At 48.0% G+C, this 229,407-nt stretch overlaps 6 protein-coding genes, 1 long non-coding RNA gene and 1 pseudogene across 29 annotated transcripts; 4 read left to right on the top strand and 4 right to left on the bottom strand.

Moving 5' to 3' along the window:
- Window positions 1-2,904: 2,904 nt before the first annotated feature.
- KIAA1143 (KIAA1143 ortholog) lies at window positions 2,905-9,820 on the bottom strand. Of its 2 annotated transcripts, none has more exons than XM_060630798.3 (3): window positions 9,636-9,819; window positions 4,625-4,769; window positions 2,905-3,942 (listed from the first exon to the last, which is right to left on the bottom strand). In XM_060630798.3, exons 1-3 carry the CDS (start codon window positions 9,741-9,743, stop codon window positions 3,728-3,730), a joined length of 468 nt encoding a protein of 155 aa, XP_060486781.1. In that variant the 5' UTR covers window positions 9,744-9,819; the 3' UTR covers window positions 2,905-3,727. The 2 variants fall into 2 exon arrangements, with proteins under 2 accessions (XP_060486781.1, XP_078299309.1); XM_078443183.2 differs by having other exon boundaries at window positions 3,813-3,986; window positions 9,636-9,820.
- An 85-nt stretch (window positions 9,821-9,905) lies between these two features.
- On the top strand, window positions 9,906-87,421 carry KIF15 (kinesin family member 15). 6 transcript variants are annotated; one of them, XM_060630775.3, is made up of 35 exons: window positions 9,906-10,023; window positions 18,492-18,534; window positions 19,276-19,459; window positions 21,724-21,800; window positions 26,771-26,808; window positions 28,806-28,903; window positions 30,227-30,406; window positions 37,730-37,939; window positions 40,682-40,807; window positions 40,968-41,090; window positions 44,675-44,798; window positions 48,365-48,441; window positions 48,674-48,883; window positions 49,744-49,921; window positions 52,045-52,186; window positions 53,067-53,208; window positions 60,101-60,298; window positions 61,118-61,225; window positions 61,652-61,757; window positions 62,689-62,854; window positions 66,383-66,533; window positions 66,742-66,827; window positions 67,821-67,890; window positions 68,281-68,367; window positions 69,182-69,286; window positions 70,229-70,351; window positions 74,854-75,000; window positions 75,789-75,890; window positions 76,160-76,324; window positions 78,064-78,173; window positions 81,146-81,218; window positions 81,687-81,724; window positions 85,988-86,153; window positions 86,375-86,506; window positions 86,839-87,421. In XM_060630775.3, the coding sequence occupies exons 1-35, from the start codon at window positions 10,005-10,007 to the stop codon at window positions 86,899-86,901; spliced, it is 4,167 nt and encodes a 1,388-aa protein (XP_060486758.2). In that variant the 5' UTR covers window positions 9,906-10,004; the 3' UTR covers window positions 86,902-87,421. The 6 variants fall into 6 exon arrangements, 4 of the variants coding, with proteins under 4 accessions (XP_060486758.2, XP_060486759.2, XP_060486761.2 ...); XM_081792601.1 differs by lacking the exons at window positions 9,906-10,023; window positions 18,492-18,534; window positions 19,276-19,459 and adding an exon at window positions 22,479-22,617 and having other exon boundaries at window positions 21,721-21,800; XR_009609600.3 differs by lacking the exons at window positions 81,687-81,724; window positions 85,988-86,153; window positions 86,375-86,506; window positions 86,839-87,421 and adding an exon at window positions 80,600-80,764 and having other exon boundaries at window positions 9,918-10,023.
- LOC144614128 (glyceraldehyde-3-phosphate dehydrogenase pseudogene) lies at window positions 58,117-59,061 on the bottom strand (annotated as a pseudogene).
- Window positions 87,422-90,119: 2,698 nt separating the features above from the next.
- On the top strand, window positions 90,120-104,852 carry TMEM42 (transmembrane protein 42). 6 transcript variants are annotated; one of them, XR_009609605.3, is made up of 5 exons: window positions 90,120-90,393; window positions 92,225-92,371; window positions 98,118-98,308; window positions 102,102-102,210; window positions 103,889-104,852. XR_009609605.3 is itself a non-coding variant. In XM_060630796.3 (3 exons), exons 1-3 carry the CDS (start codon window positions 90,133-90,135, stop codon window positions 93,272-93,274), a joined length of 549 nt encoding a protein of 182 aa, XP_060486779.1. In that variant the 5' UTR covers window positions 90,124-90,132; the 3' UTR covers window positions 93,275-93,777. The 6 variants fall into 6 exon arrangements, 1 of the variants encoding a protein (XP_060486779.1); XR_009609602.3 differs by having other exon boundaries at window positions 102,102-104,852; XR_009609604.3 differs by having other exon boundaries at window positions 102,178-104,852.
- A 1,709-nt stretch (window positions 104,853-106,561) lies between these two features.
- Window positions 106,562-166,295, bottom strand: ZDHHC3 (zDHHC palmitoyltransferase 3). 12 transcript variants are annotated; one of them, XM_060630780.3, is made up of 9 exons: window positions 166,181-166,295; window positions 147,421-147,754; window positions 146,895-146,992; window positions 131,825-131,949; window positions 125,283-125,379; window positions 124,535-124,616; window positions 124,331-124,423; window positions 120,504-120,634; window positions 106,562-109,292 (listed from the first exon to the last, which is right to left on the bottom strand). In XM_060630780.3, the coding sequence occupies exons 2-9, from the start codon at window positions 147,728-147,730 to the stop codon at window positions 109,035-109,037; spliced, it is 1,194 nt and encodes a 397-aa protein (XP_060486763.2). In that variant the 5' UTR covers window positions 147,731-147,754; window positions 166,181-166,295; the 3' UTR covers window positions 106,562-109,034. The 12 variants fall into 12 exon arrangements, with proteins under 12 accessions (XP_060486763.2, XP_060486769.2, XP_060486766.2 ...); XM_078443177.2 differs by lacking the exon at window positions 106,562-109,292 and adding an exon at window positions 116,281-117,983; XM_078443174.2 differs by lacking the exons at window positions 106,562-109,292; window positions 166,181-166,295 and adding exons at window positions 117,997-119,865; window positions 159,552-159,859.
- Window positions 166,296-166,448: 153 nt separating this feature from the next.
- EXOSC7 (exosome component 7) lies at window positions 166,449-203,141 on the top strand. The gene is made up of 8 exons (XM_060630797.3): window positions 166,449-166,579; window positions 178,388-178,489; window positions 178,779-178,873; window positions 187,348-187,513; window positions 192,735-192,805; window positions 198,088-198,211; window positions 199,297-199,452; window positions 202,897-203,141. Exons 1-8 carry the CDS (start codon window positions 166,523-166,525, stop codon window positions 202,999-203,001), a joined length of 876 nt encoding a protein of 291 aa, XP_060486780.2. The 5' UTR covers window positions 166,449-166,522; the 3' UTR covers window positions 203,002-203,141.
- Window positions 200,806-203,889, bottom strand: LOC132678460 (uncharacterized). Its single transcript, XR_009609609.3, has 2 exons — window positions 203,505-203,889; window positions 200,806-203,299 (listed from the first exon to the last, which is right to left on the bottom strand). It is a non-coding gene; the product is annotated as an uncharacterized LOC132678460 (long non-coding RNA).
- An 11,296-nt stretch (window positions 203,890-215,185) lies between these two features.
- Window positions 215,186-222,660, top strand: CLEC3B (C-type lectin domain family 3 member B). The gene is made up of 3 exons (XM_060627868.3): window positions 215,186-215,402; window positions 219,019-219,117; window positions 222,169-222,660. The coding sequence occupies exons 1-3, from the start codon at window positions 215,294-215,296 to the stop codon at window positions 222,567-222,569; spliced, it is 609 nt and encodes a 202-aa protein (XP_060483851.2). The 5' UTR covers window positions 215,186-215,293; the 3' UTR covers window positions 222,570-222,660.
- Window positions 222,661-229,407: the final 6,747 nt, after the last annotated feature.

Raw genomic sequence — 229,407 nt, forward strand, 5'->3', positions numbered from 1 at the left:
TCGTTGAACATGAGAGAACTCACACTGGAGAGAAACTTTATAAGTGTAGTGAGTGTGAAAAAACTTTCCGCAAGCAAGCACACCTTAGTGAACATTACAGAATCCATACTGGAGAAAAACCTTATGAGTGTGTTGGATGTGGGAAATCCTTCAGGCACAGCTCAGCACTTGTTCGACACCAGAGGCTTCATGCTGGAGAATAAAACTTGGGATATAACCCACGTGGAAAGATTTGTATGCAAATGCCACGCCCCCCCAATTCTTAGATATTGAAGACTAAGTCTTCAGCTGGGATGAGTGTTCTATATGTTGAGCAAGAGGCAGTGTGTCCTGAAAGTTAAGAAAATAGATCAGAATTAGATAGTCTTGAGTTTGATGCCTTCTCTGCCACATAATGGGTGTACGACCTGATTCTGAGCCTGCTTTCCCCATCCTCCTCAAAAGAATAATGACGATATTTACTAGGGTTATCTTTAAAACTTTTTTTTTTTTAACGTTTATTTATTTTTGAGGCAGAGAGAGACAGAGCGTGAATGGGGGGAGGGTCAGAGAGAGAGGGAGACACAGAATCAGAAGCAGGCTCCAGGTTCTGAGCTGTCAGCACAGAGCCCGACGCGGGGCTCGAACCCACGGACCGTGAGATCATGCCCTGAGCCGAAGTCGGCCGCTTAACCGACTAAGCCACCCAGGCGCCCCTACTAGGGTTATCTTGAGAATAAAATGAGTTGTATGTAATAAATAACTGCCATTAATTGGTTTTGAGTTATAGATGTTCCAAAAATATTTAAATCTGGCTACTGAAAACAAGCAATGTTCAGCATTACTGTTTTTGGTTCTTGATGTACTTTCAATGTTTATTTTTGCGAGAGAGAGAGCGCATGTGCAAGTGGGGGAAGGGCAGAGGGACACACAGAATCCAAAGCAGGCTCCAGGCTCTGAGCTGTCAGCACACTTGGGGCTTGAACTCAAACTGAGAACATGACCTGAGCTGAAGTCAGATGCTGAACCGACCGAGCCACCCAGGCACCCCTCGGTATATTTTTTAAGAGCATTCTTGATTTCGTTTTTTTTTTTTTGTAAATTAATATCTATACTCAACATGGAGTTCAAACTCATAACCCCAAGACCAAGAGTCCCGTGCTTTTCTGACTGAGCCAGTCGGGTGCCCCTTAACATTCCTGAAATTGGGCTATGATTTCATGCTTAATCTACAGAAGGTTATTTAAACTATGTCTAGATTTAAATAGGAGAGTACAATATAAGACTAGTTTACCCTTGGGAAAATTCAGATTTAGAGAAAAAAGAAATTATGGGTATTTGAGTGGACATTGTGCAGTGGATTTCTGGGTCCCCTGAAGCGCCTTCTTTAGATTTTGTTACCCTCACTATTGGACCTTATGTCACTGTAAGCTCTAGACTTCTCTTTTCCATGAAAAGGAAAGCCTTGCTGACTCTAACTGAATAAAAACTCAGGTTGTGGGACTTTCGTTTGGTTGGGGAGTGGTGAGGAGAAGTTCTGTGAAAATAAAGAGGGGTGGAAATAGCATGTTGATTAGTATGTGGCTGTGCTTGCTTGGAATTTGTGAAACTGAATAAAGAAAACCTCATTTAAAATGGAAGTTGGGAGGCCAGAAGGGGGAGCTCACACATACCACACCTCACACCTCGCACCTTTGCAGAACCAAAAGAAAGAGCCACACCTGGCATTCCTAACAGGGAAGAAGCCTACTCTACTAATCCCCGCCCAGGGAACAGCCCAGCCCAGGAGACGGTCACAGCTCAGCCAATGAAAAGCCATTACACTTGAAACACCCAGTGTAGCTAAAGGAATTTTGTTTATAACAGCTCCTCCCAATTCCCCCTTTCCTCTGTAAAAGAGCCGTCCTCTCCTTTGTTCTCCTGACTTGCCTATGGTTTGATAGTAGCTTGCATGTCCCGAATTGCAACCGTCTACCATTTTCAAGTAAATCCATTTTGCTCATAAAATAACTGACTTTTATTTTTAAAGGTAACGAATTCTCGGAGCACAACAGGAAAGGAGGCCTCTTAAGGGAACAGGAAGGGCAGGAGGCGTGGAGTTCTCGGGTGTCAGCAGGAGGTACCACTGAGCGACAACTTTCGGTTTATTCTTCTCATGTGTTAACGAGTCCAGAGGCTGGCAGTCCGTGGCTGCTGTAGCAGCTCCTCCAGGCATGCTGCCAAGACCCAAGTGCCTTCAGTCTTTCCACTGTACCACCCAGAGCAAAGGTCTGCCTTCCTTAGGCCAGAAAATGGCTCTGCTCTTGCTACGTTCCATGTATGTGCTCCTGACAGTATGTAGCGAGGAGGAAGGTTCATGCTTGCCAAATCTGCTTTTTTGTATCAAACACCTGGAGGCTTTATTAAGTAGACTTCACTTGTATCTCTCTCTCTTTTTTTAATGTTTATTTTTGAGAGAGAGAGAGAGAGAGACAGAATGCCAGCGAGGGAGGGGCAGAGAGTGAGGGAGACAGAATTCGAAGCAGGCTCTAGGCTCTGAGCTGTCAGCACAGAGTCCACTGTGGGATCCGAACTCATGAACTGCAAATTCATGACCTGAGCCGAAGTCAAACGCTTAACTGACTGAGCCACTCAGGTGCTCCATCTCTCTCTTCTTTTAATGTTTATTTTTTATCTTTTTTAACACTTTTTTTTTTTACCTTTATTTATTTTTGAGAGACAGAGACAGAGCACAAGTGGGGGAGGGGCAGAGAGAGAAGGAGACACAGAATCCGAGGCAGGCTCCAGGCTCCGAGCTGTCAGCACAGAGCCTGATGCGGGCCTCGAACTCACAAACTGTGAGATCGTGACCTGTGCCGAAGTCAGAAGCTTAACCGACTGAGCCCCCCAGGCACCCCTTTAATGTTTATTTTTGAGAGAGAGCGAGAGAGAGAGAGAGAGAGAGAGAGCGAGAGAGAGCATGAGCTGGGGAGGAGCAGAGAGAGACGGGGACAGAGGATCCAAAGCAGGCTCTGTGCTGACAGCCAAGAGCCTGAGGCGGGGCTCAAACTCATGAGCCGTGAGATCATGACCTGAGCCAAAGTTGGACGCTTAACTGAATGAGCCACCCAAGTGCCTCTCCCTGCTTTTATACTGTTATCAACTGTAGTTACCATGTTATATATTAGATCCTCACTTGTATCAAGATCACTTGTATTAGGTCCTCAATTGTACAAGACCCACTTCTATCTCTAAAATTGCCGGGGCTGTTATACGGCTACCTTTGGCAGGAGCTGGGGAAGTATTCTTAACTAGCCACATTATCATCTTCCTCATCCGAAGTGGGCTTCTGCTCATGAAGATACTGAAGATTTTGTCATTTAATGACAAAATCATTAGATGACAAAATTCTCAATAGCAATTATGTTAAGTTTTTGAATTTTACTGATCAGGAAAAACATAATGACATGTAACATGCAGGACAGATTAATATGCACAACATAATCCCAGTTTTGTTTAAAAAATATAATTTACATACACACATACATGCCCCACACATGGAAGTTCCAAAATGTTAATAGTTGGTAATATCTACAGAGTTTGCATCATGTCAAAGGGGTATTGATAAACAAAGTTTTTATCATACATTTTTTCCGAATTTTCTAAATTTTCTGTAATGAACTTGTATTATCTTTAAATAGGAAAAAGATGCCATTTTAAAAAATACCCCATATACTCTAAAGGAAGACCAAGTCCAAAATATTTACACTTATTCAGTTTCATCTTCATTGTCAAAAGAAAGGAGGGAACTGTTCTTGATTTGCTTTTGTGAGTTCTTTTTAACGGAGTCCTGCTTATTTATTTGACCTTCATTTGCCTTTTTCTTTTTTGAGCTTGCTGTTAGACCTGAATATTTTTCATCTGAGGAACGCTTGACTGGTTTTCGATACATGATCCTTCCATCAGCAATAGCTGGCTCTTCATCTGCAGCAAAGACAAAGTTAAAGAACTTTCTTCTCTCATTTTGCCTTTATTGGAGAGTCAAATGGCAAGAAAAATCTCAGATGGTATTTAAAGATGTCCTGAGTCCATTCGATCTGGTCTTCTCCACTGCTTCTAGCTACATACCCACAAGATGGGCAGTCACTTAATAAAAACTCACTTCCTGTGAAGTATTCCATAACATTGCCAGTCCCCAATTAGTTATAATCTGGCTGTATTTTGAAGTGTTTTGAAAAGTGATTGTTTTGAACTCTAGCATTTTTCCTTAAAGCAATGTAATTAATATTTAGGAATAATGAAAAACATACCATGTAGCATACCGCAGTTCAGGCACTGATTAAATAAATACACCTCTGTTGACTAATTTGTAAACCTAACCACTTTTTTTTTTAAACAGGATGTTTTTATTTAAATTTGCACTTTATCCTTGTAACAACCCAGTAAAGTAGGTACCAATCATTATTGTCTCCATTTTACTGATGAGGGAACTGAGGCTGAGACGTGAAATAACTTGTTCATGATCACACATCTGGTGAGTGTTACAGCTGAAGTTTGAACCTAGGACCGTCTCCTTCAAACATACCATACTATTACATAAGATAGTTTCGTATGTCAGGCTCCTTAAATTGTTAGAAAAAAAAAATCAGATTACTTCCAGACATACCTGCTTTGGCAGCCTTTATTTCTGCTTTAATTTTCATGACTTCTTCAGCTGACAGGTCTCCCTTTTTTAAAATCACCACTTGGGGCTGTTCATCTTCTTTGTCACTGTGATCACCATCTTCATCTGGGAGCTGAAGCTGGATTCTCTAGGGGAAAACACAAACACCACATGCAGACGTCCGACCTTGAACCAAATACAACCATGAGACACCGTGATTGCTAAGGGAGAAGGGTAACTTTATTGACAAAATGTGTTTGGCAGTGAATTTCCAAGTAACTCTTAAGAGCCTAACCCTGCCACACTAGGGAAGAGACCCACCTGCCGGTTACCCTGAAGTGCCTGCCCACAGGGATTAATTTCCATCTCAGCAGGACCCCAGCTCACGGTTCCCAGTGTCAGGGGCCCTCTGCTTCAAGTACTGCCCACCCAGCCGACTTGGGGCAGTGCTGAACCACATCAATTCTGTCTGCTCTTCACCAACTGTTTTCACTTCCATCTCTTCTCAAAGTTAGACAAAAAATAACGCCGAAGTACAGAAGGCAGCAAGTAAAAGGTGTTCTTCCACCTCTGATTATCTCTCCTCCATCCTACAGCCATTTCCTAAGTGTATAAAAATATGGAAGTATGGAAAACATTCTGTATGCAAAAAGAAGACTGTACATATTATGGGACTTGATTTCTTTTCTTTCTGAAATTCCCCAAACATAAAAGTACAGAGAATACCAACAGAAAACATGTACTCACTATACACATTACAAGCGGTAACCTTGGGTCAGTTGATTCATTTTCAAAAAATGTCAGCTACCATAAAAGCCCCACTCCTCCAACTTCTTTTTTTTAAGCTTATTTGAGAGAGAGAGAGGGAGAGAAGGAGAGAGAGCTCACGCACGCGCGCATGTGGGGTAGGGGGCAGAGAGGGAGAGAGAGAATCCCAAGCCGGCTCTGTACCGTCAGTGCAGAGCCTGACTCGGGGCTTGAACTCCTGAACTGTGAGATCATAACCTGAACTGAAACCAAGAGTCGGATGCTTAACCAACTGAGCCGCTCAGGCACCCTGCACCCCAACTTTTTTACTCAAAAATAATCTTTGTATAGCACCTTGGAATTATCTGTTAATATGAAATTCTGTATTTTAAAAACCACTGCCTAGTATTTAATTATACATATGGTCATCTCGTGGTTTATTTGACCAGTACCCTGTACGTAAAAATTTTGGTTGTTTCTAGTTTTTTCCACTATGCACACATTTTTATTTACTTTTTCTACTATGCACTTATTTTTGTTCAATTTTGTGAACTCATGTGTAAGATAAATTCCTGGAAGTGGAGTTGCTGGGTTGAAAGGTATGTGCATACACCGCACATTATTCAAATAACTTGTTACTGCACCTCTCACAGAGCCTTCCTTGTCTCCCAGACAAGGCAACAAAGCCCTACGGCACCTGGCCTAGAAACAGAGCTTTCTCCTACACCACACTCATGGCCTCTGGACTCCAGCCGGGTTGGAGGACTGCAGACACATGACCATATTAGCTCCTTTGCCTCCCCTATCTCTGCACCAGTTCCTAGTGCCTAGAAAGCCCCACTGCCCCTGATGTATACCTGCTCAAGCTGCCTTCTAGACTCAGATTCTTTAGAAGTACTTTCCTGATCTCACCTTGTCTTCCTTCTCACACTGTGCATAGCTCATAGGGTACATGTACCATACTGAGTTGCCAATATTTTTCTATCTGGTTCTGCTAGGTGAGTTCCTTTGACGTTCTAGAGGCTCAGAGCCTGGCAAACAGCAGGGGCTCAAGAAGTATTTGTTGATCTATTCATGAATGACTAATAGGATGAAAAATGATGAACCTGAAAGCCCTGGCCGGCAAGTTACAGGCAAATTCGCTCATTTTGTCTACATCCCAAATCTGCTCGATCACTTCACAAGTGCATTCTCTTTAATAACATCCATGTTAGTTCACTGATTATTCATTAGTTTTGCATTATTTTTTTCTGAAAGTTTCCAATAAATGATCACAAACTAGTAGGTAATTAGTACTAAAATTTTTAAATGTTTATTTATTTTTGAGAGAGAGAGAGAGAGAGACGGAGCACGAGCAGGGGAGGGACAGAGAGAGAGGGAGACATAGAATCCGAAGCAGACTCCACGCTCTGAGCACAGAGCCCGATGTGGGGCTCAAAACTCATGAACTGTGAGATCATGACCCGAGCCCAAGTCAGATGCTTAACCAACTGAGCCACCCAGGAGCCCCAGTAAGTATTTTTAACCAAGGAAATGGGACAGTGAAATAAAATAAATCCTGGGGTGCCTGGCTGCTTCAATAGGTGGAGTATGCGACTCTTAATCTTGAGGTTGTGAGTTCAAGTCCCACAATGGGTGCAGAGGTTACTTAGAAATAAAATCTTTAAAAAAATTCCCGGTGTTTATTAGACTGAGAATCATTAATTCTGACTTCTCTTTTTGTTTATACGACTGGCTGGAAAATAAGAGAAATGGTTAAAGAAACAGTGGTTGTTCAAAGCCACTCCTGAATTGACTCTCAAGAAGGTGAATAAGGTAATTTAACTTGACTATATAATGATTTCCCATGAAACTCTTCTTTTTGTTAACTAGATTACTAGATTGACTAGATTACTAGATTGACTAGATGACTAGATTGATGATTATATTGCCAACCTGATTAAGAGTGCAGTTGGTTTCTCAAACACAGAAACATAGGGGTATTTTTCTGTGGAAAAGTCTCTTGCATAAGTTTAAGTCACTGATATGAGTTGGAAAGTACCACCCCCACCCCAGGTTCTCCTAAAACAGCATTCCCAGCTAGAATCTTCAGGGTGTTAACTACACACACATGATCATCACAAGGACTTCAAACAAACTATAAAATTAGGTTTCATAGTCTCCTCATTGATGAATCCATATCTGTTTTCTCAAATCTCATCCTTTGTGTCATCATCACCGTTTTTGGTCCTGGGGATCCGTCACTCCCTGATCAAATTCTCTCTAACCAAAAATGGCTCCTTGTTGCCAAGTGAATAGTCCATATGGCTTTCTCTCCAACCGGTTCCTCAATCACACAGTCCATGCTTTACCATCTTTTTTTTTTTTTTTAAAGATTTTACTTTTAAGTCATCTCTACACCCAACATGGGGCTCGAACCTACAACCCTGAGATCAAGAGTCGCATGCTCCACTGACTGAGTCAGCCAGATGCCCCGCTCACTCACCATCTTTACACCTTTATCCACCCTTCCTTCCATCTCTACCTGCTGACCTACCCATGCTCAAGATTCAATCTAAGTTATCCCTTCCTCTTGAAGCCTTGCCTGATGATAAGCACAGTCAACAGAACTGGTCACCTACTATTTGGTCCAGGCACTGTGCCAGGTGCTAGGAAAATACAGAAAGATTAAGATACTAACTCAGAGAGTTTGATTTAGTGGTGACAATCACAGGAAAGCAAGTAGTTGCAATGCAAAAAGATGAATATCACAGATATGGACAAAGTGAACAGAGGAAAAGTATTTGTAGGAGCTTTGAAGAGATTCACAGAGGTGGTGACCTGTGAAGGCAGAGACGAAGCAGCGAAGAAGGTTTTTTTTTTTTTTAATTAATTAATTTATTTTTATTTTTTATTATTTTTTTAATGTTTATTTATTTATTTATTTATTTAATATATGAAATTTACTGTCAAATTGGTTTCCATACAACACCCAGTGCTCATCCCAAAAGGTGCCCTCCTCAATACCCATCACCCACCCTACCCTCCCTCCCACCCCCCATCAACCCTCAGTTTATTCTCAGTTTTTAACAGTCTCTTATGCTTTGGCTCTCTCCCACTCTAACCTCTTTTTTTTTTTTTTTTTTTGCGAAGAAGGTTTTAAAAGAATATGGTATTTTGGAGATACATCTCTGTGTTCTTTCATTTTCTTTCACAATGCCTGGACTTAGCATATTCTCATTGGATTGAGGAATTTCACACAAGTCAATCTTGTTTCCTTTACTAAACTCTTAAGTGACTTGAGGGGCGGGTATTAGTGAAAGTGCTAGACACAGAATGCTAAGTAAATTCTTTATTTCTCCACACATCCCCTAAGCATAATAGTCTCTTCCTACTGAAAGAGATAGGGCAGGTTTTGGCGTGAACCAGTTAGGGCTGAAGCCTGGGAGGGCTCAGAAGTTGACTCCCACTGATCTCTATCCTTAAACTATAGAGGGACTGCTCTTTCCTAAAGCTCCTCTTCTACTTAGATCCAAAATATTCTTAAATTTTTTTTTTTCAACGTTTTTTATTTATTTTTGGGACCAAGAGAGACAGAGCATGAATGGGGGAGGGGCAGAGAGAGAGGGAGACACAGAATCGGAAACAGGCTCCAGGCTCCGAGCCATCAGCCCAGAGCCTGACGCGGGGCTCGAACTCACGGACCGCGAGATCGTGACCTGGCTGAAGTCGGACGCTTAACCGACTGCGCCACCCAGGCGCCCCAGATCCAAAATATTCTTAAACATACTTTTAGTGGGGAGAAGGAGGAGGGAGGTGTGGTTGTTAAACAATAAAGCATAACAATAGATCCAGGGCATTCTTCCAAAGATCCAGACTCCAGGTCTAGGACATCAGGTCATTTGATCGAGCGGCCTTCAGTAACTTTATCTGGAAAACGAGACTACGCTACCACCCATCCTGCTAACTACAGGTTTTGGGATAAGCAAGTAAGAGAGAGAAAAGTGATCTTTCTTAACCATCTACCAAGGACGAGGCGCTTTACCTGGGTCCAGTCATTTTCAAGAATACAACAGCACTACGAAAAACGACAAATATCTTCCTGGGTATAAGAGGCTGTAGTAGTTTGAAGAGGACCAGCCTGGGGACTGAAGCCCACCCAGATTAGGGGCTGGGCGCAGGTGAGGGGAGGGACCCGTCACTGCCAGGCAGGCCTTCAAGTCCAGGCAGAAGCCGGAAGTAGCGGGAGGGCAGCGTTTCTCCGGTAACGCAACTGCCCTGGGCTCACCTTGGTCTCCACGGTGGGCCCTTCTTTGTAGCCGACCCTCTCTTTGAAGCGGGCCAGGAACGCCGGCTCGGCTGGCCGCACATACGAAACCTGGTTCCGCTTGCTCATGGCTGTCCCGGGAAAAGACAGGTTCCCTGGGCCCGCTTGAGAGTGTACGTTGGTTATGGCGCCTGCTCGTGACGTCACGCAGTCCCCGCCCCCTGACCGGAGGCCGGGCAACATGGCAGCCCCCTTGCTGGCGTCAACGTCCGACCGGAGCGCCAAATTCAAATTTGCGGCCATCTTGAGCGTTCGGAATCCCGGCGCGCTGCGCGGCTGGAGGTGGGGGTATCCGCTGCATTGGTCTTGGGATCGAGGCGTGAGGGCGCCATGGCGCCCGGCTGCAAAAGTAAGTAAGGAGCTCCGGCTTCGTGACCCTGTCTCCGCCCCCAAATGCAACTGTGCAGGACGGCAAGCCCCAGCCGCCCTCAGGGTTCCCGGCTGGGCGTGAAGGGCAGAAGCGGACCTAGCGTCGCGGGGCGTTTGGGACCTCTCTCGGACCCGCAGTCAAAACGCGGCTCGAACAGCTGTCTTCCCTTGTCTCTGTGTATTGGGCCCACGCCACAAGCCAGGCACAGTTCTAGGCGCTTGGGCTGAGCAGGGAACCGGAGAGCCCTCCAGGAGCTTGATGTCCAGCGACCTGCTGGTTCTTCCTTCCCGTTCTCGGTTCTGTCGTTTCGTCGCTGCCCTATTCCCGTGTCCCGACCGGGGCTGTCTCTAAGTATCCTTGCCTGAGGTCGGCCCTGGCTCTCACCACCTTCTACGTGTTTCCACGTTACTGACTGTCCTGAATGGGAGAACTTTTCATGCTCCAAGCACGTCTTTGCCTTCTGGAGGGCCTGCTGTACAATTTCAGATAAGCACAGGATGTCCTTCTATTATCACAAATTCCTCTTTTCTTCTCAAGGGGACCCGTTCCGTTTCTTCCTTTTAACTTTGGAGAGGAGCACTGCCGATTTTGATAAACCCTCCAGTTTTCACTAATCGTCCTTTGGCGTTCTCGTGTACGTGCCCCATGTCTTACATTGCCTAATCCTTTAAGGATTAGATTTTGAGCTAATTCGATGAATCTTGGTGAGTGGTATGAATGGTAATGAGGAGAGGCCGATGTTAGAAGATTGAAGAAACTGAATTTGTGGTCGTTGACGAGACTTCCAACAACATTAACGCTTGCAGCTGTCAGTTGTAATGGTTTCTGATGGATTTGTTGTTTTCGTTAACTTTTTAGGTCATCACAGTGTGCTCTCTTTTTCCATCTGAAATGTTTCTCTTGTCATTTTCAGTATGCAGGGAATATTAGCGCGCACATTGGTTCATTTGTGGAGTGAAATGTTGAGTGTGCGTTCTGCACAACCATGGTATTCTGTAAATCTGGACTCAAACGAGAGAGTTGATAACCTGTGATAAAATTAGAGCATCTGTTTACATAATGGAAAGTGACATCTGTGTGTCACTGTCTATGAAAGGACTCTGACCTATCTGTAAGTGATGGGAACAAGGGTATTCACAGCTCTCTTGTGTGAAAATGGTGATTTCCATGGGAAACGCTTATGTTCCTTGAAGTCTCTTAACAACCTCAAGGTTGAGGACATCCCAAGTGCTGCTTGCATTCCCAGCAGTCCAGAGATCTGGAGCAGGACTTGGGGAACTCAGGCAGTGCTCCCCACCACTGTTACTTTTGCCAAAGCTACACAGGGACTATTTCTTTGCTGCCAACTCTTGGAGAAGCTGCGAAGGAAGGGCAGGTGGGGAACTGGGCAATCTGGTGTATTTCCCACTTCACAGATCTTCATCTGCTTGAGGGGATATAGCTGCCAAGGGTAGTTTCCAGAACAGTTGTTCTGTGTGAATATTTACTTTGAGCTTCTGTGCTATGAAATTAAGAATAGGGGCGCCTGGGTGGCTCAGTCGGTTAAGCGTCCGACTTCAGCTCAGGTCACGATCTCGCGGTCCGTGAGTTCGAGCCCCGCATCGGGCTTTGGGCTGATGGCTCAGAGCCTGGAGCCTGCTTCCGATTCTGTGTCTCCCTCTCTCTCTGCCCCTCCCCCATTCGTGCTCTGTCTCTCTGTCTCAAAAATAAATAAACATTAAAAAAAAAAAAAAAAAGAAATTAAGAATAGAAATAAGCAGAATAGGAAGACTAGAAATTAAGGTGTTTTTTTTTTTTTCTAACTGATGTCCTAGTATTTATTTATTCAAAGTTTATTGAGTGTTCACAGTATGTCAGGCACTGCTCTAGATAATGCTTTACAGTTCATTTGGAAGAGAAAGAGAGTAAACTAATATATATTTTGATGACTGTAAGTCCCTTGAGGGAAAACAGGCCCCAGAAGGGGAGTTAGAGTGATAGATAATTGGGTGGGTGTGTATGGAGATAAGCTGGTGTTTCCCATAATTCAAGGTCATGGAATACTTGACCCATACTTGACTAAATACTTGAGTAAGTCCCCAAAGTCAATACTTGAGAGCACAATACTTGAGTAAATCCCCCCCAAAATGTTACAGGCAGAAGGTACAACACGTGTAAAGGTCCCAAAGGGTGGCATGTTCTAGAAATAACAAGAAATCTAGTTTGGTTGTACTGGAGCAAGGAGTGTAATAGGAAACGAGTTGTGGAGGTGGTGATGGGGGAGGCAGGGGCCCTAGATCATGTCCGGTCCTGTAGGCTGTTTTAAGAACTTTGCATACTCCGACTGAGATGGACAACCACTGCAGAGTTTTGTATTTTTGTTTTTACTTTTTTTTAACGTTGTATGTATTTTTGAGGGAGAGAGAGAGAGAGAGTGGAGGAGGGGCAGAGAGAGAGGGAGACACAGAATCTGAAGCAACTTCCAGGCTCTGAGCTGTCAACACAGAGCCCGACACGGGGCTCAAGCCCACGAAATGTGAGATCATGACCTGAGCCCGTTGGATGCTCAACTGATGGAGCCACCCAGGCGCCCCTAAAAAATAACTTTTAGAGGCGCCTGGGTGGCTCTGTCAGTTAGGTGTTTGACTTCGGCTTAGGTCATGATCTCATGGTTTGTGGGTTCGAGCCCCCCGTCAGGCTCTGTGCCGACAGCTCAGAACCTGGAGTGTGCTTCGTATTCTGTGTTTCCCTTTCTCTCTCCTCTTCTCCAACTCATCCTCTGTCTCTCTCTCAAAATAAATAAACATTAAAAAAAAAAAAGAAAAGACATCCACAAGAATAGCAGCTTTAAAAAAAAAAAGAAAAAATAATAAAAAATAACTTTTAATTTTGCTACAATTTATGGAAAAATTGTGAGAGTAGTACAAAGAAATCTTGCATAATATTCTTTACCCGTAGTGACCACTTTCCATTTTGCCGCATCTGCTTTATCATTCTTTCTCCCTCCTCTCTTACCCTCCCAATTGTGTGTGTGTGTGTATGTATACATATTTTTTATGAGCCATTTGAGAGTAAAATGGGGACATGATATACCTTTACCAGTGAGTAAATATGTATACTTTATCAGTGAGTGATTTCTAAAAACAGGTATATTCTGTTGACTAATCACATTGCAGTTATCAAGAAAGTTTACATTGATATAGCACTCTTGTCTAATCCACAGTCCGTATCTTACTTTTATCCATTGTCCAATAATCTACTTTCATAGTTTTTCTCTAGAACCAGATCCTTCATTGCATTTAGTACTGATGTCTGACTTTTTTTTTTTTTTTAACAGTTTGAGATGTAAGTCAGATACAATACAATCCACACCTATAAAGTGTAAAACGGTTTTTAGTATATTCACAGATAATGTGGAACTATCAGCATCGTCCATTAGGACATTTTGGTCACCTCAAAGAAATCTCATACCTTCAGTCCTCACCCTTCCCACCTCCTTATCCCCCCACCCCCAGCCCTAAGTAACATCTACTCTTTTCTTGATTATTCAGAGTGGCGTACTGAAATCTCCAGCTGCTATTGTTGAATTCTCTATTTCTCCCTACTCTTCTGTCAGTTTTCACTTTGTGTATTTTGGTGATCTGATATTAGGTGAATATATGTTTGTGTTATCCTGAGGGGTTGACCTTTGTATCATTATAAAATGTCCCTCTTTAAAATTTTTTTTTTAATGTTTTATTTTTGAGAGAGAGACAGAGTGCGAGCAGGGAGGGGCAGAGAGAGAGGGAGACAGAATCTGAAGCAGGCTGCAGACTCTGAGATGTCAGCACAGAGCCCCACGCGGGGCTGGAACTCCTGAACCGCGAGATCATGGCCTGAGCTGAAAAGTCAGATGCTTAACCAACTGAGCCACCCTGCTGCCCCCATAAAATGTCCCTCTTTATCTCATTTATCTTTTTCTCAACATTTGTTGTTGTTTTGTCCAATTTTGGTTTAGGTGAGATACCGTTTTTAATTCTTTTACTTTCAGTGTATTTTTATCTTTGAATCTAAAGTGTGTTTGCTGTAGATAGTATATAGTTGGAGCACGTTTTCATTAGTCTGACAGTCTCTGCCTTTTAATTGGGTTATTTAATCCATTGGCATGTTGTTATTGATACAGTTGGATTTACATCTGCCATTTTACTTCTTGTTTTCTACGTATCTCACATCTTTTATGTTCCTCTGTTCTTCCTTTACTGCTTTTTGTTAAAAAGCTTTTTAAAAGTTTAAATGCATATCCTAACATTCTAATTAATTTAAGGTAGGCTTCATGCCCAGTGTGGAGCCCAATGCAGGCCTTGAACTCACCACCCTGAGATCAAGTACTGAGTGAGGATCAAGAGTTGGATGTTTGACTGAGCCCCCCAGGTGCCCCTAACATGCACGTTTTATCAGAATTAGCTTTGGGTTTATACTAGCTTAATTCCAATGATATAAACCTTACTCCTATGTAGTTCTATTCCCTCTCACCCCCTTTTTTTTTTGATATTGACGTGGATATGTCAGGTAGGCAGTTAGATGTGAGAATCTGGTGCTCAAGAGAGTGGTCCAGGGAGAAGGTTTAAATTTGGGACTCGTCAACATACACTTAGCATTTAGAACTGTGACCCAAGAACCGTGAGATCATGACATGAACTGAAACCAGGAGTGGGACACTTAACCAACTGAGCCACCCAGGCGCCCCACCTTTACCATCTCTTGAAACATGGGTCTGCTAGCAGCAAATTCTCTCTGAGATGCCTTCTGGCCTCCATCGGTTATGTTGAGACGTCAGCTGGTCATGTAACTGGGTTCGCTTGTAAGTAACAAGTTGTTTTTCTCTTGCTGCTTTCAAGATTTTCTCCTTCTCTTTGGCCTTCACCATTTTTACGATAATGTGTCTGTTTGTGGGTCACTGCGTTTATCCTGTTTGGAATTCATTGAACCTCCTGGAGGTATATGTTGTTTTTTCAATGAGTTTGAGAAGTCTTTGGCTTTAAAATACTTTGAAAATTTTTCCCTGCTATTTAGCTTTTCTCTCCTTCTGGTACTCCCCATTACACCTATGTTGGTGTGCTGAATGGTGTCCCACATTTTTCTGAGGCTTGCTTCACTTTCCTTCATCTGTTTGTTCTTTGGCTTGTATAATCTCTGTTGATCTGTCTTTGAGTTTGCTTATTTTTTCTTCTACCAGTTCCAATATACTGTTGAGCCCTTCTAGTGAGTTTTTATTTCAGTTATTGTACTTTTTGGACTTCAGAGTTTCAGTTTTTCAGAATAATTTCTATTGCTATTCTCTATTTGATGGGACATTGTCATCATTCCTTTAACCCTTTAATTATGATTTTCTTCAGTAACGTGAACATGTTTATAATGGTGACTTTGAGGTCTCCCAACATCTAGATGCTGTCATAGGCAATTTCTCTTGCCAGCTTCTTTTTCTTTTTTGTTTTTCATAGTTTATGGGTCATCCTTTCCTGTTTCTTTGAATGCCTTGTCATTTTTTTTTTGTTGTTGTTGTTGTTGTTGTTGGATACTTAACATCTTAGATAATAAATTTATAGCAACTTTGGATACTGGCCTTTCTACCCTCTGGGGGTGGTTATTTGCCTGTTTGTTTAATAACTGGCTGGATTGCTTTAGTGACATTTGTTTCCCTCCCAACGTTAAGCCTTTGATGTTGCTCCTCAGAGAAGTCCAGTTTTGGGTACGCCCACAGTCACCCTGATGACTTTTGGTGGTTTTGGTGGGGATCTCTCCCTCTTTCCCTGACCACACGTAGCTCTTAAACTTCAGGAATACCAGCTGATTGCCCTGTTGTTTTCCAACAATGCCTGGAATATTGCCTTATAAATCAGTCCAATTAGATTCTTGCCCTTTTGAAGGAAAAGTTTCTGAGGTCTGTGTTTGATATTTGTTCTCATCCCGGGAAAGCCACTTCCAGCTGTCTTAGGTCCCAGTTCTCACCTGCAATTTTTTTTTTTTAAATTTTTTTTTAACGTTTATTTATTTTTGAGACAGAGAGAGACAGAGCATGAATGGGGGAGGGGCAGAGAGAGAGGGAGACACAGAATGGGAAGCAGGCTCCAGGCTCTGAGCCATCAGCCCAGAGCCCGACGCGGGGCTCGAACTCACGGACCGCGAGATCGTGACCTGAGCTGAAGTCGGACGCTTAACCGACTGAGCCACCCAGGCGCCCCTCACCTGCAAATTAACAGGCCTGCAAGTTTTGTTTGAATATTGAATCTCCTCCTAATTGCTTCTCCCCACAACCTTCACTGTTCTTGAGTGTGCCATTGGGCTTGAACTTCTCCTTGCTTTGTTGGAAATGAAGTCAGCTCCTTTGGAACTATCTCTTTGTGGTCTGTCTCTCCCCTTAGGCAAAATCTCTCATCCTAGGCTCTGGAGCTGGGGGTGAGAACAACAACAGTGTTCTTTCAGAGTGACACCTCTGGTCTAGTTGCTGAGTGTTTGTTGGGAGTGGGAGGGTGTGTGTGTGTGTGTGTGTGTGTGTGTGCGCGCACGTGAGTGCCCACCGCAGCAGCCTGGGGTCCTCTTGACTTGCCTCTCCTAGTGGAGAAACACTGTCTCACCAGCCAGAATAAGGGTCGTCAGGGCCCCAGTGTTCTCAGCACACTATGTCCAAGGTAGAGCCTCGTTCCACAAGTGGAGGCTGGGTGGAAGAAGGGAACCCCCACCTCTCAGTCATACTTACCTGGGATTTAGACTTAGGCAGCTGGCTGGAGGCTGGATGAGAAATTGGTAACCTGCTCCTGGGAAGAAAGCCCTCCAAGTAGGAACTGAGTGGGGGGAGGAGGATCCCTGTGTTCTCAGCTGCAAAGTCTGGAGTGGCGACTCCCAACTCGTTGAGCTGGGAGGGAGGGAGCCATCTTGGTTCAATAGACACTCACTTCTCTTGTGAAATTTCCAGTGATCTTGACTAGATGTTTTTTCATTTGCTGTTTGCCTTTATGGCTGTTTCTAGAGGCTTTAAGTGGCTTTTATTTTTTTATTTTACCAGTTTCACTGGACAGTGGGTCAGTATAGTTCCTCTTGCAGTCATGCTGGAAGTTGATCTCTGGCTTCTTTTTTGGCAGAATAATTCTGCCTGCTAGATTGAAAATAGGTGGTAATTGGGGGAACGAGAGAGTGAGAGAAAGAAAAACAGAGACACTGTTGTAATAGCTCAAATAGGTGATGTTGCTGTCATGGTGGTCATAGCAGTGGATTTAACCAGAAGTTGTAGGATTCTTGATGGATTTTGAAGGTAGAGCCAAAGATTGGCTAACAGGTTGGATATGAAGCGTGAGAAAGAAAGGGGTGAGGGATAACTCCAAGGTTTTCGGCCTGAGCAACTGAAAGATGGAGTTGTCATTAATCAAGGTGGAGAAGCATGTTTGGGGTAGGGGTGGGGTGATCAGAAATTCAGTTTTGGACATTTTAAATTTGAGACGTTGCCAACTGGGCCTCCAGCTGGAGATGTCAGGTTGGCAGTTGGATGCAAGAGTCTGTTGCTCAAAAGAGTGGTCCAGGGAGAAGGTTTACATTTGGGACTCATCAACACATACTTAGCATTTAGAACGATGAGCCTGGATGTCCTCACCAATGGAGTGGATGTGGAAAGAAGAGAAGGAAGATCGAGACCTAAGCCCTAGAATGCCTCACTGTCAAAAGGTCAGGGAGCCAAGGAGACTGAGGAGTGTTAGCAATAGAAGAGTAGGGTAGATAAGAATTGGATTTTTAGGGGCACCTGGGTGGCTCAGTTGGTTAAGCAGCCAGTTCTTTTTTTTTTTTTTTTTTTTAATTTTTAATGTTTATTTTTGAGAGAGAAAGAAAGAGAGACAGTGTGAGTGGGGGAGGGGAAGAGAGAGAGGGAGACACAGAATCTGAAGCAGCTCCAGTCTCTGAGCTTGTCAGCGCAGAGCCCGATAAGGGGCTCAAACGCACAGACCGAGAGATCATGACCTGAGCCGAAGTCGGACGCTTAACCGACTGAGCTACCCACGTGCCCTTTAAGTGGCCAATTCTTGATTTCAGCTCAGGTCATGATTTCGGGGTTCGTAAGTTCGAGCCCTGTGCTGACAGCACAGAGCCTGCTTGGGATTCTCTCTCCCTCTTTCTTTGCACCTCCCCCACTCATGTGCACCCCCCCCCCCCCAAATAAATGTTTTTTTAAAAGGATGGGATTTTACATTGCAATTTTTTAAAGTCTATTTATTTATTTTGGGAGAGAGAACGTGAGTGGGGGCAGGGAATGTGAACAGAGAGAGAGAATTCCAAACAGGGTCCATGCTCAGTGCCAAGCCCCACGCAGGGCTCGATCCTATGACCCTGGGATCATGACCTGAGCCAAAATCGAGAGTCCATCACCCAAACAACTGAGCCACCCAGGTGCCCCTATATTGCAATTTTAAATGCCTGTAATAACTTCTTGTCTGTTTTTCTAGCTGAGTTACGCAATGTGACAAACTGTCAGTCTAACCAACCAAGGTAAGAAAAAAATATTGTCACTGAGACCAAAAGAATTAGGGATGTAATATATTTTTTTTAAGTTTATTTTTTTATTTTTGAGAGACGGTGGGGGGGAGCATGTGAGAAGGGGAGGGGAGAAAGAGAGAGAGAGGGGCAGAGGGAGAGAGAGAATCCCAAGCAGGCTCTGTGCTGTCAGTGAGGAGCCTGATGTGGGGCTCCATCCCACGAACTGTGAGATCATAACCTGAGCCGAAATCAACAATCAGGCACTCGGGTACCCCACCCATGCGGATGTAGTATTCTTAGAACGTTTAACAAAGTAAGGGATACTTGTTTCAGCATAAAGCTCAGTTCTTAGCTACCTGGAAATCTGGAAACATCACACTTCTTCCCCAACTCTCCCCCCATCCTCTTACCTTCCAGGCTAAAAGATGGAATCAGTAACATAATTCTCCCTTGGGGTGACTATTTTATTATGGCTGTTAAGAGGGAAATCAGAGACAAGCAATGCTTAGAGCTCCGTGGAATCAACTTCCTTTGAGTTGATTTCACGTAAAAGCTTGTGATGATGAGTATCGTGAAGCAAATCAGTAAAGGGTGTGAGTCACGTGCGACACTTCTAGAAGAGGTGAATGTAAGTGAGTAGGTTGGGGGCTTTGTTGGGGAATCTCAGTATGGAAACATTACAGGCAGTATGGGACTCAGATCCTTTTTTAGTTTTCTCCAGTAAACTTAGGCTGGTACATTTCTTGTCTTTAGTAATGAAGGTGATGCCATCAAAGTTTTTGTGCGAATTCGTCCACCTGCAGAAGGTTCTGGATCAGCTGATGGAGAGCAAAACTTATGTTTGTCTGTGCTCTCCTCTACCACTCTCCGGCTGCACTCCAACCCTGAGCCCAAGACCTTCACATTTGATCATGTTGCAGACATCCACACCACTCAGGTAATGATAATTTTGGAAACTTCACTTTCCTTTTGGATAAGATTCTATGATTTGCGAGGATTTCATTTCTGGTCTCTTTAGTTTGATAGATCTCAGATAAGGAAGCTCAAACATTAAATATTTTAGATGTCATCGATTTTAAAATATTTTGAATTTAATTTTATTAGGTTTTTTTTTCCTTCATCAAACTTTGTACCAGAATGATCAGCCTGCTTTACTTTTCTCTCACCATCCAGTGATGGGGGTTAGTGGAGGTGTATTTTTCAGAGCCAGTTGGGTGATTGATAATAAGTTTGGTTCAGCTTCCTAGTTTAGGGAGAGTATCTTAGTTGTGGCCGCTGTAACAGAAATCTCAAAAACAGGGGGGCTTAAACAGCAAACATTTATTTCTCACTGTTCTGGGGATGGGAATTCTAAGATCCAGGCCAGGAGATCTAGTGTCTGGTAAGGACCTGCTTGCTGGCTTTTAGACACCTGCCTTTTCACTGTGGAGAGAGAGAAAGCAGTTCTCTCGTGTCTCTTCTTAGAAGGGTACTACTCGCCTCACTAGTGCTCCACCCTCATGGTCTGATTACCTCCCCAAAGCCCCAAGTCCAAATACCATGGCGCTGGGGATTAGGGTTTCAACACAGGAACTTTGGGGAAGACACGTTCAGTCCATAGCAGAGAGTAACAACAGGTTTAAGATTACTGTGATGTCAGTAACTGGTTTTCTAATTCAGGACAGTTTAGTTAAGATCTAGTCAGCACCATCCATTAGAACTTTCTGTAATGAGGGAAATGTTCTATATCTGCACTGTCCGTTACAGTAGCCCCTAGCCATATGTGGCTATTTAAGTTTGAATGTATTAAGATTGAATAAAATTTAAAATTTAGGGGGCGACCGGTGGCTCAGTGGCTTAGGCATCTAGCTCTTGATTTGGGTTCAGGTCATGATCTCACAGTTGGTGAGTTCGAGCCCTTCATGGGGCTCCGTGCTGACAGTGCAGAACCTGCTTGGGATTCTCTCTCTCCTTCTCTCTCTCTCTCAAAATAAGTAAATAAACTTAAAAAAATAAAAAACTTTTAAAAATTTATTTTCTCAGATATGCTAGTGCATGTGGCTGTTGAGCACTTGAAATGTGGCTAGTGCGTCTAAGGACTTGACTTTTAAGTTTAATTTTAATTAATTTGAATTTAAATAGCCACATATGGCTAATGACTAGTGTATTAGACATCACAGATCTTGATTATTCCTTTATACACATGGATGTTTTTAGTGAGACATTTGGATCCTTTGATTTTTTTTCATCTAGAACATGGCTGGTCAATGGAAATATATAGTTATCCACCTATATAATTTTAAATTTTCTAGTAGTCATGTTGAAAAAAAGTAAAAAAACAGGCAGACTCACCCTTCCTTCCTTCCTTCCTCCCTCCCTCCCTCTGTCCTTTCCTCCCTCCTTCCTTCCTTCCTTTTGGAGGGACTGGGGGAGAGAGAGAATCTTAAGCAGGCTCTGTGCCCAGCATGGAGCCTGATGCAGGGCTCGATCTCACAACTGTGGGATCATGACCTGAGCTGAAATTAGGAGTTGGATGCTTAACTGGCTGAGCCGCCCAGGTGCTCCAGACTTAATTTTAATCCTATATTTTATTTAACCCAGTATATCCAAAATATCTTTTCAACATGTTATCAATATAAAGCAAATTATTAATGAGGTATTTTCCATTCTTTTTATTCATGCTCAGTCTTCTAAACCTGGTGTATATTTTATACTTATAATAAATCTCAAGTTGGAGTAGCCATGTTTCAGGTGCTCAATAGTTACATGTGGCTCATGGCTACTGTATTAGTGCAGGTTTAAGAATTCTTGCACTGTTGATAAGATTGCATCTACTTATGTGTGTAAAAATGAAAGCAAAAAATCAGGTATTGATTATTTAGTACAAACTTGTGGGAAAAGCACTGAAGAACACATAGGGCCATGTATCTGATGCTAATACCCATATAATATTTGTACGTAATGTGCCGACAAAATTCTGTATGGATTCTAGATGTTAGTTTTAAATCTAGCGTTGTATAGGGGGTTAGTAGACATAATTATGTTTAACGTTTTATCATCTTAGATGTTTTAGCTTTTTTTCAATACTGGATACAATTTTTATTTTATCACAAGTGTTGTAAAGTCTAAGCACACTGTTTTTATTGTTATATTTTAGAATGTAATTTAGGAATGTGGTTCATTTTTATGAAATGTTAACATATTTGGTGCTTACATTTGTAGGAGTCCGTGTTCTCGACTGTGGCCAAGGGCATTGTGGAGTCTTGCATGAGCGGGTATAACGGCACCATCTTTGCATAGTAAGTTGCCGACTCTGTCCTTACACAAGGGTGCAGTCGTGAGTGCTTCTGTTCATCTCTTATGGCCACACCGTGAATTACCACAAACTTAGTGGCTTGAAACAACACAAATGTATTGTCTTTCAGTCCTGTAAGTCCGAAGTCTGACATGAGTCTTGCTGTCTCACTAAAATAAATAAGTGTCCAGGGCTGTGTTCCTTTCTGGAGGCTCTAGGGAGAATTCCATTCATTTCCTTGCCTCTTCCAGCTTTTAGAGGCCACTCATATTACTTGGCTCCAGGCCCCTTTATTTTCAAAGCCAGCAACATGCAACCTTCCAACTCTGCTTCCTTAGTCACATGTCCCTCTGACTACAGCTGGGACAGGTTCTCTAATTCATGTGATTAGATTGGACTCACCTGGATAATGAGGGTGGGGGGAATTAAACGCTACCTTATGGAGAAAAGAGTATTTATATTATTTGAAATTCTTTTCTGAGGAAGATTTGTCTCTTCTCCCCCATTTTTTAAATTATACTTTGGGTTATAATCCAATACCTTATTTTTATCATGTTGCTCATATTGTCCTAGATTGGCCATTGGGAGCTGTTTGAGGCTGGTTTCTGTGTCCTTTTGCTTGAGCACTTCCTTTATGACAACACAAGCTGTTCCTGGCTCATCTGTGTTTTCCCTGTCCTAGGGCTAGAATCAGCCATTTCGACAAGGAGCCCTGGTTCCTTTTATTGGAGAATGGTATTCAGAAACCAGGATGTGGGCACTAGGTGTGTTTGTTGCTACTGGAGTGTCATTGCTTCTAGGCCTTCTCAGTAGACAGCTAGGTAATATATGTATACATACTTAGTCGTGTATGTGGACATACCTGTAATTGTATCTGTATCTATCCGTTTGCATATATATACATTAAGTTAAACATGAGTTCATGCTTATGTCTCTGACTCTAATCCAGGAGGTTAGAATCCATATGGGTTCATTCTAACCTTCCTTCTTTGTTTATCTGTAACTTCCCTTGCTGGCATTGAGAAACCTGGCTGCCACTTTCTATCATCCCTTTACTGATTCGTTCAGCCCCAGTATACATGTAAAGTACTTTCAGAATTGTTATCCTGTATCCCTGTGAGAAACAAATTTACACAGTACAATGTTTATGTACAGTTCATTTTCTTTTTAAAAAAAAAAAAATTTTTTTTTAAGTTTATTTATTTTGAGAGACAGATCAGAGGAGGGGCAGAGAGAGAGGGAGAGAGAGAATCCCAGGCAGGCTCCGTGCTGTCAGTGCGGAGCCTGACGTGGGGCTCGAACTCACGAACTACGAGATCATGATCTGAGCCAAAACCACGAGTCGGATGCTTGACCGACTGAGCCACTCAGGCACCCCTCTTTTTTTTTTTTTTTTTTTTTAAAGCCTTAATAATTTCCAGTCAAAACCTCCTTTTCTAAAGTTACCTAGGTCAGCTCCTTTGCTGCCCACTGCCTTTGGTGTAATGTCACACACTTGTGATGTAGTTATGTGCATTCCATTCTGGGACCGCTGACATCCTAGTTGATGTGTTTTGCTTGTTTTTTAGTTTGCATGCTTTAAAGTTCACCCTTTGTGATAATACAGCTGTATCGTGTTTTGATAAATGTAGAGAGCCATCTATTTACTACCCCGGCACTGAAAATGACTGTTTCTGGGATGTCTGGGTGGCTCAGTCGGTTAAGCGTCCGACTTCAGCTCATGTCATGATCTCGTGGTGATCTCACAGTTCATGGGTTCAAGCCTCGCGTCAGGCTCTGTACTGACAGCTCAGAGCCTGCAGCCTCCTTCAGATTCTGTGTCTCCCTCTCTCTCTGCCCCTCCCCTTTACAACCACATCTCTCTGTCTGTCTGTCTCTCTCTCAAAAATAAACATTAAAAAAATTAAAAAAAATTTTTTTTAAACATTTATTCATTTTTGAGAGACAGAGAGTAACAAAGCATGAGTGGGGAAGGGACAGAGAGAGAGAGGGAGAGAGAGGGAGAGAGAGGGAGATACAGAATCTGAAGCAGGCTCCAGGCTCTGAGCTGTCATCACAGAGCTTGATGTGGGGATTGAACCCATGGACTGCAAGATCATGACCTGAGCTGAAGTCGGATGCCCAACTGACTGAGCCACCCAGGTGCCCCCTCCCCCCATTTTTTTTTTGAAAAGGACCGTTTCTTCACCTTAAAAGTTTCCCGTTTGTCCCCCTTGTAGTCAGCCACTCCCCCTTCCCTCAACCCCTGACATCCAGGGTACACGAATACATTTTCTGTTCCTATAGTTCTGCCTTTTCCAGAGTGTCATATGAATGGAACCACACAATATGTAGCCTTTTGGATCTGGCTTCCTTCTTTTATTAAAAATGCCTATAGGATTTGCCTGTGTTGTTGCAGGCATAAATAACTTTTTTTTCTTTCTCAGTAGTTTTTTTCACTGTATGGATTTATCATCATTTGTTTATCCATTTCCCCGTGACGGGATATCTTAGATGCTTCCAGTTTTTAGTGATTATGAATATATTGCTACAAACGTTTGAATGTTGGTTTTTGTGTGAACATAAGTTTTCAAATCATTTGAGTAAATACCTAGGCATGCAATTGCTGGGTCATATGGCAAGTCTATGATCAACCTTATGAGAAACTTGCCAAATTGTTTTCTATATGTATATTTAAAGTGAGTCATGATCCTCAACTTTCTAAATTTTGGCAGCCTTAAAATATTGCTATAGATTTAATGTGGAATGTGAGATGGAGTCCAGAAGGCATTGTCACCTTGGCATTTGTACAAAGTGAATTTTAGTATCATTTCAGATTTACAGGATATATAGATTAATGGGCATATATTTGTAGTGTATTATTATTATTTTTTTTAGCAGTAGACTTTCAAAGTGTATTTAGAACTAGAGCTTTTTAATAGAATGTAGTGAATTATTTGATACATTTGAGGGGCGGCTGGATGGCTCGGTTGAGCGTCCAACTTCAGCTCAGGTCATGGTCTCGCGGTTTGTGGGTTCGAGCCCCCATGTCGGGCTCTGTGCTGACAGCTGAGAGCCTGGAGACTGCTTCGGATTCTGCGTCTCCCTTTCTGTCTGCCCGTGCCCCTGCCCCACCTACACTCTTTCTCAAAAATAAATAAACGTTAAAAAATTTTTTAAAATATATTTGGGCAGCTAATGCTTTTTGTGCATGTGCCCTTGGTTTATAATTGTCTCAAAACACAAGAAAATAAAAAACACATTAAGAAGTATGAACTTTAGGCTCATATGCACATATATACCAACTTGAAAGTTTGCCTTTGCTTTTCATGCTTACTTTTCAGCTGTGTTCAGGAGAGCTGAGTGTTTTCTCTTGAGCAGTAAGGCAGAGGCCTATTTTCTCATTTGTCTTAAGAGAAGAAAGATTTTTTTTTCCCCACAGAGTATTTTGAGTGGTAAAGTTAAACAATGAATTGGAAATAGAGCCACAATTGCCAGAGACTGTGTTATCTTTAGAACTGGTATCTTTAAATACCTTACAGTTATACTAATTATGTTTAATTTGTGGCATATTCATTAATAATTTAACCAAAATTTCTTTTGGTAGAAGAAGGTAGAAATGAGAAACACTTGGAGAGAAATGAGTGAAAGTTGGATGCTTAACTGACTGAGCCACCCAGATCCCCCTGTTTTTTCTTTTTTTTAATCTTTTGGGGCCATTTAACCAAAAAGTCAATTCAGATTTTTTCTTTAATATTTGGGCTGTGAATCCAAACTAAAGACATTTGACATCCTGATCGACATCTATCTTTCACATAAACGTTTTTAGTTTTAGTTTTTGTTACTCTTGTTTCTTGGGGTAACGGAGGAGACATGATGCTATGCGCAAAAATCAGGCCTGTACCGTAAGGGTTTTTGAAATTGCTTTGTTTTTAAATGAAGACATTTAAGTATCTTTAAAGGCATAATTTAGGAAAGGAATTGCTAAATTGTTAGAACAGAAAAAGTTGAAAACAAAATTCCAGTTGGTTCTGGTTAAATAAATGATACATTCATGGAATACAATGTAGGTATTAAAAATAATGAAGTAGATCTCTATTTACTACATAGAAAAATATCTGAGATAAAATTAAAGGACAGAACAGATCACAGAGCAGTATTTCAGTTTTGTAAATAAAAAGTAAATGAGGGGCACCTACGTGGCTCAGTCTGTTAAGTGTCTGACTCTTGACTTTGGCTCAGCTCATGATCCCAGGGTCATGGGTTTGAGCCCTGTGTCGGGCACCTTGCTGAGCATGCAGCCTGCTTAAGATTCTCTTTCTCTCTCCCTCTGCCCCTGTCCCCAGTTCCTGCGTTCTAGCTCCCTTAAAAAAAATTTTTTTTTTAAACAAAAACTCTGATGGCTATGTTTGTATAATCCTGAAGAATTACCAGAAAATTAACAGTCTAGCTCTTGGTGGTAGAATAGGAGAGAAAAAAAATGAATCATTCACTTTTTACCTAATATATTTTTTTTAAAAAGTAAGCTCAGCACCTAATGTGGGGCTTAAACTTAACTACCCTGACATCAAGAGTTGCATGCTCTACTGACTGAGCCAGCCAAGTGTCTCTACCTAATATAATTTTAAAAAAGAAGGAAAATAAGATCTTTGTGGGGAAAATTTTTTTTATGTTTATTTATTTATTTTGAAAGAGAGAGAGAGAGAGAGAGAGAGAGAGAGAGCATGCGTGCACACGCATGGGAGAAGGGCAGAGAGGGAGAATCCCAAGCAGTCTTCACAATGTCAGGGCAGAGCCCCATGCGGAGCTGTATCCTGCAAACCATGAGATCATGACCTGAGCCGAAATCAAGAGTCAGACGCTCAATCAACTGAGCCACCCAGTCACCCAATGTTTGTGGAGAAAATTTATCTGTTAGTAGACCTTATTAAAGTAGGAGGGTAGTCTTTTAAGTTTTGTGTGTAAAAATAACATATAAAACATTTGTTTTTACAGTGGACAGACTGGCTCAGGGAAAACATTTACAATGATGGGTAAGTGAATTAAAATTTATTATTTGCTGGCTTAATCTACTCTGCAATGACAGCACCTAGGCACCAAGTACATTTTGGGGGAAGTCATACTTTCTATATACTATGTTGACCTCATAAAATTACAGATATTTCCCAGGCTTATGTCAAATTGGGAGCTCCATGATAACAAAGTCCATGTTTGCAGCTGTGTTCCGTCTGTGCTTAGCACAGAGTAGGTGCTTAATAAACAGTTTTTGAATTGGGTTTAATGACTTTTTATATACTTACAAATCTGTAAAATTACCACCCAGACCAAGATTCCTAATCAGTCACTACTTTACCCCCTTCCCCTGAAGTATCTATAACTCTGACTTCTATCATCACTAGTTTTGCTTGTTTTTAAACATCTACAGATGAGAGTACTGTATGCACTCTTTTGTGTCTGGCTTCTCCCTCTCAGCATTAAGTTTCTAAGAGTCACTCATGTTGTTGCATGTAGTGCTAGTTTGTTCCATTGCTGTATCCCGTTCCTGTATAATGTGTTATTGTATGAATATGCCACATTTTCCATTTTACTGTTGATAGACATTTGGATTGTCTCCGGTTTTAGACCATATGAATACTGCTGCTATGCCACTTTATCTTGTATGTGTCTTTTCAAGTACATTTCTGTTGGGTACATCTCTAGGAGTGGAATTGCTGGATCATAGTTACGTGTTTATCAGCTTTCGTATTTATATGGCCCTGATAGATATGGAAATTCTAGGGCCTCCACGTCCTTGTCTATACTTGGTGTTGTCAGTTTTTAAAGTTTTAGCCTTTCTGGAGTATGTGTAGTATTATCTCATTGTGTTTTTGTTTGCAATTCCCTGATGTCTGTTGACAACTGAGCATCTTTCATATGTTTATTGGACATTTGAATATCCTTTCTGTAAAATGCCCCTTCAAGCTTTTTTCCCATTTAAAAAATTGGCTTATCTCTTTCCTACTCATTTGTGGGGATTTTTGTAAAATAGGTTAGCCCTCTGTGTACAACATAACAGATTTTTCTTTAGTTTTTTCATTTGTCTTTTGATTTAAGGTTTTTCCCTTTGCCAAAGTTTTTAATTTTTTTTTTTTTTTGGTGCTTGAATTTCGGTGGTTGTTGTTTTTTAATGGTTTCTGAATTGTGAGTTATAGTAAGAAAGAGAATTACGGAGTGAAATGAGAAGGAACCACAGACTCTCTGGGAGAAGAATCTTCCAGGCTGTAGGCTTTGAGTTGGGAACTTGCTCAAGAGTGTTCAAACATCAAGAAGACCCATGGGCTAGAGGGGAGTTTTCCAGACCAAGGGGTTGTAGGGAGGGACGTTGGAGTTATACTCTGAGGCCAGCTCGTGTGGGACCTGGCTGGGATTTTGTATTTTGTGAGTGTGATGTGAAGTCATTGGAGGTTTTTTGTTTTGTTTTGTTTTGTTTTGTTTTGTTTTTTAAAGAACTACATGATATGATACATAATTAAAAGGGTTACTCAGGCAGCTGAATGGGATAGTCTGGGAGGGGGTGAGTAGAAACAGGATGAGGAGCTAAGGTATAGATGAGGCAGGAGATGATGAAGGTAACCATAAAGAATATGTTGAATATCTTTGTATATTATTTAACAGGAAAATGTTATGAAATTATCTGCATACTCATATTCTTTGTCCTCTTTGTTTACTTTACGCAGTTCTGAGATCGATCTATCTATCTATCTATCTATCTATCTATTTATTTATTTTAGGTACAGTTTACAAGGGCCATTTATAATATTCCAGGTGTAGCCAGCATTAGTGGCTATTGAGGGCCCTTCCTTCAGTCCCGTTGATGGCAAGGTCTGTTTTTTTCTCTCAGACTAAAACTTGTTCAGGGGCACAAATAAGAAACTGATTGTACAATGGCATCTTATTTCTGAATAAATTTCCTTTCAATATTGCCATTTTGAAGGACTCTTGTTATAAAAATAATAAATATATATATATGTTTTTATACATTTTTCTTCAGGACCATCTGAATCTGATCATTTTTCTCATAACCTGAGAGGAGTAATCCCACGAAGTTTTGAATATTTGTTTTCCTTGATTGATCGTGAAAAAGAGAAGGTAAAACTTGCTATGAAAATAAAGTGGTTCTATGAAATACCTAGTTTTGAGCAGTTAGCTGCTAGTAATTAGCTCATAACACATGGAGGGTCGGTCCTAAGTGGTACGCTGCAATGTGGATAGCCTGGTGTGGCATGAAAAAAAAAAAAAAAACAACCTCTCAGTTCTTAAGAAAAAATGAAGGATTCTGAGTTATTAATTTTCTAAACATTTTTAGTTTCTAAAATTTTTATCATCCATAAACTCAGATTAAAAGATAAAAGAATGTGTGCTTCTTAGGCTCTCAGATTTTGCAAGAGAGAAAGTATAAAGAGAATTTTAACTAAGGAAAACAGATTCATTAAGCCCCATCACCTACTGCTCATAGGCTCACACTTGACTGCAGGTGTCCCTAGTTCCTCAGGATGTCCAGGAGTGCTGGAACCATCCTTGCCTCCTGTGCAGCACCTTCTACCACCTGAGGATAATTTGATGGTTTCGTATGCAGTGTGACCCCATCACCCTGGTGATGGGGGCTTCTCTGTTCCATTGACTCCCAAGTTGGGCCTTTCTCATGATTGTGCTTCTTTAGCTTGGTAGATTCCAGGCTTAAGAGCCATTAGTGTTGCATGTTCCAGTCTGTGTGTACCCAGGAGACTGACACATAACACTGACTTATTATTACTACCCTGTGCAGAAACTATTCCTAACAATTGCAGTTAGACACGCACCTTGGGTGCCAGTGACGTAGGTTTAGCGCCATGTGTTTCTGTGGTTAAAAATCCTATAGAGAGGCTTTTGAGACAAATTATTTTCAGTCTTTAAAGAACATAACACTTGCTTCAGGTAACACTTGATGAGCAAGTCCAGTGTGTGACAGATAAAAATGGAATTGTTCTTCTCATCGCAAGGAAAAAAATATGTAACTGTGTGTATGGTGATGGATGTTAACCAGACTTACTGTGGTGATTATTTCTCAATATATATAAATATTGAATCATTATGTTATACACCTGAAACTAATATGATGGTGTTTGTCAGTTCCACCTCAGTTTAAGAAGGTGGAATTGCCCATCTGAACTGCCTGAGTCCCATCTCTTTGTCTTGCTTGTGAGTCACCTCTGGAGACCTAGGCCTCCTGGGATCACAGTTTGATGCTGCCTTAAGATGTAATGATGTGTCAAAACTAGTTATCTGGACTTTTACTTGGCTTTTAGGGATCTTGTATCGTGTAAAGGACAACATGGTAGGAAATGCACACCTTGTGAAGCAAGTGAAAGGGTAGCACTCATGAGAGGGATGACTCATGCCAAGAACGTATCTCAGCGAGGCTTCTCTTTCCAGGCTGGAGCTGGAAAGAGTTTCCTTTGCAAGTGTTCCTTTATTGAGATCTACAACGAGCAGATCTATGACCTACTGGACTCTGCATCAGCCGGACTGTACTTAAGGGAGCATATCAAGAAGGGAGTCTTCGTTGTTGGTGCAGTGGAACAGGTGGTGACCTCAGCGGCTGAAGCCTATCAGGTACGCTCCCTTCAGCAGCTTGATCCTTAGGCAATGTAACGTGTTGTGAAAGCACCTTGATCTCAAAAAAAAGCAAGAATTGAGCTACTAAAAATAATTTTGTAAAGGCATGACACAGAAGGTTCATGAGGAGAAAAAAGAATATGACTGTTTTATATAGCTCTCCCCCGTAGCTAAAATAGAATTTTGAGCCTCTTGGTTTTGCATTATTTAGGTGCCGTTCATTCCGGTCAGGCGCCCTGTAGGCCACCGGGGGACGTTGTTAACGTCTGTATCTCTTTAGTGATTCTTCCTGGAAGCTGTGCTTTTGAGGAGCTTCTAGGATTGCTACTTTTTAAACCAGCTGGCTGTTCTCTTCCCTTTATTTTCTACCCTTGTTTACTTGTTAGGTGTCAAAAGCCAACCTCTTTTGAGCACTCGCCTCAGGACAAACAAACCTCTTGATGGGAATTTGCAAAATACTCGCATTTTTATGGGGTCTGACATGGCCAGTTGATTTTAAACAAATTTTTATTGTGTAATATTTGATACATACAAAATACTGGCACATGCATATAAGTTACTAAGCTTAATGTCAAAATGAACTTGGAGGACCTTAGACCATCAAGACCCAGATATCACCAACACTATCCTGTCAACCTATATGCCTCTCCTGCCTCATGTACCTGGCTCCTCCCTAAACATGAACACTATGCTGAATGTCATGATCGTTTCCTTGTACTTTTAAATCATAAATGTATTTCTGAAAAGGTTGGTTTTGCCTACTTTGGACTTTTAATAAATTGTGCATATTTAGCCTTCTGTAGCTTTTTAAAATCAATGATGTCTGTGAAATTTATCCACGTTGCATTTCACTTATTTTCACTGCTGTATATAATCCATTGTATGAATATCTGTGTGTGTATAAAAATCATAGTTCGGGGCACCTGAATGGCTCAGTTGGTTAAGTGTCTGGCTTCAGTTCAGGTCATGATCTTGTGGTTCTTGGGTTTGAGCCCCACGTTGGGCTCTGTGCTGACAGCTGGGAGCCTGGAGCCTGCTTCGGGTTCTGTGTCTCCTTCTCTCTCTGCCCCTTGCCTGCTCACACTGTCTTTCTCTGTCTCTCAAAAATGAATAAACGTTAAACAAAATTAAAAAAGTTATAGTTCAATAATCTTCCATCACCTGGGTGGCTCAGTCGATTGGGCGCCCGACTTCGGCTCAGGTCATGATCTCGCGGTCCGTGAGCTCGAGCCCCGCGTCGGGCTCTGTGCTGACAGCTCAGAGTCTGGAGCCTGTTTCAGATTCTGTGTCTCCCTCTCTTTGACCCTCCCCTGTTCATGCTCTGTCTCTCCCTGTCTCAAAAATAAATAAAACGTTAAAAAAGAAAAATTAAAAAAAAAAAATCTTCCATCTTCAGCAAGCCTCCTGATTTAAACTTTTTTTTTTTTAAGATTCTGTTGGTTTATTCATTACTTTTTGAGAGAGGGAGAGCATGTACAGCGGGAAAGAGGCAGAGGGAGGGGCAGATAGAGAATCTTAAGCAGGCTCTACACCCAGTGCAGAGCCTGACACGGGGCTCAATCTCACGACCCTGAGATCATGAGCCAAAATCAAGAGTCGGACATTTAACCGACTGAAGCCACCCAGGTGCCCCATGATTCAAACATTTTACACTGTGACTCTCATAGTAAGAAATAGGTTTTACATGTGACCCAGTGTGTGTGTGTGTGTTTGTGTGTGTACATATATATATACCCCCCAAAATTTTGATTGTAATTACATTGCAGTTATAGACCAGTTTGGAGGGATTGGCATCTTTACAATATTGAGTCCATACATGAACATGATATATCTCTTCATTTATTTAGGTCTTTAATGTCTTGCAATATAATACTTTTCACCTAAAAAATAATTATGTAAGCTAATTATTAACTTTTTTCCAATATACTTTATATTTTTTGTTGCTCTTATAGAAGGTAATCTGTTTTTTAAATTGCATTTTATAAGGCAGCTGGGTGGCTCAGTCAGTTAAGCATTCGACTCTTGATCTCAGTTCAGATCTTGATCTCAGGATCGTGAGTTCAAGCCTTGCATTGGACTCCATGCTGGGAGTAAAGCCTACTTTTAAAAAAAAATTGCATTTTGCTTCATGTGTATAGAAATGCAGTTAATTTTTATAGAACGCTTTTATAATCCACCTTGCTGCCTTACAGAAATGAAGAGTGTGTGTTAAATTTGTTAGGTGCTTTTCCTGCTTCTATTGAGATGATCTTGTTAACATTTGCTACCATTTAACATGTTAACATGATAGAATATTGGATTACATTTGTTAGTATTTTGTGTAGGATTTTCCCTCAGTGTTAAAGATTGAGATCAACCTGTGATTTTCCATTTTCCTAACTTTTTTTCGTTTGTTTTATTATCACCTTTGTCTTTTTTTGGAAGTTTGTATGATTGGAAAGACTTGTTCATAAAAATCATTTGTTTCCCCAAATCATCTGGGCCTTATGTTCTGAGAGAAGATTTTTAGCTACCAATGAAAATTCTGTAATAGAGCTTTGCAGTTTTACCTCTTCTTGGGTCAGAAGTTCAGGGATGCTTTTTATTCCTAGAAAATTTCAGTCTCCTCTCAGTTTTTAAATATATTGACAAAAAGTTTTTTCCAGTATTCTCATCTTTAAAATCTTTGCTGTAACTACAATTTTGTTTTCTTTTTTTAAAAGTTTTTTTAAATGTTTATTTATTTATTTTGAGAGAGAGAAAGAGAGAGAGCACAAGCAGGGGAGGGGCAGAGAGGGAAAGAGAGAATCCCAAGCAGTCTCCACGCTCCCAGCCCAGAGCCTGATGCGGGGCTCGAACTCACAAACCATGAGATCATGACCTGAGCGGAAACCAAGAGTTGGATGCATAACTGATTGAGCCACCCAGGTGCCCCCTATTTTGTTTTCTTTTTGCATAGTTGATTTTGCTTATATGGCTTGCATTTTTTTCTTTCTCATCCTGCTTTTGTTCCAACTTCTTAAGCTGGATGCTTAGCTTATCTGGCCTTTCTTTTGTGACGTAAGTATTTAATGCTCTAAGTTTACTTCTTATTGTTTAAATTTCACACAAGTTTTAATATCTTTTTTTTCTGAGAGAGAAAGCGCATGCGCATGCGATCTGGGGAGACGGATAGGGATGGGGGCAGAAAGAGAGAGAGAGAGAGAGAGAGAGAGAGAGAGAGAGAGAGAGAATCCCAAGCAGGCCCATGCCCAGCACGGAGCCAACATGGGGCTTGTTCTCACGAACTGTGAGATCACGACTTGAGCTGAAATCAAGAGTTGGATGCTTAACCGACTGAGCCACCCAGGTGCCCGTCAGATCACATTTCTCAGTGATTCATGGGTCAAAATGAAATTATAATGGAAAAATTCTTAGATCCACAGGACAATTAAGATATTAAAATTTGGTACACCTGGGTGGCTCAGTTAAGCATCCCATTCTTTTTTTTTTTTTAACATTTTCATAACATTTAATAGAAACTGTATACAATAATTTTTTTATTGTATCTTACATAAGATAGCCACTACAGAAATTTACATAGGTTAGAAGCAAGATGGGTGGTTAAGGAGGGCCTAGTCCTGTGGGGTATGCTCAGAGGTTATAGGTCAGAGTTCATTGGGGGAGAGAGGGAGGTTCAGATTACCCAGTCAGGTGAGAGGTGAAGAAAGGCTAAAACACAGGCCATTAGATAGAGATAATCAAACACTGGGTTTCATCAATATCCCAAGGGTACACATCTCCTACCCAAACACCTATGTGGATTTGTTCCAAGGCTTGGGAATTCCCATTACAAAGATGTCTCTCCCCTCAGACACGGTCCCAAATACTCTCTCAATCCCAGCAGCTCTGACAGGAATCACCTCTCTCTCTTCCTTAAGCATCCGATTCTTGATTTTGGCTCATGTCATGATCTCACAGTTCATGGGATCAAGCCCCACGTTGGGCTCTGTGCTGACAGGGTGAGCCTGCTTGGAATGTGCTTTCTCTCCCTCTCTGTCAAAATAAATAAACTTAAAAGAAATGTGATTTGAAATTCCAAATTTATGATAATTTAAAATTTATTTCTCATGTTAATTCTTAATTGCAATGTGATCAGAGAAGGTGGTCTTCTGTGATGCTTGGTCTTTGAGATTTATTGAGAAACGACTTATGAATTAATACAGTGGACAATTTTATAAATGTATTCATGAGAAGAATATCCTTGAATACAAGGATTTATACTGTATTTTTACTCAGATTTTTTTCTGTATAATCTGTCAGTACTTGAAGGAGATGTATTAATCTCCAGCTAAGGTGTTGGTTGTAATGATTTCATCTTGATTGTTTTTATCTCATATATATATATACATAAAGAGACTGTTTTATTAGATGCATATGTAAGCAGTAGAGTTAGTATAACTTCCTTTTATTTAAATCTATATTTTTTTGACCCTGTATCCCTATATTTTCATATTAACACTTTTTGCTTTAAAAATCTCTTTGGTCTGATATTCAGGTACCTCTCATTGTTTTGACTAGAATTTCCTTGGTATAGGGGCACCGGGGTGGCTCAGTTGGTTAAGTGGCCAACCTCAGCTCGGGTCATGATCTCACGGATCGTGGGTTTGAGCCCGTGTCGGGCTCTGTGCTGACAGCTCAGAGTCTGGAGCCTGCTTCAGATTCTGTGTCTCCCTCTCTCTATCTCTCCCCTGCTTATGCTCCGTCTCTGTCTCTCAAAAGTGGAAAAACAATTAAAAAAAAAAAAAAAGAATTTGCCTGGTATATGTTTTGCCATCAGTCTCTGTGTGTTAATGTTTTAGGTGTTTCTTGTAAACCACATAACTGTATTTTCCTTTAAAAAAAAAATCATTCTTATTTTTCTTGATTATTTTAAGTTTATCCGTTTATATATTTTTATTTTTCAAATGTTTTTATTTATTTTTGAGAGAGAGAAAGAGCAAGCAAGCGCGCGGGAGGGGCAGACAGGGAGGGAGACACAGAATCTGAAGCAGGCTCTGAGCTCTGAGCGGTCAGCACAGAGCCTGACATGGGGCTCGAACTCACTAACCATGAGATCATTGACCTGAGCCGAAGTCGGATGCTTAACCGACTGAGCCAGCCAGGTGGCCCCGTTTATCCATTTACTTTTGAGAACATGCCCACAAGCGGGGGAGAGGCAAAGAGAGAGACAGACAGAGAGAGAGAGAGAGAGAGAGAGAGAGGAAATCCCAAGCAGGCTCTGCACTGTTAGCATCTAGCCCGATGTGGGGCTCGAACCCATGAACCACGAGATCCTGACCTGAGCCAAAACCAAGAATCAGATGCTTAACCAACTGAGCTACCCAGGTGCCCCCAAGACTGCAGTTTTGAAGAGCATTTTAGGTTCACAGCAAAAGTAAGGGGAAGGTAGAGTGATTTCCCATATACCCTTCTGTCCCCACAAATGCATAGTAACCTCCCCTATTATAAACATTCCTCACCAGAGTGGTACATTTTTTACATTTGATAGACCTATATTGACATGATCATCATCACCCAAAGCCTATGATTTACATTAGAGTTCACCCTTAGTATTGTACATTCTATGAGTTGCCTTTTTATTTTTGATCCATTATGTAGCACTCTTTGTTGAAAACAATTTTTTTTCCCGTTGAATTGCCTTTGCACCTTTGATGAAAATCAGTGATTTATATGTGTATGGATTTATACCTGTATTGTTTAATTGATTTAGGTATCTCTTCTTGCCAGTATAAAACTTTCTTGATTCTGGTGGCTTCTTATTGCTGAATAGTTAAGTCTTGAAATCAAGTAGAGTAAATCTTCCAGCTTTTTTTTTTTTTAAACAATTATTTTGGTTATTCTTGGTCCTTTGCAATTTCATACCTATAGAATTGACTTGTCAGTTTGTGTACAAAACGCTGCTAGGATTTTGAGTGGGTTTGTGTTGGATCTGTTGATTACATTTGGGAGAAGTAACCTCTTAACACTATTAAGTCTTCCAGTCCATGAACATTCACCAAGTAGTTTTTGGTTTCGTTTTTGATTTTTGTTTGTATTTGGTTTTTATATAAGGATTTATTTACTAAAAAAAATTTTTTTAAATTTAATCTTCACACCCAATGTGTGGCTTGAACTCATGACCCGAAGATCAAAACTTGCACGCTATTCTGACTAAACCAGCCAGTTGCCCGTTATATGAGGATTTAAAGAAACACAGTTGTGTTTGCTTTTTCTCCGTATGTTGCACAAATGATAGTATATTGTGCTGCCTTTGTACCTTGCTTGTTTAAGACAATAGTATTTTAGAATTTGTCCCATGTTTGAGGGTCTGTGTCTTTCTTTCCAGCTGTATGAAGAATGTATTATGGCTTACCTAATATTTAATATACAGTACTTAGTGTTATGAAAAATAAGCATAAAGTACTATCCAAAAAATGTAAAAGAAACCAATAGCTTCAATTTTATGCTTTGCCTGGTTAATAGGATTCTAATAGCTCCATTTATTGAGTGTATGTGCCAAGCACTGTGCTAACTTCTTTTGTGTCTGTTATTTCGTTTAAATTTTTTAATCTACATTTTGATGTAAGACGCTAATTCGCCCATTTTATCCTATACATATTATTTCCATGCTACTCAAAAACATAGCTCTCAGACTGTTAGCGTTGCCTGGGTTGCTTGTTACAAATGCAGAATGTCAGGCCTTGCCTTCACACCTACTGATCAGAATGTGAATTTTATCAAGATCCCAAGGTGATTAGTGAGCACATTCATTTCCGTTGGTGATGTTCTGCCTTGTCGGGTAGGTGCCCATGTTCCCATTTTACAAATACAGGACTGAGCCTTGAAGAGGTTCAGCTGGCCCAGACCTTACACCTAGTAAATAGTGGAACCGGGGCTTGACTTCATGTTCATCTGATTCCAAAGCCTGCAGTTTGGACTTTCATGCCTCCTCTTTGCCTTTAGGGATCAGGGAGGTCTTTATAGACCAAAAGAGCTGACAAAACGTTGGTCTTGAAGGTAATTTTGAGATTTATTTTGTCTAACTTTCTCATTATCTAGGCAAAAGGATTGAGAGAGATTTTATGATTTGCATTAATACAAATCGAGAACAGCAAAACTAGTTCTGGATCCTCAGCCTGCTGATTTCCTATTTGTTCTCTTTCCATAACATGGAGAGAGAACCAGAAAGGGGAGAGTAACTTGAGTGCGTTCCTCGATGGACCAATATTTCTTCTCGTTGTCCTTTACAAAATTTCATACTGAGGATAGTGGCTGTTGTGTCACTTGGAAGTTGTGACAGTATATTTCCCTGTTGCCTAGGTGCTGTCTGGAGGGTGGAGAAACAGACGTGTGGCATCAACATCAATGAATAGAGAATCTTCTCGGTCTCATGCAGTGTTTACAATTACAATTGAGTCAATGGAGAAAAGCAATGAGACTGTGAATATACGGACCTCTCTACTCAATCTGGTGGACTTAGCAGGATCTGAAAGGCAAAAAGACACCCATGCAGAAGGCGTGAGGTTGAAGGTAAGAATGGAATTCTGGTCTTCAACTCAACTTGTGTGTGAATTAATTACTAAAAGTCAATACCAAGGTAAGTGTGTGAAGGTTACAAAGGAATGAGATGTTGCTCTCATTCTAAAGGTGCAGAAATTTTTGTTGTGGTGTAGGGACATTAAACATACGCAGGATAAGACAAGTCTGTAGCCAGAGCATCTGAATTCATACCAGAAGGGATGCTAGTACAAATATCAGCTGGGGTCAGAGGAAGAAGGGACTGGACCGCTTGAGGGAAGTATGGAAAAGAAGTAGTTCTTGAGTGGATTCTCCAAGGGGGCAGGATTTGGACTGGGCGAGAGGAACAGGGAATACATGCCCAGCTGGGGCACATCTCAAGGGTGATTGTGGATGCAGAGTGAGTATGGCATTCGGCACTTCAGCATGGATCAGGGAACGGGTTGGTTTTGAGGTGCAAGCAGACCCAGGCCACTGAGGGCCAGGAGTGCCAGGCCAGGTTTGTGCTCAACTCTCCAAACGTTGGGAAACACTGAAAAGTTTTGAGCGATTTCAAAAGCCTGTTTATTTATTTATTTTTATTATTATTTTAAAAAAAAAAATTTTTTTTAACATTTATTTATTTTTGAGACAGAGAGAGACAGAGCATGAACGGGGGAGGGTCAGAGAGAGAGAGAGGGAGACACAGAATCTGAAACAGGCTCCAGGCTCTGAGCCGTCAGCACAGAGCCCGACGCGGGGCTTGAACTCACGGACCGCGAGATCATGACCTGAGCTGAAGTCGGACGCTTAACCGACCGAGCCACCCAGGCGCCCCTCAAAAGCCTGTTTAATAAAAGGTGCGCCATCTGGCTCACCACTGCCAGGTTCACACAGGGAGAGCCTAGAGAGAAAGGAGGGCAGCTGTGCTGGTTAATATTTCAGGGGGAGGGCAAGGACCTCGTCCTAGGCTAAGGGATTGGCAGTGGGACCTCAGGTTTTCTGAATATGTATTGCTGATGTGTATACATGTATTGTGATCTGCATTGTCAGTAAAACGTGTGGATACTATAGTTGAGGGTGTATGATGGCCAGTTGGAAATGGTGGAAGACAGTCTACTTTTTTTTTTTTAATTTTTATTTATTTTGAGAGAGAGCATGGATGCAAGAAAAAGAGAGAATCCTAAGCACGCTCCATGCTGTCAGTGTAGAGCCCTGTGTGGGGCTCGAACTCACGAACTACGAGATCATGACCTGAACCAAAATCAAGAGTTGGACACTTAACCAACTGAGCCACGAAGGTGCCCCAACAGTCTATCTTTTGCGTTAAAAGTAAAGATAGGAGTCTCCTGAACTGTCAGGCAGTTTCAGGAGATCTTAGGCTCATATTTCCATTGAGACATGAAGCAAAGAGAAAGCATATGTTTATAATAGGACACATGCTGGGCATGTTTCAAGTGTTTTGTGTATATTAACTCATTTAGCCTTTGCGGCATCTTTGGGAAGTAGTCCCTTCTATTATCTGTTATCCCTTCTATTTTAGAGAAACGGAAGAGAAATTGTCCAGGGGCACACAGCTAGTAGTGGATCTGCAGAAGGAGTCCAGCTCCACAGACAGTGCTGTCAGCACCTTTCTGATTTACTGACTGCTGAAACAGACAGTGTGGCGTGTGAACTCAGCACATCTTGCTTGATAATTTGTACTCTTCCTCTCGTTTTTCTATACTCCCACCACTGCGGACCCAGTTATTGAAGTATACTAAATACAGTGAGAATCTAGTGTAACATATTTTTTTTTCTCCCCAAACGACTTTTTAAAGAGGTTTAATACCTTACAGACTTAGACTGAATATTCTCTTGGTATAAGTTCATCAGTGACTTTGTGGGACATGGGGTGGGCTATTACCACACCATTTTAATGTAGCAAACATTTTAAAATTCTATATTGGAAAATTTTTTTTAATGTTTATTTTTGAGAGAGAGAGCACGCACACGCACCCACATACGCACGTACGCACGCACGCACGCGCGTGCGTGAGTCAGGGAGGGGCAGAGAGAGGGAGACACAGAATCCAAAGCAGGCTCCAGGCTCTGAGCTGTCAGCACACCGCCCCGAAGCGGGGCTCGAACTCACGAACTGCCAGATCATGACCTGAGCCGAAGCCAGACGCATAACCAACTGAGCCACCTAGGCACCCCTAAAATTTTATATTTTTGAAGTTAATTTATTTTGCAAGAGAGAGCATGCGCAAGCAAGGGAGGAAAAGAGAGAGAGAGGGAGATAGAGACTCCCAAGCAGGCTCTGTGCTTTCAGGACAGAGCCCAATGAAGGATTTGATCTCGTGAACCATGAGACCATGACCTGAATCAAAATCAAGAATTGGATGCTTAACCAACTGAGCCACCCAGGTGCCCCAGTAGCAAACATTTTAACACAAAATAATTGAAAAATATGCCTATTAATACACTACTCCAACTTTTTGTTCTGTTCCTTCCAGATTTTCATCCCTACCTATAGGTCAAATTAAAACATTACAATCACGAGGTGACATATTTTTTTTTCCTTCACATAATTTCTGTATTTGTCTTTGAACACTAAAATTGCAATGTGTGTCAAATAGGAAAAAGGGGATAGTTGAGAACATCTTTTTGCTGTAAAATCAGTTATCCTTAATATCATTGTCAACGACTTGACTTTCCATTCAAAATGCACTGCTAGCCATATTTTAATTCAAAATGCCAGTGTACCTAACTTTTTGTTCTTTTTCCTTTTAGGAGGCAGGTAACATAAACCGATCGTTGAGTTGCCTGGGCCAAGTGATCACTGCGCTTGTCGATGTGGGTAATGGAAAACAAAGGCATGTTTGCTACAGAGACTCCAAACTTACCTTTTTACTTCGGGTAAAGTAGATCATTGGCCTCCTGGACCCCTTTTCTGGTTACTCTCACTATGGTTGATAGGTAATCTCTCAGCCTTAGTGGTAAGAATATCCATTTTCTTTGCTTAAAAAAATCTGTGGTTTCTCTCCTGAAAATGTGTACCATTCATATCATTAAACAGGATTCCCTTGGAGGCAATGCCAGAACAGCCATAATTGCAAATGTTCATCCTGGATCCAGGTGTTTTGGGGAAACTCTGTCAACGCTTAATTTTGCTCAGAGAGCCAAGCTGATTAAAAATAAGGTAGGGGCACTTTGGAAAACAGTGTGGAGGTTCCTCAAAAAATTAAAAATAGACCTACCCTATGACCCAGCAGTAGCACTGCTAGGAATTTACCCAAGGGATACAGGAGTACTGATGCATAGGGGCACTTGTACCCCAATGTTTGTAGCAGCACTTTCAACAATAGCCAAATGATGGAAAGAGCCTAAATGTCCATCAACTGATGAATGGATAAAGAAATTGTGGTTTATATACACAATGGAGTACTACGTGGCAATGAGAAAGAATGAAATATGGCCCTTTGTAGTAACATGGATGGAACTGGAGAGTGTTATGCTAAGTGAAATAAGCCATACAGAGAAAGACAGATACCATATGTTTTCACTCTTACGTGGATCCTGAGAAACTTAACAGAAACCCATGGGGGAGGGGAAGGGAAAAAAAAAAAAAAAAAAAAGGAGGTTATAGTGGGAGAGAGCCAAATCATAAGAGACTCTTAAAAACTGAGAACAAACTGAGGGTTGATGGGGGGTGGGAGGGAGGGGAGGGTGGGTGATGGGTATTGAGGAGGGCACCTTTTGGGATGAGCACTGGGTCTTGTATGGAAACCAATTTGACAATAAATTTCATATATTAAAAAAACAACAACAACAACAACAAAAAAACTGAGAACAAACTGAGGGTTGATATGGGGGGTGGGAGGGAGGGGAGGGTGGGTGATGGGTATTGAGGGCATCTTTTGGGATGAGCATTGGGTGTTGTATGGAAACCAATTTGACAATAAACTTCATATATTGGAAAAAATAATAATAAGGTAGCGGCACCTGGGTGGCTCAGTTGGTTGGGTGTCCAATTCTTGATTTCAGCTCAGGTCATGATCTCACTGTTTGTGAGGTTCAGATTCTTGGGATTCTCTCTCTCTCTCTCTCCCCCCTCACTCTCTCTCTCTCTGTTTCTGTTCCTCCCCTGCTCACTCTCTCTCTAAGTAAATAACCATTAGGAAAATAGGGTAAAATACTGAGTACAATAAATTGGAAAAATACTTAACCTTGTAGCATCTCACTTTTGTGATTGCCCTAATATTAACACTAGTTTCTATTTATTTCTCTGTGAAAGCTTATCTCTAAGCAAGACTTCTTTTTTTGTTTTAAATTTGTATTAAATTCTAGTTAGTGTAACTAAAATGCATATATTTTATAATATAAAATATACATTATATAGTATATATAGAGAGAGAGTGTAATATTGGTTTCAGGAGTACAATTTAGTGATTCATCACTTACATACAACACCCAGTGCTCATCACAATAAGTACCCTCCTTAATACCCATCACCCATCTAGCCAACCCCCCACCCACTTCCCTCTATCAACCCTCCGTTTGTTCTGTATAGTTAAGAGTCTCTTTGGTTTGCTTCCCCCCCCTCTTTTTTTCCTTCCCCTATGTTCATCTGTTTTGGTTTCTTAAATTCCACATATGAGTGAAATCGTATTGTATTTGTCTTTCTCTGACTTCTTTTACTTAGCATAATATGCTCTCGCTCCATCCACATTGCTGCAAATGGCAAGATTTCATTCTTTTTGATGGCTGAGTAATATTGCATTGTATATATACACCGCATCTTCTTTTTCCATTCATCAGTCAATGGACATTTGGGCTCTTTCCATAATTTGGCTATTGATTCTAAGCAAGATTTCTATTTCATCTTCCCTAGCCTTCCGTATTGCTCATGTAGTTTGAGATCTAGATTAGGTCTTATGGTTAGTATTAATTTACTTGTGTTTTCCTAAACAAAGGCAAAGTTTTTCCTTTGCAGTTGGGTTGGAGACTAAATTTATTTACCTAAACCGATGCAATCAGAGGTGTGTGTATGCGTGTGTGGTTTTGCTATGAAAATAGTTTGATGATATTGGCAAGCTTTGTCCTTTAAGTTGTCTATACCTGCAAGGATTCCCCATTTTTCTTATATGTAAGAAGCTTCCTTGATATTTGTGTACACCAGTGGTCAGAAAAGTTTTTCTGTAAAGGTAAATATGTTAGACTTCTTTGGCTGGATAGTCCGTATCCCAGCTACTTAGCTCTGCGTTGTTAGTGAGAAAGCAGCCACAGGCAGTATGTAAACATAAGGGCATGGCTGTGATCCAGTGCAGCTTTACTTATAAAAACAGACAGCAGACTGTGTTTGGCCCATGAGCAAGTAGTGCTTTGCCACCCTCTGGTGCAGACTGTTAAAACACCAAGGATTCCCCACTCCTTTTGGAAACGTTAGAGATCCCTTTGGTTCTAGACAAAAGAATCATAGTATCATGAATTGGCAGATTAATTTCCTCTTTCTTTTAAAGGAGAAGTTGGTCATTTCTACCCCGCCAAGTAGACTCTCTGATCATCTTACCATGTAAGAGTGAAAAGGTCCATGTTACCTCTTCTCCTGGCTAAACCAGAAGACTATACATCTAGTTACTCATTCATTTTATTGGATTATGACCCTGTGTGGGGTATTTGTAATATGAGGAGGAAAAATCATTAGAGCTTCCTGACCCTATCTCTTTGAACTTAATAGAAGTTTTAGAGAGGGGAGAACTGCAGGGATAATTAGGATTATGATGTCACTGATGTGACAGTGATGTCAGAATATACAGGAGTGCCTTATAATGAGGCTGGCCGTTAGCATCAGAAACAACTAGAAATGACTTCTGAATGCATCAAACGATAAAACCAGGAGACTTATGCTAGTCATTATCAATGGTAAGTCCCCTTCTGCAGCCTACCGGTGGAAAGTGGCTACGATATCTGGGACTTGTTTAAGGATGTGCTATTTAGATCTTTCCCAGTGGGCAAACCTGGCTTGAGACAAGAACACGGGGAGCTTGGGACTGTCAGGTTTTTTTCCCTCGCTAGGATATTGGGTGCTTCACAACTGGGTCCCTTTGATCTGGTTGGTAGCCAACTGTTGGCTCTTACTATCACCCTGTGGGTTTTTTGGGCCTTTTGAACCTCTTAGAAGTTGTCTCAAAGAAGTAATTTCTTTAAGATAATTTCTCAAGAGACATTTCTTTAAAATAACATTTAGTGTGGTAGTAAAACAGAAATGGAGCTGTCCGACCAACTCCTCCCTCCAGGAGGGCTATTAGGAAATATAGGGTGGGTTCCTTTGGAGACAGTGGTTTCTGCCAGGCTGATGGAGCTCAAGCCACCTCTGCAGTTCATCACATCCTTACTGTGCGCCAGGACAGAGGGGAGGGGATAGTCTTTCCCGAGGGGAAGAGGAGTTTGCTACTTTCCATGGGGGTGGGATTGTCCCAGGAAGCAGGCAGTGTTAGGTAAACATACCCAGATCCTGGGGTGACCAGCCCAACAGGGTAGTATACCTAAGGGGGAGCATATGAGAGGGGTGGTGAGGGGGAGAGCCCCAGCCCGAAGGTACAAGGCACGGGGAGAGGAAGCCTCCTCCCCACTCCAGCACCCTGTGATCCTAGGGGCCTTGTGACTGTCGAAGCACAGTTTTGTTTGGTGTTTGTCACTCCAGATCCTACAAACAAACATGAACACAAGACTGGATGACGCAAAAGTATTCCTTTAACACTTTTTAAAAAAATTCTTGGACAGGCAGTAGTAAATGAAGACACCCAAGGAAATGTGAGCCAGCTCCAAGCTGAAGTGAAGAGGCTCAAAGAACAGCTGGCCCAGCTTACTTCAGGGCAGTTACTACCAGAGAGCTTTCTGACCAAAGGTAAGATGAACACAGTGTCCTTTATCCCGGGGAAGACCGTGTGCGGATATTAGTGGGAGAACCCTGTGACGACAGGCACAATACAATAAAGCTACCCAAACTTTTGAACAAGTCTATTTGACTTACATAGGAACACGAGACCGGCATGTCTCGGAGATACTGCAGGTTTGGTCCCAGACCATTGGGATAAATTAGCAAATACTGCAACAATGCTTGTCAAATACATTTTTTGGTTTCCCAGTGGTGGGAAAAGTTCTGTTTACGCTACACTGTAGTCTATTAAGTATGCAGTAGTGTTCCGTCTAAAAACACAATGTACATACTTGATTAAAAAATGCTTTATTGCTAAAAAATGCTAACCATCATCTGAGCTTTCAGCGAATTGTGATGGTGGAGAGCCTTTTTTTTTTTTGTGCCGGTGGAGGGTCTTGCCTCCATGTTGACAGCTGTTGACTGATCAGGATGGTGGTCGCTGAAGGTCGGGGTGGCTGTGGCATTTACTTAAAAAGAAGACAGTAGTGAAGTTTGTTGTATCTATTGGCTCTTCCATTCACGAATGATTTCTCTGTAGCGTGCCATGCCGTTTGATGGCATGTTCTACCCACAGTAGAACTCCTTTCAAAATCAGAGTCAGTCCTCTCAAACCCTGCTGCTCTTTTTATCAACGAAGTTTATGTGATACTCCAGATCCTTTGTTGTCATTTCAACGATCTCCACAGCATCTTCACCAGGAGTAGGTTCCTGCTGAAGAAACTACGTTCTTTGCTCGTCCATTAGAAGCAACTCCTCTTTGGGGGGACGGGGTGGCTCAGTCGGTTAAGCGTCTGACTCTTCGTTTCAGCTCTGGTCACAATCTAGCGGCTTCACGGGTCCGAGCCCCACATCCGGGCTCTGCGCTGGCAGTGCAGGGCCTGCTTTGGATTCTCTCTCCCTCCCTCTTTCTCTGCCCATACCCCACTCACGCTGTCTCTAACTAAATAAACTTAAAAAAAAAAAAAAAAGAAGCAACTCCTCTTCCATTCACATTTTATCATGACCTTGCAGCACTGTGGTCCCATCTTCAGGCTCCACTTATGGTTCTGGTTCTCTTGCTGTTCCCACCACACCTGCAGTTACTGCCTCCAGTGAAGTCTTGAACCCTCAAAGACATCCATGAGGGCTGGAATCCACTTCTTCCAAACTTCTGATCATGTTGGTATTTTTACCTCTTGCCATCAGTCAGGATTGTTCTTGACGGCATCTAGGATGGAGAATCCTTTCCATTCCAGAAGATTTTCAGTTGACTTTGCCCAGATACATTAGAGGAATCAGTATCAGTAACAGCTATATCCTTAGAAATGTATTTCTTAAATAGTAAGACTTAAAAGTCAGAATGACTCCTTGATCTATGGACTGCAGAATGGATGTTGCGTTAGCATGAAAACAGCATTTCATCTCATTATACATCTTCCATCAGAGCTCTTGGGTGACTAGGTGCATCGACAGTGAGCAGTAATATTTTGAAATGAATCTTTTTCTCCCTTCCCTTCCCTTCCTTCCCTCCCCTTCCCTCCCCTTCCCTCCATGCTTAGCACAGAGCCCAACATAGGGCTCCATCCCAGGACTCTGGGATCATGACCTGAGCCGAAATCAAGAGTTAGACGCTCAACTGACTTAGCCATCCTGAAAGGAATCTTTTTCTGAGCACTATGGCTCAACAGTGGCCTTAAAATATTCAGTAGGCCATGTCAAACAGATGTGCTGTCATCCAGGCTTTGCTGTTTTGTTTACAGAGCACAGGCCCAGTAGATTTAGCATAATTCTTTTTGTTGTTGAGTAGAAGTAAAGTTGATTTTTTTTTAGCCTAATTCTTTTTTCTTTTTAAGTTTATTTATTTATCTTAGAGAGAGAGAGAGAGTGTAAGACAGGGGCAGAGAGAGAGAATCCCAAGCAGGCTTGCACTGTTAGCATAGAGCTTGATGCAGGGCTCGAACCCATGAACTGAGAGATCACACCTGAGCCACAGTTGGACACTTAACTGAGGCACCCAGGTGCCCCTATTTATCCTAATTCTTAAGGGCCCTAGGATTTTTCAGGAGGATAAATGAGCACTGGCTTCAGCTTGTAGTCACCAGCTGCATGGCCCCTAACAAGAGAGTCAGCCTGTCTCTTGAAGCTTTAAACCAGGCATTGACTTCTCCTCTCTAGCTGTGAAAGTCCTAGATGGCATCTTCTTCAATGTGGTTTCATCCACATTGAAAACCTGTTATTGGTATAACCACCTTCGTTATCTTCTGGACCACTTGCTGCAGCTTCTACAACACTTGCTGCTTCTACTTTTATGTTAGGGAGATGGCTTCTTTCCTTAAACCTCATGACCCAACCTCTGCTACCTTCAAACTTTTCTTCTGTAGCTTCCTATCCTCTCTCGGCCTTGACGGAATGGAAGAGAGTTAGGGCCTTGCTCTGGACTAGGCTTTGGCTCAAGGGAATGTTATGGCTGGTTTGATCTTCTATCTAGACCATTAAAAGTTTCTGCACATCAGCAATAACGCGGTTTTGCTTTCTTATTCATATATTCACTGGAGGAGCACTTTTCATTTCCTTCAAGAACTTTTCCTTCGCATTCACAACTTGGCTAACTGGTACAAGAGGCCTAGCTGCCAGCCCGTCTTGGTTTCCGGCACACCTTCCTAAATAAGTGTAATCATTTCTAGCTTTTGATTTAAAGTGACACATGTGACTTTTTTTTTTTTTTTTTTTTTTTTTTTTTTTTTACTTGAACACTTAGAAGCTATTGTAGGGTTACTAAATGGGCCTGATTTCCATATTGTTGTGTCTCTGCGAACAGGGAGGCCTGAGGAGATGGGAAGAGACAGAAGGAGCCAGATAGTCAAGCAGTCAGAAAACACATTTATTGATTGAGTTCGCCATCTTATATGGGCATGGTTTGTGGTGCCCAGAATAATGACAGCAGTTACCTCAAAGATCACTGATCACAGATCACCATAACAAATATAGTAATAATAATGAAAATTTTTGGAATATTGCAAGAATTAACAGAATGTGAACAGAGACACGATGTGAGCAACTGCTGGCAGAAAAATGGTGCCAGCAGGCTTGTGCAGGCTCGTGCAGACCTTCAGTGTGTAAAACACGCAGCATCAACAAAGCACAGTAAAACAAAGAATGCCTGTACTTTGTAACCAGATACAGATACCATGTGTACGGAGTTCTGTGGGATGTGGTGGGGAAGGGGGAGTAGAAATAATTTTGAACAATTCTTCCCTTACAAGTGCTAAAAAGAGATATTAATAAATTTCATTTAGATCTACTTTCAAGATTCTGTCATATGTAATGTGTATTATGATTACTAAACAGGATAAGAGAAACTTATTTTTCTTCAAAGAGTCGCTAATTAGATTGGGTTAATATGAAATCTGTGATCTGGTGATGACAGTCTGATTCGTTTAGATTCACTGAGAGCAGTCAGTCAGAGGCTATTTTAGCTCAATTCTTGGTCCTAAAAGTTGAGAGATAAACATTTCTTTCCTGTTTCCTTTTCTTTCTTACTGGATCAATTACAGAGAAAGATGAGACTAATTACATGAAGTATTTCCAAGAGGCGATGTTGTTCTTTAAGAAATCCGAACAGGAAAAGAAGGTAGGAAACCGAGTCGGTATAAAGCGGATTCCAGATTTTTTAGACTTTCACTACGTGGTACCTTTCTGAGTGAAATAAAAAGTGGCACAATTAAATAAAACAAAGGAAAGCTATGGAAAATCTAATTTTGCCTTTGAGATTAAGTGTCAAGTTAGCGTTTGTTGCTTGGTTTGTGGAAATTTAGGGAGGCTGATTTACTTTTCATGTTTAACCAAATTATGAATTTCTTAAGTCTCTGGTAGAAAAAGTTACCCAATTAGAAGACCTCACCCTCAAAAAAGAAAAATTTATTCAGTCTAATAAAATGATTGTGAAATTCCGAGAGGATCAAATAATGCGCCTGGAGAAGCTCCACAAGGAATCCCGGGGAAGTTTTCTGCCTGCAGAGCAGGATCGCTTGTTGTCGGAATTAAGGGATGAGATCCAAACCCTGCGGGAACAAGTGAGTGCATGACATTTGTAGTATTTCTAAAAAGAAAGAAGGTTTGAGGCAAATATAAGTCTGTCGCCAAATTCGCTTAAGTTAATACAGTGGAAAGTGTTTTGAATGAATTCAGCTGAGGTGTGGTTGCACCTCCCCTGCCTCCATTTTCCAAGATGGCCGGCCGAAGGGGGCGGGGAGGAGCTTCGAAAAGTTGCTGTTAGGGCTTCCTCCCAGGCAAGGCGGGCAGCTGTGCTCGTCTCAATGGGCAGATTATCCTTACAGTGGGTTCCTTCCGACTTCTTGTTGCCGGTTTTCCTTTCCCTGGAGAGGATGGGTGGTTACTACAGGCACAACATTAAAAAAATGAAGAAAATCTGTTTCTGGCTTTTGCATCTTTCCGAGGCTTTTTTTAACGCATACTCAAACTAACGTGGATATTTTTACTCTTGTTCCTTTTTAACACAAAAGGCAACTTACCTTACACGCTTTACTGCTGCTCTTTTCCTGTAGTGTGTCTTGGAGGGCATTGAATTCTGGTCAAGAGAGAGTTTTCCTTATTCTTTACACTGTGTTCATGCCACCAGTCCCCACTGCATGAAGAGTTGGCCACAGTGTGCACCCTTTGTACTTCTCTCCTTATGAGCCCGTGCCTGCAGGAAAATCTCAAAGCACGACCCAGGCGTGGAAAAATGGCTCTGGAGGCGATGCACATATTTAGTGTGATCACACACGCCGGTTGCTGTCCACAGTCCTTGCCACGGGCCACCACCCCCAGTGCACGCAGCATTCCTAACGTTTCCTGATGGCTTTGCGGCAAGACTGGCCATTAAGGAGAAATGTCTGTCCATACGTAAGTCTGTCATTCTTCTGTGTCACAGATAGAGCACCACCCCAGGGTTGCAAAGTATGCTATGGAAAACCATTCCCTCAGGGAGGAGAACAGAAGATTGAGATTGTTAGAGCCTGTGAAAAGAGCCCAAGAAATGGATGCCCAGACCATTGCAGTACTAGAAAAAGCTTTCTCCGAACTATCTGGCACAGAGAAAAAGGACAAGGGTAAGAAATGATGGTTGTCTGCATGCCTTGTAGGGGCTGGGAGGCTGTTTGAAAGGGCATTTATATTACCTCACAGGCGGGGTCTTCATTTTAGCCTCTAGACCTGGTGTGCATATACATACTTACGCTTTTATGTATCAAAAGGCATTTCCTAAAGCTTTTTTTCACAAATCACATGTAGTGAGTTATGTAGGCTAACTGACATGTCAATGAAACATATTTCTGTTGCGTTGATAAAGACAGTTTTTATTTCTGTTTTGTTGATAAAAGATTCAGATATTACTTACAATTTTTATTAAATGAAACTTACCTGTTAGAAGTATTTGAAATTAAAAGTGCTTAACTAATCAACACGGATGAATGTTGAGTAGAGACGTTTACCTGTCCAGCTAAGGTCTGTGCATCGCGAGAGGCAGTGGAAAGTCAGGGTCCTGATCCCAGCACGGTGCTTGCAGCCTGAAGACATGGGTGCCAGTTATGTTGACCAGCATACACTGTTAGTCCCAGGTGGTTCCCGTCTATTTGTATTCTGTGAAAAGTGGCTCAGTTAGTGGGATTTGGCAACAAAGTCTGTGTTTGCCCCACTTTTTTTTTTTTTTTTTTTTTAAGTTTTATTTATTTGGAGAGAGAGGGCCCGCAAACGGGAGGGGCAGAGAGAGGGGGAGATAGAGAATCCCGAGCAGTCTCTGTGTTGCTGGCGCACAGCTCGATGCATATCTCAAACTTACAGACTGTGAGATCATGACCTGAGTTGAAATCAGGAGTCAGTCGCTTAACCAACTGAGCCACCCAGGTACCCCAGTGCATTTGCCCCATTCTTAGAGTGAATATTTTTGTGGGCTTTTCTCATATTCGGTGGCAGCCTTTGTGTCATTCCAGGTTGCAATTAAGAAAACCCTAATGTTATCAGCACTCATGACGAAGCCTGTTCATTTATTAAAAAAAAAAAAAAAAATTTTTTTTTTAACGTTTATTTATTTTTGAGACAGGGAGAGACAGAGAATGAGCTGGGAAGGGGCAGAGAGAGAGAGGGAGACACAGAATCCAAAGCAGACTCCAGGCTCTGAGCTGTCAGCACAGAGCCCGACATGGGGCTCAAACTCACAGATGGTGAGATCATGACCTGAGCCGAAGTCGGACGCTCAACCGACTGAGCCATCCAGGCGCATCCCCCCCCAAATTTTTTTTTAATGTTTATTTTTTATTTTTGAGAGAGACAGAATGTGAGTGGGGGAGGGGCCAAGAGAGAGGGAGAGACAGAATCTGAAGCAGGCTGCAGGCTCTCAGCTGTCAGCACTGAGCCACCCAGGCACCCCTGTGCCCTTTTTAAATTTTCATTTTGCAAGCCTTCTTCCATTCTGTTATGACTCAATAAAAGAATAAAATTCACAGTGTTTGGTTTGTAGAGAGACTGATTTTAGACGTGAAGTTAAGGTCACGATTTTTGCTCTTTATTTCAGCTATTTTTCCCTACAATACTCTCTAGTTTTTTCGCCATTTTGACCTCAAATAATTCCTTGACTTACATACCTTTGAAAGATACTAAGGGTCATTTCTGGATCCCACCATCTTCCAAACAAGAATCATTCTCTAAATAACTTTTACATAAGTTTTCCCTCGGTGGAGCTCATTGGAACTCTCTTCAACATAATTAGTCTTCTAAACAATTCCTGAAAATATTTTCCACTTGTTAGATGGTACCAAGCTCTTTCAACTTGCTGCCTTTGCTATTTGGTTCCTTTTCTGAATAATTTATTGACTGGTGATATTAGCCTTTGGCATGAATTTCTGCAGTATTCGCCCGTTGATGGTTCACCATCCAGCCGTGTGTGTGTTGTACTTCATGGCTTGCTCTTTCCCCTGATGGAAAACGTGTTGCCTTAAATACACCCCTACATCCTGTGGCTTCTCAACCTCTCAAAAATCAGTACTCTCTGACACCCTGTGTGGTGTCTTTGTCTCTTGCTGAGCTATATACAGGCTCTTGTTTTTTAGGGTCCACCTTCCAACCCATCTCTCATTTTTCCTTCTTTGCTTCAAAATTAATACCTGGCCGAGAACTTAAAAAAAATGTACTCTGTTATTCTTGTCTTTCAAAGACCGAGTTGTTTCCTTATTACCAGGTCAACCGGGATTTTCTCCTAAAGCACCAAAGGAGCCATGTTCTTTAGTGAACACTGAGAAGTTGAAAACACAACTCCTGCAAATTCAGGCAGAGCTGAATAATTCAAAGCAAGAATATGAAGAATTCAAAGAACTAACGAGGTAAGGTGTAAATACCCATTCGTGCTTACCTATTTCAGTATCTTTTAGTGTTGAGTTGTTTTCGTGTTTAATATTGATAATTTGAGCATTTTACTTTAAATATGAATTCGCATTTAGCAACTAACCTGTGGCGTGAAGAAAAAGCTCTTTTAATATATTTAATGAACTAAATGATACGGATGTTTTCACTGATACACCTGTATCTGGTTACCAAATTTAAATCAGTGTTTTTATGAATGAAGTCAGGATTTTTAGAAATTATAGGTTTGTTAATATTCTTTATGCTCTTTGTGTAAAGGAAAACGAAGATGAACCACATTCATATTATAACTAAGATTAATCCTGTCCTAAAAAAAAGAAGCGTTTGTTTTAAAAATAATGTATCATGTGTGCTATCGTCATGGACTACTTGGGCTTTTGAATTGGAACTCTACCATTTACTAGTTAAATACTTTACACTGTAGTTAATTCTCATATGCTGTATTTTCCCCAACTGGAAAATGAAGGTAATAATCTAAGAATATCTCTGAGTTAGAAAACTATCAAGTTATGTGAGAGTATAAAGTGTAAAGTGTTTGGGCGCCTGGGTGGCTCAGTCGATTGAGCGTCCGACTTCGGCTCAGGTCATGGTCTCACGAACGTGAGTTCGGGCCCCGTGTTGGGCTCTGTGCTGGCAGCTCGGAGCCTGGAGCCTGCTTCAGATTCTGTGTCTCCCTCTCTGTTCCTCCCCCACTTGCACTCTTTCTTTCCGTCTGTCTGTCTGTCTGTCTGTCTCTCTCAAAAATAAAGATAAAAAAAAAATTTTTTTAAGTGTAAAGTGTTTTACAAATGTATGACATTACTTATTACCTAAAATACTTGACTTTTAAATATCTCTTAGGAAAAAGCAGCTAGAATTGGAGTCAGAGCTTCAGTCTTTGCAAAAAGCAAACCTTAATCTTGAAAACCTTTTGGAAGCAACAAAAGCCTGCAAGCGACAAGAAGTTTCTCAGCTGAATAAAATTCATGCCGAAACGCTTAAGGTGGGCGATCTGAAGCACTTCTTCGATCCTAAGTCAGTTTGATCTCATTTTGTTAACAGTGGAGAGAATCTGCACTGATGGTTGCCAGATACAATAGAATCTCTTGCAGACGGTTAACTCCAGGGTGACTCTGGTCCTAGTGCTCTGATGTCTGGCTCCAGGGGTGGGGTGGGGTGGGGTGGGGTGGGGAAGCATGTGGCATTTGAAATCAGACCTGGGTTCAAGTTTTCATCTGTCACTAAACTTAGGCAGGATTTCCTAACTTCTTTAAAAAAATATTTCTTTTAATGTTTATTTGTATTTTGAGAGACAGAGAGAGACAGAGCACAAGTTGGCGGAGGGCAGGGAGAGAGGGAGACACAGAATCCGAAGCAGGCTCTGAGCTATCAGCACAGAGATGTCTCGAACTCATGAGACATGAGATCATGAACTGAGCCGACGTCAGATGCTCAACCAACTGAGCCACCCAGGCGCCCCAGGGTTTCCTAATGTCCAAGCCTCATATTTATGATCTCCAAATTAAGGGTGAGACTAATTTGACTGTAGGTTTTTTAGAACATCACATGGGATAGTAGAGTGCCTGGCGCCTGGTGGATCTCGGCAGCTGTTGCTATAACGTACTGTGTACCCACAGCTGTTGTAGAAGAATAGACATTTTAAAGACAAAGACCCCTAAAGGATCCAGGTAACACTAATGATAATAGGAGGGCTTCTTTCCCTAAACAACCATAGCCTTCATAAAAGAAAAAAAAAAAATGAACATCTAAGAATGCGGAGAGGAGGAGAAGCAAAAGATTAAAGAGGTGATGATGCTGATGCCAGTGATTGAGCTTTTGGACCAAATTCTCTGAAGGCTAAAAAAATGTTTCTTATACATCTTAAAAATAGATGTTTATCCCTACTGGTTATTTTACAAGGGATATTTTTGGTGTCACTTAATAGACTTCTTTTAAAAGAAATTTTATTCATTCATTTGAATAGGCAATTCACATGGCTGGAATTGTTAAAGGTACAAAGAATATATGGTGACAATCTCTCCCTGCTGTCCTTCCTGCCAACCATCCAAGGCCCTTTTTGGAAGTAGTCACTGTTACTGAGTCTTGGTTTTGGTTTCCATCCTTTAATTTTTAATTTTTTTCTTTTTTTCAATTTTAATTGAATTCTAGTTGACATACAATATTATTGTTGTAGCTTCAGATGTACAACATAGTGATGTGACCATTCTATACATTGTGCAGTGCTTACCCAGTAAGTATAGTCCCCATCTGTCACCATACAGAGTTATTACAATATGATTGACTGTAATCCCTGTGCTGTACATTACATCCCTTTGGCTTATTTATTTTATAACTGGGAGTTTGTAACTCTTTTTTTTTTTTTTAATTTTTTTTTTTTCAACGTTTTTTTATTTATTTTTTTTGGGACAGAGAGAGACAGAGCATGAACGGGGGAGGGGCAGAGAGAGAGGGAGACACAGAATCTGAAACAGGCTCCAAGCTCCGAGCTGTCAGCCCAGAGCCTGACGCGGGGCTCGAACTCACGGACCGCGAGATCGTGACCTGGCTGAAGTCGGACGCTTAACCGACTGCGCCACCCAGGCGCCCCAGGAGTTTGTAACTCTTAATCCCCTTAGGCCATCTCACCAACCCCTTCTCCTCTGGCAACCACCATGAGTCTATTTCTGGTTTGTTTTGTTTTGTATTTAATTAATTAATTAATTTTTAATAGGGGCCCCTGGGTGGCCCAGTCAGTTAAGCATCTGTCTTCGGCTCAGGTCATGATCTCATGTCTCATGAGTTCAAAACATCTCTGTGCTGACAGTTCAGAGCCTGGAGTCTGCTTTGGATTCTGTGTCTCCCTCTCTCTCTATCCCTCCCCAACTTGCGCTGTGTGTTTGTGTCTCTCAAAAATAAATAAACATTAAAAAAAGATTTATAAAAAAATTTTTTTAATGTTTATTTTTGAGTAATCTCCACACCCACTGTGGGACTTGAACCCACAACCCCGAGATCAAGAGTCTCACAGTCTACTGACTGAGCCACGCAGGCACCCCTTGTTTTGTTGTCTTGGATTCCATATTTAAGTGAAATCATGTAGTATTTGTCTTTTCCTGACTTATTTCACTTAGCATGATACCCTCTATGTCCATCCATGTTGTCACCAATGGCAAGATCTCAATCTTTTATGGCTGAGTAACATTCGTGTGTGTGTGTGTGTGTGTGTGTGTGTGAGAGAGAGAGAGAGAGAGAGAGAGAGAGAGACATCTTTATCCATTTATCTATTGATGGACACTTGGGTTGCTTGTATGTCTTGGCTATTGGAAATAATGCTGCAGAAAAACATAGGGGTGAATATATTTTTTTCAAATTAGTGTTTCCATTTTCTTTAGGTAAATACCCAGCAATAGAATTTTGCTGGACCTATTGTAGTTCTATTTTAACTTTTTGAGAAACCTCCATACTGTTTTTCACAGTGGCTGCACGATTTACATTCCCACCAACAGTGCAGGAGGACTTCCTTTCTCTTGTCCTTTTAATACTAGCCATTCTGACAGGTGTGAGGTGTTGATTGCTCATGGTGGTTTTGATCTGTGTTTCCCTGATGATGAGTGATGTTGAGCATTTTTTCATGTGCATGCTGCCCATCTGGATGTTTTCTTTGGAAAAATGTCTATTTGGGTCCTCTGTCCTTTTTTAATTGGATTATTTGGGGTTTTTTGGTTTTGAGTTTTATGAGTTCTTTATATATTTTAGATCTTAAACCCTTATTGAATGTCATTTGCAAGTATCTTCTGCCATTCAGTAGGTTGCCCTTTTGTTTTGTTGGTGGTTTCCTTTGCTGTGCAAAAGCCTTTTACTTTGATGTCCCACTTGCTTATTCCTTTTTTCTTATTTTACACAAATGGTAACGTATTATACATATCATTCTACACCTGGTTTTTTTTGGATTTTCCTTAGAGTGTGTCCCATGACTAAAAAGAACTTTCTCTCTGTTTTGTTTTGTTTTGTTTTTGACAGCTGCACATAAATCTGTTCTATGGTTGTATCATGATTTATTTAACCTCGAAAATGCTATTTTAAAAAATAAAGGTAGAATGTTTTTCTTTGGTCTTTAAAAATGATGGCCTTTAAATTCTGTGTAGGAGATTATTTTAAAATATTTGCAGAGGGACGCCTGGGTGGCTCATTCGGTTAAGCATCTGACTCTTGGTTATGGCTCAGGTCATGATCTCACAGTTTGTGGGTTCAGTCCTCACATCGGGCTCTACACTGACAGTGTGGAGTCTGCTTGGGATTCTCTCTCTCTTTCTGCCCCTCCCCTACTTGCACACGCTCTCTCTTTCTCTCTCAAAATAAACTAAGAAAAAAAATTCCTCGGGTGCCTGGGTGGCTCAGTCAGTTAAGTGTCTGACTCTTGATTTCGGCTCAGGTTGATGGGATTAAGCCCTGAGTTGGGCTCTGCACTGACATTATGGAACCTACTTGGGATTCTCCATCCCTCTCTCTCTCTCTCCCCATTCCCCACTCTCTCTCTCTCTATCAAATAAATAAATAAACATTAAAAAAATACTTGTACAACATTGCCAAATGTTTTATAATCCTGTGTTTGTAGCCCTCTACCTTGGTAGAATTCTAGAGCTTGAAGCACCATGCATGGCAGGCTAGTCCTACTTCCTCCATTTATAGCTCCGCACATAAGACTAAAGCGATAACGTTTTGCCAAGAGTAGCCCAGCCCTTCAGAGCTTTCGTTGTTGTTCGTTTTCAACTATATGAGTACTTTATGAATACGTTCTTCTTGTTTAGAAGAAACATATACATACATCTGTAAGTTTCGGTTCAAGTTCTTTTTCAGCACTATTGCCAGTCGGGTTCTAATCCAGTCCTTTATCCCCCATCCCTGGGAGTCATTTGTTATCAGTTTAGGAATCTTTTTACTTGGCAATTTTCTATGGTAAATATGCATGGACTGGGAAAATACGCCAAGTTATTTCATACATTGTTTTTTTGTTGTGCTTTGTTTTTAAAATTCATTGGAATCATCCTACATATGTTATTCTTCAGTGGACCTTTGTTAACTCTGGGTTATGCTGGGGTCATTCCACATTAACTAGTACGTAGAGCTCTACCTCATTTTACATCTAGGCTGCCATGTTTTGGACAACCCATGGCTTGTTTAGGTGTTTGCCAGGGTAGGTGTTCTTTGGGGGTGGAGTCTGTGGACGGAGTGGTCGTCTTCTGATGTCTCAGGAGTGGGGTCCTTCCCATTCAAGTGACCGCTGGGTGTCTGCACCATGTGCTCTCCCAGGAGGTCTGGGAGCCCTCACTGCCCAGCGCCAGCCCCTGGAACTGGCATTGTTTGACTCTTTAATGTTTGACAGTCTGATGGGTGAGGGATGTTCTCTTGTGAAGGTTTTAATTCTCATTTCTTTTACTTCTGTTAAAGTCTCATATCTATGATCGCTGTCCTTTTTCATGGAGGAAAAAGAAAAATAAGTCTGTTTTCCTACTAGTTGTTTTACCTTCTGATTTGTAGTTTTTAACGCGTTACTCTTTTGTGTGTCGTACGTACTATTGCCAGTGTATTCGCCGTCAGGTTGTTTGTCTTTTATCTTTGTATGTGATTCTGTTAAAAAGAACTTTTACAATTTTGATATAGCCAGGTTTATTCATCTTTCGTATTTGTGACTTATGTATTTTTTTTCTGGGTACAGTATACTTGATTGATGGTATGTGAGAAGGTAGGGCTCCCCAAGCCCCTCTCCTTTTTCAGGGGGTCTGGGATGGAAACTGTGTAGAGGTCAGGAGATTCTCAGTGTGTTGGGGATGAGTTGGGGAAAGGACTCCTCAGAAGCTGAGGGCCTCTGTCTTCCCCTTGCTCTCCTCAGGGCTGGTGGTCCAGGAGATGTTTACTCCTTGAGTGCCATGTGGACCATGAGGTCTACCACCCGGTTGCTGTAGCAAAGTTCATTGTCATACCAGGAAATGAGCTTAACAGAATGGTCATTGAGGCAATGCCAGCCCCAGCATCAAAGATGGAAGAGTGATTGTCACTGTTAAAGTGGAGGACAAACCTGGTCCTTCCTGTAGCCCAGGATGCCCTTGAGGGGGCCCTCCAATGTCTGCTTCACCACCTTCTTGACGTCATCGTATTTGGCAGCTTTCTCCAGGCAGCGGGTCAGATCCATGGATCTGACACATTAGGAGTGGAAACATGGAGAGCCATGCCAGTGAGCTTCCTGTTCAGCTCAGGGATGGCCTTGCTTGCAGCCTTGGCAGCACCAGTAGAAGCAGGGCTGATGTTCTGGGTGGCAGTGATGGCATGGACTGTGGTCATGAGTCCCTCCATGATGCCAAAGTTTTCATGGATGACCTTGGCCAGAGGGGCCAAGCTGTTGGCGGTACAGGAGGCGTTGCTGACAATCTTGAGGGAGTTCTCATAATTCTCAGGGTTCACGCCCATCACAAACATGGGGGCATCAGCAGAAGGGGCAGAGGTGATGACCCTTTTGGCCCCACTCTTCACATGAGCCCCAGCCGTCTCTATGGTGATGAAGACCCCAGCAGACTCCACAATATATTCAGCACCGGCATCGTCCCATTTGATGTTGGTGGGATCTGGCTTCTGGAAGATGGAGATGGGCTCTCCATTGATGACAGGTTTGCAGTTCTCAGCCTTGACTGTACTATGGAGTTTGCCTTGGTTGGAATCGTACTAGAACTTGTAGACCATGTAATTAAGGTCAATGAAGGGATCATTAATGGCAACAATATCCACTTAGCCAGGAGTTAAAAGCATTGCTGATGACCAAGTGCCTAATTTGGCTGAATCCGGTTACCCTGACCTTCACCATGGTATCTCGGGGACATGGCTGGCTACAGCAGAAGATGAGGCTGTCTGTCCAACGGGGAGGAGCAGAGAGCCTCTTTTATGTATTTTTAAAGGCCCAGACAGTCTCAAGATCATCAGTATAATTTTATTTTTACACTGAGATGTTTAATGCATCTGCTATTTTATTTTTGAATGGTGTGACTTAGGGATTTAACTTTTTTTTTTAATGTTCATTTTTGAAAGAGAGAGAGAGAGACAGAGACAGAGAGACAGAGACTGAGCCGGGGAGGGGCCAAGAGAGGGAAACACAGAATCCGAAGCACAGAGCCCAACGCAGGGCCCAAACCCACGAACCTTGAGATCATGACCTGAGCCGAAGTCGGATGCCCAACAGACTGAGCCACCCAGGCGCACCAGGGATTTAACTTTTAATAGTCCTTGTTTTTCTCACTAATTTGAACTTTCAACATAAGTCACTCTTTTTCTGTGTATTTGATGTAGGCCAGGGAAATCTTTCCAATTTGTTCTCCTTTCACTCGTCTCTTCTTGTACAATTACTGTTTGTATGAAGTTTGGAATTGGCTGATCTAGTTTCAGTTTTAAAAATCTTGGGGTGCCTGGGTGGCTCAGTCGGTTAAGCGTCCGACTTCAGCTCAGGTCACGATCTCACGGTCTGTGAGTTCGAGCCCCGTGTCGGGCTCTGGGCTGATGATGGCCCAAAGCCTGGAGCCTGCTTCTGATTCTCTGTCTCCCTCTCTCTCTGACCCTCCCTCGTTCATGCTCTGTCTCTCTCTGTCTCAAAAATAAATAAACGTTAAAAAAAATATATATATATATTTAAAAAAAAAAAAGAAAAAAATCTTAAGAGAATTTTCCTTGAGACCGCATTGAATTGATAAATTTGTTTCTACTTGGGCATTTCTCTGCTGCCTCTCAAGGATACTCTTCTTTTGATGATTAGAATTTCAATTTTATCCTTTCTGTTCACATGGTTATTACTCAGTGCTATGGCTGTGTTGTTCACGAGTGCTAATGTTGTCCATAATCACTTTTTGCCGCAGATTATAACTACACCAACCAAGGCTTATCAACTTTGGTCCCGACCAGTACCAAAACTAAGCCCCGAAGCAGGGAGCTCTGGCCCTGTGCATGCTCAGAATCCCAGCACATTAGATGATAATATCTTGAATGAGCCAGTTCCACCTGAGATGAACGAACAGGCTTTTGAGGCCATTTCTGAAGAGCTTAGAATGGTGCAGGTAATGGTTAGTTTTAGAAAAAGCAAGTAACTAGACATTCATTGAGAAACTCCCTGTATCATGTTAACTCTAATATGTAGTGTTCAAATCTGTGTGGTATTAAAATTGTATCTTGTTAAACATGGGTGTGTGAAAGCAGAAATCAGCCTGCTTTTGCTTGTTCTTTTTGTTTGCTCTGCGGTATTTAGCAAGTCCCACTCTCTAGTCTCCTCAGGTTTTGGCTCTCTCCTATATGAAGAGACCAGTCTTGTCCCCAGCTTCAAGTTCCAGAACTGGTTTATATAGCACAGTACTGTATCTGCAAAGAAAATTTAAATAATTGAAAGAATCTTCTTATAGATCAAATTGCAGACAGTTTTTGATGTATTTGAAAGAACATGTGAAGTGTGTTTATCTCAGAATTCTGGTGATTTATTTTTTCAGAAAGTTTTTCTGCTGTTTGACAATACTTAGAGTGAGCCAGACTACCCTCAAATTCCAAAAGTTCGCCCTTTCCAAGGCATGGAGGCCATTCTTGTAAAGTCACTCCATGCAGCCTTGGGAAAGCTTCTTAGAAGTCTCAAGATGCTCTATGATTGATTCCATTGAATCATTTTTCCCCTTTGTGTTTCAAATTATCCGCTTTGATGGACCACAAGTGTAATTCTGAAACATAAGTCATTAGTGTAGTCTTTGGAAATTGTTTTCTGGCTCCAAACTGGCCTTTGATATCTTTGTCTATGTGAGGTTTTGAATTTTATTCTATTTTATTTTATTTAGTGGAATGTTTGCGATTTCCACTGAAAAGAATTTTTGACAACTCAAGTTTTTGTGTTGCAGGAACAAATGAGTGCCCTTCAAGTCAAGCTGGATGAGGAAGAGCATAAAAACCTGAAGCTTCAGCAGCACATTGACAAACTGGAACATCATTCTATACAAACGCGGGAGGTGAGACCCAAGAGCAGGGCCTCAGAAGATGTATGAAACAGATCCTCAAAGGAAGAGTGTTACAAGAAGAACAGGACTTTGCAAAGCCTTTGTCAAGGCTCATTTGGGTTGTATTCTTTATTGTGTTACTTCACACACTGCTCTGATAATGACACATACCGCCTAGGCTGAATTCTAGCTCACTTAGTGGACAGTGCAGATAGGGCCCTTGCTCTCGGCTTGGAACAAGGCAGGGTAGATGGCCCAGGTGCTTGCAGTGGCCCTGCCTCTTTGTTGGTCTTCCTCACTGTAGTTCGTGGGAACGGCCGACTTTCTTCTGTCAGACACCTGAAGCTAGATTTTAAAAACAGAAACAAGGTAATGATTTGGAGAGTATCTTAGCATGCCGGTATTCCCTTTTCTAATCAATTTATCTTTTTCTCAAAGCTTTTCTCGTCAGAAAGAACTGATTGGACCAGACAACAGCAAGAGCATCTCTCACAACTGAATGTCCTTGAAAAGCAGCTTCGGGACGCTCAAACTAAGAATGAGTGTAAGTTCGAACGGCTGGGAGCTTTGTAATCTGAATACCGTGACTCAGTATCTTTTGACCTCTATGAGTAAATCTTGCCCCTATGTTGTTGGTTGTTTTGTTTTGTTTTTAATTAGATGACCAGACTTGGGTCTGCAAGGCAGTGGTAAGTAATAGTCTCATATCAGAAAGGGTGCTTTGCTTCAGGACTGGTCATAAACAAGTGATCGAACTGGTTGCTGAACCTTTTAATACTGCTTTGAAGATGAAGTGTCTTGAAATCATAAGACGAATAATATTTTGACAGTGAGAAAATAAAGAATAACTATGTATTTGTATGTGTCCATAGAGGTGGGAGTATCATTTGATTCCCAATTTTTTGCAGCTTATTTCTCCTTTCATCAAAGTGTTTGCAGCAGTTTGTAATAAAGCTAAAAGGCGGCCATTATGTTTTCTTTGATCTAAAGAGTTACTTGATGTCACCTCCAATTGGAGTTTTCTTAGAAGACCAGCAGTGTTTAACCCATTTTGGAATGTTCTGGTGTATCACCAAAGGGTTTTCAATAAGTAAGATTAGGTCACTTAAAATATGTTAAATCTGTTGATTTTTTTTCTCCCTTATATTAAAAGTTGCCATACACATGCCTCAGGAGAAAGTGGAACCGTCAAGTGACCTGCAGATCAGGGACAGATGTTAACCCTTTACTTTTTTTGTAGAAATATACCAAAAATCATAAACGAGGAGGAATAAAATAGAAATCTCTGTGCCCCTAGGTACCTACCACTTGGTTGGTCAACATCTTAAGATTGGTCTCTCCAACTTGTTTTTGCTGTTTGTGTGGAAATATCCATCCAACCTCTTTGTCTACTTTGTTAAAAAAAGTGTGTGTGTGTGTGTGTGTGTGTGTGTGTGAAGAAACCTGTTGAGGATGTATTTTGTTTTGTTTTTTAGTTTTGAAAAGTGAGGTGCATGACCTGCGAGTAGTTCTTCACTCTGCAGACAAGGAGCTGTCTTCCATGAGGCTGGAGTATAGTTCGTTCAGAGAGAGTCGGGAGAAAGAGCTGAGTAGCCTCTCTGATCGACACGCGCACACGCAGCTCCAGCTGGAGAGCGTCAGGTAGAGTTGTTCTGTTATGCTGTCCCGTCGCCTGGTTGGGGCCTGCAGTCCAGGACTGCTCGCCATGCAAGTGCTATAAACCCAACTCGAACTAGTTAAACAAAAAGGTAAATTACTGGCTCACAATAACGGGGAGGCCTAGAGGGGATTTTGGTTTCAGGGGCAAACTAGACCGAGTCTCAAAAGATACTGTCAGTGCACATTTCTCTCTGTCTCTGTCTCTCTGTCTCTGTCTCTCTCAGTTCCTGCTCTGCTTCCCTCGTTACGTTGCCCTTACTCAGTCCTACTATTGAGAGCCTTCCTCTCTGTGACGGGGAACAGATCGCCTCAGACCGCTGCATATTCTCTTAGCGTAATGACCCCTGTGATGAAATCCTCTGTCCCAGAAGGCATGTATCAATCCCAGGGAAAATCTGAATTGGTTTTGCCGGAGTCCTCTGCTTACCTGCGGACCAGTCACTTCCCAGGGGTTCGAGGGGATATAGGCCCAACATAGGTGATGCACCTTTTCCAGAGGGAGAGGTATGCTCTTATTAGAAGAAGGGACAGTACAAGGTAGAACAGATCAGTAGTTGTCACTGTTGTCCACAGTAACTTGTCAGAGGCTGGCAGGAGTCAGTGCTGGTAATCTTGAAATAAAGGAATGACAGATGTAAGGGGTTTGTTTTTACTACTCTTTTCCTTGCCAATTTCAACCTTTTATAAAATCATTTTGTGTTTTGGTTGCCGTCGTATGGGTCCGTGGCAATAATTTAATAATGGACATTTGGCACGTGATACTGTGAGCATGATACATGTTGCAAAGGTTTAAATCTGCAGTTTCTACGTGTTTTCCGCACGAGGAATTAAAATAGAGGAAGAAAATTTGAGATCTGCAGACCGGATTCATCCATAAACATGTTTTTGCTGGATCTTCCCAGTGTGGTTTTTAAAAAGTTTAGCATAGGGGCGCCTCGGTGGTTCAGTTGGTTGGGCATCTGACTTGGGCTTGGGTCATGATCTCATGGTTTGTGAATTCAGGCCCCGCCTTGGGCTCTGCTGACAGCTCGGAGCCTGGAGCCTGCTTCGGATTCTGTGTTTCCCTCTCTCTCTGCCTGCCTCTGTCTGTCTGTCTGTCTGTCTGTCTCTCTCTCAAAAATAAACATTTAAGAAAAAAGTTTCGCATTGCATTCTTTTTTTTTTTTTTTTTTTTTTTTTTAAATTTTTTTTTTCAACGTTTTTTATTTATTTTTGGGACAGAGAGAGACAGAGCATGAACGGGGGAGGGGCAGAGAGAGAGGGAGACACAGAATCGGAAACAGGCTCCAGGCTCCGAGCCATCAGCCCAGAGCCTGACGCGGGGCTCGAACTCACGGACCGCGAGATCGTGACCTGGCTGAAGTCGGACGCTTAACCGACTGCGCCACCCAGGCGCCCCTCGCATTGCATTCTTAAGATTGAGAGCTTTCTTGTAAAAATCCATCTTTCAGCATCCCCTGAAATCCCATCCCTGCCCCCTGAATGACTCCTTTCCCGTGAGTTGGGCGGGCGCTGTCAGCCTCCACTGCCCCTGTTTCCCCAGCACCAAGTTGCCATTTGTCATCCCTGGTGCACTGTTGTTTTTTTCTTACCAGGCATTTGTGGGGTTTTTGTTGTTGTTGTTTTTAATCTTTATTTATTTTTGAGAGAGAGAGAGAGAGAGCGAGAGAGCGAGCATGAGCAGGGGAGGAACAGAGAGAGAAGGAGACACAGAATCCGACGCAGGCTGCAGGTTCTGAGCCATCAGCACAGAGCCCGATGCGGGGCTTGAACCCATGAACCGTGAGATCATGACTTGAGTCAAAGTCGGACGCTTAACCGACTGAGCCACCCAGGTGCCCCACCAAGCATTTGTTTTTTTTTTTTTTTTTATTTATTTTTGGGACAGAGAGAGACAGAGCATGAACGGGGGAGGGGCAGAGAGAGAGAGGGAGACACAGAATCGGAAACAGGCTCCAGGCTCCGAGCCATCAGCCCAGAGCCTGACGCGGGGCTCGAACTTACGGACCGCGAGATCGTGACCTGGCTGAAGTCGGACGCTTAACCGACTGCGCCACCCAGGCGCCCCTTTTTTTTTTTTTTTTTTTTTTTACAGGCATTTGTTTTTAACATCTGCATCACTGACCCTAATCTTGGCTGTGTCATAAATTAACTTTGTGTGAGTTTTTTGGAAAGGTCACTCCACTTATCTCGTTGGATTTTAATTTCCTCATGTTTATAAGTCATTTGAACCAGATCTAAAATATTAAGAATCCACTATATTTGACTATGTACTTAAATTCTGTCTTAAAAATAGCGAGTACTTCTTTGCTTTTTAAATTTGATATAATTTTTCTCAGTGTCTCAGGTTTAACTCTCTTGCTCAAACCGAGTGTATCACTCTTTGGGCTGCTTATACTCTATGGCTCCACAGGTGGTGAGAAGGCCCCTGCGTGAAATAGCCCAATACCGCTATGTGTTCCTTGAATCATTTGGCTGCTTTCTATACTCAGTTTGTATCATAAATACACACATCTCTCCTCTGGTCTATTGTCTGTATGCCTCTCTTTAGCAATTGATTTATACCACTTTGGTTTTTTTTTGGGGTTTTTTTTTTTTGTAAGTTTATTTGTTTTGAGAGAGAGCACACATGAGCAGGGGAAGGGCAGAGAGGGAGAGCGAATCCCAAGCAGGCTCCACGCTCTCAGCACAGAGCCCAATGCAGGGTTCAAACCCACAAACCGACCATGACCTGAGCCGAAATCAAGAGTCGGACGCTTAACCGACTGAGCCACCCAGACACCCCCGTCCCACCTTGTAATGTGCCACTTCTGCTCTGCTTTCAGCAAGTAAAGCAGATGAATCCCTGCCTAATCTGGTGACAAGCTGGGACATCTCTTTTGGATGGTGCAGAGTCAGGTTCATTGTTCACTAGTTCTTGGCCGAGCCCTCGATGTTTGGGCCTGTCACAGCAGGTGCAGAGCAGAACGAGAGGATGAGAACCTCAGAAGCGGGAAACAATAATCACGTGAATTAAGAAATGGTTCTTTCTGAGGGAGTTACTCTCTTGCTCAAACCAAAGCCACGTTTGCCATCTTAAAATCTTCCTAGAATTGAGAGGATATGTGATGAATGAATAGAGGTGAGGTGTCAACAGAATTAAGTGAACGGCCATTTCCTAGCTTACGTAAGGAAGGGTTAGGTCTGGAACTCCCTAAAATGAATCCACGACTCAAAATGGCCCACGAGTTAAACATGTCTGGTTGAGACCATGGGAGGCAGAATGAGGAGGTATATGGCTCAAGCTAACATGCCCACCCTGTCTCCTCCGGCCCCGTCACACCGCTCTGTGGTCCATTGTGTGTCACGTGTTTGTGCATCGTGGGCATCCCACACACGGTCACGTCAGTCAAGGCTTCTGTAAGTTGGGCACGGTCTGTAGACAGGAGCAGTGGAACTGCCGGTGATTGAACTCGCAGAACTACATTTGATGTTTATATTGACCATTGTAAAAATGTTTTCCTGATAAAGATTAGAAAAGGAAAAGCTTCTTGAGAGCAAAGCCTGCCTACAGGATTCCTATGACAACTTACAAGAAGTAATGAAGTTTGAAATTGACCAACTTTCAAAAAACCTCCAAAACTGCAAAAATGAAAATGAAACTCTGAAATCAGATCTGAATGTAAGTTAAGAAAGGTATTGGTTATTGATGAATTTGTCCTGAATGTGTGATTGTTCCCTGGAGCACAGGGCAAGGCCTGTTTATTGACCTCTTCCTAACTTCTGTACTGGCCCCTCGTGCCTGCCAACATAGAAGGTACTTGATGTGTTTGTTGACTGTGCATTGCTAGTAACAATTTCTTAAAATCTAATATAACATTGTCTTTTAGAATTTGGTGGAGCTTTTTGAGGCAGAAAAAGAACGCAATAACAAATTATTATTACAATTTGAAGAAGATAAAGAAAACAGTTCTAAGTGAGTGCTATTTATCTTTTCCATTAGTTGACTAGAGTATCATTTACTATCACATTCTTTATCTTGAGTTGTTTGGGTTTTTTTTTATTGCTGATGCCCTGTAAGGTTATTTTTTTAAAACATTCCAAAATGAATATCCGATTCTTTTGTATAAGAGGCTGTGTAGAGAAACTTAATTTTTCAAAAGCATTCAGGAAGTAGCTATGCTACTTTTGAAATGAATAGCAGTTGATGGTGATCAGAACTCTGGTCCTTCTATAAATAAATCTCGGTATTTTTATAACTGGAAGGTGGGGACTGATTTTTATTTCTGTCTCTACTATTCTTTTTCTAGCTGCTCTGTTTTTCTCTTGGTCCTTTAATATGGAATGCCATTGTCCTTCTTGCCTATCTCTCCAAGTTCTTTTCCTTGGTGATCTCTGTCAGTCTCTTGGCCTCAGCCAGCAGGATGATCATTACTGTAGCAAGAGGAAGTATTTGTTTATTCAGCGGATACCTGTAGAGTTTTTAGTATGACTCGGCTTCTCTTCTAGGCCTGGGGATACGGAGGTAACTACATCTAGTGGGCATACATCTTAGCTGGGAAACAGTTAACCATTTAGTTGTTCAAACACTAGGTGATATCCAACAAGCCAGGCACTATTCTGGTAAGTGCCAGAACACTTATTTAGAGGTAAGGCAGTGAACAAAATATCCCCATCCCCGTGAGTTTCACATTCTAGCACAGAGAGATAGGTAATAAACACATGCTTATGTCAGCAAGTCCTGAGTGCGCCAAAGAAAGAGAAACTCGTAGCACAAAGATAGGTTCTCTTTGGTTTGTTGAAGAAATGGGTTCAGATCTTGACTCCTGCTGGAACGCAATGCCTGATGCCAAGCGTGTGCCAAACAAAGTTCCGTTGCCGTTCACGGAATCTCTTCTGTACAAATGCACTCACTTCCTGTTTCCATTGGATGAAGTCATGAGTAAAAAAGATCATTCTTTTCTTTCAGAGAAATATTAGAAGTTCTTGAGGTTGTGCACCAGGAGAAACAGAAAGAGATAGCCAAATGCGAGCAGCAGGTGAGTGATCTGTGCTCTTAATTCTAGCCTTTGAGGTCTGTAACTCCCGGTCCGGTGTCTGGAGAGGTGCATTATGAACAAGGTTTCAGCTCTCAGGTGTCGAAAATAGGTAGTAAAAATAGATGGGCTTTTTGGTTGGTTGTATTATTTTTGAACTCTTGTTTTTCTAACTCCTTGGAAGGCTATAATCATACTTTGTTGGTGGCCCCCTGGTGGAGACCCACAGAATCAATGCCTTTTAACCCAGCTTCTCCTTTTCAAGTGTTCCCTGATGAGCACCATACAATATGAAAAGGAGATTTCAACTTCTTTTTTTTTCCCCCCTATATGTGTATGTGGTTGGCTTTGGAATTTAATTCTTTTTCTAAAAATAGTTATTTTTCCCCATAGATGGCAAAAGTACAGAAACTGGAAGAGAGTTTATATGCTACCGAAAAAGTAATTCGTTCTCTGGAAAAGTCTAGAGATGCTGACAAGGTTGGTAGAGGTTGAAGCTGAATCCTCTTTATTTTCTTCATAAGTGAGGCTTTAATGTTCCCGTCCCCTGCCCGCAGGGTGACTGGTAGCTGGCATTCCTGTAGACACTTAGGCCTTGTTTGTCTTCCAAGGTTGGCAGAGAAGGGGATCTTCTATTATTATTATTATTATTATTATTATTATTATTATTAATTCTCCATGTAACTTCAAGAGGAAACTGTTCTACTACTTCTGATGGCACTGTTTCTATTTTTATTATTATTTTATATACTTTTTTATTTTGGGGTGGGGGTAGAGGGAGAGGGAGAGAGAGAATCTTAAGCATGCTTGATCCCAGTAACCATGAGATCATGACATGAGCTGCAATCAAGAGACGGATGCTTAACCGACTGAGCCACCCAGGTGGCCCGCTGGTGGCACTGTTTCTAAAACCCATCCTGCCTCTCTTTACTAGGCTGCTGTTAGTGTGAGCCTTTCTGGTTGACTCTGAGTCCCATGATACAAACTGTCAGATTTCTGGTGTGTTGTCTTTAATTAGGATAGTAAATGAAATATGCATGTGCAAGTATAAAATTAGGTATAAATTTCTTATATGCCTACCTATAATTCATTCAGAAAAACCAAAGCAAATGATTAAGTAAAATAGAGTAAGGCCATTAATATACAAACTGATAATAATATAATGTGATGTATTTTGCTAAAACAAAATGGACTTCTCCTGTTTTCTTTCGGAGAGGTAAACTGTTGTTTACCGCAGTAATGGTCTCCTCCTTAATGTCATTGGGTGTGAAGACATTGTTTCTCTCCTCATCAGGAAGTTGTAGCTGACCTCATGAGCCAGATCCAGGAGCTGAGAACATCGGTGTGTGAAAAAACAGAAACCATAGACACCCTGAAGCAAGAACTGAAGGACATCAGTGTAAGTTCTGTAACCGACAAGATACATTTGAGCACTTCCCAGATTCTTCAAGAGTTTGACAAATGCTACACCAGAACAAAAGGATTGCTGTGGTCAAATCGGTTTGGAAATCCTAGTCAAAGCCTCAACAGGTTTCTGGATTCGCAGAACTTACAGAGCTTTTAATATGCTGACCCCTGCGAGGCGGTGCCCGCTGCCGCCCTGCTCTGATCGTCCCGCCCTGGCCTGAGTTCAGTGCTCTGTGTGCACCGATTGGGAATTGCTGATCAGAAGCAGGCCGGTTGTAATCTGTGATAGTTAAGGGTATGTGGTGTTCCTTCGTTGCTTTGAGGAAAAACAATGACACATTTTGGTTAAGTTCAGAGACATTCCTTGTATAGCGAGTGAGTTTTTCCATTATTGGACTTTCTGGTTTCCTCAAGTAAGTATTTTCTACGAGTAACTACTTTCCCCCTCACGCGTGCACATATCTAAGTTGAATGTTGGTGCTTCCTCCTCACCTCGGGTCAAGGTGAAGTTTTTTTGCCCACGTTGGTCATTCCTCTGCTACAAAGGGAGGTTGCTGTTCTCACGTTTGTTGCTGAAGGCAGTTTCTTGATAAAGGTGTGATAATAATTTATTAATATGGGGCGCCCAGCTGGCTCAGTCGATGAAGAGTGCGACTCTTGGTCTCTGGGTCGGGAGTTTGAGCCCCACTGTTAGGGGCAGAGATGACCAAAAAACAGTAAGAAAACCTGAGTGGTTTTTCACCGCTCCCTGTGGGACTTTTTGACTTCTCTTTACCATTCATGCACTTACCCTTCCATTCGTTTGTCCAATAAATAGTTATTGAACTATTTGTGTTAGTCTCATCATCACCTCGGAGCTCAGACTCCTTCTTGTTATTTTAGTGAAAAAATAAGCACAGGAAAGCAGACAGCTCTTACAACTTTCTTTCTGCAGTGCAAACACAACTCTGCTTTGGCTGACAAGGAAGAGAGCAAAGTGTTGATTAAGAAACAGGAAGTGGAGATTCTGGACCTGAAAGAAGCCCTTAGACTGAGAATACTCTCTGAGGACATAGAGGTACATGTTAACACATCCTGACTCTTTTTTGCCTTTTTCCTTGTCAATGTTTGTATGTGTATGTGTGTGTGGAGGTTATTAATGAAGAAATAGAGGGCTTTTTAAAGGGACAAGTCCTAATTAGAGCCATTTTCCCATAGGGTAGTTAGGCCAGTAATAGATAACACTAAAATTGTTATACTTTATCCAGTTGACATGCATTCATTTGTGCTAACACCTGGTAAGTTCCTGTAACTGACCCTCTTCCCAAAGGGGAGCAGAGTGGCCACTGCGTTTACTTGGTGGAGTGGTAGCAGCAGGGAGCAAAGAAAGATCAGGTTAACAGGTTAACCAGCTGAGGTAGGTTTTAGCTAAAGTGGGTTTTAATTTTTCGTTGTTGGTGTAAATGTGTCTATTTTTAAATGAAGCAGTACTGGGACGCCTGGGCGGCTCAGTCAGTAGAGCGGCCAACTCTCCATCTTGGCTCAGGTCATGATCCCAGGGTGGTGAGATTGAGCCCCGAGTCAGGCTCTGCGAGTCAGGCTCTGCGTTGGGCATGGAGCCTGCTTAAGATTCTCTCTCCCTCTTTCTCTGCCCCTCCCCTCCACGTGCGCAAGCTCGCGCTCTCTCTCTCTCTCTCTCTCTCTCTCTCTCGCTCTCTCAATAAGTAAGTAAATAAACAAGCAAGCAGTACTGTCACATGGCTCAAAATTCAAATTACATAAAGCAGTAGATATTCTGTCATGTATCCTTCCAGAGATTTTTTTTTTTTTTTTAATAAATGTTTATTTTTGAGATGGCGAGTGTGAATGGGGGAGGGAGAGGTAGGGGGACAGGGGATCTGAAGCAGGCTCTGCGCTCACAGCAGAGAACCCGATGTGGGGCTCGAACCCGTGAATCATGAGATCATGACCTGAGCCGAAGTTGGCCGCTTAACCAACTGAGCCACCCAGATGCCCTACTTCCAGAGACATTTTAGGCAAATCCCATATACATTTAATTTTCTTTTTCTCACACAAATGGTAACCCACCATATATACTACTCCGTGGTTGCTTTAGAAGTAAAGCTTTCTTGCTAAACTATGCTATCCATGAAAGAAACGACAAATATTTATTGAACCCACCTACCATTTGTTCTTGCCTGGAAGAATGACTGAAAAACACTGTTACTTACGTCAAAATCTGCTATCTACTTTAAGAGTTAAATGTATCTTGATCTAACAAAGGATCTGGGAGCACAGGAAAGGGAGGAGGGGAGTGACTGTGCCAAAATCGCAGAGCACTTCCCAAAGGAGATAGTATTTGTACAAGGCTTCGCTAGGGAGGGGGCTGTGGGTGTTGGTGGGGCCTGTCCGGCTGTGGGGGGGAGAGCTGAGGTGGAGACGGATGGAGTCTGTGTCACGGAGCGTCTCCAAGAGTGTCGGCTGCATAGACTTCAAGCCCAGGCCAAAGGCGAAAAGGCCAGAGCCCAGAAGTGGTGGTGGGAATATTGGCAAGCTAGAACTGAGCAGTGCTTTAGAAGTTCAGCAGGCAGTTGCGGGGTCCGCAGGACGTGTGCCGTGGCAACAGCAAGCAGAGTGGGTGCCGAGGGCTCTAGCCACAGTGACCGAAGACGGTTCTTTGTATGTCTGAGATGGAGAAATAGCGGCCTGGGGAAAGTCGGTGAAACACACGGTGTATGCGCTAGTTTTGAGCTTTAGAACCTGTGGGGATAGATCTCCAAGGCAGATTTACCCAGGAGTCTGTATTTCTAACCTCCTGTATGCCAGAAAGGACTTGAAGCTAACACACCTGCAGTGCAAGGAGATGAAAATAGACAAGGACAGTCCAGGCCGCAGCAGCACAAGACAAGAGTAAAAAGCTGTTAGGGCACAGGCTGCGGAGCTGGCTGCTTTGGAGTCTGAGTCCTGGCTGTGTGACGCTTTGAAAGTTACACTTGTCTCTGCCTCATTCGTCACGTCTCTGGAGCAGAGATAACACTGCCGCCTAGTGCCTAAGAGGAGGTGAAATGAGGTGACACATGGAAAGGGCTTGGGAACTGACTGGCAGCTTGTGAGTTGCTCAGTCCGTGGGAGCTGGCAGTATTTTTAGGAGGTGAGTTGGAAAGTTTGTACACAGTGTCAACTGTACTTCAATTAAAAAAAAAAAAAAAAAAGAAATTTAGGGGTGCCTGGGTGGCTCAGTCAGTTAAGCATCTGACTCTTGATCTTGGCTCAGGTCATGATCTCACAGTTTGTGAGATTGAGCCCCACGTTGGGCTCCACGCTAACAGTGCAGAGCCTGCCTCAGATTCTCTCTCTCCTTCTCTCTCTCTGTCCATCCCCCCACTCCTCTCAAAATAAATAAATAAACATTAAAAAAAAGAAAGTGGAAAGTAGCACACAAAAGTCACACCCTAAGGTCTTGTACAAGTATAAAATGGGGACTAAATCTTCAGCTCCACACTGCCTGTTGCCCAAGTGTGGAGGGAAGCCTGGCTGTTTGAGTGGGAGTGGCTAATGATGGGAGCTCAGTACAATTCACCTCCAGGCTCTTCCTTACTCCCTTTGTCTCCTGTGTCTTTCTTGTTCTTCTCTTAAAAAACGTGTGACAGTGCATATTGAAGTATCTTAGATTCGAGGGGGATCATCCCACAGTCACTTCACGTTCCTCCTTTTACTAATCACCTGGCTTCCTCAGCTAACGTATTTACAACTGATGACAGAGGGGTCCTTGCCTTAATCCATAGAAGAGCTTTTAGGTCAGAATACTCAAGAAAGGACAGACACACCCTGGTGGTGAATGGATACAGGAAGGTGCATGAGCAGCTCCCCCAGGAAGAAGATAGTGGCTAGAAACCTTGCTAAAAGAAGTGCGAAATTAAGCACAAAGCTACCTTTTGATCTTACAGCTAGTAAATATTAAGATATGCAGAGAAGGGTGATTACTGACACTTGTGATGAAGTTTAAGTTCAGCCTTTGGGGAGGTGGTCTAGTAATACACAGCCTTAATTTTTTTGCATATGCTTCGAGTTTGCACTTTTTAGAAATTAGCCTAAAGAAATAATCTAGTAGGGAGGTGCCTGGGTGGCTCAGTTGGTTAAGCATCTGGCTTCTGCTCAGGTCACGATCTCACGGTTCATGAGTTCGAGCCCCATGCCAGGCTCTGTGCTGACAGCTCGGAGCCTGGAACCTGCTTCGGATTCTGTGTCTCCCTCTCTCTCTGCTCCTCCCGCGCTCACACTCTCTCTCTCTCAAATATACATAAATGTTAAAAAATAATTTTTAAAAAAGAAAGAATCTAGGTATGAGAATATAATGCATATGATAGTGAAAAATTCAAATCAGCCAAAGTATTCAGTGATGGGCTAAATTGTGGTGCATACTTAAGATGAACTCAAGCCCGCCCAATGAAAAATGATGTGATAAAAGAATGAATATGTGGAAAAGTGTTTGTGATACATCAAGTATGTGTGTGTGTGTGCATGTATGCCTGACGTATTACCAACATTTTCCACATACTTTTATATCCTATCATTTATATATGTACGTACATTTTTTTAGGTGATACACATATTAATATATATCACATATACCTGTTATATGCAGTATTATACATGTTAACATATTTATAGTGATATAAATATGTATACGTACATATATACATGCACATTTGGAAAGTTAGAGTAAGCAGATTCTGCTCTAACTTGATAGGGATTACATGCTGTGTACACAGGAATTATGTATGCAACCCACAGGACTTCTAATTCTCTCTGCCACTTTCCATCAAGCTACTCCTCTGAGACTCTGATGGCCTATGACAATGTATCACTACCTGGTGACTGCCCAGCCCCTCCCCAGCTGGCTGAGGGGTACCCATCTTTATAGCTATTTACCTTCTAATGTGTAAAGGACTAGAGTCAATTGGTCAGACAGCAGGTAAGCTAGGGACCTGTTTCTGGAGTCCTCATATGGAAAGAGTGATCGATCAGCTTTGAGATCCTGGGGGTCAGAGGAAATGTTCAGTATTAAGCAAAAGGGGTGGAATGCACTGGAACCCCAATTGGGATACCTGTAGGAATTTCCTGTAATGTTTCTCTTTAGACCTGTTCTTAAATGGGGTGACTGGGTGGCTCAGTCAGGTAAGCGTCCGACTTTGGCTCAGGTCATGATCTCACTGCTCATGGGTTCGAGCCCCACGTCGGGCTCTGTGCTGACAGCTCAGAGCCTGGAGCCTGCTTCGGATTCTGTGTCTCCCTTTCTCTCTGTCCTTCTCCCTCTTGTACTGTCTCTCTTTGTCTCTCAAAAAATGAGTAAATGTTAAAAATAAATAAATAAATAAATAAATAAATAAATAAATAAATAAATAATATTAACTGCTTGTTTGCTTTGGACTGGATTAGCACATAAGCAAAAAAAAAGTTAAAAGTTCTTATTTAAGACTTTTTAACCTTTTGCAATTTGCCCATACTAGTGATTTGCAAATCCTTAGTGGAGTATACAATTATGAAAGCAATCTTTCTTTGCGGGGATCATCCCGACAGAGGGATATGCTCTGCGAGGACCTGGCTCATGCCACCGAGCAACTGAACAAGCTCACCGAGGCCTCGAAGAAGCACTCAGAGCTGCTGCAGTCTGCCCAGGAGGAGATGGCCAAGAAGGAGGCCCTGATCCAAGAACTTCAGCACGAGGTGAGGTCCAGTGCCGCGGCTCATTCTCTCTGTATACAGCAAGGTGGGCCAACAAGGCACTTAGGTGGTCAGGCTGCGCCGTGGGCTCTGAACAACTTGGTTGCTCACGTGTGTTCCGACTTGCTCGGCTGCCTCTCTGCCCACCCTCGGCCCCCTGACACGTGCCAGCAAGTTCTAACCTCTGGGGCAAGGTTATGGCTGACTTGTATCCTCCTTTTGGCTGCTGTTTTACATTTTATTTTCCTCAAACGACCCTTTGATTACCAGTGAAGCTTTAAAAAGTTGTTTTTAGGAGCACCCAGGTGGCTCTGTCAGTTAAGCATCCGACTCTTGATCTTGGTTCAGGTCGTGATCTCACGAGTGTTAGATTGAGCTCCGCATCGGATTCCGTGCTGAGTGTGGAGCCTGCTTCAGATTCTCCCTCTCCCTCTCTCTCTGCCCTTCCTCCGCTCATGCTGTCTTTTCCTCTCAAAATAAGTAAACATTAAAAATGTTTTTTAAAAAAAGTGTAAATAAGTCTGTGGGAGAGAGGGAGAGGGGAGGGTTGTAGCAGCAACCAGCGTTTACGGATGTGAACGGCAGCCGCAGGGTCGACAGCTACGGACTGTGAGCATTGCTGTGGTTTGGCTTGGTTTTTAACACCTTACTGCTTTTCAAGCAGTATTTAATGAAAGCCTGAGAAAATCATGTGAAAAGTCTGTATCCTCACACCTTGGGAAATTTGTCTGTTCTAACCGGACCATGTGCCCAGCTCTAACTTGCCACCTTCATCTGTTCGATTTTCTCAGCTAAACCAGAAGAAAGAGGAAGTAGAACAGAAAAAGAATGAATATAACTTCAAAATGAGACAGCTCGAACACGTAATGGATTCTGCGGCCGAGCATCCCCAGGTACCTGTGCTCTGGGGACATGGAACGGTTTCGTGAGGGATTGCAAGTGTGGACATTAGTAAGACTGTAGCTTTGTGTTTTTATAGAAAGAGATTTTCACCAGTACCTTTTTTGCTCTTTACTTGATAAAAAGGTACTGGTGTTTTATTTGTTTCGCTTGCACAGGAATTAGAATGACAGGCTGAATAGCTAAGTGTTTTTATTTGAAATGAAATCTTTATAAAACATCACTTAATCAGGTGTTTGGATGGAATTTAATTTTATTTTAGAGCCCTAGAACACCACCTCACTTTCAAACACACTTGGCAAAACTCCTAGAAACCCAAGAACAAGAGATAGAAGACGGAAGAGCGTCTAAGGTTTCTTTGCAACACCTTGTCACAAAGCTAAACGAAGACCGAGAAGTCAAAAACGCTGAAATCCTCAGAATGAAGGTAACTGGATCCTCCTTTTCAAAAAAAGTCTTTTCAAATAAACAGTATCCAGAATCAACAAAAGAAACAGTATCTTTCAGGGTTACTGAGGGTACAAAATTCAACAGGCACAGAACTAAATAAAGGGCAGGCAGAAAAGCCTTCCTCTCCCCGCCGACTGCAGACTACCTGGCTGACGGTCCCTGGAGGCTCTCACGGTAGCCACGTTTCCATATAACCAAGTCTGCAGCCGTCATCTCCCTGTTTCTACGATGCTGTCAAACACAGGCTGTGCCAGCTACTCTGATCACGGTGCCGCCTGACTTACATCCTTGCCGGTTTCATAGCTAAATACGCTGTCTTGCTACGGTTGTAAATTTGTATTTTTCTCATTAAGAATAAGATGGAGGGGCACCTGGGTGGCTCAGTTGGTTGAGCGTCCGACTTCAGCGCAGGTCGTGATCTCACAGTCCGTGAGTTCAAGCCCCGCGTCGGGCTCTGTGCTCACAGCTGGGAGCCTGGAGCCTGCTTTGGACTCTGCATCTCTCTCTCTCTCTGACCCTCCCCTGTTCATGCTCTGTCTCTCTCTGTCTCAAAAATAAATAAACATTAAAAAAAAAAACTTAAAAAGAAAAAAGAGTAAGATGGAGCACGTTTTGTTTCTCTGACCTCTATCCTTCGCCCGTCTTGCTATCATTGGACTTTCCCTTAACAATTTGTAGGCATTCTCTGTATATTCTAGAGATTCGCTTTTGTCTCAGGTAGTTAATAATCTTCTCTTGTTTGCCATTCCTTTAAACTTCTGTTTTACTTTTTTCTACTCAGGGACTTGGGGTTATGGTGATTCTGCACAGGGAGAGTGTGTTTCGAGGAGTATCGAGGAGAGGGAGGTGTGTGGTGTGGAGGTGTGGACGGGTGTGGGTGGAGTAGATAGGATGCTTCACAGAAGATCGCATTTAGGCTGTGAGGCCTTGGCTCTGGAGCGAGGTTTTGTTCAGGAACAGAATTAGCTTCCTGTAACCAAGTGATGTGAAGTATACAAAGATAGTCTCTCAAGCTTTGTTCCTCGTGGAGGGGATCACTCCTTGCCTTTTTAATTAGGGCAGCTCTCAATCTGCTGAGGAATGTGGCTGTTACCCAGATTGGCATGATTTTAGTACTCAGAGGAAATTGGGTCAGCTTAAAAGAAATCAGACAATGGACAAGAAGTAAATGGAAAAGGACACCCCTTGCAGACAAGCATTTATTTCTTCTGGATGGTTATGCCCATGATTTTCAAATTAGAGCTCACTTGAGGATTTTGAGCGATGGCTGTGGCACATCAGTTGCACACTGTGTACAGCATTGTTCCATCCATTATGCTGTGCTCACCGCAAGTGTAGTTACCACCTGTCACTATACAACGTTTTTACAGTATTACTGACTCTATTCCCTCTATCAGTTTTGTTTTTAATTAGAATTTATTAAATAGAATCAAATAGAACGTTTATCAAAGTATGGACTTTTGGCCGTCATTTTTCATAAAGGCATTTTAATGAATTGTGTGCTATTGATAAGAGACTATGTTTAACACCCTGTGGGTGTGAAAATCCCCAAAAGCTTGTCGTGGTCTACTTGTTATCCAGCGACACCCAGTGCAGTGTTCCGTGCATAGGAAGGGGCTAAAAAGATGAATATGTGTCTCATTTGTGGGCTTGGGGAGCAAAATAACACCTACTACAATGTGTCTTCTAAAAAGACATGATTTGCTGTCTTCTTAGGAGCAGTTGTGTGAAATGGAAAACCTCCGCCTGGAAGCTGAGCAGCTAAGAGAAAGGAACTGGCTGCTGCAAAGTCAGCTGGATGATCTTGAAAGGGAAAAACACAAGAGGTGAGAAAGAGCCACCAGAACTCTGTGGGCTAAATCTTGGCCTGCCCGTGTACAGTTGGGTAAAAGCGGTTGAAATTGGTTTCACGGCATGCACAGCGTTCACCCCCAGTCCAGGGGGTGCTCTGTCAGTTGCTTTGGAGTCAGGTCTGATGAGGGGGTCCCTTTTTTGAGTGGGAGAATAGGCCTTCATGGTATCACCTACTCTGTTAACCTTCGCATTGTTGTAGAGCTATTGAAATGAATTTGAAACCTGTGAAAAATTTGAACCAAACTGTCTACTTCTATTTTAAGAAAAGGGGGTTGGGGTGCGGAAGCAACAGAGAAGGTTCAAGAGGGCCAGCAGAAAAAGGGAGGATTTCCTACCAGTTTCTTTTTTTTTTTTTTTTTTCCTCAACTTTTTATTTATTTATTTATTTTTTTTTGGGACAGAGAGAGACAGAGCATGAACCGGGGAGGGGCAGAGAGAGAGGGAGACACAGAATCGGAAACAGGCTCCAGGCTCCGAGCCATCAGCCCAGAGCCTGACGCGGGGCTCGAACTCACGGACCGCGAGATCGTGACCTGGCTGAAGTCGGACGCTTAACCGACTGCGCCACCCAGGCGCCCCTCCTACCAGTTTCTTTGGCTTCGTGACTCATGGTCCAGGGAATGCTCCTGCGCAGGAAGGAGCTTTACTGAGGAGCATTCCCTTGGGTTTGGGTATCTCTGTGCAGGTGGTTTGCCTTTAGCCAAGGCGCTTTCTAGTTGTATTTGCTAGTGACAGGGCAGTATGTCCCAGGCAGCTAGGCTTTGTCCTATCGCTGACACTTGAAAGTCCTGTGACTTTGGGCACAGTTTTTGACTTCTAGTGACTTAGTTTCCTTAGCCATAAAATGAGGAAAATGATAGCTCTCTCACAAGGTGTTTTAAACACCAAAAATAACATGTATAAAGTGCTGGTTACAGTGGTTGGCAGAAGGGAGTCAGTCAATAAATGACAGATATTAGGTATACAAGGCGGAATTATGATCCTGCCTTTCTGTGAACTTTTCTGAGTGAGGGCTTAGAGATGAGGGTGACCAGGAAAATCGTATAGCAAGTGGAAGTGAAGCAGAGAGAGGTCTCCATTTGGGATGAAGGCCCTTACTGAATTCAGCTTCCCAGATTAGGGGTGCCTGCTGTTCCTGCTGCTGCCAGCAGGTCTCGGGCAGACACTCTCCCCTCCTGCAGTTCCCCTTCCCTGCCCGGAAGTGGGCCTGAGATGCTCTGTCCGAAACCTAACGAAGACAACAGATACTGGAAGACGGTAGTGGTGGCTGTGCTGACAGTCCTTTCCTAAATGCTTCAGGTTTCAGTGAGCATCGGACATGCTCATTTTAGTAGCGCCCCTCCCGGGGATTTCACTTCCCTTTCCAGGTGATTCCAATGCAGGTAGTCCGCAGCCTGGCCACATGCTCCCCACCAACCCCTCCCCCCGCCCCCAATAAAGAAGAACATTGTACTTGGTACATTGTCTTTTATCAAGAGCTAGTTTGAGCATGGAAGATAGAATGTTCCTAGCCCATTTATAAAATCACAGGTAAAAAAGACTTTATTTCGGGGCGCCTGGGTGGCTCAGTCAGTTAAGTGTCCAACTTCGGCTCAGGTCACGATCTCGCAGTTTGTGAGTTCGAGCCCCACGTCGGGCTCTGTGCTAACAGCTCAGAGCCTGGAGCCTGCTTCAGATTCCGTGTCTCCTCCTATTTCTGCCCCTCACATGCTCATGCTCTGTCTCTCTCTCTCAAATAAATACATGTTAAAAAAAAATAAAAAAAAAACAAACTTTATCTCATAGCCACATGTCCCTTATGAGGAGCCATACATAACCTCCTTCCTGAAAGATTAGAATGGGAGAAAACTGACTCTGGGGTCGGATCCAGCCCACAGCGCGTTTGGTAAAGACAGTTTTATTGGATCATAGTCACGCTGTTTCATTTCAATACTGCTGTGGCTCCTTTTGCATTTACAGCAGCCACGTGGAATAGTTGTGTCAGAGACCTCACAGCTCCCAAAGCCTAGAACATTTTGTCTGGCCCTGGACGGGAAAAAGTTTACCCACTTTTAGAGTAGAGCATAGAAAACACTTCCCTAATGATTCCGGGCGTTTTCCTCACTGAGGTCTCATTACCATTTCTGTCTAGGCTGCCAGATTCATTAAATGAAAGAAACTACTGGAGCTTCTGCTTTCTTTCAAGAAACGATCTTTTCCTCATCAGTGAGAAATATTTCTAGAGGAGCCTGTGGCATTCAGGCAGCTTCTCCTTGGGGGATGTCCCCCTGGTCTAGGAGCTGCCCACAGACACTCAATTTAGGATCCTGCCCTGGTCAAGCTTACAGGGAATGAACTCACATTAATCAAATTCACATGATACTGATACATCGTCCAGAATGTAATTTTCTTTATATAGAGGAGCATTCCTTTTCCGTCAAGAGATTTATGTCTGGTGCTCAGGGAATCCCCTTCCTGGTGTCAGCATACATGGGATGCCAGAGTGTCATCAGAAAATTGCCAGCTGACCATGAAATCCAAGCAAGTGGAGTGTTGGGGCTCCAATGTGCCAGGCTGGCCCAAGGTACCCTCCCCATACCCAGAGATGCCCCCTCCCAGCTGATCACCAGACTTCTGGACCACCCATCTCTCAGCCCCTTTTGCTCACATTTGAGCTTCATAAGATACCATTCTTGGCTAAATTTCTATTTGACTTTCAGCCAAGCCTTGATTAGATTCCCTAGCTCTGTGCACCTCATTTTTTATGAGGGGCATCCTGAATTCATGGGAGGTGCCTTATTTCATCCCCATATATCAGTCACATTTGTGAACTGTGCTAACTTGGCCCAATCACCAGAGTTAGCTTTTCGTTGCAGAAAAGCTATTGCTGCATACAATAGATATGAAATTGCTACTCAAATATGCTTAACAGTGTGTCCCCTTCCTCCCTTTCTCATCTATGCAGCCAACAGAATAATCCAGGTCATCAACAACTGAAGAATGAACAAGAAGAAATGATCAAAGAAAGACTTGCTAAGGTACAATTTTTTTTTTTTTTTTACATAATAGTTTTTCTTGTCCAAGAAATGCTTTTATACTTAGCATTTGTGGTTATATGTTTTTTAGAAACCCTTTTTACTTTTGAAACTTGTTTTTTCTGTATTCCCACTGTTAAGATTGATACTTACCATCAGTTTTTAGACCTCACTGATAATCGAGAGCGAATTTGTCTTCATGTGTTTCCACGGTTAGTCTGCTGCTCGGTTGTCTGCACACGGTTTTGCATTTAGAATAGAAGGAAGTTTGGGGCATCTTTGTGAGGCCTCCCAGGGCACAGTTCATGAAGTCTTAGAGACATGTACTCCCTTTATGGGTGCACAGTTGGGATATTAGAAAAAGATGTTGGTTTAATTTCATTATCGTGAGGGAGATGAACTGCTTACTTTCAGTCTTTTTCTTAGCAACAGTAAAAACTTAAGCCATCTTTTTTTTTTATCTTATTACAGAATAAATTACTTGAAGAGATGCTGAAAATGAAAGCAGAGTAAGTGCACTCTTTCATAATTGAAGTTCTTGTTGGTCTTCTCTTTCTTCTCTCAGGGAGGAAATACTTCCTGTATCCACAAGGTAGGTGACTGCTTGCCTTCTGTAGTATGTGGACACGACACAGCAGGTGTTTTCCTAAACACCACTTGCTCATGGGGCTCCTCACGTGAAGCCATTCCAAACAAATTCTTAAAGAAGTAAATGTCGGGGCGCCTGGGTGGCTCAGTCGGTTGGACGTCCGACTTCAGCTCAGGTCACGATCTCGCGGTCCGTGAGTTCGAGCCCCGCGTCGGGCTCTGGGCTGATGGCTCAGAGCCTGGAGCCTGCTTCCGATTCTGTGTCTCCCTCTCTGACCCTCCCCCGTTCATGCTCTCTCTGTCTCAAAAATAAATAAACATTAAAAAAAAATTTTTTTTTTTTAAATAAATAAATGTCCGACTTCAGGTCATGATCTCGTGGTTCGTGGGTTTGAGCCCCACGTTGGGCTCTGTGCTGACAGCTCAGAGCCTGGAGCCTGCTTTGGATTCTGTGTCTCCCTCTCTCTCTGCCCCTCCCCTACTCTCTCTCGCTTGCTTGCTCTCGAAAATGAATAAACATTAAAAAAAATTTTTTTTTAAATTAAAAAATAAAACCTTGAGGTCCCCTGAGACCCACAGATCATACTCCTGATTTCTTCTTGTCTAGACTTTGGGTCTCTTTACATATGTTCTGTAAACAGGATTTTTAGTTTATTCATACAGTTTTCATATTTATGTAATCTTATAAACCGCCTCATTCTTTTTTTTTTTCTTATTTATTTATTTTGTGGGGGGAGAGTGCAAGTGAGGGAGGGGCAGAGAGAGGGGGACAGAGGATCCAAAGCGGACTCTGCGCTGACAGGCTGACAGCAGTGAGCCTGATGTGGGGCTTGAACTCACAAACTACAAGATCATGACCTGAGCTGAGTCGGACGCTCAACCGACTGAGCCACCCAGGGGCCCCATAAATTGCTTCATTTTTTTGATGAACAAGATATACTGTATTTTCTGTCAAGTTCAAAATAAGTATACTGGTTGGTGTTAAATAAAATGGTAAAACATTAGAAAGGTAGTGTACCCTGAATAGATATTCATGTGGAACAGAGGTCCTCAAACATCTTCACTGGTTATATATACCTCTTAAGAGATTTTTGGAACACCATATACCCTCTTGCACATTTTTGAGTTGATTTCATTGAAATCATTGAAATTTTTCATTGAAAGGATGGAAGTTCCCTCATACTGAAAATAGTGCCATTTAGGAATAAAGATCTTGGCATCAGGATGGCCAAGTGGTCTAAGGCACCAGCCTCAAGCTCCTGCTTCTCCTGGTCAGCGCTTCTGGTCTCCACACGGAGGTGTGGGCTCGAATCCCACTTCTGACATGTCTCCATTTTTGTTCCAGCCATTGTCCTATCAAAAGTCTCACCTTGAACTGGCCGTAGAATTAAAGCTCTGGTGGTGTTCTTTTAAAAGTATCCAACTGACTTGCTACTTTCTATCCATTTAGCAACACGGGAATAAATCCCCGCCCCCCCAACTTAAAATTGTACATTGTTCCTTTTCCTTTCAGACTGAGTTTCCGTTCCATACCTACACAGAATTATATCCTAATTTAACATATTGTTTAGAAAATTTTTTGTACCCTTGGCAACAAAAATATTTATATAAGTGGGAAATAATTTGTAAGTGTTTTTTATTCATATGGCTCTAGTGTTTTTTCCGGATTGAGTATTCATTACAATTATTACTCACAGTGTCCTAAATTTATTATAAGTTTTTATAAATAATTAGTATACCTGGTAAAATTTCACTGGAAATGCATATCCCAGTGCATTTCATTTTAGTGCTCTTGCTTCAATTAGCTCATTTTTCTGTTATACTTAATTCTGGAATGAGACCATATTCAGTATCAATTCTATTCCTACTTTCTGTTTTTACAACTACATGTGCTGATAAATCTTATTCACATAGTAAGTAAATGACAACAGAAGACATTTTGTTAGAATCCTGTCATACAATTAATTATTTGAGCTCCAAGTTAGTACATCAAAGATTACATAATCTGTCATCAAAAATTCTTTTTAGTGATCAGCTGACAAAAACTACCTATCTTGTGAAAGATTTGTTACCCAGTCATCTGTTTTATAGCATCAAAGAGTGTAGATGTGGAACAGAGCTCATTTCATACTTGGATCATACATATGGTTCAGGGACTGGCTCCCAGACTGTTGTAGAGCTAGGATAGAAATACTGATCACTTACAGGATCTATGAGAATCCAGCTGTATAGTGTGTAGAATTGTGGCTATTTTAGAAATAATGTCCATTCTAGACCTTCTAGCAAAAAGAATAAAAGCTGTGTAAGTTGGCACATGATTTATTTCATAATCTAGTGACCAACCAAGAGTCTCGAGTGATACATTGTCTCTAGAAGATACTGTGTGCGAGAGAAGCATGCACTAGAAAATGGCACACCCAGTTTTATCGGTCCCAACCCACAGCAGTGATTTTTACCATAATGTTATTATCTATTTGTGTATGTGAGGCTCCTTTAAAAAGCTATAAGGAAACCAATTCCCAGCTAACAGTGGTGTAGGCACGAGATGTTTAATTTCATACCACAAGCAGTCTGGAGGTGCATTGACTCAATAATGCCATCAGGGACCCATACCCTTACCATTCTTTTGCTTTTGGCACCCTTGCTTGTGGCCTCTTTGCCACGAGATGGCTGCCATAGCCCCAGATGTCATAAACAAGAGGATCCCGGCTTATGGTGAGGTGGGTTCAAAAGGGCTTTCTTTTGTTGGGGAAAAGCTCCTAGTAGCTCCCAAGAATCAGCCTGTGCTTCGTGGACAGAATTAACACTTCCAGCAAGCTGAGGAAACCAGTACCTGGCAGTGGGGTGGAGAGATCCATGCTTAGTTTAGACCAGTTACTTTTTTTTACCAACCCTTGGGAACTGGGTGTGCTTCTCCTTTTTTTTTTTCCCTTTTTCCCCACATAAAGTGAGTTCTTTTTTTTTTTTTTTAATGTTTATTTATTTTTGAGACAGAGAGAGACAGAGCGTGAATGGGGGAGGGTCAGAGAGGGAGACACAGAATCTGAAACAGGCTCCAGGCTCCGAGCTGTCAGCACAGAGCCCGACGTGCTCAAACTCACGGACCGTGAGATCATGACCTGAGCCGAAGTCGGCCGCTTAACCGACTGAGCCACCCAGGCGCCCTAAAGTGAGTTCTTATAAGCAAGGAAGTAAGGGAATGGCCCTTGGGTAAGCAGCAGGGTCTGCCATGCCTCAGAACCTTTTCATCAAACTGGAGCAAAATACACAAGACAAATGGAGAACAGCTCCAAGTGAACTGGGGGAAGGTCCGTGCCCTCCGCCCCCTGCTATTCTTCTGAGGTTTCATGGAGTGTAGTCTGAAAACACTGCTCCTGAAATTAGTTGGCCTTAAGTGGTATATTAAATCCTGAGTAGTATGTCATTAAATACTCCTTCTATTCCAGATGCATAAAAATACAATAAGAAGTCTTTGTTTCTTTTGGGAAGCCTCTAGGATTCGCACAATTTTATTAAAACAGTGAAATTCTATAGAACTCCATGATAACTTTGTTCCTCATGTTCCTTTTCAAAAGTGTATAAATTCTAAATAGCACATCCTTGAAGAAATGACTAAGGTCCCATGGTCTGAGAACCAGTTTTTGGAATCAGAAATAATTAAGATAGGGGCGCCTAGGTGGCTCAGTCAGTTAAGCGTCCGACTTCAGCTCGGTCATGATCTCCACTTTGTGAGTTCGAGCCCTGTGTTGGGCTCTGTGCTGACAGCTCAGATTCTGTGTCTCCCTGTCTCTCTGCCCCTTCGCTGCTCGTGCTCTGTCTCTCAAAAATGCATAAACATTAAAAAAAATGATTAATATATGGAGCCTTGAATAAACGATGCAGACCGTCATAATACTTAAATTACATTTGCTCCAGATGGGCTGAATCCAAAAGTTTACCTTTTAAATTTTCATTATTTAAGAAATAGTTTGAGGAGTTTTCCAAAATGAAAGTCTTTGGTAAAGTAACAACAACAAAGCCTATCTGCAGCCCTCGCTATCTCCCTAGGCTGTCAGTAGGGGAGGGCTGAATAATTTGTGACACTTTCAAATCAAAATTCTGGACTTGGGTGAAAAATGTCTAATTTGAATACTGTTGTAATTATGTTCCTTTGGAATACCACAAAGTGATATTTGTTGCTACAGCCTAGAGGAAGTCCAGAGTGCCCTTCAGAACAAAGAAATGGACTGCCTTAGAATGGCTGAGGAAGTTGACCGGACCAGAACTTTGGAATCCAAAGCATTCCAAGAAAAGGAACAACTGAGATCAAAGCTGGAAGAGTTGTATGAAGAAAAGGAGAGAATATTCCAGGTGCATTTGTGTGTTGGTTTTTTGCATATAGTTAGGACACGTGTAGGATCACGCGTCCTGTGGTTCAGAGCTACTCTAGCACACGTGGAGATGTCTGGTCAGAAAGCCGGGAACCCGGGCCCTCTAACGCCCTGTGCTCTTGGAAGGCATGAAATAATGTTGTTGTAAGAGAAAAATTAAGAGCGGTTCATTTTCCCCTCCCTGGATTGATCTGCCTGCAGGAGATGGAAATGTTAAGGAAGCAGGTGGAGAGTCTTGCTGAGGAAAATGGAAAGTTGGTAGGTCACCAGAACCTCCATCAGAAGATTCAGTACGTGGTGCGGCTGAAGAAGGAGAATGTCAGGCTCGCCGAGGTAAGCTCTGGAAATTATTCTAAAGAAACTCAGTCAGGTTTTAGAATGAGTGTGTAATTAAAGTTTAATCATTGAATCACTTAACTGTTTTTTGGGGGGGAACTTAGAATTAAAAAAAAGGAAAAATCATTCATTGTCATTTCCAAGCATCATTCAATCCGTTATCATACTCTTACACATCAGCTTCTTGTTTAACATTTAGTAGTTTACGAATTGAAAACTGTCATCTTAATTTGACATATAAACTTAATGAATGCAAAGAATATCTTCCTGTAAGCCTTAGAGCCTGAATTTTTTTCTTCTTTTCCTTTTTTAAAAAATGTGTTCCCTAGGAGACTGAAAAGTTGCGTGCTGAAAATGTATTTTTAAAAGAAAAGAAAAGAAATGAATCGTAAGAATCTCGGTCAACTACGTAGGCATCACCTCTTGGGAGGCTTTCTTTCTTCTTGCAAAAGTAAGACCTACACTTGTGCATTTAACAGAGCCGAATTAAGGAGCATGATTCCTGTGCGTGGGGCAGCAGGGCTGACATTCAAGTTCTGCATCCACACACACCCTGTGGCAGTGGGCTTAGAAGTTACCACACCACTTCAGAGCTTTAAATCGACTGTAAATACTGGGAAAACCTTTTGCCTTTTTAAAATAAAAACCTGTAGCTAAGGTTTGCGGTGGGTGTTGGCCAGGTCATTTCTTCCTTAGGTGCTATGATACTCTCCTCGGAGGCCTGTAGCAGAAGCTCTAACAATATGTGGTGGTTTCAGGACTTGCCATGAGGTTCATGTTCGCGTAGCATGTATGAAAGGCAAACTTGTTTAATATAGGTTATTTTGTATTCCTACTTTATTCTCATGAGCATTTTTTTTATGACTGTAAATATGGCCAGTTTTCAAAATGTAATAAAATCCCTTAAACACAGTTTCGTAAAGTGATTTACATTGTTCACTTAGGAAAGCTGAATTAGAGGCTTGTTCGTTCAACTTGTACTTAATGAGCGTCCGTCTTCCGCCTGGCACTGGTTGTCAGTGAACACAGCAAATAAAGCCTGCTGTCCCCCAGGAACTTCTGTGTGTTAGCACTTCATTCCTTTTTGTTGTGAATATCTCATTGAAAGGATAGGCCACATTGTATTTACTCACCATTTGATGAACATCTGAGCCGTTGGCAGTTTGGGGCTACCCTGAATAATGTGGCTATAAATATTTGTATAGAAGTCTGGGTGGTGACTTATGTTTCCTATTTGTTGAGTAGACACCTAGGAGTGGAATTGCCGCTAAGTTTGTGTTTAGCTTTTTAAGACGCCAGTTTACTTTTCCAGATGTGCTATTTGGTTGCACCATCTATGTTCCCACCAGCAGGGCGTTCAGTTTCTCCATGTCTTCAGCCCTTGTTCTGGTCAGGTTTCTTACCGTAGCCATCCCGGTGGGGTGCAGTGGCTCATCATGTAAACGTTCTCCTAATGACTAATGATACTGAGCATTTGTTACATAGAACACGATACTCAGCAATAAAAAAGAGGCAAACTGACAAATGCCACAACATAAAGAACCTCAAAAAGTGAAGACAAACCCAAAAGATCGTATACTATATGATTCCATTTATGGGAAAGGTCCAGAAAAGGCAACATTATAGAGATAGAAGGCAAACCCACAGTTGCTGTTGGCTGGGGATGGGAGCGGGTGACCGTATGGGCAGGAGGAAACTTTTTGATAGGGGGGAAATGATTTGGTTTGTTGTGATGATTGCATAGCTCTGTAAGTTTACTAAAAATTAAACTATATTCAAAATGGTTTCATTTTATGGTTTGTAGATGATACCTCAATAAAGCCAAGGAAAAACAATTAAAAAAATAAATGTGTAGGGGCGCCTGGGTGGTTAAGCGTCCGACTTCAGCTCAGGTCATGATCTCACAGTCCGTGGGTTCGAGCCCCGTGTCGGGCTCTGTGCTGACAACTCAGAGCCTGGAGCCTGCTTTGGATTCTGTGTCTGTCTCTCTCTTTGCCCCTCCCCTGCTCATGCTCTGTCTCTCTCTGTCTCAAAAATAAATAAAAACGTTAAAAAAAAATTAGTGCCTAGTTGAATTCTCAAGGAGTAATAGTAAATCCTTGAGAGCCAGAAACAGAAAAGGAATTAAAATTCATGCAGGGGGCACTTGGCGGGCTCGGCTGATGGAGGATGCAACTCTTGGCCTTGGGGCTGTGAGTTCAAGCCCCACGCTGGGTGAAGAGATTACTTAAAAATAAAATCTGAATAATAAAATTCTGCGTAAGGTAGAGAGTAGAAACTGAGAACGCCCTGAAGGTGGAGAAGGGTTGGAATATTGAAGCTGGTACTAAAGAGGCTTGGGTCTCAACTCACTCACCTATAGGAATGTCTGGGGGCTGCTAGAACAAATTACCACAAAAAGGGGGGGGGGGGGCTGAAAACAAATCGATTCATAATTTCTGGAGGCTAGAAGTCCCAAAATCAAGGTGTGGCAAGGCCATTCTCTCTGAGGGAGCATCTGTTCCATGCCTTTCTCTTAGCTTGTGGTATTGACAGCAACCCCTGACATTCCTTGGCTGGTAGATGCATCACTCCAATCTGCCTCCCTTATCACATGGTGTTCTCCCTGTGACTCTGTCTCTTATAAGGACACCAGTGAAATTAGGGCTCATGCTAATGACCTCTTAATTTGTTTACATCTGCAATGGATTCCATTTCCAGGAAAGGTCACATTCACAGGTGTGGAGGATTAAGACTTAAACGTATCTTTTTGGGGTGGGGAGGTGGACACAATTCAGCCTATAAATAGCAGTTATCAGGTTTATCTTTGCCTTAATTTGAGCCACAAAACAAACCCCCCTGTGAGAGAGGGGGGCAAGGAAGAACTTCATGAAAAACTTTCTGAATGGAAAAAAAATACTACTGAACAGTTTAGTGTGAAATCATACTAAATAAAAAAGGCTCATACAGATTACATAAACTATTTTTAACATGTGCTATATATAAAACTATGCGTAGAAAGTACTCTAATAATATTTAAACATTTAAGTGCATAGGAAATTAGAAGTAATGTTAATCCTGGTTATCTGACTGGAGTGAATATGGATGATTTACTCTATATTCAAAATCCATCTGCGCCTTTTGATTTGTCAGAAAACCCTAACCCGAGCTCGCCTTCTTCCTGAGTCGTGGAGATCTCTAGCGCCCTCTGCTGAGGAGTCTTTCCACTTTGCGCCTCAATCTGGAAGGTGCAGGTCAATCTCCTGGGGCTCCTGTTGAAATGCAGATTCTGATTCAATGGCAGTTGGGCAGGGCCTGGATTGGGCATTTTTAACAAATTCCCAGGGAAAGCCGAAGCTGGGCAACACTCTGGCAAGGACTGAAACTTCCGGGTCATGGATAGTTAATTCTATAACAGCAACCACACAGTACCGCCGGCGCTTCAGACGCCAGGCGCGGACAGCTCCCGGGTTAACCTAAACTCAACGCCGGAGGCTGGCTGCCCTCCACCCCACCCAGGCTCCCTAGTCTCCGCCCCGCCCCGTCCCCGACCCCGCCCCTGCCCTGCCCCTCTGAGGCCCTCCCCGCGTCCTAGTTGGCTGCCCTGCTCACGTGAGCGTCGCGTCACGTGAGGCCACCGCCCAATGGCGGCGCGCGCTCGGTCCTGCCGGTGGCTGGTGCCCCAGGAGCCGGGAGAGGTGGCAGCGGGCACCATGGTCGAGAGGCCACAGTCCCCAGGCGGCGCCGTGTGCCCAGCCTCCTACCCCGACGCCCCCGCGGAGTTCCCCCCGCACCTCCAGGCCGGCGCGATGCGGCGCCGCTTCTGGGGCGTGTTCAACTGCCTGTGCGCCGGCGCGTTCGGGGCGCTGGCCGCCGCCTCCGCCAAGCTGGCCTTCGGCAGCGAGGTCGAGCCCGGGGCGCCGCTGCGGCAGGCGGGCGGGTGGGTCCGGGCGGATGGGGGGCGCTGGGGGGGCGGGGTCTGTTCGCCAGGTCAGCTGCCGAGCGCTGCAGTCAGCTGGGGCGGGGGAGCATCCTTCTATTCTAAATCCCCTCAAATCCTCGTCCCGTGTAGGCGGTAAGAGACCTGAGCCTCTTCCCTACCAGGGACCTAAACTCTGCCCTCCGACTGGGTTAGTTCGCTTTCCTGCATCCACTCTCTACCTCTCATTTTAAGCCCCTTATGCCTGGACGTTTCTCTCCTCGTAACTCAAGGTGAGAAGCCTGTTGCCCGTCTTTACTCCGTAATTAACGGGTGTTTTGACCAGTATATACCCTGCTGCCCGGAAAATTGGGAGTTTGGGACACCTAGACATGAGGGGACAGAGAAACATTTTGGACATTCCCATCCCTGATGCCGAGAACTCCTAAACTGCCTCCCCACGCCTGCTGAAGTGTATCTCTGCCCCTCCCATCCCAAGTCACAGGCTCTCCTCTGCTGCTGGAGGGATTTCATCGCATCTGCAACCCAGGGTTAGGTCCTTACCTGGAGAGCCTACAGACTGATTCTTGGGGGGGTGGGGGGGGGGATCAGGGGGCCGGTAAGCCTGTTTAGGGCCAATCCAGTGGGAACCACTATGCTTGAAGTTAGTGTTCTGTTGGGTGTAATTCTTGAAGTGATCCAAAGCTGGACGAGTGACTCTGAACCATGAGGTTTTCTAGTCTTTTTAGTTGTGCACCAGGCCTTAGTGACTATATGAGCAGACTGCCACTGGCACAAAGAGTGCTTTTGTGAAAATTATACAAAGACACCCTTTTCCTTAAGACACTCTTTTTTCAGCAGCTGGAAAACTGTTTTAGAAATAAGAGCCTGATATTTGGATGGCCACCCCAGAGGAAGCAGCTCTGTTTGCAGGAAGGTTTCTAACTCAAAATCAAGCAAGGGTGTCTTACATATTCTTTGTGTAGGAGGCTTAATTTAAGATCCTCTCCTCCAGGCTCTCTCCTTAAAAAAAAAAAGGGGGGGGGGGGGAAGGAAAAGAAAAAAAGGCCGCGGATTCTCCCAGTGATGTCTGGGATCAGTAGTCAAGTCGGTGGTGGCTTCCCTTCCCACAGCAGGGCTGTGTCCTGATTAAGAGCATGGAGTCACACTGCCTGAGTTTGAATCCTGGTGACTACCACCAGCCTTTGGCTCTTTAGGCAGGGTATGTAATGCCTTAGGTTCTTTATCTGTAAAGTAAAGGTAAGGAATAAATGAGAATGCACTTGAAACGCTTGGCACAGGGCCTGGCACAGAGTGAAAAAAAAGCTCGAGGATGCCCAGCGGGACTGGCCTGAGTGTCCTGTAGCCTGCATGGGATGGGGTGGGGTGGCGGGGCATGGGCTAATTCATGCTTTACCTGATCCCAGGAAGTGAGGACTCTGCCCCTGGTTTACTCATACGACATACTGACCGATAACTGCTTGGCTGTCTCGCACTCATCTTTTAGCATCAACAAGTGACTGGTGTTCCAGAGAAAGTACTGGTTATGGCTTAGCAGTTCACTCTTCCCAAGGACACACGGCCGGCAAGATGGCTGAAGAAGTCTCCTCGGGGTTTATTTCAGCTATAAAACGGGTGTGCTGAGCACAGCGTTAAGTGAAGTCTTGTGCAGGAAAGCTCAGGAACGGCCCACCCAGGCTCTGGTGGGAATCTCAGTAGGGGCCCAGCTGCTGCCCATCAGGGCCCTGGGTGTGCTGGGAGGAAGGCTGCGGGTCTGCCTTGGCGGAGCGCAGCTGCAGTGACACTCTCTCCCGCAGGTGAACATGGTCTTCTGCATCTTAGGCATTATCGTGATGGCCACCACCAATTCTCTCATGTGGACGTTCTTTAGCCGGGGCCTCAGTTTCTCCATGTCTTCGGCCATTGCATCTGTCACGGTGACTTTTTCAAACATCCTCAGCTCGGTGAGTAGCCTGCGGGTACAGTCAGTACCCCTGTCCCAAACCTGGGTTCTGGGAGGGTCCTGGGTGAGTTGGGGAACCCACCCTCCCAGATAGGAGGAAAGACAAGAGCTGAAGCAGAGATTGGGCTGTGGCTTGAGCCCTGGTGGCTGCTCCTCTGATCTCGAACTTGGTAGAATCCTCAAGTGTTAGCTGGGAGTGAAGGCCAAGTGTAAAAAAAAAAAAAAAAAAAAAAAAAAAAAGCCCACCTGCCTGCTGCCCCTTCAGGCTGCAGCCCTCATGCTGATGTCTCTGTAACCTCTGTGCAAGCTGTCTCCTAGGGGTCTGTAAACTTGAGCGTGAGACGTGGAGGGTGGACGCTCTTTCCTCCGACAGCCTGATGTCAACCAGGTGGGGCTGAGCCCAGTCAGTCCTGCCGTCGAGGGAGGGAGGACGTGGCAGGCCTGTTTGGATCAGCAAACACCAGGCACCGGCTGTGTGCTGGGCCTTCGCTGCTGGCCTCTGCGAATCTTTCTTGCGCACTTTGCTCGGGGCCAATGCTGCAAGGAAGGTACACTCCCCCCACCTCTCCGGGCGAGCCAGAAATGGATAGTGCCTTGCGGAAGGTGACAGCTGGGTTTCAGGCTCCAGACCTCCAGCTCCAGACCTTTCCTCCCGCCCCAGGAGGGAAGTCAGGCACGGGGGGAGTGAGGTTGTGCCTGCCCGCCGTGGTCAAGTCCTGCGGGCACGTGTCTACTTGGCCTCACAGCGGTCTCTGTCCCACAGGCCTTCCTGGGCTTTATGTTGTATGGAGAGTGCCAGGAGGTCTTGTGGTGGGGAGGTGTGTTCCTCATCCTGTGCGGACTCAGCCTGATCCACAGGAAGCTGCCACCAAGCGGGAAGGCCCCTCCACACAAGCAACAGTGACATCGGTTGAGTGGACGGACCGGCTGGAGAGACAACGTGGCGGCCCGAGGAACGGGCTGGCGTGCGGGGACCACTTCCCAGGGTGATCTGGGCGTGCAGCCATCTGAGCGTCAGCCAGAGGAAGGCGCCCCCAAGGGAAGCAGGCCTCTGCCCTGGCAGCCTGGAGTGTGGCCAGCCGGAGCTTCTGGATCAGGAAGGACATCCACAGTTGTGTTCTGCCCGGAGCCCTGATGACACCCGCACAGTGCTTTTGATTCTCACGCTCCTGGGCCCACCCAGCGCCCCTTGGCAGATGCTGGAGACCCCGGGGTTGGTCTGCTTGGTGTATGGACTTGAGACCACGCTGTAATCGTTGTCCTGTCGCGTCGCATTGGAATCCGTTGCTGGTGGAGCTTTCTGACGGCTTCACGCCGATGTATCAGGACACCTGTGTGGCCCTTCTGCAGTACGGCAAAGGAAGGAAAACTGGATTAATAAACACTTGTTTTTGTCAGTCAAAAGGAGCAGGTGTGAAATCTTTATTCTTTCCTGCCTTTCCCCCGCCCCTCCTTTCCTAATTTTTTGGAGTGTGAGGGAGCAGCCTAGGTGAGCTGCAGTTCTTGGAATGGAGTTAAGAGCTGCCCCCGCCTCCCGCCCATCCCGGGCCTGGGGCCCATGCGCTCTACTGTCTGTGAGCTGGAGCACACGGTTCCTTCCTGATGTCACCCAGGCTGGTGCCCTTCACGTTCAGGAGGGTCTGTCCATTTTCTTGGTACACAAGGAGGAAAACTTGACCTTCCTCTGGGGACCTAGTGTTATTTTACTTGTTAGGAAAGGAAACTGGCCCAGCTGCTGCTCCCACACCCCCATTTTCCCTTTAGGCCCCGTCTGTCCTTTGGTTTTCTTTCCCAGATCCCCGTGACTTGTTTGTTTCTTACACAGTGTGTAATTCCTAGTTCAGCGCGGCCTGTGTGCTGCCTCACCTTCTCTTGTGCATAGCTTCACGTGCGATGCTCACCTGCTCGAGTTCTCTGGGGGGCTCCCCTGGTGTCCCAGCGCCCCCTTCAGCTCTCCTGAGGCTGACCACCTCCACGTCTTCTTCAGACATTCCCTGGAGTGGAGGGGGACTTGGTGGTGGGCGGGGGCGGGGGCGGGGAACGAGGCTGTCCCCTCCTTCCCGCCCGCATAGCACCCTCACTGCCCTCCTCTATTGCTCATTGCACAGGTGACAGATGTGCTTCCTAACATTGTTTTGTGGCTCCTACTGAGTGGGATCTGGCATTAGCCCAGCTCTCCAGTTCTCTCTCGGTGCCTCCTTAGTCCCCCTGCACCTACCGTGTTTGAGTTGCCCCAAATATTCGCATCTCAACAGTTCTCGAGTCCACTGTGTCCAGACCTGCTTCCATGCTTGGTGTTTTGCAGGAAGAGGAAAGCCCATCCTAAAATTCGTATCAACCCTCAAGGGACCCCCAGGTAGCCCAAACAGTCTTGAGAAAGGACAGCAGGGTTGGAGGACTTACACATCCCTGATTGCACAACTTACAGCAACGCTGCATAATGAAAACGGTATAGTAACTGGCATACGGACAGGAACCAAGGGTACAGAATAAAGAACCCAGAAATAAGCCATTTGAGAAGACTTGACATTGAAATGTCAAGACCATTCAATGGGAAAAGGCAGCCTTTTCCACAACCGGTGCCGGGAAAACTGGATCTCTGCGTGCAAAAGAGTGAACGTGTGGACCCTTCCTTGTCACCAGGCGAAGGACTTGAACAGGCATCTCTCCAAAGGAGATCTACAAATGGCCAAGAGGCCCGTGGAAGACGCTCAGCATCATGAGCCACTAGGGAACCGCAAATCTAAACCACAGTGAGATGCCACCTCGTGCCCATTAGGACGGCTACCACAAAACCAAAAATGAAACGAGCAAAACCGAAAATGACAAGCATCGGTGACAGTGGAGAAATTGGAGCCCTTGTGCGTTGCTGGCGGGAATGCGATCTGGTAACAGCCACCATATTGGCCGTTCCCCAAAAAGCTGAACAATTGTGTGAGTCCAGCAATTCCAGGTCTAGGGAGATACCCCAAAGCACTGAAAGCAGAGACTCAAACAGCTGCTTGTATACCAATGTTCATAGCAACACTAACAGTCATCAGAAGGTGGAAACAATTCAAATGTCCCAGCAGCAGAAGGATGGACAAACGAAATACGGTGTATACATACAACAGGTCATTCAGCCTTAAAAACGAACAAAGATCGGGGCGCCTGGGTGGCTCCGTCGGTTAAGCGTCCGACTTCTGCTCAGGTCACGATCTCGCGGTTCGTGGGTTCAAGCCCTACCTCGGGCTCTGTGCTGACAGCTCAGAGCCTGGAGCCTGCTTCCGATTCTGTGTCTCCCCCCCCCCCTCTGCCCCTCCCCTGCTCATGCTCTGTCTCTCTCAAAAATAAATAAAAACATTAAAAAGAAAAAAAAAAGGAATGAAGATGTAACACAGGGGCTACAGCGAAGATGAACTTGGAAACATTTTGCTAAGTTAAATAAGCCAGACGCAAAATGACAAATATTGTATGATCCCACTTATGTGAGGCATCCAGAACAGGCAAATTCATAGAGGCAGGAAGTACACTGGGGGCTGCTCAAGGACTGGGAGGAGGGAGGGTGGGGAGTTAGTGTTTAATGGGGACAGAGCTTCTGTTCAAAAAAGTTATGGAGACGGATGGTAGTGATTGTTGCACAACATTGTGGATGTACTTAATGCCACTGAATTGTAACTTAAAACTGGCAAATGTTACGTTGATGTGTATCTGTCCGCAATTGAAAAAACAGGGCAAAACAGAGAAAAGAGGGAATGGTAGGAGGAGGAATTAGAGACAGCTAGTGGTGAAGGCTCTTTCAACAAGTTTTTCCACAAAGGGGCAGTAGATGGCAGGGAAGATGGGGACAAGAGAAGGAGGGTTGTTTGGTTTTATTTTTGGTTGTGAGAGGAGAAATAGCATATTTAGGTAGGCTAATGGCAGTGATCTATCAGTGAGAAGACTGAAGGTGCAGGGAGGGAGCTGTTTAAAAAAAATTTTTTTAGTATTTATTTATTGTGGAGAGAGACAGAGACAGAGCTTGAGTCGGGGAGGGGCAGAGCGAGAGGGAGACACAGAATCCGAAGCAGGCTCCGGGCTCCAAGCTGTCAGCACAGAGCTCGATGTGGGGCTCGAACCCACAGACGGTGAGCTCATGACCTGAGCCAAAGTCAGATGCCCATCCGACTGAGCCACCCAGGCGCCCCAGGAAGGGGAGCTGTTTAAAGAACAGTGAGCCTAGGGGCACCTGGGTGGCTCATTTGGTTAAGCATCCAGCTCTTGATTTTAGCTGGGGTCATGATCTCATGGTTCGTGAGTTTGAGCTGCACATTGGGCTCTGCACTAACCATGGAGCCTGCTTGGGATTCTCCCTGTCTCTCTCTCTCTCTGCCCCTCCCCCACTCACACTGTCTCTCCCTCCCTCTTTCTCTCTCTCTCTCTCTCTCAAAATAAATAAAATAAACCTAAAATTTAAAAAAAAAAAAAAAGAGCACTGAGCCCAAGCTGGAGCTGGTGAGCTGGAGTCCGATGCACAAGTGAGGGTTGGCTTAGCAAGGAATGCGGACATCTCACTGCAGAGGTCAGGAACGGCTGTCCGTGGGCAGAGAGCCAGGTAGGTGGCTGGACGTGGTTGGAAGGGGCTCGTAGAAGTTCTTTTCTCAAAGTTCCCCAAACTTTAAGTCATTAAGAAAAAGACAGGACACCTCAAGAGAAAACTGGGCAAGGCATATGAATTGATAATTCATAGAAGACGAAGATTGAACAGCTCATAAACAGACACAACGCGTCAATCTCACTGGTAATAGGGAAACGCAAAATAAGACCACAGTGAGGAGAAAAGAGAAAGGCATGCCAGAGGCTGACAATACTTGCAAAACATCTATCCTGTAAAGGACTGGTCTCCAGCATTGGGGTGGGGGTGGGAGGGGGTTTGTGCTGTGTGAGGCTCCCTTTCCGTAGGGCTTGGTCCAGTAACCTCACCACCCACCTTGCAGTGGTCTGGTGTGCAATGCCTCTGTGGGCTCACAGGAGCAGCACTGCATTTGTTTTTCCAACGCCTCTCGAAGGTCACATCATTCCAGGGACCTGGGTAATGGTGGTAGGCATGGTTAGATGTTCCTAAAAGAGATCGTGCCGTTCACGACATTGAGACACCTGGTTACTATTTAGAGAAAAATAAAGCAGGGTTCCTACCTCATGCCTTATTCCGCCATAAATTCCAGAAGGGTCAAAGATGAAACTGTAAAGGAGAGGAAAATGAAGGCGTGTGTGAAAAGTAATCTTGGCGCGAAGATGTTTCCAAGGAAACAGGAAACCCAGAAACAAAGGGAAAGATAAACCGACTCCATAAAAGTTAAAAAAAAAAAAAATGGGTGTGTAGCAAAAGTCAGAGTCAGAAGGTAATGAATATTCTAAAGTCTAAAAAGAGCTCCTGTGGATCTATAGGAACGTGACCCACACTCCAAAAGATACGGGCACAGTATTAGGTAGCCGAGAGTATTCTATGAAAAGATACTCAGTCTTACTTGTGATGGGGGGGGGGGGGGGCGGGCGGTGGTAATGGAATAAAATTGAAACAACATTGAGATTGCTTATCTATCTATCTATCTATCTATCTATCTATCTATCCATCCATCCATCTATCTATCAGACTGGCCACAATGAAAAGTTTGGGAGTGGCCAGGGTTTGGTTGGTTGGTTGGTTTTTAAAGGCATCTTCCCATCTTTTTATGGGAGCCACTGGCACAGTCTCTGGAAGGCTCTTTCAGCATGTACTGAAATTCCAGGTGTATGTATCCTGTGACCCAGCAGTTGACTTTGGAAGATTTATGTCACAGATGTTGTCACCCGCAAGTGCAAAGACGTGTGCCAGGAAGTGACGTATGAGGTCTGGAACAACTTCAAGGCTCACCCAGAGGCAGTAGTGGCCGCTGAAGAGAATGACATCTACTTGGATGGTTAAGAAATCAACTCCAAGGTATGTTTTAGCGGGGGAAGGAAAAGAGAGCTCGTACAGGATGGGATGTTGAGAAAGCTCCCGCTTATGGCAGTCAATGTCTATGGCAGAGGAAACTGGAAAGATACTTTATACTGGTGGCCTCTGGAGAGAGGGCCTGAGGGTCTGGGGTGGGAGAGACTTAGTTTTTACAGTGGGTATTGATCACTTTCCATCCTGTCTGGAATCTCTTTGATTCCTAAATAAAAGGATTCAAGGGGCGCCTGGGTGGCTCAGTCAGTTAAGTGACCGACTTCGGCTCAGGTCATGATCTCAGGGCTTGTGAGTTCAAGCCCTTGCGTTGGGCTCGCCTCTCTCAGCACAGAGCCTGCTTCAGATCCTCTGTCCCCCTTTCTCTCTGCCCCTCCCCTGCTTGCGCTCTCTCAAAAATAATAAAACATTAAAAAAAAATCATTCTAAAACACCCCAGGATCTCCGATAGCTGGCAGAGTTGGCAGTGGCCCCTGCCTCTTCCCAGTGGGACAAACAGGTGAAGCTGCTTGCCCCAGGTCGCCCACGGCAAGTGAGCCCTTCCATCTGAGGCAGAGCCCGGCAAGGGCTAAGCAGGCAGCAGCAAAGCAGATGGGGACACGTGACACGACACGTGTGGCAGAGGCCCCGACAAAGTGTTTCACAAGAGGGAGGCCCGGTTCCCTCAGGGGGATCAGGGAGGGCACGGAGAGCAGGGGGCACAGGAGAGTCATCCACATTGAGCAGAAAATTAAACCTGGGAATTCGGGGCAGAGGAGGCCTTGAGGCCTCCCCGGAAGGGGAGGCAGCTGGAGAGGCAGCTGGGGGGGGGGGGAAAGGCTGCAGATCTTGGGGCCCCAGGAACCAGAAGGCAGGTGAGGAGCCTTGGGGGTGGGCATTGGGCCGGTGCCTCACTGATGCTGCCTTGTACCGTTCACCAATTGTTCGGCAGGTTTTAGGTTTTCTCCCCCAGCTGGCATCTGAACCACACAATAGTGTTGTTCCGGTCGCGACAGTGCTATTCCTGGTCAACCCGTCAAAACTGTCAAGAAATACACATTTGCCGATGTCTATTCTGAGTGCAGGTTAAGTAGGCTCCGTGCCCAGCACAGAGCCCAACTCGGGGCTTGAACTCAGGACTCAGGACCAAGACCTGAGCTGAGATCAAGAGCTGGATGCTTAACCGACTGAGCCACCCAGGTGCCCCTTGAAGGCAGGTTTTCAGGTCTGACCTGAGCTTAGAACCCAGCCTCTCCCAGTGGCCCCGCCTCTCCCAGCCTCAGCTTCCCCAGCTGCCAATGGTGTTTACACAGAAGGTCCCCCCCTGCTTCTGGCTGGGCTTCAGTTTGGGTGAGCAAATTATTCCAGTTCCCCCCGGACATTCCTGGTTTTAGGACTAAGCGTGCTGTGTCCCAGGAAACCCTCAGTCCTGGGCAGACAGGAGGGCTGGTCACCAAAGTCCACTCGGTTCACGAAACTCCGTTTGCCCAGAGCAGCGGTACTCAGGCAGCTTGGTTTCATGTCTCCTTTACACACTTACAAATTATTGAAGACCCCAGTCAGCTTGTGGTTATGATGTTTCTACCTGCAAATTTTTACCATTTCAGAAATGTAAATTGAGAAGGTAAATTATTTTTAATGTTTATTTACTTTTGAGAGAGATGGAGACAGAATGCGAGGGAGGAAGGGGCAGAGAGAGAGGGAGACACAGAATCCGAAGCAGGCTCCAGGCTCCGGGCTGTCAGCACAGAGCCCGACGCGGGGCTCGAACTCACAAGCTGTGAGATCATGACCTGAGCCGAAGTTGGATGCTCAACCGACTGAGCCACCCAGGTGCTCCGTAAACTGAGAAGTTTAAAAAAATATTTATTTTCTTCTGAGAGAAGAATAATAAATTCTCCGCCCATTATATAAATAACGTATTTTTATGACAAACAGCTATATTTTTTTGGAAGCCTAAAATGTAGAGAAGAGAGTAGCATTGTTTTACACTTCTGTAAATCTTGTTAATATCTGGCTTAGTAGAATTCAGCTGGATTTTCCCAATTGCTTTTGCATTCAGTTGTGTTTTTTAAAATGTTTATTTTTGAGAGAGAGGGAGACAGAGAGTGGGTGAGGGGCAGAGAGAGAGGGAGACAGAGAATCCCAAGCAGGCTCCGCACCATCAGCACAGAGCACAACTCAGGGCTCGAACTCACGAACTGTGGGGTCACGCACGCCCTGAGCTGAAACCAAGAGTCGGATGTTTAACCGACTGAGCCACCCGGGCGCCCCCTGCATTCAGTCCTTGAGATGCATTTTTTTTTTCTGGTTGAAATCTATGAAGAAAATCTGACCTCACTCAGATACGGAGATGAAAAAGGCAGGAATATTTCCACAGCCTTTTCACATAACGGGTGTTCTTCTTTGATACTGTCCCCATGTGCAGTGGCAGTTTCTTAAAGCCGATGGCAGTGTGGACTCTGAGCCACATCACTGTACCCTTGAGGGGATGACCAGAAAGAGGCAGCTCTTGGGATTATTGTGCAAAGACTCGCAGGCCTCTAGACTCCGGGGAGCCCCGGCCACACTGAGAACGCTCTCCTGGGGCCCGCGGGGACTCTAGCCACGTGGTTGTGCTTGCATGTGGGTGGCTGGCCGACGAGTGTCCATCGCTGGGTGAGTCTGAAGTGCTCCCTCTGCCAGGCGGCTGTGAGCGTGTGCTCTGTAAACGGTGGGGGCTCTCGTTCCCCACGGCCGGCCGGCTCATCCCAGTTAGAGGCTGCTGACCCGCCCTGACCGCCGGGTCTTTCTGTGTCCACGGAAAGAAGTGCCTGTTCCTTCCCCCCCGCGCTGGCACATTCTGGCGACCGGAGGCTCGGTCGTCTCATTTTGGGGGGTTGTTAGGAGGTTCGGCCGCATATAACAAGTTCCCGCTACAGTGCTTGACACGGCCGGGGCCCGTTGGTGGCCTGTTCCTGGGTGGCGCTCACCAGCGTTGGGGTTTGGGAAGCAGCAGGCTGAGCCCACTCTGCTTGCTTCAGAGATGAGGAAACCAGCCCAGAGAGATGGGGCCAGTGGCCCAAGGCTGCCCAGCAAGGCGGTGGTTGAGTCCATTCTACTGACTCCCGGCGCAGTGCTCCCTCGGGACGTCTGCCAAGCCCAGCCCTGCAGGCTGTGAGCCAAGCAGGAGCAACCAGAACGCCCAGGTGTCGCAAGAGTCACGTCCAAGTTTAGGTGACAGAAGATGAGGTCACGAGGTTGGGAATCTCTGAACCCCAGCTGACCTCCGAGGTCCTCTTCTGGGGGCCCGACAACTTTCCCCTGTCAGGTGCCCCGTTACCGCTACTGCTCCTTCACCGTGAGAAATGTGTGACTGCGAGCGGGCCTGCTGGGTTGGCTGTGGAGCCACGGCCACCAGCTGGGGCTTCTGGTCGCGACTGTCTAACTAGGGCTCCCACTGCGGGCGGGGGAAACTGGATGCAGCAGTTAGGGCGTCAGTTTCCCGCTGCTCCGCAACAAATTACCCGCGAGGGCAGTGCTTTCAAACCACAACCCTGTGGCTTCTCACCAGGACTCCATCAAGGCCCCTCTGCCTGCAGGCCTCTCAGGGTGGGGGGAGGGGACCCCGGCCCAGGCTGCCTGCACGCCACTGCGGCAGGCCTCGGTCTCTCACCCCGTGGGCCTCTCCCCAGGACAGGCCCCCACCAGGCGTCGGCCCATCAGAGCCGAGAGCGAGGGTGGCCGCACCCAGGGCGGAAGCCGAAGGCTCCTTGTAACCTAACCTCAGAGGTGACATTCACCACTTTTCCTGCATTTTGTTTAGAAGCGAGGCACCGGGGCGTTCCACAGGCAGGAGGCTGCCCAGCACACCTGGAAGAGGGATTTGCTTTGTTTTGCAGGAACTAGAATCGTCCATTGGGATTTCTGAAAGTGTGAGTATCACTGGGGCTCAGCCTCACCTTCCACCTCCCTCTCCCTGAATTGCTCTGTCATCAGCATGGGGCCTGGAGGCACAGGGCAGGGACAGGTGGGGTGGGCCACTAGGCGGGACAGGAGGGCACCTGCAGCCAGAGAAGAGAGGTGCCTGGGTCCTCAGTTAAGATGGTGTGTGTGTCCCTCTTCAGCCGGACCCTCTGTCCGTCTCTCTCCCGTGTATTTGTGTCCCTTCTGACCACTCCCAGGCGTGGGGTGGCGCTCGTTCCCTCTGAATCAGGAGAGGTGGACCGTGTCGTCCAGCCGCGCTGCCTGACAGGACCCTGGAGGCCCAGGCCGCACTGTCTTTTGAGGCTCCTTATAAATTAAAACCAAACGACCTCCAAAACAGGCTTCAGGAACTGTGGCATATTGTAAAAGCCCGAATTTAACAAACTGGTATCTTTATATATATACATAATTTTTTTTTAAGTTTATTTCTTTATTTTGAGAGACAGACGCAGCGTGAGGGAAGGGCAGAGAGAGAGAATCCCAAGCAGGCTCCGAGCTGGCAGTGCATAGCCCGACTCAGGGCTCGAGCCCACGAAGCTGTGAGATCATGACCTGAGCTGAAACCAAGAGTCGGACACTAAACTGACTGAGCCACCCAGACGCCCCATAAACTGGTGTCTTTAATATTCAGGAGACAGAGGGAAGCGTGACTGTGGTTTTCACCAGGCCTGATGGAGTTTGCAAAGAACTTTCATGCTCTGGACAGAAGGGGGAGGAGTGTGGTCGAACCCAGGCCACGGGTTCAGAGATTTGTGACAAGTGTCATTTTAGTCCTGTACTTGCCTGTACAGCCTTTTTTAGAGATTACGTCAAAAGTCTACATTAGGGCCCTCTGCTCATTTATTTTTGCATTTATATAGCACTTACTATGTGTCGCGTACTGTTGTAAGTGCTTTTCAAAGAGGAACTCAGGGCACCTGGGTGGCTTTCTCGGTTGAGCATCCGACTTCGGCTCAGGTCATGATCTCACACTTCGTGGGTTTGAGCCCCACATTGGGCTCTGTGCTGACATCTCAGAGCCTGGAGCCTGCTTCCGATTCTGCGTTTCCCTCTCTCTCTCTGCCCCTCCCCCACTCATGCTCTGCCTCTCTCACTCTCAAAAATAAACATAAAAGAATAATAATAAAAGAGGGACTCAAGTGGCTTTGCCCTTTCTCTGGTTTCCATAAAGTGGAAGAATGTCCAGCCGGGACGCAATCAGGGTTTGGGAGAGATGCGGGCCACTCCCAGTTAATTTCCAAAATAGAAGATGCCCAAATAGGTATAAACATTTTAACGATCACCATTTCGCGGAGGAGGAAACTGAGGCACAGAACGTGAGCATCTGTCCCAGGTCACACGGTGAGTGTGTGCACAGGCCCTCCTGGGCGCCCTGCCCGTCCGGACAAGCCACGCCCTCCATGTGTTCTTCGATGCTCTGGGGAGCCACACTGGGCGGGGGTGCCAGGCTGGGCTGGCAACCCCTTGTGCCACTGGGGTGGACGCTGATGCCCACCCCTCACGCGTGCGTCAGATGGACGTGCTCGCCAGGAATTGGTCCGGGAGCTACCAGAGGCGCCTGGCTGGTACCTGTGGGCGGGCGGTGCCCTAGGCTTTACCCAGTGTTCTCCGGGACCTTGAGCACAGGTCGGCAGGACACCAGGAGGGAGAGAAGGGGAGAGGCCCCAGGAGTGGGGCTCCCAGCACCCCCAGTCGCTGCTCACCCCGCCTGGCATTTCTGTGCTGAGAGCGTGGGGTCCCCACCCCAGCATGCACTGAATCCACCTATGATCCAGCCCACGACGTGAGAAGAACCTCAGAGTGGACACCCACCGGAGCGAGAGGAGAGAAACTGCAGACCCTGTCGGGTAGGGGCCCGCCCCCTCCCTCCCTTTCCTCCCTCTCCCAGGAATCTTCCAGCACAAACCCAGTCTCCAGACCCTCCCCACCCCCAAGACTCGTGGAGGCCCCAACGGCTCCCAGAGACTGACCCAAGTTGTACACAGGTGTCCACTGCTCCTGAAATGCAGTATTTTCCACAAGCAGATCAGCTGGAGGTGTGCGTACAGGCAGCGTCCTGGACCGGTGCCCTTGCCCCCAGCGGTGGAGGCTGGGAATCTGCACTGAATGAAGGGACGTGCTCCCCTTTGCAGGAAGGCCTCACGGGGGAACGGCCACGGGTGGGGGCCCCAGGCCGGCTTGTGAATTTGCCGGATCTGCTGCTTCGGTTCCATCTTCTACGCTCCAGCCCCTCTCGGCCCAGCAAGTACCGTTTACTCCAGCACCCCTGGGTCCTCCCCATCCACTGCTCCCCGGGACTAACGCTGCCTTTAGGACCCTGGGGGCCTCCACCTCAGGGCGCAGAAAGATCAGGTCAGTCAAGGGGATTCCAACTTTGAGTAGCCTGGGAGAAGAGCATTTTAAACAAGGTGCCCCTTGGGGGCCCCTGGGTGGCTCAGTCGGTTAAGCGGCTGACTCTTGATTTTGGCTCAGGTCTTGATCTCAAGGTTCTCGAGTTTGAGCCCCGCATCGGGCTCTGTGCTGACAGCTCAGAGCCCTCTTGGGATCTTCTGTCCCCTTCTGCTCTTCCCCAACTCGTTCTCTCTCTCTCTCTCAACAAAATAAACATTAAAAAACAAACAAACAAGGTGCCCTTTCCTGACCTTGGGGTAAAGCAGATACCCCCCAAGGGGCACCCCACTTGAAGCCTCCCACCTTGCCCACCCGTGCCCCAGTGGGTCTGGAAGCATGGCCAGCAGGCCGTTCAGGAGCCCACCCTGAGGCGCCCAGGTCTGCAGACGGGCTCTTGCAGGGCGTGGGCCGGCCCAGCTTGGGAGCCTTGGGCAGGCGCAGGGGAGGGAGACCCCCGTGGCCAGCAGGTCCCCCTTCCCTTGAGCGGGGGTCTGTTCTGGGGTGGGGGGCAGGTTCGTCTTCCCAGGAGGAGGTACCTCCTCGTGTGGACTGAAAGCCCTTCTTCATTCACCGAAGGTGCTCCTTGGTGTTGTGCCCTCCAGAGACTTGCTCAGATGATCAATATGCTTTTAATTAAAACTCAGACTGCTTCAAGATGACTGTGTGGTCCCCTGGGTCATTTTCTTCTTTCTGCCAACAAGTTTCTTAAAGTATCTTGTGCTGGGCATCACGTGGGCCCTTGGGGAGCCATCTGATCCTCTGAATTTCCCGGGCCAAGGGCCTCTTGAGAGGTTGGGCTTTCTTTTTTTCTCTTTTTTAATACTTATTTGAGAGAGAGAGCAAGCAGGGGAGGGGCAGAGAGAGAAAGAATCCCAAGCAGGCTCAGCACAGAGCATGACGCTGGCTCGAACCCACGAACTGTGAGATCATGACCTGAGCTGAGTCGGACGCTCAATCTACTGAGCCCCTCGGTCTCCCTGGTCGGGCTTCTTTATTGAGCCTTATTCAGGACGCCCCGCCCCTCTCTCAGAGGCTGTAACCCTAGCAGACACATTCTGGCTGAGTCATGTGTTGAATGAGTGTCTTTTAGTGTGTAATCTGCATGACATTCAGGGGCAGTGGCCTGGCTTCTAAAGTCAAAACCCCTCAACCTTGGGCACTCTTGCCCCAAATGCCCACCTCCGTGGCATACAGTAGTTGTTCGATAAATGCATGAAAGGTAACTTTTCCTGGGCGCCTGGGTGGCTCAGTTGGTTGAGCGTCCAACTTTGGCTCAGGTCATGATCTCATGGTTCGAGCCCCACATCAGGCTTTTTGCTGCCAGTACGGGACTCACTTTGGATCCTCTCTCTCTCTCTCTCTGCTCCTCCCCTGGTCTCTCTCTCAAAAATGAATAAACAATGGGGCGCCTGGGTGGCTCAGTCGGTTGAGCGTCCGACTTCAGCTCAGGTCACGATCTCACGGTCCGTGAGTTCGAGCCCCGCGTCGGGCTCTGGGCTGATGGCTCAGAGCCTGGAGCCTGCTTCTGATTCTGTGTCTCCCTCTCTCTCTCTACCCCTCCCCTATTCATGCTCTGTCTCTCTCTGTCTCAAAAATAAACGTTAAAAAAAAATTAAAAAAAAAATGAATAAACATTAAAAAAATAATAAAAATAATAAAAAAAAAAAAGAAAGAAAGGTAAGTTTTCCTTCTGCTGGAAATGCCACCCAGGAGATGACCCAGAGAGATCTTAGTAACTCTCCATGCATCACTTGGTGCCTGTGTGTGACATTCACTTGTGTCCCACACTGGGAATGAAGAAAAGGGACCTCCTTAGAGGTGCCCTCGAGCTGCCCTAAGAGGGAGGACACTGCCCAGAGATCTTGACCGGGATCTTCTGCCGAAGACAGGAGACTCCAGCCACCAAGGTCGAGCAAAGAGCTTTTTATTCCAGAGCACGAGGTGGAAGCTTGCACCCAGCCTCCCTCCCCGTGGTCCTCGTCATGTGTGGACAAGTTACGATCCTGTTAGTTTGAGGCAAGCACAGCGTTATGCTGTCGACAGCCGCCGCGGAGGGCAGGCCGCCTGTCAGTGGTGTGGGGGGAGCTCAGGGTCGGACGCGTCTGCGCCCCCAGAACGGGCTCTGCCGTGGCCGAGGGCCAGCACGAGAGGAGCTCGCGCGTTGGGGAGGCCAGTCTGACCGCAGGTGACACGTCTCCCACAGCCAGAGACAGAACTGGCTTTGGGGTTGCCGGGTGCCTCTGCTTTCAGGCCAGTGGCCCCGAGCAGGCGCTTCAACACCCCTCTGAGCACGGGCCTGCCAGCAGCGACCGGGGAACCCTCTTCCCTTATTCTAACTGCCCTCCAGGGGTGATGCCGCAGTGTGCAGTCTTTGGTATGCAGTCTGCCTGCCTTCCGGGCTAGGACAGCAAATGGCAGGCCTCTTGTGATCTTAGAACGGCTCTCCCAAAGTGGCAAGTGGCCGTGGCCTGCCCAGAGTGCGAGGTAACGGCCTTCGGAGCTGACCAGGGCTCCTGATGTTGTCATTAATAAATATTAAAGCTGATGTGGACCAAGAGGATAGGGCTACAGCCTGGGTGTGGAAGGTCCGGGCCTTTCCGGTTGCTCTGTCACTGCGAGAGCCCTGCCATCACCCCCCTCACGGGACGTCTTCCAAGGGCTCTGAGCTGAGATTAAGACAGGTGGCTATGTGAACACCAGCCCCTCTGAGCAGTTAGCCTTGGGGCCTGGTGGGTCATTAACTGCAGACAGGGGGTCTCTCTGTGACAAGAGTCACTGCCCTTCACAGTTGAGAACTAGGCCTGAGAACTAGGCCGCTGCCTGGCCCTCCTCTTTCCTACGGTTCCCACAAGCTTCTTTCCTAAGCGACCTGGGCTGTGCCTCCAAACTCTGACCTTCTTCCCCACTTAACTGGGGCTATAGGCCCTCTGGGGGCGGTGGAGGGGCTCCTGCTCTTCTGCCTGGAGCCCCGGACAGAGACCTGGCACGGGCAGGCTGTGCCTCGGTGCCCGAGCCCTCCTCCCATGCTGGTGCCCGCTGACCCTGGGACGACGGGCCAGAGAGAACCAAGGTTTACTTAGGGGAGTTGGGGTGGTGAATCCATTCTTAACACCAGACTGAGACCCGAACCCTTCGGTAGGACTTTGTGTGGAAGACGCCTCTTCGGCACCTGTTGGAATGGGGTCTCAGAGCCCCAGGACCCCTGCCAAGGCCTTCAGTGATGGCCACGGACACTTCAGGCTTCACACGGAGTGGCCGGGGTCCAGGCTCATCCTGGCAAAGTGCGGTGTGTGTGTGTGCGCGTGTGCTCGTGAGTCTGTCTGTGCGTCTGTCTGGTCTTCCCGGTCCATCCATCTGCAAGCCCTGGCCACCACCCACCCTTCAGAGAGACAAGTTGGACCCTATCTTAGGAGACCTGGCCTAAAACACAGGGGCCAGATTTCTGGTCAGTTCTGCACAACTGGGTTGTTAGACTCCCTCCAGAGGGAAAGTTAATTAAGCTCTCAGGGGGCGGTCAGAGAGTCCCCAGCAGCTCTGAATAGGTCCTCTCCCCCGTCCCTGTCTGTGAATGGACAGACCTGTAGCCACAAGGCAGGATGGCTCCAAGCCGCCCGGCTCCGTGACAATTCTAGCATCTTTGGGATGGAAAGGGAGCTGAGTTTTGGTGCCACTGTCCCGACACAGTTACAGTCAGAACCCGTGTTTCCAACCCCGGGCACATGTCGCACGTACGTGTGTGCGCGCAGCCCAGTATGGGGCATGGGGCCCTGCTCAGACCCAGCCTGGCCCGTGCCAGCTGCTGTGGCAGCCCTGCCCTTCTTCTGTGTAGACAGGCTCAGGGAAGCCTTTCTGGGAGCAGCTGGGCCTCTGCAAACTTTTGAGGCTGGTCTCTCCTGGTGTCAGTGTCTACCCCAGGCCCCGAGGCCAGCCCTGCCCTGTCCCGTCACAACATCATGGCCTTTGTTCTCAAAAGTCAGGAGCCAGGGCGCCAACCTTCCCAAGAAGAGACAGACATCCCAGGAAAATCCAAAGGCAAGTTCCTCCCTGCCCCTGGGCTGCCCAGTTTAGAGCGTCCTTTGCTGGCCGGGCCGTGCCGGTCACAAAGGACCCTCTGGAAGAACAGACAATCCCGCTCTGGGCAGACTCTTCTTAGATGGACCCCGAGAGTCTCTCGTCCCCCCGTCACCTCCAGCCAGCCCCCCCCCCCCCGGCCTGGGGAGATAGGAGGGGGCACAGGGGCTGGCGATGACAGCGAGGGGTCCGCAGGGAGCGGTGGGGTGCAGGGGTGCAGGGTGGCGCATCACGACACGCCGTGGCCATGACACCCGCAGCCGGGGTCGCCAGCGGCTTCTCAGTGTCCGGCCCTCCCTCCACGGCAGCTTCACTCATCTATCACCTCCACAGAGTCCTCATCCTTCCTCTCCTCCGACTGCTCCTCTGTTGTCTCCGTGTTGTCCATGTTGGACAGCGAGGCCACCTGCCGCACCCAGTCCCTGTCACTGAGAGGCTCTGGGTCGCACGGTCGGGAGAAGGGGTTGAACCAGTTCGGGGAGAAGTCCCCACCAAAGGTCTCCTTTACCGACTTCCAGCTGGCCCTGCGCTCCCTGGGCTGGTGCTTTCGTTTGAGGCGCTCGATGCCCTGGAGGGACAACGGGACAAAGAGGGTCAGCGTAGTGCGGCCTTGCGCCCTCAAGCTCACCCCCAGCCCCGGCACGGCAGAGCACGGAGGCCCAGGGCGTGGGCGAGGGGGCCGGAGGGACACGGACTGCCGGGGCCAGGTCAGGGCTGTGGGGCCCTAGGGACGGAGGGGGTGCGGGCAGAGAGCAGTGGAGAGCGGCACAGCAAGCAGGGCCTTCCTGGGGAGCTGGCCCGTGTCCCCCACCCCGCCCCGGGCCTCTGTCCTTTCCTCCCACAGGTGCTGGGGGCCCGCCCAGCCTCCTTAAGTCAGTCCAGGCCGCCCAGGGGCCCAGGGCCAAGGAGTGACGTCGCATCTGCCCTGAGAGCCCTAGAGAGACGACCCCTCCCTGGGGATTCTGGGCCGCGCCCCCACCCCCCCAGCAGGTGCAGCCGACTTAGCACGAAGAAGGGATGCAGGCGGAAAGGGCAGAGCACAGGTACACACGACGCTGGGGCCGAGGAAGCGGGGGTGTGCATAGCTAGTGCCAACATGCGGCGGGCAGCCGGGGGCGCGTGGGGCCGCCGTGGGGAGGCCCGGGCCGGCGTCGGGCCCCACTCATGCGCAGACACGCCCTGCCGCTGCTCCCAAGCTGCCCACTCACCTGCCTCTGGGCGTCGGCGGCGACTCAGCTGCCAGGCCACAGAAAGAGGGTGTCGGGTAAGGGGGAAAGCCCACAGGAGTTAAAGGCACAGCCAGGCCAGCTCTTCAGGCCACAGCACCCTCCACAAAGGCCTTTAGCCCCACCATTAGCACTGGGGCCTCTGCCTTCTCCGTCCCTTCCGGAAACCCAGGGAATGTGCTGCGGGTTTGCCGGGCACGGGCCCTGCTCATTCACACGCCTCATTCCACCTCGGAATGATCCCTGAGTACCTCATTCTAGGTTTCCTCCTGCTCTCCACACAAGAGCCTCACATAACCGGAATGATCCCTTCTATTATGTGGAAAGAGAAACTGAGGCACGCCTAGACTGAGCTCCGCCCCATCCTGCGGGCCAGTTCTCCTCCAGCACTCTTTCTTCCCACCCCATCTCACAGATTTCAGTGTCTTGGCTTTTGAAAAAGACTGTAGTTTAAAGAATCTGCTCGTAAGCTGCTAATTACAAAGGGCGGACCAGTAACTTTACAGTGAGGGAATGTTTTGCGGGTGTCACCTTACCCAAATCGAAGTTAACATCACTGAGATGTGTCAACGTCATAGGCCTCAGGACGAGACATACCCGGGACCTCGCCCCGGTGGCCCTGCCCGAAATGCATAAGCTTGACCTAATTGCAAGAAAACATCAGACAAATGCAAACTGAAGGCTATTCTACCAAATACGTGACCTCCAACCTTCAAAAGGGTCGAAGTCTGATGGAAATGCTTTGGAACCAGATAGAGTGGTGACTGTGTACAGAAGTAGGTCTGTGCTAAATGCCACTGAATTGCACACACGAAATTGGTTGATTTTACGTTATGTGAATTTCACCTCAATTGACAAAAAGGGGTCACAGGGCGCCTGGGTGGCTCAGTCGGCCAAGGGTCTGACTCTTGATTTCGGCTTATGGTTCATGAGATGGAGTTTTGTGCTGACCGCAGGAGTCTGCTTGGGATTCTTTCCTCTCTCTCTCTCTCTCTCTGTGCCGCCCCTCCAAATAAATAAACATTTTTTTAAAAGGGTTCGGGGCGCCTGGGTGGTTCAGTTGTCTGACTTTGGCTCAGGTCATGTCATGATCTCATGGTCCGTGAGTCTGAGCCCTGCATTGAGCTCTCTGCTGTCAGCACGGAGCCCGCTTTGGAGCCTCTGTCCCCCTCTCATGCATGCATGCTCGCTCGCTCTCAAAAATAAACATTAAAAATATTTTCTTAATAAAAATAAAATAAAAATTAAAAACGGGGGTCAAGTTCACGAAAGACAAAGCCTGAGGAATGTCACGGATTGGACTAGAGCATGACAAGGGATGAACTGTGGCCTCCTGGGACAGACAAGGGTCTCAGTGGGGCACCTGGGGAAATCTGAATAAAGCATATAGATCAGTTAATGATATCAATGCGTTTCCAGGTTCCTGCATTTGTATCATGCTTATATGAAATGTTTACATTTGGAAAAACTGACGGAAGGGGTTCTGGGGAGCTCTTCGGGCTATGTTTTCCACTTTTCTTGTAAGTCTGAAATTCTTTCACAAGAAGAAGTTTAAAAAATCTGAGACGCACAGACGTGAGCAACGGTCTCGAGTACTGAGTTACAGCGTGAAAAGCTGCAAACAGCCAACACGTCCAACAGCGATGGCTAAGTCAGCCGTGGAAAATGGGGCTAATACAGCTTCACGTCGCACTGGAAAATCCTGTCCCCGTGGTTAACAAGGGAACAAAGAAGTTAGTTGCACAGGACATCATGGGACCTTTGGGGACGGGATGTGAGATGGTTTGTGTTTCTTTCTGTGGACTCTCCACACGTTCCAAGGTTTCACCGACGAGCAGGTGTTGCTTTTACAATCAGAGCAGAGCAGCTATTTCAGGACACGGACCCTGCTGACAACCTTTGAGGGGGCCTCCCTTCGGTCACGAGCACCTGATGTGGTGCAGCTCACGGACTGGCCCCTCTCCAGGCCTCCTTATTCAGCACAAGCAGCAATGGCCAACCGAGGGTGACCTGCTTTGGGTCACCAAATGATCGCGCCACTTTGCGATCCTTTGCGGCCGGTCAAGAGAGGCATTTTAAGCATGACGTCAGGGAAGCTGAGGCATCATCATGAGGCAGGCCAGGCTACAGAGGGGACACCCGGAAATGACAGATGTACCGTATCCACACTGGGCTCACTCCAAGCCGCGACTGTGGATCCTTACAACCGCCCTGAGGGGACGTGGGCGTTGGTAGTGACACTTGGCAGATGGAAAACCAGAGGTTTCTGAGAGGCCCTTACGGCGGCCGAAGCTTGTCCTGGTGGTCAGAGCCGTGGCGAGAACCAGCGTCTTCCTTCTGCCCAACGCGTTTTCAATCCTACTACAAATTCTCACTCTCCCCGTGCTGACTGCAAAGGCAGAGCAAAGCCACAGAGGAAAATGAAGCAAGAGAGCCCAGCGGGATTACTATGTTCCGTTCCAGCCGTGTGTTCCCAGGCCAACACTCCGGACTCCGCACAATCTCTTCTCCAAGCTCGTAAAACAAATTCCACCCAGCGCCCGGCCTGTCCACCAGATAAAGTTCCCGACATCCAGGTGTGTCAGCCCTGAGTCTGGACAGAAGCAAATATTCCAAACAAATCTGATGCCTACAGTGAGGCCCGAGGGTCTGGCTCAGGAGGGGCCAATGGGGTTTCTTTTTCCCGGTAGGACTCGATTTTGAGTTTTGTGTGGGTTTCGGGGCGTCCCAAAGGCAGAGTTCTTAAGCTGGAGGTCTGCAGCGGCGACAGTAATACCCACTTCAGGCTCAAGCGGACAAGAATGGTCGATTCCTGGTTCTGGGGCAACGGCTAACGCCAGCATGTCTAGGAGGGAGCGTGTGACTGGGGGCTTTTGGGCCCCCTCGGCCGGGAAGACACGTGAACTGTCATCTGCAAGCAAACCCACCCAGGTCCCACATTGAATGTACCAGGACTAAGGCTCCCAAGGAAGGCAGAGACTCAACTGAGGAAGTAAAGACTCAACTGAGGCCCACAGAGCAAAAGCTCATTGTCCCCCTGCTCCCCACATCATCGGATGGAGAAAGTCGGAGCCGCTGCTGCCCATGCCTCGCGCCCTCCTCGTTAGACGGTCCGATCGCTCTCGCCGCATCTGTGGTTCACATCTTTCGACCGCGACCCGCAACACGTGATGCTTTTCTGTGCGGCCCGGCGCCGCCCCCCGCAAAGTTTCACGAAACCACACGTATTCTACAACTGTAATGCATTTTTATATTTATTTTTTTAAAAACTGCCGTGGCGAACCCCAATGAACCCATCTCACAGATCACCAACAGTTGTGAGCGCGCTTTGAAACAGCAGAGGTCTAACGGAGCCAACATCTACGAAAGCCATCGTCACGCTGACATTCACGACCCTCATGTAATCCTCACCGCAACCTTGCGATTTGGACAAGCTCCCCGGTTTTACAGAAGAGATGGAGGCGTAAGTGCCCAAAGTCACACAGGAAGGACGTGGTTACCAGACTACGCTACAGCAGCAGAAATCTGGGGCATCCTCACATCCCTGGGAGAACATGTGCCTTCCCCCGGCGGCCACTCGGATTTGCTAGAGTACGCACGATGGGCAGGTCACCAATGACTTTCTTGGTCACCAATGAGGTCTGGGGCTGGGGAGAGTACACTGGCCAGCGGCCTGTTTCCGTGTCACCGTGAAGTCCTTCTATCCTATGGACCCCTTGGAGCAGAACCCAGTCGGACAGATGAAATGTGCGGAAAGGCCGCTGGACAGACTACTAGCCTGGCTCCCCTTCCAAGAGAGACTTTTCCCGTCTGCTCAGCATTCATTGGTTGGGGAGGCTGTGGGTCGTGAGGGGAGAGGGGCTTCCGGTCAGCACGCCCCACCCAGCACCACATGGGACCGTATCGTCGGCAGGCACCAGGGGCCGACCACCTCGGGGGTGACCCCCGCGCGCCCCAAGTGGACTCTCAGTCTTGGGCGTGTGTCCCAGTCGCGTGGAGGGCTTGTGAAATCCAGATCGCTGGGCCCGGCCCCGAGAGTTTCCGACTGGGTAGGATCTGGGCTGGGGCCTCAGCATGGGCATTTCTAACAAGTTCTTAGGTGATGCGGATGCTGCTGGTCTGGGGACCAGACCAGCACTGCCTCGGGGCACCGCCAGCAGGAAGATTCTTGAGAAGGATTCTGGCAAAATCTTCGTCTCTTCACATTTCTTTGGTATTTAAGGGCGCCCTCTATATTGAGACCCCCTGGCTCCACTGGCTGGCTCACCCATCTGGCCGATGCACCACAAGCCGTGAGATGGGAGAAGCTAAAAGCCTGTTAGCCTGGCTGGGAGAGCCCAAGGTGGGCTCCTGAAGTCCGGGGTTTCTGTGGGATGCTCAGGTCACATGGGTGGTTAATAAACATTTCTTAACTTCCCTCATCGGAAAGATCCCTGCAACAGGAAGGGGGGTCGTAACTTTCTCAGTGGCCGAGCCAGAATGAGCAAGAACGGGTGATTCCGGGTGCCCGACTTTTGGTTCTTCCAAGATAAAGTGTTCCAGAGATGAGACGGTGTGACTAGCAGGGGATGTGACACACGCACGGCTGCCCAAGCTCGCTTCGTGGGCACAAGGTCACCCAGCCCGGGCACGTAGGCAGAGATCTGCCCGGACGCAGGCCTTTTGCACGGTCAGTCCGGTTGCTATGGGCACAAACCTGAGGTCACAGGTGGGAGGGAGTCACCCAATCCAGCCGGCCACCTCACCTTCCTTGGTTTTTCCCGGCCACTCTCCAGGGCCCCCACTCCGAAAGACCACGGCTGCTACAGACCCATTTCGCAAGTGCGTGCCATCCAGCGCCGTCAGAGCCAAAAGCTGGGCCGCTTTTGTGGGGAGACACGTCCTGTGTCCTCAGCCGTCTGGGAATGCCGAGAGCTCGGCGGGGATCGCTTCTTCCAGTGCGGACGCCAGGCTGCGGACCAGTCACTCTACTCCCAACGACAGCCGCGTTCGTTCCCTAGTTAATAACTCCCGGAAAACTGTCTTCCATCTCCATGAACGTGAACTAGGAAATCCACCGGGAGTCTTGGGATATTCCTATCTGCTGAGAGCAGCATATCTCTCTGGCTGAAGAGCCTGGGAATGTTCCTTCTTTCAGCCCAAGGGCTCGTCAAAGCCCAGAGGTAGAATCATACGGGAAAAGGCTGTCAAAAGCAGCCTTTTTCTCTGGGGAGGATATGCATACTAGGCTCAGGTTTAAAGGATGAATTTCTATTCTTAGGACTCAAAAAAAAAAAAAAAATCAATACATTTTCAGCACTATCTGCTGCATTCCTTAGAAATTCCATGGGGAAAAGAACCAACCTGGGTCACTTAAAAAAAAAAAAAGCCTTGAAGATGGAGTGTTAGGAGGGCAACCAAATACTTAAAAAATATACCCCCAGCAGGGAGGACCAGAAAGGCAGCAATGCCTCCCACGGGATGGATCCCTGAGGGGAGCGAGCAGGTCAGAGACACTTCTTCACACACCTCAGGGAACTGTTAGGAAGGAAGGAAGGAAGGGAAAAAAGCCTGTAGGAAACAAATGCTATAAATGAGATTTAAACAGAGCATTAAAAAAAAAAAAACCACTTCAGGGGCGCCTGGGTGGTTCAGTCAGTTAAGCATCCTACTTCGGCTCAGGTCACGATCTCCCAGCCCGTGGGTTCGAGCTCCACGTCAGGCTCTGTGCTGACAGCTCAGAGTCTGGAGCCTGCTCCGGATTCCGTGTCTGTCGCACTCTGCCCCTCCCCTACTCATGCTCCTCTCTCTCTCTCAAATAAATATTAAAAAAAAAAAAATTTTTTTTAAAACTGCTTAAAATAAAAACCCAACCCGCTTCAGATCTCAGCCCTGACTTCTAGCAAACATCAAGTGCATAGGAGAGTCAAGGCAGAGTTGACTGGCTTGGGGAAGGGTCACGGCTCACGTGGGACGGGGGATGAGGAACTCCCCGAAGCACTGGCACTGTCCGTGGAGGTTTTCGGCGACTTCCCCTGGCCCGACTCTGCTTTCTGCTGGGTGGGCAGCGGCCGACGCGCCTCTTCCCCACGCGTGGGACTAAGCAAAGTCTGCAGACTTGAAGACTTCTGTAGCCCAGGAGCATATGAGGGATTCAGGCTGCCGAAAGCCAGAGCCAAGGCCCAGGGGCAGGCTTGGTCAAGAGCGGGGTGCCTAGCGTCCTTTAAAAACAACACGGCCGAAACCTCGCTCAAGAGCAGCAGAGATAAAGATCCTTTAAGAGCAATGGAATGAAGGCCCCGCCAGGGCTCTCCCGGAAGGGAACAAGATGAGAGAGCACGGCTCAAGGAGAACAGGTTTTGGAAAAATTTTATTGCATTTTTGTTTCCATGTGGAAGCACGGACAGAATCGAAGAGAGGCAGCACGCTCCACTTACTGTTCATGGAAAATCACATAGGCTAGAGGAATTTCCTCCCTATCCTGATTGGGCTTAATAACCCTTACCCCAGCCCCTCCCCAAGCACAAGCTAAAAAAGGAGCTTCGTGGTGATCACGTAAAAAAAACAAAAACACAAAAAAACCAAAAACCAAATCCACGTGTACGGATTCACAGATGGTCAGCGCTCAGATGTCTGTGATTTCTGCATTTGCGGCGGGCCCTCCCCGTCCCCGTCTCATCTCCCCGCTATCTTCAGGCCTTCCTCTTTTAAATGGGGTTTCACACAGGAAGTGCCTCCAGGTGGAAACGCTCCTCAGTCCCCGGTGCCAGCCGATTGATGATTCCGGGGAGCAGGGGTGGCCGTCTGCCAGCTTTCCAAAGTCTGGGGGCTGTAATGTCGCCCCCGCATCGTGGGCAGCCCCAGGCCAAGCCAACAGCCTCCCAGGTTAAAATACAGAGAAGACGTGGGTACATGTACATTTATGTGTCTAAAATATCAGAAAGGGAGCCCACTTTAGTGATTTACAAAATGGGTTCGGGGGAGGGGGGTGGTTGACGACGGGGCTGGGCGCTTGGGGACTGTGCTGTGTCACTCTGTCACTCAGCATTATTGCCGCTTAACTGACATCTTGCTAGGACAGGGGAGAGGGCAGGTGCTAAGAGTAATCAGACAAAGGAAACCTGAAATCGCGTGATTTTTTTTCTCCTTTTGACTGTGTAAGGCATTTTGAACTGGAAAAACTTCTCTCCTTCACATTCGTCCAAATAATCAGCGGGAATATAATTGGTGATTCAGAATACAAATGAAACCCCTTTGATCCCACCACCCTCCCCCCAAAAGTCACTCTAAGCACCCCAATCCCATGGCGTGCGAGGAGGCAAACCGTGTCCACGTGGGGGATGAGGCCGCCGTGTCAAGGGCCCGTCTTAGGGCTCCAGCCCTGATCCTGCCCCTCTTTTGGTGTCTTCGGTGAGGTTTTAAGTCCCATCGGGCTGCCTGCCACCGCCTCCTGGGCAGTGGGAGGTCATGGCCTTCCTGCCTCTCCTACGCATCCCCAACTGGGCGTCCGGGCCGGTCCATCCGCGTACCGGCGTTAAGTCTCACTCAGTTAGTAGAGGTGGGCTTGGCCCGGAGACAGCACCCTCCACGTTAGTCATGCCAGACAGACAGCAGAGAGGAAACCAGAGGCCAGAGAAGTGATTTTAAAAAAGGGGGGGAGAAAAAGAGCAGCTTCGGTCACCAAAAAATAGAAAGGATGATCTTTTAAAAATAAAACATGGGGACATTTTTTTTTTCTCTGCAATGCTCAGCCATTTTACTTGAGATGTAAAAAAAAAAAAAAAAAGTTTTAGAATAGTTGTTTTGCTTTTTCGATTTAAACATTCATGAGGACGGATGGGACGGTAGTGCTGTGATGTGGTTTGTGTCTGAGGGGCAATGCTGGTCAGGGTCCTTCAGACCACATACTGGTATGGGTCTGCCTTCCCTTGGTCTGGCGTGGCAAAGGGGCTGGCCCAGCCTAGAGAGAAGGGGTGGCCAAAAACGGCTTTCATGTTCATCCATTTTGTTTTTTTAGCCCATCTTCTCTCTTCCTTTTTCAATTGTTCTATTCCCTGAAAACAAGAACAATCATACTTTCAGTCAAGCACTTTATTGCTGTGGTTTTTGGGGAGGGACGTCCATTAGCCTGAGGTGAATGGAGTAAATGCTTCCTTTGAAAGCCATAAAGCTATCTGCATGCTACGCTTTTCTTCTCTTTCTCTCATAAAAAGTGTTAAAGGGAACAACAACAAAAAAATCACGCTTTTTGTGGGGGGTGGGGCATGGGCACCTAGTTTACAAGCCCTTCCAGGCAGGGAGGGGAAAACGAGCAAACTCACGCCCAGGCCCACAGGCCACTACGCCAGCATTTCTGGTCATGCCCTTCCGGTGTGTTTTGCTCAGGGAAGGCGCACATCTACGTGGCCCAGGTTCTGCAGGGGCGCTTCCGGCCTGGTGCCGGGCCCGGCGGTGTGTGGGAACACGGAGAAGGCTTTGGTGCCACAAGCCTCAGAGCTGGCAGGGGCTCGCGATCGTGAGAGCCGTTGCTGGCCTTTCATTTGGGCTAGGTTCAAGTTTGATGCTACTATGACCACTTTGCAGACAAAAAAAAAAAGAAAGGAAGAAACAAACAAATCAATGACCACTCTGGCGCTGTGAGTCTTGCCAGTCTGGGAGGTCAAGAAGCACCCTGCTTAGCGGCGCTGGCAAGGCAGACCTGAGAAGGTCCATCGGGAGTAAGAGACCGTGGCGGGGGAGGGGAGAAGCCACCACAGAGGAGGAAGGAAAGGGATTAGTAAAGGTTAGAGGGGCTGCCTGGACAGACAGCCAGCCCCAGGCACGGCAAACGGCTTCCTAGTGCTCCCTTGGGAAGAAGTGGGGCCAGGGGCCATCTGGTGGTTGTCCAGAGCCTGGGCTACCCCCCCCCCCCAACAAAGTCTCACGGGGAGAGTAGGCTGGGGAGGAAGAGTTCCCTCCCTTCTCCCCCCTTCCGATGGAGCTGGTGAGCAGGCAGGGCCCGAGGGCGGAACTGGAGAGAAGCAGCCTGGCAGGAGCCTGGCCGAGTGGTCTGGCTGGAGCAGCTGGCTGCCGTGGTCTCTGGTGAGGAGGAGGAGTAGGGAAGAGCCTGAGGGGCCAGCCTAAGTGAAGCCTCTACTCCTGGCCGGGGACTGGGCGGATGCAGGTGGAGGGGAAGGCATCCCTTCCCAAGCGGGGCCCTTCCTTCTTTTCTCTTTTCCTTCCCAACACAATCCCCTTCAGGAAAGGCCCTGAAGGGGGAGAACAACTAGGGCCCGGGCTGTGTGAACTTTCCTTCGGGCTCCCCCACACCACGGCCTGTGGGGCCTGGCAGCATCCAACAGGGGGCGGGCCGGTCACCTCTGGGGTCCCTGCAGGTCTTATGCAGAGAAGTTGGCTGCATTTACTGCTTGGACACACAGCTGGAACTATACCATGGGCTACTATTTTGAAAGAAACTCTTACAATGACGCTATCTCGTATAAAGGATAAAAAAGTTGCCGAGAGCCCCCCAAGCCCCCACATTCTACACCGCCGGGGATCCCCACGATCTAAACGATGTTGCCTTGGCTGCCGGGAGGGTAAACGCCTGATTTTCCACACCCGCAGGGAGGGGCCTAGGCAGCAGGGGCAGGGAGTGTGTCTTCCTGTGAGCCACCACCTGAGGCTGACTAGTCAGCGGGCCCAGAGCTGCCCCGGAGGGCCCGTAGATGACCAAGGCTTGCCCCCTGAGGGGGGACCTTGGGAAGGCAGGAATAGTGGCGGGAGGGACCTACGACCTGGGGCCCCTCGTCTGGAACCCAAAGCCAAAAAAGGAAGAAATGCCCACATCACAGCAATGGATTGACAACCTTGAGGCTTTGGACACTTAGGACAGTCAGGAGGCGGTGTCGTCCGTGGCGCCGGGTGAGTGGGCCTCAGTCCTGCCCAGCTAGCTGCCTGAAAGTTCCTAGAGGTGGGGCTGTGGGTAGGGCGGAGGTAGGGGTGGGGTGTGGGGAGAAGGCAAAGGACGAGCTGGGCCAGAGCTGGGCCAGGCAGAGGTACCTAGAGGCCAGGTGAGAGCCCCTGCCCACCGCTTGGCGGGGTCTGAGGCAGGCTGATTCCTGACTCTGCCCTCTGGACCTGCTCGTGAAGTCACCTCCTGTGGGAAACTGACCCTGCCCGTGCCAGCTAAGGCACCCTTCCTTTGTCCATCATCCTCTCTGCAGGCCTAGGGCCCTCGGGTGGGAAGGATGTCCCCGGGCCCAGCAGAGTGCCTGACACAGCGCAGTGTGTAAGACAGAACCATCAAGGGAGGACGGAAGGTCTTTTGGCAAAGAGCACCCTTCCCAAGGCTGCTGGGTCCCATTCCTGGTGCAACCTGCCGTGCCGGCCCCAAGGAGGGACCTGTGTGTGTGTGTGTGTGTGTGTGTGTGTGCGCACACGTGCACACCCTGCACACCTGGGCCCTGGCCATTGGGCTCCCGGGTCTGGCCTGCAAGCCGACCACACCCACCGTGCCCACCCCCCCCCCCCCCCCCGCCCCCTCCCATGCTCCGAGCCCAGGGCTGGAGCTGGTGGGCAGGCCGCCCGCTTACCGTTTCGTCTGTGCAGATGGAGTGCACCTGGGTCCCAAACATCACTGATGTGAAAATGAGGAAGAGAAGGCCCTCGAAGCACAGCAGGATGAGGAGGATCACCGTGGTGGGTGGCGAGAAGGAGCTGCACTCTGGAAGAAAAGGTGCACGTGGGACTTGGGGCTGCTGTCCCCGCCCCCCGTCCGCTCGCACTGCTCGGCCCGGCGGGACTCGGCTCCTCCTGGCCTGGCGGGGCCCATCCGGCCCCTCCTAACCCCTGTTCCTCGCTCACTCTCTTTCCAGGCCAGTGTGTCTGTATCCTGGTGCCAAGCACGTGGAAGGACCCAGAAGGGCCCCCGGGGCTGAGGCATGAAGGCAGGGAGGCCCTCCTCTCCTCAGCACAACGTGGGCTGTACAGGTGGAGCGGCCTCAGTCTGGTTCTGGTCTGGCTGTGAATTTTCTGGACGTTCCGGTCCCTCTGTCTGCTTCTGGGTGACCGGAAGGGGCACATCTGGAGGATCACTCAAGTGGTTCTGGGACTCGAGGTTTTACGAGGGGGCGGCCTGGCTGCCGGGCTTGGCCCCGGGCCGGGTGTGAAACAAGCCCCGTGGGAAACGTCCTTCTCGGGAGCGTCCGCATCACTGAGACAGTCACTCCAACCGGAGGGCTGCCTGGCGCGTTCACTCTCCCAACCTCTCTCCGAGCCCAGGCTGACCGTCCAGGCCTCCGCTCCCTCCTCAGTACAGCAGCGAGGTTTCACCGCTCTGTCTTCAACAGCAGAATCCTCTGTCTGAACCAAGTCTAACTCAGAAGCCGCCCCCGCGCCCCCCGCAAATGGAGACAAAAGCAGAGGTGTTATGGGAGACGGTGAGGTCTCCCTCAGCGGAGGCACCTGGGGGAGACACTGGGCGGCGGGGTCCCAGCTGACAGTGCTCACTACCGTGGGACTCCTGCCCCCGCTGATAGCCGCCTGGGCCTGTCGCCCTGGGTCGTGGTGCACGTTTCTTGTTGCCCCGGTGCTCAGGCCTGTTTCCCTGGCTGGAGGGGTCCTGGCAGGGTCGGGCTTCCCTGGGCTTTGGGAACTCAGGGAATCTGGGGATTCGGTGCCCCTCTGAGCCACCCTGCCGCCTCCCTCACAGGAAGGTGCGGAGGGGCAAGGGAGGTCAAACCTGGGAATGGGCACCGAATGGGTGGTGGGGGTGAGGACCATCTCCTCCAAATGCCTTGATCTCCTCACGTTTCTCTCGGGACGTAACAATGCCCCCAGACGTTTCCCTTATTGCCTCTGTGCTAGGCCGGGTGGTGGGCAGGCCAACGGTTCTGCGGTCAGGCGGACGCAGCAGGGTGAGGATCCTGGAAGAAACTCCCGACCACGAGCTGCTACTAAGATGCCGCCACGGACGCTCCGTTCCGGCTCCTGCGCCTTTCCCGTCCCGCACACCGTGCGGTCATGTTTCTTCCCGCCCTTGCCTCCTGCCTGCCTTTCCCGGCACAACTCCGGCTCCAGGAGGGAGGGACACTGGCTCCCTGCGGTACAACCAGCCTCGGAGCAGCGCCTGGTAACGAAAGAATGTGGGCACAAGGCCGGGGCTCTCTGAGCTCTGGTTCGGCGGTCCGCTCAGGAATGCACGGGAGAGCATCTGCACAGCTCGGCACCGGCCCAGGGTGAGCACGTGGCGGGTGCTCCCCGGACAGAGGTCCTTGCTCCTTCCTTAGCCACCTGGGCTGCCCTGGGGCTGGAGCTGGCGGCAGAGCCCAGGGCCACGGCATGTCTTCCACCCATGGCCTCCTGAGTGGGCCCCGGGGACTACGAATGGAGTGGGGGAGGCAGAAGCCAGACCCAGGGCGCGCGGAACTACCGCTGTACCCTTCTCTCAACATCAACTCAAATGCCCTCCTTCTGGGGACACTCCCTTCTTGCACAAGCTGGATGCAAGGCCGCTCATCCACGGCTGAGCAGTGATGGTGGTGACCGTCATGCACGGCGATCTCAGGCTTCCGCTTTGGGGACGGTCCTCCTAGCCTTAGCTGCCACAGGAACTGGTGCCCCAAGCCTCTTTGGTCACAGACCTTGACTGCAGACGATCAAGCACATGCAGGGAGGACCCGGGGCGCTGGAGTCATCCAGGCGGGGCTGGAAGAGCCCGCTCCGGGCTGGCGCTTCAGTCACGGCCCTCTTCTTAGCTGTGTGAGCTTGGGGACTTGCTTGACCCCTGTGAGCCCCAGCTTTCATCATCTGCTAAGTGGGAGCATCTCTCCCGCCCCGCGGGCTTGTGGTGACGCTGAAATAAGGCACTGCTCACGCTGGCTCTTGGCAGGCATTAATGGAATGGCCCCTACCAGCTGCGAGCTGAAGACAGAGACGTTCTGCCTCATTGATGGCGAGTGTCACTCTCATCACTGCCTGTGTCTGTTAGCCCGACGGCAGGGGGTAGGGGGAGCGATGGGGTTGATAGAACGTCCTTGTCAGACTCCACCGTCAAGTCGCCAAGGCCACATCTGGAGTTGGACTGGATCCCCAGGGCCTGGCAGGATACATGTACGTTCAGAATGCTCACCGAGGAACACGCTGGTGCCCTGCCCAGCTATGCAGGATGCTATGGATGCCCCTACTCTTCTTCCCACTATCCACTAGCTTGACCCACCCCTCTCCGGCTGGCACCAGAAATGCAGTAGTCACGAAAACTGGGGGACACGGGGACATGGACTGAATTGTGTCACCTGCAAAACTCGTATTTGGAAGCCCCACCCCCCAGGTGATATTATTTGGAGATGGGGACTTGGGGAGGTATTGAGGGTTAGACGAGGTTGTGACGGTAGGAGCCCCTCACGGTGGGGTTAGTGCCCGTATAAGAGGCACCAGAAAGCTTGCTCTCCTCTCTCTGCCGTGTGAGGTCACAGAAGGTGGCCGTCGGCAAGCCAGGTAGACAGCCCGCACCAGGAACTGAATCGGCCGGCACCTTGATCCTGGACTTCCCAGCCTCCAGATGGCGAGAGATAAATGCTGAGGTCACCCAGTCCATGCTACTTGGTCACGGCAGCACACAGACGGAGACTCGTGGGGTCTCTTCCCCTAGGCGGGGCCGGGCCGGACAGGGCAGGGGGCAGGGCCACAGAGGGCGGAAGGCGGCGGATGCCAAACCACGGGCAGAGGCAGGGAAAGTCTCTTCGCAGCCGGCTGGGAGCTAAAGATCCCCCCGCTTCCCACGGGCTCCCCGGTTCTGCGGAACAAGACCAGCAAGATAGCCGAGAAGACAGTACGTGCGGGAAGAGCAAAACTTCTGGAAGACGGGAGAATGAAAACGGGGACCCGTCTGATGTTTCTGCTCTCACGGACCGTGTGTGTGCGAGATCTCGCCCAGCACGTGGCCTCTCTTTAATTCCTCCAGCCCCTATTTAAAATTCTTTTTCTTATCTCTTATTTTTTTATTCTCCTTTAAAAATCACAAAACGGCATTGACTTCCTTCAGCATCTACTTTTTCCTCAGGATTTATGCGGTCGTCTGGTTGGAGCTCCTTCTTTGGTGTTTGCGCCGTGAGACGGGTAATTCTAAAGCGGGAAGCTTTGCTCTACGATCTTTACGTAGATTGGGAATTATGCAGTTAAAAGACAACCACTAACAAAACAAAACAAAACAACCCCAAAGTTCAAGACGGATTTCCAGGAGATCGGAAGGAAATGAATTTTGATTAAAGTGCCTCTTCTTAAAGACACAGAAGCAAAGGTCCTCTCCCTGGCAGGGCTCCCACGCCCTGGGACGTGCTTCTGGGGTGGGGGGTGGGGGGGGGGGTCTGCATTTCCCCCAGGCGCGCTCGGGCTACGCGGTCTGTCCGCCTCACTACTTTACCTGTGGAGCTTTTAAGGGGCTGCTTTATTTCATGAAGAGAGGTTCGGGCCTCTGCTGTCCCTTCCCTGGGCAGTCTGTAGGCTTGCTGCTGATCTGATAAAATGGGGTTGGCCCCTGGCACCATGAGACAAACCAAGAGCCCGCCCCGCCTCGGTCACACACTGCCCCCCGGGGGCAGGGAGGGAGGCCCTGGCATATACTCACTTGTCCAGTCTTCTTCAAAGCAATGCAGAAAGTGGAATCCCACCATGATGAGGGCGTGCAAGGAAATGAGAGCTATGTACATCTGAAACAGGAAAGCAGGGCAAACGCCATTGTTGTGAGAACCTTCTGACCGCGCAGGCTCCCGGGACAGGGGCCCTCAGAACCTCCCATTCCGGAACACTCAGTCAGGCTGAGGGTTGACCAGGAGAGAGCCAGGGAGGCATCTGCTGATTGCCCTACCGGTCTGGCACCCCAGGCCTGGGACCGAGGCGAGCAGCTATTCACCAGGAGTGCACGGACGAGCACCTGTGACCAGGCGTGACCAGGGCCCTGGGTGGGCGGGGGAGCTCTGGGCCCGTGGCTTCCCTTCACTCGGAAAGTCAAGGTGCTGACTGCCAGTAGGTGCTCTAGTCCTCACACTATCCTCTATCCACCTGCAGCTGAGGGAGGGCTTGTTGTCATCACCAGAACTGCCTTGTTTAGCTACTCAGACTGGACACTTGGGACGGGAACAAGGCCCTTGCTTAGAGCCAACCCGCTTGAGCCCGTGTTCTAGACGCTCAGGCGAAGGGCCTACGAGCAGGCCGTGGCTGAGCTAGGAGTGCTTTGGCAGAAAGGCGCAGGTCTACATGGCCACGCGGTATTTGGAACAGCAGCAAAAACCATCGTTGCGTGCCGGGAATTGTCGGAGGCCCAAAGCGCTCCATCGCTCGGCGGAGGGTGGGGCAGGATTTGGAAGCTGACTTACTGTAAACAGGACAAAGTACTTCTGGTTGTTCTCGCCGACGCAGTTATTGACCCAGGGACAGTGGTGGTCCATCTTCCGAATACACCGCTTACAAACACTGAAAGGACCCACAAGGCAGACCTTTAGTGGTGTCCTCACGGTGGCGGGGACCCGAGGGGAGCAGAGAACCCACCCCCCAGCTCTACTCCGCGGCTGGGGCCTCCTCGGGCTCTGCCCCGTGTCCCGCTTGCTGGGTGTGTTGCAAGGGGCCTGGAAGGTGGGGTCAGGACCCCCAGGGTCACGTCATTCCAAACAGGGGACAGTCATTTGTCAACAAGGCCCCTTCTCTTGTTTAACACAGACACAGGATGGAACTGAGGGGATCTGAGCCGGAAGCTGCTCTCTGGCGGTAACTGGGCTGGGAATCTGGTTTATTGAGAAGGACAGAGCAAAGAAACAGTTTTGAAAATGGACAGGCTGGGCTGGGTATAGAAAGAAGCCGCTCCTAACTCCCCGCCAAAGACCAAAACCCCAAGGGCCGGGCGCTAGCAGGGAGGGTGGCCCAACGAGGGCGCTGGAAGGGCACAGAGTGGGCTCAGGTGCAGGATGTCTCAGGGCGGCAGGAAGGGCCCCTTCAAGAACCTTTTAGCTCTAAGACAGCATCCACTTAGCTGAAAAAGCAGAATGTATTTGAGCTTAAGTGTCGATCAGAAATCCTGTTAATTTGGGGCGCCTGGGTGGCTCAATTGGTTAAAGCATCCAACTTCGGCTCAGCTCATGATCTCGTGGCTCCTGAGATCGAGCCCCACATTGGGCTCTGAGCTGACGGCATGGAACCTGCTTGGGATTCTCCCTCGTCCTCTCTCTCTGCCCCTTCTGCGCCCCCACTTGTGCTTGTGTGCACACTCTCTCTAATTTGCAAATTACTACCTTGTGATTGGGCTCATTTTGGGACTGAGAAATTGGTCCTTCCTCAATTTATTAGCATAGGCTCCTTGACATTTCCTCGAGAGTATTATTCCACACAGTTTGAAATGCTGTAAAGGTACACTCGGAAATAAGATGATTAGAGGTTTTTCTCTTTTGAAAGCCCCTCGGTTCACCCCAGCTTTTCTTTCCACTCGTTTCCACAACTAACTTTATCCCAGGTTCTTCATCAAGCGCACTGTGGGCTGTGGCAAGTGGAGCCCGGCAGAAGGGCTCTCATCAGGATCACACGGGGGGAGCTCACACTTGCTGAGCGCTGGCTGGCCGACAGTCAGGGCAGGGACAGCAGGGAAGGAGATCTTCTGGGTGTGGGCGTGAGCTGCTCCCCACACTCCAGGCCAGGAGGTGCAGGCCACTCTGAAGGACAGCCACGGCCAACTCGGGGCTGCGGGCTCATCCACACCCCAAGGAGGACGTGTGGCTTTTTCTAAGCACAGCGTGAGCTTTGGTGGCAAGGCAGACCTGGGGCTGCTGAGCTACTCTGGTCAGGCTGGCCAAGCTTGGGGGCCTCAGCTTCCCCATCCACGGGAAGTAAGTGTTGTAAGGAAAAGGTGACAACGGATTGTGGGGGCCTGGTCAGTCTCCACCCTTGTTCTTCTCCACAACCTTGAAGGTCCTCCCTAATACAGGGGAAATGGGCACATCTCAGAGATGCTGGCCCAGCTCCAGAATCTCCCTGGGAGCCTGGAGAGCAGGAGAAGAAGGAGGCACGAAAGGGACCTGGAGGGATATAAAGTCAGGGATATAAACCCATCTCTCTCTGTATGCATGTGTTTCCAATTACAAACATACATGTGAATATGTATAATGTATACTTCATTAGCTAACACTTGTTCCCAGTATACAAGTTTAATAATTTTTAAAATGTTTATTTTTGAGAGAGCACGTGTGTGCAAGTGGGGGAGGGGCAGAAAGAGAGGGGGACAGAAGATCCGAAGCAGGCTCTGCGCTGACAGCAGAGAGCCTGATGCAGGGTTCGGACTCACGAACTGTGAGATCATGACCTGAGCCGAAGTCGGACGCTGAACCGACTGAGCCACCCGGGCGCCTCCTCTAGTAGACAAGTTTCAAAGTACAGACAGGTAGACAGTGAAGAATGAGCTGCTCCCTGCATCCTGGGCCGCAGCCACCAGGCCCCACGTTCCCTTCATGGGGCCACCTTGCAAGTCCTTCCTCAGCCCTGGGGTCTTAGCTCCCTTCCAATCTGGGGCCCAAACTCCCGAGGGGAGAGGCGCCTGGCAGCTCAGTGCCACCGCCACTTTCTCCAAGGGGCTTCCGGTAGGTGCTCGGAGGGAGGCAGTGTTTGCTCAGCAGCACAGAGGGGTCAAGTGGCCTGACATCCTCCGAAAGCCGCCCAGGGTTTCAATGAGCTGTCACATCCGTCCTTTGCTCTCCTCCCAGCTTCTCAAGAGACCCCGCGTGCGCCCCAGGAAGTGAGTTTCACAACGGGTTACGCGTCCCTGGGAGGCCACAGCAGAACACTCCTCCTCCTCCAGGGAGCAGGACAAGTGAGCACAGCAGCTGGGCTACAGAAGGTGGCCCTGAGTGCCAGGCTCCAAGCTTCCTGCCCACGGAGACACGGAATGCCGAGGTGGTCCCTCTTCCCCGGCTGGCGCAGTTGTTCAGAGGCAGGCTCTGGGGCCGGGAGGTGGCGCATGTGGGTGGGGGTGGGGGGGGGGTCCATCCGTGAACATGGCCCTGATCAGGGGCCGTCTCACCCACGGCTCTCAAAACTAGCAGCCTGAACGGTTCTGCACTTGGGGCCTGGAGAACAAGGGCAAGGCCTACCCGGGGCCACCCAGCTGCTTCGCCTCAGGTGCCATCTGTCAGGAGGAAGAAAAAAATGCAGCCTCCCACAACCCTGGACACCTCACTGGGGTATCGGTCACCTCAGAGCCAGCCCTCTTCCCGTTCCCCGTGGCTGGGTGGGCAGGGGGCTCTGCGGGGTCCCCTCCCCAGACAAGGCAGGCAGGGGGCCCTTTACCCAGGCTTGCCGCCTGGCAGAACCTCTCCTCTCTGGGGCTCCTCGCTGCTCTTTCTGTACTGAGCGCACCAGCCCCCTCCTGGGACTCCTCTTGGGCACCATTTTGTGCCCCCTGTGCGAGACGCTGCGGGCGAGCGAGCTCCTGGGGCACAGGCACCAGGGCCTGGCAGCTGGTCCTCAACCTGCGCTAACAGTCACTGGAGAGACGAAACGTCTTCGATGGAGGTATTTTTTGACGTTCCTGCCTTCGGGGTTTCCTGAGCCCTTCCGTGTTTTTAAATCAACGTTCCAGAAGACGGCGATGCCTCTCCTTCCCTCTTCCTCCAGGTTCCCTGCCATTTTTCAGGCCCCGAAGCACTTCCGTCAAATGCCTGGTGGAGCCCAACAAGCTCACGGGCTCCCATGCCCTCAGGCTCCTTCTCGCCTGTGTTCTTTCTCTGGCGAGGTCCGAGGGCCCTTGGCGCTCAGCCCCAGAGGAGCTGGACGAGGCCCCTGCCTGGCCTGGGTGATGGCCCACCATGGAGACACAGCTGTGTCCGTGAGGGCCTGTGTCTCTCCCTGCAGAGGCGCTTACCAAGCAACGGTCGGCTGAGTGCGGGTCCTGATGCCACAGATGGGAAAGAGCTAGCCTGGGAAGTGGCCCCACCACATCAGAATGGGACGCCCAGCAGGACAGGAGGAAAGATGCAAAAAGGCATCTACCGCATCCCGGTCCCAGCTCCGCAACAATTTCGGGTAGGGCAGTCCAGCGTAGCGGACAGAACACTGCTCTCAGATCCCCGTGCTGGGCTCCAGGCAGAGAAACTCAGCTTCTCTGAACCACCCTCTGCAGGATTGGCCCTGACCCGATCTCCCAAGGTTAGCGATGATGTAGGTCAAATGCTTTTAAAACAATACTACTGCTGTGTAAGTTTTATCGGCAGTCATAATAACCACGAGAGAGAGACAGGGGCCCTGAGCAGTCCGTGACCGTCCGAGCCTCAGCATGTTATGTGTGTGTGGGGGCGAGGGGTGTGTGGAGGGGTGTGAGGCTTTGCCAGGGTCACAGGTCTCCGCCTCCTCGTGCAAGAGGAACCTATTGCATGAGTCCAACACCCTGGCTGTCCACGTTAGCGTGAACGGCTCCCTATGGGGTTTCCACATGCCTCCGTGGTCCTCAGCGCCGGGATGAAAGCAGCCTGGGGTTCCAGAGTGCCCCTCCGTGGAAAGAAGACCCACCCACCCACCACCGGGCTGGAAGGAGCATCTACACGTCCAGGGTCAGGAAGCGTCTACGGTACCCACCAGAGCTCAGGGAACGGGGCCAGTTTTAAATTCCACGGGCTCTGTTGGGGGGTCAGGAACCAAAGAGCTGGGTGAGCGCTCACGGATGTGGGCACGCACCTTCGCCTGAGCAGGGAGACTGACCGCAACTCTCGAGCCAGGCAGCGGGCCTCCCGGCCCAGGCAAAACCCGGCTGCGTCTGGCGGGCTGGAGACCGTGCGTATCCCAAACCGCGGGTCCCCAGACGGCCCGGGCCACCACGGGCCCTCACAGACGAGCAGCCGTCGCACACGCTTCCTGACGCAGGAGCAGGGGACACACAGACAGCCTCACCAGAGTTCATCTGAGTCAGCGGGTCTTGTTTTGCTCAAGCTGATTTGTTTACTAGCACTCAAGAATACCTCCCTCGGATCATCCTGGCGAGAGAGGCGAGGAGGAGGCGGCGGTGAGGAAAATGCCAGGCAGGGGAGGCAGCCGAGGGCCCAGGGAGGAAAGAGAAAGAACCACTGTGGTCACCGAACGTCCTTTTCTACAAAGGTCGCAGCTCCGTGTTTCTATAAACCCTGCGCACCCCCAGTGCCCGCACCCGCCTCCACCCACAAACGGCTTCTGCTTGGACAGCGAGCTGACTCCGTTATCCAGACTCAACCCCCACAAGCCGGGCGGCAGCAAGTCCCTTTACGGGGGACAGAGCCGGCCTCAGAGCGATGTGCTGCCTGGTCCACGGTCTGGGGACACGTGTGGCGGGGACACGGCTGGCCTTCCAACGCCAAGGCCGGAGCCGGTTCCACCACACCGGGCCGCCTGGAGTCACGGCCTGAGGAACCACACAAGCAAGCTGGGCCTTTTGGTTCAGGTGATGAAAACAGCTGGCTTCCCACGCCTCGGATGGCAGAAAAGGCTAGACGGGTGCCCCCGTCACAGATCTCAGAGGTAAAGTGACCACCCCACGCCGGGCTCTGCGCAAAGACACTTAGCTTCTCCAAACCGCCCAACACCCCACAGGAGACAGCAATGACCACAGGCCCTGTCCAAGCTCCTCGGCCCTCATGCTCAAGAGGTGCCAGCTTGCTGGGGAGGTCGCCACTTCTCTGACAGAGAAACGTCCATACGATTACATCAGGTCACATGATTCCCCCCCCCCCCCAAACTGGAATTCTAGTGGAAAGAGCCCCCCAACCGGAGCCGCAGACACTGGGAGCCAATCCGGTCTCTGGTACTCACCAGCTGTGTGACCTCGGTGCGACCCTCCCGCCCCAAACACACACCAGTCCGAAAAAGGGACCAAATGACACGTTTGCATTTCTGTAATTTATCATTTAAAGTTCCCTTGTAATGATAAAATGCAGTTTTCAGCTAGATGTCTTCTTGTTGAGAAGACTCAAAACAATGAAGAAATCTGAAAACCAAAGGGAAAAATCACCACAGAGGAGATGGGGAGATGGCTCTCGGGGCCGAATTCTACAATTGTCACAACCTCTAGAAGGTTGTTGTGTGGTGTTTGTTTGTTTTGTTTTGCTTTGTTTTTGTTTTTTCCCCAAGTAGGCTTCATGCTCAGCGCGGCATCCAACTTGGGGCTCGAACTCACGACCCCAAGATCAAGACCTGAGACCAAGAGCAGACACTCAACCAACCAAACCACCCAGGAGCCCCTAGAAGTTTCTCCTTTTTTTTTTTTTTTTTTTTCAAGTTAATTTATTTTTGAGAGAGAGCACAAGCTGGGGAAGGGCAGAGAGAGAGGGGGACAGAGGATCCAAAGCAGGCTCCACAATGTGGGGCCTGAACTCATGAACCGCGAGATCGTGACCTGAACCGAAGTCAGCCGCTCAACCGACTGAGCCACCCAGGCGCCCGAAGTTTTGTTTTAAAGAGAAGCCTTCATTCAAGGACAACCCCTTTGCTAAAATTTAAGCGAATGGGGCCCACCTATTAGACACTCACAGAACGATTTTCTAAAGCTTTGTCTCCTGTGCCCTTAATTAATAAAGCTGTGAGGTAGAAAGAGGAGAAACCCCCTCAATCGTATAGATCCGGAAACAGGCGGAGACAGTCAAGGGTGTTTGAGTGTCAGGGCAGGGCGCTTCATCACTGTGGGAGAGTCAAGTCTTAGGACAGGTGTCCTGAGCCCAAACCAAACGCCCTTTCCCATCTAGTGAGCTCACGGAGATGGGGAGGGAGAGTCACGTCCAGAAGTCTTGCTGCTGACGGCACCCGCTCCGGAAGCAGGTGGCGGGGTGGGGTGGGGGGTGCTACTCCAGAGCAGGTGAGAGGTGGGGGAGGGGAGGAAGCGAGCCCAGGTCGGGAGGAGGGGGTCGGGGCGCACGCGTACCTGCAGTGGTGGGCTCGGTCGGGCTTAATGCTGCAGCATTTGGGACACTTGTACACCACCTGCCCGGGCTTCAGCTGTAAACTCTCGATGAATTCTTTAGTGGCGTTTCCTTTGGGCACCGCGCCCTGTGAGAAAGAGGATAGGGGTCAGGGCTGGGCTAGGGATTCCATCGGTTTTGACGCCCCGTGGTGGAGGTGGTCACCTGGAAGCAGCAGCTAAACACACACACACACACACACACACACACACACACACACACACGGACAGGACAGTCTCATCCCAACAACACGTGGACTCTGTTCAGAATCACGCCAACACCGATGGATACTTATGGACAATGAGGTTTCCTGTGGAAAAGTAAATGATTTTCCCCAGTGGACAGGCTGTTCCTAACGATCTTTCTGCTTTCATCTCAGTGACGTGGTTTTCACTGAATCCATTCTTTCCTGTGTAAATACTACAGTTGGGATTTGACTCGCCCATTCCCGTCTGGTCTACGTTAAAATTTCCCAGTAACACCTTGGGCCTTTGCGAAGTTTTACTAACGGGCTTCACACCCCCACAGCTCGGTTTTTCCAGATCAAAGTCTGCAGCTCTGAATGTCACTGGCTCCTGCTTAAACTAGAATTGTTTTATTTTATTCTCTTACCAGTACAATTGTTAGGAAGCACCGGTGATCTACATTTGGTTCTTGTGAATCCAAAAGCAACTGTGAACCATGGCCCTCGGATCTCTGACTTGCTTTCTGACCCGACGTGCCCTCCCGCTTGCCATCCCACCCTTTCGTGCGCTCGTGAGTGCTCTGCCTTTTGTTCTAGCTGTGAACACCTCCGGTGGAGCCAACAGCAGACCCAAAGTGCCACCAGCGTCTACTGGGGCCCGTGTGCCTGTCCAAGCAGAAGGAAAGCGGGCGGTGTCCAGGCCGACGCAGGGTCTCGATGACCAGTCTTCGCCAGGGGCCTACTCGGTGCTCGGCCCGTGCTCCAGTGCTCACTGCTATGGATTCAGGTAGCAAACCAGGTCTCTGTCCCAGTAGGCCCTTGGTCTCTTGGAGGCTAACGATGCTAGAAGACAGCTGTGTTGAGAGAGCACAGAGGAATAGGTACCGACCAGCCAGGGAACCAGAGAGGTTTCAAGAGATGAGGTGTTTTGTTTTTTTTTAAGTTTATTTATTTTTGAGAGAGAGAGAGAGAGAGAGAGAGAGAGAGAGAGAAAGAGAACACGAGTGGGGGAGGGGCAGAGAGGCAGACACAGAATCCGAAGCAGGCTCCAGGCTCTGAGCTGTCAGCACAGAACCTGACGCAGGGCTCGGACCCACGAACTGCGAGATCATGACCTGAGCCGAAGCTGGATGCTTAACTGACTGTGCCACCCAGACGCCTCTCAAGAGGTGAGGCTTAAGGGTGGTCCTAAGACATGCCAGGTAGTCCTGAGGGAGGAGAGGGATTCTGGCCAGAGGAGGGGCATAAGTAAAGACAAAAAGGTGAGAGTGAGCCCAGCCCGTCTGGGGGCTGGTGAGAAAATCGGCATGGTGGAATCCAGGGTAGGCAGAGGAGAAGCTGGACAGATGGACAGGGGGCCAGCTTGAGAGAGAGTGCTCGGCACAGGGCACAACAAGGGACCGAATGTGTCTCCCAAATTCCTAACCCTCAGTGTGTGCTATTGGGAGGTGGGGCCTCGGGGAGGTGGTCGGGTCACTAGGGTGGAGCCCTTGCGCCTGGGCCTTAGCGCCCTTATAGTGACTGCTGAGAGCTCCCTCACCCCTTCTGCCATGTGAGGACACAGCGAGAAGATGGCCGTCTGCGAACCAGGAAGTGGGCCCTCCCCCAGAGGCTAAATCTGCCAGCACGGTGATCTTGGACTTCCCAGCCTATAGAGCTGCGAGAATTATAACTTTCTCTTGTTTATAAGCTAGCCCGTCTCTGGTAGCTTGTTGCAACAGCCCAAACAGACCGAGGCAGGTAGCCTGTGTTCTTGGCCGGGTGTTGGACGCAACACTGTGCCTGTAACAACCTCCGGATGCCTCGACTCTAATGCGGGGTTACCACACAAAACTGTCAGGGTGCCTGGACACCCGCATTTTTACAAAGCGCTCAGCAGGGCTGAGAATTACTCTGCTAGACCAGGAGCTCCATGATGGGTCTACCTCATTCAGCACCAGAGCCTCTAGCCTGGAAAAGGTCTATCAGTTTTAGCACGGGGTGAAAGGAGCAGTGAAAGCAAGCAGGACAAGAAAGAAGGGGGCTCAGGGTGCCAGCCTGGGGGGCTCCAGCAGCGTGGCCCAGCTCCCTATCAAGAACCGGGCCTGACACTGGGTCGAGTCATGGCTCTGGGATGGGACTGCTCCACACCCCCCACCTAAGGTCTAGGTGACAGGAGGCCGTGCTCATCAGTGGGCGCCCATGGGACACCACCATCAGGGAAGTTGACGCAACATCTGACCACAGAACTGGGGGCCATGCCCGAGTCCCAAAGGGGCCCGGGTGAGGGGCAGTGTGGTCGGCTAGGGTGGGTAGGTGGGTAGGTGGGGATTTCAGGGCTGACGGACTGTAACAGGCCAAGCGAGGGGTTCCCGGGTTAGAGGGGAGGAAGACGGGGTGTCAGCACCTTTCCCACGAAGGAGAAATTCTGGGATAGGAAGAGCCACTGAAGAAGCAGTACAGACCAAGGAGCTGGAGTTTTGTCTTTTGCTACAAAAATGACTCACGGGGACAAAGACCCTAGCTATGGAAACTGCAAAGACAAATCAAGTACCGACCCTCTCCTGAAAGTCTACACCACACTGAGCATTGTGGGAAAGTGCACGGAAGTGATGGGGGCCTGGGTCCCAAACAGCTGCTGGGGCGGATGCCCAGATGCCCAGACACAGCAAGGAGGCCGAGCACCCGGCCAAAGCCACGGCCACTGGTGCATCAGGAGCTAGGGGAGGCGGGAAGGCCAGGAGGATCCTGGTGGACGTAGCAGGACAGGGGCACCTGGGGACGGAGGCAGTCCAAGCAGTGACCAGAGGTGGCCTGTCCAGAGGATGACGGATAGAGCAGAAGCACCGGAGCCAGAGGGCACGCGCAGGGGTGTCTCCCAGGCAGCGGAGGAAAAAACTCAGGACCACAGTTCAATTATGGGAAGACTTGCAAGTTGTCTCAAAGAGGGCCTCGGGTGCCTCTCTGGGGTCTCCAGCCAGCATGCACCCTCTCCTCCCGCCCCTCACCCCACTCCTCATATGGCTCTTTGCTGGCGCCCCGCCCCCCCAACTTTCCCCTGCTGACCATTCCGTCACCAGCTCTTTCTCTGCTCTCCTGTCTCGTTAAGGACCCGCTTACACTCGAGATGGGCAGCATGTGGCCGACATGTCACTAGGAACGGTGCTGTGCTTCCCCACTGGTCTGCCTGAGGCCAATGGGGCAACAGACAAGTACGAGCCCAGAAAAGCCAAAGGCATGCTCATCCACATGAATGCTCTTCTCATTGGTGGAGGCTCAGGACTTTGGGACAGAGATGAGGTCCTGAGAAGAAACTTCTAGAAATGTGGATCCTGATACACAGGCACTATGGGCACCAAGATGCTGAAAACTACATGTGATTCAGAGTAACAGTCACCTCCACGGTGGTGGGGAGGCTGGGAGAGGAAAAGTGGGGGTGGGGTGGGGAAACAAAGAGGTTAAACCGCCTTTGTAATGTTTTATGTATGAGGCTGGGGGCGTGGAGATATCATATTATCATATCATTGTATTATCCTTCATGCCCTTTCAACTGTGTCATATGTTTCATTACAATTTTTTTTAAAAAAGTAGGAAAAAACCCCACCTAGTCTGCAAAACACCGTCAGATGCCAGAAAAGCCTATGATAGAAATTTTAAAAGCAGGGGCACTGGGTGGCTCAGTCGGTTGGGCGTCTGACTTTGGCTCAGGTCATGATCTCACGGTTCGTGAGTTTGAGGCCCATGTCAGGCCCTATGCTGACAGCTCAGAGCCTGGAGCCTACTTCAGATTCTCTGTCTCCCCCTCTCCCTGCCCCTTCCCCACTGGGCTCTGTCTCTCTCTCTCAAAAATGAATAAAAACATTAAAAAAAAAAAAAAAGAAACTTTAAAAGCAAACAAACTTTGATAGGTGAGGACTCTGTGATATGTATAATGCCATACAGGACATCCTTCTAGACATTAAATATGCTATAAAAGTATACAGCTATCAGCATGGAGAACATCTATGACAGATGGCTAAAGGCACACATAGACTTCCAAAGAGTATATGGCATATAACGCATCCTGGAACAGATCTGATACCCAGTTGACACTTGAATAATGCAGGGCTGAGGGGTCCGTGCAGCCAAAAATCCACATATAGCTTTTGACTCACCTGAAACTTAACTGCTAATAGCCTCCTGTTGACCAGAATACCAAAAACGTGAGTAGTCAACTCACACATATATTGTACATTATTTGTATCCTACACTATATTCTTACAATAAAGCTAGAGGAAAGAAAATGTTAAGAAAATCATAAGGAAGAGAAAACACATTGCCAGTACTGGACTGTTCTTATCAAAAAAATTCGTGTATAAGTGGACCCGTGCAGTTCATACCACATTGTTCAAGGGTCAGCTGTATATATATATATAAAGACAAAGACATGTGCCAAATTATTAATGGATATCTCACATAGTCAGATCACAGGTTATTTGCATTTTCGTGACTATATTTCTTAAATGTTCTAATATGAACATGTGGCTTCTGCAATTAGAAAGAAACTCATTAAGAATACAGGCAAGGGGCGCCTGGGTGGCTCAGTCGGGTAAGTGTCCAACTTCGGCTCAGGTACGATCTCATGGTTAGCGAGTTTGAGCCCCAAGTCGGGTTCTCTGATCTCAGCACAGAGCCTGCTTCGGATCATCTGTCTCCCTCTCTCTCTGCCCCTCCCTTGCTGTCTTTCTCTCTCTTTCTCTCAAAAATAAACACTAAAAATTTTTTTAAAAAAAATACAAGCATAAAAATGTACCTCAGGAAGGAACTACCCAAAGTAGAAATATGCCCAACTTAACTGAATTTTATATTCAAAACGCTGTGACCATCTCATCTTGAGATATCTGAGGCCCTGCCCTGAGGCACTAGGGTCTGGAAGTCTTTACAAGGGCAAAGCTGGACCCCGACCACCCAGATGACTGGACTTTGAAAGAGGATCCAGAAGGAGGGTGCCTGGGTAGCTTCAGTCAGTTAAAGCGTCCGACTCTTGGTTTTGGCTCAGGTCACGATCTTGCGGCTTTGTGGGTTCAAACCCCTGCATCAGGCTCTGTACTGACAGCTTGGAGCCTGCTTGAGATTCTCTCTCTCTCCCCGCCTCTCTCTGCCCCTCTCCCACTTATGCTGTCTCTCTCTCTCTCAAAATAAATAAATAAACTTAAAAAAATGTTCTTAACCCTTTAAAAAAATAAAAGGGGATTGGGAAGGGCTCTGGCCCAGGCAGAGAGGGCCCCACAAAAGCCCAAAAGGCCACATTAATGCTCTTTAATGCAAAAGGTCATTGAGTCTGGGCAATCGTGTGAACTTGTATGAATCCTGAAGGCACAAAACCACAACTGGATGTCACTCCTCATGCACAAAGGACAAGCCCTAAGGAACATCGTCTGCCCAAGGAGATAAATCAATGGGGCAGAGTTTTCCTAAATGAAGGCTCAGGTCGCTATTTTCCCCCCCATCCAGTTTTTAAGGTCCCAGAATTTGCTGTAAACCTCAGGAGGCCCCACGTAAAGGTCTACGTGGGGAAAAGTAGGGGCAGAGAGACAGGGGGACACAGAATCCGAAGCAGGCTCCGGGGCTCCCAGCCGTCAGCACAGAGCCCGACGCGGGGCTCGAACTCACGAACTGTGAGATCATGACCTGAGCTCACAGTCAGATGCTCAACTGCCACCCACGTGCCCCACAGTTCAGCTTTTTTAAAAGCCTGTCCCCTCCAGCAGGACTCTATTTACATAAATCCCCTAGAAGGCTCATTCCCTTCCAGGCAAGACCCCATCTGCCCAGCAAGTCCATCTTTCAGACCCAGAGGCCAGCTGGGCCAGTCCCTGAGACAGAGGATCCTGTGACACAGGTGCTTTCCTGCCTTTGCCTCCAACGTCTTTTCCTTTCTTCCCTTCCCTTCCTTTCCCCTTTCCTTCCTTCCTTCCTTCCTTCCTTCCTTCCTTCCTTCCTTTTCTCTCCTGTGCTATCTCCACAGACTTCAGAACTTCCTGTGATTAGTTCATGGTAAGGAATTTCGTTCTGTACCATTCTGGACAGACGGCAGGGAGTCGGTAGGCCTGCTGAGACATTTCTGCCAATGTTGTGACGCCTGTGTTACTGAGAACCGCCCACCCCCCCGTCCTTACGCATCTCACAGGGCTGTCTTGAGGCTCCCAGGCTACTGCAGCCTGGCAGACCACAATGTACCGATTTCCACCCCCCCCTCATTCCCACAGTCATACTTCTTCATGATTAAAAAAAAAGAGACGAGAAAATTAAAAGGGAAAAACCCACCCTTTGATTGTATCGCCCAGAGATCTGTATAATCAACATTTGGGAGCATATCCTTCCAGTCTTTTCTCTGTGCACACAGCAAGCTAAAGACACTAAAGAATTTATAGGCCCATGATACTCAGACGTTCCTCAAATATATGTTTGGTCCCGCAGTGGAATCCGTTTAAATCTGGGGCAGGGAGGTGTGATACGATTCTGTCAATCATTCCCCTTAGTGGCTAGCCCAAACTTCCAATACTTTCCTCAACCCCCACCTACTCCCTTTTCTATTTCAGAGAAAACTGAGGCAGCTGGGATAAACCACCAGCTTGGAGGGTGAGGGTCCCAGCCAATCCTGGCCCTCAGGGGCCCCAGACTTTTAGCTCAAAGCTTCTCCCTCATGTTGTGCGCACACTCTGGGCCCTCCCACCCCTCACAGCTAAGCTTGTCGAGTTCGTGTGCATTTCCGCCTCTACTATCCCTCCCTGACTCTGCTTCACTGCTCTCCGGTGCCTGTCATCTTCACACCAGGAACACCTGTCACCAGGTCACTGAGCAACTCCCTGTGGCCAAACCCAAAGGTCGGTTCTAGGCCCTCAACTCCCTTGGATCTCCCGTGACCACCAGTCCCTCCTTCTGTCACTCTCTCCTGAGGCGGCTCTGCTCCCTCTGGGTGTCCCCCTGCCTCTTGCTCTCCCTTGGGCTGTTACCCATGCTGGACCCCGGTGTTCCTCAGGGATCCCCCAACAGCCCTGTCCCCTGCTCATTCTGCACCCCGCCCCCTGCTGACAGTCCTCCCCCATCACACCCAGTGGTGAAGCCCAATCGTGGGCACCAACTCAGGCCTCTTTTCGAGCTGCAGACATCTCCACCTGGTTGTTCAAGAGACATTAAAACCGAGGAAAACCGACCCCCCAGATTCAACATGCTAGAACTGAACCCATTCCTTTCGCTCCAAACCGCCCCTCCCATTCTCACTTCCCTGGCCCGTGGCGCCTCTATCTACCCTCGCTTACCCCTTACCCCTCCTACTCCACCAGGTTACTCTTGTCCCAAACCGTGCCTCGAATCCCATATCCTCCCCTCCAAGCCGCTGTCACAGCCTTTGTTCCGGCCCATCCTCACGCGCCCCAGATGTTAGAGTCACCTCCCACCCCGGCCTATTCTCCTATTTCTCAGAGTAAACTTTCTAAAATGGGAATCTGATCATACTATTCTCCCTGCCTGGACACCTTCACAGGCTTCGCAGAGCCTTCCCCTGGCCCAGGGTCCGGGCTCCCGGTCAGGGCTCGAGCAGGGCCACCACAACGCGGCCTTAGACCACTGACCCAGGGTCTCCCTCTGTCCCTGCCCCAGCAGTCCCCCGGCTGTGCACCACCTGCAGCTTCCCAAAGGCACCATGCTCTCCGAGACTTTCACCTTGTACCCCCGGGGACTCACATCAGCACCTCTGCCCAGCCTGTTTGCCTCTTGTACCGGAGCCAAAACCCACTCAGGGATCACCTCCTCTGCCTTCCTCCTCATGGCCCCAGGCCACACCCAAGAGAGAAGCCATCACTTGGCTTTTGTGCTGTTCCAGCCTGTATTTATTGGGCTCAACACCTATCGTTTAAGTACACACTGATCTCTCCTACACAGCTATAAATTCCTGGAGGATAGAGACAATGTCTTTCAACTTGCAGCCCCAGTGAATTGCCCAGGGCCTGCCACGGAGCATGTATTCAACAAACCAAGCTGAATGATAACGATGATACAACAGACATTTATGGAGTGCTCTATGCCAGACACAGTTCCACGTGCTTTACTGTATTTTGTCAGTTAATTCCGCCAATAAACCTGTGAGGCAGAGACTGTTATTACCCATTTTACAGATGAGATAACTAAAGCAAAGAAATTAAGCAACTTCCCAAGGTCATATGGCTAACAGATGGCAGAACCAGGATTCAGACCCAGGCAATCCAAGTCTAGAGCCCTCACCTCCATCAGAAGACAACGTATGTATTTATCAGACATTGCTGTTAAGAGCTCTGAAGAGGCTTTTTCAAACTGCCCTGATGCCATAATATTATTCTGTCAACAACTGTATTAGCATGTTACCATTAACACTGAAACAGGCCTGGGGCGCCTGGGTGGCTCAGTCGGTTGAGTGGCCGACTTCGGCTCAGGTCATGATCTCGCGGTCCGTGAGTTCTAGCCCCGCGTCGGGCTCTGTGCTGACAGCTCCGAGCCTGGAGCCTGCTTCGGATTCTGTGTCTCCCTCTCTCTGACCCTCCCCAGTTCATGCTCTGTCTCTCCCTGTCTCAAAAATAAATAAATGTTAAAAAAAAAATTTAAAAAAAAAAAAAAAGACTGAAACAGGCCTGTATCAGGGCACCTGGGTGGCTCAGGTGGTTAAGGGTCAAACTCTTTGATTTATGCTCAGGTCATGATCTCATGGCTCATGAGATCGAGCCCTGCATCAGGCTCTACACTGACAGCAAGGAACCTGCTTGGGCTTCTCCCTCTCTCTCTCTGTCTCTCTGCCCTCCCCCTGTGCACGTGCACGTGTGTGCATATGTTTTCTCTCTCAAAAACTGAAGCAGGCCCGTTTCAGTAAGCATCTAGGACAACATAATGGCGTAAAAAGGACATGATGAAAAGTCACAGAGGGGTGACTGGGGGGCTTCGTCAGTAAAGGGTCCGCCTCTTGATTTCAGCTCAGGTCATGATCTTGTGGTTCATGAGATCAAGCACCGAGGTGGGCTCTGTGCCGAGAGCATGGAGCCTGCTTGGAATTCTCTCTCTCTCTCTCTCTCTCTCTCTCTCTGCCCCTCCCCATTTGTGCTCTCTCTTTCAAAATAAATAAATAAACATTAAAAAAAAAAAAGCAACAGAGAAACTTCCAAAGAAATACCAACAAATCTAAGGCCTCAATATCCTCATGTATTTGAAGCAACAGGGATGAAACTTGCCTAAAGTGTTACAGGGGCCCTGGGATGGAGATGTGAGCACACCTGCTGCCCAGGCAGAAACTCTCTCTCCATCAGCTCTGCCAGGAACATGGTGACCAGCCTCAGGCCTGTGTCACAGGCCACCTGTCTCCTTCACAGAAAGGTGGAGGTAGGTAATCCCTAAATGGGTCACTCGCTTCTCTCTGGGGCCCGAAAGATTTTTCAGGGGGTGTTTTTAAGTTGCTCCGTGACAGCTATGAGATGTTGCCTGGCATGAGGGAGGATGTAGCAGTGGGCTCGAATTAACCCGATCTGGCAAGTCCCCTGACCTGGGGAACGGGTCAGTACCTCCACCCTCACCCGGCATGCTGGGGGGAGGGCCCGGTGCTATTCCTCCTCTGTTTCTGCGGGCCTGCCACCATGCCGTCGCGCCGCTGGTCCAAGTAAATACATCAAACCTCGGATGGCCAGTAACTTCTTCAGCGAGCGTCCCGCAAGATGAGCAAACATCTTTAATAAATTTTAACTTGATAAATGAGCGATGTCTTGCAATATGAGTGGTATGTGATGCTGAACGTTGCATGATCACAACTGAGCCAACAGTTCTTGAAACTCGCTTCCATATGCGAGTGCTTTGGATTACAAGCATGTTCCCGGAATGAATTACGCTAGCACACAAGGTTTTACTGTACTTGCTAACTGACTCTACACGCAACATGCGATCGATAACGTCGCCGAGAGAGGCTCCAGGAGGGAACACACGAACTGCACAATGGATCCTGATATCCATGGATGGGTTTCGGCAGCTGAAACCGAAATCAGTGGCCTGCAGTGGTCTGGGATAGTCACGCGAGGTCTGTCTACAACAAGGTGTTCACAAGACGGGACTCAAAGGGAGGGAGAGGCAGCGGCAGACTGATGAATTTTCTTTTCCTTAACAATGTAGTTAAATTGATTTATAGGCCTCCTTTGTCAAATCTCAGATTTGAGATAATTAAAAAAACTTTTTTTTAGGGGCGCCTGGGTGGCTCGGTGGGTTAAGTGTCTGACTTCGGCTCAGGTCATGATCTCGCGGTCCGTAAGTTCGAGCCCAGCATCAGGCTCTGTGCTGACGGCTCAGAGCCTGGAGCCTGCTTTGGATTCTGTGTCTCCCTCCCTCTCTGCCCCTTCCCCGCTCATGCTCTGCCTCTCTCTGTGCCAAAAATAAACATTAACAAAAATTAAAATCAAATAAATTTTTTTTAATGTTTGTTTATTTTTGAGGGGAGAGGAGCAGAGAGGGAAGGAGACAGGGGATCCCAAGCAGGCTCTGTGCTGATAGCGGAGAACCCAATGACGAGCGGCTTGAACTCATGAATTGCGAGATTATGACCTGACCTGAAGCCAGATGCTTAACTGACTGAGCCACCCAGGGGCCCCTCAGATTTGAGACAGTTTATAATGAGGTTAGTAAACGATTAGTTAGTAAATGACCAAAAGGGTTTACACAATTATTGCGAGATTGTGAAGCGCTTAGCTTTGAGCTTCCTGGCAGCCAGGACAGAAAGAGACAAGCTATGCCTTCCAGGCTTAAGCAGCTTCCGGGAAACAGACAATGTCCCAGATCTAAATGTTAACAGGAATCCCTCAGGATTCCTGAAGAAGCTCACAGGATGAGGCACTGAAATGGATTTGCAAAGGGAAAGGAAAAAGTGATGAAATTGGAGGGTGGGGTGGGGCGGGGAGGGAGACCGGCACCAAGATAAGAGTTTCTGAGTGCAGGCACTCAGAGCCTCTCTGGACCTCTTAAGTGTTTCAGGAACACAAAAAGCTCCTTGATGACATCACATCCTCTCAGAGCGAGCAAGGAGAGGGCACCAGATACCAAACACCGATCTGACTTGTGCTCTGCCCACACCCTGTGACCTCTAGGCCAGCACCCCTGCCAAGTGAGGCCCCTTTGGCCTCTTTCTCTCTCCTTCCAGGCCTGTCCTTTTTACCCCATTTCCCATGGGAACCTCACCTCCAAGGCGGCCATTCACACCTTTGTGCACCATTTCCCTCTTCCCTTTTCTGCTCAAGCTCTCCGTGGACCCATTTCCTACTGTGTTGGAGGAAATGATTGCTAAATGGTCCAGAAAGCTGGGGGTGGTTGCAACTGTTCAACTACAATTGTTACAACTGCAGGAAGAATTTCAAAGCTGGAAGTGGTCTGTTAACTGTTTGCGGAAGACTGTGAGAGACTTTTTGTCTTTAATTATAACCCAGCAATACTAACAAACCCAAATGGGAAACAATGCATACGTCGTTATATGTTGTTTATAACCTTTGCATATAGGTTCTCCTGCAGGACCATATACAACACGAATTCCTGAGATACAAAACATTGTAATCCTGTTAGGGAACTCCTTAGACCCCTCAGTGACACCTTTCTAAAAACAGACTCCCCCTGCAGTGTTAGCAAGGAGCCCCCGGTTGATCTGTTTTCAGTGTGAGATCTAGGCTCCCAACTCGGCCCCAGGGCCTCCCACTCTCTCTGTACACACCGGGTTTTGCATAACATGTCATGTGCTGGGAGGGGAAAGGCAGGTGAGATGGGGCGTGTATTTAGGACACGTTCGAGTTGCTTCATTTTGGGGCCCAGTTTTCTTTGGGGCCACTAGCGAAACACCCGAATGAGCAGCAGACTGGTGTCTGGGGAATAGTCTTTGGTTCTCATTCATTTGGGATCGGCAGCCATGCGAGCTATTCGCTCCTGCATCCAAGTGCAAGGGGCTACACCGGGGAGATCCCTGGAGAGGCCACGCAAGTCAATATGGGGTAAAAGGACACAGGCGTGAATGCCAGGGCAGAAGCCTTCCAGCTGCCCTCCTCCTGACATCCAGTTCCCTGACTCACATGCCTTCTAGACACCAATGACCTCAAACCTGCTGTCTGATCCTGAACCTCCACCTGGCTACCTACTGCTTACCCGGCATCTCTGCTTATGTGTAATACACAGTTGGCCAGAACAGAAGCTTTGATTTCTCTCCAAAATCTGTTCTCCTAGATGTTCCCATTTACTAAATGGCACCAATAATCCCCTAGAGCTGCTCAAGCGAAGGCTCTGGACGGCACACTGTCCAGTCCCTCTCCGTTCGGTCAATCAACCCTTCTGCACAGAGCTTCTCAGACCTAGCTGAACACAAGGGACACCTGGGAGCTTTAAAGCACCCTGACACCCAGGGCTCTGCCCCAAACCAATCAGAGCAGAATCTCTGGGGGTGGGGCCCGGGCACCGGTACTCTTTCAAAGCTCCCTAAAGTAGTCCAATGTGTAGCCAGGTTTGAGAATCAGTGGCTGAAAAGATACTCCAAATCCAATAGCTTCTGCCCAGATTCACACCTCCCATTTTGGTCTGAGCCACTACCCCGTCCTGTGTGGGCCACTGCAATCCCGGTGATCTTCCTGGGTTTCTGCCCCACCTCCATCACAAGCACAAGGCACTGTCGTTTTAAAAATCAGGTTATGCCGGGGCGCCTAGGTGGCTCAGTCGGTTAACTGTCCAACTTCGACTCAGGTCATGATCTCGTAGTTCATAGGTTTGAGCCCCGCGTTGGGCTCTGTGCTGACAGCCCGGAGCCCGCTTCGGATTCTGTGTCTCCCTCTCTCTCTCTCTGCCCCTCCCCTGCTCGTACTCTGTCTCTTTCCCTGTCTCTCAAAATTAAATAAACATTTAAAAAAAAAAAATCAGGTTACATCATGCCTCTCTGATGGCTTCCTGCTGCATTTAGGGTAAAGACCAAAGCTTTCGTGAGGCCCTCAGGGTCCTGCCCAATCTGGCTTCTACACACCTCTTCTGGCTCCTCTTGCCCCGACTCACCACGCTTTGGTCACCCAGGTCTTAGTCCTGTTCCTCAAACACCCCAAGCACGCGCCCACCTCTGGGCCTTTGCACCTGCTCTCTCCTCTTCCCGGAAGGCTCTGCCCTCAAAGCTTCGTTTGCCTGACTCACAGCTTCGTGGTCTCAGTCAGGTGGCACTGCTCTGAGGTCTTCTCAGACTCCCTTCAGGTAAAGAAGGCCCCCTGCGCCGCAGAAAAGTCACTGCCACATCACCTCGGTCACACCCTTCGATTGTCTCTAAAACACTCATCGCTGTTTGAAATTCCCTTGTTCTCATATGTCTTCACTGCCTGACCCCTGTGCCGGGACTCGAGCTTCAGGCGGGCAGGGGTGTCTGGTCTGACTTGCTCACAGCTGTGTCCATTGCTCAAAAAGGACCTTTCACAGAGGAGGCACTCAATGCACATGCCATTCATTGGATCCCATCCCGCGGTGCCCCCAGGGCTCCTCCTCACCACTGCCAGAGTGATCCCTGTAAGATGACAGCTGCATCTTGCCACTTTTTTTTTTTTTTTTTAATGTGCATTTATTTTTGAGAGAGAGACGGAGACACAGAATCCGAAGCAGGCTCCGGGCTCCGAGCTGTCAGCACAGAGCCCGATGCGGGGCTCAAACTCACAACCACGAGATCATGACCTGGGCCGAAGTCCGATGCTTAACTGACTAAGCCACCCAGGCACGCTGCCACTCTTTTATTTAAAATCCTCAGGGGCTCTAGACTGCCCCTCGTCACCCAACTGCTTTGGCACTCCGCCCACACCGCCAGCCCAAACCTATCGCCCTCCTAAGTTCCCACCATCGCAAACAGCTCCTGGGGGCCTTGAGGAGCCACATGCCTGTGTTCCTGTGTCTTTGTCCATGTTACTCTCTCTGCCTGGCACACCAGCAGTGTCCTCCCTCCCTACCGCCCGTCACCTCCCCTAACAGCATACACAGCGCTCACAAGACCTGGCTTGGGTGTGCCGAGCGGCCAACGCCGTCCAGACTGGTGAACGTCCCCGCCCTTGCTCTTCCACGGCAACTGGCGCTTTCCTCCGCCACAGCCTCAGTCGCACGGGGCTGGCCTCACCCGTCTTCTCTAGACAGAGGGCACCCCGATCATAACCGGGCACAGGCTTCCCCTCAATTATAAACCGTTCTCCTTACGTCGCTTTGCTTTTCCAAGAGACCTACTTTAGTACCTGTTTTTGCCAACCGAAACAAATCTGAAGAGGGTGCTTTGCTCTTACAAAACGGCAACTGCTTCTTCGCTTTATGTGATTCTAGCTTATGAAAGGTTTCCCGGGAACTGTCTGCTCTCAGATAGCAGGGGAAATCTGAACTTGGTTTCCTTCAGGCGCCGACTGTCTGGTGACCCCGCAGAAGGTGCTGGCGCGAGAAGAGGGGCTATCTGGACGCGGAACTGAGCTGCGAAAGCTGCTCTCCCCGGGGGATGGGGTAACACCCACCACCTGAACCCGCAGGAAAGGGAGCCCTCTGAGAAGGGAACCAGCCCGGGACCCAGGGTCTCTAGTTTGCTCTCCCCGGGGCTCACAGAAACAAAGTCTGTGTGGCCACTGCCGTTAGCGGTGTCTTCCCTTTCCTAATTTAAACACACTCGTCCTACGCACTCAAACAATTAAGCCACAGGAGGTCTTTATCAAATCACGCGCTCTCCTTTCCCTACACAAGATAATGAACGGGAACAGAGGATTTAATGCCAGGGTACACGACATTCAATGGCCACTTGCACAGCTGGTATATTTCGCTAAGTCCTCAGGCAGAACACCACCGCTTTCCCCACAGATATTCACCAAGAGGCACTTGCTGCGGCCTGAAACAGGCTTGTCCAGCTTTTCAGGAAAAGGCGAGCCTCGCCCAAACAAAGTGAAGGCCATTTCCGTGCAGGTTCCTGGAATTGGATATGGCTTTAATTTCGAGAGCACCTAGCTGCAGTCCTGTCTTCACCGGGAAGCCCCGGGCTGACCAAACTCCCCCCGGCCCCCGAGCATGCTTGCCACTCTGATGACCGGCCCCCAGTCGCCATGCTTATCGGGCTGAGCCTTTCTAACTAGAGGCTGGATTTCACGTGGACCGGAGCTCTCCCAGAGCAGCCTCCATTAACGTCTACATCAGTATACGGACAGAATCATTCGACCAAGACGGGTAAGCTGTGGCACTGATGGCGTCCTCCGGGGGCCCTGAGTCCACTTCCCCACCCCAGCCCTGGCCCTCCTGATCTCCACACGCCCAAGGTCCAGGGGAAGGAACATGCAGGCTGCGGCCATGCCAGGACCAGAGGAGCAGAATGTGGGCTGGTCAAAACAAGCCCAGACATACTCACGGGGTCCGTCAGCATGGCCCGGCAGTGGGAAGCCAGGGCCAAGAAGGCCAGCAGGTTGAACACGATTCCGTTGATGACGCTGTACACATAGTCTCGGGATGGAATCAGCATGACAAAGAGGACCACAAACTCCGCGTAAAGGACCAGAAACCAGGTGACAATGGCACAGGCAATGCCACAGCCGTCGCGGATAAACCACATGGTTCCCACAGGACCGGGGTGGGGAGGTGGGACGCACTTCTCCGGCTGGAGGTATTCTGGCTTCCGCTCAATGTCTCGGAAGTGGTGGGTGGGGATAAGCATCATAAGCTATTCTGTCCATACTGGCATCTGGAAGAGAAGAAAGAACCCAGAAATTTGGCGTTGTCTTGTTATCAAGGAGACCTGACAAAATTATCTTTCCAAAGCGAGCCATGAGGATCGATGTGCGAACTTCCTGCAGGAAAGCCGCCTAAACCTTCTGTTCATTTAAAATGTGAGTTCTTGGGGCACCTGGGTGGCTCGGTCGGTTAAGCGTCCGACTTCGGCTCAGGTCATGATCTCATGGTCCGTGGGTTCGAGCCCTGCGTCAGGCTCTGAGCTGACAGCTCAGAGCCTGGAGCCCGTTTCAGATTCTGTGTCTCCCTCTCTCTGTGACCCTCCCCCGTTCATGCTCTGTCTCTCTCTGTCTCAAAAATAAATAAACGTTAAAAAAAAAAATTATAAAAAAAAATTAAAAAAAAAATAAATAAAATGTGAGTTCTTGGGGCGCCTCGATGGCTCAGTTGACTGAGCATCCCACTTCGGCTCAGGTCACGATCTCGCGATTTGTGAGTTCCAGCCCCGTGTCGGGCTCTGTGCTGACAGCTCAGAACCCGGAGCCTGCTTCAGATTCTATGTCTCTCTCTCCTCTGCCCCTCCCCCACTTTCTCTCTCTCTAAAAAGTAAATAAACATTAAAAAAATAATAATAATTAAATAAATAAATAAAATGTGAGTTCTTGGGGCACCTGGCTGCTAGAGCATGTGACTCCTGATCTTGGGGTTGTGAGTCTGGGCCCCATGCTGGGCACAGAGTTTCCTTTAAAAAAAAAAAAAAAAAAAAAAGTGAGTTCTCAGCTCTCTTCCCTATTTCTGAGAGTTAACTTAGCGTTTGCAAAACAGGGCCACCTTGCCCAAAGCCTTTCGCATGACAGATAATGAAAAGGGAGCCTTTGAAGGGCAAATGCCTCACCCAAGGTCAGCCAGACCAACAGCTACACACAGGACACCAGCTCAGAAGTGGGACTAGAACGCGGGTCTCTTCATTTGTTAGGGATCTGCTGGGAAGACAGTGTCTCAACAGATTATATTCCAGTTGTGACTTCAAAGGCAAGATGGGGCACAGAGTGCCAGGCACTCTGGGAAAACTCTTCAGTGTTAACACTGCTGCCTCTACACCAAGGACAAACCCAGAGACTGATGTTGAGGCTGTCTGCGGTTAACAGGGATGAGCAGAACGAGAGTACCTGCTTCACCAGAACCAGGCTTAAGCTGCAACCATTAAGTTGCAGTCTAACTTACGGGGGGGGGGGGGGGGGGGCGCCTGGGTGGCTTAGTCAGTTGAGCGTCTGACTTCAGCTCAGGTCATGATCTCACGGTTTGTGGGTTCGAGCCCCACATGGGGCTCTGTGCTAATAATAGCTTGGAGCTTGGAGCCTGCTTCAGATTCTGTGTCTCCCTCTCTCTCTGCCCCTCCCCCGCTTGTTCTCTCTCTCTCTCTCTCTCTCAAAAATAAATAAACATTAAAAATTAAAAAAAAAAAAAAAAGACATGCTAACTTACTACTGCATTAGCTGATGGTAAAAGCAAAACCTAGATAGGGAAGGTTCTCGAAACAAACCAGGCTTTTTAATCCTAGGGCCAAAACGGTTGATTTTCCGGGAATAAGAGACTCCCTTAGCTCTGCCCTCCTCTTGGGTGACGGGGTCAAGTGGAGAATGTTGGGCAATGAGTCCAACAGTGTGTCCGCACCGCCTGGCTGTGGGGCTCCATGAGCCTTGGTCGCCTCACCTGCCTCCTCACCCCAGCCTCCTCGTCAAAGGGCTGGTGTGAGGGCCGATGGAGCAGGAGGTGCCCGTGATGAATCCCGTAGCCTGGAACAGCCCTCACACACCACGCACGTATTGTCTCTAGGAAAGACATCCATTCCTTCCTAAACAAGCGCTGAGCAACATGCCCCTTTTTCCTAACGGCTGCAGCTTGCGTCTCTGGAGACAGCAACGAAATAGCTACGGATCGATAATGAAGTCTATCTGTCCACGGCACGCGCCACAAAACATAGCAAGTACAGATTTCCCTCCTCCGATTCTTTATCGTACACGTGGCGGCCTGTTGCATCACCAGATGGGTTTCTCAGTCAGAAACCGTGCCGGCGGGGGCTGACCCTGATGGCGGGGCCGCGGAGAAGCCGCCGTAGCACAGTCCGCAGCACAGCAAAGGACATCTTGGTCCTCTGAGAACGCTACTCACTTCGTAGCAGAGGAAATCGTTCAAAAGCAGCACCGGCGACGTGTGTTTTTCTGAAGACCGTGGCTCTAAAGGGCAAGTGCAAACTTTCAATGGTTGTGTCGGCTTTTTCTCACCCTTTGCCTTCTGCCTCCACTGCCTGCTTCCCCCACAGAGAAAGAGCATCTGGACTGAATACGCTACCATCATGACGAGTACGGATGTGTCTAGAAAGCTGAGAGGGTACAGCAGTAACTACTACTCAAAACGACAGACATTCTGGAGTCAAAAGTTGCACAGACTAATAATGAAAGAACAAGGCCAGGGCCTCCCCTCCCAGCACGGCGGAGAATTAGTGGCCGAAAGGCAGCTAAACGCGTAGTGTGTACTTGTCCAAAGCAACGTCGACTCAACAAATACTCAAGAGGGACTATCACATGCTGGGTACCCTCTGCTGGGAGCTGAGGAAAGAGAAGTCACAACACACAGGGAATGGCCATCCCAAGTAGGAGTAAGAGCAGCAGTTCCCAATAGGCCACCAACCAGAATCTTCTAACAAAGCAAGCCAGTGCTGTCCACAAGACAATGGCAACCAGTGTTGCCAGTGACAGCTCAGAGGCATTAAAGATGTAAGTATACCTTCTGAAGCACCACACGGAAGGACAGCAGGAGCTCGTAGACAGGGATGTCTAGGACTCGACCTGGGCCCAGCAAATTCTAAAATTCCCAGCTCCGCTCAACCCAAAGCCAACAAGTGGAAGGCTGAAATCCCACGAAATCCCACAGCGATTCGAAAGCTGATCGAAGCTCCCCATTTTGACAATGCCCATGTTATTCCCTTGGTTTTTCCTGCTGCCGTACGGATTTGTGGGTACTGAGGCTCTAAACCAATAAAGTTGTATTGGACCACAGCCATGCCATTTGGACACATAATGTCTATGTCTGCTTTTGTACTGCATTGGCACCGCTGAGCAGCCGTGAGGGAGGCTGGCTGACCGGCAAGCCTGGAGTATTTACTCTCTAGCTCTGTGCAGAAGTTTGCTGACCTACGGTTTCAGGCCGTTGTTAGCCACCCACTGAGCAGCTCAGTGTGACACTGGCGGTCGGTCACAACTCGCCCCACCCCTCCAACATCTGTGGCAGCATAACCTCCTGTCCTCTGCAGCCTGGGCATCAGCTCACTTGTGTACTCCACCAAGCTCTTCAATGATCAGAAAGGCGTGTGTGTGTTTTTTGAATGTTTATCCATTTTTGGGGCGCCTGGGTGGCTCAGTCGGTCAAGTGTCCGACGTCAGCTCAGGTCACGATCTCGCGGTCCGTGAGTTCGAGCCCCGCGTCGGGCTCTGTGCTGACAGCTCAGAGCCTGGAGCCTGCTTCCGATTCTGTGTCTCCCTCTCTCTCTGCCCCTCCCCCATTCATGCTCTGTCTCTCTCTGTCTCAAAAATAAATAAACGTTTAAAAAAAAATAAATGTTTATCCGTTTTTGAGAGAGAGAGGGAGACACAGAACCGGAAGCAGGCTCCACACTCTGAGCTGTCAGCACAGAGCCCGACGCGGGGCTCAAACTCACGAACTGGGAGATCGTGACCTGAGCTGACGTCGGACGCTTAACCGACTGAGCCACCCAGGCGCCCCAAGGTGTGAATTTTTGAAATGCACGATCACTGCAAATAAATTTTAGAACGATGCTCCTGTTCAGATATTTCCAGTGATGAAATTATGCTCACAGTATATTTGGACTAGTTGACCGTATTCTGTCCTCTGACAGTTACTCATTCTTGACTACACAAATGGCAACGTGAGTAAACTGGGGTGATGTTTCGTATGTGTGATCGTGCTGAGGAATAGGCCTTTCCGCAGAAGTAAATTTCCCGGTAACCACGTTTTAACCATTAGGATGGTTAAGATAGAAATGAAAAATAAAAAATGCAAGTAAGATAAAGACAAAAAAAAAGATACTGATAGCTGTCCCTGTCTTAAGTACAATAACCATCCATTTCTTTGGAGTGACTTAAGGTCATTACCCAGAACATCAATTACTGGAGTGTGTTAGGTAATGATGTCCTCAGGGGTTACAGAGATTCACTGCGGACTCTCGGCCTCACACCAGCTGGCCTGTTCAGACTACTATAATTTTAATTCCAACGTCTCCTTTGTATGGTTGTCTTCCTGTTCCATTGCTGGCTACTGTCATTTCTGTGTCTACAGTGACTCCCGACAAATTGTCCATTTATGATCACTGACGGGCCGAAGGCTGGAAAACAAATGAAACTAAACCACGATTAGATTTCTTTGTAACAGAAGGGTACTCATTTTAGGTAACAGGACTTTAGGAAGATGCTATGTTCTCCCGCCAAACAGTTCCTGGGCTGGATGTCTTTTCATTAGCCCAGGGCCTGGCACATAGTGGCCACTTACTATGCGTGTCATTACACGAACGCTGGAGTAAAATGCCTTGAGTAAAAGGCCCACCTCTGGAGGCCCCGTGTGCCTTACTTTCTGGGGCATGGCCATATTCTAGATGGTGGAGGGTGCACCAAGTAGGACTATGAAGTAGGTGGAGGGCCATGACTCTTTCTTAAGTAACTGGAATGTTCCATCCTTAAACAATGCGGGACCAGATGTGCATAGAGGAGCTCTGTTGTCCTGTTGCCCCTCGTTGGTGAGGGACAGTCTGCGATCTGGGAAAGCACTCGGCCAAGGGCACACCAGGCAGAGCCAGACACCAAGTGTTGGGCTGAAGTTCACACTCTAACCCACACTTTAGAGTCTCAAAATACCCTGCTCAAAACCAATCAAGGCATACTGTTATAAAAAGTGCACCTAACCCCCAGGCCCCTTAAGAGGAATGAAGTAGTGTTCCAGTAAGGATTTGTTCCTTCAATTAGCCAACTGAGAATCTGAGAAATACGGGGGAAAACTCACCTGGAGCAAACCGCACACCTTCCCTTCACTCTGCCCCTGAAGACAGCACTCGGAAAGCCAAACACTGACCCCTTTTCCTTTTCTAGTTTGAATTGGGGAAACTCTAATCCTTGGGGGTGAGAAGTGGCTCTTTGCCCATAACCTACTCCCCACATGAGAGTCCTTGCTTGCCAGAGTTGGGCAGAACTGTTTGCTCAGGCCTCTGGGGCGCGCACGGAGTGTTTGCTCAGGCCTCTGGGGCGCACACGCAAGGAGGCTGGTGGGGGGGAGGCTTCAATCCTGCCTGCCAGCTCATGCCCTCGGAGGGGCAGCCTCCTCCATTCTCCCTCTCCACCCCTTTCATCTCATTCCTTTGCCCTGTTTACCCTCTTAACTCTGTCTTCAATTCAATTTGTTTCAATTCAAAAAGATATTCATGGAGCAGCCACTATATATATATATATAAGGAACTATGCAGGGGGCTCCCACACAAGGGATGGTGAGGGCAATAATGTGTATGTGCTGCCCTGTTGGGGCCCTGCCATTCTTCTCTCCCAGCTCCCATCTGCTAAGACTAGTCTTATTTGCTCTGTTCTATTAACCTGCAGGTCCCATTTCGCTTAGCATTGGAGCCTGGTATCTCATGAGTTTATGCTCAAATCAATATTTCTTGAGGGAACAGATACAGAAACTGCACAGACCCACCCCACAATGATCCTAACACGCAGGTTTCTAATGAACAGCACAATGGAGAGGCAAACAGCACCACCCCAAAGCAAACAAAGCCCAGAAGTGAGATAAATAGGCTTTCTCACGGCCAGGACATCTAAAGGGAGGGGCTCTGAGCAGGCCACGGAGCCAGGTGAAGTGTTCTGCCCAAAGGCAGGGGGAGTGGTGATGCAGCCCGGGGGAGCAGGATGTCCAGGGTGCTGTGTGTGAGTGTGCACACACCTGGGCTGTGTCGGGCACAGGGGGTGGGGGTGTTAGGTGGAAATGAAGCTTTAAAGGCAGGGCTGGGGCGCCTGGGTGGCTCAGTCGGTTAAGCGTCTGGCTTCGGCTCAGGTCATGATCTCGCGGTCCGTGAGTTCGGGCCCCGCGTCGGGCTCTGTGCTGACAGCTCAGAGCCTGGAGCCTGTTTCGGATTCTGTGTCTCCCTCTCTCTGACCCTCCCCCGTTCACGCTCTGTCTCTCTCTGTCTCAAAAATAAATAAACGTTAAAAAAAGTTTTTTTTTAAAGGCAGGGTTATGTTCTGTAGGCTGTTTTACAAGGCCTTGAGCTTCATGATGAGTTGGGACTTCACCCTGGGGGTACTGGTGAGGCACCCCAGTCTCTGAGAAAGCTCTGAGGATGGTAATCACGCTATTAGTAAGGCCCCTTGGGCACTGCTGACAGGCAAGAAAGACGAGACAGACGAGAGGGTTCAGTGTCCACCAGAGGCCAAAGAGCCCAGACAGGCACTCAGGCAACAGGTGAGAGTTCCAGCTGGGTGGAAGGAGGTTTTCTGTTCCTCTTCCATGTTGTTTCTGAAGAAAGACTGAAAACAGTGATCATTTTGCAATTTTAATTATAGTAATTGTGTTGTGTTTTTTTTGGCCAAGGGTTCTGTAGCATTAAAAAGAGTTGGCCTGTCCACACGTAATCCAGGCCCGAAGTAATTATTATTCCGCCTGGCAGAGGAGTGCAGCAAGGCCCAGAAAGGCAGAGGGACTAAGCCCTGGGGGTAAGGAAGTCCGAGGTGGATTCACAGAAGCAGAGGACTTCTGAGGCTCCCTAGAGCTAGAGATCCACACGAGAAGGAAGATGCACTGGCAGAATGACCATCTGAGCTCTGTCTGGGGCAGTGTGGGGTAAATCTAAGGAAATCCTCTAGCCTTCCTTCTTAGACTTTCAGAAACAAAACGCAAGAAATGACTGAAATTAGTGTTAATTCCCTGAAACAAAAACACATGCCACTGCATCTGGTCCGGAGCACTGCCTCCAGATCCATCAATAACTCACATGCTTCATTATCCCTGACCACAAGTGTGCCCTTCCACTCACGCAGACAGGCAGACACAAATGTGGTTAGTGAAACGCAGCCCGGGGCCCTACAAGCCCCAGGGACTGGGGTGTGGCGTTGGCTTTGCGGGATGCCGCTTATGACTCCGTTCCCGTGCTGCCCATCCACAGCGGAGCCACACCAAAGGGGTCTGAGAGGCTGATGCTAAGGCCAAGTTCACAGGCCCCATCTCCCTGTGGCCCATCTGCAGGTTGACCATCAGCGATGGGAAGAGTCCAGATCTAGTGCCTGGACTTAATCATCGTTTGTCGAATGAGGAGCAAATCCTTATAAATCCAACACCTGCCCTAAGACAACTGACCCAAAGCCCAGGCTTTATGCGCAAGGATCAAAGCCATGACATGCAAGTTCTGTGCTGGATGCATCAGAGTCCCCAAACTCAACTGTTCTCAATCCAACAAGGGTCCCAGGGACGGCAGATCCTCTCAGATTGCCAACTTCACCGGCTTTCATGACATAAGATCCTATACTGAAGTCATGGATTAGCGGAGCTAGATCTGAAATCCTTAGAAGCATCTCGAAGTACTTTGTGAATTTTACTTTCCTAAGACACCACACCCACTCACGTTCTCACATCCACGCATGCAGTCACCCATAGCATAGAAGAAGGTTTTGGGACTGTACAGATTTAAAGCAGCATAAACAAACCCAACCATTATGGCTTGTATGAAATATCTGTCTGCATCAACTCCAATCAGGTGCAATTTTTTTCCCTTGACATAGAGAAAAGGATCATACAAATACTCAAAAAACAATTTTTTTTTTTTTTTTAAGGATTAGGCTTTCTGGATCCCTACAAGTGGGAACTATATAGTTGAAACTCAATTTCATCCCCTTAAAGAGGGGGGAGCAGATGTCATGAACATAGCAAGGTAGTAGAAACCCTTAACTAGAAGGCTTTTAGCTTAGGTCAAAATTTGTTTCAGGTGAATAGTTAACATGTGAATAAATCTAGTATTATGCTGAATTGCCGTTGGGGGGTGGGGGGGGCTTGTCTTGTATCCTCTTGAACTTGCCCTAAATGTTGCACTCTCAATTAAACTAACTTTTACTGCAGTTAAATAACTCTGTCCACCCCTACAATCCCTTAAAAGGCCCCCTGGAAGAAAGTAGCATCTTTTCTGATATTTCTACCGTTTTTCTCAATTCATCTTAACGTTAAGAAATTCATCTTAACGAGTATATCAATAACCTTCCAGGTTTAAATTCCACTGTCTCAAGAATATGGTGTCTGCCTCTTTTAGAATTTCTCACATTTCAGAGCGATAGACTTAAGAGCGTTCAAAAGCCAGCCCTACAATTTCAAAGATGAATAAATGGTCTATATCCTAGAAGCTTTAGAAAGGAACCTGAAGCAAAGTAAAAGACGAATTAATCGGAGCTACAATTCTCTTAATTTGTGCTAGGATCTAAAAGGGTTGTAAATTTTATACCCATTTTTTATCATTTATTTTTCCTTCGAAGATTTTATTTTTAAGTAAGCCCTAAACCCCGTGTGGGGCTCAAACTTACAACCCTGAGATAAAAAGTCGCAAGCTCTACCGACTGAGGCAGCCAGGAGTCCCAATTTTATGCCCATTTTTAGATGGTTCTCAGAAAAACAAAGAATGAGCCCCGAATCACTATGTTTGATATATTTCATTAAAAACAAAACCAAAAACAAAATGAGTCACTAACTTTTTTTTCCCCAAAAGGTAAGGGTGTGGTTCAAAGGAAAGGTGCCTTATCATCTGTATCACATGCTGCCAGCCAAGGAGGGTGTCCAGGCAGGGAAAGCACCTGGCCTGTTCTAGGTCAACATGATTTCCTCCCTCCGTGGAGGGTCTGTCACGCTCTGCCCGCCTCTTGTCTTCTGACATACTCAACCTTCAACAAAACACTTAAAGAAAACAAAACAAAACGGTAAAACATCACATCCCCAAGCCAAATCCCATAGACATTAAAGTTTACGGAGAAAATCAGGTAGTGGTCGGTAAGCTAAATTTGCCTTCGTGCCTCATAACTGGCCTTTCTTTCTTTCTTATTTATTTATTTATGATGAAAGCACAAGTAGGGGAGGTGCAAAGAGAGAGGGAGACAGAGGATCCAAGTGGGCTCTGTGTTCACAGCAGCGGGCCCGATGCGGGGCTTGAACTCACAAACCGTGAGATCATGACCTGAGCCGAAGTCCGTGCTTGACTGACTGAGCCACCCAGGTACCCCTGGCCACACCTTCTTTTAAAACCCACTTGTGTGCACACGCAGACTTCTAACAGTAGGCCTTCATTTCAGAACAGAGTCTGGGATTTGGACGGCTCATGGGGGCTAACAGTCCTTCCACTAGTTCACCACCTCGTGACTTTCTAGATCTATTAAAAAAACACACACCCGCATATAGGATATGCCGTAACATAGGTCACAAACGTTGGGGATCAGTAGGAACTACACTCGTTTGGGTAACACATTCTACTTTCTCCTTTTCTAGGCATGCTTCGTGATATGTAATAACAATGTGGAAAATTCACGAGACTTTAAACAAGACCATGCTTAAAATTAACTGATTAAAAAATAAAAATCAGGGGCGCCTGGGTGGCTCAGTCAGTTGAGTGTCCGACTTCGGCTCAGGTCATGATCTCGCGGTGCGTGAGTTTGAGCCCCGCGTCGGGCTCTGTGCTGACAGCTCAGAGCCTGGAGCCTGCTTCGGATTCTGTGTCTTCCTCTCTCTCTGCCCCTCCCGTGCTCGTGTTCTCTGTCTCCCTCTCTCTCTCAAAAATAAACATTAAAACAAATTTTTTAAATAAAATAAATAAATAAATAAATAAATAAATAAATAAATAAATATAAATCACTGTCTGGGCCAGAATTTTAGAGCTGGAAGGAAACTTAAAGACCATCTATTCGATTTTGGTCAAACTCCTTCTGTTTCATAGATGAGGAAATCGAAGCCCATTGGAGATTTTGTCAAAAATATAAGTTTTAGACAAAACATGCAGTGCTGTCTTCAGCCATGCACCAACATGAACTAAATGCCTATGATGAGGGAGGACATAGATAAAGCATTTCATTAAAAATTTTTTTTTAACACACAGCCTTTCAGAAAGAGACTGTAGGAATTACCTGACCTCTTCCAAACTCTGGTTCAGCCTATTTTTTGGGGGGTGGGTGAGAGGGAGAGAGAAAGAAAAAGAGAGAGAAAGAGAAAGAGAATCCCAAGCAGGCTCCACACTGTCAGCACAGAGCCCAAAACAGGGCTTGAACCCACGAATCGTGGGCCCAAATCAAGAGTTAGACGCTCAACTGACTAAGGCACCAAGGTGCTCCGTGGTCCAGCCCGCTCTATAGATAGGTAAAGAAATGAAGCTCTATGGGCACCTGGGTGGCTCAGTCGGTTGAGTGTCCGACTTCGGCTCAGGTCGTGATCTCACAGTTCGTGGGTTCGAGCCCTGCGTCAGGCTCTGTGCTGACCGCTTGCTCAGAGCCTGGAGCCTGCTTCAGATTCTGTCTCCTTCTCTCTCTGTCCCTCCCCTGCTCACGCTTTGTCTCGCTCTGTTTCTCAAAAAATAAGTAAATGTAAAACAAAAAAAAAAAAAAAAAAAAGAAAAGAAAAGAAATAAAGCTCCAGGAGTGAGTTCAACTTCCAAAAAAACATCTAGAGAGGGGGCTAACTTCCCCTCTTGGTCTAGTGGACGGTATCTACCACTGGCTTGTGCTGCCACCTCCCTGAAGGAACTCCTTCCAGAAATCTGCAACTTAGCAGCAAACTCTTTCCAAAGGTAACAATGTATCACCAACCTAGCTACCTTCAACACCGTCAGAGTGTGTTACTCTCACTGAATGGGAACCCTTTGTAATCAGGTGCAGTGGTCTCATCTGGCCCTGAACTGCCTTCTGGCCTCTGTCCGGGTAGGCACGCTGAATATAAGGGCGGGGCCCGGATTCTTCCTGGGTGTCTACTACCTGCCAGGCATCGGGCTGGGCGCTAGACATGTCTCATCTGGTTTGATCTGCACATCTACTCTATCTTGTCGATATAAACCCTGGCTTTCCCATCCCCCTTTGAGATGAGGAAACCGAGGCATGGAGAGATTTGCCTAAGTTCCTATTTCTTTTTTTTTTAAATGTTTATTTTTGACAGAGAGAAAGAGAGAAAGAGAGAGAGAGAGAGAGAGAGAGAGAGAGAGAGAGAGAGAGAATGAGTGGGGGAGGGGCAGAGGGAGAGGGAGACACAGAATCTAAAGCAGCTCCAGGCTCTGTGCTGACAGAGAACCCCGATGAAGGGGCTCCAACCCACAAACCGTGAGATCATGACCTGAGCCAAAGTCATGCTCAACCAACTGAGCAAGATTTTTTTAAAATGTTTTTATTTATCTTTGAGACAGAGACAGAGCATGAGCAGGGGAGGGGCAGAGAGATGGGGAGACACAGAATCTGAAGCGGGCACCAGGCTCTGAGCTGTCAGCAGAGCCCGACGCGGGGCTCGAACTCACGGAGTGGGAGATCGTGACCTGAGCCGAAGTCGGACGCTCAACCGACTGAGCCACCCAGGCGCCCCGCTGAGTTCCTATTTCTAAGAAGCAGTTGACAGGGTACGCTCCCAAGCCTGCTCTCATTCCAGAGCCTGCTGTTTACGCCTCACTACAACCATTCATTTTGCCCCATAACTAGAAAACCAAAGGGAGAGGTGTACTGGGGCCTCCACCGTGACCTTGGGGGACTTACTGTTTGGTGTCCTGCCCACACACGGTTATGAGGAGGTGGCGGTATCGGGTGGGCCACGTGTGGGGGCGTTCACAGGCCCCAGGCCTGAACTTAAGCATTCTGTTCTCTCAGGTGGGGCCCTGGCTGAGCACCAGCGAACATCTGGAAGGCTGATCCTGCCTTAACCTAGGAAGCAGGAAGGATGTGAAGCTTCAGCCAGGAGAGTCACCCTAAGATTGGGTCCCTCAAACCTGCTTCTGTTGGGGGATGCTTCTTGTGGGGCCAAGTTCCAGCACGCTGCTTTTTCGGGGAGAAAGCCCCCCATGCTAGGCAGAGACCAACCAGCAAAGGGTCCCACCTGAGGGTGCTGAAAACAGCACCTGTCCCCACACTGTGCCACGTGCGGACAAGCAGCCACTGTGACATCACCCAGGCAAGAGCTTGGCTTTTTGAAAGACTAAAAGCAAAAGCCCTTGGAGGGATCTGAGAAGAGCTACGAGAGAGAAAAGAGAAAACAGTCACTGCAATGGCACCGGGCCACAAGCAGGGCAGCCAGTTAGCTTTCAGACGTCTGATACCACTTATCCCAGACATCAGTAAGTGCCATGCAAGAGCAGAGCCTTGGAGGAGCCCGGGACCAAGGAACAAGGCTGTCCAAGTCCGTAGCCCCTGCCTACCAAGTCAACAGGCTCTCTGGCACCTATTTGAGGGCTCTGGAGACAGATGGATGCTAGTGCTAAATGAATACTGGGCTTGGAGTCAGGACGCCAGAATTCTATTCCCACTCCTACAGCTTCCTATCTCATGATCTCCGGCGACACAGTTGCCCTCCCTGGACCTCAGTGTCTTCATCCATCTAACTATATATTTTTTAATGCTTATTTTTGAGAGAGAGAGAGAGAATGAGTGGGGGAGGGCCAGAGAGAGAGGGAGACACAGAATCTGAAGCAGGCTCCAGGCTCTGAGCTGTTAGCACAGAGCCCGATGTGGGGCTCGAACCCATGAACCATAAGATAATGACCTGAGTCGAAGTCAGACGCTTAAATAACTGAGCCACCCAGGAGCCCCAGTGTCATCTTCTACAAAACAAGAGAGAAGACTGAGCTGATTGCTAAGATCCCTTTCAGGGTTGAGATTCTGATTCCTTTGTTCTCGTGAACAAATTCAATATTTTCATTGTGAATTTCTTGGGTTTTATATTTCTACCAAAAGCATCCCTTAACTCCCTTTCCTCGTTGTTTGTTAATATTCAAACAGAAATCCACCAATAACTGTTAGCAATCTTCCTGAGCGTGTTCAGTTTTTCAATCAAGTATGGCATGTAGGGGCACCTGGGTGGCTCAGTCGGTTGAGCGTCCGACTTTGGCTCGGGTCATGATCTCGAGGTCTGTGAGTTCAAGCCCCGCGTCGGGCTCTGTGCTGATGGCTCAGAGCCTGGAGCCTGCTTCGGATTCTGTGTCTCCCTCTCTCTCTGCCCCTCCCCTGCTCATGCTCGGTCTCTGTCTCAGAAATAAATAAAACATTAAAAAAAAATTTCTTTTTTTAAAGTATGGCATGTAATTACCATTTCCTTTTGTTAATTCACTTAATTTTTTTTTCAGAGTGGAAAAAGCACTATCAAAATGCATCCAAGTGGTAAAAGAGAGAAATCTTGTAATAAATTTTATTTTATTCTTGGTAGAGAGAGAATGTGCAAATTGGGGGGAGGGGGAGGGAGAAACTTAAGCAGGCTCCACGCTCAGCTCAGAGCCTGACGTGGGGCTTGACCCCATGACCCTGGGATCATGACCTGAACCGAATTCAAGAATCGGATGCTTAACTGAGTCACCCAGGTGCCCCGAAGAGAGAAACCTTAAAATCTAATGACCATTTTTCATTGTTTAAGTAATGATCGGTCCTGAGCTTTATTTACCATCTGGTAAAGATACAAATTTTAGGGTAAAATGAGGCTTAGAGAGGTTAACTGACTTACTCAAAATCACAAAAAATGACGTGAGCAAAGCCCAGATCACTGGAGTAGACACCCAGTAGTCTTTCCACCATAGATCATTATTTTCCTCATCATCTGGCCTTTCTAGATTGTCTGCTATCTCTTGGTTTAGGAACACACACATAGCAAAGCCAATACTTAGTGCAACAGAACCGTGGCCAGAACTGCCTTTGTCCCGCTAGGTTTATTTTTCTAAGGTGAGGTATCTATCCCACCCAAAGGCATTCCATCCCCACAGACCCTGACAAGGAGAAATTCGTGTCTCGGGTGGCCCAGAAAATTCAGGGTTCAAATGTCAAGTTTCTACCTCCCTGGAAGGTTCTAGTTTGGAGGACAGAAAAGATGGAGTGTTCTTGGTATTTCCCTGCATTTCTTGGAAGAATAACTGAACTAGGTGGGACACAGAACTGGAGCCTTCTTACCTTCAGAGTTCACAGCCAGGAATAACCTAGCCGTTGTTTCTGGAAATCCGCTTTCAAAGAGGAAAGCAAAGGATGAAAACATGCAAAACCAGGAAGAAACTGGAGGCATGGCATTTGCTTCCTTTTTTTCCCCAACAGGTCAATATCCAGACCTCACTCCACCATTTCTGTTTGGATTCTGTGGCTATCAGCATGTGTAAGTGTGCTTAAGTATTTCCAGATTTGCTAATCAGAATATGTGACCCCTTTTTTTCCACACGTAAGAAGCACCCCGCTGCCCTCTCAAAATGAAACACACGTGAAGACCCTTCCTCTAATGAGAATAAGCGTCACCCATGTATTCCTATCAATTTTTCTACCAGTGGAATTACAAGTTGTAATTTCTAGAAGAGCAAGACCTGCTGGCCTGACTGACAGGTTATTTACATCAAGTGTGTTTTCAGACAAGGTACAGGCAGGACAAATCAGAGGGTTTAAAGGAAACAGTTCTATAGGGAAACCGGGTCGCTCACTTTTGCTTTTCTGGGGTGCTGGGCTGATTGTGAAAATGCAAAGGTAAAGAAAAGCCTAGAACTTGGCTACCTCTCTTAAAGACTGGAAAGAAGATGTTCCCCTGCTGGGCTTTGAAGAGCTCTCTGCAACTTTGACCCCACAGACTCAGCATTGCCCCAAGCTCTTCTGTAACTGGCTTTTATTGCTTTAATTAACCGAGGCTAGGTGGGACAGATTTACTCCACCTCTGTAATGTCATTGTTGCTTGCGAGTGGCTGGCGGCAGGCCTTTACCTCTCCCCCTTGATGCCTGGCCTGCACAATTAGCGCCTTATTATAGGTTGGCCTCACGTCTAATTGCTACACGGGCTCAACTGAGCACTTTGTTTCATTGTCTTGTTCATGCGCTTGTTCAAGTGCCTGGGCTCCCCAGCTAGAGCAAATCCTAAACTCCTTTTAGGCAGGTGTGTTCAGTGTCTCATCTCTTTGGGCCCACAAGAACACTAGACACTCCCAGGCCTGCAAACAAACACTTCCTGTTTGAAGAGCTTCCGGATGTCTATTCTGGGAGGAAGGCACATGGTTAGAATCTGGGTCTCCATGCCTATCTCAGTCCTCCGTCCCAGATCCATCATCCTTCTCTGTTGTTGAGGGCTCTCCTCAGCTACTCTGAGTTAAGCTGTACTTGGCCTGTATGTAACCTTTTCCCTTATCTAAAAGGATCGACTGAGGGGCGCCTGAGTGGCTCAGTGGGTTAAGCGGCCGATTTCTGCCGAGCTCGCAGTTCGTGGGTTCGAGCCCTGTGTCGGGCCCCGTGCTACAGCCCAGAGCCTGGAGCCTGCTTTGGATTCTGTATCTCCCTCTCTCCCTGCCCCTCCCCCACTCTCGTTCTTTCTCTCACAATTAAAATAAACATTAAAAAAATAATACAAGGGTTGACTGAAACAGACATCGGAGTGTCCCCCTCAGCACCACGTTCTATGTAGTTTTCTACATTTCCTTTAGAAAAAGGATTCAAGGGATGTGAACTTATGCTTGAAGAGCTCCTTTGTTTTTGGAATAAAAAGTACAGCTCCTAGGGCAGTTATCAATTCCATAACAAACACAGCCCTCCTTCACCAAATACTCCAGCAAAACAAAGGGGAGCCTGGTGGGAAGACTGCATAAAGGGATGGTTAGGAGTGCAAGGATGGGAGCTGGATTGCCTGGTCTCAAATCCTGGCCCTGCCATTTTCTAGTCATGTGACCTGTGACCTTGATCAAGACAATCGACCTCTCTGCCCCTCAGTTTCCCAATATGTAAAACTGGGATAATACTTGCCTCATAGGGCTCATGTGAGGATAGAACAGTGCTTGGCACATAACGGGCACTATGTAAGTTAGTGTTAAATAAAAATTAATAGAGTACAGAGATTCAGAATGGACAGACCTACAAAACAGTATGCCCCCCAAGGAATCTGACAGTGATGGGAAAACATGTTGGTTTTATAGACTAAGGTGTTACCCTTGGCTTCTTCGTTTTCTGGCTAATGTGCATTCTTTGAACTGCTTCAATAAATCAAAAAAGAAGTCTGAGTTTGTGAGTTTTAAACATGTGTAATGCATTGTCACAACCAATGTGATAAAAAATGTTTTGGAAACATTGGAATAGAATGATTAGTGAAGGTGCTGTTGTTTCAGTAGAGAATTTAAAGTAAACATTCCACTGTTTACACCTTTCAGACCTAGTCAGCCTAAAATGTCAGACATCATTCATAATATTAATATCATAATAATATTATTATTGTCAACCCTTCTCCAGCAAGGAAACTTTAGCCAATTGTCAGGGGAGTGGTTCAAATATATGTTCTATATTTTTAAAGACCTGTTGAAAGATTTCTATATAAAGATGATTCCATGGTATCCAACTCAGACTCTTCCTTCTTTTTAAAAAAATTTTTTTTAATGTTTATTTTTGAGAGAGAGAGACAGAGCGCAAGCGGGGGAGGGGCAGAGAGCGAGGGAGACACAGAATCTGAAGCAGGCTCCAGGCTCAGAGCTGTCAGCACAGAGCCCAACGCAGAGCTCCAACTCCCGAACCGCAAGACCATGACCTGAGTCTAAGTTGGACGCCTACCCGACTGAGCCCCCCTTCTGTCTTTTCTAATCTGTCCATTTGCTGCCACCTTTTAAACCTTCAATCCTCTTAGATATCCTAGCTACTAAAATTCCATGTCCAGGGTCTCTACTTTCTGAGCAATCTTCTAGAAGAAAATATCATTTCTAACATCAGCAGTCCCTTGTTACCTCATCAGAAAGATCCCCATGTGCCACAACAGGTGGGGCACCTGTGCTTTCATTCAGAAGAAAACCCTTTCGGCTTCACCTCTCCCAGTTTCCCTGAAGGGCAAAGTCCAACCACGTGAGATGTCTTCCCTATAAGTGCACCTACAGAGAACTATGTAGAGACATAAGAAAGAACTGATGTCCAGTCTACTAAGAAGTGATCATTTATTTTGGAACTCAGCAGTTTAGAACTTAAAGAGTATGGGCAGGTCCTTCTTCCCTGTACCCTCCTCTGACCCACCTCCCTAACCCCAGTGTGCTCATTGGTGCCACCATCATAGCTCTTAACCATGTCCTGTGGTTAGGTTGACCCAGAGTCCTTCCCTCTGCCTGGGGAGCTTCTCTGGGCAGAAGTTGTGTTTTATTTGTTTTAGTGTTCCAAGGTTGGCACAAAGCCCATCCATAGTAAGCTCTCAGTAATCTGTGAAACAGTACTGAAGCTACTATCTGAGAAATACATTCTTTAGATGATTAAGCTGTCAAGGGTTATTGTACTTTCGCTTTTGAGAACAGGGAGGCTCCTTAGAAGAGGGACATTTAGAAAAGTCATCAGATCCCCTTGCTTCAATCACTTTGGGTTAACTTTCCCCCATCTATCCACATAACCTTTTTAAAATCTGTACTTACCCTATCTGCCTCACCTTAATGGGCTCCTTCAGTGACCCTATATTCACCTTGCAGGTATCCTTTCTGGATATCTAAGGCCCATACTTTTACTTCGCTACCGCCAGGTCTGGCTTTTTTTCGGCGGCGGGGGGGGGGGGCAACAGTCCACAGCTCCCAGCGATCACTCCCTCAGGCCGAGCTTCCAGCCATCGCTGGAGATGGCTGGGCACTGTGTCCTTCGCCAGCGCCGGTTACCAAGACTCTGCCCCCTCCTCTGGGAGAATGCTCCAGCGACCACCCCGGACAAGGGGGATCCTGCAAGGTTCTGGGTGTGCGTCTGGTCGGCCCCAGAGAGCGGGCAGGGAGGTGGAATCCTTGGGGTGTAGGACGCCTCGGGACTAATGGGCACTCACTTCTGGCTCGGACCCTTCCCACCGAGAAGGAAGTAAAGAGGGCTTCAACGTCTCTTCTTTTCAACCATTCTAGGGACTAGGGAAACGCAGGAGGGAGGGCGGGGGGTGGGGGGAAGAGAGGAGGAGAGCAAGGAGACAGCCCCTCAGGACAATCACGACGTCCGCCCCCCCTCACTCGGGGTCGGTCTCTCTTCTCTCTCTCCCTCTCCCTCTGCCTCTCGCTCTCTCTCACACACGCACACGCACACACGCGCGCACGCACGACCTGCTACTTCAACTCCAGCTCCCAGCAAACTGCGACGCGCGCCTCTCCCACTGCAAGTCCTAAGCTCCCGCCCCGGCCCACGCCTCTGGCCTCACCCCAGCCTTTTTCACTCAACCCCAGTTCCCCCTCCCCACTGACCGTGAAGCCGGAGGCAGTTCCCCAGTCCCAGGCCCCCGGTGGGGCTCCCACCGCCGCCGCCGTCGCCTCCCCCTGCAGCCCCCGACCCGGGACCCGGCCTCGGGCTGCAGCGATGGCTCCCCGGCACGAGGCGCCGCGGCTTCCTGGACTCGTCCAGACACGGGGCGGCGCGCAGGAGAAGCCCATCGAGCTGCCGGCGGTGGCGGCAGCAGCGGTGGCTGCAGGAGCGGCCGCCGCGCCGGCTGATGACGCACAAGCGCATGGGTTGGGGTGAGGGGGGGCGCGGCCGGCGCGGGAGCGACGCGAGCCGATGACGTGCGGCGAACGGGGCGGCTCGGCAGCATGGCGTCCGTGGCGCTGAGCGAGGCCGAGAAGGTGTATATCGTGCACGGCGTTCAGGTAGCTACGCCGCGGCGTCAGGCCCCGGGTGCCCCTGGCCCTGCGCGTCTCGGCGCGCCCTCGGTTCGCTCGGGAGGCGGCGGCCAGGCGGCGGGCTGGGTTTACCTTGTGGTTAGAAAGCACTGCGGCCGACGTGTGCCGCCCGAAACGCGCGATGCGGTTGTGTTCAGGACCCCACGGCGAGCGTCCACTTAGGACTGTGTGCGTACCTGCAGCCTTCCGCGTGTACAAGGTTCCAAACCTGGATGGGAAGGGGTGGGCAGTCCCTGAGGCCTTTTCTCAATGAGGGAGCATCGCCCCCGGGGCAGACTGTTCAGCTCTCGCGCGTCGCATCACTGGGCTGAGCCTCGCTTTTCTCTACTAGGAAATGGGGGTTGGCGGTGGGCTTCTGGCCCGCTGTTCCTTACCTCGTGGTTGGGAAGCACAAGGAGAGAAGACACTGAAGTGAAAGCGCTTTGAAAATACAAATCGCCCACCGGAGGGGCGCCTGGGAGGCTCAGTCGGTTAAACACCGGACTCTTGATCTCAGCCCGGGTCTTGATCTCGGGGTCCTGAATTTAAGACCCGGGTTGGGCTCTGCGCTGGGCGTGAAGCCTACTTTAAAAAAAAAAAAAAGGCGGATTTACAGCTGGTGGCCTTAGTTCTGCCGTGGAGGTCTGAGATTCCCAGAGGCAGCTGTAACTATAGTCAGATCTTCTGTGCTTAGTCTTCAGTCCCAGGTCTTGACCTCTCCAGAGCGAGAGTTGGAGAATGCTGGGCCTAATGAACTACCAGGGAAAGCCAAGTGTGACCTTATCGGTAACCTACCCAGATGTACCTTATCTGTAACACATCCCCAAATGTCTGGGCAAAGCCTCACCACAATCCTGTTCTTGCCCATAGAGACCTAATCATTTTGTGTTTTACTTTTCACTTTTGGTTCAGTAGGGTCGAATTTACTTCCTGGTGTCCCCTTTCCGTCAGCCTTTGATTCCTTTATTATTCCAAAGATGAATAAAGTAAAGGCAATGGAATATAAGATGTTTGCTAAGGGAGTGGTATAGTTTGTGGGGATTAAAGGAGCTATACAATATTGGTCTGTGATGTTCGGAGGGCTTCCCTAAGGAGGTGGAATTGCTCCCCTAATCTATGTCAAGTGTTCCTCCTGTGTATTTTCAGGACTCAGTATTCATTCATTCAACCTAGAACTGAGCTAGACTCAAGGGATAGGAAGGAGCCTGCCCTTATATAGCTCCCATGCTAGAAGGAAGAGACAGAAATTATAGATCTCTTTGTGTGTTTGTATGTGAAATTGTACTGATAGCTGTAAAGGGAAAAAAAATCAGGGACCTGATCTAGTCTGGGAAGTCAGGGGAAGCTTCCCTAAGGAAATAGTATTTGAACTGAGCTCTCAGTGCGCTTAAGAATTAATTAAGTAGGTTGGAGCCTTGCAGGAGGAAGGGAGGCTGAGTCTACCCACAGGCTTTCAGGTGGAGAAAGTGTGGAGCCACAGGGGTGGGCTGGGGGTAGTGGTGGGAGATTAGGTTGCAGAGGTGGCTAGAAGCCTGATCCTAGGAGTTTTAGAGGCTCAGTCACTCCATCATAGATCTTGGGAGGTAATAATCTGTTGATTTGTCTGTATGGTACTTTTAAAACCTTGCCAGTGTCCAGCACTTAGTAGATACTCAGTGACATTGAGTAGGGTATTTCTTAAAAGGGAGGTAAGTTGGACATTGTTTTCATTTTTAAAATTAAACCTCTGTCTTACCAGTACCATGAACATATTAGGGCCACAATTGTTGGTAAATGGTCTGTTCTGTGTATGGTAGAGCCATACAGAGTAACTGACTTTAAATAAATCTCTTCATAAGGACTATTAATGTTGGCCACAAAATTGCTGTATTTATGGAGGAGGGAAACTGAATTTATACCATCTGAATAAAGGTCAGAAGGCAGGTGATTGAGCTTCCACTGACTCAGTTCTAAAATCGCCTCAACTTTTGGGGCATCTGGGTGTCTTAGTCGGTTAAACATCCGACTTCGGCTCAGGTCATGATCTTGCAGTTCTTGGGTTTGAACCCTGCTTCAGGCTCTGTACTGACAACTCATAGCCTCGAACCTGCTTCTGATTCTGTGTCTCCCTCTCTCTGCCCCTCTCCTGCTCTCACTCTGACGCTCTATCTCAAAAATAAACATTAAAAAATAAAAAATAAACATTAAAAAAAGAAAGACTGGGGCGCCTGGGTGGCTCAGTCGGTTAAGCGTCCGACTTCGGCTCAGGTCATGATCTCACAGTCTGTGAGTTCGAGCCCCGCATCGGGCTCTGTGCTGACAGCTCAGAGCCTGGAGCCTGCTTCAGATTCTGTGTCTCCCTCTCTCTCTGACCCTCCCCCGTTCATGCTCTGTCTCTCTCTGTCTCAAAAATAAACAAACATTTAAAAAAAATTAAAAAAAAAAAAGAAAGAAAGACTGAGTTAATTTTTTTTAAATCACCTCAACTTTTGTTTTGTCTTTTGACCAACTTCTGTTTTGGTCTTTGAGGGCCAGTAGTGCCTCACTGGAATCCTGTTCTTGCCCTTACCTATAGACCTACTCGTTTTTTTTAATTTTTCACCTTTGGTTCAGTGTGGTCAGTTTCAGTTTCTGTCATCCCTTTCTTCTCAGCCTTTGATTCCTTTACTATCTTAGGGGTATTTCATCCTGGTTTGGTGGTGGTTAGAAGCAGTTGAAATTAACCTCACAATGTGTGTTGAGGACTCAGTTGCTAGTAATGGTAACCAACTAACTGGCCCAAGCAAAAAAAGTATGTATTAGAAGGTTACAAGTGTTTCTCCAGGAGTTCAAGGTCATCTTCAGGCTCTTCCTTGCTCTGCTGCTTTTACGCTTTTGCTTTGTTCTTACCTGTCTTCAGAGTGGCTTTCTGTTTCTCAGGCCATGTGTTAGAAAGAATATGGTTACCTCTTAGCTCCTGGGATTACAGTTCCTCTCTATAAGAAACCATCCCTTCCTGAGGGAATGGATAGACAGGCTCAAGCCGGCCACTGGGAGGATGAGGCACACTTGAGAGAGAGCAGTTTGAGAACAAGCAAGATGAATCATTAGGTCCTGGCAGAATACGGAACCTCATTCAGATAATTCAGGAGACTTTCATGATATCACTCTTGATAATGCTATGGGGGGGGGGGGGGGTGGTTTCAAGGATCAATAAGAGAGATCAGGAAGCCCAAAGATGAGCAACCAGGGAGTAGATGTTACCCCTGGGCTGAAGGGGGCCAAAGGAGGCAGTTGTGTTACCAGATGCTAGTGATAATTAGAACAGTGGAGGAATGACTGCTCAACAGAAATTGTAGGCTTGGGTAGATGAAGGTGCTGTCAGAAATGTGGTACCAATTAGGGGTGCTGGGGATAGGGAGCGGGGAGCATTGTCTCCTCTCCTTTTCGACCTTTCATTGACCAAACCCAGCCACAAGCCAGTAAAGGGAGCCCAGGTGATGCAGTCTGGAAGGAGTCAGCCTGGTGCACAGATGAGAGCAGAGAAAGATGGAGAATGGATCTGAGGGAGTGGGGCAGGAAAAATGGAAAGGTTGATCCATCAATATTGTTAGCATACGATTGGACTGGTTTCTGTTAGGTTGCCTCTCACCCTTGAAGGCTGGGATGTCCCACTTTTGTTAGGTACATATTATAATTTTTTTTTATCTTTATTTTTGAGACACACACACACACACACACACACACACACACACAGAGATGCAAGCGGGGGAGGGGCAGAGAGAGAGGGAGACACAGAATCCGAAACAGGCTCCAGGCTCTGAGCTGTCAGCACAGAGCCCGACACGGGGCTTGAACTCAGGAACTGCGAGATCATGACCTGAGCCGAAGTCGGATGCTTCACCGACTGAGCCACCCAGGCACCCCTGTTAGGTACATGTTATGATTTTTATGTCACTGAATCTTTGAAACAGGCTTGAAGGTAAATATTATTAATCTCTACGTTGTAGATGAAGAACTGAGCTCAGACAGGCTAAGTCACTTGTTCAAGGTGACACAGAAAATGTGTAGTGGAGCGAGGACAGAAATCCAGATCTGTCTGATTGCAGAGCCCATACCAGATCCTCAGGCTGTTTTCCTCCTGCAGTGAAAGCCATTGTCTTCCCTTCCTTAAATAAGGATCTGAAAACAAAGGCCAGAGAGAATCCCCATTTCTACTTCTCTTTCTTTTTTCATCTGGAAGCATGTGAGCAAACAGGAAGGAGGAGGGAAAGTTCTGACTCACCCCCCACCCCCTGTACCATTTTTCTAGACTTTAAAAAGTGTATGACATATGTTATTATCTTTTCAGGCAGTATTTTTTCCGTATTGGCTATAAGTTCCGTTAGAACCCTATTTGCCTTTTCTTGTACAGCTTTTGTGTTACTAACTTGTGTCTCAAACTTTTTTTCTCTGTTTACAATATTCAGGAACTGGGGGACAGATTTCAGAATTTGCAGAATCTAGGATTTGTCCTCTTTGGAGTTTGCTTCACTGGCTAGAGGTGTGTTTTCTTCATGAGAAGACATCGCTAACCTCCGTCACAGCCCAGTGACTCTGACGCCTGGAAGTACCTTTTACTCAGCCACAAAGTACAGATTCCCAGGCTTTACCCGGACCTTCTGAATCAGAACCTCTGGGGATGGAGCTTGGGAATGGACATTGTCATAAAGTGTTGGGAGATTTTGATGCAGCCAGCAGACATTGGCCCCTGGGCAGACCACTGGCCTGGTCCAGCTGAGAGCCTGCCGTGGAGTCTCAGCTCCCGCCTGCCTGAGGTCACGTGGTCGCCCACTGTGTTTGCAGGCTCCTTTCCCAGCTCTGCCATTCACAGCCGGAGAGATTTTATCTGAGCAGTGGAGCTAACCCCGCTCCCCCACCTGCACACACACACACACACACGTAAAATGAGAACATGTCCATCTGGGGGCCGAATGGGGTTGTGAGGAATGATGAGATGACAAAATATACGGCGCCTGGCGTGTGGCCAACCCTGAAGAAACGTTGGCTCCTTTTCAAGTTTGTTTTTTCCATCAGAAGTATGACTTTGTCCTAAACCATACACACTGTAGCCCCAGGCTTCACGGTGACCCCATTAGGGGTTCAGGCTGTGGCTATTGAGATTGAAACTCTTTCAGCGTGGAAGGCTAGAGATGATTGAATTATCTCAAGAGAAAGGGGATTTGGGGCACCTGGGTGGCTCAGTCGGTTAAGCGTCCAACTTCGGCTCACGTCATGATCTCACGGCTTGTGAGTTCAAGGCCCGTGTCGGGCTCTGTGCTAACAGCTCAGAGCCTGGAGCCTCTTCAGATTCTGTGTCTTTCTCTCTCTGCCCCTCCCCTGCTCACACTCTGTCTCTCTCTGTCTCTCAAAAATAAAAATAAAAACATTATTAAAAAAATTTAAAAAAAAGGGGATTTGTGGCAAGAGCTAGGAAGTCCCTAGGGAGCTCCAAGGCACCATATCCCATGGGCTCCAGCGTGGATCACATGGTCTGCACTGTCTGCCTGTCTTTATGTCTCTGGCGACACCTCCCCTTCTCTGTCCTGAAGCGTATCCCTTCTCTGCAGCCATTTGCTGTCTAGCTTCCCTTCATCTTGGTATAATCTGACCCCTCCCCTAACCCCCGCCCCCTGCCTTTCTTCTGTGTGGCCTCTCCAGCCTCCCTCCACACCTGACGTGTCCACTCCTCTTTAACTCCCTTCTTCTTGAGTATTTCCCAGGTCAGAGATCACATTCCAAGGAGAGAGTATGATTCATGCCAGAGGAGCTGGTTGCTCTCTGGGTTGTGAGCACCTACCATTGGCTCAGGCTGTTGGAGGTGGATGGTGACTCGGTCATGTGGGCTCAGTAGACACGATAGGCTTTCCAGGGGTCTGTTTACTGGTGCTCTGGCCATGACCTGGACGTTAAACTGCACTCCATAGGTTTAGACCAGTCCCTAGCAATGGATTAGCCCCACCAGGAGGCATTCCCCTTGGGGCTTTGGCAAAGCCATGTTATGGAATTTTTCTTGGCAGTCGAAGGGAGGTGTAGCTCAGCTGATGGTTTCAGTTTCTTTTCTGTGGCTCTAGCTTTCTTCGTAAGCATCGCTGAAGGAGCAGCACAGAAGGGGGAGCAGGGCTGAGACAGGTCTTTAGCTGTAAGATTGAGCAGTCGGTACTCAGCTGCTCAAGCTGGCCATGCAGAACTGGAGCCAGCCCTCAGGGCTCTTGATCTGGAGCCCCATGCCCTTTCCATTTGCAGGCCCACGGCACGGAAAGGCCGCGCTCAGGCACTTTACAAGGTGAACAGAATCCCACCCTTGCGAGGAAATGCAGGACTACTCAAATACGCTTGGAGGGGGAATGAGGATCGACATCTGATTTTGCCTGCGGTGGCTTGAGCGGGGCCCGCGGAGCTGGATCTGATGTGGTCCTTCTAAGTGGGGTCGTGTTCCAGTAGGGGTGGCGTTCCAGCTACCGTTCGCTAGCACGTCCGAGGTGGTGGACATGTCAGAGCAAGGTGGAGGGGGTTAACATCACTGAGGACACAGTCTAAACCTCCCCAAGCACATTAGGTTAGCAGAGTCCACTTTCAGCTTCGGTTAGGGAGCCATAGGACTGGGTTGTCTGGGTGTGAGGAAAGCAGCTCTGGGTGGAGTCACCTGTCCTTCCAATCTGTCACAAACAGTGAGACTGGTGCCTCAGGGACCTCGTCAGTAACCTCTCTCCACGGTTGTTTTCGAGGATTCGGTGAGCTGATACGCGCCCCAGAACAGGAGAAGGGAACTGTGGAGGGGGCATTCTGCGTGTTACACTGCGCTGAGGGTCCCCTGAAGTGACTCCTGGCTTCTGGATTCTCCTGTAATTCTGTAAGGTTGGGGTCAGTTCCCCTTTCTGGACGGACGGACCCCAAGCTGTTGAGGAACTAACTTGCGTAAGGTCGCAAAGCTGGTGTGTGACAGGAGAGGTTTAAATAGAGGCTGGAGGGGACCCCACCACACCACACCCAACTGGGAGTTAACAACTGGAAAGTCCCGGGAGCCACCCCCGCCCCCTCGGCAGAGAAGGACAGGGCCCCACTTGGTGGTGTCGTCCTGCACATGTTGACGACTCTGTTGAGTTTTTGAATGGAGCTTTCACTTCAGGGCGGCCCCTGTTTAAATGTTCACACAGGGATTAATTCCTTTGCTTCTGAATACTACCAGAGAATAAATATCGTGGTCGGGCCTCTGGCTCTGAGCCAGGCCAAGCAGGTTTGGGTGATTTTTAAGCCTTTTATGAGGAATGCTGGATTAAAAAAAAAAAAAAAAAAAAGAAAAGTTGTGGGTGCAGTGATTCAGACTAATTTGTTTGGGTTTTTTGGTTTGTTTTTCTCTTATTCTCTTAGGTGTTTTTTTGTGTTTTTGTTTTATGTATACATTTTTTATATTATATGCTGGTGAGTGGGGGAGGGGAAGAGGGAGAGGTTTTTTGTTTTTGGTTTTTTTTTAGTTTATTTATTTTGAGAGAGCACACAAGCTTGAGCAGGGGAGGAGCAGAGACAGAGGGAGACACAGAATCTTAAGCAGGCTCCACGCTGTCAGCACAGCCCGACACAAGGCTCAAATTCATGAACCGAGAGATCGCATCCTGAGCCGAGCAAAATCAAGTTGGCTACTTAACCGACTGAACCACCCAGGTGCCCCAGAGGGAGAGAGACTCTTCAGCAGGCTCCATGCTTAGTGCAGAGCTTGACATGGTGCTCAATCCCATGATCCTGGGATCATGACCTGAGCTAAAAGCAAGAGTTGGACGCTCAACTAACTACCAGAGCCACCCAGGCATCCCAGTCCTTTTTTCCTATCCAAAAAAAAAAAAAAAAAATTCTATGCATGCTTGCACAGAAAAATTTGTAGCTTTTTGTTTATCTCTTATTTGTCACCTGAGCCCTTCCCATAGAGCCTTCCCCAGGGAACAGAGAGTGATGTAAAGGTTGGAAAGGCAATACCTGGTGAGGCCCAGTTTTCTGGCCCCCTCCCAGTCCCATCCTGGAACAAGGGGCATGTCACGACAAAGGGTTGTGACTAGGTCTTTCCAGGGAAGTGGTATTTTATTTTATTTTTTTAATGTTTTATTTATTTTTGAGAGAGAGAGAGAGAGAGACAGAAGGCAGGATCCTGAGGCGGGGCTTGAACTCACAAACCATGAGGTCATGGCCTGAGCTGAAGTGAGACGCTTAACCAACCCCGCCACCCAGGCGCTCCCCAGAGAAGTGGTATTTTAAAGGCATAGTGGGGAAGCCTGTCACCTTGTGGCCTCCCTGCGTGCAGAGTCCTCTTCATCATCAGGACCAACTGGTATAGCCAGCATCCTCGCAGGGAGGCCGTGCTCACTCCTGTTGCACGGTGGAGAGACCCTTTAGAACGCAGGAGGCCACGTGGATTTGTTACGAGGTCTGGCGCGGGGTTCGGGTGCTCCTTATCGGCTGTGGCCTTGAGCCGGCCATTTAGCATCTTTCAGCCTCTTTCCTCATTTGTAAAATGGAATGAAAAAAAGCTCTCTTACAGGGTTATTGTGAGAATTAAATGTGTCAACTGTGTAGCATTTCCTGGCACATCACTTCCTATGTGGTAAAGGCACTGAGGGAGTAGCTACTGTTCATTGTTGCAAATGATTGCGGCTGTTTCAATTTACAGGCCTGTGGAATTAGAGCAGTATCTTTGAGGCCTTCTGATTCAATGTCCATTCTTTTAACAGAGGAGGGAACTAGTCTAGAGCATCTCGTCCTAGGTCAAGCAGCTAGTCATGGCAGGACCAGACCCGGAGCCCATGACTAATACTCGTAGTGATTGATCGCACTTGCACCTCAAGAAGGAGTCTTTTGTAAAGGATGTTTCTGGGCCCTGTTTTCACTTTCCTAGCAGGGCATCCTGGGGGGGGGGGGGGGGGGCGGGGGGTGGAGCATCAGAGATTGACCTAGGAAGCCTTTCCTGTGCTGCTGTGTGCTGTGGGGTTGTTAAGAGACAGTGACATAGTTTTGGGATCCTTTAGTGAAGAGGGGTCACTTTATCTAACTCATTTCCTAGACTTGAAATTCTGTTGCTTTCAAGTACAGGTCTCCCCAGACTCACGATGGGGGTTGCCTCCAGCAAGGGAATGGCCTGGGGAGCGGATGAGCCGGCAAAGGGACTTCAAGCTGACTTGTGATGCTTATTTTCTCTTCATTAAGAGGAATTGGGGGAGGAAAAGAGTAGAAACGAACAGGGCAGATGGTGGGGGTTGGGCTTTGCTGGATTTCAGTGTCTCAGAATCAAAACGTCAGTCATATATGCAGTTAGCCAGGCAGTTTAAAGATAAGTTTGTGACAGTTACATACTTCAGAACAGTGTTTTTAAAGTTTTTGAGGAGCATTAGCTCCTTTGAGAATCTCATAAGCTAATGAGTCTTTTTCTGAAAGAAAAAAAAAAAAAGTGCTTTCAAAAGATGTTTGCAAAGGGGGCGCCTGGCTGGCTCAGTCAGAAGAGCATCCAACTCTTGATCTCAGGGTCGTGAGTTCGAGCTCCGTGTTGGGTGTAGAGATTACTTAAAATCTTAAAGAAAGAAAATGTTTACAAAGAATAAGGAAGGTCTCTGTGAGCTGATGTATAGTGATTGCCCACATATGTATTAAGTGTTAAAAAAAAAAAAAAAGAAAGAATAAGAAGCAAAGTGTAAAAGAGTATCTGTAGTGTGCCACTCCTCATTTAAGAAAGAAGGATAAAATATATTCATGGATCTGCTCATTTGTGCAAAGGAAATACAGGAACTATGAACCAGCAGTTAAATAGCCTGGTTACCTGCCTGGGGTGTCTGGGAACGAGGCAGAAAGATGGGGGTGTGAAAATAGGGCTGAGGGCAGAGCCACCTTTCCCTGAGCACACCTTTTCTGATAGCTTTGACTTCTAGAGTCATGGTGCTAGTCTGCATACCCACAACGTAAACGGGTAATTAAAAGTAGCCAGGATGCGGGGCACCCAGACTCGAGCACAGACAGGTACCGATGAACCTCACAGGGGTAGGAGGGAATAACAGGCACGCTCAAGGAGGGGGAGACGATGGAAAATGGGATGTGGGGTGGGCACTCACTGTAAGGCTAAAGACAAAAAGAACGCCACACAACTGCTGTCCACTAGTAAATTTGTTGCTCGCAGGGGTATGGGTTAGCAATTCTGAAAGTACTTCGTGAGTATACTAAGATTTAATAAATACCTTGTGGATAATGAGAGCCAGGTGTCTCCCTGTCTGAGAAAGAAGTTATAAATAAGACACGAAGGAAAGTTAGAACCAGCTATCAGGGCCTTTTTTTTTTTTTTTTTTTTTTTTTTTTTAACATTTATTCATTTTTGAGAGAGAGACATAGACAGAGCATGAGTGGGGAAGGGGCACAGAGAGAGAGGGAGACACAGAATCCGAAGCAGGCTGCAGGCCCCGAGCTGTCAGCACAGAGCCCGATGCGGGACTCGAACTCACGGACCGCAGGATCATGACTTGAGCCGAAGTCGGACGCCCGACCGACTGAGCCACCCAAGTGCCCCATATCAGGGCCTTTTAAGAGCTGCATGGATAGAAGAGCTGTATGGGTTAGTGCTGTGTGGGTGAGTGTAAGTACGTACGTAGTTATCGAGCTCTGTCTGCTGAGAAGGTCTGGAAGCAATGACACCCCAGTAGCAGTGAACTTGCTTAGCACCCAGATCCTGGTTTTTTAAAGCACCATTCTTCAATAAAAGGAACCAGGACTCCTCGGAGAAAGGGCTGACCCCGAGGCCAGGGCAGGGAAAAATACAAGAGGCTGGAACATCTTGTCTTGTCAGAGGTAAAGGTGTGCTCGGGAAAGATCGCAAGCGTGTTGAAAGAATGCAGGAAGCAACCCAAAGGAACTCCCAGTGGCCAAATCTGGAACGCGTTGAGCAGCAGGATAAGTAATGGTCGTACTGGATCACAACCACAGCATGAAGTGGGTATCTGTGAGATACGTGGATAAGAGTAAATAAACAGGGATAAAGGGCAGGCAGGACGTGGGCCACCCTGAAACGCATCTCCCGCAGCAGAGGTCGGCAAGTTTTTCCTGTAAGGGGCTACATAGTGAAGATTTGGGGCGTGTGGCTCGTAAGATCTCTGTCACAACCGCGCAGCTCTGCCGTTGGAGTGTGAAGCTGCCATGGACAACCTCAGCGCACGGACCTGGCCGTGCTCCAGCGAGACGTTTTACAGAAGCAGGTGGCCCCCGTGCCGAGGTGTGCCGTCCCTGTTCTAGAGAATGCCCAGGGTAGAGATGATAGCTGGGTTTTTTAGCCATTAACAGAGTAGATTTTGTTCAGGTTAGGGTGCGGGAGGCCTGCGGCCGAGAGAGTTGGGCTCTGTGCCCCCCACAGTGCATACCTCCTGGTGCGGTTTTGGACTTGCAGACTTGGAAAGAGGCAGCCTATTTCGCCTCTTGTTCCGATTTTGTTTGTTCCGTGTGTCTGTTTGGCATAGTGGGATGTGGTGTGGACTTTGCACTGGGACGTACCTGGGTAGAAACCCAGTGTGCTCTCACCAGCTGTGGGACGTCGGCCACATGGCTGCATCGTGGCTGCATCACATCCGTCAAGCCGCTTTACTTCTCTGAGTCTTTGTTTCCTCAGATGTAAAATAGGAATATTGTTACCAGCAAAAGGAGAGAGTTTTGGATGATTCGCTAAGGGGGAAGGGGATGTTGTACTGCCTAGTTCTCTAGGAGGGAAATGGCACGGATGAGTTGAGGAGGCTGTTGGTGCTTTGGTTGTGGTTGTGTTAGGATTGTGGTCGTTGCACTTAGGAAGACCTCCGTGTGGACGGCCGTGGCTGTGAGGACTACCGATGTGTCGAAGTGGAAACCGACGTGGTGTCCAACACCAGTGGGTCTGCCAGGGTCAAGCTGGTGAGTACTGTGGCCACGGTCCGTGCCCGGGGGGAGGATGGGCAGGTCCTAGGGGACCAGCTGCAGGCCCGTCGGGGCTTTGGGAGCACATACATTTCTGGGGTGGACCCAAGACCCAAGCCAGATTCTGGGTGGGTATCTGTCTAGATCTGAAGGACCCTTTACCTTTCCAAAGGGCCACTTCACAAGTTCCTGAGAGTCCCCGGGGGCACAGTCTGGGAGAGGAAGGAGGCGGTTGGGTATGTGGCTACCTGCCCTGAGTGAGGACCCTTCTTGCGTGTGTCTGCAGGGTCACACAGACATCTTGGTGGGAGTGAAAGCCGAAATGGGGACGCCGAAGCTGGAGAAACCCAATGAAGGGTACTTGGAGTTCTTTGTTGACTGGTCAGTACCATGCATATGTTTTTAAAGAAAAACGATTTAAAAGAAGATTCAGAGGGGTGCCTGGGTGGCTCAGTCGGTTAAGTGTCCAGCTCTTGATTTTAGTTCAGGACATGATCTCATGGTGATGAGATCAAGCCCCGCCTCAGGCTCCACCCTGATCGTGGAACCTGCTTGAGATTCTCTCTCTGTCTCCCTCTGTCACTCCCCCACTTGCAGGTGCACCTTCTCTCAAATAAATAAGTAAGTAAGTAAGTGAGTAAGTAGATTGGAGACTGGACCTCTGGTTTCCTTTGAGCCCACTTTGACTTTGTATTCAGTCATCACCTCTGCAGCCAGCAGGTATTTCCTGCACTCCTCCTATGCGCCAGGCACTGGGGTGTGTGGAAGAAGGCCTTGGCTCGAGTCCTGCCCTTGTCCTAGTCACCTGGCCCGCACTGGGCCTTGTCCCTGTTGGAGAAAGGAGGGCATCAGGCAGCCCAGCACATGGTTGTTATGAGAATCCAGTGAAATGGTGGGTATTACAGTGCTTTGAAGAATGTCAAACATAGATAAATAAGGATCATTTGGTCTAAAATGTCTTGTTTCTCCTCCTGCTCTAGTTTTGCAGAAAACTTTTCATGACTTGCTTGGCAGAGCAAGGACGAGGGCCGGCCAAATGGCCTGACAGACAGAGGGAGTGGCAGCTAGGCAGGCCGCGTGGCTGCTAGAAAAGTGAGGACTCCGCAGTTTCTGCAGCAGCCAGCCTTCTCTGGCCAGCTGTGTGATCTCAGGCTAGTTACCTAGTCTCTCTGTGCCTAAGTTTCTTTATCTAAAAAATCGGGGTACTAATACTCTTGTGAGGATGACGGAATGAAATAAGGAAGGCAGAGTGAGTGCCAGCACCGTGACTGGCTCCCAGTGGGCTTTCCATGAGTGTTCTTTCTCCCTCCTGTTGCCTCCCCTTTCTCCGGCCTTGGGCTTTTTAAACCTGGGATCCTAGCTCAGTCCCTCTTCTGTCTGGAACATTGCTTCTAACTAGATGGTGATGGCAGGCTTTCTCGAGGTGGGTGAGGCTCTCTATTAGCTCATGCTGGGTGCAGGTATGTAATACTGGTTCTGTATGGGAGTCCCCAAGACCACTCCCGTATTTGGAGATTTGCTGGAAGGACCCCCAGGACTTAGCATATAGTTGTACTCGCAGCTGAGATTTATTATAGCCACGAAACGCGGCAACGTGTGTGATGATTCTGCCCATGAAAGCCCATTAGAGACTCGGCCCCCGAGATTTTCACTGGGGCTGGTCACATGGGCACCCTCTGCTGAACACATACCAAAATTTCCAAATCCCAGAAGGAAAGCAGATACTCCCTTTATCATATTATTTGCACAAATAGTCTAGGCACAGCAGACCACGGTTCACTGTTGACTGGGAACACTGAGAGTCAAGTTCCCAGATGCCAGCCGAGGGCCCACCTTTCAAGCAGGCCCTTCTAAAGATAGCAGCCTTGGGCCCGCCGTGACCGCCTTTTCGGCATAGATGCCAACCCCCATTTACATGGTGAGTTAGATTCTTCTGGTCTTCTTCCAAACTCAGAAGTTGGTCCTCACGACATTCCTATGAGAGAGACAACCAACTTGGTTGAGAGAAGGTAAACGAACCCCCGGGGTCACAGAGCTAGTAATGCCGGCTCGGGCCTCTCTGACCCTGAGTCTTGCCTTGTTCTACTTCGCGCAGCCTACAGAAGCCAGCTTGCCGGGGGTGTGGTGCTCAGAGTTCCGAGAACGTATCTGCGTTCAGCTTTCTGGCCGGTATTCCTTCCAGACCATTCCTGCACCCTGCCCTGCGAGACGCCCCCCCACCCCCCGCCCCCAGCCAGCCGTCTCCTCTTCTGGTTGGACCCGCCTCCCCTCGCCAATCTGAGTTGTCCAGTGGGACTGGCTCATCCTTGAAGCTGCCGTGGATGGTGGTGACCCTGTTCGGGCCTCCAGCTGATTCCTTTGCTGTCGGTGGAAGAAAAATGTCTCTCCTGGCCTTGACCTGCCTAATTCAGTGTAGTGAACGGTCACCGAGGGGCAGACACCATGTGTGGGGAACTGTAATTTGCTTTTCTTTTCTTCCTCCTCACTGTCTTCTACCTCCTTCATCTTGGGCAGACCACAGGCAGTCAGCCCAGCCACACCAAAGGGAAGGTGTTGCCTTCAGATGCTAGGTATAGGGGACACATTTCACTGTGGCTCCGTGTCTGAACATGACTCCGGGTTAGCCTGCTGCTCTTGTCCCAGCTGTGAAGGAAGGGAGGCTCCAGGGTGGGAGGAGGCAGGGAGCTGCCTCTTCCCAAGATTCGGCCCCCAGGAGTACCTCCCCCGTCCCAGCTGAGCTGGGCTGCTTGTTCCTCTCTTCTCTCCCCTTGTAAGTCTCAGGAGACCCTCAACAGGCCCAGAAGCTCCAGTTCCCAGGGAGTCCTCCTTGATTCTCTTTCAAGATGGATAGTCTCAAGTGGCACATTTTAGTGTCTTATTTAAGCGGCTCAGTTACTGTGATAGAATCACCATGAGAGATTCACAAAACCTCGTATTCCTACAGAGAAGGGAGATGTTGATTCACCAAGCACTGCTGACTGCCACCTTTATCAAAGCCTCATCTGAATCTTCAAAGAGCAACTCTTTTTTTTATTTTTAATGTTTGTTTTTGAGAGAGAGACAGATGGAGTGCGATCCGGGCAGGGGCAGGGAGGGAGGGAGACAGAATCCGAAGCAGGCTCCAGGCTCCAAGCTGTCGGCACAGAGCCCGACACGGGGCTCGAACCATGAACCGCGAGATCATGACCTGAGCCGAAGTCGGACGCTTAACCCACTGCGCCACCTAGGCACCCTAAAGAGCAACTCTTAATTGCATAAACAAACCCCTTTATTCCCATCCAGTGACTAGGAATGTAGATGTGCCCAGCGCTAAGGCTTTTACCCACTAAGCCCTTCCGCAGGAGAGCCCAGGGCATCTGCCCATCCACAGACTGAAGCCGAAGTGTTACCCAGCCGGAGGACAGTAATTGGGGCAGGGTGGGGCTGTCAGTCTGAGCCCAGCTTGACTCATCAGCAACTTCCAGGGTTTAATTATTTCAACTCCTGGTGATTAGAGAGCTAACTGCTTTTCCACTAACTCGTCCTACTTTGGTTTTGTTGGCTTGGAATAATACATGGAACCTGAGGTAGACCTGGCCTCCCACCCCCATCATTTTCCCCTGTGCCTAGGGGATGTTTCCCTTGGGAGGGGGCTACTCAGCTGTACCAGCCCTGATCCCCATCCCAGTGGAGTAGTAAAGACTTGGGGTTCCTGAGCACTGCCCCAGGGATGCCTGGCAACACACATCAAAACTGGGAGCAATCTCGGACCTTCTAACTCCCATCTCCTGTCTTCGATTTGTTAGTCATAACCCGAGACCAGGCTGTTTTAAGTAAGAACTTTGAAACTTTGAAAAAGATGGTTTCTACCAGAAACCTGGAGGAAAGGTAAGAATTGAGTGAGCTGGTGTGTCAGTCTGGGCTACCACTAGGTGGCGGTCCATCTAGTCTCTGCTCTGACACCATGTTGATGGGGGGTTAGGAAGCGTGGTTTAGCCTCTCCCAGCGGCTTCAGTTTTTCACTGAGGGAGCTGAGGAGAACATGTTTCATTCATAGACATTTCAGTGTGCTCATCACTTGCCACTTCCCGGTGGGATCTTTACTTTTCGATGTGGTTGCTCGTATTTGTCACTAATATTGAACCGGAAGCTTCAAGCCCTGAATTGGTGGAAGGAACCACTTGATCTCTGTTCCTCAGTGCTTAGTGCTGCTTGCGGGGGTCCCTGTTGGTGCCTGATGGACGGGGGACAAAGCAGACAGGCAAACTACAGAACTCATTTGAAGCTAGCTGTACTCTGAAAGTCTCCAGAAAGAACGGATAACTCTCCCAGAAACTTACGATGAACAGTTCAAAATGTGTTACTGTTCCCATCCCCACTCATAAGGAAGCTTCTGCAGGTTCAGAAATGAGCACACGTGCACACAGGGGAATGGGAGGGATTGGGGCCTGCTGCGGGACCACTTGACTGACTCCTGGAGGGGTGAGGCCCAGAGCTAGCCCTGCCCCACGAACCTGCTAAATCACTGTCCTCTGTCATGGTCCTGGCCTGACCTGGCTGTAAGACTCTATAGATTTGCAGGCTAGATGGATCACAAGGGAAACAATGGGCCAGTGTCTGAAATCCTGTCTCAGGTGCACATGGCCTCGATCTCACTCTACCCCAGTTAAATCAGGGATGTGCCAGGCAGGAGGAGCACAGTAGAGGTGATGAGTCAGGATGGGTGGAGATCTGGGTGGGGCAGCATTCCCAGGATTTTTATTAGTTTATTGGCTCAGCAAGCAATTTCCCAACTGCCCTGGAAGAGGGGCTGGGTCATACTTAGGAAGGATCTGAATTGGTTTTGGCAGTTGTAAACAGAGAAAGCACTTGGTTTTATGCCCCGAACCCTGAGCAAACACTCCCCTGCTGAAAGAATGTATTGTGATACCTCTGAGCGGGGAGCCAGGATTACTGCCTGTTGTGCTTTCCCTCTTTTTAAACTTTGCACTTAATAGAGAAGCGTTTTATTTAGGGCTCCTTTGGTCTGCATTCCTTGACTCCAGTGTTTGTGGTCTAACAATAAATCTCGAGACCAGAGCATCCATTCATTAGCTTGACTCATGTCAGGCTACAAGCCAGGCATGCCGAATTCCACCTTCAGGGAGAGTCCGGTGCAGCCTTGCAGATAAGGGCTGGGCTGCCTGGCTTGGAGTCTTAGCTCCCCCGTCCCTACTTGTGTGAGCTTGGACAAATTATATAACCTTTCTGGGACTCTGTTTCGTTTTCTCTAAAATGGGGTTGTAAATAGTAGGGTTGTTGTGAGAATTGATTGAGCTGGCGCATCTAACGTGCTAAGAGTCGTTTCTAGCACATAGTAAACATTCAAAAGAGCTGTTAAAGTTTTCCACCTTGTATAACAAGAGGCTTGGGCCATCTGAGGTCTCACCACATTCTCCCGTAGGTCAGACCCCACTTGTGAGGTTTTTGTTTCACTAACGGAGTTTGTTTTCAGAGGTGAGTTAAAATGCCTTTGGAGCGGCTGGACAGTGTGTCAGCCTCCCTCACGGATCACCGATCTCCGGTTGCTCTTTGTTCAGATGCACGTGGTCACCTGGCTGGCCTCTGCGGGCATTCGGCTTCTTGTCCTCTGACATGGTCGGCATCTCCGTCCACCTTTTCTAGGAAGTGTCCTTGTGCTAGGAGCACCCCTAGTGAGGAGGGGGGACCCTCAGTTCTCTTCCCCAGCCCTACCCTTCATCCTTTGTTAGAATATGGGGTCTTTGGCTTTTCTTCTTGTGTTACCTGAAGTTACTGTGCCCCAACGCCCGGCCCCCGACGATTCCCTTCCATTTTCCCAGCTTCCTCCCCAGAGTCACTCCGGGGGCCTTGGCACCATCCAGATGCGGGAGCTTTGCATGGTCTCATGAGCCCCTAAACCTTCCTCTCTGCCTGACTACCAGCTATGCTGAAAGTACAATGTGTTAAAAAAAAAAAACAAAACAACAACTTGTAAAATAGGAAAAATTCCCACTTTATTTATTTATTTATTTTTAATTAAAAATTTTTTTTTAACCTTTATTTTTGAGACAGAGAGAGACAGAGCATGAATGGGGGAGGGTCAGAGAGAGGGAGACACAGAATCTGAAACAGGCTCTGGGCTCTGAGATGGCAGCACAGAGCCCGATGCGGGGCTCGAACTCACGGGCTGTGAGATCATGACCTGAGCTGAAGTCAGACGCTTAACTGACTGAGCCACCCAGGTGCCCCAAAAAATTCCCACTTTAATGTCAAAAAAAACCACAAAAAAACAGTGGGGCGTGGTCTTACGGGTAGATGAATTTAGCCAGTTGGACCCAGGAGGTTCTGTAAATCAGCCCTTGGGGGAGTAGAAGAGGGAATGCATCAATCCCTAAGTAATTATTAGTCATACCCAGGAGGGCGTGGCCCACTGCAGTCAGGGAAAGGGACACATTTTAAGCATAAGCACTTCCTAACTAGATTTGTCTATTTAGCTCTATAGAGATGTGTTTTTAAACACTTAAAAGATAGATCTTGATATTGATGAGTGTGTAAATTAGAAGCAGCTTTTGTGTGCTGGCTGTGCAAAATTACTAAGTTGGTCCTTGGTAACTTGATTATTTTACCTTAAGTGAGCTGCTTTTTGTGGCTCAGTGCCTGAGTCCAGCAGAGGCAGTGAGGGAATAGCAAGGTTGCTGTGGCAGTAATGAAGTTTCTCTTGGGGATTTTAAATTAGGGCTCTGCTGGCTCATAGTGGTAAGGGAAGACTGTATATTTAGAGAAACAGAGTTATTATATAGTGACACCTTCTGATTGTTTTAGGGGTCGTCCTTACACCTATATGAGAATGGTCTAGACAAAAGGGATGTTTAAATACATTAGGTGAGATTTTTAGCATTATGCAGATGGGGTAGGCACAGCCCTGAGCCTTCATGTGGGTTTTGCTTTGCTTGGAACCCCCCTGCATGTCTGTACCCTGACCCACTTTTGCTCACCTTCTGGTTTGAGGTCCTCGGCACTGGTTGACATCCTCCCCAGCCCTACTCCTGCTCTTTGCTCCCTATCATGAAGCTCCCTGACTTTGTGAAATTGCCAGCTTAGGGCCTGCATCCACCTTGCTCAGTCTCTCCGTCTCCAGTGCTAGCATAGAGCTGGTACCTTCTAGATGGATGAGTGCGTGGACCAGAAAGTTTCAATACATGATTTTGTAGAGACCGTACTGACTGAAACAGCTGGTTTGTTACTTTTCTGGACCCTCTTCGTTACAGCAAAGTGATTATTGGAATGGTTACTTATCTCACAGATGTATATAATGTATTGAGGGTTTGTTTTTTATTAAGCCAAAACCCTCAAAAATTTCCCATTAAATACTTTTGCATAATAGGGTGCCTGGCTGGCTCAGTCGGTGGAGCATGAGACTCTTGATCTCAGTGTTGTGAGTTCAAGCCCTGTGTTGGGTGTAGATATTGCTGAAAAAGAAAATCTTAAAAAAAAAAAATTAAAAAAATTTTATTTAGAGAGAATGCATGTATGCTTGTGCAAGCGGGGAAGGAACAAAGAGAGAGGTAGAGAGAGGATCTCAAGCAGGCTCTGAGCTGTCAGCACAGAGCCTGACATAAGGCTTGATCCCATGAACCACGAGATCATGATCTGAGCGAAAATCAAAAGCCAGATGCTTAACTGTCTGAGCCATCCAGGTGCCTTCCCCCTCAAAATACTTTTTTTTTTTTTTAAGTTTATTAATTTACTTTGAGAGAGACAACAAGAGGGCTCTTTGTGCTGATAGCACAGAGCCCGACGCAGGGCTCAAACTCACAAACCGTGAGATCATGACCTGAGCTGAAGTCAGATACTTAACCGACTGAGCCACCCAGGCGCCCCCCAAAATACTTTTGAATAATGCTTAGGGCAACAAATGTTGATGCTTGTTTATTCTTTGTTGAGGTAATTGGGCATAAGATTCAAGAGGCCAAAATGGAAAAGTTTTTTCTCTTGAAAAATAGCAAATAAAGTAAAAGGGCTATTCTAATATTTAATCAGCTGGCAGTCTTTCTCTCTCATTTCATTTTCCTGCCTTTCAGTACAGTGATAATCTAGTTTGTGATATAATTGGCATACCATCATACATATCTTCTAAATCATTCAAGGAAGGTCATGGTACTTAACGTTGTGGTTTTTGTTTTGAGAGTTTGGTGGTACATTTAAAAAACAGAAAAAGAAATTTTCTTTAATGTTTATTTTTGAGAGAGAAAGTCAGAGCAGGACCAGGGAGGGGGCAGAGAGAGAGGGATACACAGAATCCAAAGCAGGCTCCAGGCTCCGAGCTGTGAGCACAGAGCCCGACACAGGGCTCGAACCCACGAGCTGTGAGATCATGACCTGAGCTGAAGTTGGACGTTTAACCGACTGAGCCACCCAGGCGCCCCTCGTGGTGGATTTTAAATGAAAACTCGGGATGGTGTATGTGATGTGACCCCTCCATGGCCAGACTGCTTGACTCTAGGCCTCCTGGCCTCCTGGGCCTGTCCGAGAAGAGCATTCTACTGTCAAGATAAGAGAGTTAATTATTACTGGCCAAGGTTCACTTTACTATTGTTCTCTCGTGTCTCTTTGGATAAAGATGGCTTCTGTTAGAAGTCGGGGGGGACCCCCGTCACACACACTGACAGATCCAGGGCACCGTGCCAGTCTGGCTCATTGGGTGTGTCTGGAGGCTAGAAAAGTGGCAGGTGCCATCCTCTCCTCACTTCAGTGACTTTTCTTGTACAGCCGCTGGCCCGTCCAACATTCCATAAGGAAACTGGAACAAAGCCGTGTGCCTCTGCTCTTTGTTTCTGAAAAGACTCACGCGGCTTTTCTCTTGCCCTTCTATGTAGTTCAGCCAACGCTACTCCTGAATTTGAAGGCCGGGGAGGTGATGACCTTGGCACGGAGATTGCTAACACCCTCTACCGGATATTTAACAATAAGAGCAGCGTTGACCTGAAGTCCCTCTGCATCAGTCCCCGGGAGCACTGCTGGATTCTCTATGTGGACGTGCTGGTATGTATCATGTTGCCGAGACGGCCACACTCTCTGCTTTTGCTGGAGACTGGTTGGCCTACTTTCCTTCTGGTGCTTTTGCCCTCTTCAAGTGGATGCTTTCAACTTCCAGGGTGAGATTAGATGGAAAAAGAATGATGTCCTGTAAAGTTTTATTTTTGTCATTTTGTAAAACTTTATTATTTATTTATTAATTTATTTTGAGAGAGAGAGCGTGCACGTGCATGCAAGTGGGGAGAGACAGAGAGAGAGGGAGAGAGAATCTCAAGCGGGTTCCGTGATGCCAGCACAGAGCCTGACACGGGGCTCAAACCCCCAAACCATGAGACCGTGACTTGAACCGAGGTCAAGAGTCGGACGCTTAACCGAGTGAGCTACCCAGGCACCCCTGTATTGAGTTTTTTAAATTAAATACAACATATGTATTGTATATATAATACCATCCTACAGTGAAATCATAGTCATATCATGGTAGCACCTAAAATTATCCCCCGAGCTCATCAGGGAAGAAATAAAAAACAAGAGATGCTTTCTAGATGCCATCAGGTAGAAGTTATAGGCAGAAGTTAGACAAGTTGGCGTACTCTTGTACGTGGAATGGGGATGAACTCTTTCTATGCATTTCATTTAGCCCTTACGACTCTTTAGCGAGCGGGCGCTATTGCCCCATTTACAGGTGAGGGAACGAAGGTTCAGGGAGGCGGAGTGACCTAGCGCAAGAGGTCTCAGCTCGTGAGTAGTGGTGTTGGCACTCAAAGCTGGGTCTCTAATGCCTGTGCCTGCTGTTGACCTCACCAAGCCCTCCTTCCTTGAAAGCACCATGGAACCCACCGTCGGTGTGTTCCTCACTTCCCAGGGGAGGACCCTGAGACCCTGCAGCCTTCTCCCCCAAGTCCACTCCTACAGGAGCCTCTCTAGGCCAATCTCCCATTTCCTTGCTGATGTTTTCCCAAATGCTCCTCGCCTGGTTTTGGCCCCTGGACGGTGTGATTAATTGTGCCACGTGCTTATTCGTGTAAGGCAGGCTCTCTTTGGGTCTGTTTATTCCTTTTAGTAAAATTTCATGAACCTTGAGATGAGTGGCTACATCTTCCCCTTCAGATTGAGGTCACAAGGCTAGGCCGTCAGCCAAACAGATTCTTTCATGAATCTAGAGATAAAGCAGATTCCGTGGACTGAGAGGGAACTTCTTGATGAGGAAGAGCCTGGCTGTCTCCAGATGTTGGCCCTGCATGAAACAGGGCGGGGCTTTCTGGATACTTTTAAATTAATTTGATAATGGGTGGAGCACAACTAGTCAAAAGGTAACAGTGGTTACCATTGTCCCGCAGGTTAGGGGTGTTCTGGACGCTGACGCTAATGGGTGAAAATAATGAAATGACAAGTCCGTTTGCTTTTCCTCATGTCCGATAAGCGGGATGTACCTTTTAGTGTGATTCCTACTAAGCAAGTACTTTTGCAGGTGCTGGATGTGATGAGGCGGGAGCCGGCAGCCTCCAGTCCTCACTGATAAGGGGCGGGCTTCACAGCCGCCTGGGGAGGTGCAGCCCCATGGTACGAACTGTAAGGTTCCACCCTGTGTCTGAGGAACATTCTCTCTTTTCCTTCCTCCCCAAGAAGCTAAAGGCAGGAGTGTTGTGGTGCATTGCACCTGTCCGTTGGCGATCCTGCTTTTGCTCCTCGTCAGAATTTGTCCGCACTTGTGATTTTTATAGGAGGCTGGCCCGGTGAGGGGTCCTGATCCACTTTATGATTTCGTCCAGAGACCTGTTCTCTGAGTGAAGGCTTGTGCAAGATGGATGAATATCGGATGTTGTCTCAGCTTAGAACCGGCGCCCTCTTCCACGGGGCGGGGGTGGGGGTGGGGTGGGGGGAATATATGGTTAGCAGGTGCCTCAGTGGCACACCGTGTCCCTGTCACCTGCAGACCTTTCCTTTTAAGACTCCTCGCGTTTGGATTTCTTCTCTCCTGTTTTTTCTCCAGGCTCTGTCTTATTTTGGAAATAAGACATGATCTTTTGAAATGTTGTCATCCTCAGAAAAGTTTTGAATGAATTAGGAAAGCAGTTTTTGAAATTCTGTTATTGAGGTAGATCCGTTTTTGTCATTCATGTAATTCGCATCTGTGGAGGCTTCCACTTCTGTGAAAGCAAATGTTTGCTTTCAGCCTTGATGGGAATGTGCCTCGTGCGTGCGAGGCACGCGTGGGTTTTTGTTTTATCTTTTACATCTAAAAATACGCGGAATGCATCGAGTCCATGTTTGAAGCAAGATGGTGGGAATCCAGTCTTGTCACTGGAATTGCAAAAGTGAGTGAATCTCGATGTATTTTTACCAACCGGTCCGGATAGTCCTCAGGCAGAGCCCATCTTTCAACCAAATATTCGCTGGGCAACTTTCCATGTTTTTATGCTTTTAGTGTAGGTGCCTTTACTTGAAACCTGTTACAGTCAGACCAACCACCTATTTCCAGTATTATTCTTTTTACCTCCATTGGGGTATTTTATGAGACTAGAAATGTAACTTCCTGGACGCTTCCCTCTTCTTTCCGCTTCGCACTCCTTCAGTGGCCTGGTTGTGACTCCGAGTGGGAGAACTGTCAGGACTCTGTCACATTGACAGTGTACAGGCGACCTTTGGTGGGGAGACCGTCACAAGGCTGTCTTGTGATGAGCCCCGGGAGTGGGGATGAGAGGCTGGCACGTGGTCCGTGGCACTGGGCATGGGCAAGGCAGGGGGAGCGGGGGAGCGACCGCAGCACCTGGCAGCTGGCTATGTGTGGTGCCGGGAGGTGCTGAGCCCGGGGGTCTGAGAGGATGGTTGAGGGGAAGTCCAGGAGGAGCAGGTGTCTTGTGGGGAGACACGTTTTATACTTGGGCGTCCTAGCAGTATTACGGTTTTGGAGGTTTGCCTTGTGAAAAGAAACCCCTCTGGCTCAATCAGTTAAGTGTCTGATTTCAGCTCAGGTCACGATCTCACTGTTTATGAGTTCAAGCCCCGGGTCGGGCTCTGTGCTGACAGCTCGGAGCCTGGAGCCTGCTTCTGATTCTGTCTCCCTCTCTCTCTGCCCCTCCCATGCGCTCGCTCTCTCTCTCTCTCTCTCTCTCTCTAAACAGTGAATAAATAAACATTAAAAAAAGAAAAGACATCAAAAAGAAACCCCTCATTCCCAGAAGGCCAACAGCATAAGTTGTGCTCTTCCCCTAAAAGAAGAGTTCTGGAACCTGTGCACCTGACAGGGGAAGGTGTGTTTGTGACCAGGTGTATCCTCTTCTTCTCCACTTCTGCTTCCCCACCTCTGTTATAGGAGGGATTTTCGCCCTGGAGCCGGGACCACGGCCCAGGCTCTCTGTAACGCTAGACGTCCCGCACCTCCCGTTCTCTCCTAGCTTGCCTGGGCCTGTTCAGACACCGGGTCGGGCCGCTTTGGGTCTTCATATCGCGCCCACTCTCCCCTGCCTCCTGGCTGTACCACTGTGTTTGGCAGAAAGGTTCTTGCTGGGCCGCAGCCGCTTGGCTTCCGAGAGAGGAAGGTAGGGCCTTCAAGCCCCTGTTATGTGCCAGGAATGGTAAGGATGCGATCTCATTTAATCCTCACGGTCACCCAGTAGAGAAGCGTGGCTTTGCTTTCCTGACGGGGAAACTGAATCCCGGAAGGTATGTGGCCAGCAAGCTGCGGAGAAGAGTGTCAGCCTCGCAGCGCCCCATCTGGCTTACCCCATCGTGTGGCACAGCCTGAGGAGCCTGGGCAGGCGGACCTGAGGCCTGGAGTGGGCTCATCCCTTGTATCCATGGAGGAGGGCGGGCTGATTGGTAACTGCCCTTTGGGGGGCCCTCGGCAGATAGGGTTTAGCGTTCTGCCCTCTTGATTTCATCTCTTGCCGATAAGCCAGAAAGTTGAAAATCAGAGTCTGTATCAGGCCACTGTGCACGAGTGAGAGGGCTTCTGTGTCCCCACTTGCCAAGTAAGGGTGGGTGATGGGCTCTCCAGGGTCCTTTCCGACTGGGGGGCTCCGTGGCTGCTGGAGCACTTTCTCTGCGTAAAGTAGATGCTGTGGAAGAGTGGCGTGTGAAATGGTGGCCTTCAGCCCAGGCTGATCCTCAGGGCCACCTCAAGACTAAAGTACACATGCCAGGGTCTCACCCCGCATTTTTCTTTTTTCTTTAAAAAAAAAAAAAATTTTTTTTTTTTTTTTTAAGTTTGTTCATCCACTTTGAGAGAGAGCGTGAGCTGGGGAGGGGCAGAGAGAGAAAGAGAGAATCCCAAGCAGGCTCCACACGGCCAGCACGGAGCCCCACGCAGGACTCGATCCCATGAACCGTGAGATCATGATCTGAGCAGAAATCAAGAGTCGGCTGCTTAACCGACTGAGCCACCCAGGCGCCCCGGCTCCTTCCGCCTTGGTGACAACTCTGTGACATAGTTGTGATTTTTGCCCTTCATGAGGCGCGGAGCGCTGAGGTAGCTCCCGGCTGCCCGGTGAGCATGGGGATCCTAGCAGACAGTCTGACTCAGGAGTCCAGATGGAGCTCTTCGCTGTGCGGCAGTGTGTCTGAACCAGCGTAGAGAAGGGCTAGTCGCGTGCTAGGCGAGCAGGCTGCTGTGACAAAGCCAGGCAGTAGTACGGGCTGGCGGGGTGGAGTGGGGAGTCAGGGGAGGTCATATTTTAATAAGCAGTAATTATGCAGTGTCGTGGGAAGGGTGCTGTCTGCACTTGAGGTTCGAGCTTAAAGGGAAGTTAGAGATTTGCCCTGGGCACGAATGCAGCGTGTGAAGGAAACGCGCCAGATTCTGAGTCGGGTTCGGAAGGCCCCGGGCTTGGGACCCGCCTGCCTTTGGTTAAGTAGCCACCAGGCTCCGCAATCAGGAGCCATTTGGGACAAAATGCAGGTGATCATTTCCTCCTTGAGTGCAGACCCAACTGGCTGGGGGGCCAGTTAGAGGAGATCCACTGCAAGCCAGGGCCTGAGTGGTGGCCCCACAGCTGATGCCAGCAGCGACCTCAGCCGTGGGGCCCAGGCCAGCACGGCCTCCAGGTGCTTCTTGCAGTTAGGGTGACGCCTGGAGTGTCAGCCAGGAGAGCAACCGCCTGTTCTTTTCTTTATTTTGTAAATGCTCGGTCAGTATTTCTTAGGAACCAGTGTCCTTTACTTAGGATAATACTTAGAGTAAGAAATGACCCTTGCTTTTTCTTCCCACCTCACTCCCTGCCTCCCTTAGCTGCTGGAATGTGGCGGGAATTTGTTCGACACCATCTCCATTGCTGTAAAGGCTGCTCTCTTCAATACAAGGTGAGTCTTCCTGGAAACAGCCCCGTGGGCCTGCGGAGAACCCCAGCCGACACTTGTGATGAAGACTCAGGACACTTCTACCAAAGTTTCCAGGGGAAGGTGACAAGGGGTTTAGCATGAAAAATGGTGGCCTTTAATGGTAAGCTCCGGATTTCACAAGATAAAACTAAATACATGCATATATTTCTGTATTTTTTTTTTATGTTATTATTTTCATAAGTAACCATGTCCCATGTAGAAAAATGTTAGAAAACCACAGAGAAGCAAATGGAGTGAAAACCACCCAGAGGTCGACTGTCCAAATACTGTTACTGGGCACAGAACTTCGGGGGCGTGGGTTTCACCTGTTGTGCAGTCTGCTACATCCCCACCACTACTGGCAATGCCTGACACAGAGTGGGTGCTCACATATTCCCCGATCGGACACAAGAATGTTCTAAACGCAGGGCGGCAGCCTGCATTTGGCTTTAAGAGCAGGAAGTGGTTACGCCACTGTGGTTAGGCTCCCCGGCCAGATGTGCAGCAAGGGACGAGGCACTCAGCCTTCTTGGAGTTGGCATTCCCTCTAACCGTTTGATCCTGTAGCCTTCTCCCTTTCTACGTGCCAGCTTCTTTGAGGACGGTTTGCAGCATTCAAAAATAAATACATGGGTGGTGACGTTCATGCCACGAGAGAGCTTACATTGAGGGAGTGGAGGACCGTGGGGTTTAGAAAATGAGGGTTAGAGACTTCTAGGGTTATCGTCTAAGGGGTTAATTGGATAAGTAGGCAAGGGTATTATTCTAGAATGTTCATCACAGCCTCTTTGTAATGGTGACAAGTTGGGAACAACCGGAGTGTCCCAACATAGGGGATCGAAATCCTGCACAGCAGCCTCTTTAGAAGTTTGTTAATCCAGAAACCCAGTCATTAAACACAGACCTCTCATCTTGTTTGTTTCGTTGATTTTTACTTTTGGTAACTCATATATTTAATATGTCTGGATATGTCCCAGGATGGTCATTGTGATTCTTTTCTAGGGCTCCCATCATAGGCGACTTAACGTTCATCTGTATTTTAGAGGTTTTCTATGGTGGATTTAGACTACCTGGGTAATTCAGAAGAAAACAAAAACAAAGTTAAGTAAATTCAGGTGAGACATTGCAGGATGGAGTACCTGCTGAGAACGAAAGCTGTGGAGCCCCCCACCCCCACCCCAAGCTGTGCCACTAGACTCCTGGCTGAGACCAGTCAGGCGGGCCACGCCTTTGTGGCCACCGTGGGGCCCGAGTACCAGTGCCATTTGTGGCAGCCTGTGCTCGGGCTCTATCGGAGAAGAAAGGAAGTGGCCATCTGTTGGACCTGGAGCTTTGGAAAGCACTCCCCATCTGCCAGCTGGTTTTCCACAGGCACCAGGGCAAAAAGAGAGAGTAGAACCAGACAAGGCTCGAGGCTGTCTGGCTGTGGGGGGAAGTGTTGGGCAAGCTGTGCCCCAGGATGGTAAGACCCAGCTGCTCAAGTTGGGGAGGACACCTGTCCTGGGTGTAGCCAGGAGTCTTGTCCCCAGAACAAGAATAGCCCTGCAGGTAGCAAAGGATGTGGACCATGTGAGACATCAGGTCCCCTGGTACGTGGAAAGACCATACATCCAGTTCATGTCCTTTAGAAGGACAGAGGCTCTTCTGTAGCCCTTCTGCTGAACTACGTTGTGGCCAAAGTGTCAGGAAAGAGTGTGTGTGTGTGTGTGTGTGTGTGTGTGTGTGTGTGTGTGTTAACATAACTGACCCAAATTCAAATGGATTACCTGACTTGCTCAAATAGGATATTACTTAGTACTTCCACTCTGGGTGCCCTTGACACGGAGACTGTGAGCCAGGGCAGACCCTAGCAGGACTCCTTGGCTCCTGTGGACGTTCCCTGGCCGCGGCTTATCTGCTCTGGATGTTGCCTTGTGTAGGGACAGCCAACAGGGCTGGAATCATCGACGGCTTTTATTAGAGGAGCAGGGAAAGGCACCAACGCTGTTTCTATCACGGTAGCTGAATGGACCGCCTCTTCCTCCCTGGCTCCCCCACCCCAGACAGAGATGAATGGACTCTGTGGGTTAAATGTATTTTCCAGCACCCGGCTTAAGAAACAACGTGTTCAGGCCCCCAGAAGCCCTCTCACCCTCCACCCCCGTGCAGTCACTACACCCACTGAGGAGAACCGTTGTCCTGTAACAATAGAATGGTTTTGTCCTTGATATAAATGAAATCATACCGTGTGGTGTTTTTGTGTGTCTGCTTCATTCACTGAGCATTATGTTTTGAGACACTCGTATTGTGGCCCGGAATCATAGTTTGCTCTGCACGGCCTGCTGTTCCATTGTGTGACTGTGCCATAGTTGATTTATCCATTCTGCTGTTGATGAGCATCTGGGCAGTTTCCAGTTTTTTTGGCTATTCCAAACACGAACATTTTTGTATTTTTCTTGCACGTATTTACCCATTTCTGTTGGGTATGGGTGAAAGTTTTGGATCATAAGGCATGGCTGTGTTTGGTTTTAGTAGATACACTGCAAAACAGTTTTCTAAAGTGCTTTTACTGGATGATACTCCCACCAGTGTTGTATAAGCGTCCTGGGTTGCTTCATATCTTTGCCAACTTGTGGGCTTTTTTTTTCTTTTTTTTTTTGTCTTTTTAATATCCGTCATTCTAGTGAGTGTCTCTTGGTATCATATTGTTTTAATTTGCATTTCCTTGATGAATATTTAAGTTGAATATCTTCTTGTATGTTTATCAACTACTTTAGTGGCCTCTTTTATGAAGTCCCCATTCCAGTCTTTTTGCCTATTTTTCTGTTGGGTTGTCTTTTACGTTTGGTAGGAATTCTTTACGTAACATGTCTGCTTATATGTACACATGCACGCACACACACGTTTGCAAATATTTTTCTCCATTCTGGATTCTCTTTTTAACTTCTAAATGTTGTCTTTTGACAAACAGGAGTTCATATATATATATATTTTAATTTTTTTTAATATGAAATTTATTGTCAAATTGGCTTCCATGCAACACCCAGTGCTCATCCCAAAAGGTGCCCTCCTCAATACCCATCCCCCACCCTCCCCTCCCTCCCACCCCCCATATCAACCCTCAGTTTGTTGTCAGTTTTTAAGAGTCTCTTATGCTTTGGCTCGCTCCCTCTCTAACCTCTTTTTTTTTTTTTTTCCTTCCCCTCCCCCATGGACTTCAGTTAAGTTTCTCAGGATCCACATAATAATTAATTTTGAAACATTGTACAGAGAGCCATTGAGAAAATGTCTCATTCTGCTTAGTGCTGATTATGCATGCCTTTCTGAAAGTAGAACATCAGCCTGATGTGGGAAGATCATTTCATTTCTAATATCCGTTTAGTCGAGATTAAAAATTAGCAATAAATGCAGCCTGTGTACAGAGGCCCTGGCCAATGAAATCAAAGAGGTCGGGTTTATCCCTTTAGACAGCACTGGAGACATTCCCCCCTTTGGGAACGTCTCTACTAGTGTAAGTAGCTCTTTCCAGAATAATGAAATGTTAGCTATTGATGTTCTCTTAGCCCCCAGGCTTTCTCATCAGCCTTAGTAGCACTTCCTAATACCTTTCAGAACATGGTCTTCACTTCCATGGGTCTAAATATGTTAATTTGGACAAATGTGTTTCTAAATACAGAGCAGATGGACACATTGACGGTAGTTATGGGCAGGGACTCCTCAGCACCTGCCTAAGTTCTTAGTGACCCAGGCTTTATCTTCGTCATCTGTTTACCTGCCAACATGTTAAAAGTGGACAGGTTGGTCAGTTTCAGAGAAAATACAGACACGTGTCCATTATTCTTCTCTGGTTTTCTAGTTTCTCTGCCTTTATATAGGCAGATGCTGTTACGTTAGCAGTGGTGCAGAGCAAACACTGCTGTTGGGGCCCGAAGGCCTGCGTTTAGTCTTTGCTGCAACAATTGTTAGTGCCTGTGACCTTGAACAAGTAATTAAATCTTAGGCAATAAATGAGTCCCTCCTTGTGGCAGTTAGTGTGTTAGACTCTGAGGATGGGGAGGGGAGGACAACATTGACCATGGTTTCATTTGTCTTTTTCTGTCTTTGAAGAACATAACTGAGTAACAGGCAATTAAAATGTCCAACTCTTACCTATTTCATTGCTTTTTTGTTTTCAATGAAATAATAAATGTGGAAGGATTCCAATAAACTCTAGAGGATTATCCAGATATATGGTATTATTTTATTGTAGTGTATTCCATTGGTACACATAATTTTACATATTCAGAATATCTTGGATACAAAGGCCTCCAGTGTCAAAGAAGAGTTTCTGAGTAACAAATGAATTTCTGCATGAAAGTAACAAGGTAAAGACCAAGAAGAATCTCATATAACTGATCACATAATAACTCATCACATTCCCTAACAAGTCCCTCACACCCTGTGTAATTTAAGCATGAAGGGATTCACTCTTAGGTTAAGATTCTTTGCCTTGTTCACAAACAGCACAATATAGAAATCTGTGTGCTAGGTTTTATGATTCTTCAGATGTTCACAGTTCTCAACACAATTGCATCTATTGGGTTTTGGTGTTTTTTTTTTTCTCCCTTTATGGTAAGCCCTTTTTGTGTCCTGTTTAAGAAATCTTTGTCTATGCCAAGATGCTGAAGATTAGTTTTAGGTTTTTAGTTTTTCTTCTAAAAGCTTTATTGTTTTGTCTTTCTCCTTTATCTCTACAGTCCATTTGGTATGGATTTTTATATATGGTATGAGGCGGGGATCAAGATTCCTTCCCCCCCCCCCCCCCCCCCGTGTGCATACCCGATTGACCAAGTGTTATTTTTTTTTATCAACTTTTTTTTTTTTTTTTTTTAGTTTTGGGACAGAGAGAGACAGAGCATGAACGGGGGAGGGGCAGAGAGAGAGGGAGACACAGAATCGGAAACAGGCTCCAGGCTCTGAGCCATCAGCCCAGAGCCTGACTCGGGGCTCGAACTCACGGACCGCGAGATCGTGACCTGGCTGAAGTCGGACGCTTAACCGACTGCGCCACCCAGGCGCCCCGACCAAGTGTTATTTTTAAAAAGACCTCCTTCCTCCACTGCTCTCTGGCGTTGCCTGTGCACTCTTGAGAGGGATGGCAGGGATGAGGATGATAAAGTACAAGCAGAGTGTGACTTCATCTTGTGAGGCGCAGGAATTCTGACCCCTGTCGTCAATCTCAAGAAAAAGAAGTTCTCTTTCTTCCTCACGGGAAGCGGGGATTTTGATTGGGCTTCTGTTTCCAGGATCCCAAGAGTTCGGGTTCTAGAGGATGAAGAGGGGTCCAAGGATATTGAGCTCTCGGATGACCCTTATGACTGCATCCGGCTAAGCGTGGAGCATGTCCCCTGCATTGTCACCCTGTGCAAGGTATGTGGTTGTATCTGACGGCTTTGGACTTCCTTGTGAGTCTGCTTCAACCCCAACCCATTAAGGTTACTTAATAGATTGAGAAGCTACAGCTGCACAAATCATATAGAAATAGCTTTAATCCAAATCCAGTAATTTGCTTATTTTAGAAGCCACTATATGAGCAGCTTTTCCTTTTATTTTATTTGTTTTAATTGGAAGACATGACGGAGTCGCAGGGGGACACGAGGGGGTTCATAGTAATAGTAGCCAGAGTTTTTTAAGCTCCTCCATACCAGGCATTTCACTGAAACACCCTGTGTGCACATTTCCCTTAATTCCCTCAATTCTATGGGGTCGAGGCTGGAAGAATAATAGCAGGGAGGTTGAAGGGCGAACACTGCCCCCTCTGTGCTCTGTAGTGTCCATATCTGTGAAGTGAGGGGTGGGAGCAGGATCTGGGCATCTGTTGTGTCAAGTGTGGCTTTTACGTTAGCACCGAGGCCCGTGGAGCCCAAGCTCTGGCTGATGCTGCTGTGTACCTGGCGCTGCCCAAGGCCGTGCAGACGGGCCTGCGTTGGCTGAGATTGTCCCTGATTCCGCACAGGATTCATGGAAAAACAGGACTGTATGGGTCAGGTTTAATGCCACTGAAGTCACTTCACGAACCTGGGGCTTTGGTGAAATGTCGGGACTGGCCAAAGCCATCTGCACTTGACTCATTTTTGAGCATGTGACTTAGCTTGCACCCCCTTGATTCATCTTTGTCTTCAGCGAAGCATCTGTGTGGCCTCACATGTCAGTTTCTCCCTGGGCCCCTCTGTTGGAGACGTTTGGTGGCCTCACTTGGATAGTCTCTGAATTACGGCTCTAACCCCACTCCCACCCCACGTTTCCTTTTTATGCTTTTGTTGTTCTGCTGGCAGAGTGGCCCGTGATAGAATTGCTGAACATTGTTTCAGGCATTTTCCACATGAGCAGAATCTAAAATAAGATCTGGAACGGGCAGTGCAGGTTCTTTGCTGGTGGAGATACTCCCTCCACGAGGCTGTCCAGGGTGGGCATCTGGGATGTGTGTTACCCGCGTGTGCACTCTGACCTTGCAGATTGGCTACCGGCACGTAGTGGATGCTACTCTCCAGGAGGAGGCCTGCTCCTTGGCCAGCTTGCTGGTGTCCGTGACCAGCAAGGGAGTCGTGACATGCATGAGGAAAGTGGGGAAGGGCAGCCTGGACCCAGAGAGCATCTTCGAGATGATGGAGGTGAGGCTTGGCCCTGAAGCAGGTGCAGGCACTGTCTGGGAGGGTTTGCTGCCGCTTCTTACTCCCTTGGTCACACCAGGGGAATTCTGCCTTTGCGCCCTTGACCCCAGACTTAGAGCTGGGAGAACAGCTGGTGTGAGCCGGTTTCTACTGACATGGCAAAGGGTGGTGGCCGTGGGGGGCTCCGGACTGGGAGGTAAGGAACCTGTCAGTGATCGTTCCTTGTCCTCTCCCTCTCTGATCTCACATTTCCATGGTTCTAGATGAAACGGATGAGTGCGTTGGACTGATAACGTGGAATCGCTTGTAACTAAAACCCCAGGCTTTTGCGATCTGATGAGGGAACTGGGGTCCCGCCTGACTGCTTCCTGTCCTTTGAAGGGAATGAGAAAAGGTAGAGCCGGGGGGCTGAAGGATGCCGTCTCCCCATGTCTTCATGGCTCTAGAAGTGTTCAAAAGGAGACAGGAAATCCTTCCAACTGCCTCGGGGTGGGTCACTCCCCACGGGTCTCAGGCTGTCAGGCAGCACCAACCATTGGGGTGGTGCGTGTGTCTCCCTTACAGGCCTGAAAGGCCCCCGTGGCAGGGACCACCTGTGTCTTCCCAGATTCCCCTTCCCCCACGTCCACCTTGACTTTCCAGAAATCTTTGAGGACTCTGACACTGACCGACTGACTGACTGACTGACTTGCTGGGAACAGAGTTGGCCAGACCCAGGTTTTTTGCTCTGGGTACTGCATCACAACTCAACGTCCAGAGGTCATGGCTGACTAGCAGGCAAGGTTGCCACTCACACTCTTCCTTCACGCCTGGAAACGCTGACTTTGCACTGAAGGCTCTAAGCATTTAAAGTCCATTTTCTCTTTCTGTTGCCTTATTTGAAAGCAAAAATGAGCGGTGTGCACGGTGTCGAGAACTCAGGCGTGAAGACAGACTACCCGGGCTGGGAGGCAGCTCATCTCAGGGAGAGCGTAACAGCGGTCGGGATGCCTGCCGCTGGACGTGTTGTGAGGCCGTATGACGGCCCCTAAGGGCGTGGGGGTGCGGCAATGTCGCGGCTTGGGTCTGCCCGGAGCTCAGGTGTCTCTTGCCGTGCACGGCAGGGGGATTCTTCGTGGCCCGGTTGGTCAATTGGTTAGTTTTTTTTTTTTAAACAAAAACCCTTCAAATACTTTATAAGTTCTGCCTCTCTAGACAAGTGGCTCTGAAACCTTGTCTTGGAAGGAGCTCTTCTCCCCCACCTCTTCCAGGAGAATTTTACAGGAATCCCAGTACGTAAAACAAGAAAAGCAGTAAGGAATCACGACAATTTATCGGGCACTCACTTTGTGTCAGGTGCTCTGTGTTTAGTGCTTTAAACATATTATGTCATTTATCTATTTACTTATTTTTAATTTACTTTTGGGAAAGCGCAGGTGGGGGAGGAGCAGAGAGGGGGACAGAGGACCCGAAGCAGGCTCTGTGCTGACAGGCTGAGAGCAGCAAGCCCAATGTGGGGCTCCAGCTCACAAACCACGAGCTCATGACCTGAGCCAAAGTCAAGATGCCTCCTCCCGACTGAGCCACCCAGGCACCCAACCTATTATGTCATTTAGTCCTTAGCCTTCCTGTGGGGCAACCATTGTTGTTATCCTTGGTTTTGCAGACGTGGACATTGAGACATGTAGCAGATAGGTAAGTTGCCTGTGGGTTTCCCAGCTCATCATGCCGGCAGTAGGATTCACACCCAGACTGTGCGCTTCTAGGGCTGCCCTGGCACCCCTGCAGCCACACTGAGCTATTTTTAACCCTACAAACCAGGTAGGCTGTGGCTGCCGTGGCTGGTAGGAGAGCCAGAGCTCTGTCTGGTGAGCCGAGCTACATCCTCCTCCAGGGCTCGGCAGATGAGGTCTGTAGACCCAGCTCAGGGGGAACCATAGCCCCGTGGTCCTGTCTGACTGCTCTGGCCTCACCCAGGGAAGCAGCAATCCAGAAATGCCTGTTGTGAAGCTTAAAACATCGGTGGGGGGTTGGCCTCTGCCGTTCACATTCAGACCTCCCAAGTCCTAGTGTCCTGTCTGTCCCGTCCCCTCTTACCCCGTCCCCCACCTTCATTCATATGAGTAATCAGTAACCCTCTCTGATCGACTCTGACATGCTCTCCTTCTCTCATGTTATGGTAAAAAACCTTTCTGGTCACTTTGGTCCTTAGCCCTGACTTTGCATCTCATGCAAGTGAACACTTCCCACTTTTGGAATGAGATCTTTTCATATGAATTTCCGGCAATACTTGGAGTCTCATCCTGTGTTCCAGTTAGGGGCCAGGGGAGAAGTTCCTCGTAACTGGGAGAGTTGAGGCGAGGGTCTTGGCCTGGGTATCTTTCTCCCTGACGTTGCTGAGAGTGGAACCGGCAGCACAACTGAATGAAAACTTCTATGGGAATGTGGAAGACTTGACGACATGGAGACCTGTGGTTGGTTCATCATAGTCTTGAAATACACATGAGCAGGGCGCCTGGGTGGCTCAGTCGGTTAAGAGTCTGACTTCAGCTCAGGTCATGATCTCCTGGTTCATGAGATCAAGCCGCGCGTCGGGCTCTGTGCTATCAGTGCAGAGCCTACTTTAGATCCTCTGTCCCCCTCTCTCTGCGCCTCCCCTGCTCACTCTCTCTCTCTCTCTCTCTCTGTCTGTCTCCCCCTCAAAAATGAACATTAAAAAAAATTATTCATGAGCTCAGACACAGAAAACAGTTTCATAAAGAAAGATTTTTGTATGTTAGTGAGTTCTTTTTGAGGGCCCCTCCTCGTGTCTCCTGTGTGGGGGCTAATTAGGAAGTCTGCGGGTTGTCTGACCTCTTGATGCGTCTTGCTCCTGACATCCCATTCTTTTAGCCTCTCTGCATGGCAGCGATACCGGAGACCCTACCCAGGTATCAGCTGGGTCCCCTCTGAACAGTCCCGCTTAGAGATCTGGTGGCAGGTGAATGAGAAACTGCTTGTTCAAACGTGTCCCCAGAGCCATCTGTTCCTTCATTAGACACACTCTCGGTTCCCTGTGGCCTCCCTCTGCCTTCGCCCCACCGGGCAGCAGGACTCGGCAGTAACCAAAACCAGGTCTGCTTGACGGTTTTGCTGCTTGTTGTAATGGCAGCGGGAGTGCTAAGCGGGAGCTGATGGCTGAGGCAGCCTTGGCTGCTTCCTGCTGGCCGCCTGGGCCTGGGGGTAGGTATTCTCCTTTGTTTTTGTTTTTAGTATGAGATTTTTCCAGAAGGTAACTGTTCTGTTGTTGTTGTTTGGGGGTTGTTTTTGTATTGACTTGTTTAATTAAATAAAAGTCCCTTAAGGCAGATGGAGCCGGTATAGTTTGGAGGTATAGTTTGGACGGCTGGCAGGCAGCGAGGGAAGCTCTCCTGGTCTGGGTGTGTGTGCCTCACAAGTGGGTGTGTGCTCTCTTCTGCCCTGCAGACTGGCAAGCGAGTGGGCAAGGTGCTGCACGCCTCCCTGCAGAGCATTCTACACAAGGAGGAAAGCCTGGGGCCCAAGAGACAGAAAGTCGGATTCCTGGGATGACTCACGTCAGCGCAAACACGGGCTGCGTGTTTCTTCCTTTTCTTTTTTTAAGCCACAGTTTGTATATATTTTTCTTACCTGCTGTAAACCTGAGCTGACATTCGTATGTGTAAAATTAAAGTCTGTTTTCTAGTCCGGTTTGGTATGGCTAGAGTTCTTCAGCTGTAAGCCAAGGTGCCGTTCGGTGACCGCCCGGAAAGTCTGGCCCTCGTCTAGCCAATGGCAGCTGAGCCCAGGGTTGCTGTCCAAGGGGGAATTCTCTGGTCGTGCCTCTCCAGGGAGACTCCTTTATCTCCTGCTGCAGGAGTTCAAAACAACAACACAAACACGAGAATAAGGGCCTGCCAGAAAAGTGGTTTAAAGGAAATGCTTATGATAATGTATTTTGTGAAAAATATTTCCCCTGTAGGGCTTTCAAAACAAGAAAAACACATACACGGTTCATTCTTGTGGATGTGGTGCTTCTGAGGGAGAGAAGGGAGGCTTATGCCCCAGATACATACCCGTGGCTTCTGCCGGGCTGGTGAACCTTCCTCAGTCCCGGGGAAGCCCAGTTCTTGCTTCCTGCCCTCCCAAGAAATTCACGCCGAGCTCCCTAGGGTCGGGGTGCTTAGTGGCCACTTTGCCCCTTAGCCACAGCTTTCTTATCACTCGTTTTGAAATTGCTCTGCATTTTGTAACCACTCCCTGGTGTTTCATAAGATTTCCTTGCTTTATCAGCATGAAGAAGGCTGCTTCAGAGATGTTGTCATGTGATTACTCAGCCTGTCTTCACACTCTGGGGACAGAGGGAAGGCCATTCTTGATGGCCCCAGAAGGCTCCTCATAGCCTGTATTCGACTCACAGCGCAGTGTGTTAGAATTAAGTCTGCTCACAGGTTGAGCAATCTCTGTTTTTTTTCCAAACTGAAACTCCCCAGTCAGTCTTACAGAGCTGCGGGGAAGGAGCTGATTCACCAAGGGCGAGTATTTCAGCCATGGCATTTGCCCTCTGCATTTCGGCTAGACAAATAGGGTGAGGAGTTAGGAACTTAATGCCTCATGGAAGGAACATAATGTGAGCTGAAGCCATTGCAGACCAGTCCCAGAGGCCCTGGCATGGCGCCTTCCGGCATGGCCAGGTCCGTCCAGCAGAGAGAAATAGTGCCTAGACTTGGGGCTGCCGCCCTCTCGAGAACACAACCTGGGTTTTCATTTTTTGTAAATGCTTTTCCAGCGATCGTTCCTCCAGGCACCGTGACAGTGCTCCCAACACATCAGCCTGCTCCTCCCGCCCCTGCTCCTGGCTGACTGCCCGTGATGGAACATTGACAGTGGTCAAGAGGCAGCCAGACTTTGGATCAAGTTTAGAAGCTTCAGTCTTGCTGATTAAAGACCTCAGACGGACGAGGCTTTGCCAGGCTGGGGGTATGACCGCTGCCCAACTGGGCTGACTGGCCGAGCGGTGAAAATGGAGGTGAGAAATATGTTAGCATCTGTCTCTGCCACCACCTTTCCTGAAGGCCACCCCTCCTGGTAAGAAGTGCATATCACAGGGGCGCCTGGGTGGCTCAGTCAGTTAAGCGTCCAACTCATGATTTCGGCTCAGGTCGTGATCTCATGGTTTGTGGGTTCGAGCCCTGTGTCGGGCTCTGCCTGCTGCCTGCACAGAGCCTGCTTGGGATTCTGTCTCCCTCTCTCTCTGCCCTCCCCCCAACTCACATACTCTCTGTCTCTCTCAAAATAAATACGTTTAAAACAAATTTTTTAAAAAGTATACATCACACATGAAATGGAACACCCAATGAGCAAGGTCTGTCCAGGAGGTTCATATATTGGAAATATGTGATTATTGCAGCTTTCAGAATAAAGGAGGAGAAAACTGATGGCAGAGACTGGCAAAGACTTGGAAAAATACTGTCCTGGAGAGACTCAGTGTTTCCTCCAGCAGAAAGAGAGCTGTCCTTAGCAGCCATTAAATAATCATCAGGGAATGCAGTGTTCTAGAATATTCAAGTTGATCTTTTAAAAAAAATTTTTAACGTTTATACATTTGTGACAGAGACAGAGTGCAAGTGGTGGAGGAGGGGGGCGGCGAGAGAGAAGGAGACACAGAATCTGAAGCAGGCTCCGGGCTCTAGGCTGTCAGCACAGAGCTCGAACTCACAAGCCGTGAGATCATGACCTGAGCCCCTAAGTTGGTCGTCTCGTTTCTGTGACTTCTTGGTCTCCCAAATCACGTAAATTTAAGCCTACAAAATACACCCGTTTCGAATATTAACCCGCTCGGCCTTGAAGTATGTGCACCCCGATAGTGCTGGGGACTTAACCCTTCCTGAGGCAACCCACAACCACGTGGGGACAGGGACCGTGGAGACATGCTGTTCCACCTGATCCTCGGGTGGACGCTTGTGGGACCGTGCCTCATGACCTCATGACCTCATGACTGTGGTCAGTCCTTTCCCTCCTTGTTTATTCTCCCCAGTCCCTCCCTGTTGGATCACTTCCCAAATAAACTACCAAACACGAGTCCTTGTCTCAGGCTTTGACTTGGGGAGTGACCCAGGCTAAGCGTTTGGTACTAGACGCGGCCTTAAAAAAGCAGACCCTCCAAATGGGTCTTGGAAATGAAACCAGTCATTGGCAGATAGCAGCAAAGGCCCTGTGGGTCAGTGATCAGTGTCCTCATTACCAAAACTTGCCTGTGGTGGGTTGGGATGAGGTCCAGGAGAGGTCATGTGGGGGTCATGTGAAATCTCTACCACATGGAAGCATGGAGTCAGTGGTAATTATGAGGATTGTTTAGTTGACTGGCTTCTATTAACTCTGAAAAGCCTTTTAGAAAGGAATGAAAGGCTCGTCGGCCAACTCTCAACTTGTGGTGTGGCATAAAAACCAGGGGACCTTCATAGTACAGTTTAAGGAGACCGATCTGCAGCTTCTACATAGAAGGTATTGACATTCAGACCCAGGATGTTCTTGTGCATGACTGGCAGAGCTGTGAAGGAGACAGGCTGCCTCCTTGGCCAAAGTCAGGGCTTTTGTCAGGAGAGAAAGGGACTGAGACCTGGGATAAAGACAGGATTTTCGTCCCCAAGTATTTCCCTGAATGCTTTGGGCAGACAGAAGAAGCCCCCGCCCCCTAGCTGAAGGAGAGCAGCCATTTCCTGGAAGAAACACGTGACCACCAAAATAATTGCAAGACCTGGCTTGGCATGTACCAGGGAGGTGGGAATAGGAGTGGGTCTTGAGGGTATTGGACCAGGGCTATGGCTGAAAAGAAGATTTCATGTCCTGGTAAGGAAGTCCGACTTGTTGCTAGTTCCCTGCTGGGGTAGCCCCCTGAAGTTTGGACCTGAAGTAAATGAGGAGGAGATGCCAGAACGGAACACACATAGAAAAGGCAACAACTCTTCTTGGATGCGTGAGAGTGGTGAGGTCACAGGGCAAACCACTGCTCCTCAAATTGGAGAGAGCAACAAAGAGCCACAACTTCCTGGAAACCAATAAGGGAACCGGCCCAGGGGAGGGAAACCTGCATTATAACTGGTAGATTGCTGGAGGCTCAGTGTGGACAGCTCTGAGAGTTAAAAACTCCAGAGGGATCCAGTCATCAAGCCTCCCTACCCCCTCCACTTTTGTGAATTTTATCTCCAGGAGCTCAACCTGCTTCTCACAGTGAATTTCAGAGAAAAATTCTCTCCTGCTTTTAGCAGGTGGGAAGGGAGAGAGGGAGGGGAGGACCATTTGTAAATATACCAGAGCACTCCATTCTTTTTTTTTTTTTTAATGTTTATTTGTTTTTGAGAGAGAGAGACAGAGTGTGAGCTGGGGAGGGGCAGAGAGAGAGGGAGACACAGAATCCGAAGCAGGCTGCAGGCTGTCAGCACAGAGCCAGACACAGGGCTCAGACCCACAAACTGCGAGATCATGACCTGAGCCGAAGTCGGACGCTCAACCGACTGAACCACCCAGGCGCCTCGGAGCATTCTATGCTTAACAAGGCCTGCCCTCAGGAGAAGCTACTTAACCAGAGCCTAACTGACCTGAACGAAGGGAAATACCCCACTCAAGCCCCCTCTAGCCCTCCTGTCTCACCTAGGGGTGTATGTGTGTGAGGGGGCTAGTCAGAGTCAGGTAGCTGAGAAGCAGCATGAAGTTCACAGTCCAGGAGGAGAGGCACACTAAGAGACCTGGTCACACCACAGATCACTTCCCCTCATCAGCCTATTTATGGCAGTTCCTTTTTACCCAGGACATTGTGTTTGTCCATGAAGTAAAAAGTATGAGGCATGCTGAAAAGCAAAAAACACTTTGGACAAAAAGAGCAGGCACCAGAACCAGACTTGGCAGGGATGTTGGAATTAACAGACTGGGGATTTAAAACAACCATGATTAATATGTAAGGGATCTAATGGATAAAGTAGACAGCATGCAAGAACAGATGGGAAATGTAAGCACAGAGCTGGAAATCCTAAGAAAGAACCAAAAAGAATTGCTAGGGATAAAAATGCTGTAACAGAAATGAAGAATGCCTTACAGGTTTATCTGCAGGCTGGACATGGTAGAGGAAAGAATCTGTGAGCCTGAGGATATATCAATAGAAACCTCCCAAAATGAAAAGCAAAGAGAACAAATACTTGAGAAACAGAATGGAATATCAAGGGATGTAGGACAATGATAAAAGGTGTAACATAGGCATGATGGAAATACCAGAAAAAGAGCGAAAGGAACAGTAGAAATATTTGAGACAGTAATGACCGAAGATTTCTCCCAAATTAATGTCAGACACCAAACCACAAATCCTTCAGTCAACTGGGTATAAAGAACCTGTATAGACTACTTCATCAACAGCTGAATATACATTTTTCCCAAGCCCGCATGGAACATTTGCCAAGATAGACCACATTCTGGGCCATAACACATACCTTAACAAATGTAAAAGCATAGAAGTCACACAACGTTCTGCTGTCAGACCACAACAGAATTAAACGAGAAATCAATTACAGAAAGATAACTGGGAAGTCCCCAAATACTCGGAGATTAAACAACACACTTCTAAGTAACACATGGGCCAAAGAAGAAATCTCAAGTGAAATTAAAAAAAATATTTTGAACTAAATGAAGATGTAAGCACAACTTATCAAAATTTGTGGGATGCAGCTAAAGCAGGGCTTAGAGGGAAAGTTATAGCAATTGAATGCATATTATTAGAAAAGAAGAAAGATCCAAAATCAGTCAGCTAAGCTTCCATCTTAGAAAAAGAAAAGCAGATTAAGCCCAAAATAAGCAGAAGAAGAGAAATAACAAGAATGAGAGCAGAAATCAGTGGAATTGAAAACAGGAAATCAATAGAGAAAACTAATGAAACCAGAAGTTGTTTTTTTTTTTTTGTTTTTGTTTTTTTTTTTTTTTAATTCCAGAGAAGGGAGAGATCAGAAGCGATCAGGCCATCATCAGCCATTTTCTTCCCTGGGGATATTTGCAGGTTCTGCCTATGCACTAAGGATCAGATTTGGTGCACATAGAAGGATCCTAATGGGAGGGGGGTGGGAGAAACCAGCAAAACCTGGCAAGATTATGCAGGGCTAGGGTGATGATTTGGAAACCTCATGATCCCTAATAACACAGCCAGGTTTACATTTGTTGAATTCTTAGGCTCTCTGGGGAGGCAGGGACTTTTAGTAAGGTAGATTGAAATCTGTTGTATCCTATAGAGCTAATCAGGTTTTCTGTTTCTTCTTGTGTATGCTTTTATAGCCAAGATTATAACTGGGCTGAGCATGCCTAGTTGATCCTTCGCAAATTTACAAATCAGATGATTTACTGTCTTGCCCCTGGACTCGACAGAATAAAGGGAGGGACAGATGCCCTTGAGCCCTGAGGACCATGTGCCTTCTCAGACCAGTCCTCCTCTTCCCACACCTTTGCAAGTCGCCAGCCTGCCTCACACCTGGGGTCTGCGTGTGTCCTTGCAAGGATCCCATGTGTAGGTGGGAGAGAGATTATTGTCCCATTTTATGGATGAGGAATCTGGGTCTTGAATAACTTGCCCCAAAGGGTGCAAGTGCCAGATGTCTGAGCTGGATTTGAAATCCAGGACGCTAGTGCTCTCTTCATTGGGGCGTTGTTGACCTTTAGAGACAAGACAACCAAGGAACGTGAGCCCCCTAAGAGCCAAGAACTTGGCTAGGTGGTGTATCGCCTCTCCCAGTGTTGTGTGCCCCAGGGCCTGGCAATACTGCTTGAATGCATGACAGCACCAGGCCAACGAGGTTTGAAAAGGAACAAAAGACTGTCCTGATGAGAGGGTCCTGGAGGCCAAGGTTATAAGCCATTTGTCTTTGGTTTTGACGAAGGGCCGAGACTGCCTTTGCGATATTTTTGGAGGTGTGTACCCTTCATGCTCTTACCTTTGAAGAGAGTCTGGAAAGTTCTCTGCCTCCACAGGCGGGCCACATTTCTGTTGATACAGGGCCAGCGAAACTAAAAGGAAACAGCTGTGCAGGACGAGGGTAGGGGGTGGGGGGGATGGCTCCATGTTGGGCCAGAAGTTTTCATGGTGTTTGGGCTGACATGGGTGGGGTGGCCAGGGTTCGTTTTATATAACTCAGACTTCCAACAGCTTTGGAGATGGAAAAAAACCAAAAACCAAAAAAACCTTACTTAAAAACAAAAATATGCCCTTTAGAGCTCTCCTGGTTTTTCTGCCTCTGGGCTTTGTTATCAAGATCATTCTTTGTTCAGGGAAATTGGCACGAAAAGATTAGACCCTGAAGGGCGTGTGTTGGTGCACGGACATGTCCCAGGGGAGGGAGGCGGTCACTCGTGAACATTAGCACGACTCTCCTGGCTGAAACCATCCCCGACTTGCTCTTCCGGATGGCCGAGGCCTCACAGGCAGGGCCAGCAGAGGAGGTCTTTCATTCTGGGAGAATCGACTCCATCAATTCCACCAGGGCTGTCCGTGAGTCCGTCACAGGTGACCACAATGGTGGGCCTCACCTGGCCAGGGACAGTGGGTGGTGAACAAGGGGAGCGGGATATTTTAACGGCTGTGAGCTCGGCATTGGCAACAAATGAGGCACGGTTGCTGCAGAGAGCCCATGAGTCCGTGTCTTTTTGAACAGTGACCATTCTGACCACAGGCAGGCCCCTCGAGAACATGTATTGTTCTGGGAGCTGAACCATAATGAAAACAAGTAACAAGCAGAATTCTGTCGAAAGGTGATTTTCCAGAAGGTTAAAAAAGGTCCAGGAACCGTATTGTAGAGGAAGATGGGAGCAAAAGGAAAAAAAAAAAAAAAAACACACCGAGAAGGGTCACAATGGCCAGTTTTAGGAGTTTGCTGGCCTCTTCCGGGATTGCCCCCCTGCCTCACTGCAGGGGAACTTCACAACAAGCCAAGACTCTGATGATGGACCAGCTGCCTTGCAGAGTAGTGAGCTGCCCGTCCCAGGAGGGGTTTAAGCGAGTCCAGGGAGTCTGAGAGGGTCAATGGAAAGGGGCATCCCTCATTAAGATACCAGACTGCATCTTCCAACCTGCTTTTTAACTCAGAGGCTGAGAGACAGTGGGCCGTTTGTATTTTCTGAGGCCCACCGAAGCAATTAAAAAATGATGAAATGCCAAAATAGGTTTACAAAAAAATGATGCATCTTAAATGTTTGCCGTTAACGATATCGCCCTTCTAACACACACAACCATGCAAGGCAAATGCTGTTCACAAGACGGGACTCCCTTTTAAAGCATCATTCTGATGGGGTGCCTGGGTGGCTCAGGCGGTTGAGCAGCCGACTCCTGATTTCAGCTCACGTCATGATCTCACGGTCTGTGAGTTCAAGCCCTGCCATCAGGCTCTGTGCCGCCAGCTCAGAGCCTAGAGCCTGTTTCGGATTCTGTGTCTCCCTCTCTCTCTGCCCCTACCCGGCTCCCATTCTCTTTCTCAAAAATAAATAGACATTAAAAACAATTTTAAGTGTGCAATGAACTTGTCTTCTCTTAGGGCTGTGGGTGTATCTCCAGGGCTGCGTAGACCCTCCTTGGGAGACATGCCAAGCCTACACCTGGGGAGACCCCAAGACAAAAGACACCTTCCCTGTCGTGATGTTATGTAAGTCATTTTACTTGATTTAACTTTTTAAAAGTTTAGAGAAAGAGAGAGAATGAGCAGGGGAGGGGCAGAGAGAGAGGGAGAGAGAGAATCCCCAGCAGGCTCCACACTGTCAGGGCAGAGCCTGATGCGGGGCTCAAACTCACCAACCGTGAGATCATGACCTGAGCCAAAACCAAGAGTTGGATGCTTAACCGACTGAGCCACCCAGGCGCCCCTCCATAAGTCATTTTAACAGCACACTGACTCCCAGTTGCTTGCAGAGGGGCTCCGTGTATTGCACACACACATGCACACACACCGATGAAAAGCTGCAGGGTGAAAAAAAACGGACACTGCTCACCACTTACGAGAAAACTCTCCAAGGAAGCCTCCTTCCTGGAGAACAGAGAGTTCACCTGCCAGGTTACGTAGGAGAGAGTCGCACTCCCCCATTAGCCTCGCTTGGGGGCGCTAAAGCTGGACAGAGGCTGAATGTGTCCCTGCTATCTCCCCGGCCCTGGTCTGTGTCCAAAGTTTAAGGTTGGCTCGAGCAGCGCTTTGAGTTCTGCCCTGCCTACATCTGCGGCTTTATTTCTTCCCCATCCCCACCCCCATTAGTGTTCAGGATGGAGAATGTGCAGGGTTCTGTCCACCAGGAGCGCTGTCCACATTTCTTCCTCCTGTCCTCTCCCCTTCCCTCTGTGGTCCCCCCCCTCAGCTGGGGGCTGCCTTCCTTCCCACCCCCGCGCCCCACCCCGTTAGGTGCCCTTGGAGACCCCAGCGTAGTCCCTCAGTCCCAATGGCACAGCGGGCCCCTCATATTGAACCCCCGATGCCCAGGCACATCACGGAGGGAATGAGGGACTAATGGGACGCTAACAGTCCCAGCCGTGTCCTGGCACAGCGTGGCTCCTGTGTGGCTCCTGCGTGACAAGACACGGAGCAAGGGGCTCCAGTTTTCTGAATTGCCACGGCAGAGCTTTTCGGGGGCCTCCTCCCCAGTATACCTAGGGCAAGGCCTCTACAGCCAAGCTCATGGTGAACGTGGTACCTCTGGCTGCCCCGTGTTGGGAACAAACTCCTTCCATTTCCTTGCTGCCGAAGAACCAAGGTGAGAAAACCAGGACAGCAAAGGAGTTAGTAAGAGAAAAAAAGATCAGTCGTTTTCTTTTGCCACGTGCTACCCACCCAGAGTTCCAGGAAGCAAGGCTCCCTTTTGGACTGGGTGCTCCGTGGCCCCAACTTGTCTCCCCGAGGGCCCAGCTGCACCTCTAAAATCCTCTCCTGCCCTGAGCACAGGAGATGGGGAGCACGGTGTCACCAAAGGGTCCCCCAGTGCTTGCTGCCTGCCCCCGGCTCCCGCCCTGGGCCACCACAGTGCCTGGGGCCAGCCCCGCCCTGCCGCAGACAGGTCCCTGCCAAAATCTGGTGGGGTTAAGGCAGGCTCCCTGGAAGAAAAGCCCAAATTACATAGTACTGTATTTTCTTTTTGAACAATCTTAAGCTCACAGAAAACCGTCAATTCCAGCAGGAAGACCATTTGCCCCCTTAGTCGTTTGTAAGTTGTCAGCCCGATGCCCCATCACTGGCTTCATCTGACAGTGTGTGTCTCCTCCAGGCAAGGCCACTGAATCCGTCCTACGGAATCACAGCTCACCGTCCAATTCGGGACAGCAGCAGGGACACGTCACAACCACGTGCTGCTCGGGTTTCTCTGACTGGTTCGGTGGCACCCTTGCGAGCGGAAGGGGCCAGAATCCCAGGCTGCGTCTGCTGTTCTGTGCCTTCAGTCTCCTTCAGTCCGAGACGGTTCCTCAATCACAGTCTGGCCAGTTTGAAAGAGCACAGTTTTGCAGAAGGCCGCTCAGTTGGGTCCGTGTGATGTTTCTTTGACAGGAATCTCCTGGACGTGGGGGTGGGGGTGGGGGTCTGCGTGCTTTCCGTCTGTCCCTCGATCCCTGATGCTTTTACTCTGCTCACTTGACGAAGGTTGGTGGCTGCCAGGCTCCTTCCCCGTGCGCTTTCTCTTTTTCTCTTGGTAAGTGATAAGTATTTTGTGGCCAAGTAATTTGAGTCTATGAATAGAGCCCGTTCTTCATCAGATTTGCAGTGGATTCATTTGCTTATTTACGTGTGTGCGTGCTCAGCTCTCCTACTCCGTGTTGCTATGGCTCTTTTGCTGACTTTCGGCCCCCCGGAAGCTCCCCCGAGCTGGCTCCCTGTGCTGCTGGCACGTTCCCATCATTCCTTAAGCACTTTCCTGCTATCTGGCCAAACAAGTTGTTCTGGGCTCCTTTTCGACTTTCCCTGCCCCAGCCCTGGAATCAGGCCTGTCTCCCAGGTGCTCTGGTGGCTTTTCGTGGGAAGCTATGTTTCGAAGCCAGTACTTGGAGGCTAGGAGGGCTCGAGGCCTTGGAGGAGGGGTCCCTGCTCCACGGCCCTCCAGGGATGGCTAGGGAACAGATGTGCACATTTCCATCTAAATGTACGGATTAAAGACCTCAGCGTCAACAAGGAAAGGTATCTTAAGAAAATGTGGGGCACCTGGGTAGCCCAGTGGGCTCAGCAGCCAACTTTGGCTCAGGTCATGATCTCGAAGTTTGTGTGTCCGAGCCCCCTGTCGGGCTCTGTGTTGACAGCTCGGAGCCTGGAGCCTGCTTCGGATTCTATGTCTCCCTCTCTGTCTGCCCCTCCCCGACTCATGCTCTGTCTGTCTCTCTCTCTCTCCCTCCGTCAAAAATAAATAAACATTAAAAAAATAAAAAATAACCCCTTCTGTTAAATGTATGGGTTCGTCTTTATATGTTGAAGTCCACCCTGACACATCCATAGCTTTGATTTTCATTCTACACCATACAATTCATTCTCGTTGTCTCTGTCTCCATATTTGTACTTCTCTGATCACGAGAAGCCTGGTTCCCGTTGTCTTTGATAGATGTGCTTATTCGACGGGTGCCCCTGTATGTACCCTACCTCTTAATCCCTGCCACCCCCACCTCCTGTGCAGGATCCCCTCCTCCCCTGGCTTGGACTCCATGCAGGGCCTCTGCTCCCATCCCCCATGCCCCTCTGCACCCTGCAGGGCCAGGATATTCTTTTCTCCCCGCTCCCTCTCTGGGGCACCACACCTTCCACTCTCCCCCTGTGGCCACCTCTGCTTCAGGATGGGATGGTCAAGAAACAGAATGTGAAGAAAGGAGAGGACTTCCTTGTATTCTTAACCAAAAATGCACCAAGCGTCTAGGGACAGAACTGCAAAATAATCACAACAAACATTCTTTTTTTTTTTTTTTTTTAAAGTTTATTTATTTACTTTGCAAGGGGGGTGGGGAAGGGCAGAGAAAGCGGGAGAGAGAGAGAATCCCAAGCAGGCTCTGCACTGTCAGCCCAGAGCCCGACTCGGGGCTTGAACTCACGACCTGAGCCGAAATCAAGAGTTGAATGCTTTTTTTTTTCTTTTTTTTTAAGTTTATTTATTTATTTTGAGGGAGAGAGAACACACGAGTGGGGTAGGGGCAGAGACAGAGGGAGAGAAAGAATCTCAAGCAGGCCCCCCACCAGCAGTGCAGAGCCCGATGCGGGGCTCAATCCCACGAACCACGAGATCATGACCTGAGCCATCACCAAGAGTCGGATGCTTAACTGACTGAGCCGTCCAGGCGCCTCGATCATAACATTCTACACAATCAGGCACTCAGCCCCAGGCCACGCTGGAAAGAGGCCTCCAGAACTGGTAAGTCTTGGAGTCCCCCCATTTGGGTTCAAACACCGGCACTGCCCCTGCGTAGCTGGGGCAGGTTCCTTCACTCTCTGGGCCTCAGTTTCCTCAACTAGAAACTGGGGAGATGACAGTATCTCCCTCGTGTTGCCGGTACGAGCCCTCCATGAGCTAATGCCAGGGGAGCACACGACCCTGCACTTGCCCAAGGTAACTGCTCTGCAGATGTGAGCTCTGACAAGTATTGTGTCTTTTTCAGAATCCTAGAAAATAGGGATTCTGTTTTAGAAGGCAGGGCCAGGATGCCGGGTGGGTGTTCCCTGGGCAGCGAAGCTCTCCCAGGCCTTCATTTTTTGCAGGCTTTTTTTTTTTTTTCTTGGCACGCCCGCAGCCAAGTCTGGGAGGGTTTCCTGGACAGAAGTCCCTGTGGCCGCTGCCTTAAGACGTGTGGGCTGGGCCGCGGCCGCCACTGCTCTCCGACCCAGGCCAGTGCAGCAGCATGGAGCTGTGGGGGGCCTACCTGCTCCTCTGCCTCTTCTCCCTCCTGACCCAGGTCACCACCGAGCCGCCAACCCCCAAGGTCAAGAAGGCTGCAAACGTCAGGAAAGGTAAGGAGGGGGACAGGGCGCCTCCCCCATCTTCTAGGGAGCCGGTCACCCTGTCCTTTTCTGCTCTTCCTGCTTTCCTCCCCACCTTCATTTTCCTTCTTCATAAGTCCTGGGAACCTTAGCGAGGTACACTTGGAGCCCGGGGAGACTTCTCCAATACCGGGGGCGGTTGTCAGCATCGTAAGCATCGTTGACTCTCAGATTGGGAAAGAACCTTCCAGATCACCTAAACTGACACCCACTCCCCACCCCCGCCCCAAATACGTTGAAGAAATCAAACCTCTGGTCTGGCAGTGCCAGTGGGCTCTGTTTTGTGATCTCCGAAACTGCGGTCACTCAGCTCCAAAATGGGGAGCGTGGCATTTGCTGAAAGGCTTCTGGTTAGGATTTCATGATCCCAAACATGCAAGTGGGCCCCGTGCCTGGCGCGTGGGATATACTTTAGGTGCGGGGGGTGGAATAAAAGGACCAAGTTAATTCTCTGTGTGATAGTGCGTCTCACAGCCTTGAGGAAATAAAAATGTGCAACCCCCAACGAGGACACCAGAAACGGGTTCGTGTTCCTTCTGTTGCCTCTGGGTTTGGGGTATCTTTGGGTCGCCTTGGCTGCTGCACGGCCTGCCCTTGGAGCCCTGCCTGTGGTGAGGTCACCCCAGGCTGTGTTGAGACAACATTAGTGAAATGCCATGGCAATGAACCGGGCTGTCACCCCCATAGGGCTCCGAGGCTCCGAGAGAGAGAGTTCCAGGGGATGAGATTGTGGATTTAGGCAGAGAAACAGACAGGCTGGAGCCAAGAGCATGGAAAAGGCAAGGCAAGGGGGCGTGGGCCACATTCCGGCCCCTCTCTGAGCCTCCTCTGTAAACGACAGCTGCCCATTGGCCAGGGACTGGCGGAGTGTGGAAAGGTGCCTCAGGACAGTGGAGACCCACAGGGCTGTGGCTCAGTTGGTGAAGCATTTGACTCTTTTTTTTACATTTATTTATATTTGAGAGGGGGAGGGGGGAGGGGCAGAGAGAGAGGGAGACACAGAATCCGAAGCAGGCTCCAGGCTCCGAGCTATCAGCACAGAGCCCAACTCGGGGTTTGAACTCATGAACCGAGAGACCATGACCTGAGCTGAAGTTGGAGACTTAACCAACTGAGTCATCCAGGCGCCCTAAGCATCTGACTCTTAACTTCAGCTCAGGTCATGATTTCACGGTTTGTGGGTTCGAGCCCCGCGTCAGTCTCTGTGCTGACAGTGCAGAGCCTGCTTGGAATTTTCCCTTTCCCTCTCTCTCTGCCCCTCCCCTGCACTCTCTCTTTGTCTCGCAAAATAAATAGACATTTTTTAAAAGTTCAAAACAGAATGGATACCCTGCTGGCATTTATTTTGAAAAGCAGATTTATATACACGTACACATTTACTTTTATATGGGTAGAATTTTTCTGGAAGGCTCCACAAGAGTTAGTGACAGTGATTACCTCTGGGAAGAAAAACTGGGTAGCTGACAGCAAGCTCAGTTGGAAAGGAGACCGATATTTTGAACGGTTTGGGTTTTTAAAAAGTTATATGCAGATATTACCTTCTCCAAAATTGTCAGTAAAAAGAGAAGAGTCAATACCCTGCATGGTTGTGTCCATGAGCATTGGCTAAAACTGCCACGTAGAGATCTTTGTAAAGGACACACAGTTCCAAAGGCAAATTATAGGATTTTTACATGTGGAAAGAGTTGCTGATTTCTCAACTACCAAAGATTTAGTATTTATTTAATCACGTGAACCATGTGTTTTGTCATTTGAGAAAGGAGGTCAGACCAGATGATGCCTTGGCCCTCTCCAGCTGTCGCACTCGAACCCTGGCCCCAGGTGGTCTCCGTGGCGGCCCCTGGAGGCCCTGGACCCTGGAGGCCTGCAGAACAGCTGACAGTGACCACAGCCCCAGCCTCTCCCTGAGCCCCGCTTCAGTGTTCTGACTCACCCTGGTTTTTCTTCCTTCCACCGATTGCCCACATACACAGCAAATGCTTCCAGAATGCTTCTCCACGGGGGCCAATACATGTGCTGAGCATCCTAACAAAGGATCGCCAGCCTGCTCTTAAGGTGCAAATCGGAACAAAAACCTTGGTGGTTCTCGCTCGGGCACCAGCGCCATCTGGGGGCGGGGGAATACATTACAGTCCTGGAGCCTGGGCCCCACCCCTGGAAATGCTGGATGCAGGGGGGGAGGGCAGGAGGCGGGAGGCATCTGTGTCTTCCCCAAATCTCCAGTGATTCCAAGGAGCCGCCAGGATTGAGGATCCCAGGAACGAGTGAACCGGCCGAGGCAGAGGCCCAGCAGGAAGCACACATAACCCCACCAGGCTAGTCTGCAGGCCTCAAACCCTCCCTTTTATTGCCTTGCTCATCTGGGTGTTATTTTCCTCATATTTAATAAGTTACATCACTAAATTCTGCACATACAAGTATGTTTCTTGCTCACATTTGTTTCCTGCGATTCCCCTGCAAAAGCCTCTTATGGGTGGACAAAGGCTCTGACCTCATCGCTCGTGACCTTGGACTTTATGCAGGCACAGCTAAATGGACCGCAGAAGCGCTTCCCCACCCTCTACCCCAAGCCCTGCAGCCTTTTCTGAAGCCCCTGGGATTTCAGTAAGACCAGGGTCCACCCACAGAGCCTTCATCCACACACACACACACACACACACACACACACACAGGAAGATACTTCCCACATGCCCCTGTCGGCCCACGCATAACCAGCTCCCAACGGGCCTTTGTGCTCAGGATGGCTCAGGTCAGGAACCTACTCGTGTGCTGTCACAAGGGCGGGGAAGGCCCAGCTTGGAGCCTGGTGGACCTGGGTTCGGGCCAGCCCTGCCTGCTGCTGGCTCTGAGATCTTAGGCGAGTTGCTTCCTCCCATCTTCGGTTTGCTGTTTGTGATGCGGTGCGATAGAAGAGAGACGCATTACCCCTGGTCAGTAGGGTTGATTTAAGAGACAAGCACTGTTCACACCCTTTGTTTCTCTTAGGCTCTAGTCTTCTTTGGAGTCTTCCGAGGTGGGGGCTGCTAGCATCCCATTTCGCAGAAAAGGAAACTGACTTCGGAGAGACTGAGCAACTCGCCCCAGGCCGCTCACGGCCTTGTGACCTCAGAGCCTACGCACCTGTGCTGTCACACTCAGCCCCCAGGCTGGAGCGTGTGCCCTGCTGGGCCGCGTCCTGTTGTTCCAGCCTAGGGGGGTGAACTTGGCAGGGCTCAAGGGCATCTGGCTCTGCTTCCTATGCTTTGTACTCCTCTGGATCTGGGAGCAGCGTTGGGCGTGCACCCCCAGCCCCTGCCAACCCTGACCCCATCTCAACCCCAGCAATATTCCTAAACAAATGTACAGGTCTCACTTACGGAGGAGCAAGTGAAGGATGGGTCCCCTCCCCCCAGCAGATGGAAAATCACAGGGACTTAGGCTACCACCAACGGGGACAGAGAGAAAGTAGTCCAAGATATCAAGGTCTAGGGGTGTCCTTTCCTTTGTCCCCTTGTGGTGGATACAGGTAGCGTTTATCCCACGCCGTCCTTGCCGGCCTGCATCCTTAACTGCCTTCCTCACGTGTCTGTGATTGTCTCCATCCTAGATGTCGTGAGTCCCAAGATGTTTGAGGAGCTTAAGAGCCAGCTGGACAACCTGGCCCAGGAGGTGGCCCTGCTGAAGGAGCAACAGGCCCTGCAGACAGGTGAGTGCGGACGACAGCCTCTCCGGGCAGGTGTGGGCCAGAGGAGGGCTCAGGCGGCAGCCAGCAGTGTGCCTGCGGCCAGTACCGGGGCCCCGGCTGTAGGCCAAGAGCCGAGGGGCTCAGGGAACCCCCTCCTCGGCCCGCTTCCTCTTGGGTAGGTCCCCTGACGTGTGTGCAAACGGGAATGTTCTCAAAGGACAAAGACTCTCCCCCAGGAAGCGCATTACCACCCACCGGAACCGTGGCCCCAGGAGCACTGTGGAGCCAGCCAGCAGCCTTCCTAAAGAGCTCCCAGAGGACCGTCCCCTCAGCCAGCCCCCACAGCCCTAAGGGGCAGTTGGCTTGCCTCCCCCGCGTGTCAGCACATTTGCTGAAGCTGTCACTCTTGCTCATCGTAATGATGCTGAGGCAGGGTTTATCACAGCCATTTTAAGGAAACCTAGGGGCGGCTGGGTGGCTCCGTTGGTTGAGCAGCTGACTCTTGATTCCGAGTCAGATCATGACCTCACGGTTCGTGGGTTCAAGCCCTGCCTCGTGCTGACGGTGTGGAGGCTGCTTGGAATTCTCTCCCTCTGCTCGTCCTGCTCTCTCTCTCTCTTTCTCTTTCTCTTTCTCCAAATAAATAAGTAAATAAAAAAAAAAATGAATATGGGGAAACCAAGGCAGAGACAGGTCCTTTTCCTTGCCCACACTCACCTGGCCGGTTAGTGCAGATTAGGGTCTGAATGCAAGCAGCCTGCGCAGGCTGGTTGGGAGGGAGGGTGGGTTTTGGTCTGCCTGGCCCTGCGCTAACCAGACAAGCAAGGATGGACCCAGTCACACAGCCCCAGAGCCTGGGGGCGAGGTCGGGGCTCCGCCACCTGCCCCAGCTCTACCTGGGCCACATAGTCTCTCTCAACCACGTTCCTTTCATAGCGGCTCAGACTCGCCTACTCCTTTGCGACCTTGCCCCAGAGAACCAGGCTAATGGTACTAGATTACGCTTACAACGTGAGTTTGCTGCGCGCCTGGCACTGTTCCAAGTGCTTTTTGTAGGTGAACTCCTTCTCCACAGAAAAGCCACGTAGCGGGGCTTATGACTAGGACCCCACCTCCATTTTCCACCAAGAAGCTGAGTGTCTTGCCAACTGTCAGAAGTAGCAGAGTGTCGCTCTTAGCTCTGCTCCGCTGCCTCTCAGGTTCTCATCTGGGAATCACCTCGGTCCCTTCTTAGGAAATCTGCCAACCTCCCTGTGCTCACAGCCACCCTCTCCCTTAGGGTGACCGAGGTGCATCCAGCTCCTGAGCCTTGGATCTCCCCTCCCCTCGTGCGTCCTTGGAGACCTCCAGATCCTTCTCACTGGGCGGTTTGCTCACGCTTCCTCCCACCAAGATCTTTCCTTTCAGCCTCCACACCGGCCATCCTTCTGGCCCGCTGAAGTGCCACGCTCCGTTCCTTCTACCACAGGGCCTTTGTCCATGCTGTTCCGGCAGCTTGAATTGCTCTCCCAAGATCCACCTAATACGTGCTTCTGGCATCACTGTCTCAGGACTCTCTCGTCCCTTGTCTCAATCAGTCTCCTCAGTTATCATCCTCACAAAATGATGTTCTTTCCTTCACCACATTTACTGCAGTTTGTAATGCTATATTCATTGGTTGATTTACGTCTGCCTCCTTTGCTAGATGATAAGCCCCAGGGACACAGGGACCATGTTTGCATTTGACGACCTTATCTCTTCCACCAACTTGCCCAACATAGTGCCTGCCACATATCAGCACTCAGCAAATTGCTAAAAAAATTTTTTTTTAATGTTTCTTTATTTTTGAGAGGGGGTGGGGAAGGACAGGGAGAGAGGGAGACACAGAATCTGAAGCAGGCTCCAGGCTCTGAGGTGTCAGCACAGAGCCCAACGCGGGGCTCGAACCCACAAACTGTGAGATCCTGACCTGAGCCAAGGTCAGATGTCCAACCGACTGAGCCACCCCCGCCCTCAGCACTCACTAAATTTCTGAAGAGAAATGATTTTCTTCAACCAGCTTAACATAGCAGCCGGGGTCAGGGAGTTCTAGAAAGGGAAAGGTCTACCACGATTTGGCTTCCAGTTATAGAACACCTCATAGTAGATTAAACAAAAAGGGAGTCTGAAAGAGGGTAGCTGTTGAGCTTTTGTTCAGAAGCTTTGCCTCACGGCCGCAAGATGGCTGCTCCAATTCCAGGCATCATGAGTGCATTTTGAGGCAAGACGGAGAAAGAATGGACCAGCCATTTACCAGGAAAATGGAGGTCTTCTATTCCCATCTTGCTGATTAGAGCTCTATTATAGGACCACCAGTAGCTTCATTACAAGAAGGAAGCTTTTCCAGCCTCCGTAGTCGAGGCAGACAAGAGAGAGAGGAGTTGGGAACCGATGTTGGTTGGATCAGCCGTTGTTGGTGGCAGTATCCGGGAACACCGAGGGAATGTTCCCAATGAGCACAGTGCCATTCTGGCTGTCCGTTTCCTCCTCTGTGCAGTGGGAGGTGCGTGGGCAGATTGCACAACAGGCCCTAAGTCTCTCTCTCTCGTGTCTAAGCTTTGTGCCTGGACAAAGTCCGTGTAACCCGTGTGCCCCTTGCCCCCTGAGGTGAGGATGTGGTGGGGACCTCCTGGCACAACGTCTCTGACATATGGCAGTCCAAACACCGCCCCCACCCCATGCCTGCTGATTCCTAGGAGGTTCACGGCCTCCCAAGCTGACAGGGCCTTCCAGAATTCCCCCGCTTCGGGCAGAGATGTCCCCGCCCTTACACTCCCTCGTGCCCCAGGCCTTGGAGGTGGCACGCAGGAAGGGCCCTGACCTTGAGCTAGGGGCTGTCTGCAGCTGAAAGGCTAGCCTTACCACCTCTGGCATGGGGACGAGGGCTCTGCATCCGTGTCCATCACGGCACCCCTTCTGGTGCCCCCTGGGGGCTCTCCAGGGCCATGGGGGTGGCCGGGCGGGAACCGCAGGAGAGTGGGCCTGGCCCTGGAGGTCGGCCTTGGGCTCGGGAGCCTGCAGACCTTGGGTGATGGCCATCTCTGCCCCCTGCAGTCTGCCTGAAGGGCACCAAGGTGCACATGAAGTGCTTCCTGGCCTTCACCCAGGCGAAGACCTTCCACGAGGCGAGTGAGGACTGCATCTCACGCGGGGGCACGCTGGGCACCCCGCAGACGGGCTCGGAGAACGACGCCCTCTACGAGTACCTGCGCCAGAGCGTGGGCGCCGAGGCCGAGATCTGGCTGGGCCTCAATGACATGGCGGCCGAGGGCACCTGGGTGGACATGACCGGCGGCCACATCGCCTACAAGAACTGGGAGACGGAGATCACGGCGCAGCCCGACGGCGGTAAGGTCGAGAACTGCGCCGCCCTGTCCGGCGCGGCCAACGGCAAGTGGTTCGACAAGCGCTGCCGGGACAAGCTGCCCTACATCTGCCAGTTCGCCATCGTGTAGCCGACGGTGGGCAGGGGAGGGGGGTTGCGGGGACCGGGGCGCCCAGCCCGGATCCCCGGTCGGTGGTGCAAATAAAGTCGGTACCTCTGGACCCAGAGTGGCTGTGTCTGTGTTGGGCCCACCGGGCGAGGAGCTCCGGAGAGGTGGGGGGAGGGGAGGAGGAGGGTGGGAAGGAAGGAGGAGGGACGAGGGGAAGAAGGGAGGATGGGAGGGGAGTAGAGGAGGTGGAGGAGGGGGAGGGGAAAGTAGAAGGAGGGGAGGAGAAGGGAGGAGGGGAGAGGGGAGAGGCGGAGGCGGGGAGGAAGGGAGGATGGGAGAGAAGGGGACGAAGTGGAGGAGGGGGAGGGGAGAGTATAAAGAAGGGAGGAGAAAGGAGGAGGGGAGAGGGGAGGGGCAGAGGGAGAGAGGAGAGGAGAGGGAAGGTGAGCTGGACACACACGGTTCACACCACGAAGGGTTTCTCTGCAGGAGGATGGAAAATGAGGGGAGACTTAGATCCCCCCGACTGCAGCTGCCTCTTTTCTTTGCGTAACATTTTCTCGTTTAATTTCCTACTTACTGAAAAGTTGCAAGAATTCCCAGGTCCCCCTCCTCCACATCTTCCAAAAATTAACATTTCCCCCTATTTGCTTTATCCTTTTATTTTTTTCTGGACCATTTGGCAGTAAAGTGCAGACATGATACCCCTTGACCCCTAAATGCTTCCGGGTATTTACTTCCTGAGAACAAGAACGTTTTCTTACATAAGCACAGCACCGTTATCAAAATCGGGAAATTGACGCTGGCGCAATGTTGCTGTCTAGCTTACTGCCCTGATTCCGATGTCCAGGCTTCCTTTTGGAAACTCCACTTCCACGTGCTGGAATCCAGCATCCCCTCCCCAGCTCCAGAAAAGGGGAGACCCCCCCACCCCCTGCAATCCCTCCCGCTGTGGATCCATTTCTGGGATGCCCCCGACATCTGAGTCCTGCTGAGGGCTGAGGGGTTGGGGTGGGGGATGAGAGAGGAGGGTGCCCGCAAGATAATTTGCATTCCTGTCCTCCCCCAGCACACCCTGGGGGCCGATTTGACAATTGCCAATACTGCCTAACTGGTGTGTCTCCTCCTTCCCACTCCTTACAGGAAGCTCCACGCTAGCAATGACACCCACCACTTGCTGAGCCCACCGGAGTACAGGAATTTTAAGTATGTTGCTTTATTTAATCTTATCCCCCCAGGACAGGATGTGCTATTATCCCCATTTTGTAGAAAAGGAAGCTGAAGCTTAGGGAAGTTAAGTGACTTCCCTTGGGGTCACCCAGCGAGTAAACGGCAGAGCCAGGATTTAACCCAGGGCTGATTCCAAAGGCCTTGGCCTTTCCACCACCGCTGTGATGTTTGTTTGCTCCATGTACTGGAACCTTCTGGAAATAAAACAATAGAAAAGTGGTGCAGTGACCCCCCCCCCCCCAAAGGCTACTGGCCAGCTCCTGGTGTGACCTCCCTAGGAGACACCTCCCTAGGGGAAGTCTTCCTTGTCCCATCAGTCCTGGTATCATTCCACAGTCTGGACGTCCACACCGCCTTTTTCTCCCTGGCGGTTTTTTAGTGTATCTTGCCTTCAGGAATGAATTGATAACAGTTTGATTTGCTGCATGGCAGGAGGGTGGGCTGGGGGACGTAGCTTATAGTGATCGGTGTGCGTACTTCATGTCAGGCAATCTGCTGGGCACTGACACAGAAAGCCTCTTGTGTAATTCAGTAATTATGGGAAGAGGTAATACAATCCAGTTGTAGAGACAGGCTCAGAAGGCTGATGCCATTTGTTCAAATGCAAAGCTGAGACAAATCTAGGCCTTGCAGCCCTGAGTTTTGGGCTCTTTTTACCCCACTCAGCTGCAAGATGCAGGTGACCAGGGTTTTTTTTCAGAGTTCCTGACGCGGGTGGCTGCCCGCAAGAGGGCACTATGCCTCTGCGTGTGAGCACGGGTCCTAGTGGAGAGGTGCCACCCGGGTGCCTCTTGGGCAGGCAGCCAGCACTTCCCGCCTCCAGCACCAGGTGGCAGTATGGCCAAGAGAATCGTTATGCATTGCTAACAGGGAGGGCCACAGATGCTCTTACATTTGGAACACGGAGACCAGTGGATGGCAAACTGGGGTACACCTGTCCCAGGATCTTGTTTTTTTTTTTAAGTTTACTTTGCTTTTGAGAGAGAGTGAGCGAGCAGAGGAGGGGCAGAGAGAGAGGGGGACAGAGGATCTGAAGCGGGCTCTGCGCCACGTGGGGCTCGAACTCACACATGGTGAGATGGTGACCTGAGCTGAAGTCTGATGTGTAACTGACTGAGCCACTCAGGCGCCCCTTTCTTGTTTTTATTTTAATTTTTGGCACTCTGTGTTTTTGGACTGTTGTGTTATGGACTGTTTTGCGCTCATTTTGAATATCACGTTGAAATATGAGTTATCATGATTACTAAGGTTGTTTTTGTGTTTTGTTTTGTTTTGGGTGCTTTCTTAAATTTTGTACCCCGGGTGACTGCTTCACACGGTGCTTTACTCACCTCACTAGTCCTGGCCCCGGCTGAGAGGTACAAACTTTGGAGAATCTTCCAAGGTGTATATAAGCAAGGATAGGAATTTGGGGTTTAGGACTTCACTTTCTCCTGGAAAGAAGTGTCCTAATATTCTCCTGGAACTGATATTGAGGCCTCTTGTGCAATCAGCCTTTATTCTCTTCCTCATGCTGTGTTGCCTGGTGTGTAAGAAGCTTTGGGGATGCCGAACAAACAGACAGTTTGAAATATTGGCCGGGTCGGTGGGTCTCAACCCTGGCCAGACATTAGAACCACCTGCCCAGGCTGTATGCCGGACCAATTAAATCCAAATCTCCGGGGAGTGGGCCCAAGCACTGGAGTATTTGAAGCTTTCCAGGCAATTCCAAACAATAGCGGTTGAGAACTGCTCACTTTGGGAAGCCAGCTACCTATTAGGTTAGGATTTTGGAAAAAGCCCAACAGCCCCAGAACATCTTCCTCTTCGGTCTGCCTCGGTCTGAATTTCCTACCGTTCTAAGCCTAGTGCACGCTAATCAGGATTGGCCAAAAGAAGTCTGGTTACTGTTTTATATTGATTTTGACAGGATGCAGAGGCTCAACTTGAAGGAGTTAGTATAAGTTAATTTCACTAGAAAGTAGACATGTTTATCCAGTTGGAATTAGACTTCGTTGCATATAATGAAAAATCCCAAATAACAGGGCCTTAAGACAGAAATCTGGAGGCAGATAGTCCAATGCTGATATGGCATCTCTAAGGTCACAGGGTATTCAAGGTTGCCTTTGTTTTTCCCATTCAACCATTCTAGTGTGCACTTTCTGTCTTTGGGGTCACCTCATGGTCCATGATGGCGGCTGGAGTGCCAGCCATTATTACCCACATTCCAGGCATCGAGTAAAAGACAATGGAGAATGGGCAAGAGAGTTCCAGTCAGCTCCCTTTAAGGAGTCTTCTCTTTTCCTTATGTTTCATAGGCCAGAACTTTGTCAAATGCCTATCTGCAAGAAAAGAGGAGAAGTACAACCCTTTAGGTAGGTACCTTCACTCTCCAAATAAAATCAAATGTCTTTAAGGAAGAAGGGGTAAATGGTAGGTAACTAGCCATTTGAAGTTGTAGTATGGAGCCATTGCAGACCCAAAGCCTGACCGTGGGAGGGAACTAGAAACTAGGAGGCCAAATTAAGTGATTTTGAAGAAGAAATGATTTGTTCATCTTGTTCCCCCAAACTTGCTGCTGTGGGTCTTCCGACTTGTTTTTAGTTGGGCATCTGGGTCAAGCCCTAGGGATTTCAACAAATTCCTAGTTCCTAAGCACAGCCATCTCAGCCTCAGATTGGGGTCCGTGGTCTCCCAGGGCAGCCGTCTTCCTGAAGAGCCCAGACCAAGAAAGGTGTAACCCCCAGGTGCTTCCTGCCTGCCCTTACCTGGGTGGTAGAATCGGTGACTGCCAGTCTGGGGTCAAAAGCCACAGGGCATACCTTGGCTGCCCCTGGCTGCATTCTGTGAAGCTTTCTCTTTCACTCCCCTGGAGAGTTCGTTGCACACTGGATCACTTACGGTCCCAGCAGGAAGCCGAATCCAATTCAGGCAGTAAGAAGGATTGTAACGAAAGGCCTATGGGAGGCCCTCGTTTTGCACAGTTCTGACAGATATGAATTTCAATTATGGATAATTTCAATTATTTTAAATGACGCCGGTCCCACAGCAAAATGGTTCCAATCTCCATTCCACTGGTGTATTCACTCTGAGCAATTGTCTCAAGCTTCAACGTAAGGTGTAGTTGGACTGCTGGCTCTTCAGACCAGAAATCGCTATGTGAACAGCAGGTACGCTGTGTGATCGGTGACCAATCATGTCACCTCTTTCAAGACAGACAGCCAAGTATTCAGTCGTGTTGCCTCCTGTCTCCCACTGATGAACCCAGGGGACATTTTACAAAGACGGAGACCTGAAACAGGGAACTGGCCAATGAAAATGCAGCCCAGCAATGAACCCTAATTATGCAGCAGAGAAATCTGAATATAGACCAGGGAGGGGGCATGGTTAGAGAAGAAACAGCTGATGTAGGAGTGACCCCGCTGCCTTTGGAGACTCCGTATGGGGCTGGAGGAACTTAGGGAAGGTCAACTTGTCATACATAAGTGAGAAAGTGAAGAACTGATGATGTCCCTGTAGAAGTGATGCCAGCAAAGTTCCACATGAGGGGAACTCTTGGAGGTATTTTGTGACTTTAATAATAAGAAAGATGGGGACGCCGGGGTGGCTCAGTCCGTTGGACGTCCAACTTCAACTCAGGTCATGATCTCACCCGTTTGAGTTCGAACCGACAGCTCAGAGCCTGGAGCCTGCTTCAGGTTCTGTGTCTCCCTCTCTCTGCTCCACCCCTGCTTGCTCTCTGTCTCCAAAATTGATTTAAAAAAAATTTTTTTTAAATAATAAGAAGGATAGGGGCATCTGGGTGGTTCAGTTGGTTAAGCGTCTGACTCTTGATGGCACGGTTTCATGAGGTTGAGCCCTGGGTCAGGTTACATGCTGACAGTGCGAAGCCTGCTTGGGATTTTGTCTTCCTTTCTCTCTGCCCCTCCCCACCCCTCTCTCTCTCAAAATAAACTTAATTAAAAAAAAATTGTAAGATAAATGCTGGAAGCTGATCCAAACTTAGAAAGCAGTATGACAATTTGCCGAGGCACAGAAAAGATGCCCACTCTATAGCAAGATTAGCCGGCGGGGAGAAACATGCAAGGCACTGTTCAAATTCCTCCTGGCAAGACTTTTCCGAGGAAGTACTTTCTCAGTGCCGGGGGTGATTCAAACTGTTGTATTTAATATTTGTGCCTTTTCTCTTACCAGCAGCAAGAGGGTTTTAATGTGTTCACGAACTTTTTGATAGGTGGATCGTAATTCACTCCATTGATCACGAAGGTTGTTTTGCACAATTGCAGCTTGCTTGGGCATTTTTACAGTCCCACGACCACTGGGTGACGTGAGGACTCCTGTATTTACAGAGATATGGGCATTCTCAGCAAGTAAGCTCCCTGGCCGCAGCAGGAAGCACCCTGTGGGGCAGAAGGATCAGCAGCGGGGCTTGGGGGCCAGATAGTGCTTCCCGGGAACCACTGAGCAGGAGCACATGGGAAGAGAGCTCTGTGCAGGGGGACACAACCACAGCCAGGAAATGCAGCCCAGAGCACAGAGGGGGGACTGGGAGAACTAGCCGAACACCTGCCTGTGCCCACCCTCCCAGCTTGACAGTGTGCTTCCTGCTCACTGGGTGAACCCCACTGAAAAGCAGCTAACAGTACTGGGTCTAGGCAATGCGGTCTGGTCAGACTCCCAGGGCACAGGACAGGGGAGAGGTGGGTGGAGCCTGGACAGGGGCGTAAGTACATTGAACATGTGCTGTTATTTTTATGTCCATGCCCTGCAGTCAAGGAGGAAGTCACCTGCACCTCTGGTGCTCAGTGCTACCACCTCAGTAAGGACGAAGGGAACAGATCTGGGAATCCAGGTTTCCATTTTTTTTCAATGTGTCCCGGAATTCCCTCGATGCTGCTGGTCACATTGGCTGGGACGTAAAACAGAAAACACTCAGGGTCAACGGGAAGGAGAAAAAGCAAAGTCAGTGTTTTTCAGCCAGTGTTTAGAAGAACCATTTCTGTTGAGAGTCCCCCAAACTCAGATGTTAAGCGAGACAGGCTGGGAGAATTTCGAATTACCTTCTAAATACAACTGACAGAATGTCAGGGCAGGCAGGCGTGGGTACAGCTCTCAGAGGTTACTGCATATAAAGCATAGCGCTGGGGGGGTGGGGGTGGTGGATCAGGTTTGCAAGCATTTTTTTACTGACATGAGTTGCTGTAACTTACATAAGGCATTTCATGTGTTTTAGTTACAGCTTTGGAAATGTATTGGGGGGTCTGCGGCATTCATTAAACAGAAAGTTGCTATTTAAATAGAAAAGCAGTTCTCCTTGGCCTTCTGCAGGATGCTGGGTTTCTCTCGCACCGTCTTCTGTTAGGTCTTTTGCTGCCTGCAGCTGCCTTGCTCTGAGCTGATTCGGGGCTGCATCTCTATCCAGGAGGTCCCAGGCTCTGGGGGTCTCCCCACTAGGCCCACGTGGCTAGTTGCTTTGCGAGAGGGTAAAGAGGATCGGCAAGGGAGAGTTCTTCACCTTCCGTACTGACCTTTGAGGCCAGATGAGCCTTTGCTATACAGGCGATGCTGTGTGCACACGGCAGGATGTTTAAGCAGCTCCCTGACATCTGCCCGCCAGCCACTCCACTGTGACAGCCCAAATGTCTGCAGA

The sequence above is a fragment of the Panthera onca genome, chromosome A2 (assembly GCF_046562875.1).
Source record: "Panthera onca isolate mPanOnc1 chromosome A2, mPanOnc1 haplotype 2, whole genome shotgun sequence".
Classification (NCBI taxonomy): domain Eukaryota; kingdom Metazoa; phylum Chordata; class Mammalia; order Carnivora; family Felidae; genus Panthera; species Panthera onca.

What these genes read in the sequence shown, in the direction of transcription:
- EXOSC7 (XM_060630797.3), top strand. Translation starts at nt 166,523, where the DNA reads ATGGCGTCCGTGGCGCTGAGCGAGGCCGAGAAGGTGTATATCGTGCAC. An exon ending in TTGGAGTTCTTTGTTGACTG is followed by an intron (nt 178,874 to 187,347) that starts GTCAGTACCATG and finishes CCTTCTATGTAG; the next exon opens with TTCAGCCAACGCTACTCCTG. An exon ending in GCATCTTCGAGATGATGGAG is followed by an intron (nt 199,453 to 202,896) that starts GTGAGGCTTGGC and finishes TCTGCCCTGCAG; the next exon opens with ACTGGCAAGCGAGTGGGCAA.
- KIF15 (XM_060630775.3), top strand. An exon ending in TACTCTCTGAGGACATAGAG is followed by an intron (nt 70,352 to 74,853) that starts GTACATGTTAAC and finishes TCATCCCGACAG; the next exon opens with AGGGATATGCTCTGCGAGGA. An exon ending in CTGAAATCCTCAGAATGAAG is followed by an intron (nt 76,325 to 78,063) that starts GTAACTGGATCC and finishes CTGTCTTCTTAG; the next exon opens with GAGCAGTTGTGTGAAATGGA.
- KIAA1143 (XM_060630798.3), bottom strand. Translation starts at nt 9,743, where the DNA reads ATGAGCAAGCGGAACCAGGTTTCGTATGTGCGGCCAGCCGAGCCGGCG. An exon ending in GGCCCACCGTGGAGACCAAG is followed by an intron (nt 4,770 to 9,635) that starts GTGAGCCCAGGG and finishes GTTTTCCCCTAG; the next exon opens with AGAATCCAGCTTCAGCTCCC. An exon ending in AATAAAGGCTGCCAAAGCAG is followed by an intron (nt 3,943 to 4,624) that starts GTATGTCTGGAA and finishes TCTTTGCTGCAG; the next exon opens with ATGAAGAGCCAGCTATTGCT.
- TMEM42 (XM_060630796.3), top strand. Translation starts at nt 90,133, where the DNA reads ATGGCGGCGCGCGCTCGGTCCTGCCGGTGGCTGGTGCCCCAGGAGCCG. An exon ending in AGCTGGCCTTCGGCAGCGAG is followed by an intron (nt 90,394 to 92,224) that starts GTCGAGCCCGGG and finishes TCTCTCCCGCAG; the next exon opens with GTGAACATGGTCTTCTGCAT. An exon ending in TTTCAAACATCCTCAGCTCG is followed by an intron (nt 92,372 to 93,133) that starts GTGAGTAGCCTG and finishes TCTGTCCCACAG; the next exon opens with GCCTTCCTGGGCTTTATGTT.
- ZDHHC3 (XM_078443174.2), bottom strand. Translation starts at nt 147,730, where the DNA reads ATGATGCTTATCCCCACCCACCACTTCCGAGACATTGAGCGGAAGCCA. An exon ending in GACCGAGCCCACCACTGCAG is followed by an intron (nt 125,380 to 131,824) that starts GTACGCGTGCGC and finishes GGGTCCTTTCAG; the next exon opens with TGTTTGTAAGCGGTGTATTC. An exon ending in CTTTGAAGAAGACTGGACAA is followed by an intron (nt 124,424 to 124,534) that starts GTGAGTATATGC and finishes CCATTTTATCAG; the next exon opens with ATCAGCAGCAAGCCTACAGA.
- CLEC3B (XM_060627868.3), top strand. Translation starts at nt 215,294, where the DNA reads ATGGAGCTGTGGGGGGCCTACCTGCTCCTCTGCCTCTTCTCCCTCCTG. An exon ending in GGCTGCAAACGTCAGGAAAG is followed by an intron (nt 215,403 to 219,018) that starts GTAAGGAGGGGG and finishes TCTCCATCCTAG; the next exon opens with ATGTCGTGAGTCCCAAGATG. An exon ending in GCAACAGGCCCTGCAGACAG is followed by an intron (nt 219,118 to 222,168) that starts GTGAGTGCGGAC and finishes TGCCCCCTGCAG; the next exon opens with TCTGCCTGAAGGGCACCAAG.